Here is a 288,358-nt window from a genome sequence, read left to right as displayed (position 1 = left end):
TTTCTGTTATTATAGCTAACCTTGATAAAAGTCATTTTAACCTTCCTGAGGAGTAATTTTCTGCTCTGGTCTATCCAACGGGGTTGATACTACCACTTTCTCCGAGTTGTAACATATAACCCAGAGGATTGCACAAATTCATTTATCATTGCAGAGATCTCTAAAATGCAACCATTAAGAACCTACTTGATGCTCTTCAGAAGACTCCCCATCTCCACATTGCAGCAAATCATGGCATCAATGTTCAGCAACTGTACTTAAAGGAGGTGCCAGGAGCAGAATAAAGATTTGGGATGCCCGTGACTGTAGGGCACCATGTTATCCATCCTTGACTGAAAGTACCATCATGTCAATCTTCCCACCAGGGTGTAGAGGGACATCTAAAACAAAGCTCTTAAAATTCACCCCTTTTATATTTTGTAGTCAGCAGAGAGAAATTTCTCCTGCAGAGAAAATGTGTCCTAAGTGCAAGCACTTGTATTTGTAGCAAAACATGTCATCACTCCCAGCTATGTATATTTTATTGAGGTCATTCGCAATATCAGACAATTTCTGTTTTCCCACCTTTAGTATGATAGAATTTTGTGTAGCTGACATCTCTTAGCTCTGTGACATTGGAAACATAAATGTGTCTCTGGATGCCTCTGTGCATGTTGGTGTGTGTGTGTGTTTGTGTGGCCAATTAGATGAGGAAGAAAGAGCCAGAAGATTTTATTAAGTGGTGGGCAGATGGCTCAATAAGAAGATGATTAAACAAGAACAACCTACTGTAGATCAGCTGCCTTGCTCTAAAACAACCTCCTCTCTCTTTCTGCAGCCCTTGCCTATGATAATTTAACTTTTTTAGGAATATGGAAAATAAAAGCTCATTTCCATCTGGCTGCTTTCGATCTAGTAAGGTAATGGGATCAAGTTGCCAGCAAGCTGGCAAGATTCTGTCCATTAGGTGTAGCAAACAATTGGAAATGGACTTAATTGGATTTCACTGTGTTGTATTTGGGCTTGTGCCTGACATCAGTCTTACCAGACTAAAGTTATAACCTTCTAACCTAATAGATATACCCCAAGACATTCTATAGTGTGGGCTTCTTGATGTTCTCTGAGCTTGGTTGTTTTCTTGCAGTTGTTTCATTACCCAACTAGATAACAACATCCGTGCGAGAAGGGAGTGGGGTCTGTAGGAGAGGAGGAGGAGAAGGAGAAGGAGAAAGAGAAGGAGAAGGAGGAGGAGAAGGAGAAGGAGAAGGAGGAGGACAACTGTGGGATCCTTGGTGCTCTCTGAGCTTGGTTGTTTTTCAGATGTTGCATTACCCAACTAGGTAACACCATCAATACTAGAAGGGAGTGGGGTTTGTAGACTTCAGGAGGAGGACTGTGAGGGTCCTTGATGCTCTCTAAGCTTGGTTGTTTTCTTGCAGATGTTTCATTACCCAATTTGGTAACATCATCAGTGCTAGAAGGGATTGAGGTGTGCTCCTTTCTAGCACTGATAATCCAACATTTCAACCCCAAGCTTCAAATACTAAGTAATAGGCAGGATAAAAATCTAAACAATAAAATCATGCCACAAACTCCCCTCCTTTTGTTCATGGGTGTGGCTTCACAATGCATATAGAAAAAAGTTGGAACTTGTGGTCCAGCTATGTCAGTTGCTTTCATGGTTTGACTCCAACCTTTGACCTTTGTTTTGATTGCTGCTGCTAGGCCCCATCTCCTCCCCAGGAAGAGTGCTATATTATTCATGCTGCACGATACTGCAGATGTCAGGCTCATTACTATTTCATGCTTGAAAGCTGTGTACCCAAGGAGGATCCACTGTGCAAAACAGATGGTGCGATACTCCTTTCTTTCTTTCTTTCTTTCTTTCTTTCTTTCTTTCTTTCTTTCTTTCTTTCTTTCTTTCTTTTTTTAAAATCTGCCATCAGCTCCAATGCTCCATCAGACGTGTGGTTCGGGATAATTTTCATTCCGGCTGCCTTGCCGTTATTTATCTATTTATCATTGGCAGAACATGCCAGTGAGGAATGAAAAAGGAAAAAAAATGTCAAAGAACAAATTAAAGTCAGAAGACAAAAGTTAACGGTGAAGGGGGAAAAAAAGAAAAAGACACTAGATAAAAACATGAGATAGATTGTATTTTGCCAAAAATGGCATTTGGACACTGATTAATTCTAATTTTCAAATTAAACCCTGGGAATCATCTAGACCCAGGATGGGGCAGGGGTGAGTCCATCCTTGCTAAGTTGTGTCCAACTTTTTGCAACTCCATGGATCTCCCCCAACCCCCATTCTCCTCCATCCCAGAGTTTGTCCAAATTCATGTTCGTTGCATTGATGATGCTATCTAACCATCTTATCCTCTGCCGATCCCTTTCTCCTTTTGCCTACCATCTTTCCCAACATAAAGATCTTCTCCAATTAGTCTTTTCTTCTCATTAGGTGGCCAAACTATTTGAGGTTCAGCTTCTGTAACTGTCTTTCCAAGAAATAGTCAGGATTGACTTCCTTTAGGATTGACTGATTGGATTTCCTTGCAGTCCAAGGGACTCTCAAGAGTCTTCTCCAACATCACACTTCAAAAACAGTGTCCATCCTAGGTGCACACAATAATGGGAAGGGTTGCCAAAGAAGACAAGGAAGCTAGCAGCAGATGTAGAATCAGGTTGCTATTGCCAATATGCCAATCAGCTGCTGGCTGTCGGCAGGTACAGGAAAAAAATGTGCCTTCAAGCTAGTTGTGGATTTTTGAGTATTGATGTTTTTGAACTCTGGTTTTGGAGAAGACTCTGGAGAATACTATGGACAGCCAAGTAAAACAAAAATGATGGATCATCAAACAAATCAACTCAGAGTTTTCAGTCACAGCACAAATAACTAGGCTCAAATTACCCTACTTCTGACATGTTAGGTAAAGATCTATCTGGAGAAGACCCCAATGCTTGGAAAGGTGGAAGGAAATGGAAGAGCATGACTAGCAGCAAGGCGGATGGACTCAGTTACAGTGGTGAGGAATGGAGTGTTGGAAGTCCTGAAGGATCAGGTTATCAAGTCAAAAACAACTTGATGGCACATAATCAAGTCTACAACCATCCCTTGCATTTACGTTGGCATCCTTTTTGAAAGTGGCTTGCCATTGCCTCTTTCCCAGGGCTGAGAGAGCATGACTGGCTTAAAATTACCCACCTGGTTTTTGTGCCTGCTGGTTTCTACCCTGATGCTTTCACCATCACACCAAACTAACTCTTGGCAATGTAGGAGGAAGAATGTTAAAAATGATCCATTCAGGGTGTCAAATATGTGAGGTAAGCTACCGCCTCATCTAACATGTTGAGATTGTAGGGGGAAATGCTTGGGGCTTCCAGATATTGTTAGAATTCGGTGCCTCATGCTGCACGGAGGGGGGAGAAAGAGGAGGTGGGCTTGTCCATTGCCCTGCCTATAAATCAGGGGTTCTCAACCTTGGCAACTTTAAGACTTGTGGACTTCCCAGAATTCCTCAGCCAGCAAAGCCACAAGTCTTAAAGTTGCCAAAGTTGAGAACCCCTGCTATAAATGTTCTGCAGCTCCAAATGACACACAAGAAAATGTAAATAAATCTTTCCATGTTCTTGGTCTTCAATACTGGCAAACCTCAACACAGGAATGGAGATCAAGAGCAACCACTTCACTAATGCCTTGCTATTTTCCAGAAAAAAAGACCTCCTAGCTTCCCTCAGAATGGATAAAACAACGCCTAACCCCCAAATAACCAATACCTTATGACCTCCTTCCCAACCTTCCCCTCCCCTTCTGTCTGACCCCATGCTACAAGGCTCAATTAGCCAGCTAACATCTCTTGGGCCTTATTGCTACCCATAGAGGAGCCGTGGTTACCATGACAACATTAGCACAGTTACAGATGGGGAGGGGGAGGAGGAGAGCAGCAGCTGTGATTAAACAATTGAGGATCAGTCATGTGTTTGGGGGGGGGCTCTTCTCACTCCCCCTTTCCCTTCTTATAGATTTTTCTTGCCGTATCAGGAAATCCTGCTCTAGGCAGGAAAGGAAAATGTTGATCTTCCAAGACATCTTTCAGCGTGATTCATGTGAAAGTCAACTGCCCAATGATTGGTTATTTTCTACTATTTGCGGAGAAGAGTCTTCCTATATGCATCTGGTTCTCCTATGTACATTTAAACAGAATTGCATTCCTCTGGGTCTCATGACTCAGAATTGAATGTCTCTGTGGCAACAACTTTTACAAATATCAAACCACGTACCAGATCTCACACATACTTACGCAGAAGTAAACTGGGACCAATAAAGCTAATCTCCAAAGAAATGTGTCCAGGTGTGGCGGAATGCAGTCTGGATTCCCAGGAGGGAGAGTCTGCATTCCAGAGGAGAATCAAGAGATAGCAAAGTTTAGATCGTTTGGTTGGGTGAAAGAGAGTTAAGGCAGCTCCTCGCTAAGCATTTTCAGAGTTGTCAGATGCGAGAAACTAGAAACAATATAAGGCCGAGGTCCCCAACCTTTGGGGCACCAGGGACCGGTTCCATGGAGACAGACGGATCAGAGGGTGTATGGTTTTTGTGTGCTGCCTGCATCTTGCAGATGGGGCTTTGCTTGTTTGTGCAGACTGGTTGCCAGCATGCCACGACCTGGTACTGGTCCACGGACCAGGGGTTGAAGACCCCTGACATAAGGAGCTGATCAGAATGGTATGCTTATTGCTGTTCGCCAACATACAGGAAACTCACTATACCAAAGCACTCACTTTACAATTACTAGATTAACACTGCAAAGTTTGGGGGAGGGTCTCCTTTCAGCTGCTTCCTGCTGATTCGGTGACTCAAGGCTAGCAGGCCTTTTCATTCCTCCCCCCAACTCAGCTTCAGATTCCAACACATCAATAGAGATCAAGTACCATATATGCTGGTGTATAAGGCGACTTCCGCAAGCATTAAAATCGGCGCCAAAGACGGGGGTCGTCTTATACGCCGAGTCATCGTATACGCCGGAAATACTGGTAGTTTCCAGCGTATAAGACGACGTTCTAGGAATGTGACTTGGTGACAAAGACAGGGGTCATCTTATACGCCGGGTCGCCTTGTACGCTGGCATATACGGTAGTTTGCTTTTATTTGGCAAGATTTCTGTCTATGGGCAAGGAGCAATATAGAAAACTGCTTAGAAGAACTTCTGTGTGTCTCTCTTGGTTTTTGAAGCCTAACACCCACGGCCCACAACTTTGGAGACTCTTTGTTGCATCACAGCTCATTAGTTAGAGGTGAAGGGATTAACCTGTGTCTCATTGTTCTATGAGCAAAGTATTAAAATCAGAAAAATTAGAACAAAGGGGCTGCTGTGTACGCCACCTTGACTCCTTGGAAGGCCATTGGGTTTAATTCTACAAATAGGCCAATAATAAACAATAGAATGGTTGGGACGTTTTTTAAGTTTGAAAAGGAGCACCTGGGAGGAATATGATTAAAGTGTGCAAAATGATGCATAGTGTGGATGAAACATACGGGGAGAAAGCAGAATATACAAGTTGAGAGGCTGTCCTGTAAAGGAGATTAGAAGAAGAATTAGAAGATTGAAAAAAAAAGAGTTCTTTACACACCCCTAATTAACATATGGAATATGTGACCATAGGATGTTGTGATAGCCATTAATCCTGAGGCCATTAAAAGGAGGGACTGGGTAGGGGAGAAATCTGTTAAAGAGCATTGATTTCAGTGGAACGTGGGGTCCTTGGTGCTCTCTGAGCTTGGTTGTTTTCTTGCAAATGTTTCATTACCAAACTAGGTAACATCATCAGTGCTCAGTGGAATGCCCTGCCTGGGGACAGCACAGCTCCAAATACCATGAAGTGGGGGAACTATGGCCCAAGTGAGGTAAGATGATGCCACCTCCTGTTTGAGAGCACCCCAAGAGGCATGTGGCTGGCCACTGCAAGAAGCAAAATACTAGACTAGAATGAACTTTGACCTGATCCTGTATGGCTATTCTCATGTTCTAAAGCAGGGGTGTCCAACCTTGGCTACTTTAAGAACTGTGGACTTCAACTCCAGACAACCATGCTGCTGGGTAATTCTGGGAGTTGAAATCCACAGTCCCAAAGTGGCAAGATTGGACATCTCTTGTTCTAATGAATGGGAGCCAGACTTGGCTTCATCTTTTGATTCATTCCTAAGTCTGTAGAAGAGATAAATGGGGAAACACAACTTTGCTGAATGTATACTCTCTCTCTCTCTCTCTCTCTCTCTCTCTCTCTCTCTCCCTCCCTCCCTCAGTCCCTCTCTCTCTCCCTTCCTCTCTCTCTCTCCTTTCCTCTCCCCTCTCTCTCTCTCTCCCTTCCCTCTCTCCCTCCTCTCTCTCTTTCTTTTTCTCTTTCTCTTTCTCTCTGTGTGTGTATTTTGGAGTAAGGAACAAATGGTTTGCTGTTGGGCATAGTACCAGGCTGTCATTATTCATTTTTTTTCCTCATACAAAATGGTGATGAGTTTGTTATTGCTCATTTACTTGGAAAGGCTGAAACATTTGTCTTGAGGTCATTTTTTTCTTTTTGTTTTAGATTTCACCAGTCAAAGCTTTGTAATACACTTTGCAACATTCCAAATATGTGGAGAACACGTATCTTAAGAACTGTCTTCTCCTATCTTAAGGTGAAGTGCCACAAAAAATAAGTATTAAGGCAAAAGATACATTGCACATGTAATAAAAGCATTCCTTCCAAGAAATATATGTTTGTACAAGTTTTCAATATTTTCCTTTTCTGTTTCTTGGTGGTGGTGGGGAGAAAACTGATGCTGAAATGAAGACAGACAGATACTGCCCACAATCCAGCCACTATCCTTTAATCCATACCTTTTGTGAGACAGCTATGAGAAAACAAAATGGCATGCGAGACACACAGATTGATGCATAATCAGAAATCTTGCAAAATTAGAAGAAAGAAGGAAAGAAGGAAGGAAGGAAGGAAGGAAGGAAGGAAGGAAGGAAGGAAGGAAGGAATAGCATGAAGAAGGAAGGAAGGAAGGAAGGAAGGAAGGAAGGAAGGAAGGAAGGAAGGAAGGAAGGAAGGAAGGAAGGAAGGAAGGAAGGAAGGTAGGTTACCCCCAGAAATCGTGGGCACTCCATCACTGGAGATTTTTAAGAAGAGACTAAACATTCACCTGTCTGTGATGGTATAGATTCTCCTACTTGAGCAGGGGGCTGGACTAGAAGACCTCCAAGGTCCCTTCCAGCTCTATTCTATTCTAAAGAAGGAAGGAAGGAATGGAAGCAGGGAGGGAGGATCCTCTCTGATTGTCCCTCCTATATCTTTCTAGACATGCTAGATCAGTGGTTCTCAACCTTTTTAATGCCGCGACCCCCAACCGGTCGTAAATCGAGGACTACTCAGCCGGTCGTAAGTCGAGGACTACTCAACTGGTGCAGCACCGTTTGCAGAATGGGACTTTTGGCAGGCTCAGCAGGGCAGAGACAGCCTGGACAATTCCTATTGGCTTTTGAAAGCCAATAGAATTAGACTCGATTCAAGAGAGTCTATTCTATTGGCTTTCAAAAGCCAATAGAATAAAAGGGAGTAGCACAGCTAAGGAAAAGGGGGGGGGGAAATGGCGGACTGCGTTGTTTGGCAACCCCCGTGAAATGGTCGTTCGACCCCAAATGGGGTCCCGACCCACAGGTTGAGAACCACTGTGCTAGATTATTTTGTCATACCATATCTGAGTTCCCAGACTCTGGGTAACCACTACTCCGGTATTTCTCAACCTCAGCCACCTTAAGATGCATGGGCTTCATGCTGGCTGGGCACACAAATCTTAAGTTGCCAAGGTTGAGAAACACTGGTCTAACTGTTGCAGGGACTACTTAGCCCCACCTTTGCAACCCAGTTTATTGGACAATAAATCACTGGCTATACATTCAGGGAGATGTTATCCTATGATAACTATCTCTAGGTTGCCCAAATTCATACCCCGACTAGATGTCAGCAAAGACACACAGAAAATTCAAATTCTTTCTCACCATCTAGTGGCATTTAGATGTTTTCCAGCCAAGAAAGTAGTCCTAATAGTCCAATTGTACATTCAGAAAGTCAACTTGGAAGAATTTACAGCGTTTCCAAAGTAGCACCGTGACATTTTAGAAGCCTCCCACAGTGGAAGTTAACATGAATAAAATGTGTTATGAATAGAAGAAACATTAAGAATTGTCCTGATAGCAACAGACCCGTGTTAGCTCACTACCCATTTTTAAAGTTTATGCTGTTCTTAAATAAAAAAAGAAAAATAAGAGTATTGTATTCCCTCAGGGGGTTTTCAACATTTTTTTTTCCCATTGGTTGGGAAAGATATAATAAAACACCTACTCTATTGCTATTTTTATACTACTTGCATTGTGCTTAAACTATAAAGGTGATCGACATTTGGATATTTAAAATGGTTAATATAATTTTTGACAAATTTCAAACTAATCCACAATAGGCTTGCAAGCAAAATGTCCTTTTTCAGATGGTTTTGCTTTATCTTACCTTTTTTAAATTAGAAGACGTGAATCTTTAACATGCTGGGCCACAAAACAAACAAACTTGCACATTCTTTGGGGCAGGAAGGGAACTTGGGTTTTCAAAAGGGGCTCGCGTGCCAGTTTTAAGATCAGGGGTCTCCAACCTTGGCAATTTTTTAAGACTTGTAGACTTCATCAAAGGCCTGGAGACTAAAACATACAAAGAACGGCTGCAGGGTTTGGGTTTGGCCAGTCTAAAGAAAAGAAGGACTAGGGGTGACATGATAGCAGTATTCCAGTATTTGAAGGGCTGCCACAAAAAGAAGGGGGGTCAACTTATTCTCCAAAGCACCAGAAGGCAAGACAAGAAACAATGGATGGAAATTAATCAAGGAGAGAAGCAACCTAGAATTAAGGAGAAAGTTCCTAACAGTGAGGATGATTAACCGTGGAACGGCTTGCCTCCAGATGTTGTGGGTGCTCCATCACTGGAGGTTTTTAAGAAGAGACCAGACAGTCACTTGTCTGAGATGGTATAGGTTCTCCTGCTTGAGCAGGGGGCTAGACTAGAAGACCTCCAAGGTCCCTTCCAGCTCTGTTCTGTTCTCTTCTAATTCGTAGAACATCACTGAATTCCTAATCTTTGTATCTGTGCTCCTGCATTTGCCATGATTTAAAGACTCTTGATTTTATAGTCCTCTTTTTTGGACGTTAATTTGCTTTTGTTTATGACAGATGTAGAAAGTGGAGCCCCTGCAAACAGCAAGTACAACCTCAAGAGTTGTATAAAGTTTGTGACTAAATTAAAACTTTTTAATGTGACCGGTGTGGAAAATGATGAAACTTGTCGACTCTACTTAGTTTTAATTAAATGCAAATGACTTCATTATAGGTTTAGTTTGTTTGCTCTGACAGCACCCATGACTTTTTGAAAAGCAGCCCCTGTTTTTATAGACCACATACAGACCACAAAACAATTGCATACCCGCTCAGTCATGGGCTATTAAATTCAGGGGGTTTCTGCCCTGTGATCCTTTTCAAAGTGAAGAAATGCCACCTACGCTTCTAAAATAAATACAGCAGTCAATAAATAAATTGCCAAATATCCCCTACCACTAAAATAAATACAGTGTTCCCTTAATGTTATGGAACTTTATTAAGCAAATTCCCTAACCATTGTTAAACGTGGGCTTACAATCAAAACCAGCCCTGGTTAATTCAGGAAGTTGGTTTGGGTGAGAGCTTGCATTGATTCATTCAGACTGCAGAATGGACATTTCAGTAGTAAAGTTTTAGTAATTTTCATAGTAAAAAAATATAGATTTTTTTTTCTAGGCAAAAGGTTACCTGGTGTCAGAATCCATTTATATTTCATTTCAATCTATCTCCTCTGATCTAAAATCAAATCTCACCTCCCCCTGGATTCTGCCATACTCCCAAGGGAGAGGGGGCATATGCCTGCGGGGTTATGACTTTCACTTCCTCTATTCACTACAATGTAACCTTTTGTTTATTGCCTCTGGGTCTGCTGCCCGTTACAATGTAACAAATTGCCTCCTGCACTATGCATCTCTCTGAACTTTCTTCTCCCTAACCGGGCAGTTAGGAAGGGGGGGGGGAGATATACAAACATCTGGAACCTGGCTTATTTCTCGAATCTAAAAATGAGGTGTGAAGAGCTGTGGAACATCATGCTACAAATGAGGCCGGACTGATGTTATCTTCCCTTTCCCATGATGGACTAAACACCTAGGGATTGGCCGATCTGAACCGTCTGGATGAACTGTGGGGTGGGGTTTGCTTAGGGACCCTTTAAAGTATCAATCTGTAAAGAATCCCTCAGATCCTGTCTATTATGCCTGCTATCAACTACTCTTAATAAAAGTTCCTGTTGGAAGAAATTGTTTCCAAGAGTTCTGCTTTCTTAAGATGTGGGATTGAAGTGGGTCCTTACACCTGGCTAAATTGAAGACAAGTTTTATATTTGTGTTAGAAGATCCTGATCTAATAAATTTTAACTAACAATTTAGGTTAGACAAGCTATCATACCGAACCTTTTCAATCACTGTTAATGAATCTGATCAAATCATAACTACGTGTTAATTTTTAATTTGTTGGTAAGGCATAGATAACTACTGATTGCTTCAATTTTTTGAACTGCCTTCTAAAAAAGATCAATCCATGCTTATGTATGTGCCTTATATCTTCTGCAGAAAGACAGAGGCAATCAATTTATTCCTCAGTATTCATATACTTGTTTGGTATCCTTCAATATTCTTGTCATCTAATTGCTTCCTCTGTTAGTTTTCCATCCAATACTTTAAAAGGAAAAGGGGAATACATAAACATGTTGACATAGCTCTGATAGCTAAATGCTTTCAATCAAAGAAGCAGATAAGTTCACCAATCTTTTGAATCTAATTCTCCAATTGATGTTCATGAAAATTAACATGCCCTAAAGCAGTGATGGTGAACCTTTTAGAGACTGATTGACCAAACTGCAACCCAAAACCCACTTATGAATCGTCGAGTGCCAGGTGGGTGTGGCCCATTGGGTGGGTGTGGCCCATTGGGTGGGCATGGCTGTGGTGGTAATGGCAGACTGGGTGGGACTAAAAAGTTCAATCAATCAATTCCAACTTTGCAAGATCTTTTTTTTTTCCGCGAGAAGTTGAAATTGACTGATTGAACCTTTTTTTTTTGCACATGGCGGCAGAGGCCTAAAGCGAAAAGGTTTTATAAAACCCAGCTGAAAGCCTAGGACTGGGGCGATGATGCACGTGCCCACAGAGAAGGCTCTGAGTGCCACCTCTGGCACCCGTATCATAGGTTCGCCACCCCTGCCCTAAAGTCATGGAGTTGCAGCTAACTGGGATAACTTATTGCCAACTTCAGTTGAGGATGTGAAAGCTTGATTTGAGTCCAATGTGACTCGTGAGAAGGAGAGTAGCTGTTTCAAGAAAAGAGGAGTAATAAAGATGAAAGACTGGGAGGTGGAAATAAGAGAATAAAGCAGCCGCTGATTCGAATTTTGCTTAGTTCCCGAGTTCCATTGCAAATTCGACATGATCTTTCCCTACTCTTTCAGGTCAAGTTGTCAAAAGCACTTTTTCAGGTACATTCAGTGGTTCAGGAAAGCTGCAGCAGGTCTGGCTAAGAAGAATGTGCTGTTGAGTCAAAGTTGCAATCTTGCAGAGAAGATTTGCTCCTGTTTCAGGAGCCGGTGGATGGGGAAGCTATCTTTTTTAATATTAACATCTGAGATTCACTGCAAGAGAATGGTAACAGAGGGGGAAAACTCTGAGTTTCAAGAAAATATTATTTTCCCTTTTGGTTGGAGATGAATACTTGGATAAAGATGTCACTGTCCCTAAGTAGTCGCTTAATTGGAATATGGAATAACTTCCTTAATCCATGCTGTGGTAGGGCTGGGAGCACCTTTTAACAAGAACACAGGTGTTTTTGCTTGTCTGCTTTGTCTTTTGGGTTTCAGCTCTGGAAAATGAGGAAGGAAAGAGAGAAGAAGCTTGTGTCAATTGTGAGAAAAGCATCAGGAACTGCAGTTCAGTTCTTATTCAAAATAGTGGATTTCCTATGTTAGGGACAGGAAGAACTGGGACAAAAGACACAAATACTGGAAACAAACTCAGTTAAATTGCCCTTTCCTTCATTATCTTTGTCTAAATAAGCTGAAAAAACATTCAGATTCAAATAAGTTTATGGCGATCATTAACCAGCAGAAAGAAAAAGAGAGAGAAGAAAATAGTTTTTGAATATCCAGAACATTCAATAATAAATAAAGAGGAACAATACATTAAAAAGGGCTAAAAAAAACATCAGGAAAATGATTTGTTTATTTATGCAGAAGATTTATCTCTTTTTGGTAATTTTTTCCCTTAAATTTAAAAATGCATTCTAATTTCAAATAAGTACTGCAAAATCAAAGCTAAAGGTACAATATATCAAATTAGTAAAAGAGTATATTTCCTAGGGAAAGTAGGAAATAACAGCAATTTAGCATAAAACCCATATAACTGAGAGGGAGGAGAGAGAATCAACAAAAAATTAAAAACACTGGCATTCTTTGTAAGCCTCCAAGGGTTATTGTATGGGTTTCTTAGAAATTTATATAATAAATGATCATTTAAGGAAGGACAGTCAGTATTACTGGAGTTGTCTTCAATGTAAAACAGGTTTAGTTCAGATCTTGGCCTCTCCAGATAAAATTGAAAAAATTCTGGTCAGAAAGTCTTAGAAAATTCTGGGTCGTTGATATCAATATTCCTAGGTTACATGGAGCAGACATAAGAGTATGATATAATAGCATCTTATAGCTCTAAATTTCAAAACCAGCACTTAAAATGGAATACTAAATGCTTCCAGACTATAATCCTGTTTAGTACTGTAGTTCTTCATATAATATTCTGACTTTCAAGATGAAGTTACTCAAAAAAGAACCTCTAATGGTGAGCTTAGCAATTTCAGATGAATAAACTGAAAAACAAAAATTCAGAATTTGGAGCCATTTGCCTTTCCTTATCCAATATTAACAAGACTCACGCTGGTATTACACTAATGTAAATATCGGAGGAAGGCTTAATCTGTCGCATTATTTGAAACTATGGTTTCCTAACTGTGGTTTATAGCTTAGCATAATATATAAAGCAGGCTATTATGGCTTGTTTAAGCAATTATGGTTGAAATCTTGGTTTAGTTTTAGTGGGCTTGCGGAGTTTATGAATTTACATGCTCCAGACACATAACTTACCCTCATCCATTTGTCACTGCACTCCCTTGCTCCTAAAGCAAACGATGCAATTAGTTGTTTGATTACCAGAAGCAAAGGAGAGGATTTGTAATGGGTTCTGACAAGTGAGTTGAGATTAATGATCAATTGTCTCACAATGTAGCAGGGATCTTACCTTGGGAATAGCCAGGAATAGTACCAACTGAACTGAAGGAACTGTCCGTGGTACTTAAATTGGGTGAAGTTATCCTTCTTTGATGGGTACAGTAGATTGATCCCTAGGCTCTGACATCTTCACTGTGATGGGGAGGGGGGAACATACAAGCAAGATACAAGATAGAGTTGTTTGCCTCAAGGAGCAAAGCAGTTTCAATCTGCTGTTTCCCCTTGCTACAATGGCATAAGGTTTCCCCTTGAATATTTATGGATAGTTAATGAATTCATTAAATCTTTGGCTGTGTGTACTGTTCCTTATTAGTTTTTCCCCAAAAATGTAATCATAGTAATTAAATTTATCTTGTTCAAGTTGGCTTTCCTGCCTGCATGCAAAACTGGGGCAGGAACTAAAATGTGTTTCCCTCTTCCTCTATGTTTTAATGCTTTTAGTGCACTCACACCACCACCACCAACAAAAAACATTCCACAGTAACTTATGATAAAGAAATTGCCAAGGTCAGAAGGGAACCTAAATTTTAATTTAAATTAGATGCCTGGACTAGAATGAATGCATTTCCTCTCCAAGCATTTAATATATTCTTTCTGCCAAGTTAGGACATTACAATTCAGGGAAGGATTCTGACAGCCATATACAACAGTTTTGAGAGACCACAGGCAATTGTGAACTTAGCTAGCTATCTGTTATGTGCAAGCAGCCATCGCCTCTTGTGAATAGCCAAAGTGAGTAACTTTATTGTCTGCCACACATATTACAGGAGGGTCTAGGAAAACTCACCATGGTCAGCTTGCTACAGTCAACTCGCCATGGCACAATTCAATGTTGTGTTAATTGTTTCATTCAGTTACTTTTATTATTAGTGAGCATGTTTTCTCTGAAATTATTGTAACTCTTGTATTTCTGGATTGACTTTATTATTATTGGCCATGGTTCCATCGAAATTAATTTAACTTTTGTATTTGGTGAATTGTCCCATGGTGAGTTGGCCATGGCAAGTTGGCTGCAGTGAGAATTTCACCTTAACTGCTCTCTCTCTAACCGATATACTCTGGGAGATTGTAGGGAGTGGCTATCCTAACTCTTCCTATGACTTCTATCCAGCTCCAGACTGTGCTACCTCTTGTCTTGCTTTCCCCTCCAGAGAAACTGTCAGTTCACTGTAATCCATCACGTCTCCATCTGCCCCTCTGTAGGCATCTTTTCTCACATTTGCTTTTTTAGTGCTGCTATAAGTTCAAGGAATTACCAAACAGGACAGTAGTTAAGTGGAGGTCTTCCTGTAGTTTTTCATCAGGGCTGATCCCCAGCATCCTACTATTTCCATAACTTGCATCCTGTATCCTGCACTATTATTGGTATCAGCCTGTGCTCCTTGTGCATCTTGCTACATCATAAGAAGCTCAGGTTGTGCAAAGATGCAAAGATGGAAATCAAGAGAGGGTGATTTTTTTTAATCAAGGCATTGTGGGATCACCCAGCTGGCAGATTCATTATTTTCCTGAATGATACATTGATTTTATCAGAAAGGCCAAAAGGAAGAGTGTTTTAGATCAAGTCCATGACTTGTCAACTAGCAATATTGCCTGTGTCTACAGGAATGCACATTTCATAATAAAAGTAAATCTAACAACCCAAAAAAATCTCACATTAGCATTATACGCTGCTCTTTAGCTTTAATTCTTGCTGTTATTTAGGGTTATACCATAATTTACAAATTGGAGTTGGAAAAAGAAACAATGAAAATAGCAATGGCAATAGCCCTTAGACTTATATACCGCTTCACAGTGCTTTACAGCCCTCTCTAAGCGGATTACAGAGTCAGGATATTGCTCCCCAACAATCTGCGTCCTCATTTTACCGACCTCGGAAGGATGGAAGGCTGAGTCAACCTTGAGCCGGTCAGCATCAAACTCTTGGAGTGAGCACTGAGTTAGCCTGCGGTGCTTCATTCTAATCACCACCACATCTCTTATCTAACAGGAGTTACACTTTCATAAAAAAAATTGCAATGTGCTGAAGGGAATCAACAGCTCAGTTGCAGAGAAGTGAGAGTTAAAACCTGGAACACCATAATGTTATGTACCACATCTTTTTTTTTTTTTTAAATGTCCGTTGAGTCCAATAGCCTTTATTTCCAAAGACATAGTGATAGCATTACAACCTTAGGTTTTTTTTGCCCCCCTGATATGTACCCAAAGAGAGAAGGATCAATGAATCCTGTTCCCACTGAATTATTTAGCATGTAGGCTAGATGTCTAAACAGAAGTCTATTGTACAGCAACAACAGAACTGTCTCCCACACGGTGCTATGCAGTTTTACAAGAAACACAAGTTTCTGCCTCTTTTTTCTGACTGGTCAACTGTTAAGATCAAATGCATTTCCCAGTTACAGGAATGAGGCTTAAGAAAAGTTTTTGGAAAGAAAACCTGCAAAGACAAATGTTCAGTTATGTTTTTGTTTTGGTTAACTTTTATAAATAAATAATTACATTTATTTTTTTTTTTTTGCATCAGGGAAAGATGCTGTATTTTTTTTAGTCTTTAATGTATATAAAGATATACCCACCCATCTACTAGTGGGCTTATTGTTTTTTTTTTTGGACTTGTTATTTGTCTGTTTCATCTCCTTCCCCTTTATTATTTGTAGTTTACACTGAATTGTTCTTGAACTGAATTCCTTCCTTACAGTTAATTTTTGTGAGAGCTGTTTTGTAAAAGGAAATGCCGTTAAGAACAGAGATCTGGGAAGGATTTTTTTCTTTCCTCTGACAATGGTGCAAATCATTTACCATCCTTTGCCGTTCTCAGCAGATTCAAATGTCAGCTATTAAACCTCTGCCAAATTGATGATCAACTACCACAAATTCCTTTCCATATTTAGTATTTGATCATTTGGTTACTGGATGTGAAACTCGGTTGGCAAAAAAACCCCTTCTTTGAATACTGAAAAAATATTTAATAATTGTTGAGCATCAAGTATGGGGAATCTGGAGAGGAGAAACCAGTTGATTTCAACTGTGCAATGGTCACATCAGTCTGAAGGTTGAGACATGGCAACTGGACTTATTTTCTTGTTAGTTTGACATGTTTCACTGCTTCATCTGTGGCCAGTTGACCATGGCGAGTTGTCCTAGACCAGTGGTTCTCAACCTGTGGGTCGGGACCCCATTTGGGGTCGAACGACCATTTCACGGGGGTCGCCAAACAACGCAGTCCGCCATTTTTTCCCCTTTTCCTTAGCTGTACTACTCCCTTTTATTCTATTGGCTTTTGAAAGCCAATAGAATAGACTCTCTTGAATAGAGTCTAATTCTATTGGCTTTCAAAAGCCAATAGGAATTGTCTAGGCTGTCTCTGCCCTGCTGAGCCCGCTAAAAGTCCCATTCTGCAAATGGTGCTGCACCAGTTGAGTAGTCCTCAACTTACGACCGGTTGAGTAGTCCTCGACTTGCGACTGGTTGGGTGTCACGGCATTAAAAAGGTTGAGAACCACTGTCCTAGACCCTAGACCAGGGGTCCCCAACCGTGGCAACTTTAAGACTTGTGGACTTCAACTCCCAGAATTAGTTAGTTAGGCAGAGAGTCACTGGAATGTACCAACTCCTCCTACACCAACTTCAGGGGTTCCTTCCATTCTCGGAAGACCAGCGAGTATGTGTATATATGTGTGTATATATATATATATTAGAAATGTATATGATGTCACAGTTGTGACTGCTGCCTGTGGATGGCTCTAGTTTGAGCTGATACAAGGCAAAAGATTTCTCTCTCCCATATTTGGGTTAACACGGTGTAACATACAGCATTGAGAAACACCGTTCTATTGTGTGTGAGATGGGAAGAAGGTTTTGAATATTTGTTGAGGCAAAATGCAAACATTTGTAAGGCCGCATTTGATCTGCTCTCTGGTTTAGAATGGGGCAACTCGCTGTGGCCAAAATTCGCCACAGCCAACTCTCCAGTGGGACAATTCAGCAATTTAGTTTAATTACTTAAAATAGTGAAAACAATATTTTCATTTTTAGTGATCCACATTTCATTTTGTCCCCCCCCCTTTTGCATCCTTTTTTTTTTTTTAAAAAAATGATTCTATTCCACCGTTTCTTTGATATTAGTGTAACTCTGTCTCATGATGAGTTCTCCTGTGACAAGTTGACCATGGTGAATTGTCCTAGACCCTAGACCAGGGGTCCCCGACCTTGGCAACTTTAAGACTTGTGGACTTCAACTCACAGCATTCCCCAGCCAGCCATGCTGGCTGGGGAATGCTGGGAGTTGAAGTCCACAGGTCTTAAAGTTGCCAAGGTTGGAGACCCCTGCCCTAGACTTCAAAGTATCAGTGGAGAGATAGAGTCCATAATTTATATAAACACTAGAAAACAAGAGATAACAGAGATTAATTTGTTGCCCTGCTAGAAATATATGTAACCTGTAAAAAAAAGGATGATTTCTTTTGTCTTACAAAATGACCCTTTTAATATTCATTCATTCATTCATTCATTCATTCATTCATTCATTCATTCATTCATAACAATGCTTTATAAAAGAAAGTATTGGGGGGTGACAGCAAAAACCCTGTATTTGTGTTTTAAATCTGAGAACAGAAACAATTAATTTTGATATGGAGTAGATATAATATAAACTTTCGGACTGAATTATATCGATACTAATAGACATTATATGGATCTTTTCTCTCTCTTTTCCTGTTAATTACTCTTTTTAAATCACATTTAATTTATGCTAATTAACATAATACGTCTAAGGGTTTTTTTCCCCACTGCATAAATACTATTTATCTTTTCTTATTAATGGTCTTGGTAGCCCTATTTTCTATCTTTACTGATGTACAGAACCAGGGTAAGCATTTTGCAGTGAACTCGGTGGAAGTGTTAGAAAGTCAGATTTCCATACTTTAGGAGGTTCATTGGGAAGAACTGCGGAAGAAAATTGAATTTGGGATCACATTATTGTGTACATGTATGTGAGCACGCTTAAGCAAACACACCATGGTACTGACTGAATGACTGTTGAAATAAATAATCACAGTTTTAAATATGCATGGATCAATAATATTTTTACGTAAATACTCATGCTTATAACTGTCCTGCATTGACTGTCCGCACATTGGAGAAAGATGAAGAAGTAGCCATGATATTTGTTTTCTCCTCTCCTCTCTTCTCCTCTCCTCTCCTCCCCTTGCTTCCCCTTCCTTCCTTCTTCCATTTCCTCTCCTTCCTTCCTTCCTTCCTTCCTTCCTTCCTTCCTTCCTTCCTTCTTCACAGGATATGGTGAAACAAGTAAAGATGGTGACCATGGCACCATCAAAGTTGTGCTAATTTTTTAATGTGTTGCATTCATGTAGAGATTTGATTATAGTTTCATGGCTTAACCTTTCCTTCTCCTTTTCATTAACATTTTAAATATTCATGAGTAGGATTTATATGATTAATGCACTTCTTCTCCACAACTTGGTGGATCTTTTACATAGTCCTGGGGAAGAGGTTACGGTACACACAAGATTTTGAAAGACCACAGGATTGAAAATGATGTGTAGGAATGATATCCATTTAGAGAGGCAGAAAATATATATGCTCAGCATTTTGGTGCTTACAAAAGACAATTGGATACACCTGGCATATTCACAAGTACAAAACTGAGAATCTCTCTCCCATTATAGTCCCATTTTAGGGCATGTTGTTGTTGTTTGATAGACCGATCTTCCATGAATATATATTACTCCCTTTCTACTATGATAGAATTCCTTCCTTCCTTCCTTCCTTCCTTCCTTCCTCCCTCCCTCCCTCCCTCCCTCCCTCCCTCCCTCCCTTCCTTCCTTCCTTCCTTCCTTCCTATCCTTTTTGTTCTAAATCTTCTAACCTCAATCACCCTTTTTCAAGGTAAAAGAATCCCAAACATTCTAGATTCATTCAAGAAACATTTTTCTCATAAGAAAAGTGCATATAGACTGATCTATGCATATCTGCTGATGAGTATGCTTTACGCACATCTAATGTGATTATACATTACCCAGAACAATAATGTATATGTGCGCAGAATGGATGGATGGATGTACTATACAGTATGTATGTATGTATGTATGTATGTATGTATGTATGTATGGAGATAAATATACTGGTTCACATGTTCCTTCATCTGTGGATATATACATACATATGTAATAAAAAGTAAATAATTTGCGATCACCAGGAGGATCCAAGTAAGGAAATACTTTACTAAAACCAAGCTTTCGTTGGGAACTTCCAACATAGTCAAGGTTAAAAGCCAGTTAACAAAGATGACTTAAATAGGGTTAGCTAACATTTGCACTCGGCTCCTAGACTGCGTCACCGGCCCTAAATTATCTACTTTTTATTATAATTATGCCCAGGAGTCGTATTTTTACAGATATTATCCACGTACATATGTATGTATATGGTAAATGACCATATGAAACAGAGCTTTCCTCTGTCCTTTAGTGATACCATCACCCACCATTTCTGGATTGGGGACCATTAACTTCAAAAATAATGATAGATCCATCTCACTGCAAAAAATAAAATGGCCAAGGCTTCATCAATTAACCTCTTGAAGAGCAGTTTTACTGCCGAATAATTCAATTTACATTACATAAAATGAGTTGAAGGTATGGTAGAGAAATGTGGAATTGAAGTCAACCAATACCAATTCCAAAATCTATCATTCTGCTACAGGTCTTCCATCTCTCTGTTCTTCCAGAATGTAAATCCAGTTAATTATGAAGTTCCATTTCTTCCCTATCTTCTATTTGCATATGGAATAAAAGAGCCTCCTAAATCCATTGCTTTTCATAATACATTAGTCTACTGGACAATGTTAAAAAAAAATAAGAGGGAATAAAATATGAAATCTGTAGAGGACTTAGTGAGTAGGTTCTTTTTGGTCCTATATTGCCAGAGACTTCCCAGAGTAAATAAGTCACAATTTTATGAAACCCTTTCCTTAACATTTTGAAATAAGGAAATAATAGCCAGATCTGGAATTTTATGGACAGCTGCAGTTAAGCCCATTAATTTTTATAGCGCTGGGCTCATGGCATTCTCCTGCCAAAATCTCGCCTGCCTCTGATGGACAGGGAGCCAGTGAAAACTTCTCATTGCTTTGGTTTATTCTCCAGATAGCAGATCTTTTGCATTGCCTCTGAGAGCAGCTGGCTGAATTCCAGAGTTTTATGTCAAGCAAATAAGCTGGTGGAAGATAATTCATATTTAATACCTTCTCACCTTTTGTCCTCAGGGGCTGCTCAGGAGAAGAGGCGATACAAACATGTTGAAAAGATAGATGCAAATAGAAAATAGGCTTGCAAACTTCTTTGCACGTACTTTCCTTTAGGTGAAAAGGTTTGAAGGTGATAGGAATTAAACTGGCAAAGCAGGGGATAAATTTAGGAACCTGGTATACTTCAAATAAAGGTAGGTTTGTAAGAGAGTATAATTGGCAATCTGCCCAGCAGAGGAGATCAAGAAAATAAATACACAAATGTGATTGATGAACACTTCCGCTCAACAGCAGAGTTAGAAGTCACGTCCTACTTCTGTTGGGAGATACTTCTTGCAAAAACACAGGTATCAGCAAGATCCAGGAACACAAGAAAGGATGTGAATATTTCCGTAGATTTCCAACGTTTCTAGAAAATTGCACTAATAACAATAATAATAAGGTCAAAACAAAGGCCAATTTTATGTAAACACTGGTGATAGTTAATTATGGTGGAATCTGCTTTCTATAATGAGTCAATCAGTCCAATAGGCCACACACAGCGGATGGTTGACAATGGAGCCAAAATAAAACAACAATGTGTTGCTGAGCTGACAAAGCACTTCTGTATATGCTAAAATATGGATGAAAACTACTCTGCCAAATGTTTTTCCATTAATAAGTTTGTTTGTGAGTCTGCCATTTTTGAAAATTCCAGCAAAACCAATGGAACAGGAACAATTAAATAAAGAAAGAATGGTTGCTGGAATTGGGTATGTCTAGTTTAATGAAAAGAAGGACAAGGGGCTGACATGATAGCAGTCTTCCAATATCTCAGGGGCTTCCCCAAAGAAGAGGGAGTCAAGCTATTCTCCAAAGCGCCTGAAGGCAGGACAAGAAGCAACAGATGGAAATTAATCAAGGAGGGAAGCAACCTAGAACCGAGGAGAAATTTCCTGAAAGTGAGGACAATTAATCAGTGGAACAACCTGCCTTCAGAAGCTGTGAATGCTCCAACACTGGAAGTTTTTAAGAAGAGACTGGACAGCCATTTGTCTGAAATGGTATAGGGTTTCCTGCCTGAGTAGGAGGTTGGACTAGATGACCTCCAAGATCCCTTCCAACTCTGTTATTCTGTTATGTGGGCAATTGGTTACCCTTTATAGCTGAGTAAAATAGATGGCTAAAATGGATGGACGGGGGTTTTTTGCACATTTTTTTAAGGGAAAGACACACCCTTCCACTATTTCTCACCCCTACCTCTTAGTAGTAGAAAACACACACACACACACACACACACACAAACATCAAAACAGTGTTTTCAAGATGCTTCCCCTTGAGACTGAATGAAATCTCAAGGAAGCTGTTGACTAGAGAATGAAGTGTACGTTCAAGGATAGGACGTTCACACATGTCCCTTGGACATCTCATAACTAAAAACCCCACTCCATGCCTGGAGAGGTGATCTTCTTAAAGCAAGCTCCCTTTCATCAGACTCCAGAAATGGAAGAAATACAAAATGTAGGCTAATTTTTCTTAACTGCTCCCTAGTTTTCTTCCCTCAAAATAATTCTTCGCTATGAAAGGAAAAAAAAAAACAGGTAAATAACATGGGGCTTAAGTCTCATTTGACATGCACATGAGTGCGTCGGGCTTTTCCAAAACTAAACTAAAATAAAAACTCTCCACGGTTGTATCTTCCATTGCAAGGAGATTTGGAAAACTTGGACAACTATTTTCACTTTGAGTTGCCCTTCCCCTCTCCCCCCTCCCCCACCCTCTTTCAATCATGCCAAATCACAGGTGCCCTGATCAGATTTCCTTTTTCATTACCTAGCAAGGGAAACATTCAAAGCTGCTTTTTTTTTTCTCCCCCTCCTGGTGACCTTTTTTCTTTAATTTTGTAAACAAAATTAATAACAAAACATTTGGGAATTGCCAGTAAAGGCATTTTACAGAAACATTTTTATTATGCAAATGTCTAAATGAGTTACATGCATTTGCATCTGATTAAAGGCACCACGGAAGGCGTTGCAAGTCAGTGTTATAATCTGATTACAAGGGGGAGTAAGTGTTTTCTCTTGAAGATAACATGTTCAAAATCCAACCAGAGAACCACATGAAGGGGTGTGTGTGTGTGTTGAAAACAAGCCATCTAGATCTCTACTAGATTGATTTTACTATCGATGTCCTGAATTGGGTTCTGTTGTGTGGTGAATCTCTAAATGAAAGCTATACAAAAAAAAAATTACCCTGGATTGTTTGCCTATTATAGAAGAATGGACGCTTAAAGTCTCAAATTTAGCAGAAATGGCTAAGATTTCTGCTTATTTGAAGGATCATTCACAAGAAAGATACATTTCGGTTTGGAGAAGATGGATAGATTATATTCAGAATAAATACGGGACTAAAAAGTTCCATTTACTTTATGAGTAAATTTTAGAGTATTATTATTATTAATAGTTTACTATAGTGGAATTTTTATTAGTTTTATTATTATTTTTAGTATTAATATTGTTTAACAATTTGGATATTGTATTGTTCAAGAATTAGGATATTAACTTGTTTATATTATTATGTTTATTTTTAATTTGTTTATTTTTATGTTAAAGGGGAGTTAAAGTGCATTATGGACTTGGTTATTTACATAGTTGGTTAATGTTAGTTAGAGTATGATTATTATATTTGTTACCCTGTACTCAGCTCTGGGAAGTGGGGGAGGGAGAGGGGGAGTTTAGGGTGGGTGGGTTTTGGGGTGTATATTGTAACTTTTATAAAACTTTTCAATTAAAAAAAAAATTACCCTCTCCAGATCTTTAGAATCATCCCTTCACTGTGAAAGGGTGGGTAGTACTGACTATCAGCTTAGTTTCGAAATAACTTTAGTCTCTTGTACCATTGCATATACCAGCTGTGCTGGGTGAAACTAAAGGTCTAATTCTTTCAGAATGTTCCTCCCACAGTGGTCACCAAATGCCTTTGGTCAGTCAACCCAGAAAATGTGGAGATGGAAGCAATTTCGGGCTTCTAATCCCTGAAGCTTGCATAGTCTGGAGAGGCATCTTGCTTTCTGTGTTGAACATGCAGACCTGGTTATGATTTATTAGATGTATAGCCTGCAATTTATCCAGCAGCTCAAGGTGGCCTCACTCTCCTCTCTCCTATTTTTTTCCCCAAAATAGCAATTCGATGAATTGGGGTAAGAGAGAGTGGTCACCCAGAAAGTTTCCATATCTATGCCTGGATCAAACATGGATGCTGCTGTTCTGACATCTTAACTACTATTCTACAATGGCTCTAAATCATGGTTAGTAGTCACTGGTGGACAAGGGCATACAGAACCTGTAGCTCATAGCATTGTATGGGTATGTGTGTGTTTGAGTCAGTGGTGACTTCTGGTGATTGCCTGGGCAAGTCCCTGTAGTTTTCTTAGCAATGTTTTTCAGAAACGGTTTTGCCATTGCCTTCTTTGTAGGGCCGAGAGAGAGGGACTGGCCCAAAGTCACCCAGCTGACTTTTATGCCTCAGGTGGAACTAGAACTCACAGTCATCCAATTTCTACCCTAAACTGACTCACAAAATCTCTTTAGACATTTTTGTTTTGTGGTAGTGCAGTTTCTCAGTCAATTGCTATTTAAAAAGTACTTTTTTAAAGCTGGATCAGAAGAGAGAGGGAGGGAGGGAGGGAGGGAGGGAGGGAGGGAGGGAGAGAGAGAGAGATAGAGAGAGAGAGAGAGACTAATTTTTCTATTTATATCCATTACTCAAAATAGCCAATATTATAATTGTTTCACTACAGCTTCTAAGCTCTAATCTTTTTACACATATAGCTACATCTCAGCCTACTTGTTGAAGTCTTTTGCACTGCTGAGCTAGTTAGTAAGTTCACAAACATTCCCACAAACTTCAGCAGGGAAATCACCAACTTGAGAGATTTCATTTCCATCAGCCGGGGAGGACCAGCTGCTCACAGCTAAAAGTCACATCTGAAATTAACACCAGGGTTTGTTTTCTTCTTGAGTTTGTTCAGTCACTTGGGGACCATTTGAAGAGAAGCAAACAAAAAGCCCCACCACGATTTATGCATTGTGCGATTTTATTTTCCCCAAACATAAGTACTATCTCAAAGGGTTATGTAGTGTTAGTTTTAACTTCTGCAAACAGATATAAATAGTGGATATAGTTGTAATCTTTGTATACAATGATTTGGCTGGGTTTTTTTTAGAAGCATCAGTAACCAAGATAAAGCAGCAGATCTTGAATTGAGTTTGTCATTATATATATATATATATATATATATATATATATATATATATATATATATATATGTGTGTGTGTGTGTGTGTGTGTGTGTGTGTGTGTGTGTGTGTGTGTGTGTGTGTGTGTGTTAGCAATGCATTGCCTAAGTTGTATTTACAAATCGCCTTCAGTGTATTTTTTGTTTAGAATGGATAAAATGATTGCTGTAACTATTTCACATATTCCATCTATTTTACCATGCAACTTTTTTTAAAAAAAAGTAGTATGATGTTCCCAGACTGCCTATTATGTGCATCAGACTCAAACCTACTTTATATTTCATGGACAAAAATGTGTTTTATAAGATAAGGAGCCTAGCTACATTTCCCCCATACCTATCAGAATAAATGAATGTAAATGGACAATTAAACTGGAAGCTCCATGTATCACAAAAGAAATTGTTTAGCATTTGGGATGACTGTAAGCCATCAGGATTACGAAAATGTCAACAGGATACCTTGATGTTTGAGTTATTAATTCAGTAACTGCCACATTTATGCAGAAAGCATCCCTCCACTGTGACTTTGTAACTAGAGGAGAACCAACACTACACAGCAGTCATTTTTCAGAGAAAGTTTGAGTTTCCTTCCCTTGTACACAAACATGCAATTTTATGCATTTTCCCTTTTCACTGTGTGGCAGATGTGCCATCCCTTCCCTTATGATGTGGCTGGGCAACTATGGCCCCTTTATGACTTGTGGACTTCAACTCCCAAAATGCCTGGCTTAGGAATTCTGGGAGTTGAAGTCCACAGGTTATAAAGGAGCCATGGTTGCTCAACCCTGCCTTATGCTTTCCTTACATAAAGCTAAAGCAACATGTCTTTGACTTTACCTTTGTAGCTTGCATTGCTCTCCTAATTTAATGGTGAGTTTCCTGCCAACAAACCAACCTGAGAAAAATCCAGGGAAATTTGATGAGCTGGGAACCCCATGTAATTATCTACCCATAAAATCAGATGAAGATGCTTTTTCTTGAAGTCATTTGAGCCCAGGTCTTTTTATGACACCCTTTTGCTTACAGAATCCAAGAGCAACTTGTGGAAGCAACTTTTGAAATGAGGAAGACTCAACAGAAATATGGAGAACCTTTCATAGCTAGAAAGGAACATTTCTGGTCAACAGGTAGTGGGTTAGGGTTTAGGGTTAGGGTTTAGGGTTAGGACAGGGGTAGGCAATCTTGGCTCTTTTATAACTGGTGGACTTCAATTCCCAGAATTCCTGAGCCAGCATGCCTCAGCTTGGAAACTTCTCCCTTTTCCCTCAGTGTGGCTGGCTCAGGAATTCTGGGAGTTGAAGTCCACGAGTCATAAAAGATCCAAGGTTGCCTACCCCTGGGTTAGGGGTTAGGGTTTAAGGGTTAGGATTAGGGTAGGTAGGAAAACAGTTTTGCCTGCCTTAAACCCCAGGCTAAGCCAGGGGTAGGCAACCTTGACTCTTTTATGACTCTTGGACTTCAGCTCCCAGAATTCTGGGAGTTGAAGTCCACGAGTCATAAAAAAGCCAAGGTTGCTTACCCCTGGGCTGAGCAAATGTCTATGCTTGTTGTCAGAAATGAAGTTGGTGAACCAGAAACCAGAATGAAAGTGGAGACTGCTCTGAAGTTATTTCTTCCCACAACTTGGTGCCAGTTTTCTTCTCTTTGCCTCCAACATCCTTGCCATCATTTGCCCTTAATGCTACTGCAACCCATGAAGTGTTTGTTTTGAGGTCCAGTTGTTGAGTTCACGACATCATCAGCAAAACTATGTGAGTTTTCCCAGTTTATAGCAATGAGCAGTCAAGAGGGGAAATGAATCTGAGGATAATGAAAGTAAGGTAGGACCTGTGAAGTCAACAAAAAATGCACAAATGGTTGAAAATGAGAGGTTTTTTTTTTTTACCCTTGCAGTGGTGCATAGCCTCATCTCATCTATCTCTACAAAAACTGCCTCTGAGTGACACAACCTTAAAAAGATGGCCTTCTTGTCTGATGGAGACCAAGATAATTTCACACACCGGAAAAAATAAATAAAAACCTGAGCCATAGCTAACAAGCCTCCATTAGATCCATCTCTAGCGAGTGCTATCATCTCTCCCTTTCTTGAACACGCAATTATTTTTGTTAAAGCCAAGAGCATTTAATAGGATAACGAGTGAAACTAAATTGATGCATTAGCGCTGGGATTTTCACAAGGCTATTCTCACTGCACATCAGAAAAAGATTGTCGAGAGCTTTTGCAAAGACGATAGATTCTGCTAGGGTAAGAGATGCAACAGGCTCTGTTAGACATAGCTTATTTGTACAGATCTCTGTAAATTAAAAGACAATGGAAACATTTGCTCCAGGTTATACATGTCAATACTTGACATTTCTAACAATCACAGTTATTAACTTTGCTTTGGATATTATAACAATTGTTCAGAAATGTGAGGAAGCTACAATAAAGCTCAGTTCATAGATCAAATGATGATCTTGCGGCCAAGTGATGAGTTGTACGCGCGGTTGAGTCATCACAGATTCACCCCCAGAGGTGAAATATTTCTGATTTCTACATACAAAAATTATCTAGGTTTAGTCGTGCTTAAAGCAAATCCAATGTAATCATATGGGGCAGTTTCATAATTCTTAAGTTCTATTCATTTCAGTGGATCTGTTGTTGTTCAGTCTCTAAGTCATGCCTGACTCTTTGTGATTCTATGGACCACAGCACGCCAGGCTCCCCTGCCCTTCACTGTCTCCCAGAAATTGCCCAAATTCATGTTCATTGTGTTGATGAAACTATCTAGCTATCTTCTTTTCTGCCGTCTCCCTCCTCTTTTTGCCTCCCATCTTTTCCCTTCTCATTGATTTCCTTTAGGATTGACTGATTTGATCTCCTTGCAGTCCAAAGGTTTCTTTTGAGTGATCCTACCCTTGTTAGACACTTTAAAAACATAAGAGGGCACCTTCTCCATATCATGCATACAAGACCGGCAGCTGAAGCCAATTTGAACACTAACAACGTTTGTATAAGAAACATCTAGTGAGTGCCTACAACTGACTGCTCAAACCAGTTCTTCAACCTGTGTAATTATAGGGTGAATCTGACAATATCATGCATGTAGGAGTTGGCCAAAAGGAAGAAACAACCTGCTTTCTCATTCAGTATATTGTGCAAACCCAACCAACTATGGCAGGGGTCTTCAAACTTGGCCCTTTTGTGACTTGTGGCCTAGCTGAGAAATTCTGGGAGTTGAAGTCCACAAGTCATAAAAGGGCCAAGTTTGAAGACCCCTGAACTATGGTGTATTCAATTAATTGCAGTAACAGAAAAGATGGTAATATCTTTATATCTTCTTCTGCCCTCTTAAGAATGAATGCAACTCCATGCCAACTTCTTATCTCTCAACTCCCAAGTCTGAAACCAATGGTAAACCTAAGTCCTGATGATCCAGATACGCTGTTCATCCAAGCAACATGACTTCACCCCAACTACCAGTTTTCAAGGGGGAGCATACATTTGATAGTCCAGCTGCCAACTATTAGCAATGACAAATGCTTGCTTTGCTAGTGATATACAACGTAAGCTGGTAATAAGATTGTCAGAGAAATCCCATTATCAAGTGATGGGTTTAAGGGAAGATATCCACATATATGATTCCTTCATATTTCAGCCCTGAGAGTTGTAATTCTTTCTGAGACTTTTATGAACTCTGTCCACGAGTGATATTAATGGTAGATGCCATGCTGTGTAACAGCAGCAATACCCTGCGTTATTTATCTTACCAGAAATGTCTACAAAGCAGTCATAAATTTGACTTCTTATTTAGAGGGTAACTTGCTTTTAATTGGGCTTCATTAAAACCTCTTAAATAAGTGTGATTTTTTTATAAGAATTAAGCCATTTTGGTATCCACTCTGCTGGGTGAAGGACATTTTAAGTGAAAACCTCAGAAATCAGATGGACCTTCTAAACAACACCAGATGGCTCTGGAGCACTTTACATTCCTTTTCTACGGAGATAAGAATGACAAAGAGATTCTGTTTTCATTCTCTTATCACCATGATGTGATCCTTAATAAAGGCTCTTACTGGACTGGTCAGATCCATTCTTCATTTCCCTCTTCTGCAATTCATCTTCCAGAATTCTTCTGAAACCAGGTTGCTCTCTAGCCAGCTATCATCTATCTAATCCAGGGGTCTTCAAACTTGGCAACTTTAAGACTTTTGAACTTCAACTCCCTGGCTGAGGAATTCTGGGAGTTCAAGTCTACAAGTCTTAAAGTTGCCAAGTTTGAAGATCCCTGATATAATCTCTCTCTCTCTCTCTCTCTTTCTCCTTCTATCTATATCTATCTATCTACTACCTCTCTCTCTCTCTCTCTCTCTCTCTCTCTCTCTCTCTCTCTCTCTCTCTCATCTCTCTGTCTGTCTGTCTGTCTGTCTCTTTCTATCTATCTATCTATCTATCTATCTATCTATCTATCTATCTATCTATCTATCTATCTATGTAGGTCTTTGGTTGTTCGGGTTTTCTCCCGCGTAAAATTGGAACTTCAACTCCCTGGCTGAGGAATTCTGGGAGTTCAAGTCTACAAGTCTTAAAGTTGCCAAGTTTGAAGACCCCTGATATAATCTCTCTCTCTCTCTCTCTCTCTCTTTCTCTCTGATCTCTCTGTCTCTTTCTATCTATATCTATCTATCTACTACCTCTCTCTCTCTCTCTCATCTCTCTCTCTCTGATCTCTCTGTCTGTTTGTCTGTCTGTCTGTCTCTTTCTTTCTATCTATCTATCTATCTATCTATCTATCTATCTATCTACTACCTCTCTCTCTCTCTCTCTCTCTCTCTTTCTCTCTGATCTCTCTGTCTCTTTCTATCTATATCTATCTATCTACTACCTCTCTCTCTCTCTCTCTCTCTCATCTCTCTCTGTCTCTCTCTCTCTGTTCTGGAAAAATAGAAAGCTTGCAATTACAAACTCCAATTAACTCCTCCTCAACTGGGTTTGGTATAAGTCGAAGTAGGGAAGGTTTTTGGCAGGCTTCCAAGATTCTGGTACAATACCCTAACTGCCTTGGAATAGTCTCTGTGCAGCCTGGCCTTCCTCAAAGGGCTGATAAGTGCCCTTTTTTCCCCCTTTCAGAGGAAAGTTTTATGTGGATAAAAAGAGGGCTGATAAAGTGGGTGGGATGTGTATGTGTGTGTGCGTGCACTGAAGCAAATATAATTGTAAAACTTGGAATCCTGCACTGAAAATTGAACATAGAGGCCTCTTTAGTAGTAAGCCAAAATTATATCCTTTTTGGCCTGTTTTTTTTTTTTCTATCTGCCCCCTGCTAGAAAAAGTTATTTTATCTACCTCTCTTCCTGCCCTTTCCTTCATTTCATTACTCATAATGGTTGTGAAAGGTTATTTTTTCTTTCACACTGCCACAGAGAGTTCTGGATTGCAAGGAAGTGGTTGGAACCTGATTTCTTGCTAACAAAAGGAATGCAATTTCTGTAACATAAGAAGGAGGAAAAAAAGAAGGAGCATCAGAACAAAGTGGTTGCATTAGCCTTGTGCTAACAATTCTCTTTGTCAGCTTCACACGTTCACCCTGAGCCATGGATGTTTAATCCTCCTTTCTTTTTCTTTTCCTTTTCCTTTTTCTTTTAAACAAACCACAGTTGGCTGAGCTTATAGTAACATTAAGATGAAAATTGTGACTTACACAATACAATGACTAGATGCACACAATACACTCTGCTGAAAGTAAAACAAACATCTTATGACTGAGACTAATATGCAAATAAGTCCAGAGTTAGTTCCTTGTTATTCCATTCCATCAAACAATCTACAGTTTCCAAACTGGGCTTGAAAAATGGAATTTGCTTTCCTTCCATCGTTCAAGAGGTGAACAGACATGATGTTCGGTCAACAATTCATGATAGAAGATCATTTCAGCCACTCATTCACTTCTCTTGGTTGGTTTTGACTCTGACTACTATTCCTTCCTTCCTTCCTTCCTTCCTTCCTTCCTTCCTTCCTTCCTTCCTTCCTTCCTTCCTTCCTTCCTTCCTCCCTCCCTCCCTCCCTCCCTCCCTCCCTCCCTTCCAGCAATATATTTCAGAAACCATACACTTTCTTAGAATATAGTTGAAAAAAAGAGAAAGCTATGATATATTTTAATTTAGTTGGTTTTTGACACAATGGGAAGCGGTGTTTTCCCTTTTTCGCACTAGATGAGTGATTCAAAAACAGAATAGGCATTCTACAGCAAATGCCTGCTAGCTTCACCCCTCTGTAATGTAACAGCATAGATTTCCTCATGTTTAGCCATAGCTGGGACCAAAGTTGGATGCAAACTCAACCAAAAACATCTCAGGTCTATGGATCATCCATCCTAAGGTCCTTCCTTATTGAGACGTGCTTCTCAGGGATCAACAGTGCTCTGCCTCAGCTAAGCCACAAGTTCATTTTAACTTGTCATTTCTTATGATTTAGCTACCGTTCCACCATTTCTTCTCTCTTTGCAGTCATATCTGCTTCGAGTTGACAGGATGTTCATTTGCATTTCCATGGTGTGGTGAGTCGATTCTTGCTATTTGTGATAAAAAAGAGTAACAGAATAACAGAGTTGGAAGGGACCTTGCACATCTTCTAGGCCAACCCCCTGCTAAGGCAGGAAACCCTATACCATTTCAGACAAATGCTTGTCCAGTCTCTTCTTAAAATCCTCCAGTGTTGGAGCATCCACAACTTCTGGAGGCAAGTCATCCCACTGATTCATTGTATTGTCAGGAAATATCTCCTTAGTTCTAGGTTGGCTCTCTCCTTGATTAGTTTCTATCCATATTAGTGTCCAAAGAATAAACATATTTGGAATGGTTAAAAAAAAAATAGAAGTGTATGAGTTAATGTTGTCTGACTAGTGCGATTTCAGATTTTAAGCCAGAATACCACTTGCAATTGTATCCGGTTTATATAATGCTTTGCACTTCACGTGTGTTTTGTCTCCCCACAAACTACCAGCTGTTCAGATTTCAGGTCTAAATGGTTGTTTGCCATCTAGCTAATTTCAAACCCTTTTATCAATGTCTGTCATCAAGCCATAGCACATAATGTTGTGATGAATCTAATCTTGACAATCCAAAATGATTTATGGCCTAACATGTTGCATATACCAGGCCATTGATTTTTAGTAAAAATGGCATTAAATCAATCACAGGTGAACACAGCTGGTTGTGATTTATTTATTAAACCATGGGTTGTTATCATGGTATGTGAGAAAGACCTTGAGAGACAGGACAAGGAAACACAGCCTAGAGAATGTTCAAGTAAGAGAGGACATAGCCCACAGCTGCCTAATGGAAGGAGAAAGAGACTGAGAAGGAACCCTCCATAGCTTCTCAGACTGTTAAAGAAACAGTGAGAGATTTGTACTTTCAAACTTGCAAGAATCTGTTAATGTAGCTTTACAATAAAGAAGAATTAGTCCTCTGGTGATGTTTCTTGTCTGGTTTACCTGGTAAGGCTGACATCAATCTTGCAAGTCTCAAAGTTCAAATCTCTCACCCTGTCCTTAACAGCTTGAGAAGCTAGGGAGAGTCTTTTCTAAGCCTCTTTCTCCACCCATTATTCAGCTGTGGGCTATACCCTCTCTTATCTGACCGTTCCTTAGGCAATATTTCTTCACCACATCTGTCAAAGTCTTTCTCACGTACCATTATAGTTAGCTTCGTGCATGGCCGACTGGCGAATACTGGGAGTCCATACATCTTCAAATTATCAAGGTTGAGAAATGCTACTTTAGACTTATAAGCAGGTGGTCCAGACCAGGGGAGCTTCTGGGAGCAGATTTCCTAACCCTACTGTGAATTCCTAGGGGAAGGTCTTGCCATCTGGCTGAGATCTGTCTTCCCAGTGTGACTGTAGACCCTGGAAGAAGACTTGCAATAATTCAACGATAAATCTCCTTCTCGTTCTTTGTCATGAAAAATCCCAGCATGTTTTATGCCTTTTTGGCTGACATTTAATATCTGAAAACCCAGCTGTTACTCTGATACTATCAGCCTGAGACAGATCAAAACACTTACTGATGTCTGCCTGGTGTGATATCAGCACAAAGCAATTACATCTCTGAAATTCTAGATAGTCTCCTCCAGAGGGAAGAGAGGGCAAAGATCTCACCATTCCTCCAGATTTTTTTCTGGATCGTACGTTGAATCAGTTACGTTCTCATAGGAGCTATAGTTTGGAGTGAGCCAGGAGTAAAACTGTCAAGAACATTGACGCTAACTAGTGATTTAATCTCCTTCCAACTGATTTTCGACTGTGGCCATTGATTCATATAACAAAAATCAAATTCAGATTAGTATGGTTTGCAGTGATACTGTGTAGACTCACATCCCTTAAAAAATAATAGTGGAATTGAGATACAAAGGATTTTCCTCCAAGCAATTCATCTCAAATGATGATTTATCCAATGACCATTTCTCATTTTAATACAACCGAGTTCCATAATTACTAAACGCTCTTTTGATGGGACGTGAGGTCATTGCAATGTATTTTCCTTTCTGGCTCTGTCATTATAAAACATTTTCATTAAATTTAATTCCGTTTTCATTATATTGGGAGAGGACTGGATTCTGTTTCTCCCTTTTCTTCCACTTAATCATATCTAGATTAGAATAGTTGCCCAACAAAAGTGATTTCCACTTCTTTGGCAATATATCTGACTATACATTTAAGCAAAACAATGTAAAGACTCTCTCACATTGATCCCTTGTCTATGTACATGTTGGTTTTGGGGAAGCAGTACAGAAATGACTTATTCATTTATTTATATCCCACCTTTATTATTTTTATAAATAACTCAAGGTGGTAAACACACACGATATTCCTTCCTCCTACCTATTTTTCCCCACAACAAACCTGTTGGCTTTCATGTTCAAGGTGGGACTAGAATTCCAAATCTCCTGATGATTGGCCTAAAGCCATCCAGCTGGCTTTCATGCCCAAGGTGGGACTAGAATTCATCTTCTCCTAGTTTCTGGCCTGATGCCTTAACAGCAGTGATGGGATTCAAATATGTGAACAACCGGTTCTCTGTGTGGATGCCGCTTCCAGAAGTCCATTCTGGGCCTGGGCAAAAAGAAATTAGCTACCGGTTCTGCTGAAGTGGTACGAACTGGCTGAATCCCACCACTGCTTAACAGTAGACCAAACTGGTTCTCTTTTACAGTTTACTTCTTCCCAGTGTTTGTTTTACTTTCCCCATCTTGGAATTTTTTGTTTGTTTATTTGTTTCCTAGTCCATATCTAAAATCTAAAGATATCCAGCTCTGCAGATCTTTTGGGATCCTTCAAGGTCAACTAGGTTCTGCCACTTGCTATAAGGCAGTGGTTCTCAACCTTTTTAATGCCGCGACCCCCAACCGGTCGTACGTCGAAGACTACTCAACCGGTCGTAAGTCGAGGACTACTCAACTGGTGCAGCACCGTTTGCAGAATGGGACTTTTGGCGGGCTCAGCAGGGCAGAGACAGCCTGGACAATTCCTATTGGCTTTAGAAAGCCAATAGAATTAGACTCTATTCAAGAGAGTCTATTCTATTGGCTTTCAAAAGCCAATAGAATAAAAGGGAGTAGCACAGCTAAGGAAAAGGGGGAAAAAAAGGCAGACTGCATTGTTTGGCGACCCCCGTGAAATGGTTGTTCGACCCCAAATGGGGTCCCGACCCACAGGTTGAGAACCACTGCTATAAGGCAAGGATCAAGCAGGCAGGGCTTATCAATATCCTGATATTTCTGCTTTGTTCTACAGAAAGAGATAACCTCCTTTTCCCAACTGCCTATAATTGGTCCTCTTTTTGTTTCTATAGTTCCCAGCATTTAGCAAGTCTTTATCCCTCTCTGAAGTTTTCAGAGATAAAAGCCACGGGAACAACTTGGAAAGGAACAGAATAACATCTGTCTGTCACCCTAAAAGAAACTTCAGAATACAAACAACCGACCCATTATTTTTCTTGGGGAGATTATTCTCCAATGGTAGCCATTCTTCAGAATTGCCATTAGGACAAATTCGTTTTGCTTTTTTTTTTTTTTCATTTTGCTACCTTTTTTTTTTCAAAAAAGGGAGGAAGAAATCACTCTGTTGCCTAGCAACATCTTTCTCCAGTACATTGTCAAGAGGCCAGTATAGTATTAATCGTTAGAAAAAAAAACTTGTGGAGAGGTATTCCTATTTAGGCTTCTTTTTTTTTTTTTTGTCTAAGAATAACTATGTTTTAGAAGAGGCCGTTGCAGAGAAAAATCAGACTTTTCTGCACGTCTTTGCATATTTGAGATTAAGGCTGTTGTCAACCTCTTTCTCTCTAGACCTTATTTTTCAACTGCTGTCATATTACTTTCTCCATAGTTACATTTCATTCTGAATCCATCTTCTCTTCCCGGTCTTTTGTCAATAACATTGTGAATTAATACTGTACAAGAATCTTACTTGCAAATCCTCAAATATTTCCTTCCACTGGAGAAAAAAATGCCGGGGTATTTTTTTTTTTTTTTTATCTGATACTCAGGATGCTTAAAATTTTCTTTAAATTTCTCTTGATGGAATTTTTGAGTTGGAGGATGCTGTCAGTGATCTTCCTCTGAGCAGACAAGGGCACAAGAGGCAAAATGGGAACAAAATTCAGTTTTCCAGGCTTAAAGATCCATGCGAAACTTACTAAAACTCAAAATAAAATGGCTGGATTTTCTAGGAGGAAAAGTACACTTCCTGGGCCTGCTTATTCCTCTCCACAACACACAAAAGCAGAATAACCCGAGCAATAGAGAAATCCAGAATGACGCAAAGCAAAACCTTACATATTATTGCTTATGTTGCATCATCTACCCCAGAATCTTTAACCAGTAACCTCAAGGCTTCTTCCAGATGACCCAAAAGAGTGACATGATTGAAAACATGAAAAATAGCCCTGTGAGTTATATTTAATGAATTGATCAATTGCCTTTAAAATTAATTCGAATCAAATCACATGTATGGCTGCGTTCTTCTATGTTCAGGCTGTGCGGTAAATCACAGTTATAAAGCCAGGGCTTTTTTTTCTCATAGAACACCCAGAACGGAGTTCTGGCACCTTTTTTGGATGGAACCTTGTAGGGTAGGCAAGGCAGGTTGTATGACATGTGTGAGTTCCGGCACCTTTTTTTTTTTTTGAGAAAAAAAGCACTGTATAAAGCATATGAATTTTGGTAATACGACTTGGAAATATATTCCCGCAAAGTCTGACAGGCTTCCCTGTCTCATCAGGCTAGAAGTATAGAAGCCTTTGGGTGGACAATTTTCCTTTCCAGCACATCAACTGAGCAAAGCTTTTCAGGTAGAAAATGTCTGAATTAGGAAAGCTGTTTCATTCTCGTTCAGTAAATGAAAGTTTGCTCCCAATCTGACTCTTGTAAACACTTCAGAAAAAAGCCCATTTAGGCTCAGAGAAATTAAGCAGTGACACTTTGGGGAAATTGATAACAAATAGTCACACAACCGCTGCTTTTTAACCTCAGCAGCATATTAAGACAAAGTAAACATCAGGGAGATTGCAAGGAAAGAGGCAGTTTTAGTGGCAGGAGAGAATATTCAGTATGCAGAGCAAATGCAGCATCAATCTACATGCTGCTAATGGGGAACACTTCTTGGAAGTACCATCCAGGCTGAATATTAAGTGCAATAAACAGGAATCATAACAAAAGGCTTTTTTTTTTCACTGGCAGGGAAGATATTACAGGACACAAAACAAAGGTGATCCCGTCATCCTTCAAGACATAGATTAACAGGAAGGCTATAAGGTAGTAAGTTAGAAACATTGTTCATTCAAAACACATCTCAGTGTTCAACTCTCACTGATTAGTTGGACACCAGGGTCCTTACAAAATTCCTTCCTAGATTCATAGGCCAAGAAATGGGAAGGAAAGATTTCTTTGAATTATTCCAGGGAGTGGAGAATTTTTATTTATTTACAGCAACCCATGGCCTGGGACCGAGACCAGTCCATAGCCTGTTCGGAACAGGGCTGTACAGCTGGAGGTTATGTGCTCCTCCTCCCCTCCTACTCAGTCCGTAGAAGAATTGTCCTCCACAAAACTGGTCCCTGATGCCAAAAAGGTTGGGAACTGCTGATTTACAGGACCAGGATGATTAAGATGATATCCCACTTTTTGGATAGTCTTATCTTTTCGGACATCCCAGCCACCACCACCACTTTGCCATGGGTTCCAACCTCCGAGACCAGTGATGGCGAACCTTTTAGAGACTGAGTGCCCAAACTGCAACCCAAAACCCACTTATGCATCGTCGAGTGCTGGGTGGGTGTGGCCAATTGGGTGGGCATGGCTATGGTGGTAACAGCAGAATGGGTGGGACTAAAAAGTTCAATCAATCAATTCCAACTTTGCAAGATCTTTTCTTCCTGCAAGAAGTTGAAATTGACTGATTGATTGAACCGTTTTGGTGTTTTTTGCATATGGCGGCAGAGGCCTAAAGCGAAAAGGTTTTATAAAATCAGATGAAGGCCTAGGACTGGGGCAACAGCGCGCGTGCCCACAGAGAGCGCTCTGAGTGCCACCTCTGGCACCCATGCCATAGGTTTGCCACCACTGTCCAAGACACAAGAGTGTCAACAAAACCCCAGTGGTCCCAAAGCAACACACTCAAAGGCTAGTAGTCCCAAAAGTGTTTTTCAAAAGACAATTAGACTTTTTTTCCCCTTGAAAACATTTCGCTTCTCATCCAATAAGCTTCTTCAATTCTTCACTTCTTTGATAAAAAGTGAAACATTTTCAAGGAAAAAACAAGAACCAAGAATGTTCAGTTGCCTTTTGAAAAGCACCTTTGGGACAACCATGACCTGGATGACTGAGAATCTCCATAGTCAAAGGCTAGTACTCACTGCTTACTACTCTACTCTTTCCCACTTCTACTAATCTTCTCCCACTACTCCTCCAACTACTACTATTACTTCTTAGAGTCCTACTACTGGGAATAGTATCTCTTTCTACCTGCTTGAGGAACACACATCACCACCACCACACCCAGCTGCTTCTCTGCTCATCTTTAATAGCCAACGGTGTTGATGGGTTGGCTAGGGACAGGCCTAATGGGCACTAGCAGCACAAGCATAGGGCATTTTGTAGGCAGCCCATCCTCTCACTGGAAGCCACATCCTTCTTCTACAAAGTAGACATGATATGGGGGTAAGACTAGTGGTGGGGTTCAGCCAGTTTGCACCACTTCGGCAGAACTGGTAACTAATTTTTTGTTGCCTAGACCCAGAATGGACTTCTGGAAGTGGCATCCACACAGAGAACCGGTTGTTCACGTGTTTGAATCCCACTACTGGGTAGGACTTATTTCTAACCCCATTGAAATCCCCATAAAAATTCTAGGGATGCTAATTGGTGGTTTTAAGTTGCTTGTGTGCTTTCATGGGGAAAAAAAACCATGTTAAATAATAGATATGTAAAAGAGGGGGGAAGTAAACTCTACCAAGTAAGTAGGACCATCTGCCACTTTACAATAAATTAGGCTTCAAAACACCACCAAACGAATTTATGAAATCACTCTTGAGCAGCCTGAGAATTCAATAGAAAAGAAAAAGCCTCTCTTGTGAGATGGGGGAAGATTTTCTGGAAATGGGAACACAGATTTGAATGCAGAAATATTCAACCATTGGGCTTTCTTGTTCTCCTGAGGCTCGTCCCACAGTTGTTTCAAATGGGATCTGGGGTTCTTACATCTAAGCCTAACTTTGAAGGAGCCGTGGTGAGGACCACGTAGGAGTGAGATTCTCCAGTGGTGATATATGTTATAGCGGCCTCTTTACCGAGACTCAGGGACTACATTCTTCAGGGTTGTTTCATTTCTTCACAAGGGAAAGATATCACAGAATTTAGATAATCAGGTGTGAATTCATCCAATTTTCAGGATCACACAATGCCTAGCTTGAAAATGTTCAGAGATCTTCTTGCAAGACAGTCAGCTCTGCTCCAGTAAGGGCAAAATCGTAGTCTGAATCTATGCTTTGCCTGTTACAGAACAACAGAATAACAATGTCACGGTTCCGATAGATGAAACACTTAAACACTTCAATTCAGTTGTCACAGTGCTGACAAACAGGGTTAGAAGTGACCTTGGAGGTCTCCTTAGTCCAACGCCCTGCTCAAGCAGGAGACCCTATACCAATCTCTTCTTTAAAAAAACTCCAATGTTGGAGCACCCACAGCTTCTGAAGGCAGCTTCTGTTCCACTGGTTAATTGTCCTCATTGTTAGAAAGAGTTCTAGGCTGCTTCTCCTTGATTAGCTTCCATTCATTGTTTCTTGTCTTGCCTTCTGGTGCTTTGGAAAATAGGCTGTCCCCTTCTTCTTTGCGGCAGCCCCTTAGATATTGGAACACTGTTATCATGTCACCCCTAGTCCTTTCTTTTCACTAGACTTGACCCACCCAACTCCCTCAACCGTTCATCATATGTTTTAGCCTCCAGCCCCCTAATCATCCTTGTTGCTCTTCTCTTTCCAGAATCTCCACATCTTTTTTATATCATGGCAACCAAACCTGGATGCAGTGTTCCAAGTGTGGATTACCAAGGCATTATAAAGGGGCAAGAGGAATTGGGTTATCCTCATAGAGATAGCTTGTGTATGTCCTGAGAGCTGCTATTTCATGCAGAGGGATGAGAAAAATGATGCTTCAGACAAGATTTTAGCTCTTTAGCTTATTGCTATGGGCTCAGTCTCTTTTTTTTCCCCAGTTTAGTTGTGTTTATTTATGTTCACTTGCTTGCACCTTGTTTAGCAGATGCAGAAGAATTTCAAATAAATGCCTTGAGTGATTTGAAATGTTATGGTACCTTCTTATAAATAAAAAACTTTAAAAAAAAGAAATGTTATGATGCCTTCTACAGTGTTCTGATACCATCGTGCTAAACTCCTGCTGGAGCCAATTTGACTGCCTTTCAACAGTTCAACGAAAAAAAAAACCCCGTGTCTGTACCAACCACCATCACTCATTCATGGGGTCTCTTTCTTCTGCCTCCATAAGGAAGGACAACATGTTCTTAGTGCAGAACCAGGCTAAGTATGGGGGCAAAATCTCCATGCAAATTGCTGTGTTTTATCACAAGCATCTGAGAACTGTTTTTAATGCTAGGAGCTTTTTGTACTACTTTATTATGCTGTTGGCCTTACTTTGATGTATGTTCTGCATAGAACTTTTTCTGTAAAAGAAATCTGTTTTTAAAATGGAAGTATTTTTAATTGTTTTGTATATTTTGCTTGGATGTACTTGTCCATTATGAGGGAGGGAGGGAGGGGAAGGGAAGGGAGATGAAAAATACAGGAGTACTAGAACAAAGAGTCTCCAATTTTCAACAAGTATCATTCTGAAAACAGTACTTTGTGGCCACTTCCACAAAATAAAAATAAAACAGCTCCACCACTGAGAGGGTGGTAGTCATCATGGAAAAGATAGGATGGTCTTTTGACAGCTGAAATTGGGATGTGATTCAGGAATTTTAGTTTTTTCTGTCTTCTTCTCCCCAAGTTCATAGATGCACAACTTGATCTAAGATGAGAGCCATATTCTGAGCTGAGGACCCCTTTCCAAAAATAGAGGGTAATCTGGGACAAAAGTAAAGTTTTTTTCCCCCTTTCCTTCCATTTGCATTGAACTAAAATATAGTTGATATGATTATTCTTTAGCCATGTATTAAATTGCTTTTTGTTTCCATAGCAGGTCTCTGCAGATCACATCTGAAGCGTGTGGGGGCTGTTTGGCCTTAGAAATCCTCAGACTGTAAGTTACAACTATAAAACGTCCTTTAATATATTATTGGTCTTATCTGTTAGGGTCTGACATGGTACGATAAATCTCAGTTTACCCTACTTCATTGCAACAAACTTTGGATGCATGGAGACAGTTCTCAACCAGAATTCACTTAGAACTAATGATAAATCCTTCAATCTAAAGTTGTCCAGATGAAGCACTTAAATTTTCATCAACTTTCATTATCTTTGCATCACTGGATGATTTTATAGACTAGCTGAAGATCCCAGCCTATGAGCCAATAATCTATGCCTCCAGAGCCTGTCTCTATCGGCTCCAATATTCTACCATTAAATCCTGTTTAAGATGCAGATGTACCTGAATTATCATTATTAAATAAAGATGCTTGATTGGACCTCACAAAGCTCAGCAGCTTCCTTTCCTAAAGCACAGATATTTTATGTCTATCTTCTTCATATCCTAGGTCTAGCACACAGATAAAATGACTAATTCTCGGCCAAATCACAGCAGTATGTTCTAAAAGGAATTGACAATAATAAGCAAGAAGAGATGGAAGGTGATCAGATTTGTTTTCTTATTGGGTAAGATTGGCTTAGATTAGGAGGTTGTCAACATTCCATGTGTATGGGTTTCTTTTTTCTGATAGAAGTCATCCAGATTGTAGTGAGCAAATAGTCAAAGAGTCAAGGTACTTTACACAATAAGTAACCAAGAATGGCTACAATACAGAAGGAATTCTCCAGCATCTGTGAGATCCAATGAGCTTGAACTTTATAGCTCATAGTTAGTTGTGGGGTCCTTGGTGTTTTCTGAATGTGATTATTTTCTTGCAGGCATTTCATGACCCAACTAGGTAACATCATCAGTGTATCATCAGCCCATCGTCCACCAAGGACTCCACAGTCAACTACAAATGTTCTCTTCTATTGGTAGAACTAGCCTGGTTTTCTCTAAAGGCACTGAGATGAATGGATACTAAGATCATAGAGTAATCCATAGGCTTGCTCTCTGCATCTTGAAATAAGAGACCAGGTAGTCCTATGCACAATCAGTTTAAAAATAATTTGGTACAGTGGTTAACATGCTGGAAACTAGGAGATGGTGAGTTCTAGTCTCGCCTTAAGAATGAAAGCTGGCCTGTGACTTTAGGCCAATCACCAGGAGATGGTGAGTTCTAGTCCTGCCTTAGGAATGAAAGCCAGCTGGGTGACTTTAGGTCAATCACTCTCTTTCAGCCCAATGCACATCACAGTGTGTTGTTATTGTTGTTGTTGTTGGGGAGTAGGAGGAGGAAGGGTTATTACATATGCTTGCGTAATAAAAAAATAAATAAATAAAATAAGACTGACCCAGTCTATCCTCAGTTTTCACATATCCTGACAGTTCAGGTGGAATTGTCAACCTGATTTGGAGCTGAACAATTCCATTTGCAGGGTCAAGAACTGTGAAAACCGCTAACTAACTGAATTCTGAGCCATGGCACATAATCAAGACTGATAGATACACCGACAGACATTTTCAATATGACTTTCATGCATCGCAGTGGAAAAAAATAGGACCAAACTAGCTAGTGAGCACACTGTGATATGAGTTGGAAACTAATTTCTTCATTTCGTTCTCTTAATTTAGCCTCTCTTTCCTTTCCCTTCTTCCTTTCATCCATCTAACTGGAGTACAATCTATGATGGAAGTGTAGGATTTTTTATTAAGATTGGAGGAACTTGATTAGTGGCCAATATCTTATGTTAATGGGGGCTTCTTGTGTTGGCATTGAATATCCAGAGCCAGAAGTGGCTTTATAATCCCATATTTTCTCATCAGTATGAAAATGACTAATATCGATAAGAATGGTTAGATTTTTTTTTTAACCATCCATCACTGTCTAGGTCACTTTTCTTGATATCCTTAGGAGTGTCATATTTCAACCTCATAAAATTCATGACAGGAGAAATTAAATCCATCCCTTCCTAATACAATAAATCAACAGATTAATTTCCTGTTTAATCAATTCCTGCCATGTTTCAAAAATGCATTTTTCTTTTTTTAATAGAAAAGGCAATGAGCAGAGAGATTCTCCCAATGCTTGTCAAATTTTTATATTTGGTAACTCTTCATTTTCAATATATAGTGCATATATTTTAAAAGGAAAATATTTTGTTGGAGAGACCACATATTCTAATAAAATGGAAGGCTTTCTTTCAATAATATTTAATAATGGCAATATTATTGAGGTAGGAAGTTAACATGAGACCAGCAAAGGAATCTACAAGATCAGACCCCATCATTGGCCATCACTAATATTACTCATGGTTTTGTTGCTATCTGACTGTCTGTTTGTCTGCCTGCCTGCCTGTCTGTCTGTCCGTCTATCTGTCTATCCATCCATCCATCTATCCATCTACCCACCCACCCAACTACCTATCTACCTACCTACTCACCTATCCATCCATCCATCCATCCATCCATCCATCTTCTTTATGATTAAAGATAACTGATTTGATTTATTGGAAGATCCTGAAGTCAAAAAAGCACAAAAAGTTTATAGCAGTACAGGTCGACCAATTATCATAAAGGGTGATCTTAGTTGAAAGTTTCCTGTTTATATGCTCAACCTATTCCACTATATCCTGCTCAGCTCAAAAGTTCTCTCTGTGTGTCAGAAGGTTCCATAGTTAAAGGATCATCTGGTAACATCGCCATTGGGGGCTCCTTTAAGTTGGCTGCAGAAATGGTACCCATGTATCTACTCATGGTTACCTGCTTTTCGAACTGCTGGAGCTAGTGACAGGAGCTCATCCTGCCCCATGGCAACAACCAGGTCTCAAACACAGGCCTGCTGATTGTCAGCCCAGCATCCTAACCAGGTGAGCCACCGCACTCCAACTCAATTCAACCCAGCCCAATGCAACTCAGCTCAAAGGTAAATTAATTTAGTCGGCAAATGACTAAATTGTTGTACAAAGTGAGGAAGCCATAAGAGGGATGAACTTGCAAATTGGAAACTTTCAACAGACAAATGCTTCCATTAGCATGGGTAATTTACAGATTTCCATAAATCAATCCATGTAGGAGCACAATGCATTAAGCAATAGGATGGATTTATAGACTAAAGTCAGTGTTTGACTGGGATCCTCCAAAAAATGCAACTGAGCAAAAGATTCCAGCTTTAGAATAAATATTTGGTAAGAAGGGACTCCCAACAAAGAACAACTCTATGTATGCATGGGTGAAAGAGCAGAGATGACACATCAGCTCACAAACACCAGTGACTGGATAACTCAATCTGTCAACACATCTTTTCACATGTCTACTCTTCCCCCTCTCCCCGCTTGCTAAAATTTCTTGTCTGAACAAAGCTGCAATCATCAAGGAACTCATTGTTAAATTATATTAGAATCCAGCCTGACCCAATCACTTCCATTGCTGGAAGTAATTCATAAGTGTGATAGTTTCATTATCGGATACCTCACACTACATGCCCAGTGAAGAATGCTGCTTGCACATGATAAATAGGAGGTATGTGCCAATGAATAATGCAATGTTATGGATGGATGATGTGCCTTGGAATAAACTCAGGTGCTAATGTCCTTGGATGTTGCGGTGGGCTCTGTCTGCCTGTTCTCCTTCGAGGCAGCAGGTGGGAAGAAGAAACATGAAAGGGAAATGAAATTATAAATCTGAAGACTGAGATGTGGGGCACAAAGATGCCCATCCAGGAACAAAAATCAAGAAATGGAAATGTCAGCCAATTTCCCCCCCTAAGCAGCCATCACCAGTTCCAATTTTGCACAGGATCAGGTTGCAGACAACACTCTGCAGTGATGTCTGGGTGAAGACGTAGAAGGCAATCTTCTTGAAGAAAGACCCATATAGCAATAGCACTTAGACTTATATACTGCTTCACAGTGCTTTACAGCCCTCTCTAAGCAGTTTGTCAGCCTCTTGCCCCCAACAACTGGGGTCCTCATTTTACCCAGCTCAGATTGATAGAAGGCTGCATCAAATCTTTACCCGGTCAGGATCAAACTGATGGCAGTCAGCAGAGTCAACCTGCAATACCGCATTCTAACCACTGCGCCACCACAGCTCTGTGCAAAGTTGTGGCACATCCATCAGAAACATTATCAATAGAAGAGAATATTTGTAGCTCAGGGTTGAACTGTGGAGTCCTTGGAGATCTCTCAGCTTGGCTGTATTCTTGTAAATGTTGCATTACCCAACTAAGTAGCATCATCGGTGCTAGAAGGCAAATTCCACTTCCTTCTAGCACCAATGATGTCACCTAGCTGAGTAATGAAACATCTGCAAGAAAACAACCAAACTCAGAGAGCACCAAGGACCCCACCAAAACACTATCTTGAAATGCTACAGCTTGAAGATAACTAGATTCTAAAAGAACAGCCACATCCACCATATTACGCATGCATGGGGTTAAAGTATGAGTGAGATCTAAATTGGAACATCTTTGTAGATTATTAAATGCAAGGTTGTGTTCCTTATTCTCTGGGGAAGTCCTCATTTTATGGAACCTCTTCCAATGTAACAGTACATTGTAAATATTCTGGTGGCAAACCAAGGTTGTATGATTTTAATGAGCATTTGGCCCTAGCAAGTCTTGAGTGGGGTGTTCATCTTCTATATTTAATTTTGGGGTATTATGATGATGCATTTTGAATTAGTGCATTTCTATTTTGTTCTCAGTCTTCTGGGATTGGAGTAGTTTATAAGCAGTGTGGATGGATGGATGGATGGATGGATGGATGGATGGATGGATCCATTTAAGAGCCCAGACAAATAGATATGGGATCCAATAGATCTTCTTCCTCCCCAATTCATGTGAGATTTTTTTAAAAAATCTCATGATTATCATTCATCTTGAAATGAAAAAGCCCTTTTTTTCAACCACTTTCCTTTCCTGAACCTTCTAAGTAAATCTGACAACTGTTAATAGGATGGAAGAACGGTATTATTGTCATTATTAAGGTAAGATTCAATTCTCAGTTGAATTACTGTGTGTGGAATGAAGGCACTCTTCTGTGGCATCCGATCTACTTGATAAAACATGCATTTTCACAAGAGCAGAAATTTGATATAAAGTTTGGGGCTCCATTCTAAAGCATTGATTTTAGCATTATGCAGGTGAAAATAGGCAGAGTGTTTTGTAAAAAGAATTATATTCTCATATTCAGAAAAACTCTTTCCATACTGCATGCAGGTGAAGCTTTTACTTTGTATTTTTTTAACCATAGAATGGTTTGTCTTTCATGGATGTCAGATGAAAGGCAACCACCATGAAACCAGAATGGTGGTTACCTGAATAAAGAAATAATAGGTCAATGTGGATTTCAGCCATTAACTGAGATTTGAGCATTAGCTAAAAGTGAGCATTTTGTGGGGAGTTTAGTAGTCTTTGAGCTTGGTTATTTTCTTACAGACGTTTCATTACCTAGCTAGGTAACATCATCAGTGGTGTTATCTGATGATTATAATGGCTGATGATGTCACCTAATCGGGTAATGAAATATCTGCAAGCTCAGAGACCACCAAGGACCTCACAGTTTAACCTGAGCTGCAAATGTTCTCTTCTATTGGTGTTGAGCATTTTATGGAAATCAATAATGGGGACCAACCAAATGCACAATCTTCCTTAGAAGATCGTCAAGTTGATGATACTGTTGATTGAGATACTAAGGGTATCTCAGTGCGATCTCCCAAGAGTGCAATCACTAGAAACTAGAAGATAGCCATGAAAAGGACTGAGTACTGGCAAGAGAAGGTTTCTAACGAAGGTTGAAGCTGTGCAGCACCAGAAAGCATATTAAGACTGCTTAGCTTCAGGTGATCCTGGATGGGCATCGCAGAACACATTTACCAATAGTTGAGGATGTTGGAATCATTTGGGTGATGGGTTTATTCTGAAGCCATGTATGCAGCCAGTTTTGGTCATCATATCACAAAAAAGATGTTGAGACCTTGGAAAAAAAATCAGAGAAGAGCAACTAAGATGATCAAAGGCCTGGAGGCTAAAATATATGAAGAACAGCTGCAGAACTTGGGTTTGGCTAGTTTAAAAAAGAGAAGAAATAGGGGAGACATGATAGCAGTGTTCCATATTTGAGGGGCTGCCATAAAGAAGAGGAGGACACGTTATTCACCAAAGTACCAGAGGGCAGGACAAGAAACAATGGTTGGAAACTGATCAAAGAAAGAAGCAACCTGGAATTAAGGAGAAACTTCCTGACAGTGAGGACAATCAACCAGTGGAACAACTTACCCCAGAAATTGTGGGCATTCCATCACTGGAGATTTTTAAGAAGAAGCTAGACCTGTCTGAGATGGTATAGGTTCTCCTGCTTGATCAGGAAGACCTCCAAGGTCCCTTCCAGTTTTGTTTCTATTCTATTCTATTCTATTCTATTCTATTCTATTCTATTCTATTCTATTCTATTCCATTCCATTCCATATTCTATTCTATTCTATTCTATTCTATTCTATTCTATTCTATTCTATTCTATTCTATTCTATTCTATTCCATTCCATTCTTCCATTCCATATTTTCTATTCTATTCTATTCTATTCTATTCTATTCTATTCTATTCTATTCTATTCTATTCTATTCTATTCTATTCTATTCTCTTGGAAGTGCCTGTGAATTCATTGCTCTTCAGAGTGGATCACCTTAAATTGTTGAAGAATGTGGAGCATTGATACTGAGCACAATTGAATAGTCATGGCTGTTTTCTGGCAATCTGGGTGAAAGCCAGAAGAACAATTTGTGCCTTCATGACAAAATACGAAGATAAGTGCACTATTTTCTGTTTATTCTTTGCCAGAATCTTGTTAGGCTGTGCAAGTCAATCATGCATAAGCCAACTTTATCCTTTCACTTATTAATACAAATTCATTTCATATTGCTAGGTGGGGGGGTTTTCTTTTTCTTTCTGCATTATTTATTTCATTTCTACGGCTGCCCATCGAACAAAAAAGTGGTGCTGGGCAATGCACAACCATCATTAAAGAGGATCTTTGAGCAACGGCCTCTCTCTCCAGCAGGACAAAAGGGCATCAACCTGAGTAGGCCTCACCTCACGATTTTTTCTACATGTTCCCGTCATTTCTGAATGGTTTCCACAACTTGGCGATGAATGCATTCTTTTTAAAATCTAATTGTACGTGACCATCAGAAGTTGATTTAGCACCAGATGAACTGGCTACCATTCTTGGTCTGTTTATCTCCACCCAAGGTCCATCTGTTGGGCTGTTTTTCATTCTTACCAGAAAGCAAATTGCTCCTCTGAGGGTGGCAGATTATCCCATCTTTCAACACACTTTGCCTGTGGAACTGTGAAAAGAGGTAATGAAAAGGTCCAGCCCACCTGCACAGAATGAGCTATTGAAGGCAGGTGCACAGGTGACAGGTTTTCAGCTGGTGTGATTCATTCTTTCTCTCAAACTGGGGGGGGGGGAATCAGATTTTTTTTAGACTGCCTACATTAGTATTATTTTTGCAAATAATTCAAGGGGAGGGAAACCCATAATACTTTTTCCTTGTATTTTCCTCACAACAACCACTGTGAGGTGAGTTGAAATGGTAAAGAGTGATTGGCTCAAAGTCAGCCAGCTGACTTTCTCATGTCTAAAGTGGGACTAGGACCCATCACCTCCGGGTGATTGTCCCCAAATCACCCAGTTGACTTTTATCCCTAAGGCAGGACTAGAACTCACCATCTCCTGGTGGTTGGCTGAAGTCATCCAATTGCCTTTCATGCCTAAGGCAGGACTCGGACTCATGTTTCTTGATTATTGGCCCCAAATCACCCAACTGGTTTTTATGCTTAGGCTGGGACTAGAACTCACAGTGATGGGCCCAAAATCACCCAGCTGGCTTTCAGTGTCAAACATCAGGAGGCTCTGAATGCTAGTAAAAAAAAAAAAAAAAAAAGTCAGGATAAAAATCTAATCGATAAAGGATGGAGGTCCCAGTTCATGTGAACCAGCCATTTTGGAGAAACTGGCCATTTACATCACTCCGTTTCAGAGAAAACCTCAATATCTCTGATGTCCGCCTTTGATTTTGGCTCATGGCCACATAGAATCCATTCCTCGGCTGCCCAAAGTTACATCCTGAGCTAGACATTCCTGTGTCTTTTAATCACTTTCTGAAAAAGACAAGGGAAGCTAGACTGAAAACCGAGGGAAATCTGGAGTGCTGTACTTTAGATCTATCCCCCACTCCCACAGAGCACCTCCAGAAATATGTTCACAGATACAGGCCTGATCTGAAGCTTGTTAATTAGCCTTCTTCTTGATCAGCGATGCCAACCTCCTGCTTGGGAGGTCAGCTCCTCTGTAAAAGCCAGCAGAAGAAGCAGCCTAACTAATGAACTGTTTAAAATAAGTACCAATTAAAGGATTAAACAAGTTCTTTTCGGGAACCAGCCAAACATTTCACACTGCTAGTTATTAAATTAGGAATTGTATCAGGACTACATACCAAAAAGCTATTAATGCGTTTGCAGCTCCAAGGGCATGTTTATTGCAGATAAAAATGGGGAGGGGGGGGGGAAGTAACTTGGGAAAGGCAACTAAAGTATGCTTAGCTTAGAAATCGGTTTGTAGCTATTCCATTTGGCAGTAATTCATTTGATTGACCACTGAAATTGGCCAGGAGTGAAAATAGAATTTAAGTTAAATCTTTCACTCATCTCCTTTACCCATTATGTACCTAAACTCTGATGGGCTACATCAAAAGATGCTTTATTGCAAAAAAAAAAAAAAAAAAAGATCTCCTTTTTGTGTTCACCTGTGCAAGATTTAGGTTTCCAAGAACCAGAATTATGAATTCTTACAACATTCAACATTCTTGAGGTGTGCTTTTTAAATGCCTGGCTGTCTCATTTCCATGCATTTCATGCTTTTATGTATCTTCTCCAGCTGCCAAACGCTATCAGATCAACAGGGTAGCCTAGAGGTAAATAAACAAGGATAAAATTGCCTTCTCTAGCTGTTGCAAGTTCCCCCCCAAAAGGTGGAGCTTCTTAAAAGGGCTCCAGAGATGGTCTGTTTACATTCCCATAACACCCCCCCTTTTGGGGGGGGGAGATCAACTCTGAAGCAATGCAAGACCCTTTTGCAGAATAGCAGTAGGAATGAAAATTTTCCACCTGTTTGGAATTTCAAAAAAGATTTCTTATTTACAGTAAGATAAAAAAAAAATATGGGATTCTTTTTCACAAGGATTGTGGTTTGGCCCTTTAGCCTCAGAGGAAGTGAACTGTATGGGCAAAAACAACTTTAATTAATTTATCCTCTGTATGAACTGGTTGAATATTGAATATGCTACTCAATTTAGCTTTTTTTTTTTCTCCTAATGCTGATTTTCAGGAATATACTTCTTTTGTTTGTTTTTTCTTTTGGGTGGCATTCCAAGTTACTTAAGAGGAACATTGACACCAGCCAGACAAGAATGGATCATTCTAAACAACTTAGATAAACCAGGATTATCAATCAGATTTAAGTAAGACCCATGCTGTTCAATGTGACTTTCCCAATCAGTACAGGATTACGAGCAGATTAAAGTTGATAAAATTGGGAGAGCAGTGAAGGACAAGAATATATGATTTAATTTAAAGTGCTGGAGAGAATATACTTGTGAATATTCCCTATGTTAATGTGTGTGTGTGTGTGTGTGTGTGTGTGTGTGTGTGTGTGTGTGTGTATCAGTGTGGTCCAGTTGAGAACAAGCAGGACTAGATGTGGGGAAACCTAGTCCTCTCTAAGGCATGGAAGCCTCTCAAGTGACTTCGAGTTAGTCACTCTTTTTTATATATAATTTTATTCAAATACAAATAGTACAAACATAATACATATAAGTCTAAATAAAAAACAATATAAAAATACAAATATTACAGTTCACCCACCCCCTGGAGACCATTTTTATTACCTATATTTCTTCTCATATAACAACTAACAATATACAATATATTTCAATTGTGCCCTTATCCCCTCCAAAACAGCATATATTCCTGAGTAGATTTATTCCCTCTGCCTTCCACCAACACTGTTTTTTATAAAATCCTCCCATATTCATTATAATTATTTATTTTAATCATCCCTTTTTAAATTTAATGTATCATTTATTGCCATATTCCATATTTCATTTCATATTATTCCACTCATTTCTTTGAATAACCCAATTCCATCTCCAATATTTAACCATCACTAATCTAGCTGCCATTATCAAATTTACAATCAATCCCTTTCTTTGCTTCATTTATATCTTGTTTTTCCACCAGTAACAGTAATTCAATCCTTGGTGACATATCTAAATTTACATTCAAAAGTTCTCTAATTTCCCTAAACAGTTAGACTAAAGAGTTAGTCACTCTTTCTCGGCCCTAGACTGAGAAGTTAAAATATGAAAACAAAACAAAAACTTCTATCAATCCACTTTGGACCAAAATGGTAGATGATGGTCTATAATCTTCAAGAAAGTGGCTTCAACCTGCAGTGAACTCATCTGGCAAATGTACGTGCAGACATACTTCCAAAACCATTCATGTACATCTGTCTCTGCATGTGTCTCTCTGTGTGTGTTTGTAGTAAAGTTCTCCACAAATTGATTTTGCTTCCTGGTGTCTCTATGGACAAATCTGAATTTTCAGTTTATTTATTTTATTTATTAAATGTATATGCCGTCCATCTTGCCATAAAGCAATGCTAGGCGGCTTACAACAAGCTAAAAACGACAACATAAAACATGAAAATAAATATTACCTTTAAAATTAACAAAGATAGCTTAGGAGGAAGCAATATACAATGGGGTGGAGGTAGAATCTTCTCTTAATCCACCAGTCCCCTCCACTATGGAAAACACCCATTAGGACCCCAGGCCAATCAGCAGACCCTTTCACATGGCCAAGAATATACTTATATATACTTTCCCGCTATACTGCAAATATTATAGGGGGCCATGCAGTAAACTTTTAGTAACTTTGTTAGCAAATTTCCAGGACAACCCAGAATTCTTGCACATCTCGTTAGTCAAGAACAAACATCTTGTTGCCACCTACAATGGAGCAGATGTTTGCATACAGAGTATCAATAGATGGGGTCTAGGACAACTTGCCATGGCCATCTCGCTGTGGCCAGCTTGCCATGGGACAATTCTGCCGTAGGACAACTCAAGATGAGATAACTGAAGAGAGGGATAAGTGAATTGCAGTGGATCTTGTCTCACTTTAGGTTTGAATCTTCTCAAATTAGAAGTTCTCAAGGCTGGGCTGAGCTACAATTCTGCTCATCCCTCCCTTGAGTTGACCAGTGTGAGTTGTCCCATTTCACCACTGATGATGAGCCTCACCAGCAAAATATTACTCCATCCATCTCAATCCCTGTTGCATACAAACTCCTGTTGATATTATTGTTTTATTTGCTATGCTATCATTTTAGTGTCTAGACTTATTAATGCATGTGGATGATATTAAGCTCCGGCCTTTAGTTGTCATAAGAACTTCATTCATTAATTTTGTTTTCTTGGCAACAATGCAGAGGTGGGCTGTCATTGGGATTCCTAGTCTCCCAGTTTAATTTACACTTCAAGCTTTCTTTTTTATGGTTTGCCTTTGAAGTATAAATCAAATCCAACCCTGCTTAGCTTTTTTTAGAGTCAGCCAAGATTAGTTAAGTATTGTCATCTGTTATATAAAGAACTGGATCACAAAGATTTTAGCTTTCTGTTGGCAAGGAGTTGCCACAGTGAAGCAAATGTTTAAATGTGACATTCTTATCTGCAGATTGATTTATTTCCTTTTACCATATTGGAGAATTTTATCTTCCGCTTATATTACCTGGCTGGGGTATATCGTAAATTTTTACACGGCAGCATCCTACCACAAATTATTGGTGTGTATAGATCACACAACCAGATGCATAAAGTTCCCCTCGTCTGCTTGAGGCTTTGCAAAATTGACAAAAAGGCTTCCAGGCTGATTCATTGCGACTAGCAGCTTCACCACAGCCTAGCCAATTAGCAGTTGAGGATGTGCAACCTATCACAAAGCTAGGTTAAGACAAAAATGCTATGTAAGTAGGCTAACTCCTTGGTGCTCAACTGCTAGGTTTCTAATGAGTTGACACAATGTTTATATCCGAAATGGCAGAAGACATCTTGCATTAGAGATATTGTGGGAGTTAAACTGTGGAATTGCATATTCAATCTCTTCTTGCCATTAACTATGGGTGGGTGGGTGGGAAATTATATATATATTCAGACTTTACTAAATACTTTTCTCAGACTAACAGAATAACAGAGTTGGAAGGGACATTGGAGGTCTTCTAGTCTAGCCCTCTGCTCAAGCAGGAAACCCTATACTATTTTAGACAAATAGCTGCCCAATATCTTCTTGAAAACCTCCAGTGTTGGAGCATTCATCACTTCTGGAGGCAGGTTGTTCCACTGGTTAATTGTTCTAACTGTCAGGAAATTTCTCCTTAGTCCTAGGTTGGTTCTCTCCTTGACTGGTTTTCATTGCTTTTTGTCCTGCCTTGGCCAGTGGATCACCAGCACCCAAACTGAATGATTTTCAAGGGGGGGGGGAGTAGGATCTTATCCCCATCCAAATAACCCTTTCCAACTTGAAATGGCAGCACCAACAAGCATTCCCTTACTGTTGGTAGCTGTCCAGTGCTGATCCTTCATAATGCTGGTCCTTCCATTTCTGTTAATATTGCCTTCGAGACCTCATGGGAATCAGTGGTGGCCAAAGGTTACCCAATTGTTTGATACTCCTTCAAGAAATATGTTGGCTATGGAAATCAGTTTGTTGCACATTTTAATGGTGCAAAAGTGCATATTTTTAAAATTCAGTGAGGACCTCTGCTAATTTGAGGATCATGGTGTGTTCAAATTGGTCAGTTTTTTTGAAATTTGAAGGTTTTTTTTTAAAAGGGGTAGGCTGTTTACAACCAGTTCCATAGACAAAGAGAATATTCTTTAACGTGGACATTATAAGCTGCCTTCTCAGCAGCTGGAAACAAATGATACTCCATCTAACTCTTTCTAAAAAACAAAACAAAACATACACACAAATCAACATTTCCAACAGGGTAGGCAAACATTTCTTGACTCTGTCCCAAGACCCACATTATTATGTCTGCTCAAATAGTTTGGAAATAACCCTTCTTTCAGCCTTCACATTCTATGATTGATGTATATCTCATATCTCACTGGTCTTGGTGGGGAATATTCTGACTGTTCTCTGACTTAGAGAAAGGGAAGACATTCCTAACACTCTGATTTCCAGTAAATCCAATGGCTGTCTTCATCCATCTCACCTACCCAGAATTCATTTATCTCCAGGGCATGTTTTACGTCCAAATGTAGGGTTGTATCCAGATTTATTCATGCTTAGAGGTGACCCATTGTATTCAATGAGGTTTCTGTTAATGAGTTCTTGCTTGCCCTGACATTAGTGAGTTCTCTCTAAACATGTGTGGCTCACGGTATACTAGCTCCAAATGTAATATATTGAGGTTTATAAATCACAAATCATGGCATACTGCTTGATGTGAATATAGCCAATTGGGGTTTGTTCAGCAACGAAAGAACTAAAGATTTAAAAATCCTTGCTTAGGTTAGTTTCAGATTATGTCTGGATCCATCCACTGCAGTAAAAAAAATGTGTGGCTTTCCAAACCTAAAATCCCCTTATTTTCACAGCAAGCTACTTTTACCATCATGCACCCTACAATAGGAATTCTCTTTCTACCATCAGCTGCTCTCAGCCAAAGCTGTTTTTGAACAATGCAGGCCTTTCTATACTGCTATCCTTCCACTCCTCATTTCATTTCATTTTTTTCCCCCTTTGAGCAACTAAATTGTTTCCTTAGCTTGGGACGAGGGCGATATTAAAGTAAGGAGCTTGACAAAGCTGTTGAGATGTTCTATTGTCCTATTTGTTGAGTTTTCATCTATCTGGGGCTTGATTATTAGGTTCATATATTTCCACTCTTTAGCTCCTCATGTTTATTTGCATAAAAACTAATAAATATGCATTCATATGTTGGAGAGAGGGGAGTAATTCTCGATGAATTCAGCAACCCGTTCTCTCTCCTTTGCTGACACGCTATTTCTGAAATTAAGGGCTGTGTGAATCTTAGTGAAGAGAATGCTTAGCTTGGTCCTTTTATTACTGCTGAAATGGATTATTGTCATTCTTTGTTCTTTGAATTGTTTGAATTACATGAATTGCTCATGCCAGTCCAAACACTGAGTGATGAAACTGGTGGCAATATTTATGGAGATTCTCAGTCATCCAGGTCATGGTTGTTCCAACGGTGCTTTTTCAAAAGGCAACTGGACTTTCTTGGTTTTTCCTTGAAGTTCAGAACTGAAGAAGCTTCTTGGATGAGAAGCAAAATGTCTTCCAGGAGAAAAAACAAGAATGTCCAGTTTTCTTTTGAAAAAGCACTTTTGGGACAGGTGGCAATGAAGAAATATGAGGATCTTTCTCCATCACCTTTCCAGAGTTAGCAATCTACTTGCAATTGATTTTAACCAGGATCCCCCCCCCCCCGTATAAATCCTATCTGGATGTTCATGTCTGCCTATTTATCTCAGCTGGCAGCGCTATCATGGGAAGCCTGACATTTATCAGAAAATGACTTCTTTTTCTGAAGTTGCTTTTTTAGCACCCCGGGTGGGCAAATCTCCAGCAACCCAAAGACGGTCAAGTAATAGGTTAGATCTGTAATAGCTTGTTGGGTCATTTCCTTCTTTAAGCAGGATAAATGGCTTCAGGAATGTTGTTAATGGATGCAGCAATAGGCTGGCGGAGTTCATACATCACATTAAGCCATAGCTTAACAAGCTTTTGCTGGAGAGGCTACAATGTTTTGAGCGCACACAATTTATTAAACCAGATCAAGGAGGTGATGGGGCGGGCAGCATATGTATCATAAAATCATAGGGCTGAAAGGGCTTTGGTGGTCTTCTAGTCCAACCCCCTGCTCAAAGGAGTCCTTAGACCCTCTTGGGCAAATGGTTGTCCAATCTTTTCTTGATAACTTGGTGTTTGTCATATGGAATTGCCAGGGAGGTCAAAAAACAGTAAGGTGAGCAATAAGGGACATTTTTTATCGTGTCTCTGTGAGCTGCATTGGCTGCCAGTTGGGATTTGGGTGCAATCCAAGGTGCTGGTTGTGACTTTTTATGTACCAGGGGGCTTGCTAAAGTTCCACGCCCTCGTTTCCTCCTGCAAAGTTGTAGAGTCCAGGAACAGAGCCCTCTTAAAAACACATCTGCTCATGGGCTTACTTTTGAGATTCCATGATGAATGAGGTGTGAATACTTATGAGTCTCTAAGATGGATGTAAAGAGCTGATTAAACCATATTTGGTTTGCCATGTTAAATAATTGAGCAATTCTCCCAGCATAGTATATGAACAGACTTGTGGGGTCTATAAATAAAGGTGAAGCAAATAAATAAAACTCATGAAGGATGGGTATGATAATAGCGCTATTTACAATTTCCCTATTTTGAATCTCCTATCTACATAAGGGTAGAACTGGCAAAGATCTAGCAGGGTACAAATGGAACTAGTGATTCAGCCATGGACTTAGTGGATTTCCCCCTCCCCAACTGTTATGTTTTTAATTGAACATCTGAGGAAAGAAATGGAAGAGAACCTCCAGATGTTTTAAGCCTTATTATCCCTGACCTCAGCCATGCTGCCCAAGAATAATAGTTCAGAGCATCTGTAGACTTTCTGATCTCTAGCCTGTAAAGTTGGAGTTCACTTCTTGTATAAGAATCTATAACAATAATAAGTGCTAGTACTGGTGCCATGTACTAGTTGTTCAGGTTTCCTCCACAATCTCCCTGTGGAGAATTTTCTGGGTCTACACTTGGATTTTTTCGATGGGCAAACAAGTGTTCAGAGATTAGTCTGATGCTTCTACATGTTGCTGTTGCCTATATGAAGAGGGCAATAGATCTCCCATGGTGTAGGAGAAGAAGTGGCAGAACCTGGAGGTGGAGTTAAGAGAGGGATCAGTCTAGAATCCCTATGCAGCCACTATGCAGTCTAAGTCCAACCCCCTTTGAATTCTGTTGAATCTTATTTAAATCCAAGCAGGTGCTAACCGTGAATTGAGAAGATCCCTGCGCTTAGGCATGAGTAGCAATAATTCAGTTTAATTGGATCCACGTAGGTGGATCTGATCTTTTACACATGACACACGGGTCTCCTTAACCTTCTCACCTCCACACCCATATTTTTAAAGGCATTCTTAAATTCCATCAGAGTTGAATCCAGTCAGATCTTTGCTATCTAAGTAAGGAAGAGTTTGGTCTAACGCCAAAATGTATCTGTCCTTTTCTATAGATGACTTGCTTGTCCATGTTTGTGAAGGGGAATGGGGAATTACTCGGACAGGGGTGGTGATGTAGAAGAAGGCCACACTTGGAATACTGCATCCAGTTTTGGTCACCATGATGTAAAAAAGATGTTGAGACTCTAGAAAGAGTACAGAGAAGAGCAACAAAGATGATTAGGGGACTGGAGGCTAAAACGTATAAGACCTCCAAGTTCCCTTCCAACTTTATTATTATTACTATTAGTAGCAGTAGTAGTAGTAGTAATAGTAGTAGTGTTATTGTTATTGTTATTATCTTGAGAAGAAAATGTAAATGGTAGAACAGCAGTTTAGTCCTGGGGAGACTGGAAAGCATGAAGATATCAACCTAGGCTTGATGAGGTTAAGAGGCGGACAAGGAATGGCTTGGGCCCATTTGCAAAATCCTGTTATTTCTGTGTTTTACATTTGCTCCTTTTCCATTTCAAGATTCCTTCCCAATCAATCTCATAGGTAAAATTCAAGGCGCCACAATTCTGTTGTAGCGGTGTGCTGCGTGTACTGTGATTAATTTAGAGGGGGCCATATCATGGGATGCACTGACAGGCTTGACCAAATAACAGCAATTTTTCGATATTCAGAGTGCGATATTGCATTGTGGAGGGAGAGGAGTGGGGCCAATAGCAATTTTTTTTTCTCCATGACTAGGTAATTTCATACACATCAGCTCAATAAAAATCAACCGAGAGGGCTTGGCACAGCTATTCCATTCATTTATAAAGCATTGCAGGGCCTCAGATTCACTCAGCTGTAAACAAGGAACGAGACAATTGGAATATTTGCAGTGACAGGGACTTCTTAATCCTTGCAAGGCTCACTTTGGCCCCGACCGTATCCTATTCAAAAAGGTAGGATTGGCTTATTTATAGGGAATTTGGTCAAGTCAGAATGTTCTGTAGAATTAGATTGTTTTCTTTAACCTGCTTCTCTTATACAGCTAGTCCTTGACTTATAATTGCAGTTGGGACTGGAATTTTTGTCATATGTTGGTGTGGTTATAAAACTAGCTATGTAAACTGAATCAGTTTTGCAATATTTTTTTTAACCATGGTCATTAAGCAAATCACCTGGCTGTTAAGCAAATCATATGGTTGTTAAGCATATCCGGCTTCCCCATTGGATGTTTTTTGCCGGAAACTGGCAAAAAAGATCGCCAATCACCGTCACGTCAACACAGGATGCTACAACCGGTTGTAAATGCGAGCTGGTTGTTAAGAGCCCAAATTGTGGTCACATGATTGCAGGGGTGACTCAAGGGTTATAAGTGCAAGTACAGATCCTAAGCCTCTTTTTCTGAGGCCGTTAAAGTATTAAACAAACAGTCATAAATAGAAAACTAGCTTTATATCCCCCAGAAATTGATCTTTCTGTGTGATGGGTAAACAAAACAAATGAATAAAGATAATAGTCAGGTCAGGTCAATTTAGACATGTTCATCTTAGGACCAGCTTTCCCTGGATATGTTCTCCACTGTTTAATCAATGTAAAATTGGTGCTTTATTCTTGATAGGCGCATGGAAGTCATTGTGTTTATGTGACAGTTTGAGCCACAAACCAGCTAAGTACGTTTTAGTCTGGCATGTTGAATGAACACATACAACGGGGTTAATGTACAGTTCAGTTTATGACCCCAACTTAGATAAGTGGGTTGAATAAAGCACACTATAGTCAGTCATGCTTGTACATGTCAAGCAAGCACAGCTATCATTAAAGATTTGAGAACCCGAATATCAGGCATAGCTAAATGATTACACATGCAGAGACTGAGATTTGCCTTAGAAAGAACTCAGTGTTAACCACTTGCAAACAAATCTGCTTAGGTAGTTTAGGCTGTGAACCTCAACACGCTTCCTTGGGAATTATCGTATTGACTGCTGTGTTGCTTAATTCTTAGAAAATGACGGTTGTATTCCTTTGAAAGTGATTACAGGTCATCCTTGACTTACAATAGTCCATTTAGTGACTGTTCAAAGTTACAACAGCACTGAAAAATAGCAGTTACAACAGCACTGACTTAGGATTGCTGATCACAGTTTATCGCAGCATCACCCTGGTCATGTGATCAAAATTCAGATGCTCTTAACAGGTGAAAATGTTTTTTGAACATTGTGGGGAAAACAAATTTAAATGAGAACTTTAAAAACAGGAACTATGACAAGATGCTTCAGAAGACTAATTAGAAAAGAAGATTCATATTGACGTGGTTGTTACTTGTAGAAATACTAGAAAAATGTCTATATTCAATTGTTATCTACCAAAATTACCAAGGAATGTACTAATTTAAGGATAATAGAAGAGAACATTTTTGGAAGAAGAGAAAATCAAGGAAAGCTACTATGTGGAGTATGGAATTATATAAATTCATTGTTATTGATCATTTGTAAATATAAACCCAGACAACACGCTGTTTATCATATATAAATGGTGATTATGTTTAAAAAAAATTTAAAAATATATTAAAAAACAACATTCAAATGCTTGGCAACTGATTCCTATTTTTTTTTCTTTTCTTTTTTTGTCTGAAAGACAAAACCTCTCATTCCGATCACCACCTCAGATTGGATCTTGCAACATTGTCCTGGAACATGTATACTTGCCTTCACTTACGTTGCACTGGAGTGTTAAAGGATTATTAGCTTCTTGCAATATCTTACATCTCTCCTCTATGATAGGAGACGTCTTACCCACATCATTACGCAGTAGAATCAGTAGACTTTACTAGAATGGCAGCTTTGTTGAATTGGAAACTACTTAGGAATACATCCTTGACTAAGGTGCACAAATAAATAACATCTCATGGTTTGTTTGGTTTTTTTTCCATCTCATGACAATGCCTTCGAATGCCAGACCATTGGGATATCTTTAAACCAATTGGAAACATGAAGCCCTTTTGGATGCAAAACCTGTTTAGAGGAATTCATTTACTGAACAACTCCAGGAAGATTTGGCACCTCTTGAAGGCAATGTCCTTCCAGAAATCATTGGTTCTAGATTGTTGTGCCAGAGGGAACAATTGAAACAGATCTAATCCATAAGATATGTGCAAGTCAGGTAGATATTTGTTAATTTCAAATGGAGCTAGGAAGGGCCATTTGCAATGAGAAGAAGGAGCATTAAAGCATCTGAAAACCCAACAGTGAGCAAGGCACTTTTATGGCTTTCTTCTGTTTATTGAAACAATGGTGGCTGGCTTCTTCATTTGTTATCCCAGTTTCCCAAGCTGGGAAGTGCATTCTTGGGAATAAATTGCACACCGCTGCCAATTATTGGTTTGGGGGAAATGATGAACGGATGCAGCAGGCAAATTTAAACATATGGGAAGATTAGAGATTGTCCCATTTACTCTGTAACAAGGTCTAAAGGGAACTAAACCAATACAATTTATATACTCTAAAGCAGGGGAGGAAAATGCAGCCTACGCTAGCTTGGGGTAGATTTTTCGAGCTTCTACGTTGTACATTCCTCAAATGCCACTATAACTAAATATAAAGAGATCATTATAAATAAGCCAGAGAGAGAGAGAGAGAGAGAGAGAGAGAGAGAGCCTGCCTGAAAATATTTGCACACTAAAGGGAATAAGAGACCAGTCAGCATTCTGGCTGAAGAGGTATAAAACTGTTCTGATCATTTTACTTGTTTATTCAATGTATCACCACTATCTCAGCTTTCTTGCTGATTAGTGCCAGAGATTGGGGACAGTTACAAATGGATCCCATAAAATGGCAAACACCACTCCAATGTGACATTTGGAAAGGGAATCCAGATCCTCGCTGTACATCAAACAGATATTATCTCTGAGTATATCTCTAATAACCAAGAAATGGGCTAGATTAATTTGGAGCTTGAATTCATCTTGCAGCTGTACTTGGAGCTTAATTACCCAGAAGCTTGCATAGTTAAACAACTGCTTCTCCCCCAATCAATCAAGGTGGGGAAATACCATCTCTGCTGGGCAGATTCCTCATCTGGTGGGTCATCCTGCAGAGGTGATGGGAAGATGGGCTTCACAGTGTCAACCCGATAAGGGAGATCAGACTAAGAAACCTCTGAAAATGGCAGATGGAAGAAGGGTGGATGCCTCTGAACTGTGGTGCTGGAGGTGACTATGACACATCCCATGGACTGCCCCCCCCCCCAAAAGTCCTAGACCAAACAGAATGACAGACTAACAGAGATGGAAGGGTCCTTGGAAATCTTCTAATCCAACCCCTTCCTGAAGCAGGAAACCCTATACCATTTCAGACAGATGGTTGTCCAGTCTCTTCTTGAAAACCTCCAGTGTTGGAGCACCTACAACTTCTGCAGACAAGTTGTTCCACTGATTAATTGTTCTCCCTGCTAGAAAGTCTCTCCTTAGTTTTCGGTTGCCTCTCTCCTTGATTAGTTTCTATTTGTTCTTGTCTTGCCTACAGGTGTTTTGGAGAATAGCTTGACTCCCTCTTTTACCCCCAAACCTCACCAAAAATATCACTTGATGCCAAGATCGCCAACAGAAGCTGTCAGGTGGCTTCAGGTGTGGGTGTGTTGAGTGAGGATCTTGTGATGGGTCAGGTGTGAGTCATCAGAGAGAGGCTTGTGATGGGTCTTGCGATGGGGAGATTACATTAGGTCAGTGTCTTTGGAAGGTGAACTACTGGGGTGAACTGCCACTGAAGATGTTACCTGCCTGGTAACAAAACATGCAGAAACCAACCCACAAGCTCGGAGAATGAACCTTCACCCTCATCCTACACCAGAGCTACAAATATTCACCACTAGGGCAAATGGAGTGACTACCTGTCACTTGCTCCTCAGCTCCTGCTTGCCCAAAAGCATGCAATACTGCAAGTAGATAAATGGGTACCACTTTGGTGGGAAAAAAACTAGCTGTTTTCATATGTGGAGAGAGCAGACCTGGATGGATGAGAGGCATCACAACATGAGGTAAGGTGAGGTGAGACCAGTGGAAGAATCAGCAACCTGAGTGCTGCTAGTTAATTGGCATAAAGCTAGTTTCTCCCCTGTGGTGCACCAAGGATAAAGATGCAAGTGCCAAACAAAATGAACTGGCAGTCTAGGCTGTCAGAACTGCATAATAAGCTTTCTCATATTATTTTCTTGGCTCCGGGCTCAGGAAACATTTATCTGACTGATGCCTTCATAGAAGCTCTTCCTTCTGTTTTTCAAGCTATTCCATATGTAAGCTATATACTTAGATGACTCCCTGTATTTCTTTTCAGTTATCATTGTCTTTTCAGATGGCTCTGCCCAGATCAACTATGCCCTGTCTCTAAGCCCTGCCTCCTCAAACAGAGGAGACCGGTTCCACAGCAGAGATGATCTGCTTAAATCCCCTACTTGTCCTTAGCAACCATGTAAAACCTCCTGATACCAACTGAAGCAAAACATCTTGGTTTTCAGGCTGTTCTCATTAGCAGAGTTATTGCGGTGGATGAGATGGTACAAGGCAACTAAACTATTTCTCACTTAGAAACCAGTCTGTCCTGGGTACATTAGAACCAGACTTTCTGATTTACTTCCTATGGTCCAGTGAAGAAACAGGTCTCTTAAGTGATAATGGAGAAGCTTGTAATAGGCTGTTTATGTAATAGTCTCCCAAATCTTTTACCAGTTTGGGAATTGACTCTTACAACCATAAAATTGCTTTGGGTGACATGAGATCTACGGGTTATTTATCCTTGCGTTTCTCCAAAATAGACTATCAAAATTGCTTTGCTGGCCTCCATCTCTTCAGAGTGTGTGGGACTCATGGCCTAGAATAGGGGTGTCAAACTGGTGGCCTGCGGGCTGGATGTGTCACGCACAGGCCACACCCACCCCGGCTCTCCAAAGGCAAAAAACATCACGATTTTCATGTGATATGATCGAGTTTGACACCTGTGGCCTAGAACCTTTGGGATACTGTGGGACATCTGAGGGCTTTAAGAAGCAAAATGACTGCCTTAAGTCTTACAGATTTATATAGCATCTTTGTCATCCCTTAAACTCCAGTACTTACTTAATTATGTATTTATTTATTTATCTTATTTTTTTTCATCGCCTTTATTATGTTATAAATAACCTAAGGTAGCAAACATGCATAACACTCCTTCTTCCTCCTCTTTTTCCTCACAACAACAATAACCCTGAGGACAGGAAGACCTGGAGGAACATTGTCCATGGGGTCGCGACGGGTCGGACACGACTTCGCAATTAACAACAACAACAACAACAACAACAACAACAATAACCCTGTGAGGTGGGTTGAACGGAGGGAGAGGGACTAGCCCAAAGTCACCTAGCCAGTTTTAGGACATAAGGCAGGACTAGAACTCGCAGTCTCTTGGTGATTGTCCCAAAGTCGCCCAGTTCGATTTCCTGCCAAAGGCGGTAATAAAATGCAGTGTCTCCTGGTGATTGTCCTATAGCCACCTAGCCAGCTGTCAGGCCTAAGGCAGGACTAGAACTCAGAATCTCAAGGGGTGCTTGACCCAAAGTTACCCAGCCAGCTTTGGTGCCTAAAGGGGGGACTAGAACTTATAGTTCCCTGGTTTCTAACCCAGCACTTTAACCTCTATGGCTGTCATATCTCTCATCCCCAGCCCTTCTCGATCACTGGCTCTGCCCCCTTTGAGAGAGGGCTCAGTAACGAGCCACAGTAAACCTTTCCGTTGTTTAGAATTGTGCACTCTTGCATTATGCCAGTGGTTCTCAACCTTTTTAATGCCGCGACCCCCCCACCGGTTGTAAGTCGAGGACTACTCAACCGGTCGTAAGTCGAGGACTACTCAACTGGTGCAGCACCGTTTGCAGAATGGGACTTTTGGCGGGCTCAGCAGGGCAGAGACAGCCTGGACAATTCCTATTGGCTTTTGAAAGCCAATAGAATTAGACTCTATTCAAGAGAGTCTATTCTATTGGCTTTCAAAAGCCAATAGAATAAAAGGGAGTAGCACAGCTAAGGAAAAGGGGAAAAAAATGGCGGACTGCGTTGTTTGGCGACCCCCGTGAAATGGTCGTTCGACCCCAAATGGGGTCCCGACCCACAGGTTGAGAACCACTGCATTATGCTATCAGTGAAATCCTTGTCGTTTGTGTTGGGAGGATTCAGAGAGGTACAAATAGTAAATACTGAGCCATGCACGGTCCTACTCAGATACAGAACAGCCTTCTATGGAGCTAGAGCAGGTGTGGGCAAACCCTTTCTACCTCTTCAATAGGATCCAGCTAAGTGCTGAGAGCGGGTACGAGAGGAACTGAACCAATAAGGCGGGCGTGAACAGCTAACTAAGAAAGGCAGGAGCATCTGGTGAGCACACTGCAGTGCAATATAAGGCCTGGAAAATTGCCTAGCCTAATGATATCCTCAAGGCATGCTTGCAGTCTGTTGCTGGATGCTGTTTTCTAGTCGCAATAAAGGAGAAAACTCTCGCTCTCTTTGTCAGGGAGGGTGAAGCATGCTACATTTTGCTTTTCAGATGGTTTGACTGCTGGGTACTTGGCAACCCCCGAAGCCAATTATTTCTGCTGCTGCTAATGATAACAATAATTTAGCGATAATGATAGCTGTGGCGGCGGCAACAATAATCATAATGACAACTTTTGGCCCATTAGCCAGATGTCCTTCTTTCAGGAGAATAGTCACCAGGCCAACGCCTGGGTAACTGGAGACTTGCCTCGATGGGAAGGGAGATGAAATGCTATGGTGGCTTCCAAGGAGGATGGAAGGGAGGGGGATGAGGCCAGATCATTGTCTATGGAAAAGGTGATGCAACCTCATAAGGATCCCGGGAAATCTTATGACAAAAAAGGATGCTGAAGCTCTAGAAGGAGTGCAGAGAAGAGCAACCAAGACTGGAGGCTAAATTATTATTATTATTATTAATAATAATAATAATAATAATAATAATAAAGTTGGAAGGGACCTTGGAGGTCATCTAGTTCAACCCCCTGCTCAGGCAGGAAACCCTATACCATTTCGGACAAATGGCTGTCCAATCTCTTCTTAAAAACTTCCAGTGTCGGAGCATTCACCACCTCTGGAGGCAGGCTGTTCCATTAGTTAATTGTTCCAACTGTCAGGAAGTTTCTCCTTAGTTCTAGGTTGCTTTACTCTCCTTGATCAGTTTCCACCCGTTGCTTCTTCTCCTGCCTTCAGGCACTTTGGAGAATAGCTGGACTCCCTCTTCTTTGTGGCAGCCCCTGAGATATTGGAACACTGCTATCCTGTCCCCCCTCAACCTTCTCTTCATTAAACTAGACATACCCAATTCCAGTAACCGTTCCTTATATGTTTTAGCCTCCAGTCCCCTATTGTGTATTATTTAACACAACAACAGGATAACAGAGTTGGAAGGGACCTTGGAAGTCTTTTAGTCCAATACCTGGCTCTAGCAGAGATTTAAGGGAATTTGGTATGTTTAGCCCAGCCAAGAAATATTCAGGGAGACACGAATCCTTGAATGGTTGTCATAGGAAGAAGGCATCCATTGGTTCTCCAAAGCACCTATGGGCAGGTCAAGAAGCAATGGATGGAAACTTATCAGAGGGAGATCCAATCTGAAAATAAGGAGGAATTTTCTGGCAGTGAGAACTATTCATCAACAGAACAGCTTGCCTCCCAGAGTTGTGGGTGCTCCATTGCTGGAAGTTTTTGTTTTTTGTTTTTTTAAAAAAAGATTGGATAACCATCTGTCCAGGATGGTCTAAGGACTCTAGCCTTGGATTAGAAAACCTCCAAGGTCCCTTTCAGACCTATAATTCTATGACTATTAGGCACCTTCCAAATTATCAGGTTGCTTATTTTGGGTAGGAAAGAGTTAACCCATGAACAAAGCCCAACTTATGTGAAGCAACCTGCTTCCTTCTAGAATCTGCTAATTAGACCTTTTGGGATTTGATCATTGGGAGGCATCAAGGCAGTTACAGATGTTTTCTGTAGAGCCATCGGTGGCCCCAGCCTTTGCCGGGCCCTCCATTAATTTGATGGTTCCCTCAAGGCATTTTCTTGAATAAGTAGGGCTTTTTTAATGGCTAGGATCAAATCACAGAACTTCACTTCCCTGCATAAGGATCATTTATCACCAATGTACTGTCCATCTTCTCTTTAATAAGGAAGTACTGCCTAAATGAGTTTTCTTCTTCGATTTCACAGTAGCTCCATAAGATAAATTAAGGCGGCTGGCTTTTGCTCACTTAGTGCTCTCCATGGTTAAACACACGTCTGGAGTTGAGTCTCCTATTTTAAGCTTAGTGTAAGGTTTGCTGCACTTTCTTTACCATCTGCTTTTCAACTCCTGCAATAATAACCCAGGTGAAAAATTCCAAGAGAGAGATGCAATTATGACTGTGCCATAATGAATTTCTCTCTTTTGATGACAGCCAGTTAACCCTCTGGAAATTTTAAAGCTAGAATGATTCCGGATATGCAAATGAAATCCATTTTGCCAGTCAGCTGGCATTGTTAGGAGGGCTCCTAAATTTCTATTAAATCACTCTGTCCCTTTGGATGCTATGTTTGAACTGGATGCTAATGTACAGTATGTAAAGCTTTCTTGGGGATCCTTGATGTTCTTTGAGCTTGGTGTTTTCTTGCAGACGTTTCATGAACCAACTAGGGAATGTCATCAGGTCCAGAAGGGAGGGGGGTTTCTCTCTGTTTAAACACTAGGACTTGCCCTCTCAATGGTGGGACTGTTCTTAGTGATTTCTTGATTGGGCTATTGTTTCCTGTTAGCTTGTTTGCCTGAATTTGTAGTTCCTTGATTGGGGTATTGCTTATTGCTTGAGTGTTGGCCTAGCATTCATCTTAATGTTAATCTATGCTTATCATAAAGAATGAACCATGGTTTTCTACTGCTCTTCTCTTCCAATTCAACTCTCAAACTTCTGCAGTTTTCTATTAATTACATATACCTATAGCATCTAGTTTGTTCTTCACATCTGCTTGACTAGCCTTTTTCAAAGATGAGAATACATCAGGGGTCGGCAACTATGGCAACTTTACAACCAGGACTTCAACTCCCAGAATTGGAGACACAAGAATTCTGTGAGTTGAAGTCCACAGGCTGCAAAGTTGTCATAGCTGCCCATTCCAGGAATACAATCTTTTCACAAGGAAGTAGAAACCTTATCTACCATTATCTTAGCATTCCCATGCTGTCCCATTTGCTAATTGCTGAAGACCCTTTCTCAAAACTAGGAGTTGCTGAAATTGCAAATCAAATTACTTTCTCCTACTCTTTTTTTATTATTATTTGCATGCATTTCTGTACTTGACCAGATTATTCTCTTTGGTTGGTAGGGAAGACGTTGGAAGTGAATTGACACTGCAGGCATTTGAGGAAATTGAGAGCTACAGAGAATTGTTTTTCTGATTCTCCTTCTTCATCTTCCTGTGATTCACTGCTGACTAGCAAGCCTTTCCCCAGCATAAAATAATTAGAAAATGTGGTTCTTCTTTGGAACGCTTCTGAGTTCAGAAATAAAGCAGAGCTCCTTCAAGGAGGCGATTCAACACCACTGCTTGAAAGTTCTTCCCTTAGTATGGAGATATGGACACCACTAATATTTTGAGGAAGACAAGACAGCTAAGTGTACATTGGTACATCTGTACATATTAGTCACCACCTTTCATCTGGATTGCTTGTTCCACAAAGTCTCCGAACAAAACAATCATCCTGGGTCACATTCAACTTTTTGTGGGCTTCTACATTCAGTTGTTAACACAATTATTTCAGTTCTCAAAAATTTGAGACGGAGGGAAAAAAACATGTGGACAAGAGTTCATCTAATGATTCTTCAGTACCTTGTCAAAACAGATGGCCAATTAAGCAACATCAGTTTTCAAAAAAAAAATACATCAATCCAAACCATCCTAATTGGTTAGTGTAACTGATTTAATTAATCATGTGTCCTTGCTCTACAGGAAAGTTTGAGCACTTTGTAAAGAAGAAAATTCAAGACAAAAAGGTACGATTATAATTGGACAGTAATTCATATATAAACTCAATCCAAAATATTTTTTTTCCTTTGGAGCTGAGCCAAAGTTCTGTTCCTTCGCTTACCTAAAGCAAAACTTTTAAGTATGTTAGACAAGAATTAATCTCATTTCTAACAGCTATTTCCTGATGATCTATCCAGGGTCCTGAAATCTTAGTATGTACTCATGGGTTTTAAGCAATATTTTTGTGTGTTTTCGTCAATAATATTGAATAAACATCTATGCTCTAACTTTACTAAGATTTATTTCCTCCGAAAAAATCTGTTTACAGTATGGCACTGCAGATAGGTGATGTGCAGTTGCATTTATTTTTCATTTCTCTGCCAGTCTACCTGAAATTCCTAATCTGAAAAAAAGGAAGAAATTTCAGCTCATTTTCAGCTGAAATGTCCTTGAAGCCCAGAAAGCCAGGAGGAATGGTTGCAAATATGTAAATAGGATTCTCATGCTACTTGTCAACTTATTTTTAAGGGAAATACAGAAACCTCATTTGCAGGTTTACGTTCCCCCCCCCCAATATATTCTTCTTTGGAAATAAATTTAAAATGACGTTATGCACAAAATATATTCTAGATTTTCTAATACTTTACATTCATCTTAATGAAAGAGATTATTTTCAAATTTTATAACAGAGGAGAAGAACGGTTTGGAGAATTTTTCCTGGATGGAATTAGAATGGAATTAGAATAGAAATTGGAATTAGAATAGCGTTGAATTTATCCCCGCCAAAGGCTGAGTTTTAATTCCCTTTCTTCCCTTCTATAATTCCTTTTCCAGAAATTTGCAGAGTTCTGGCTTTTCAAGCCCAAGGGAAGTCATTTGGCTTTCCTTGCAGAAGGGTGAATGGAAGTTAACTTTATTGGCACTACTAATTGTATTTTTCCTGCATCTGGTAATAAATGTGATAAGAGAAGCAGAATCACTTTCCAATAAAATGCTCACAACAAAGCATTTGAGGAACAATACATGTTTCTCTTTTATGAAACCCTAGACCAGAATCTCAACAGAGAAATATAACGCGGTCTTTCAATATGTCTAAATTTTCTCATTCTATCATTCTGAGTTTTAAAGAAACAAATTCTTCAGAAATGGATGAGATACAATTTCTTTTGTTCCACATTTTTAAATGACCCAAACATTCTTCATGGTCTCTTACGTAAATTTTGCTTTTTCTGGACCCCTTTGTGCAATCTTTCTTGACTCCCAAAAAATTGCTATGCACAAATTCATTTGTCTCAGTTGACGGCTACATATTTTATAGCAGGAGGGTTTTTTTTTCCCAGATAGTATCTGGATTTTATTGTGTTTGCAACTGGATCCATTCAATAGAAGGGGGCTTATATTGACCTTGATGAATGGAAGTCCCTGTCATTTCAGTGAATTGACTACATTTAGCATGACAGAATCTGGTTCTAGCAAAGTTTGAGTCGTTTTTAAACTTAGGCAAATGATGCCTTTAGAATTAATTATCTCTCCTTCAATTCTGTTTGACTTCTGTAAGTCTTGAATTCTTTCTCTTCTCGAAATAAAAAATACTCAAAAAAAAACCTTAGCTGCCAACCTAGGCAAACATGTCTCACTGCCCAAGAGGCAGATGATCCAGAGCAAGCATCAATAAAATTAAAGATAAAATAAAATAAAAACCTGTAAGGATGTATTGCGAGCTGGGAATTCACTGATCAGTGAAGTTTTTAATCTTGAAGATTTCCCATTAAAAGTCTTAAGAAGAGATTGGGCAGACAATTGTCTGAAATGGTATAGGATCTCCTGCTTGAGCAGGGGGCTGGACTGGAAGACCTCCAAGGTCCCTTCCAGCTCTGTTATTCTGTAATGCTGTTTCTTCTTTTCCATACTGGCGCTGTGTGATTTGGCTTGAAAGGTCTGAAGCTCCCTATTTTTAAATTATTTAGCCCTGTGCAGAAACTCCAGGGAGATGTTCTGCTTGCCCGCAGTACTTCTAGGTTTGGTTTCTTCCTCACTGTAGAACTGGATTGTCTCTCAACCCAAGCAACAGGAAAGGAAGTGGTAGACATTCTGCATTTCTTGCTTTGCAGTCTTGAGGGGAAGGCTTCTTTTATTAATCACCGTGTGGGCCTTTGATGAATACTTCATTTTGAAAATAGACCTTCGTGTGCAATTCTCTGCTGCTAAAGGCACTCGAAAGACAGGATGAGTTCCACGGATTAAACAGATTCTTTGCTCAAGGAAGTAAGATTCACTTCACGAGGGAAATCAGCTAACTGAGATTTAGAAATCTGGGCAAGATTCAGAGTCAAACGTTTCCCAGTGAGCTGCATGAGCCAGCAAAACATCAGCAACTGCATCTCTGTTAATACTTTTTGAAAGAGAAATAGTGTCAGGAACACTTACTGAATGGAAATATGCAGTAAAATAGGCACTAAGGGACTCTACTGCACCTGAACCCCTTGGAGAACAGCACCTGGTTTTATTATTATTTATTATTAGGGTATATATATATATATATATATATATATATATATATATATATATATATATATATTAGTAGTAGGTCTTTGGTTATTCGGGTTTTCTCCTGCATAAAATTGGAAGTGTCTTGGTGACGTTTCGACGAAGTCTCATTTGTCATCTTCAGGCTGGTGTTTTCGGCTTCGTGCTTCTAGGAGCAATGTGTGATCGTAGCTCCTAGAAGCTCCTAGAAGCACGAAGCCGAAAACACCAGCCTGAAGATGACGAATGAGACTTCGTCGAAATGTCGCCAAGACACTTCCAATTTTACATGGGAGAAAACCCAAATAACCAAAGACCTACATACAAACAGAATATATATTCTGCCTTTATTACTTTATAAGTAACTCAAGGTAATAAATATGCCCAGTGCTTCTTCCTTGGCCTATTTTTCCCACAACAACAATCCTGAGATGTGAGTTAGGGTGAGAGAGAATGACAGGTCCAAAATCAGCTGGCTTTCATGCCTAAGGCAGGACTAGAACTCACCATCTCCTGGTGATTGGCCCAGTCACTTACTGGAAGGACTAGAACTCCCAGTCTCCTGGTGATTGAGTTGAAGTCACTCAGCCATTTTTCATGTCTATATTTGGACTAGAACTCACGGTCTCCTGGTGATTGAGTTGAAGTCACTCAGCCATTTTTCATGCCTATATTTGGACTAGAACTCACGATCTCCTGGTGATTGACTTGGTCACTCACTTGGCTTTCATGCCTAAGGCAAGACTAGAACTCACAGTCTCCCGGTGATTGACCTAAAGTCACTCAGCCATCTTTCATGCCCAAGGTTGAACTAGAACCCACGGCCTCCTGGTTTCTAAACTAGCACCTTCACCACTACACAGATCTGGCTATCGTTTCACTTGTTACATATGGATTTATAATCGTCTTAAAAGACTTCCAGACTCTGATTAAACCCCTGGACTACCTTTCTGCTCCCCTGTTTGGCTATCAATCCAGATACCTTTTCGTTTTGACATGTCTCTCACCTTGTTTCAGATAAATGTTTGCATTACTCATAAATAAAGAAACCAATAATATAGATATGAACACTCATAAGCGATAGAGGAAGCAATAAGGTTTCTTCTTTCAGTCTCGTCCCTTGGAAGTCTACACAGCTGTAATTGCACCTTGATAAGGAGGGGGAAAAAAAATTCCCGATTAGTAAAGTGTTTTCTGAAACATTACAAACTGTCCAACAATGGGAATGCACACCAGGGCAGAATTAATCGCTACCTGCAAACAATTTCACACTAGACTAAACAGGGAAACGATAAAAACCATTTTGTAACCCAGGCTTTGACAATAAAATAAGCAAAATGCACAATTAGTTTGAACTGTGACTGAGAAGCACTCGGTAAATCAGGAAAATACGAGGCTGTATTTTGTGAAGTTTCGGGAAATGATTTTTCTTTTCTGATCCCAGATCCAGAGAGCTAATATTTCCTCTGCCCAACGTTTCCCGCAGGACAATATTTGTCTTCATAATAATATTGGGTTTTGCATTCGGTGATAATTCATCTCAGTTTTTGATATCTGATACCCCTGTAAGTGAGCTATTGAACACTGTGGTCTCATATTAGACAATAATTAGATATTGACAAACAGACTTACTTGACATTTGCATGAATTGGTCTTCCTTAACAGCCAACGACAGCTAGCAGTTCATTTTGGATGCTGCCAAAACAGTCAACAGATGGCTTTACTTTCAATCAGCTTGAACGGTAAATGGAGCTCCAGACTCCGAGCGCCAATTTGTCTTTTGATTTGAAATTTCCCTCTCAACCTCTGATTTATTACTTATATTACAAATAATTCAGGGCAAATAAGGTACAGTATATAATGCGCCTGACTCCTCCTATTGTCCCCACAACGACAATCCTGCGAGGCGAGTTGGACTGAGAGAGAGTGAATTCTGCCTTAGCCATGAAAAACCAGGTGGGTGACCTTTGGGCTAGCCCCTCCCTCTTGGCCCAACCCACCTCACAGGTTTGTTGTGGGGGGAACAGGAGGAGGAAATTGTGTTGGATAAATTCTCCATCTTGGGTTATTTGTAAAAATGGAAAAGGGGGGGGGGAGAGATGTAAAATAAATAAATAAATAAATAAAGACACAGTGCTAGGCTGCATTAACAGAAGGATAGAATCAAGATCGTGCGAAGTGTTAATACCACTTTACAATGCTTTGGTAAGGCCACACTTGGAATACTGCATCCAGTTTTGGTCACCACGATGTAAAAAAGATGTTGAGACTCTAGAAAGAGTACAGAGAAGAGCAACAAGGATGATTAGGGGACTGGAGGCTAAAGCATATAAGGAACGGTTGCTGGAATTAGGTACATCTAATTTAATGAAGAGAAGAATGAGGGGGGATATGATAGCTGTGTTCCAATATCTCAGGCTGCCACAAAGAACAGGGAGTCAAGCTATTTTCCAAAGCACCTGAGGGCAGGACAAGAAGCAACAGATGGAAACTAATCAAGGAGAGAAGCAACCTGGAACTAAGGAGAAACTTCCTGACAGTTAGAACAATTACAACCTGCCTCCAGAAGCTGTGAATGCTCCAACACTGCTAATTAGGTTTTTAAGAAGAGACTGGACAGCCATTTGTCTGAAATGGTATAAGGTTTCCTGCCTGAGCCGGTTGGACTAGATGACCTCCAAGGTCCCTTCCAACATTATTATTATTATTATTACTATTACTACTACTATTATTATTGTTATTATTTTCAATGCCTTCCATTGCACAGATTACAGATAGCCCTCACCTTATAACTGTTTGTTTAGTGATCGCTCAAAGTTACAACAGCACTGAAAAATGTAACCTATGACCGTTTTTCACACTTACGACTGTTGCAGCATCCCTGCAGTCACGTGATCAAAATTCAGATGCCGGGCGACTGACTCATACTTATGACCGTCACTGTGTCCCAGGGCTCACGTGATCCCCTTTTGTGACCTTCCAACAAGCAAAATCAAGGGGGAAGCCAGGGTCACTTAACAGCCATGCTGCTAACTTAACAACTGCAGTGATTCATTTTACAACGCAGATGAGAAAGGTCGTAAAATGGGACAAAATTCACTTAACCAAGGTCTCGCTTAACAACAGAAATGTTGGGCTCAGCTGTGGTCGTAAGTAACCTGAGTAATAACTCTTTTTTTTTTTTTTTCATTAGGTATGTTTGTCCAACTGGCTCTTGAGTCCTCAATCCTCATCTCCCCTCTCAAAATCAAGGAATGTGGGCCTTTCTTGAGAGGGTCCAAGTCAGATTCCACTATTTTGGTGTTTTTGCTTTTTTCCCCGAGAAAACTCCTCACGGTCTGGAAGAAAGTTATCGCTTTGCTGTAACAAAGCAGCATGAGGAGGTTAAGGTGAAAAAAGAGTTTGTAAGTTTGAATAAATAATCCTGACCACAATGGCTTCTGCTGCTTTCTCTGCCCTTTCTCTACTTTCATTCAGCTGATGCCTTGCATGTTTGAAATTTTGCCCTAAATATCAGCGAACATTTCCATTTACAGGGCAAATAGCATTGCACGTAGCACTCCATTCATCTCCCAGGTTCAACAACTTGGTTATCAAGGTCCAGAGCACTCAAAGAAAACCTACAATGCTCCCAGGCTGGGGAACGGGGAACATGTATTTTATTGGCCTAACCTTGTTGTTGAGAGAGTTCTGTCCATTTAGCTATGAATAATTCAGACTGAAACAGAGTTTATGGAAGGATGTTGTTGAGTGCTCGCTAGTTAAAGCTCTGGCAATATTTTCAATTATAAATCTCCTACATCCAGCAGGTTTTATCACTCCATTACTAAATGGGAACTAAATAGAATGAGCTGGGGAAGGAGATAGTCCTTTGGTAGAATTCAGCAGGCAGAGTCCTGGTAGCTGAGCAGAGCTGCGCAGTGACTTCTTAATTTAATGTTACCTCATCAACACAAGCTCTGATAGGATGGAATGACAGGTTATTTTACGATTCACTTGACAACAAGTCAGGTTCACTTAATAACCGTGGGACTAACTTAACCGCTGCAGTGATTCACTTAATAACTGTGGCAAGAAAGATTGTAAAATGGGACAAAACTTGCTTAACAACTTAGCCATGGGAATTTGGGGCTCAGCTGTGGTCGTAAACCGAAGACCTCCTGTGTTGAAGTTGGCAGATTTAAAGTCTCTCCAGTGCAACAACGTTCGAGGTGAGTTTTTTGTACATCTTTTAATTTCTCTTAAAAAAACAAAAACCCAATAAAGCAGCGGCCATGTCCTTCAGCTTTATGTCACCTTGGAACAATTCTTGGCTAAAATGAAAGTTTCATTCATGTTCAGAAGGAATCCAGTTTCAAGCAGGCTTTTTAAAGTCAATGGAAGCCCCACCTGTTCTATGCCATCATTATGAGCTTTCCAAAGGCATTTAGCTGGCTAATGTTTAGAAATCAAAGGCTTCAATAAAAAGCTAGTTGTAGGAGGACTGGCAGAGCCTGGGAGCAGAGTCAAGAGAGGAATAACCTTGGAATCATTTTGTTCCCACAAACAATCTAAGTCCAATTCTTATCTGGAGCCAGTTCAGTGCTATTAGATGACTAGGTTCTTACGTATATTTCTTTGGAGATTCTCAGTCATCCAGATCATGGTTGTTCCAAAGGTACTTTTTCAAAAAGCAACTGGACTTTCTTTGTTTTGCCTGAAGACTTTTCACTTCTTATCCAAGAAGCTTCTTCAGTTCTGAACCGAAGAAGCTTCTTGGATGAGATGCAAAATGTCTTCAGGCAAAATCAAGAAAGCCCAGTTGCCTTTTGAAAAAGCACTTTGGGGACGTTCTTATGTGTAAGAATGAGCAATAAATCAGCTTTACTGGAACGTAATGTGCGGTCCCAGTTCTTCGTGCCTAACATGAGTTCTGCTAAATCCATTTTGTTGACTTCGGATAGGTTAAAAACCCATAGTTAGAAACAAAGATTTCAGAATTTCCATGGCAATTATTTCACTCCCACCAAACATCTCTGTTAAACATCTGTTTTTACAAGTCTTTTTCCTGACATTCACGTTCCTTGAATATTTTGTCTGGCCTTTTCACCTTGTGTCCTTTCCATTTTCCTTAACAAATTCTAGCGATATTAGATTGACATGAATTCTCTACAGTAACTCCAAGCCTCTGGTTATTTTCTAGAACTCGGTGCTCTGATTCATTGCCTTCCCACTATAATAATCTGAGTTTGATGCCCAGCAGTAGCACCAAGCCAGAATCTGTTACTGCATTATATTTTATGACTTTATTTCTAAATCATGTCAGATTCCTTCCTTTATCCCTCTATTTCAAACCGCCTCCAAAAAATTGGCAGAGCAGTACTGTCTTTTTTTAGATTTGTATTAGTATTTACTGGAAGAGGGTAACTTTAACATTTAATATTAAATACTCAAAAGAATGATAAGGCAAAGCTAAAACCTCTTCTTGCTTTTTTTTTCCCCCAGAAAAATATCCCATTCACATTTTGGTTCTTGCTGTTGTGATTGTAATGTACCACGTTCTTATGAGAAGGTAGTTTTATAGCATGTTAGCATCATACAGTAGTCTCACAGTAAGAAAAAACTTTATTTGAGGGAAGCCACACTCTTTTCTAGGCATTTGGGACTTAATCTATGCGTATTATTTACGTCTATTGTTCTTTGTTCTATTTTATATCCTATCTAGTGTGATTACCAGGGATGTTAACATTTTTGAAATTGCTGTTTAATGTTAAATCTCGTGTAAACCTCCAAGAGTCCTTGGGGATTACAAATCTGATGACAAAATGGATTAAAAAATACACTCTATAACCTATGGGGTCCTTGGTGCTCTCTGAGCTGCGTTGTTTTCTTACAGATGTTTCATGATGCAACTAGTAACATCTTCCGTGCTAGAAGTGTGTGTGGGGGGAAGGTTCTCTCTGTTTATATACTGTACAATACAACCCCACTCCCTTCTAGCACTAATGAAGTTACCTAGTTGGGTCATGAAACATCTGCAAGAAAACAATCAAGCTCAAGGCGGACCCCACAGGTCAGCCCTGAGCTACAAATATTCTCTTCCATCTACGATTTGCTTTAACCTTATCCAGGAAGAGAAATGGCTTCAGAAATAGTGCTGACAATAAAAACCAAGAAGCGTTGCCCTTAATACTTAATTTTCAGCAGGAATCATGCAGATTTAAGCTGATGGAAGGGAGGCTACCATGCCTTTTCCCTTTTTTGTGTTTGGCCGTTTCAGCTGCTGTGGTTGACATCCGCCCATCCTCTCATCTCATGTCTGGCTTGCTGCATTGGTGAAAGATTTAAAATAGTATCTGTGCTGCTGAGCTCCCCCCTCCCCCCCACCAAATGTATCTCAGGCAACATTGTCAGGGAGGTGTCATTATCTTGTCAAAGCGGCCTTTTTCTTAAAGTGTTAACATCTCTTTGGAAAGCTGGAATTACAGGGTACCACACCAGTCACAGCCTGACATGAAATAATGCAAATTGTTCTCTTTTTTTGCATCAGAAGGGATTGGCAAGGACAAGTGGTTTCAACTTGGAGTTGGGGAGATGAGAGAAAAGAATTAATTTTCAGGAACTGGGTATGTCTAGTTTAATGAAGAGAAGGATCAGGGGTGATATGATAGCAGTGTTCCAATATTTGAGGGGCTGCCACAAAGAAGAGGGGTCAACCTATTCTCCAAAGCACCTGATGGCAGGACAAGTAGCAACGGGATGGAAGCTAATCAAGGAGAGAAGCAATCTAGAACTAAGGAGAAATTTCCTGGCAGTGAGAACAATTAATTAGTGGAATGACTTGCCTCTGGAAGTTGTGGGTGCTCCAACACTGGAAGTTTTTAAGAAGAGATTGGACAGCCATTTGTCTAAAATGGTATAGGGTCTCCTGCTTGAGCAGGGGGTTGGACTAGAAGACTTCCAAAGTCCCTTCCAGTTCTGTTATTCTGTTAAATGAAGTGACAGTCCCAGTGACAGTGAATTTTAAGGGTTAGCGATATCCTTGTGGGGGTATGTCTGAGTGCATGCCCAGCATTTGGAAGATAACTTGAGTAATATCACAAAAAAATAGAGAAATGGATGAACGGATGATTTTCTATTGTTATTTTTTTGTATTATATGCACATATAGCAGTTTGAAGATTTGAGATAGGGATTTAATTTGGAGGAAGTTTTTTTTTTTTTTTAATCAAGTCTAAGTCAAGCTGGGCACTCGTCACTCACCAGCTTGGCAACGGCTCCAAGTTATGAGGGATCCCCAAAAGGTATTTGCAACCCAGTTTCAAAATGATGAGAGTTGCCTGATAAGAATAGAATTCAACTCACAGAGCAGACGACATTTGGATATAGCAATGTTTATCCACAGAAGTCAAAGTTACACAGATGAAAACAGGATCCGATGGAATTATCTCAACTACCTTAGACTTTGTCAGTGATGGACCAGACACAGTAGAATGAGGGTCATAATGGGAAGCTTACACCTTTTTTCAGTTCCATTACTGGTTATCAGCAAAGCTTAGTTTTACCAATTTGGCCAGTAATATATCGGCGGACCAGTTGGCTGATACGCTAGTCAGCTTTCCCTAGACAATAAAATTATTGGTGTTCTCAGACAGCTCAAAAACTTAGAAATGAATGGGGTGAAACCAGGGCCCATAAATTTGGCTTGCTGCCTCTCTTTAACACTGTTGATAAAGATTTAATTGGCAATTCTTGTCTGTAATGTAAGATAATTGCAGATATTCCCAAGAATTGTTTATAGAGTGGAAGGAAACAGATGCATTGGAGATGTATTGGAGGAGTTTAATTAAAGACTTTATAAAAGTGCAACAGATGGCATCTCCTAACTAAAGGAGCAGGGGGGTGGAGGTCTTGGCTGGCATTTCAGAGACTCCGAGGAGATTTCTCTCCCCACTGATTCAATGTGCTCCTCTCAGTAGTCCCTACTCTGTTGATATTTCTATTTCTCATGTCCTCCAAAGACATACACATTATAGGTAGCTGTAAAAATCTCACATCAGATCAAGAAAGACAATCACCTACATATCTCTTTTGACACTGATGCTAAGAGATCTCTCTCCTTGATCTTCCCTCTCTGTGTTCAGTCGTGTGCAAATGCAAGTAGATTAATAGGTACCACTTTGGTGGGAAGGTAACAGCGTTCCATGTGCCTGCTCAAAGGAGGCCCCATTTATTCATCCTTGGTACATGCTGTAGCGGGAAACCTCAAGAAAGCATTCAACCTGGGCACCCATCGAAATTCTCCTGCATTTTTTCTTACCAGCTTTCATTTATTTATTTATTTATTTATTTATTTATTTATTCATGAGACTTATATACCGCTTTAAGTGCAAGCACTCTCTAAGTGGTGTACACCAGTAAGCAATGTATGTATATATTTACATTGCCCCCAACAATCTGGGTCCTCATTTTACCTACCCCGGAAGGATGGAAGGCTGAGTCAACCTTGAGCCGGTGAGATTTGAACCGCTGACCTGCTGAACACAGTCAGCTAAAGTGGCCTACAGTACTGCACTCTAACTGCTGCACCACCTCGGCTTACTTACTTGGAGGAAAGAGAGTTTACTTTCAAAACTCTTCCCTCAAAAGAAGAGAATTACTCATGGGTGGAACGTAGCCTTCTTACATTTATTTGGTGATGAGTTAGCCAAGAGGTACATGTGAATGCCATGTCCGCCCTCTTTGGACTTGCATCTTTTTCTCCAGTCTGAAGAGAATACCTTTTCAGGAGTTTTGGGGAAAATAAAGGTACTGTCCCTGCTAAAGGGGCCTCCTGCCTTTGAATTTGTCCTCTCCTGTTACAATATACTGTAGAGAAGTCATTCAAGTTCTCTGTCTCCAAATTCAATGGGAAAGAAAATTGAAAGAGCATTTGAGTCTAGCTTTAGTTCTGTGTTTGGGAATTAATTAGCACCAATTGAAGATAATATTTGTGGCTCGGGGTTGAATTGTGAGGTCTTTGGCACTCTTTTGGTTGTTTTCTTGCAGATGTTTCATGATCCAACTAGGTATTATCATCAGTACTAGGATTAGAGTTAGGATCAGTGGTGGGATTCAGATGGTTTGCACCTCTTCGGCAGAACCGTTAGCTACTTTTTTTATTGCCCAGGCCCAGAATGGACTTCCGGAAGCGGTATCCACACAGAGAACCAGTTGTTCACATATCTGAATCCCACCACTGGTTAGGATGATGATGTTACCTAGATGGGTACGGAAACATCTTCAAGAAATCAACCAAGTTCAGAGAGCACCAAGGACCCCACAATTAACTACCACTAATCTCTAACAGATTACAGATCATCATGGATAAAACCTCTCTATGTGATTGCTAACAGCCAACACTGACTTGATGGTCCATAATCAATCTATCTATTGCTAATAAAAGTGCTGGCAGGAGTTTATGCCTAGAACATGAAGACTGTATCTACCATTCCTACTTTAGAGGTTTACTATTCCTGAACTATGAATCTTCTACAGGATCCAGTCTTTGTCAGTCACCAGGACTAGAGGTTTAATCTTCCGAGCTTTAATTAATTTAATGTCTACATTCTGGTAGAGAGAAGTTCTCTGAGGATGGGCTCCAGTATGAATCTGAAAGCTCGGAAGACTAAACCACTGGTCCCAGTGACCAGCCCTGATTAGATCCTGCAAACATTACCCTGGAACACATATATTTGCCTTCATTCATATGAACCTTCCATTTGTCTCACTCCTGGTAAATCAGCTTTGGATGGGCTCATCCAATTTCACATCAGTTCACCTAAGAGACATTCTCTTCCCAAAAGATGGGACATGATAGCAGTATTCCAATATCTCAGGGGCTGCCATAAAGAAGAGGGAATCAAGCTATTTTCCAAAGCACCTGAAGGCAGGACAAGAAGCAACGGGTGGAAACTAATCAAGGAGAGAAGCAACCTAGAACTAAGGAGAAACTTCCTGACAGCGAGAACAATTAATCAGTGGAACAGCTTGCCTCCAGAAGCAGTAAATGCTCCAACACTGGAAGTTTTTAAGAAGAGACTGGACAGCCATTTGTCCGAAATGGTGTAGGGTTTCCTGCCTGAGCAGGGGGTTGGGCTAGATGACCTCCAAGGTCCCTTCCAACTTTACTATTATTATTAATAATAATAATATAAGATGGGGGGGGGAAATAATCTACCTGAATTTGAAGGCTGCTTTCCAAAATAGCCTGCCTTTTGCTACAAGCTTATCTCCTCCTGCTTTCTCCCAGTTCCCAAAGACATCCTTATTGCCCTTCTGCGGTCTCTTGTTTCCTATTTCCCAGCTAATTGGTATTTATTTCACTTCATCTTCTACTGGAAAGTGATTATTCATGAGAGATTTGGTTACATCTTTGGCCGGTGTATAGGAAACTTTGCTCACTGGGGCATAGAGAGAGCTTTGGCAAAGTCTGTCAGTTCTTTGGCTTCTGTACGTGGAATGTTCCCGCTGCGCTTAGATGGCTGAACCCTGGAATGGCTTCGTTTTATTTTCTGCTTTAGCTTGCATCTCAACAGGTAAGATGCCTTTCTCTCTCTCTCTCTTTTTAAAATGGCTTGCGTTTACGGGTACATCCAACAGGTTGAGAGAGATGGCACCCTCTGGTAATTTCTCAACAGTATTTGAGTTTCCTTCCAAAAATGCTTCTGCCGTCATAATTGGATTGAATTTTACAAAACGTACAGATTAAAAAAAAACAGCATAAATTCAGAAGAAAAGGATAAAGAGGAAAGAGAGAGAAATAAAGAAAAAGAAAGAAAAGGAAAAGGAAAAGATATATACAAAGAATGACTTCTGATTAGGTGTAATCCTCAACTCCGGAAGACTGCAATTGTCATAAATATGAGTCAGTTGCCAAGCGTCAGAGTGTTGATCACGTGACCCTGGGGATGCTGCAATGGTCATAAGTATGAAAGTCATAAGTATAAGTCACTTTTTTCAGTGCCGTTGTAACTTCAAACGGTCACTAAATGTACTGTTGTAAGTTGAGGACTGCCTATATTTCTTCCAAGGAGATAAAACCACTTGCACTCATCATGGATTTCATTTTAGGTACGGTCTACAATCTCTCTGCATTGATAGTACAATCTTTGTTGCTGTTGTCGTCCAGACAACAAGTGGCTATCCAGAATTTTGCAGCCCAAATCAGGTAGCCTCACAGAGCATTATCTGAAGTAACCTCTGGAGCATATTTACTTAACAGAATACCAAAGTTGGAAGGAACCTTGGAGGTCATCTAGTCCAGGGCTTTTCAACCCTTTCACCCATTGTATCACTCTTAGGATATGGCAATATCCGAGTACCACCAGTCGCCTAGCAAGGTGTCAAAAACTTGATGACCCCCCCCAAAAAAAGGAAAAATGTGATAAAGTACAGGTAGTCCTCGACTTACAACAGTTCGCTTAATGACTGTTTGAAGTTACAATGGCACTGAAAAAAGTGCCTCCCAAGCCACAGCCGAGAAAGACACCTGCCTGCCCGCCCGGCGGCGCTCTTCCTCCTGTCCGAGGTTTTCATTGTTGTGAGCATTTCTGTTGAGGATTGGCAGCGGAGGTGGGGTGAGGGGTGTTTGGTTTTTATTCCCCCCATCTGCTGGGTATTTGCAGCAGGTTTTGGTCACTTCACATGACCCTGGGACACTGTGACCATCATAAATATGAATCAGTTGCCAAGCATTTGAATGTATATCACAAGATCCTGGAGATGCTGCAACATTCCAGCTGATCGGTGCTTCTTCTGCGCTCAGCAGAAGCGCCAGGATCAGCACCCAGCTCCAGCTGGAGCCTGGCACTGATCCTGGTGCTTCCACTGAGTCCTGACAGCCTTGCAGCTCCAGCCGTCTCTTGCTCAGGCTTGTGCGGTGCTGCCACCGGTTCAGCTCATTCCCCTCCCCCACTACCACTTTTCTAGGATGGTTGCATACCACCTGCCAGGTGCCAATGTACCACAGGTGTACCCGTACCACTGGTTGAAAAGCCCTGATCTAGTCCAACCCCCTGCTCAAGCAGAAAACCCTATACTTTTTCAGACAAATCGTTGTCCAATCTCTTCTTAAAAATCTCCAGTGTTGAAGCACCCACAACTTCTGGAGGCAAGTTGTTCCACTGAATGATTGTTCTAACTTTCAGGAAATTTCCCCTTAGTTCTCAGTTGCTTCTCTCCTTGATTAGTTACCATCCATTGCTTCTTGTCCTGCCTTCAGGTGCTTTGGAGAATAGGTTGACCTCTTCTTCATTGTGGCAGCCACTCAAATATTGGAACACTGTGTTGTTCTGCACAAAAGCAGTGCTTTTCAAAACTCAACTATCTCCTCTTTTTCAAACAGAGCAGTATTTATCAAAAGGGAAAAAATTATCCTGACTTTAAGTTTTTTTTCCCTCCCTTCCTCCCCCTTAAAAAAAAAAAAACTCAATCAGGAAAAAAAAGAACAACATATTTGTCATTACTCTATTTTCATCTAATATAAGACAACCGTCCCATTTTAAAGGTGAATTATTTGAGGGAAAATCTCTCATCATTTTGTCAGATTCATTTTCCCTTTAGAGCAGAATGATTTAAGTCTTTCTTCACCAGAAGCAAAAGAATTATGTTAACTGTTTATAGATTTGCCACTAGGAGTTGAAGATTCAAATTAGAAAACTGAAAGGAATATTTTTCTGTCTTGCTTTTTTTTTTCTAAACCCTGTGCAAATATATTTCATAACACATCTGTTGAACATTTGCTTTGTTTTTGTTGTTGTTGTTGTTTTTTGAAGTCAGGTAACTGTATTTTGACAGTTAAACAATAAAAAAGAGGACAGTTTTATGAACAGTAGATAAAATGTGATTTTATGGAACATGGGGATCCTGAAATTTTGAAGAAACAAACTTCCAGAGACGTCTATGTCAATATGGCTTTGGTTGGGATGAAGCGGTATTTATGTTTAATTATTCATAAAAAGTCTGCGTATGCTAGAAACTGTACAAAATCAAAATTAAAGGAGTGAAATTCTAACTTAGAACAATGCTTCTCAACCTGTGGCCTGCAGATCCCGGGGCGGGAGTCTGCAGAGGTTTGAAAAAACATGTTATGATTTAAATGTTGAGTTTAAGTCTTGGCGGTCCGTGGCCAAGAAAAAGGTATTTAAAGGGGGTCCATAGTGAAGAAAAAGTGAGAACCACTGACTTAGAGTAAGAAATCAAAAATCCTAATGGTCCAAATTTCAAGTCATAGAGTAAAGGCTGTCATAATTGGAAAATACTTGAAGGAAGAAAGGTAAAATTAATAATTTGATATTCAAAGATCTATCCATCTGTTTTATCTTTCAGGAAGCATTTTTATAAAGCTATCCATATTTAGAAGACGAGCTTTCTCGGAGCCTGATAGTATGGCCTTGCTTTTTGGTTTTTTTTTTTTTGCAGCCCTTGATTCTTCCCTCTTGAGCCATGGAGATGCCGACTGTGACCGGCAGTGCCTCATTCCTTGCTCAGAAGGACATTTCTACGCCTCTGGAACTTGCCTGCCCTGCCCAGCTGGGTTTTTGTAAGGAAAGCGGTTCTTCTGCTGCTGGTTTGCACAGTTAGAATATTGTACCAACTGAAAAGAATATTTGTAACTCAGGGTTGGATTGTGGGGTGCATGGTGCTCTCTGAGCACGGTTGTTTGCTTGCAGATGTTTCATTACCCAGTTAGGTAACTTCATCAGTCCTTCCTTCCTTCCTCCCTCCCTCCCTTCTTCCACCCTGCCTCCTCCACACCTCTTCTCCTCCCCCTCTCCCCTCCCCCTTTCCCCTCCTTCTTCCCTCTCTCTCCTCCCTTCCCCACACCTATCCTCTCCTCCTCTGCCCCTCTCCTTCATTCCTTCCTTCCTTCCTTCCTTCCTTCCTTCCTTCCTTCCTCCATGCCTCTGCTCTTCTCCTCTCCCCTCCCCCTCTCTCCTCTCCTTCCCCCCTCCCTCCCCTCCCTTCCCCACACCTCCCTTCTCCACACCTCCCTTCTCCCTCCCTCCTTCCTTCCCTCCCTCCCTCCCTCCCTCCCTCCCTCCCTTCCTTCCTTCCTTCCTTCCTTCCTTCTTCCACCCTGCCCTCCTCCATGCCTCTGCTCTTCTCCTCTCCCCTCCCCCTCTCTCCTCTCCTTCCCCCCTCCCTCCCCTCCCTTCCCCACACCTTCCTTCTCCACACCTCCCTTCTCCCTCCCTCCTTCCTTCCCTCCCTCCCTCCCTCCCTTCCTTCCTTCCTTCCTTCCTTCCTTCTCTGCTTCTCTCCCACCTTCCTTTTTGGATGAAAGAGTTTAAGGATTAGAGCAGAAAATAAACATGAGTCAATACTTGAATTTCACCCACATTCCAGTTTTGATACTCAAGGTTCACAGCCAAAATACTGACATTTGGATTTCAAGATACTATTATTACAATGATGACCTTTCAGTTATATTTCCAAAGCAATTGGCAAAAAATGAACTGAATGTGAATTTATAGTCCAATGGCTCTTGGCAGCATTTTTGATAGTTTTGGATCTGGCAGTCCTGGAATCCGCCCTCCTGTAAGCTGTTGATGTTTGAATGCTGAATATTGGCGGAATTCTTTGTGATACATTGCTGATAGCGAACACTGTTGTCACTGCTCAGTAGCATTGCCTATTGACTGCCTGATACAATGAAAAGAACCACAGTGGCTTAAGAGCAGTGACTTGATCACATATGCCAATGATCAATAAATATAGCACATCTGTAAGGAAAGCAAAATGATATATGTCTTGGTCCTCCTAAATCTTAAAGGGTGAGCAAGGTCATATCTGTATATTCTGGAATTCCTGATGCTACAATTTACGACTGTTAAATCCTTTCGTGTTGATTCCATCAGAGTGCTTCTTGCTGTGGATTTACAATGCAGGTAATCCTCAACTTAACAACCTCAGTTGGGACCAAAATTTCAATTGTTAAGCAAGGCAGCTGGAAAGGGAGCCATGCCCAGTTTTGCAACCTTTTTTCACCGTGATTATTAAGTAAATCACTGCAGTTGTTAAAGTGAACCCAGTTTTCCCCATTGACTTTGCTTATTGGAAGCTTGCTGGGAAAGTTGCAAATGGCGATCATATGACCCCGAGATCCATCATAAATACATTCCTGTTGTGAAGCACTTGAATTTTGATCATGTGACCATAGGCATGCTGTGGTGGTCATAAGTGTGAGGACTGGTCTTGAGTCATTTTTTTCAGTGCTGTTGCAACTTCAGGCAGTCGCTAAACAATTGATTGTAAGTTGAGGACTACCTACAAGCAGAATTTGAGCACTGACTATCCCAGGGGTCTTCAAACTTGGCCCTTTTATGACTTGTGGACTTCAACTCCCAGAATTCCTCAGCCAGGCACGCTGGCTGAGGAAGTCTGGGAGTTGAAGACCACAAGTCATAAAAGAGCCAAGTTTGAAGACCCCTGGACTATCCTAAGGAGAAATCCTAAGGGATATCTTAATTGATTTGATAGATTTCCGTATGGATAAGGAACACGGAAATAGAGGTTTGGAGAAGTCATAAGAAATTAGAGCAGGGGTTCTCAACCTTGGCAACTTTAAGACTTGTGGACCTCAACTCCCAGAATTCCTCAGCTGGCTGGCTGAGGAATTCTGGGAGTTGAAGTCCACAAGTCTTAAAGTTGCCAAGGTTGAGAACCCCTGAATTAGAGGGAAAAATATGCCTTACACAATCCAAATCTCTGTTGTTTTGCATTGCAGCTGCCCAAGAAGTTCAAAGACTCCACAGTGGTGCCCAATGGGTACATTCAATCAGCTCACTGCTCAATCTGATGTTACATCCTGCCAGGTAAATGAAGGAGAGGTTGAAGGGGACCAAATCTACCTATGCATGTAGGTGATTTAATGTGTTATATCGCATGGACTGAATCCCACATTGGAAGGAGGTTTAACCATGTTATACGATAAGCTTCTCCCTTCCAGAGTGACTTCATGGCTTCAGAACAAATCTGAGTTGGTTCATTTGCTTAAAACATAGGTTTGCACCTCAGCCAAGGTTTGAGTTTTTCTACATATAGAGTCTACATGTTAACTTCATGAGATAACCTATTTGGAATAGATTCTCAGTATGGGTTTAATTTATGGTGGTTTACAACAGTGGTTCTCAACCTTTTTAATGCCGCGACCCCCCAACCGGTCGTAAGTCGAGGGCTACTCAACCGGTCGTAAGTCGAGGACTACTCACCTGGTGCAGCACCGTTTGCAGAATGGGACTTTTGGCGGGCTCAGCAGGGCAGAGACAGCCTGGACAATTCCTATTGGCTTTTGAAAGCCAATGGAATTAGAGTCTATTCAAGAGAGTCTATTCTATTGGCTTTCAAAAGCCAATAGAATAAAAGGGAGTAGCACAGCTAAGGAAAAGGGGGAAAAAAATGGCAGACTGCGTTGTTTGGCGACCCCCGTGAAATGGTCGTTCGACCCCAAGTTGAGAACCACTGGTTTATAATGTCAATTTATTTTTTTCTGCCTCAGTCACAATTTCTAACAGATATCTGTTACTAAGAGCCTCATAGTGATTCCTAGGTTTTTAAAGTGATATGTTTTATAATTTGTGAATAATTTGATGTATTGGATAACTGCAGTCTCCCAATATTCTAGCTCTCTTCTTTACTTGTGCGTTACTGTTTGTATTTCATTCTTTTAATTATATTTATTTATTTATTTATTTGATGTCTACAGCTGCCCAACTCAACAAGTGATTCTGGACAGCTTGTATCACTATTATTTCTTTTTGTATGGGTCTCCACAAAAAATATTTAACTTTAAAAAAAGGAAAAAAAAACCTTATGAACATCAAACCAGTACCCACCGACCAATTTTCAACTCCAAATTTGTTTTGACCTGAAATTCTATAATATAATTTGTAGCTCTTGGAAATTGCAGATGGGGATGCAGTTTGGGATAAAAACAGTTCTTCTTCATAGATACATCACAAATACTCATTTTCAGGGATTGCTATGTTTATGGAAAAGGAGATGAGCCACTTCCAGCATCTGTCACCCATCCATCTGCTGGCCCTCATATCTGACTGTCAGGCTTCAAGCATCTTCCAAGAGATGTCCAAAATTCATAAAAAAAAAAGCCAACAGTTGTAAGCAGGAACAGTGGTGTTTATTTTCCTACTAAAGTAAATATTTGGTCATGACCAAATGTAGAGGACCGCATGTAGAGCTGCCAGCACTGTATGACTCATTAGGAGAATTGAGAAGATCTTAGTGCTCCACTAAACATCACACAGTTGGCGAATCGGGAATGCACCGGTGACTCCCAGCTGAACACTTGGAAATCATTGGCATTTTTAAAAATCATCCTACTCCATAAGTTCATGACTAATGACTTATCTTCTCCCCAACAGGCATGCCCAGATGGTTACATCAGCTCAGAAACAAGAGCGGGTTGCAGACCGTGTCCTGGAGGCTTCTGGTGTGACCCACAAAGGGGTTTGCAGGGAGCTTGTATTCCTGGCCAGTATTCACCAGAGGGAGAGATGGACTGTCAGCAATGCCCAGAAGTATATATCTGTCCTAATGGACAGGAGAAACAGGTGTGGTCATTTGTTCATTCATTTGTTCGTTTTCATCTCGTTTTTATTATTTTTATAACTAATTCAAAATGGTGAACATATCTCATACTCCTTCCTCCTCTTATTTTCCCCACAACAACAATCTTGTGAGTTTGATTGGGCTGAGAGAGAATGACTGGTTCAAAGTCACCCAACTGGCTTTCATGACTAAGGTGGAACTAGAACTCACAGTCACCTGGTGAGTGGCCCAAAATCACCCAGGTGACTTTCATACCTAAGGTGAGACTAGAATTCATCAACTCCCACTTTGTTGCTTGGTGCCTTTCACCACTCAACCAAACTGATATACCAGCTAGCGGTGGTCATACATAAGTTTTAAGGTCTCCTTTCCAAATTTCCATATTTCCTTTGCTTTTAATTTTTGCCTTCAGTAAGTGAAAGAGGTTCCACTTTCTTTCTCAACAACATTAAACATTTTAGTTCGTTTCCCCCCCCCCTTGTATTTTATTTTCATAATATGAATAATGAGGCATGAACAATTTACAAGGAGTTCATTTCCACTGTGAGTTTTCTTGTGAAAGGCAAAGAGGGTATCATATAATCTTTCCCTGAAAGATTACTCTGGAGAAGCAGTGCTCCGTTTGATTATATATAGGTGGAATTAAAGCAGCTTCGGAGAATATAAGTGCATCTGTTGAAAGCTGGAATTGAAAAGAATAAATGTGGGATGAGTAAAGGAAACGAGAGAGAGAGAGAGAGAGAGAGAGAGAGAGAGAGAGAGAGAGAGAGAGGGAGGGAGGGAGGGAGGGAGGGAGGGAGGGAGGGAGGGGAAGGAGGGAAGAAGGGAAGGAAGGAAGGAAGGAAGGAAGGAAGGAAGGAAGGAAGGAAGGAAGGAAGGAAGGAAGGAGAGAAGGAGGGAGGGAGGGAGAGCATGTCTGTGTTTGTCTTTGTGTTAGTCATCCCACATCTATCCCACATGTATAAGGCCCAGCCTGATTTTGAAATGTTCACGATGAGCTCCTGTCACTTGCTCCAGCAGTTCGAAAAGCAGGTAACCATGAGTAGATAGATGGGTACCATTTCAGTGGCCAACTTAAAGGAGCCCCCAATTAGGCATCTCCCAGATGATGTTACCAGATGATCCTTTAACTATGGAAGCTTCTGACACACAGAGATAGCTTTTGAGTTGAGCAGGATAGAGGTGGAATAGGCTGAGCATATGAACAGGAAACTTTCAACTAAGATCACAAGGACCTTTTATGATAATTGGTCAACCTGTACTGCTATAAACTTTTTATGCTTTTCTGACTTCAGGATCTTTCTATAAATTAAATCAATTATCTTGCCCTCTGTAATCATAAAGAAGATGGATGGATGGATGGATGGATAGGTGGGTAGGTAGATAGCTAATTGGGTGGATAGGTGAGTGGGTAGGTAAGTTGGTGGGTGGATGGATGGATAGATAGATAGATAGATAGATAGATAGATAGATAGATAGATAGATAGATAGATGTGTGTTATGTATGTGCTTTTGAGTGTATGTGTATACACGTACACTCACACATGCACACAAACAGTAAGGAGAATACATGAAGATATTACCAGAGTTTTATCAATGAACCCAATTTTTTGTGGAGGGAAAATTATAATCACTTAAATACTAATGAAATACTCCTTTGTTGGGTATTCACAAAATGGAGCAAAATCTTTGATGTGTGAGCAGTACATGTATGGATGATCTTGTACGCACTTACTCTTACATCAGTTATACTGATCTCTAGGTGGTGTATTTATACACATATACTCACGTGCATACATACACATATGATTGTGTATGAGCGCATTTCCTCTGTTTTCTCCTCTAGCGTTGTCTAGGAGGACATGAATTGGATGCCAGCCACACATCTTGTGTTCCCTGCTTCCCGGGTTTTTTCTCCACTGTGGGATCTCTGGAATGCCAACCCTGTCCAGCAGGTAAGCCAACATCTGGGGCATCTCCATCAAGAACTAGGTAACTATGTCTATCCTAAGGCGGAACTAGAACCCACTGCCTCCTGGTGACTGGCCTACACTTCTGCAGCCTGTTTCATGCCTAAGGTAGGACTAGAACTCACAGTCTCCTAATTTCTAGCCTGATACCTTAACTATGTCAGAGTTCCAGCTGATGATCCCAACGAAGTAAGTACACCTGAGATATTATGATCTCTAATGCAAAACTTTATTGAGCACAGCATACCGGCACTAATGAATAGAAAACCAGCTCTGGCAATATGGCGCCAGAAAGATAGTTAAAAGAATAAACCCTTCCTTTCCCTCTCTGACACTTCAAGTCACATTGTCCAATCAATCTTTAGGCCATTGTTATGAGAAGAGACCTCTTTAACCTTGCTTCCCATACAAATAGAAACCACCTGTGCATTCCATACATTCTCCTCCCCGTTCACAATTGTTGGCAAGCTAAAAGTGCCATGGCTGTCCTAGTGCAAGTAATCTTCGTAGCTTGACAAATCAGGAGACCAAACCTATCCTAAAATTCAACTCTTATCATCTAAAGCAGGAGTGTCAAACTCAATTTCATTGAGGGCTGCATGAGCATTGCAGTTGCCCTTTGGAGGTCAGGGGTGTGTGGCCAGGGGGGGCAGCCTACTGAGTGGGTATGGATGGAGTGGGTGTGGTCTGATGGGTGGGTTTGGCCAGCTCTACATCATTCATGTCAAGGGTGCCTGTGGGGGCCTGGCAGGAGTGGGACAGATCTGAGGGTCTCTGGCAGAAGGGGGTGGGACTGGGGCAAGCACCAAGGCATGGTCCATTTCTTCATTCCTCACGAAGGGTGACACCTCCACAGCATGCACCCAGGAGGCAGGGCAGATGCGGCAGGGGCTGGTCCCTCGCTGTTTCCAGACAGCCTTGTTGGAGCTAAGACTGAATGTGTTTCAGCATAGATGGCCACCACAAAATTGTACATTGGCTCCCGGCCAGCCTGGGCCATGGCCAAGGCAGCGGGGGCCATTCCCTTACTGTTTCCAGGATGGCTTCGTGGGTCACATGAAACCACTTTGCAGGCCACATCCGGCCCCCGGGCCTTGTGTTTGACATGTCTGATCTAAAGACTTGAACTCTTGCCCAAGATTTTCCCCACCACTATCTCGTAGCACTCTACCCCGCAACAAAAATTGATCTCAGGTTTTATGTAAATAGTACAGTTCTGATTTGGGAACATCAGGGAAGGAAAGAGGAGGCAAGATCCTTCCTCAATTGTGAGGGACAAGTTGAATAACTTTAGATTCTTTTTTTTTCAGTCATACGTTTCTAGGATTCAAAGCCATTTGGCCGGATCAATATTTAAGGCTTTGGGAAAGTGGAAAACAATGTCTGGAAGATTAAATGCGCTCCACTAGTATCTAAGTTAATTCTCAATTGTCCTTTATAAGCCATTTAAAGAGCCGCTGGCTCTTAACTACCATGGACTCTGCCTGCTTGGTATTCTGGAGAAGTCTTGATAATCCTGTCCTCGGGATATCACTAGCCTATCTTTGCGGGAATGAGAAGGGTGTTGCAAATTCATCATCACAACATTAGTGCAGAACCAACTTTGACACGAGAATGAGCCAGGATAGACTCAGGTCTTTGTTGGTTTCTCTTTCTTTCTTTCTTTTTTCTTTTCTTTCTTTTTCTTTTTCTTTTAAAAAGAAGCAATTGCTTTTAAGAATTATGGAAGCGTAGAACATTATTAGAGATGATTAATTGGCTGTAATGGCTCAGAAAATTACGAGGAAAGACAATCAACGAACACCACAGGCCTCTTTGTTTTGCACAGTTTCTCCTGCCATAAAATTGGGTTGGAAGGGAATCAAGGAATTGGGAAAGAAAGAAAGAAAGAAAGAAAGAAAGAAAGAAAGAAAGAAAGAAAGAAAGAAAGAAAGAAAGAAAGAAAGAAAGAAAGAAAGAAAGAAAGAAAGAAAGATAGTTCATACCGGAATCCCTCTTAGCTGTTTCTCTGACAATGGGATAAATTTGAAGAAAAGCTGTGAAAATAATCAGAATGTTTTTCCCCCAAAATCCTTAGAAGAAAATAGAAAAAGTGTGTCTTTGCCTCCAAGACTTTTTAAAAAGTCCAAGGTAGATCAACAATTTGGTTTAAATCAATGAGTTTTCTGTGGGATCTATTGATTCCAAGGTATTACATATTGTAGACATAATCATGCAGATTTGGGGGGGGGCAAAATTCAGATTGTGATCTACTATTACTTTTTGTTTGGATGTTTTCAACTTCCTTTGAGCTACCTGCTGTTCCTGAATGTCTCCTATCCAAGTAATCTTACCAGCCTGATCTTGCTTAGCTTCCAAGTCCAGAGAAGATCACCAGGTCCAATGTTTAGGACTAAAGCTCCTTGTGAACACCAGACCCACCTCTAGTTTAAGACCTGCTGTTCCAATGGAAGCTGGAGCATATGCTGAGTAATTCAGATACTTTCCACTAAGCCTGGTAACTGGATCCCGGTGTCTGAAATGAAAATCCTCTTAATTAAATTATGAAGTTATCCTGTGTGTTGAGCATCTTGATATTACAAGGGAAAAGGTCAAGTAGAATAACAGATGCTCAATGAAAACTTTTTGAGCAGTCAGATAAGGAGATCCAAACTCATTGGTAGCCTCACACTGCAATGAACAGACATTTAATTTTGCAGCTACTGAGATTGTTGGCCGAGCAAGGACAAAGATAGCCAGGGAAATGACTGAAGCTAGGGAAACGGGCCCTTTGTCAGTCAGTGCTGATTTACCACCAGCTTATCATGTACTTAGGAGCTGAGGGCCAATCACTGGCCATCAACACACCAATCAACCAATAGGAAGGCACCACATAAATACAACTCACAAAATAGCCCAAAGCACATATTCCAATATAGAAAAATTCCAAGCGGATGGGCTCCAGCACACATCTGAAAGCCAGATTGGATCTTGAAAAGTTTTTGATCTACATTCAGTGTTGATCTATAACTCACTATCATGAAAATAAAATAATGTTTGGGGTTTAAGTTCCTGGTCTTAGATTTCTGGACTAAAAATCCTAAATTAATAATAATCTGGTATTAACATTTGATGCGCAGAGAAGAAGCTTCTTGGAGTGTTCAATACCTCAGATTTATTTATTCAATTTTTATAGCCACTCATCTCAGTCCAGTGACTCTGAGCATTGAACAGTTCTAAACAATTAGAACAGTTAAAAATAGTACAAAAATAAATATACATATAAATACAGAATTAGGATACAATATACAGCATAAGGCAATGTTTCTCAACCTAGGCAACTAAGATATAGGAGGGAGGGAGGGTGGGAGGGAGGGAGGGAGGGAAGGAAGGAAGAAAGGAAGTTAAATGCATGCTATTATAAAGTTAGAAATGTAGAAAAAAAACCAGCTAAGCTTTCTCTAATCAATGCTTATCAATATTAAAACTGTCTTTATCTTTATTGATTCTACCAACTGCATTACAATCATATTGTTGCCATAGTAATGTACATCCTGATCTCCTTCACTTGTTTGTTTGCTTTTGCAGGGCATTATTGTCCTAATTTTGGGACTATTCAACCAGTCCCTTGTCCCCCTGGCTCCATGGCTCATGCTCCCAGACAAATCAAGTGCCGAAGAGAAAACGAAACTTCTTGCTGTCCAGACAACATGGCCGAGATGTTGTTTGCTTGGAAATCTCTTCATTCTGCAGTGGATCTACAAAGCCAACTCTGTCCTTCAGGTTTAACCTTTGCATTTGTTTCTGTTTTTCTGATTTATTTTACCTATTCCTCATTTGGGGACTCAAAATCTGCTTTGACCCCATTGAGAGGGTGAAATCCAGGCCAAATTAATTTAATTTCTGAAGCAGTTTATCAAAACCAGGGGTCTTTAAACTTGGCCCTTTTATGATTTGTGGACTTCAACTCCCAGAATTCTTCAACTGGCTGAAGTCCACAAGTCATAAAAGGGCCACATTTGAAGACCCCTGCTCAAAACAAGTTTGCAGGTGAGAACATGGAACAAACCATGGAAGCCATTCCAACAAGAAGTCCCTCTGACACTACTACTATTTGAAGACACCAACATTCTATCAATTGTTTAATACACTTTGCTTACTATTTTGGTCTTCATTGTTTTATATATCCAGAAATTAAGATATCCATTTATTTCAAGATTCAGATTCAGTACTTGCATCTCAAATAGTTTTGGTTTTCTTCCTACTTGTTCCTGCAGCTTAACCCAAACTATATGCAACTTGCTATGGCTGCTGTCCCCTACTTCTATTCCCATATGAGTAATAGTAATAGTAGTAAAGTTGGAAGGGACCTTGGAGCTCGTCTAGACCAACCCCCTGCTCAGGCAGGAAACCCTACACCATTTCGGACAAATGGCTGTCCAGTCTCTTCTTAAAAACTTCCAGTGTTGGAGCATTTACTGCTTCTGGAAGCAGGCTGTTCCACTGATTAATTGTTCTCACTGTCAGGAAGTTTCTCCTTAGTTCTAGGTTGCTTCTCTCCTTGATTAGTTTCCACCCGTTGCTTCTTGTCCTGCCTTCAGGTGCTTTGGAAAATAAATATGACTGGCATTGCAATTGTTTTTGTGAAACATGATAAACGTTATTAGTTACTATTTTCCTTTCTTAATATCATGTATGACTCTAACAGATTGGGATCATTTGTGGTACAGTGTCCTGCACAGGCCCATGACATTGATTAATTTATTATCCAAGTTAAACCTGTGTAAACGCAGTCTTTGTACTAATTGTACAGTGACCTGCTTACCTAAAGAGACCCATACCATCTTAAGTAGCAATGTGGATATCTAAATACCTGGCTGATCCTTCAATTCAATTTTCTCCAAGAGGAATTTCCCATATTTAATACCATCCTGCAAGTCTCAACTGGTGCAATCCAACTCAAAGGTCTCCAGCTTGGAAGTAGTCACCTTCTCTAAAGAACAACCTGATCTGAAGAAGGAATACTATTGAAGGGATATTGAAAGATGAATCTCATCTTGCAGGGTATTTTCATAGTCCTGGACTGACCACAGCTCCATGTCCCAGGGGAAGTTTTGAGCCGAGAGAAAAATCCCTAAAGCTGAGCAACAGATCTTCATACTTTCCAGGTTTGTATCTGTCTTTTGCAGATAATGATCCTAAATCAGATTGATAATTAGACTCTTCCACAGAGGCTGACAGTTGTAGTGCTTATTTACTACCCTGTGACATAAAGTAAGCAAGTTAGACACCAAGAAAAATTCCTAGAAATTTGTTTGGGAAGGCTATTGAGAATTATTAGTCTCTCTCTCTCTCTCTCTCTCTCTCTCTCTCTCTCTCTCTCTCTCTCTCTCTCTCTCTCTCTCTCTCTCTCTCTCTCTCCACACATATCATAATATTTAAACACCTTTGTTGTGTCTCTTATATGTATAGAATCATAAACTTGTCTATAGAGAGAACTGGGTGATGGATTTCTTGAAAGTCACTATTGTTTTACAAAAAGCCAAGAGCAGATTTAATATCAACAGGGAGAACTTGGTAGAGAACTCAACACATCCAAAGTCTGATAGGACAAATTGTGTTGGATAATTTGCATCTGCTTCAGAAGCAGGATGGAAGGATATTATCTTTAGGTTGGGTGAACCTACATTTTCAGCAGAAGGGCTTAACTCATCTCTAAGAACATATGTGTCATTAGAAGTATACACAGAAGTAGTCGAATTTAGTGCCAGGTAAGTTCGTACCCAATGTGATGTCTTTAAAAATGTATTCTGAACATCTCTTATTAGCTGGGTTGATCCTTTCTCAGTAGCAAATTGCTGCCCAGATTTCATATAGAACAGTTCCTGTTTGGTTTTATCGGCAAGATTTATTTTGTAGTAGACTCATTAAGAGCATTCTTCATCTTTTTGATATGCAGGTGTTGCTTGTTAGCAATATCAGGGATAAGGTTAGCCTTGCCATGAATGGGGCAGCTGTTTCAGCAGATAGTTGTGTTGTGAAAGGGCAGGGTAAAATACTGTGATTTTTACCACCAGGAAGAGAATGTACCCTTTTTCTACACAATACTTGACTCTGAAGCTTACCTTGAGATATTATGTGGAACAGATATGCTGCTCTGACACAGAAAACATGGTTTCTTGGGCATATTTATCCATGAATGTGGGTGTGAAGTATGAGTTTAGAGGCTGGATGGAATGCTAAGGTCAACCTACAGTGGCATCCATCTCCAGATATGGTCAATTGTATGGTTATGTTGAAGATGAACCCAATGAAAGTGCAATAAGAAAGCTAGCAAACTGGTAGAGCACCATGGAGACTGGAGTTTCACTTTCCATTCCCTTTGTCTTTCAACATTTAATGCTTCCCCCCATTGAAATGCCAGCCTATTCCTGGGAGAACTGAATTCTAAAATGTTAGGTAGCTGATGGCGTCCCAGTTCATTTCCTTTAACATCCATTAGAACAAGCGATGAATAGTTTGAGCAGTGGACTTTGTCATCACTGATCATACCTGTAAGCAAAATCAACCCTCTTTTATTAGAGGTGATTTCACGATCAGCCTGTTTTAAAGCTGAGAGCGCCTTCATAAATATGTACCTGCCATGCTTCCTCTGTGCTGATTGATCCTGTGGGATCAACCCAGGAGAGACACAGTTGCCACTTAACTGGCATCCATTATGTATACATTCTCATTATCAATATCTATTACCTAAAGAAGCATAGAATGCAGAATGTTAATCAATGCTAATCAAGGAGAATATTTGCAGCTCCAAGTCCTTGGTGCTCTCTGAGCTTGGCGGTTTTCTTGCAGATCCCAAAGATGCTTTTTCATGAGGCAACTGTACTTTCTTGTTTTTCTCTGAAGATGTTTCACTTCTCATCCAAGAAGCTTCTTCAACTCTGACTAGATGGTGGAGAATGGAAAGATTTATACTCCTGCAGACAGCTGTTCATTTGCATTCTTTTAGCGAGTCGAAGCAAAATGTCTTCAAAGAAAAACAAGAAAGTACAGTTGCCTCGTGAAAAAGCATCTTTGGGATAACTATGACCTGGATGACTGAGGATCTCCATAGACATTTTCTTGCAGATGTTTTATGACCAAACTAGATAACATTCTCAGCACAAGCTCAGAGAGCACCAAACATCACTTAGAAGGCTAAATAGAATCTCTGGACAAACCAAACCAAACTTGATCCCAAATCTTCATTTATGAGCACTTACATATGTATTTATGGGATTTATTCATCCTCTTAATCAGATTGTACACCCCCAACTTCCAAGAAGTCACTGATGTTCCTTGATCAAATCCCACATTTTTCATAATTGACTTCAGAAGATGCATGAGAACAGAAGGTATCCTGAAGTTAATAGATATGGTCAGATATGAATTTGAGGTTTCCATCTAAAAATTTGGAAAATGGGTGGTGAACTCTTGAAGAGTAACCCTAATGAGGGAATTATTGGCATTTAAACTTCTGGGGCCAATGTTTGAAAGAATTATAGCATAGGCTCATAACCAAAATTGGTTCAAACACAAAGCATAGTTTTTGCCTTCCAGAGGAAATTGTGAATAATCTTTTGACATAGATAATATTTGCCATTAGTTGTGAAGCTGGTTTCTAGCAAGTAACCCCTAGCAAGTTTTTTTTTAAAAAATGGAGATTTTTTTCCCATCACTGAAATTCAGATTAACCAATCTCCTTCCCTAAAGAGACTAGTAATTATTGGAAAAGCAAAGCAATGTGTGAATATTTTCCATAAGGTTTTCATTTACAGCTCCTAAAAATATAGAAAATGTCAGACTCGCAATATCTCATTTTTACTTTAAAACTAAACAAATCGCAGCTACATATGTTCTTCAAACATTCCGAATCCCTACCCCCCCTTTTTCTTTTTGTTAAGTTACATTCTGGATTAATAGTCATTATTTTTAGAGCAGCGTTTTTAGACTCTGTGCTGTAATAAGCATGGAACTCTGTTCAATGTGAGTGATTTTTTGAAAATTAACAAGTAATGGGGCAAACTCAATTTTAAAAAAAGAAAATCTGAGGGTGGCATGCATCGTCAGTTGCTCCTGCTTCATTTCTCTGGATAATTGTTATTTGTCTTTAATTATGCCCCCTTCCCCCAGCACATTTGTGAGTGGAATAAAAATATGATTGTTTTTCCAGTGGAGCAAATCATATTTATATAGAACAAGGATGCTTTGTGGACTTCAGCCTGCCACCCCATTCGTGCACAGCCCATTTGACTGAGGGGAGATAGGGGTGAAGATGAAGGATCTGACTGAAATAGTTTTTTGTGAAATTGTTGGTATAAATTGAATCAACAGCCTAAGCATCCCTTACAGAGCCTGAACCTCTATTTCATCTTTTGTGATTATTTTAATAACCTTTCATAGCGATTTGTATAAAATGACACGATAATAATGGGAGGGGAGGGGAGGGGAGGGAATGGAAGGGGAATGGGGAATGGGGAGTGGGATGGAATGGAATAGACTAGAATCCAGAATGGAATGGAACAGAATGGAAAGGAATAGAATAGAATAGAATAGAATAGAATAGAATAGAATAGAATAGAATAGAATAGAATAGAATTACAGAGCGGAATAGAATATAGGATAGGATAGGATAGGATAGGATAGGATAGGATAGGATAGGATAGGATAGGATAGGATAGAAATAGAAATAATAGAAATAGAAAATTAGGGGGTTAGATCTGGCTCATAGTTGAGCAGGAGACAACAAGTGTAGGGCTATTAAACTAGACTGGGAAATTAGAAGCAGTAACACATTTTGAAAGAAGGCCATGACAAAATGCTTCTGCCCAATTGCCTTATGCATATCTTATATTCATAAGACATCAAGAACTGGCTTCAACGCTAAGGAGAATTTATCCTTTTCTAGCTTGCCCTCCTGCTTGCAGATTCAGTGCCTATGGTTCCCATCAAGTTGGTTGGTTGATTGATTATGTGCCATCAAGTCCTTCCCAATTCCTGGAGGCCACATAGATAGAGCCCATAAATAAATACCGTGGCTGTTACTTCACTCTACTTTTGGTCTAATTGTCTTCTGGATCTCTTTCAATGCTTCATCTGGCTCTGCTTTCCACCACAGCTGCATGCCCCACTATCAATGTCTCAATAATCCTGCAGACCATTTTTCATAGCTCTGGAGGGGACAACTTTTGCACTGCAAGTACATGTCATAAATCAAGGGAGCTGTCTTTCTAGCCTCCTGCAGAATTAATGTAGATACGACATCACGTCCTCTGGTTCTTCTATTATCTGGGAAGCCTTGTGTTCTGCTGCACTTTGCAACAAGCATGACTACCCAAGCGGTGCCCAGAAGATCACAAATTCCCTCCAGGCTTTGTTAAAATAAGGAATTGAGAACAGCAGAGACGTGGGAGAGCCACTTCTGGCTGATGATCGTGTATATTTTACGTGAAAAAGAGAGTTCTAATTTCTCTCTTCCTCAATTCTGGTTTAAAAGATCATACAGTCATTTATTGAAATTTCTCTTTTTGGATCAGCAATCTCAAGGAGCCACCGCTTATCACAGAAGCTATATTCACAAGGAAGATGGGATAGAAATATTTACATCATTAAAAATATATATATTTTTCTGGGTTTGGGATAGCTTGAGCTTTTGATTCAAAAAAAAATTTAGAGAGTATGTTGCTGGGGAAAATAGATCAATGGTTTGATTTTAAGTAAGGCAGCTTCCTATATTATTAAATGCAAGTATATCTCAGATGAAGCTGCATTTTATAGTTGTTCAGACAACTGAATGGAGCTGGGAGAAGAGGAAGCTCTTTTAAAATGCCCTCTTTCTCTTGTGTTCTAGAAGAGCTAATCTACCCAGCTGACCTAGATTAATTTAAACTCCTTCTTTCTGCACCAAGAAAGCTTTTTGCTTAACTAACATCCAAGCCTAATCCATTTGTATACATTTAAAAAAAGGAAAAAAGAATCCAGGAATTTCATTCACTCTACAGAATGATAGTCCAACTACAAACTATGTTGCATCTCCAAACTGTTTGACAGGGCTGAGGCATAAGTATATCAATTAGAATCCTGGGGAGGAGACCATTATTGTCAGCATAGTATTTATTTTCTGCTGTTCTCTCTTTTCCTACCCCTTTGGCGTTCCATCTAGAGCTTAAACAGTGCCTAAAGTGTCCCACTGGATATTTTTGTCCTAATGGAATGAGTTTTCCAAATCCGTGCCCGGTGGGGACTTATAATCCTCTCCAGGGACAAGACGAATCCACAGACTGTAAACCCTGTCCTGCTGGTAAAGCCTGCACCCAAACTGGTTTGGCTCAGCCAGATTCGGACTGCATGGTGGGGTAAGTATGTCATCCTCTCTGAAGCTACCACCTTGTAGGGAAATCTAAGTGGCCAAGTCTATGTCACTAGTTGGGTGGGTTTCTTGCATGCCTGGCATTTGGCAAAAAGAGCATTGGCCTTTAGAGGAATAGATAGATAGATAGATAGATAGATAGATAGATAGATAGATAGATAGATAGATAGATAGATAGATAGATAGATAGATAGATAACCTTTGTTGTCATTTTTTTCTGTGGGCACAATGGCACACATTAAAAATGAAATTTAGTTGCTTCCTCTCAAAGTGTACATATACATAACAGACATTTAAACATACTATATACAACGTACGTATAGACCTGCACCCTTACATATAAGTAACATATAAATATTAATCACTGTCCATCTTGAATACATAACGGAAGGAGGAAGCTTTAGAGTTCACAAGGTTAATACTGTACTACAAGATTAATACTGTATAACAAAATTATATTCAGTTATTCAGTTAATATTGAATAACAATGGTTTTCTGAGTGCATCATGTTCTGTTCTCAAGGAAATGCCAAACAATGTATAGATGCAAAGCATTGAGTCACTTTCTGTAGGCTAGGACTGAGTAACTTTCTCCACCAGAACAGAAATTTCCTCTGCCTTGGATGAAAAGGTATTAAAGCATAGAAGAAAGCAAAAAGGTTACTGCGAAGAAGACAGGATAATCGGGGCTACTATTAGCTGTTTCTCAGGAAGAGGATAGCATCACAAAGTCGATATCTTTCATCCTGTGGTGGTCCAGAGCGGCTAGCCAGATGTTTGGGAGAATCTGGCATCATGTTAAAGGCTATCATTTGACCTGGTTTCTACCCAGGAAAATAATTGCTTTGGTTCTGAGGTAGTTAACCACCACGGTTGGTAGACATGGACAAGCCGCTTCTGTTGTCCTTGCTATGTCTTACCATTCAAATAGCCAAGATGGCTAAAAATAGCTTAACTGATGCAAATATCAGGGCTCTTGGTGGTTATGCTTGGAATTCTGTTTCTTCTTCTAAATGATTCTGCATTTTTTGCTGACGCTTGAAATTCTCTCTTTTCCTTTCCTCCTTTAAATGAGTTTTAAAAGTTTAATCCCCCCCTCTCTCTAACTCAATAGAAATTGCTTCCTAAATTAACCCAGTTTCTGACATTATATAATGTAGTGAACCAGCAACCAGCAAAGCAGGGTGCATTCACACAACAAGTGAAGCTGTCAAGATGAAAACTAGCCAAGCTCAGTGTGTTGTTTGGCACAGATAACTGTGTCAGCCCCCATTGCTTCCATAAAGTCTTGACAAGAAATCCTTTCCTAGTGAAAAAGCACAGTGGTTTAACCACTAGAAGTAATTTCTGACATTTTTCAAAGCTTAGTCGTTAGCTTGAATGCTAGGATAATACAGGTTGTCCTCGACTTACAACAATTCATTTAGTGACCATTCAAAGTTACAACGGCACTGAAAAATGCGACTTAGGACCATGTTTCACAGTTACGGCCTTTGCAGCATCCCCGTGGTCATGTGATCAAAATTCAGACGCTTGGCAACTGACTCTTAGTTATGACCGTTGCTAGGGTCATGTGATCCCCTTTTGCGACCTTCTGCCAAGCAAAGTCCATGGGGAAGCTAGATTCACTTAACAACCGGGTTGCTAACTTATCAACTGCAGGGATTCACTTGGCGAGAAAGGTTGTAAAATGAGGCAAAACCCACTTAACAAATGTCTCGCTTAGCAACAGCAATGTTGGGCTCAATTGGGGTGGTAAGTCGAGATCTCCCTATAACCTGAATAATAACCCTTCTTTTTCTTTCTTTCTTTAAAAAAATATATTTTATTGATTTTTTTTAACATAATCACCTTAATATTCGGTAAACAGCGTGTTGACTGGGTTGATATTAAAAAAGCAATCAATAACAATTAGTTTCTATAATTCTATAGTCCGTAAAGAAGAGGGAATTAAGCTATTCTCCAAAGCGCCTGAAGGCAGGACAAGAAGCAACGGGTGGAAACTAATCAAGGAGAGAAGCAACCTAGAACTAAGGAGAAACTTCCTGACAGTGAGAACAATTAATCAGGGGCACAACCTGCCTCCAGAAGCAGTAACTGCTCCAACACTGGAAGTTTTTAAGAAGAGACTGGACAGCCATTTGTCCAAAATGGTGTAGGGTTTCCTGCCTGAGCAGGGGGTTGGACTAGATGACCTCCAAGGTCCCTTCCAACTTTACTACTATTACTATTGCATGGCAGCTTTGCTTGATTTTCTCTTCTTCCAATAATGGTCTCTTTTGCCAACCTTGAACTAATACAACTCTCATTATTTTGATAAATAACAATTAAATATAGATCTTTTTCTAATATTTCTTCAAATCCTTTTTTTTTCTTCATCAGGTATGTTTGTCCAAGTGGTTCAACCAGCCCGCACTCTCCCACAAATGCCTGTCCCCCCGGAACGTTCAGCAACCATTCTGATCTCTTTGATAAATCCCAGTGTGAGACTTGTCCAGAGAGATTGGTCTGTACAAGAGGCATGTTGCTCCGGATTTATTTATATATATTTATATATTTGTATGTGTTATTTTGACAAGATGAGTAAGACTCCGTTGCTGATCCTGGAGTAATCCAGGCTGATGTACCAACAAATCACCAGAGTCTGAGAAAGATTCTCAACTGTATCTTTAGAGTAAGACTACAGAACTTTGTTTCCTCCTAAGAATTGAGATCTAGCTTGGAAATTATCCCAGGAGTTGTAATGGTAGCTGGAGCTAAAGTCAAAGTGAACTTGTTCAAAATACAAGAAACAGTTCAATTTTGGGGGAAACTATGCACATATATGTTGATTTACCTTTCAGAGCTGTAAGCAAAATACGGTACATGGGAGAAATCAGACTGATAGACCAAAAATTTCCCATCCTGTCCTTTTGTTTTCTCCTTTGAAAAGTTTCTTCAGAACTGGAAGCTTCTTGGATGAGGAGTGAAATGTTTTAATGGAAAAAAAGCAAGAAAGTCTCGTTGCCTTTTGGAAAAAGCACTTTTGGGAGCTGGGTGATGGAAAATTTCCATAAACATTTCCCATTTCTGGTTTAGATAGAAATTATGCTGACATGATTCAAACACTTCCCCCAGAAAAATATAGCTGAATTTTTTCCAGTCTGGTGTCCTTCATATAGTAAATATTGGAAATACAAGCCAGAGTTTCTAGTCAACACAACCAACTTTCCTACTGGATTTAAATCAAGCTCTCATAATTTATTGACCGTTATTCTTTTCAAAGGCTCAGGGGGGAAGCAAAGACCACCTGTCCCATGCCCAGTGGGACACTACTGCCCTCCAGGTACCAAACATCCATTGCAGTACAAGTGCGCCCCTGGCACATGGAGCAACAGGACAAGTCTAGCCACAGAAAAAGAGTGTGCACCATGTCCACCAGGGTGGTTTTGTCTGGCAGGAGCCAACGTTCCATCTGGAAAGTGCAGCACTGGACATTTTTGCCCAGAAGGTAAGGTGAACCCATCCAAGATGAGCCGGTTGGTGTTCTTCTGGTACCTTTAAGTCAGAATCAGTAGATGGTGTGATAGGATCAAGGGTCTCAGAAGAACACGTCTAGGGAGATATGAGACTCAAGATGAAACCCATGTACAGACTCCTCAGTGACAGAATTCAAGAGAACAAGGATTGGTTTATTTGGATATGGATTGTTCTGAATATGGATTGTTCTGATTTCAAAGTTATCTAGCCCATTATACCATGCACAGGCATATACCATCAATCAATCAATCAGAATAGAGCTGGAAGGAACCTTGGAGGTCTTCTAATCCAGAGGTCCCCAACCTTTTGGGCACCTGGGACCAGTTCCGTGGATAAAGGTTTTTCCACGGACCAGAGAGTGCGTGGTTTTGTGTGCTGCCTGCATCTCATGGATGGGGCTTTGCTTGTTTGTGTGGCCCGTTTACTGGCATGCTGCAGCCCAGTAGTGGTCCATGGACGGGGGTTTGGGACTCCTGTTCTAATCCAACCCTGCTCAAACATACCACACCCATACCATTTCAGAAAAGTGGCTGTCCAGTCTTTTCTTTAAAGCCTTCAGTGATGAAGCACCTACAACTTCTGAAGGCAAGCTGTTCCCACTGGTTAATTGTTCTCACTGTTCTCACCACATTGTACAGATCAATGTTATACTCTGTATGGACTTCAGTTCCCAAAATTCCCCAGGCAGCCTGGCTACCAGGGGAATTCTGGGAATTGAAGTCTACCCACCTTAAAGTTGCCAAGGCTGAGAAACACTGTCTAGAGGGTGTCTCAAAGGGATTAACTCCTGGAAGGCTTGTTTGTTGCTATAGAGTAGATAACATCTTTTTCTGTCTATGTGCTCCTTGTCTGTTTCTGATAGACAAATAGAGATCTTTTATCGTGTGTGCTTTATTTGACTCAGAGTGTTCTATCTTGGAGAAACATGGTAGGCTTTATTTAATGCGCTGTGTTCAGCATGGGTCACGGGCTTGTAATTAAAAAAAAATGTGTCAGACAAGCATTTTCCTTTCTTTTCCCTCTTGCTCATGATTATGGTTTGTGTATTCTGTCTTTCTGGTTCAGGAAGTCAAACAAGTACTCAGTTTCCATGCCCAGCAGGAACATACAGCAGCAGACATGGGAATGGGAAGGTGGAGGACTGCATTCCCTGTCCAAAGGGAGCCTATTGTCCCAAGGCCACCATCAAACCCGGATTCTGTCCACTGTAAGTCAAACTCTCAGATTGTCCCCATTTTTGATATCATAATGTGACTCCATAATTGGATTCCTTATGATAAGAATTAACTCCCTTGCTAGCTGAGGAATTCTGGGAGTTGAAGTCCACAAAACATCAAGTCACCAAGGTGGGAGACCCCTGCACTATAGGACTGGTGAAGGAAGCCAGGTTATGCCAGATGACTTAAAGAAGCATCAGGAAAACCATGGCTTGAACGCAGCCAAGCCATGCTGCGTTCATGTGTGTGAGAGGGATGAGAGGGGAGGAAGGAGTAGGGAGGAAGTAGGATGGTTAGAGGAGAAGGGGAGGGGAAGAGAGTAGGAGGGGAGGAGAGAAAGAGGGAAGTAGGGAAGGTTTAGAGAGGGTGGACGCAGCCTGGGGGGAATGGGCAGGCGGTACCAATGGTTAGGAATTTATTTTAATTGAATTGTATGAATAAATGGAAAATAAAAACTTTTTAATAAAAAAAAGGAAAGCCATGGCTTCAAATCAAGACTGCTTTTAATCTAACTAAAAATACTTAAAGATTCCCTTCTGTCCCTTCACCCCATCTCACCCAACTCATATTAAACTGACTTTTATTTTATGCTTTCTTTGGACGCAGAGGGACGTATCGTTCAGAGCAAGGAGCAACATCAGCTGAGGATTGTACACTGTGCCCAGGGGGGTACCAATGTCCCAAGATGGGTACAGTTGCACCTCACCTGTGTGGACCTGGCACATTTTCAGTAAGTACCACCAAACTGATGGAGAAGCAGCCAAAAGAAGAACCAATCAAAAGAAAAATGTTCAGAACTTCCACAGCTTTGTGGCTGTGTTTCCTGATGTTTGGGATGATGACTCCATTTTGATTTCCAGAGTATTAACCACACTGTCTTGAAGCTAATAGAAATTGAAGTCCAGAATATCTTCAAGGCAACTGATTGGGGGAAATTGCTGTTTTTAGCTCTTTGCCTGTCTGTCTCTATCTGTCCTGAAAAATTTGGTTTGCAAATTTGATGTGATAGATATGCAATAGCAGTAAGTGGATGTTATTGGCTGGTCAATGATGTATCTTTCTCTCTAACAGAAACCACTGGCAGTTCTCTTTGTAATAACATTACATTTCAACTTAGAGCTTCCAAATATACATTGGGTACCCATTTTCCTCCGAAGGGCTGAAAGCACCTCTGTCTCTCTCTGTCTCTCTCTCTCTCTCCCTCCCTCCCTCCCTCCATCTCTCTCTCTCTCTCTTTCTGTGTGTGTGTGTCTATGTGTGTGTTATAAACTATATAGGGATTAGAGATTTAAAAATAGAAATGATAGATAGGTAGATGAATAGATAGAGATAGAGATAGATAAATATAGAGATATATAGATGATAAACAGATGATAGATAGATAGATAGATAGATAGATAGATAGATAGATAGATAGATGATAGATAGATAGAGTGCTTTTTTCTAAAAAAAAAAAAAAAAAAAGGTGCCGGAACTCACACATGTCATACAACCCGCCTTGCCTACCCCACAAGGTTCCATCCAAAAAAAGTGCCGGAACTCCATTCTGGGCGTTCTAGGAGAAAAAAAGCCATAGATAGATAGATAGATAAATAGATAGATAGATAGATAGATAGATAGATAGATAGATAGATAGATAGATAGATAGATAGATAGAGATAGAGATAGACCTGCAACTTTCCTTGCCATTGGCTACTGTTGGCTAGATTTCCTTGGGATGTTAGGTGACCATTAACTCCTAAAAGGCCATATCTTGCTTATTCTCCTCCGTTACTTCCTCCCAGCAAAAGAAACCAGCAAAATCTAACAACATCCTATAGGTAGCTTTGCTCTTAGCCAACTGCCACCAAGTTATCCTGTAATGATCCATTTGGGTCACAGTGCCATCTCACGGAAGTGGAGGCAGACCCATGAAGACAGACCCTTGGACTAGTATTTTGTAGTAGTATTTTGCCCCCTTTTCTATGCAGCTATGTCAAAAACTACAGGTGTTTTGGGCGGACATTTCAATTGATGGACACTGATGTCCTTTTATTAAGGGCTGTGGCCATTTGCCCATGCCAAAGCAGTGTGCCACTTGGATGGTTTTATGTCTTGCATTTTCAGAATGATTAAAGCAAGGAAAAAGAAGGGGGCAGACAGGATTGTTCCTGATTGGCTCCTGGGCAAGTAGAAATTGCAATGCAATTGAATGTTCATTTTGCTAACAAAAGAGAAACAGCAAGTCAGAACCACTGATTAGGGGAACAGCAAAGCCTTTATTCTAACAAATCAGCCCCAAACCCTGTGTCTTTTCACACAAAATGAAGCATTGTTGTTCTCTAGCTTGTACTTCTGATCTGCTCTGGGCTAGCTTTCTATAACAGCTTCAGCATTTGGCCTAAGATCAAATATCTTTATTACAAAGATGCTTATTATTATTATTATAGGCATTAAACCACAGAGACAAATGGCAAATAATGTAGTTTATTACTGCCTTTCTTATGTTCCTAGGCTGGTTAGGTTAGGAATCAGGAGTAATGTTATAAAGATGCCTCGATTGTTCATATCTTTTATTAGTTTATCGAAATATAAAATACAGAGATTCAAAGAAAAAGAAAAATAATGGAAAAATAGGGGAGGCAAAGGGGACAAGTTAAAAAGTGTGAGGTAAAGAGGAGAAGAAAAAAAGCATTAACTTCTGACTCCTGTTGGTGTAATAGAATAAGAAATAACATCCAACCTCAGCTTTTTACTTTTATATAATAATATATACTATCCATTTCTATAACAACAAACCGATTTAATCAGCAAAACCCTGAATTTAAATTTCAATTTTTTCCACCTCGAGCACAAAGTCCAAAAGATGCCTAACCTGACCTTCTAAAATGATGAGAGATATCCAGAGTGTTAATTTGAGTCTCTCTCTGTCTCTCCACATACACACTTTCTTCTTAATTCCCCCATGTCAATATAGTTTTTCATTGCTTTCCACCCATTGAAGAAAATAGTACAGCCAATGTGTGAATAGCAAAAAAATCCCCAGCACTAAAATAAAGGTAAATATGACATGACAATTGATTATTTGTATTGACCTAATTGAAAATATAGAGCACTTCCAGTGTTGCCCTATACCAGAGGTAGGCAACCTTGGCACTTTTATGACTCGTGGACTTCAACTCCCAGAATTCCTGAGCCAGCATTTCTGGGAGTTGAAGTCCACAAGTCATAAAAGAGCCAAGGTTGCCTACTCCTGCCCTATACTATGATTGGGATCTTCTCCATTGCTGAGGTCTTGGACAATTTCATGAGGACAAGTGTCCTCATCTCTTCTATTTACAGAAGATAACTTTTGCCATGGCCAAAAGTAAAATCTTTAACTATGGCGAGCTACAGTAAACCGCTTTTGAATGGGTTCATCCAATACATTAAGTCAAAAGCCCAGCGTTGGATTCAATACAATTCAATCTCAGAAAACACTCAGTTGCTGGGATCAAAACTAGACTTAGGCATGTGTCATCTCTTCTGCGGGAGCTGAATTGGCTGCCAATCTACTTCTGAACACAATTCAAGGTGCTGGGTTATCATCTTTAAAGCCCTACATGCCTTCAGGCCAGGCTATTTGAAGGACTGCCTCTCTCCTATTGCAGCCACCCAACTCACTAGGACAGGAAGGTAGGGGTATTATGGGTCCCTTCAATCAGGGATTGTCATCTGGTGGGACCACAAAAAAGGGTTTTCTCAGTCATGCCCCCTTCTTTATAGAACATCATTCCCCCCAAAGTACGGTTGGCCCCCACCCTGTTACATTTCCCAAAAGCCCTAAAAACATGGCTTGGTCAATGGACTTGGGAACCACAAACAGAGATGGACCCAATCAAGGGAGTGATTTGATTGTGTTGTTGCTGCCATGGGGGTGAGGGTGGGATTATGGGTTTTTATTATATGGTGGGTTTTTTGAATATTGTAAGCCACCAGAGTCAGCTATGTGGGAGTTGGGGGCTACATAAATTTGTTTTAATTAATTAATTTGTGGCCCATTCTTTCTCAATCTGATTTCCACTAACTCAGTGGTTCTCAACCTTTTTAATGCCGCGACCCCCAACCGGTCGTAAGTCGAGGACTACTCAACCAGTCGTAAGTCGAGGACTACTCAACTGGTGCAGCACCGTTTGCAGAATGGGACTTTTGGCGGGCTCAGCAGGGCAGAGACAGCCTGGACAATTCCTATTGGCTTTTGAAAGCCAATAGAATTAGACTCTATTCAAGAGAGTCTATTCTATTGGCTTTCAAAAGCCAATAGACTAAAAGAGAGTAGCACAGCTAAGGAAAAGGGGGAAAAATGGCGGACTGTGTTGTTTGGCGACCCCCGTGAAATGGTCGTTCGACCCCAAATGGGGTCCCGACCCACAGGTTGAGAACCACTGCACTAACTCTTTCTGATGTACATGGTTTTTTAATATGCAAAGTAGCCTCTGATATTCTTACAGAATGTTCTTCCTTTATGCGTTGTCCTTTTTTATCCCTTCAATCTGCCTTTTCTTCCATGCTAGGATTCCCACAGGGATTCTTTCAAGTTTTGAGCATCTCAGCTCAGGCCCTTTTTCTGTTTCCTCTTTTTGCTGGGTAGGAACCTGGATCTACGTTCTGCTCTTCCTGCCTTGTTGGGCATTTTTGTGCAGACATGAATACCAGCCGGGAGATAATGTTGGATCAGATGGTCTGTCCAGCTGGTTTGCTTTGCCCTGGAGGACTGGCAGCTGTTCCCAAGGCTGAAGAGCACGCTTGTCCAAGAGGCTACTACTGCCCACCAGGCAACGTGGTGAGTATTCTTCAATTGATTGTCTTTTCTCTTGAATTTTCATCAAGGCTTTTCCTTCCCCCAAAACAACATCTGTTTGCCCCTTGCGAATGCATTTAATCAAAGAGAGGAATCAGTGCACGTATTCCAAACTGCAGTTTTTTTCCAGTGTGAATATTTGTTTTCCGAATGCCTAGAACAGGTAGAGAATTTTTAAGATACTATTCTCTTATTGTAAAATGAACATTTGCACTTTCTCGCAAGCTGCATGTAGACCTGTTTGCCTTTCAGGAGGTGAAATAGAATGGAAGCTTAGAAAAAATATGGATTTCAGAATGCGCAAGTGTTCTATCTTCTCCCTTAGGAATTCCAAAATTCCAAAATCCTACTATTTACGTAAGCACTCCTGATGCAAGAAACTTTTACTCTTCCCCTCAACAATGTGATGCAAAATGTATTAATTGATTTAATTTAATTTAATTATTATACTTATATGCCTCCCGTTTTACTGATAAAGTGACTCTAGAAAGCTTAACAAACAGTAAAATGATAAATATAAAAAAACAATTAAAATTAAGGAAAGTTACATAAAGACTAAAATTAAGGAGACAGATGGCAGGAGGGTGAGATCATCTTCTTATCCCATCAACCACCTCCAGTGCCCCCTATGGGAAGCCCACTTTAACTCAGTGCCTGAGCTGGAAAAACTTGACAATTTCCATAACGACAGCAAAGTTCAAGATTTTTAAGCAAGCGCTTAGTGAGCTCTTAGCATCCACACTGCTTTCTTACATTCTGTGATTAAAAGGAATTCAATCTAGAGAAATGTGGTGCAAGCAATCTACTTGATAGGATATAATGGCCTTTAACTTCCCGAATTTGTTTTACAAAGTTGTTGCATGGAAACCTGCAAAGAAAATCTATCAGAACCACAGGTATTTTCAAGGATAATTTGAGAACTGAGGTGGAAAGGGGAAAATGAATCAGTTTTAAACAAAGAAAGTGAACACAAAGAGCTTGGAGCATTTTAATGTGTCATCAGCATGTGCTATTGTGCCACCATTGTTTGCTTTAAGAACAGCTTCAATTCTTTCTTTTGCATCCAGTATCCTCATGCAAAGCCATGTCCTAATGGGACTTATGGGAATCAAAGAGGGTTAAACAAAGCAGAGCAATGCTTGCTATGTCCTATGGGCAAATATTGTTATGAAGAAGGACAAGAACCCCCTGGAATATCCCAAATTGTGAGTACCTGAGTGATGATGTCTCAGTCAAGGGACTCCAGTCTTGGTTATCTATGTCCTCTCCTGGACGTTCTTCCCTAATTTCAATCCATGCATGTCTTTCCATCTCTCTTCCGATACCAGACAGTGGTCTTCCTATCTCCCCCAACCCTTTGTATCTTGCAGACTGAGATACTTTCAGACGGCCAAATCCAAGTAACCATCACATTGGGCCAACTAGTTTCTTCGGAAGACTTCATTTGGAGAGAGGGAGGGTAAAATGAAGATAGGACCCCCTTTTTGTTAATGTCATGTGTGATACTCAATTTGTGGAGCTTTTATACTCCCAGGCTTTGATTCGTTGATTAGTTCAGTCATAATGATTTTGTGATGATCAGGTTGAGCCAGAAGGAGGGGTCAAATGCATCATTAGTCTTGAGTCCCTTCACACCCACATGAGATCCAAATCCAGCTCACCTTGAATTCCATTGGCTCTTATCTACCACCTATTTGTTTGACTGTAGTAATTCAGAAATAATAAGCTTGCAATAAATCTTTAAATTCATTTGAACTGCCTGGATTTCCTTGACCGATTATTTTACCAGTTTAAACAGCCATTGCTAATACACTTCTCCCATTCAAATAAGCACCTCCTCTTTTCAGATTGTACTGTGCTCTTCATAGCTACTAGCTGAACTTCATGTAATTGACAGCAGAGGCATATGTGTGGTTAGGTATGAAATACCAGGTCCACAGTGAAGGTTCAATAATTGATTTCTTGCTTTAGCCTATGCACAAGAATCTTCTTAACTAAGAGTTAACATTTGGTTAGAGATAGATAAAGGCCAATGGCATTCAAGGAGGGTTGACCTTAGTTTGTTTGTGGCAACATAGGGATTCTAGACTGATCCCTCTTTTAACTCTGCCCCTGGTTCTGCCAGTCCTTCTCCTACACGTGTGTCTGTTTTCTTGTAGACTGGAGATTGCCCCTTGGGTTATGCATGCCCCACAGGGACGGGGTTCCCCTTCTCTTATCCATGTCTACCTGGCTTCTACTGGGATAATTCCACTCTGAATGGAGGAGATGTATGCCAACCCTGCCCAGCTGGATTCTACTGTGATTCTGAAGCAATGATTCTACCTAAAGTCTGTCCAGTGGTAAGTTGATAGAAAACAAAATATTTGTTGCAGATAAACAGGACATGGCGTGCTTCTGTTCAGGATGCCGAGCATCAAATCCTTTTCCAAGAAACTGCAGGTCTGTTTTCTATCTTCTTTGGAACTTCTTTGTTCCTCTAATAGTCAGGTCCTTCAGCCTCTGTTGGACCTAATTAGAAATTCTTTTTCCCACCTAAGAGGCATTTTCTCTCTTCTTTTATTAGGGAAGATGTTCTTTTGCTTGCATGAGGATTTGCAGATAATGAACTAAATTGGATTGAATAAAGGAGAATATTTATAGCTCAGGCTTGAGATGAGGGGTTCTTGGTGCATTCTGAGCTTAGGTGTTTACTTGCAAATGTTTCATTACCCAAACTAGGTATAATGATGTTGCCAGTCCCAGTAATGAAACATCTGCAAGAAAACAACCAAGCTCAGAAAGCACCAAGGACCCCTCAAATTGGATTTAATTTACAGGAAAGACACTAACAACAGACACCAATATTGTCTTTGTTTTTCAGGGGTTTTATTGTCCTCCTGGTAGTGCACAGATTGAAGCTTGTCCAGAAGGAACTTATGGAATCAGGAAGGGGTTGAGAAACCTCCAAGAATGCATCCCCTGCAGAGCAGGTTTTTTCTGTGCCATTCCAGGACAGAATACCCCGAGTGGCCGGTGTGAGGCTGGATTTTATTGCTGGAGAAGAGCAGTGTCTTCGGTAAGTCTGACTCTTGCTTAGATATTTGCTGTCCCTCTCACCATACACATTCCCAAGAAAAAATAGTGACACATCTACCTCTGTACATATTTGTCTGCCCCACTTAATTATGCAAAAACCCAACTATCTTGAGAAATGCTGGGAAAAGTAGAAGGAAAGAGAAGAGGACAGCCAGAAGCATAGTGGATAGATTCAATTAGGACAGGAATGGGTAGGCTGTGGAAAGAATTAAAGGGCCAGGTTCATTCTGGAGAAGATCTATGTGGTCAGGAAGATGACACCAGCCTGATGGCAGATGATCCATCACTTCTACTTGCATTCAGTAATTTATAGCATTGAAAGGAATGTATATTCAATCCAACCTCCTCTTTCCCTCTGCCTTCAGACCTCAAATATAAAAGTGATACTGACTCCTAAGAAAGTGATATTCAGCATTACTCTCTATGGAAAATTAAATATGAAGGAATGCCTCTGTCCTTCATCATCTTTTCCTCTGGTATATACTGTATATGTAGCTGTGTAGCTCTTCTTCTCTTTCAGATGCCCACCGATGGAGTCACTGGGAACATTTGTCCACCAGGCACATATTGCCCCATTGGGTCATCTGCACCCATTCTCTGCCCCGCAGGAACCTACAGTAACACCAGCGGGTTGAGATATCAGAAGCAATGCTTGGACTGCCCACCTGGGTGAGTGCCAGCCTTCCCTTGACCCGATGAACTAATTCTACTTCATTGTAAGGCTACATTAACAGAATCATGCAGGTCTGAAATTACAATTCTCCCGCTGTCTCTTTTCAGCCTGAGAAGTTAGACAGGATCCTTTCTGAGTTTTTTTCTCTGCCCATTATACAGCTGCAGACTGTGCCTTCTCTTACCTGATCACTCCCTAGGCAGCATCTCTTCCCCTCTTCCCAAAATCATTCCCACATACTATTGCAGTGAACAGATGCTGATCCTGAAAGAAGTAGAACTCAGCTTTACAATATCGCGATCACCCACAATCTTCGATGTGTTGGACAACTGAAAGGCATGTTGTCAAACACACTTGGAGGATACTCACCTAGGGAAACTGGACTAGAAACCTGCAAGAAAGTTGAGTCAGATGACAAACATAATGTGAATAACTCATGAAATATACTCTACAAAGTCTACACGCTAAGTATTATATTTGTTGGAAATGGAATTTCAGTATTCTGGTGCAAGCTTCCAAATTTACATAACTATTGGGGAAATACAATTTCTGTTATAATGTATGAGATGCATTAATTCTCCTGTTTCATGTTTCAAGGTGATTTGGGGGAAAATGGTAATTGGAACTGAAGAATTAAGTTATGAGCCACGCTTAATCTCTGGTTGAAGTCCAGTGATGAATAGGGCTGCATGTCATCTAGATTGAACATATAAGAAAGCAAGGCTTGGCTGATCAGACTAAAAGTGTGTCTTTTTCAATATTTCTTTAATCTTTTTAAAGTCAAATGCCTCTGGAAAGCATACAAAGAAGGTCTCACAGTCATAATTATCCCATATTAGTTAGTTACCTTTCCCCAGTGCTCAATAGTCAGAGTTAAGTTATCTCTTTTTATGATTATGATTATTGAAAGCATTATTAAACTTAGCCTTCATCTATTTGTTAAATCCTTCTTTAAAACATCTGTATTACACTAGCTCCTTTTATTTTTTTCCATGGAAATACAGGATAAGAACATACGGTTAACCAAGCTGGGTTAGGCTAATCATTACTAATCATTACTGCATTTTCACCAAGGGCAAACAGTTGTTTCTTGTACCCACAATTCACAAGAAAACATACCCTCTTCCATTGTTGTCTGCAAATGTGATTTATAGACATAGCTACCCCCAATCCCAAGGTTACAGTGAATCATCCTTAATATACTTGTCCTCCGTGAGAGAGCCAGTTGAGTCTAGTGGTGAAGTCACCAGGCTAGAAACCAGGAGACCATGAGTTCTAGTCCCGCCTTAGGCATGAATGCTGGCTGGGTGACTTTGGGCCAATCAACAGAGGAGGATGAGTTCTAATCCTGTCTTAAGCATGAAAACTGGCTGGTTGACTTTGGGCCAATCAACAGAGGAGGGTGAGTTCTAGTCCCGCCTTAAGCATGAAAACTGGCTGGGTGACTTTGGGCCAATCGCCAGGAGACTGTGAGTTCTAGTCCTGCCTTAGGCTTGAAAACTGGCTGGGTGACTTTGGGGAAATCACAACTTTCAACATCAGGTTTGTGCAAACCAATCTGTCAGTTCCTATCGCAATCAAAGTATCACTATTCGGTGGATCCGAAAAGTCAATTCTGCACTTGCAGAAAAACTCTCAGAAGAAAAAAAAAAGCCCTTGTCCTCCATGAGTTTTTCTAGCCCCCTTTAAACCATCCAAATTATGGCACATCATAATCCTGGTACATACTATGGCTGTACCCATGCTAATATTCAGCATAAGTTAGTTTGCCTACAAAACGCAAGCGTGAGCAAATGAATACAACAAAGCTTTTGTTTTTTTCATTCTAATATTAGGCTTTACTGTGATGGAACAAATACCGTAGCTCCAACTGGGCCATGCAAACCTGGTTATTTCTGCACTGGCTCTGCCAGAACTTCTACCCAGATGATGGTCAAAGAAGGGCAGTATGCTCTGGAAGGGGCTTTCCAACCAGAACTGTGCCCACCCGGGACTTTTCAGCCGGTGAGAAGAATCGACAGAATACAAATGACTGTACTGAAGCTTCAGTTAGCTAATAGGCAGCAAGGATGTTTTCAGCATGAAGCACCGAATGAGAAGATAGGCTTATTTGTTTTGGAGTGTGCTGATGTACAGCCCTAATTAGGAATAAAAAGCAACATAGGAAAGACAGCCTAGCAGTTAATGACAGTCGCTTTGGGTGATTAAACAGGAAGTTGGCTCATCTTTTGATATCTTAAAAAAAAAAAAAGCACTTGCTTTGAGTTGTTAGGCCTGCTACTTTTTTTTCATAACCAATGACTTGACTAATTGCTTAAAAGGCAAATTATCAGGCTATTTTAAATCTGTTCTGGGTTCACGGTCCTGTGTCTCATCTGCATAGAATAATACTTACTGCCTTGCCACCTTCTGCTTCTCTTCTTCTTCTTAGCTCCCCCTGAATGGGGGTCAGCAAAGATGGTCATGAGCTAAAGAAAGTCGCTCTGGAAGGACCTCAACCTCAGCTCTTTCACCCCATCTCAGAAGTATTGAGCCTCGGGATTCAGGCTTTTTGAGGCTTTTGTTCAGTGAAACCTTAGTGGGATTTGCCCTTTCAACCTCCTCTCCTTTGTATCCTTCCAGAGCCTGGCTCAATCTTCCTGTAGAGAATGCCCAGCTGGCATGTTTTGCAACCAAACTGGTCTGGTGGAACCATTGGCTTGTCCCAAAGGGCATTTTTGTCCATCTCGAAGCATCCTGCCTCTTCTTTGTCCACTGGTAAGTTCTAAATCTATGGAAACCTCTCCAAAAGCAATGCTGTACATTGCTCCTTCCATTACATACATTGGAAGTCCTCAGATTACAGCCATAATGGAGCCTGCCTATCATGGTTGCAAACTGGGTCATCCACATGACTGAGCCAATTTTACAACCTTTTTTTGTGGCAGTTGTTAAGGAAACCCCACAGTCATTAAGTGACGTGATGGTTCACTGGGGGGTCAACCTCGCTAAAAACTGGAAGTCAAGGCCGGTTTTCTGCAAAAGAATCACAAAGCAAGTTACGTCACATTGCAAAAAAATGGTGGAGTGATAGCGCGGTGGTTAGAATGCAGTACTACAGGCTAAGTCACTACTCACTCCAGGAGTTCGATTCTGACCAGCTCAAGGTTGACTCAGCCTTGCATCCTTCCGAAGTCGGTAAAATGAGGACCCAGATTGACGGGGGCAATAGGCTGACTTTGTAAACCGCTTAGAGAGGGCTTCAAAGGACCCTCAAGTGGTATATAAGTGACTCTCAAGCGCCAATGCTATTGCTATTTGGGCCAAGTGCTGAGCACCGAACAAGTAGCCATATGACCATGTGGAGGGAGCGGCCATTGGAACTTCAGAACCAGGTTGTAAGTCCTTCCAGGTACATCTGTTGTAACTTCAAATGATCACTCAATGACCAAGTAAGTAAGTCAAGGACAACCTGTACTTGGCCCTTAAGAAAACTTCCAAACCTTACAGAAGAGCACATTGGTCAATCAATTGGCTAAGTCAAGCGATTGATGTACCAACAATTTCTTTTATTCTGGGGCTACAGTCTATGGCTGTCCTGGAAATTCCAGTGAATATTGAAAATTCAAACCCAAGTTCTAAATTTTCCATGTACTCATACAATCTTGGATTTCTGGTTTGAAAGTTCAGTGAGTGAAATAAAATTGTCTTTTAGGTGCCTGTCATTTCCTCCTTTTTGATTTAGGGCACTTATTCAGATACTTTACATGGCACTGGACCAGGGACCTGTAAGCAATGCCCAGCGGGCATGTACTGTAGCAAGTCCGGCTTGGTGGCACCTGAGGGACTTTGCCAGCCAGGTTATTATTGCTTCCAAGGATCTACAAATGCATCTCCAGTAAGTCGGTGCTAATATCCCCTAATATCCTGCTTTGTTTTGATAAGCTTGCAACCATTTTTCAGTGGCCAAGATAATGCCAGTGACTCCTTCCAGACATAAGATTGGAGAGGTTCAGTTTGAACAATTCTCATCTGTTTTACATTCAACATGAGTAAATCTATCCTAGTCAATTCTGCAAAAGCAGAGAGGTCTGTGAAAAATGAGTCAAGTGGGCTCCACAATCTGCCTTCAAGGAAGGGCCAGATTCAAAGTTTGGCGTCTCCAGTCCTGAAAAACCTTGACTGAAAACCTGGAAAGATTGCTTGTCAATACTGACAAATGATCTGCTTGAATTCAAGGCAACTTTTGAGACTTTCATCACCGGTTGTGTATGTCCAAGGCCAGTTTCAGATGATTGTTTTCTAGGAAGGAATATTTCCAAGTTTCTGTGCTCTATCTTGGAGGTGAAAATGCAGAAAAGCAGAGAAAAACAAAGCAGATTTGAGGAAATCGTGAGCAGGCAAGAAAGAGATCCAGTTGCTTGAAAGTTCTGGTATCAAACCGTGACAATTCTAGGATAATTTGAAATAATAAAAATATTCCTCCTTGTTCCTTTGAGAAGGAAAATCCTTGTTCCTTCTCAAAGATGCTATGAGACACTTCCTGCCTTCCCGCAAAACTGAGAACTTGGCAGCAGTTGTCCAGGAAAGGCTTGATCAGCTGTATGTAACCTTGGACCATCCCTGATCTAAACCCTAAGTAGTTCCCTCAAGTTTTGAAGACTGCATGTTTTGCATTAGAATGACTTTCTAATGTATACATTGGTTTCTTTCTCTTTCGTAAGACTGGACTTCCCTTTGGGGGTCTATGTCCTGCTGGGCACTACTGCCCAGCTGGCACCAAAGACCCCAGGGAAATGCCCTGCCCTGTTGGGACATGGAATGAACAGAAAGGAGGCCGGGATTCCACCTGGTGTCGACTATGCCCACCTGGATACTTCTGTAGCAGCCCCGGCCGTGTTTCCCCTACAGGACCTTGTGCTCCAGGTGAGAAGATAACGTTGAAATTGCAAGCGCGTCTTTGATTGCAATTTGGAAAGGGACTCTTGTAATGCCGTTCCTTCCCCAGAGGAAAGTTGACAGCTTTGCTTATGTAAGTGTTTTGGCTTACTGTTGCATCCCACTTTAGTCATTTCAGCTTTGCAGTGTTAATGAATTGAATTTAGGTCTGTACTTGGGCTAGGAAAGCTATGGGTTCTAGTGCATTTGAAGCTGTGAAGCCCACTTGACAGTAGCTTTGCTCTCTTTCTCTTGGATTACTTGGACTCTAAAGATAATTATCCTAAATCAAAATGTAATTTAGAGAGGTTGAGTCCTGGATTTCAACAGAGAAATTAAGCCTTGAGCTGTTATATTTTGTTATACTTCCACCTACTTCGAATTTTAATATAATACGCATTGTAGACACGTCCTAACCTATTGATTGCCAGACTTTTTGGAGGGTAGCTACTTCTAGAATTTCAGCAGTAGGAATCCTGGGAGTTGTGATACTACACAGCTGCAAAACACCTGAATGGGAATGCTGGAAAGGTGAACCATCTTTTCTGTTCCTCTTAATTTTTGTTGCAGTGCGTAGTATTTACCTGCCGGTTTGTGACAAAAAATTTAATTCTTGAGTCAAGGACAATTTGCAAATGGATGCCTAATGGAAAACTTTAAAAATATGAAAGTTTCGTGTTTCCAGAGCAGATCTGTGTTTCTGCCTTCTTCTGCAACCAAATATGATTTAATGCAATTCATTTTCCTCTTCTTTCAGGGTTTTACTGCAGGGGTGGGACACGTGCAGCAAGACCAATGGACAGAGTAACTGGAGATCTGTGTCCCGAAGGTCACTTCTGCCCTGTAGGGTCAGCCATGCCATCTCCATGCCAAGATGGGGAATACAGTGCAATAACAGGTCAGCTGTGAAAAGAAAGATTCATGCTTTGCTAGTAATAATTGCTGATTGAGTCTAGCCGACTTCTTTCATTTTAACTTCAGAGGCTCAAAAATGAATCTAACAATGCCCCCCCCCCCAAGTATTCAGAATCTATTCTGGACTTATTAGGAAGCCATTTCAAATTCAATCTAGAACCTCATTGGTGCCTCTTTGGATGTTCTCATCCTCCTCCAGTAAGCCAACCTAGATGGGATCTCTACTGAGATGTTACATTACAACACAACACACTGTACTACACTAAGTAGAAAGAAGCATGGAAAAGCAGCTTTGTGATCTATGTGTAGTCCTGATAAGGCTAGATAAGATCTTCAGATTTAAGCCAAAGGAGAGTTTAATTGAATTTACAAAGAAGAACCAGGAAGAGAAGACAGTGGCTTGGTTTATCTTTTCTCTCTCCTCCCAGGTCAAGATGAATGTTACCCTTGCCCAGCCGGTCTTTATTGTAAAAACGGTGTCAGATATCAATGTCCACCTGGATTTTACTGCCCTCCAAAGACTGGGGTCTCCTTTTATCCCTGCCCCCCTGGGACTTATAATCCATCAGCCGGTATTGACCAAGCTCAGAGATGCCAGCGATGCCCATCAGGTAAGCTCCCCCATCTCTGAAACAAAAGCCACTCTCATTTCACTTAAACGTTGAGCAAGATCTCCAAGGCTGAGGATTGGATGTTGTTCCTTCAAAACATAGCATTTGCCTTGTTGAATGTGGCAGGGCCAGAGCAGAATATGCTTATCTCAGCTGGGGAAAAGAAATCAATTTTACTTTATTCAAATAGCTTTGTAAGTTGAAAATAGATTATTTGTGTTTCTGCCCAGGGATGTTTTGTGGGGAATCAGGATTATCTTCTCCCAGTGGTCCCTGTTTGCCAGGATTCTTCTGTAGTACAGGTACAGATTGTATGTATCTCCTCTTATTTTAAATTCTAGCTGTAGGTATGCTTTTTTTTAAAAAAAAAAGAGTGGAAATGGATGGTGCATCTTATCTAGATAATCAATATTCTCCAAAGCATCTGAAGGCAGGACAAGAAGCAACAGATGGAAACTAACCAAAGAGAGAAGCAACCTAGAACTAAGGAGGAATTTCCCAACAGGTAGAACAATTAACCCATGGAATAACCTCCCTCCAGAATCAGTGAATGCTCCAACACTGGAAGTTTTTAAGAAGAGACTAGACAGCCATTTGTCTGAAATGGTATAGGGTTTCCTGCCTGAGCAGGGGGTTGGGCTAGAAGACCTCCAAGGTCCCTTCCAACTCTATTACTACTACTATTATTATTATTATTATCAATCATCGCACAGTCAGCCAGATGTTCAGACTGGATTTGGCATTTTGTCTACCTATCGAGTCCTTACCCAGGACCTGGGATAGGCAGAAGTAGATGTTTGATGGTATTATAGGTATCGTCGCAGGATGGAAGCAGTTCCTAATAAGGCCGCCTTTTGCAATTGACTAATTGTCAATGCCAATGGTGTTCAAGTGGTGCTCCCAAAGCATGGTACTACCCTTGCCAAGTAGCCAGGCATGGAAACTTGGAGAGAGAAGCCCTAGAACTAAGGAGGAATTTCCCAACAGGTACTTTGCATAGGCGGCACTTACTGTCTGTTGCTGTCTTCTCAATTTTGACTTTGTATGCATTTGTCCTTAAAGCTTGGTCTTGTGCAGCCAGAATTATCTTCAATTTTCCTGCTCTTAGCCATTGCCAGGTTTTATTATTATCTGCTTTCCCAGCTATTTTTTTAATGTATTGGCCATGTAGTGCTTTGTCTTCCCATGCCTCTATTTTGTTCTTCATTTGGTCTTTCTTGTAGGCCAGTTTGGTCTCTCCAGTAGTTAGTAAGCCTTCCTGATATACTAATTTCAGTGCATCTTCATCATTGTTCTTCAGATATTCTTCCAAAGCCATTTTTTCTTCTTCAACCATCTGATGTACTTGTAGCATTCCACGCCCACCTATTTGCCTTGGTAGATAAAGTCTATCAATGTCACTGCGTGGATGAAGGGCGTGATTCATTGTCATTATTTTTATGGTCTGCCTATCCATTGCTTTTAGTTCTGCTTGAGTCCAGTCCACTATTCCAGCTGTGTACCTAATGACTGGGATTGCCCAGGTGTTGATTGCCTTTATGGTATTTCCTCCATTGAGTTTGGATTTTAAGATCTTCTTCACTCTCTTGATGTATTCACCTCTAATCTTTTTCTTGACTTCAGTGTGCTTGATGTTGTCAGCTTGAAGGATACCCAAGTATTTGTAGTACTCTTCCTCATCCAGACTCTTAATGTTATTTTCGTGGGGCATCTTGATTCCTTCAGTTTTCACTATTTTTCCTTGTTTGATAGTAAGTGTGGCACATTTGTCCAAGCCAAACTCCATTACAATATCTTGGCTATATATACGGACAGTGTTGAGCAGCGATTCTATTTCAGATGATGTTTTTCCATACAGCTTCAGATCATCCATGTAAAGGAGTGGGATAGTCTAGCAGATGTTTTTGATGTTTGATCATGTCCTGAGTTATTCAGTATTGTTGACAGAGGAAACAGTGCAATAACAAATAGTAATGGTGATAATGAATCTCCTTGAAATATTCCTCTCTTGATATTAACCTCTCCCAGCTTTTCACCATTGATCTGCAACTGTGTCTTCCATTGTGCCATCGATTTTGCACAAATTTTCTGATGTTTCTACTTACTCCTGTTATTTCTAGGCACTTGATTATCCAATCATGTGGCAGAGAGTCAAATGCCTTTTTGTAGTCAATCCATGCCACATTCAGGTTGGTCTTCCTTTCTTGCAGTTTTCCAAGATCATTTTGTCTATTAGGAGTTGATCTTTTGTTCCTCTGCTATTGGGGCGGTTTCCTTTCTGCTCAGGTGGAAAGAGATTGTTTTCAACTAGATGCTGTTGTACTGCATCAGCTACCACACCAGTTAGTAATTTGAAAGTTGTTGGTAAGCAGGTAATTGGCCTGTAGTTGCCTGGTGTTGCCCCTTTTGCTGGATTTTTCATTATTAGGTAGGTTTTCCCAGTTGTTAGCCACTTTTCAATTTCTCCTCCTTGTATATATTGTTGGCTTGGCAATGAGTGGGTGTATAACAGTTAGATGTTTCAACCAAAACCCATGCAGTTCATCTTCACCTGGTGCTGACCAATTTTTGATTTTCTTTGCTCTTTTTTCTACCATTTTTGTTGTTATTACTAGTTCTTTCATTTCAACTTCTGTTTTATTTGCATCCACCTCTTTTAACCAAGCCGCATCCTTGTTGTATTTCTTTGGGTTATCCCATATCTGCTTCCAGAACTGCACTGTTTCTTCCTTGTCAGGTACTGACTGATTCCTTGCAGTTTCTCCATTGATGGATTGGTAGAAACGTTTCTGATTGGATTGAAATTGGAGGTTCTGCCTATAGTTTGCAATTCGAGCTTCATATCTACTGATTTTCCTGGCTATAGCTGTTATTTGTTGCTTTATTATTTCCAGTGCTTCCTTGATCTTCCTTGTTTCTAAGTGGTATTTCTTGATTAGGTATTCTTTGGTCTTCTTGTTCTTCAGCTTCTTTTCTTTCATCTGTTCTAGCTTGCTTGCATGTGATCTTAACTTGCTGATCTTATTTTCTAGTCTAACCTTCCATTTTTTGGTGCACTGTTTGTTTGTTTTTCTTTTTTGTTGATTTTGCATCCCAGGTATTCTGTTATAACTGCAGCTGTGCTGTACATTAGTTGGTTTGTTTCTTGCAGTGAATTGGTGCTTATACTTGATTGCAGTATTTGCATCTTTTAATGCTTGTGCTAGCTGTTTCTTTGGAACAAGCTTCAATGCAGGCAGCCTTATTCTGTTGTTTTTGTGCTGTTCTAGATGCTCAGTTATTCTTTGTTTCAATTCTTTTATTTCTTTAGTTAGAGGGTTTTGTTCTTCCTGAGGAAGAGGTGCCTGGTTTCCAAATGAGAACAGTTGTATATCTCTGCTGGATTCCTTCACTGCCAACTCCCCCTGGTTTGCCTCTACATTCTGAATTACTTCTGGTAAGGCTTTGATTTCTTTGCCCTGGGTAAACCTTTGCAGTTCGTCCAATTCTGTTTCTGTGAATACTTTATTTCGTGTTATAAATCGGCGTTGATCTGCTAGTCTCTGTTCTGTTATTTCTGATTCTGGATGTTGTTCTTTCCAGAATTGGTGCATTCGTTTTAGATATCCTCGCCTTGTTGGACTTGATCTGTAGTAACAGATCATTATTTCTTTGTTTTCATCACTGTGTATCTGCGACGGGTAAACACCTTTTCTTCCAGTAGTTCTGCAGCTGCTGGCCCTGGTTGCTCAGCCAACAGTCCTGAGTCCTGTAACCCATTTTTCACCAGATATCCAGGAACTCCAATATCTAGTGCGGACCTTGTTAACCCGGGCGACGTCCGAGCCGGTATGGCATTCTGAAATTTGCGTCTCACCATATTTTTTATGGGAGAGACACTCTTTGTCTGACTCCTCTGATGAGACCTGTCCAGTATGGTTGAACCTCTGGCATAGCTCTCATCTTCCTCAGAGTACACAAGCCCCACAACCACGTCAAGGTAGTGCCTCACTGGGGGATTATTATTATTATTATTATTATTATTATTATTATTATTACACAAACTAGACCAGGAATTCTGAATATCCTGGGCTAAACATAGAAAATCATTTCAGCAACCGGGATTCTGGGATTTCCCATCTCCTCCTTTCTCAACCTTCTCCGTGAAAATGCCAGTGATGGGCTCTGAGGTTTTCTGCAGGCAAAAACCAGGTGTTCTACCATTTTGCTGTAGCTGAGGTGGAATGGAGTCCTGGAAGGGAGGGGCTGCATTTCAGAGGACCAAGAGACAATGAAGTTTAGATAGTTTGGGTAGGAGGAAAAGGGTCAAGATGGCTCCTCCCTAATCATTCTCAAGAGTATATCTTTAATTATGCAAGTTGTTGCTTTAGTTTTGCAAGATTTTGGTTTGTAGCTGAGGAACCAGGAGGAAAAATGCTCAGAATAAACTCATCATGTCTTCCTTGCTTCTTGGAGTTTCTGACAGTAGCCCAATCTCCAACCATCTAACAGTTACTATTTGATGTAGACTTTTAAGCTACTTATCACCATTTCATTGCTAAAGCTCTCCTTTTTTTGATATTTGTTTTCTTGGCTTTCTTTCCAGGTTCCAGTGTCCCAAATCCTGATGGAATCACGAATATTAGTGCTGGAGGCCCATGTCCAGTAGGGCACTTTTGCCCAGTTGGCACTAGAATCCCCCTGCCGTGTCCAGCAGGTACTTTCTCAGACAGGTATGGCTCTTAAGAAATTATGGACTGTAATTACTTTGTCCTCTTGAGAAAAAAGTGCCAAACGTTATGGGTGTTCCAATGCTGAAGATTTTCAAGAAGAGATTGGACAACCATTTGTCTGAAATGGTATAGGGCAGGGGTAGGCAACCTTGGCTCTTTTATGACTCGTGGACTTCAACTCCCAGAATTCCTGAGCTGGCTCAGGAATTCTGGGAGTTGAAGTCCACGAGTCTTAAAAGAGCCAAGGTTGCCTACCCCTGGTATAGGGTTTCCTGCTTGAGCAGTGGGGTGGACTAGAAGATCTCCAAGGTCCCTTCCAACTCTTTTATTCTGGAAGAAAAGGGAAAAGGCATACATTGTTTGTTTTTGTGGATGAGCCAAGCATCAAGGCTCCTTCCAGATTGGCAGAGCCAGAAAAATTGATTTTGCTTGGTGAACATAATATTGGTATCTCTAACCCAAGCCACCAATATAGAGGGTCAAATTAGGGGTTTTGCTAGCAGACCCAGGTCTCCTGCTTGAGGAGGCAGTTGCTCTAGAACAGTGGTTCTTAACCTTTTTGAACAAATTGCCCCCTTGAGCCAATGAGGAAGTTGTCATCGCCCCCTTCCCCAACATAACCTCTCAATCACAACATAGGAAATAATTCTTCAATTTATGCAAACACTTTTTTTGTTTTCTTTAAAATTGTCATCAGGACATATTGATGCAAATAATTTATTTCCAGTCTTCTTCCCATATCTCCCATATTCTGGCCAATGGCGTGCCACTGTATGGGTAGAAGCTGCTGCGCAACGCGCATGAAGATAAGCGATGCGTTTTCACATATGTACGGTGTTCTGTACTGAAGCTAGCTGGAGGAACATTTGAAAACACAATTCAATCCACTAACAGCGATCATCTGATGTTTTTGTACGACAGCTATTCACTGTACGAAAAAGTCTCAAAAGTGTCCCCAAAACTTCTCACTCCATCGCCCCCATATCGCCCTTTTCATTCCTTCACCCCCACGTCACCCCTTTTCATTCCATCGCCCCCTTGAAAAATGAAATCGCCCCCTGGGGGGCAATATCGCCCAGGTTAAGAACCACTGCTCTAGAAGACTTTGAAGTCCCCTTCCAGCCCTATTATTCTATGTCCCATGAAATTAGCTGGGGATTATTGTCTCCCCAGACTGTATCTTTCACTTGAGACCAGCTGCATTGCATGCCCACCTGGGTATTACTGCTCCTCTGTTGGCCTCTCGTCACCCTCTGGACCCTGTTTGGCTGGTTACTACTGTCTGCCTGGAGCCACTTCACCTTCCCCAGCAGGTGAGAATGTCAGATGATGTCCTGCTGCATGTTCTGTCAAGCAGGGTGCAAATCCATCTCTTCTCTGCGGGAAGCCTCTATCAGATCTCACTCTTCTTCCCTTCCAGCCAAAAACCAGCTGTGTGGGTGTTAAGCTAACTCCATTCACATTCCCATCCTGCCCAATCTGGTCTGTAGCACTTAACAGATTAATCAGATGAATTGATTCAAACTGCTTTGTTTACTAATGAGGCATCCCAATTAATCAGGACGTGGTGATGGGTGAGCGGTTGCCGGCCCATGCGTATTAACGTGTGCATGTGCGTGTTATCTTTAATACAGGGTTATTCTCTCTTCCCCTACGGCAGGTACATGCATAATCTAAATGCTAAATGGGTATCACAGTGCAATCCTGTCCATATTTGCTTAAGAATATATCCTGATAGGGTTTGCTCCTACCAAAAGACCTGTGTAAGATTGCAAATGTAGGTAGATTTGATCCATTGATTACTCATCAAATCGGCTTAGTTTAAAATAATTTAAACTGGAGAAGGGGGAGGTGCTACGGGTCTGTCGCTTGCCTCAACTTGCTGGGGGAAAATAATAGAAAAAAAAAGAAGCTAATATAAAAATGGCTCTGGCAGAGCACTGTCCCAAATTGCAATATTCCACATCTTTTCTCCCCGAGTGAAGTGAAAACTAAACTGGGTTTAATTAATCTAAGAATCTGAGGATGGAGATTTATACATGTGTGCTGATTTTTGTTTTCAAGGTTCTCTCTCCCTCCCGCCCCCAAACTCTGCCATCCCTTTCTCTCTATTTCTTGAGGACTGGAAACATCATTGTTGATTTTCCCACTCTACTTTCTTCTAGGATTTCCAGAACAGGGAGGTTTTTGCCCTGTGGGTCACTTCTGTCCAGAGGGGACCAGCCACCCCCTTCCCTGTCTTGCAGGAACTTACAATAATCTCACCACACAGTCTGTTTGCTCCCCTTGTCCAGCTGGTTACTACTGCCCTGAAAACACAACCAGTTATGGTGGTTTCCCATGTCCTCCCGGCTTTTATTGCCCTGAAGGTAAGCTCAAAGCTGAAGTCCTTAAAAAAAACAAAAAACACACATTTTTTATGATGAACTGGAAACAAATTCCCATTGGTCCATTGGAGAAAAGAGGCGAATCTGATTTCAAAAGGGAAAAATACAGGGACAATGTTTCAGAGTTTCAAAACCTATCCAGATACAGGAGTGCCATCTGCTGACAGTTAGCTGCAGATGTGCAAAGCATCAGAAAGAAGCACATCATATAATCCAGGAGTCTTCAAACTTAGCCCTTTTATGACTTGTGGACTTCAACTCCCAGAATTCCTCAGCCAGGCACGCTGACTGAGGAATTCTGGGAGATGAATTCCACAAATCATCAAAGCGCCAAGTTTGAAGACCCCTGATATAAGCAGTAGGTTTCATGGCCTGCATCTGAAGGGTCTGTGAGGTCTCCTCACTTGATGGGATGTGGTTGATACTCTTGGTTATCGGCCTCATTCCTGCTTCAAGTAGAAACACGGACCGGATGGTGCAAGAGATGGGTGAACAACACAGAGTCTCTGGCAGTAGATGACCCCAGCATCTTAAGAGAAGAAGCACCAAAACAGATCAACTGAATTGAAGCCGTGCAGTTTCAGCTGTCTGCGGGAATGGAAAATTTTAAGGATGGAGGAGTGATATGCCTAGAGAGGTTTCTTGTTTCTATTCTCTTCTAAATTCCCCCTACACAGAGAATCAAAAATATGTCATCAGATGCTTCATGGATTCCTTCTAAGAGGCTGGGAGCTGCAGTTCTAAAATCCTCAAGCATTTCCATTTTCTGAAATAGAATTTCCTTCATTTATATCTAAAGTCTTTCAGAAGAGGTTGGGGTTGGGAAGCTGAGAAGAGCAGCAAGAGATGGATAGATGATAGATAGGTAGATAGATAGATAGATAGATAGATAGATAGATAGATAGATAGATAGATAGATAGACAGACAGACAGATAGATAGACAGATGATATATAGAGAGCAGATAGATGATAGATAGATGATAGATAGATAGACAGACAGACAGACAGACAGACAGACAGACAGACAGGTGATATATAGAGAGCAGATAGATGATAGACAGATATAGATAGATAGATAGATAGATAGATAGATAGATAGATAGATAGATAGATAGATAGATAGATTTGAAATGTAGTATTGGTTTTTGTTTGAAATCTTTTTATTGTTTATTTTGATTGTTGGATTTTCTTAGACTGACATGTCTCATCCTTTTTGTTTTCATTATCCATAGCCAACTCTTTTGAGCAACCAGAAAAGAGATCTATCAGTATTTTCTTTGACAATACTCTGTTCTATTTCTGCTAGCAGCAAACAAAGGGAAAGCCATTGGCTAGAAAATTCACATGACACAGGAGAAAAGGTTTTAGGCTAACCTTCCAGGAAAGCTATTGTTATTACTGTTTTTTAAAGTTTGTTACTACTGTTTTTGAACCCAGAAGTATTTGATTTAACCCAGAGCCTGTGTTCTGGATCTTAAGTTTACTTCCAATCTTACAATTAGGCCAAAAACGCATTGCAAGCATTACACTTTTGAGGAATGGTTTTGCCTCTCTTTTGTTGTGCCCCAAAGGAACCAGATATGCTATCCAGTTTCCATGCCCTCGGGGCTATTATAATCCAGACCCCATGGCACAAAGCTTGGATAGCTGCTTGCCCTGCCTTCCAGGATACTACTGTGGGAAGGAAAACTTAACTACGGTTTCAGGAAAGTGTGATGCAGGTGAGGTTACATATTGAAGAAGAAATGTTTCTGTACATCTGCCAAAATTATCCCCATCTCTATCTTTGTCCCCACTTTCAACACCACCTCCTTCTCCACCTCCACTTCAATCACCATCTCCACCTCCACCTCCATTTCTACCTCCACCTCCACCTCAATCACCATCTCCACCTCCACCTCCATTTCTACCTCCACCTCAATCACCATCTCCACCTCCACCTCCATTTCCACCTCCACCTCAATCACCATCTCCACCTCCACCTCCATTTCTACCTCCACCTCAATCACCATCTCCACCTCCACTTCCATTTCTACCTCCACCTCCACCTCAATCACCATCTCCACCTCCACCTCCATTTCTACCTCCACCTCAATCACCATCTCCACCTCCACCTCCATTTCTATCTCCACCTCCACCTCAATCACCATCTCCACCTCCACCTCCATTTCTACCTCCACCTCAATCACCATCTCCACCTCCACCTCCATTTCTACCTCCACCTCAATCACCATCTCCACCTCCACCTCCATTTCTACCTCCACCTCCACCTCCATTTCTACCTCCACCTCATTTTTTAAAACTAAGTCAATGATGATTTTATTAAAGAAATTAAAATGGATGTTTAAGTACCTGTCTCCTTTCGTTGGCCAAATTCAAAAGGATGTTGGGCTGTGTTCATTGAAAAGTAGTTGTTGATATTCATGTTCTCCTTCATTCTCCCCCAGGCTGGTTCTGCATTTCAGCTGCTTGGACCCCTCAGCCTTTTGATCTTGATAATTACACCAATGGCAACTGTCTTTGTCCAGCAACAGCCACAGGGGCAAAATGTTCTCCTGGGTTCTACTGTCCAGAAGGGAGCCCTGAACCCATTCTGTGCCCACCAGGACTTTACTGTAATGCACCAGGTAAAAAGGTACCTAGGCATAGGGACTGAAAATGTATGTGCTTCATTTCTGATTCACACCAGTTTTGAGTATGACATTAGAAGCTTCAGGTGTCCAGAAAATCTTATTTTAAAAAAAGATTTTTATACAAATACCTATCTGTCTGAAGTGTAGATTTTTTTTTATGTGCAAGAACCCAATGTTATTCTATGTTAAGTCGGGCTTCAAGGATACCTTGTCCAACAATGGTCACATTTTAGGAAAGTCTGGAGCAGGCTCAGAAAAGAATTATGAGGCTGATTTAAAAAGTTGAATTGTGGAGTCCTTGGTGCTCTCTGAGCTTGGTTGTTTTCTTACAGACATTTCATTACCCAACTAGGTAACATCATCAGTGCACTCCACCCTTCAACCCTGAGCTACAAATGTTCTCTTGTATCACAAATTAAAATTTGTACAAAGAATTTGAAGGATTCAGGGATGCTTAGCCTTGAGAAGATAAGTCTGATCACGTCAGTCTCTCTAAGTAATTGGAAAGATTTCTGTCATAGGAAAGTCATTATCTGTTCTTGGGCCATCCAAAGGGAGAAAAGCCAAGTTCTGGCCATAAGAACAATTGTTCCAGAGAGCTTGCAATCACAGTTTATGACAGAATGTGAGGAAATTTGCAAGTCGTCTTATAATTGCTTTTCTAATTGATTACTCCTGATACCCAGATATACAGTTTCTTGCATCATTAATCCTGATATTTTATTGTCATTTTTGTCGGCAAGCCATCTGGCAATCAATTAAGCAACGGATTGCACTTAAACACAAGTGAACATTACGCAAACATCAATGGAGTTGTCATTGAGCTATTGAAGGAAGAGTTAGATGATGGGCTATCACGGGTGGGTTGGGAGGACGGTAATCACAAAGACGATTTCCATATTGTGGTTTGGTTGGTTAAATGCATGGGCCTTCTGACTCCATCCCAACTCTTTGCTACAGAATATACTGTATATGTAAAGAACCCCATATATACACTGTACTTTACACACTGCGTGTATGCTTTTGAGTTAGTGTTCACTCCTAGTGACTGCCTGGAGAGTCTCTGCAATTTTGTCGGCAAGATTTTGGAAGTGGTTTGTCATTGCCTGTTTCCTAGGGCTGAGGGAGAGGACCTGGCCCAAGGTCATCCAGTTGCCTTTGTGCCTAAGGCAGGACTAGAACTCACAGCCTCCCGGTTTGTAGCCTGGTTCCTTAACCACTAGGCTCTCTTTAACTTTACAATCCTGCTCCGTAAATCCTGGCCCAGATGATGCATCCACCAATGGCTTGGCTGACCTCTCTCTCAGTTTGTTTATTATTGATTTACCTTTTCTTTGCTAATATTTGTGCAGCTTAATAATAAGGACCATCCTAAGCTTCTGTTTCTATTCTTTCCTGCTTCTTCCCCAGGTTTATCAGCTCCAAGCGGTGAATGTGCTGCTGGATTTCACTGCATTGGAGGGTCTCCTTCTCCCAAGCCCCTTGATGGGATTACTGGCAACCTCTGTCCTCCAGGGACCTATTGCCGTGAGTTGCATTCTCACTTGCCTGGATCCTTATAGTGATCAGCTTTCCAAAACAAAGAACCAGGACACATTAATTTATAAAATTGTACACATTTATTAATCAAGTCATAACCTCAAGGGCTAGCCTGGATACCATTTGGATGAAACTATCTGGACTGCAAAACTCAGAATTGCTATCAGATGATAGCTAAGAAATGTACAGTAGTTACTTCTCCTTGATGCCACCTAGTATATGTCTGGATTTTTGTAATTTGGATTTGGAGTATTTAGGGACAATAAGTGAGGGATTTCTATCTGTGGCTCACATGGGCATGCTGTTGCATACATACCTCTGGAAATTGTGGTCTTTCCTTAGTCTGGGAAGTGTGCCTGGTCTCCAGGACTCTTCTTCCAAAATCAGGATTATTCTGGCAAAACCAGAAATCTGGTCATTCTGTGACAGAAGGGTCTCCATGAAGTGTAGTTTCCCACAAAGCCACAATATGTGCAATGCAATTAATACTTACCACCTATATTTTCTATTCACTTATCATCTATAGCCTGAGATTTGCAACATAGTCTTTTCTACAACCTGCTTTTTCTGCAGGAGAAAAACACCCGGACAGCTTGAAGAAAGGATAGAATTAAAAAAATGTGGCACATCATATTTAGCAACTTTTTCCTTTTCTTCTTTTCCTGATCTGGATAGGAGAATCTGTAGCCAGAAGCTTAATAGAGGGAGAGGTTGTGCTTCAGGTTTAATGGCTATCTAACCCCTGTTTCTTACAACACCTTTTTTTCCCCAGCTGTGGGGTCTACGGCACCCAGCCTCTGCCCTCCAGGAACCTTCTCAAATCAATTTGGTCAAAGTGTGGTCTCTGACTGTCAACTCTGCCATTCTGGGTTTTACTGTGAAGGTTCTGGATTGACATTCCCCACTGGAGAATGCAAGGAAGGTAAGTGGACCTAGCATGAAGGTTAAGAAGACCTTCTACTAGGAAGATCTTGAAAAATCATGAAGGAGATGTTTAGATCTCAGTTCAAGAGGTGTTTGGCATCCAAGGCCTTCATCTATGATTGAAAAATAACTGCAGAGTTTTCCTCTCCCATTGGACTCAATCAGTGTCCAACCTCAATTCTCTACTTCCTTGTTCAGGTTATTACTGTGATAGTCAAGAAGGACCTATCAGCAATTACACCCTCTACCCTTGCCCGGAAGGTCATTACTGTCCCCCAGGGACACAGCGCTCCACACAGTTCAGCTGCCCCTTGGGGACTTTTGGAGCCAAACCAAAGTTAACAAACATCCTGGAGTGTCAAAACTGCCCACCAGGAAAATACTGTTCCTCTTCCGGATTGGCAGCACCAACAGGTAAGAGGAAAAAGAAGTCCAAAGTGATTATCAAGGATGGTATTAGTGTTTTAGGAAGCATATTTTGTATGTTCAGTGCCAGAAATGAAGAACTGGCCCTTTGCAAGTGGTTGAACTTCATGTCTCAGCCTAGTAACACAATGGGCAGAGTGACTAAGACTTATACTGAGAGTCTTTGACTTATGACCACAATCGAGATCCAAGTTCCATTGCTAAGCAAGGCAGTTGTTAAGTGACCTGTGCCTAATTTTATGACCTTTCTTTCTTGGCATGATGGTTAAGCAAATCATTGCAGTTAAGTGAATCATGCAGTCGTTAAGTGAATCCAGGCTTCTCCATTGGCTTTGCTTGTGGAAAGCCAGCTGGGAAGGTCACAAATAACGATCACATGATCTTGAGACATGGCAACCATTGCAAATGCATGCCAGTTACCAAGTGCCCCAATTTTGATTGTGTGATCTTGGGATTGCTGTGACGGTTATAAATGTGAGAAACAGTCGTAAGGCACTTTTTTCAGTGCTCTTGTCACTTTGAATGATTGTTAAGTTGAGGACTACCTGTCATTTTGCCACTCTGGAGAGCCACCGGTCCCCCATCCCTCAACTATATCCATTTCCTTCCACCTGGCATCTTCCAGCTGTGATGGGCTTCAGTTTCCATGACCCTCCAGCCAGCATCATCTTCATGCCCTCCCTGCAAGGGACAACATCAGGGGATTGTGTGAACGACACCTCTCTTCATTGTTGGATCATTCTGTGTGATGGAGACAGATTTTCTGTTACATTTAGGTGACTGTGCTGCAGGATTTTGGTGTAAGGGTGGAGCTCATGTACCGAACCCAGATGATGGAGTATCTGGACAGCCTTGTCCCGCTGGGCACTACTGCCTTTCAGGTACAGCAACCTCTCCTTCGGTTTGGCTCCTTCAAATGTCTCTACTTCACTGGTCAAATAGACCCATCTCTCTCTTTCTAGGAGCTCTCATTCCATTGACCTGCCCAGATGGAACATGGTCTGGAGATGAAGGGAGGCCAGACCTTCAGAGTTGCAAATCTTGCCCTGGGGGTCATTTCTGCAATAGCACTGGCCTTGTGTCCCCCTCTGGCCTCTGTGATCCAGGGTATGTACCAGAGATGTCTTCCCCTTTAATATAGAAAGAAATATGAACATTTCTGTCTACATATGTATGTGACAGATAATCAAACAGTAGATTCGGCTGCAGATATTAATGATCCAGTGGTTTTGTTTGTTTGTTTGTTTTTTACTTTCCTCTTATCTTATCCAGCCTTTTATTAACATTGGACATTCCTCTGCAAGTTTTGTCTTAACTCTCCCTGATCCTTAACGAGTTTGGTCTAGTGGTGAAGGCACCAAGCTAGAAACTAGGAGTCTGTGAGTTCTAGTCCCATCTTAAGCATTAAAAGCTGGCTGAGTAACTTTGGGCCAGTCCCTCTCTCTGTCTAGCCCATCTCACAGGGTTGTTTTTGTGGGGAAAGCAAGAGAAGGAAGGAGCATTGTGTGTGTTTGCCACCTTGAGTTACTTATAAAAATAATAAAGGTAGGATAAAAGCTTAACAGATAGATAAATAAATAAATATATCTTGGGGACCTCCACTCTGGCTTGTGGTCAATGGCTTGAGTAGCACTGAGCCCAAGATACGTAAGAATCTTTCTCGACATGGAGGCAGGATGAGAAACAATGGTTGGAAACTGATCAAAGAGAGAAGCAACCTGGAATTAAGGAGAAACTTCCTAACAGTGAGGCCAATTAACCAGTGGAACAGCTTGCCACAAGAAGTTGTAGGTGCTTCATCACTGGAGGTTTTTAAGACGAGGCTAGACAGTCATTTATCTGAAATGGCATAGGTTCTCCTGCTTGAGCAGGGGGCTGGACTAGAAGACCTCCAAGATCCCGTCCAGCTCTATTCTATTCTATGGTCCTGTTGCTGGGCTCCTTTTTCATGACTGCAAGTGACTTTACCCTCCCTCATTATTCACCAATATTTTTTTTTCTCTTGCTATGTTGATAGGTTTTATTGCATTGCGAGATCTACTACCCCAAGACCCACTGATGGGATTTTGGGTGCCCCCTGCCCTGTAGGTCACTACTGCCCCTCAGGCAGTGAGATCCCGACTCCCTGTCTTCCTGGCACCTATATGGCAGAGACCCATGGAAAAGAACGGTGCCCCTCATGTCCAGAAAGGAAGTACTGTATACCTGGTCATTTGCCACAGTTATGTCCCAAAGGTGAGTTTTCTAGTGGGCAGAGCTATTTTATCTATCAAAACTCTGGACTGCAGAGATTCTTACATCCACACTTCCTTCACTGTGGCTCTTTTCCAAAAAGTGTGGGGTTTTGCAGCCCTTCTGGTGTTTCTGCATTTCTAGAGATATGAATGGATTTCCCTCATTTCATTCTCTCTGCGAGTCGACAGGCTTGCACAGTTTAGTATCCCTGGGAAACAAATGAGAGAACTCCCGAAATAATCAGTAAAATTAGGATATTTTAATTTGTAATCCCTTTCAGTCCCTCTGTTCATCTGCCTCGTCTTTGCCCTCCCAGTTACTCAAGTTCTTGGTAATTCCTGTATTTTAAGCCATCCAGAAGCCTCAGCTTTTGGATGGCATAAAATGTTGATAAATAGATTAGGTAGGTAGGTAGGTAGGTAGGTAGGTAGGTAGGTAGGTAGGTAGGTACATAGACAGACAGACAGACAGACAGCTGTAGAGAGATAGAAAGATAGAGGGATAGATGATAGATTGTAGATGACAGACAGACAGAGTGTTATGTCAAATTTGGCTTTATGACATGTCTTCACCCATAGCCTGGGAGACTTGAGAAATATAATACAGCCAGTATATTTCACATGTATGTTCATCAGCAATTAAAATATTTCTGTTGTTGATCACCCATTGGAGATCTGCGTGCATGAATATATCTCCATAATCTGTATCCATTCCAGGATGTTTACTCAAGATAGATCCACGTGTAGGCATGCATGGTGCATACATGTATAAAAACAGTGAAGATACTGACATAAAGCTATAAACAGATGTCTGCTTACCTAGTTCTACAATTTTCTCCTAGGTTTTTACTGCCCAGAAGGAACAGGCTTGGACTGGAAGCCTTGCCCCCCAGGGACCTACAACCCTGTCCAAGGAATAAGAAGCGTGATTGAATGTCAAGTTTGCGATGGTGGGAAGTTCTGCCAGTACCATAATGCAACAGATGTCACAGGAGAATGCTGGGAAGGATTTTATTGCACTCAAGGCTCAGATCGTCCCAACCCTATCGCTCAACTCAACGGTAGCCTTGCTCTTCTTTGGAAGGCTTTTGTGTTGGTCCCTCCTAAGTGGTTGTACTGTTCTTGTTCAATCTAGTGGCTTCATATGGAATATTAGCTTTGCCACAGCTGCTGTCCTTTGCTCTAGTCTTCCCATTTAATCAAACGTTTATTGCCATCATTGACCAAAAATATCTTCCCATTATAAAGGCATCTTGACTATACTCGTGACTTCACCTGATAAAACTAATCTCAGGGCGGATCACCTTCAATTGCAGGTAGTGTGCCCACTTGGAAGAGTTCTTGCTTACAGAAAAAAGATGGATCTGTACCCTTCCTGACAGCAACATCTCCTTTACCTCTTTGTTGTTACTGTTGTCTTGAATAGATCTTAATTCCTCTGCTCTACATCATCAACCAATGAGACAGCCTTCATTTAAATCAAATATAAAGAAGACTTCTCAGTTGATGCACACCATTAGAGATAGGGAGGAATCAGGGTCCTGAGAAACAAGAGACTGTACAAAGACATCTGGCTGTGCTCATCTTATTAAAACAAAAAAGTGAAGCTATAATAAGGGAAGCTAAGAAGTCCAAATATTGAGGGTTAAATTAGAATATCAAAGCAAGGAAGGCATTGTTAGCAATAAAGCTTTTCTCTGCCTTTTCCTCTTCTCTTTTCCATCACAGAACAGGCTGGCCCTTGCCCTTCTGGCTATTACTGTCCAAGGGGCACCATTATCCCCAATCCTTGTCCAGTGGGGACGTTTGCTGCTGGATCAAGGTTACATTCGGAGGTAAGGCCGATGCAAGAAGATTGTTGTTCTTTCCTAACTAGCTGATTTAACCTTGTTCTCTAATGAACAGAACTTTCAAAGATTTTTTTTTTCCTGCAAGACTGTAACTATCCATCAGAAAGAAGAGAATACTTGAAACTTGGAGTTAAAGCAGGGGTCTTCAAACTTGGCCCTTTTATGACCTGTGGACTTCAACTCCCAGAATTTCTCAGCCAGGCACAAGTCATAAAAGGGCCAAGTTTGAAGACCCCTGGTTTATATACTAGTGGTTTACTCTGTCAATGTAGATGGGAGAGTTCTCGAATCATTAGACTGTTGTTTACTGAGTTGATAGTTCCTTGATTAAGGTATTGTTTACTGCTTGGTGTTAATCTATGCTTATCTGTCTGGGTGTTGATTGCTGGGAATGCTGTGGACTTTTAGCTTTTTGACTGTCTCTTTTGAATGGTATGTAGATGTATGTATATATTGTTTCTCTCTACATAGCACATTTATGGTTGATTCAGAGAAGAATCTCAGTCCTAATTTGTTATTTCCATATATTATTTTTTATATGTGCTCTATATTTCTGTCGCAAAACACATAGGCAAATAAACATACCCATTTAAGTAAACAAGAACCAAAATAATACAATGTCAAAGCCCATATCAAAAAGCCGAAAGAAGAATTAAATTTCCATTATTCTTGTTTTCCTTGCATCCTCATATTCAGTCAAAGCCCACTGTAACACGACACGAGTAGACAAACAATCAGTACAGCTCGTACAACTGAAACTTTTTAATTTGTTAAAAACAGACCGAGAGGTTTTCTTAGAGAATGAGGAGACAATGCAGTCTTAAAGCAAGGGGAATTACAGCTTTGGAAAATTGAGCTTTTAGTGTGCTTTCAAAGTACTGTGATGCATGCTCTAGTTTCAAAGCTACAAAGGGAAGGTCATCTCCTTTGTGTTTAAAAATCAGATATTTCTAACTGAAGAGACATCTGTGGAAAGTTTTTTCCCTCCCATGAACATTCTGAATTTCATCTGGAAAACCATCGTGAAAAGTGTCCTTCCTTTGTGACAGGTTGAGTGCTCCCCTTGTCTGCCAGGTCACTTCTGCAGCACACCTGGGTTGCCAGCCCCAACGGGACCGTGTGAAGAAGGCTTCTTCTGCATCTTGGGCTCAGTGCTACCCAATCCACTGACCACAAGCCAGAGTGGAGGGCCTTGTCCCCAAGGTATATTTATTTATTACATGTTTATCCCACCTTTATTGTTTTTATAAATAACTCAAGGCAGAAAACATACATAATGCTGCTTCGTCCTCCTATTTTCCCCACCACAACCCTGTGAAGTGGGTTGGGCTGAGAGTAAGTGACTGGCCCAAAGTCACCCATTCAGCTTTCATGCCTAAGATGGGACTAGAACTCACCATCACCTGATGATTGGCCCAAAGTCACCCATTCAGCTTTCATTCCTAATGTGGGACTAGAACTCACAGTCTCCTGGTTTCTAGGCCAATACCTTAACCACTACACCAAACTGGCTCTGCATTTTTGCATATGTCTTGAATTTTCCAGAGATTTGTTACATTATTACTATTATTATTTTAGCTCAGGGGATTTTTCTTACCGTTTGAATCTCTGACAAACTTCCATTTGGACTGAAATGGCCTTTTGTTATCTATCTATTTATTTATTTTATGAGACTTATATACTGCTTTAGGTGCAAGCACTCTCTAAGCGGTGTACACCAGTAAGCAATGTATGTATGTATGTATGTATGTATATATATATATATTTTACATTGCCCCCAACAATCTGGGTCCTCATTTTACCTACCTCGGAAGGGTGGAAGGCTGAGTCAACCTTGAGCCGGTGAGATTTGAACCGCTGACCTGCTGAACACAGTCAGCTAAAGTGGCCTGCCGTACTGCACTCTAACTTCTGTTTTTAGCATTCAGCTATTTAGCCACCACTTCTTTTTTTCTCTTTCTTTCTTTCTTTCTTTCTTTCTTTCTTTCTTTCTTTCTTTCTTTCTTTCTTTCTTTCTTTCTTTCGGAATATGGTTATTACAAGATTCTTCCAGGGATGATTGGGAAGAGAAATTAAACTGGAGTTTTTCAGGGAGAATCTCTCCCCATTCAATCAGTACTGAGTCTCTGGAGATTCCTCAGTGATATTATAATTCAGATCTTTGCTTGTTGCTACTTCTGGCATCAATTTCTCAGGAGGTTTGGTCCTATGAAGACATCTCCCAGACATTCATCAGTTTAGAGGCTCCGCTGGGTTTTCATCTCTTTATCACTCACTGGTTTCTTCTTCCCCTGAAATGAAGGGTTAAGCCTTTCCATTCACCTTACAAAAGAGAAACATGTTCTTTTTTCCACACCAGATCCCAATTTTGGGTGCTTTGATGTGTGTGTGTGTGTCTGTTAAAATAGCAAAGCAGCAAACAGGAGGACTTGCAGTTCCTATTTTGATACAACACCTGCCACTATTTAAAGATTGCTATAACTATATGAATGATGGTTCGATCCTCAGATAATGGTCTATTTCCCATGCTAACATCTGGATCAGGTAGGTTAGCCTGTCCTCAGAAGGGCAACGATTCAGTTCTTAGCATCTCCAGGTAGGACTATAAGAAAATTCCTATCTTAAATTGCGTGGCACAAAATCGAATGCAAATTTTCTGCAATGAGTGAATCGATGGAATATTTTTTTTTTAAAAAAAAATGGTATGTAGAGGGGTGCATTTGCTTACCAGTTGCAATTTTCTCTCCCAAAGAATTTAACCAGAGAAATGTTTTCTCAGATGCTTTCGTTTCTCTTCTCTCCGGGTCTTTAGATTAGTGCTCTGGAGCACATTTTCCTCTTATCTTAGATGAGAATTTTGTCCTGATCTAAAAGGACCACAGTCCTTCCTTATTTCCAGAGTCTTTTTCAGAATTGCTCTGAGAGAGAATTTCTTTGGGCTGGCCTTCAATCTTGCCTGGACTACAAGGGGATCCTGCTGCTGTCAGTACTTTACCAATTTCTCTTCCAGGATATTTTTGCCCTCAAGGCACAGCTAATCCACTGCCTTGCCCAGCTGGGTCCTATAACAATTTGGAGAAGCAAGCCAGCTGCCTTCCCTGCCCTGATGGGTGAGCAGACAAGGAGAATCGGGACATCCGGTGCAAAAGAAAAACATTGTCAACTGCGGTGGCCCATTGAATGGGACCGAGAAGAGAAAATGTTTGCTTCTGCTAAGGGTATCCGAGGAGAAGGGATATTGGTGACATCCCACTTGGGATTATATATGGCTAAGTGTGTCCTCTGGATTTCAGCCTTTGGGCAGCCTTACTTGATTTGTGGTTCCTCATTATGCTGTCCTGATTAGGCGTTTCCATGCTGAAGTGGGAAATGAATCAAAAGGCCACGGTGCAGTCCCTTGAAGGCAAAAATAGCTTTTTTTTAGGGGACAATTTAAATGTGGGGAAAGATGAAAATGAAATTTGTCTGCATCTCACAGCACCAGCTTTTTCTCTGGGCAAAGCAAGAGCTTCTTTGGTCTAGTGGTTGAAGGCACTAGGCTAGAAACTGGGAGATGGTGAGTTCTAGTCCTGGCTTAGGTATGAAAGTGACAGGGTGACTTTGGGCCAATCACCAGGAGACAGTGAGTTCTAGTCCTGCCTTAGGCACGAAAACCAGCTGGGTGATTTGGGGCCAATCACCAGGAGACGGTGAATTCTAGTCCCGCCTTAGACACGAGAGCTGACTGGGTGACTATGGGCCAATCACTCTCTCTCTCTCAACCCAACTTATCTCACAGGTTCTTGTTGTGGAGAAAATAGGAGGAGGGAGGAGTATTATATATATTCTCCATCCTAGGTTGTTTATAAAAACAATAGAGTTGGGATATAAATTAAAAAATAAAAGCAATAGCTTATCAATTGTCAGAATCCAATTATATTTCATCTCTAGTTATCAGTTATAAAAACCCCATTTCTGCCTTCTATGGATTCTGCCATACGAGGAAGGGAAGGGGGTGAACAAAGGGGCTTTATGGCCCTCACTTCCTTCGGTATACTTCAAAGGAACTGGATGTGTGTATTGCCAAAAGGACTAACCATAAGAATGGGGCTATTACCTTTCCTGTAGTTCTCTCTGAAGTCTCCATCCAGCCGGCAGTAAGGAAAAGGGGGTGGGAGTGTAATGCCTGAGACTGTCGCTGGAAGAGGGGGGTGATTGGGTGGAGCTACTGGGGAACCCCTTAAAACCTTGAATGGGAGAGCTTGGACCCCAAGTCCTGTCTAGAATGCCTGCAACCATTTTCTCTTAATAAAGGGTTCCTGTTGGAAGAATTATTCCAATTATTCTGTCTTCTTAAGATACAAAGTGGGGTGGGTCCTTACATTAGTCTTCTCCTTTTCCCATCCATCCTTGTTGGGGCCATAAGATCATCTTCCAAGCTTCATCCCTGAATTCCCCATCAAATAAGATAGACCATGGAGGCTTTCGAGATGGTTTTTAAAGAGCAGCTCCCCATTTGTGAGATAACCATTCCCAGAAAACTTAGCATCCATCAGATCAAGTCTGTTTTCTGGAAATCTTTTAATCTTATGACCTCTCCTGCCTTTGCGCTCTGCTTTGCAAAGACTTTGCTGCCAGCGCTTTTATTCTGAACTGCATTGCGGGATTTTTTTTTTCTGCTAGTTCCCTTTTCTTTTATGACTTTCAATGTTTCTGTAAGCCATTTTGGTTAAACAGGAATATATTAATCCTGTTTGGAAATAAATCACCCTTAGGCATTCTTATTTATTGAGTTTGGCTGTGTTAGGAAATGGTGAAATGTTTGCCCCAGGAATTCAATATCTTTCTTCCTTTTCATGTTTTCTTTTTTGAAGGTACTTTTGTCTTCAAAATTCCTCCTCCTTGGTCAACAGCAAATGTCCAGTTGGGCATTACTGCCCTCTTGGCACAATGTCTGAAAATCAGTTTCCATGTCCTCAAGGGACTTACAACCCCAACGTAGGAATCAGTGATCTCTCTCTGTGCCTACTGTGTACACCAGGTGGGTATCTTGAAACCATCCAACCACTGACAATTTGTTGAATGCTTTTTTACTAGAAGTCTAGGAAAGTCAAGAGATTCAACCTGAATGGTGTTTTTTTTTTTCAGAGCAGAAACAATTTTGAGTTTTATTAAAACAGATCCACCTTATTCTCCTAAATTGTCAGGTGTGAAAAATCAGGACCATATGTTAGGTTCCATTTAAGCTGATTTATTGCTCATGCCTATACACAAGAATGTAGTCCAGTGGTTCTCAACCTGTGGGCCGGGACCCCATTTGGGGTCGAACGACCATTTCATGGGGGTCGCCAAACAAGGCTGTCCGCCATTTTTCCCCTTTTTCTTTGGCCACGCCCCTGGCACCCAGTGATGTATAAGTGGTTGGGGGTCACCACAACATGGGGAACTGTATTATGGGGTCACAGCATTAGAAAGGTTGAGAACCACTGATCTAGTCAACTAACAGTCAGCACTAAATTGGTGTTAGATAAGAGTTAATGCAATTCAAGATAGGCTGGACTCGGATTGCTTGTGGGAACATAATGATTTTGGGCTGATTCCTCTCTTGACTCCATCCCCAGGCTATGTCGCTCCTTCTTCTACATCAGGGGTGTCAAACTGCTGGCCCGCAGGGCGGATGCATCATCCGGAAGCCACGCCCACCCCATTGCCAGCAATGGCAAAACTGTCCCGATAGTTGCACGACATCATATGATGTCGTGTGTTTGACATGTCTGTTCTACATAAATGTTTTAAGTGATTATTATGCCATTATCTGTGATTAATTGGTTAACAGTAGAGAATAAAGAAAATAATAACAGAATAACAGAGTTGGACTAGACCTTGGGGGTCTTCTAGTCCAATCCTCTGCTCAAGCATGAGACCCTATATCATTTATAATCAAGCAGATGCCCCAGACTGAGTGAATGGAAATGCTTTATTACACACCTCAAAGAACTGATCTTTTAGGAATCATATCTCTGTACATCTTGTAATGCTATACTCATGCCAATGGACATGCTTAAAGAGATGCTGAATGCAATTTAAGCAATAAGAAATTGTTCAGACCAGGTTTAGCTTCTCTGAACAAATCTGAAATGGAGCAAGATTTTTTAGACCGATCCTCTTTCTCTACTGAATGTTGGAAACTAATCAGGGAAGAAGCAACCTAGAACTAAGGAGAAATTTCCTGACAGTGAGAACAATTAATCAATGGATCAACTTGCCTCCAGAAGTTGTGGGTGCTCCATCACTGGAGGCTTTTAAGAAGAGACTGGACAACCATTTGTCTGAGGTGGTATAGAGGGGTGGATTAGAAGACCTCCAAGGTTCCTTCTACCTCTGTTATTCTGGGTTGCAAGAACTCTTTTTTTATGCCGTATGCTTCCTTTCTTTTTAATGCAACGTTGAATAATTCCACTTCCTCTCTTTCAGGACATTATTGTGGCTTCCCAGGTCAAGCCCAGGTCACCGGCCTTTGTTCAGCAGGCTATTACTGCCTAGCAGGTGCTTCTATCCCAACCCCAATGAAAGATATACTTGGGAATATATGCCCCAGAGGTCATTACTGTCCAAAAGGCTCTGCCACCCCCCAACCCTGCCCCCTCGGGTTCTACAGCAACTCTACAGGAAATACCAAGTTGGAAGACTGCCTTCTGTGTCATGCAGGTAAATGAAGGACAAGTCGGGGATATAAATCTTAATGTGCTAATGGGGTATTATCAGAGAATGCAGGAAGTTTGAAGGCTGTTTCAAGTTCTGTAGATGCCCCTGGATGGCAGCAGAAAACACAGGAAATGGTCCCTCTCTGCTGATCATCATCATCTTAGCCGTTGTCCATCCACTGCGGGATGAAGGCCTCTTCCTCATGTTTCCAACCAAGATAGTTCTGAACTTTCTTTTGCTAATTGGGCAGGCAGTACTTGCTGTTGTCATCCACCATGGTAGTCTGTCTACAAGGGCAATTCAGAAATAAACCTCCGTTTGGTTATCCATGACAGACACTCGCAGATACAGAACTTGTATTATACACATTAGAAAACTGTTACATTACTTTTCAACATAATCGCCATTCAAATTGAGGCACTTGTCATAATGTCTTACAAGGTTTGAAATTCCTTCTGCAAAAAAAAATAAATAAATTCCTGCCTGGGAATGAAGCCATCCTCTAACAGCATTGTGAAGCGCATTGTCTTCATCAAAGCAGTGCGACGCAAGTCATTGTTTCCTTTAAAAAACTGGTTCATTTTCAATCGATCTAGCAGACGAATCAACTGCAACACACACCTTCTCTTTCCACTCCTCACTGCGCACGTGTCGCTATAGGACGGGCGTTGCTATCCCCGCCTATTTCTTGCACATGCTCAAATGGAGGTTAATTTCCGAATTGCCCTCGTATTTTTACAGTCTAGCTCAGGCGGTCTTACCTTCTTAGGAATCAGTGTTGATTAAGTCCTATCTTGGTCTTTTAAGAGCTCATCTCATTTTATCCTTTAATTCCCATCAGCCACCTATCTTGAACCCACTCCTGAATTTCTACTTCTTTGCAGGATATTTCTGTGATGGAACAGGACTTGCCTTTCCTGCTGGTCTTTGTGACTCAGGATTCTATTGCAGTGGAGGAGCTGTTTCTCCAAGACCCCATCTGGTTAGTGGTGCTGATGAAGTGAAGTAGTCCATCATTTGGAAATGATCCATGCTCAACAGATAATCTTGAAAGCACTATTTTAAAAGACCTATTTGAAAAGACCTCTCCTGAAGATTTTAATATCTAGATCAGGGGTCTCCCAACCTAGCAACTTTAAGACTTGTGGACTTCAACTCTCAGAATTTCTCAGCCAGGCATGCTGACTGAGGAATTCTGGGAGTTGAAGTCCACAAATCTTAAAGTTGCTAAGTTTGGAGAGCCCTGATCTAGATGGTTTTATAAGAAGAAAGACAATTACTCAAACAGTTAGACTCAAAACTATTAGGTCGTAGTCTCTCTCTCTTTCTCTCTTTCTCTCTTTCTCTCTCTCTCTCTCTCTCTCTCTCTCTCTGTGTGTGTGTGTGTGTGTGTGTGTGTGTTTTGAAAGTTAAAAGGAATATCTTAAAAAGATGTTATCATCACAAGCATCCTGTGAAGTACGTTGGATTGAGAGGTGGACAGCTTGTTGGCCCTGCGGTTTTCATCTGGAATTGTACAATTCACCATGGCCAACTTGTAGCATGACACGCTTAGTTCCTTTTGTCTTTGTTGACCACATTTTCATCAAAATTTTCATTTTATCTCTTGTATCAAGAGATACAAGAGATAACTATCAGCTTTTGTAATACTTTGTTGAATAATAAAAGGAACTAATCCTACATTGAATTGTCCTGCAGCAAGTTGTCCTATGGTGAGTTGGCCATGGTGAGTAGGCTACAGTGAGTTGGCTTAGACCAGGGGTAGGTAACCTTGGCTCTTTTATGACTCGTGGACTTCAACTCCCAGAATTCCTGAGCCAGCCACAAGTCATAAAGTCATAAAAGAGCCAAGGTTGCCTATCCCTGGCCTAGGCTCATTTTCATCTACTGTAGGACCCTAACAACCAACTCAGTGGCTTCAATTAAACAATCCCATGTGGCATAATTTTGCCTTTCTTCTTTGCTTCCCATTAGGGTCCTCAACATCTTCGATCCTGACAGAATTCATTTATATTTACAGGTCACAAGCAAAGGTGGTCAGTGCCCACCTGGCCATTATTGTGTGATTGGGACTGATAGACCACAACCATGCCCAGCAGGGAGTTACAATCCCTTCTGGGAAATGGACCAATGTTTGGATTGTCCAGAAGGGGCTTATTGTAATATTGGTTCTGCCAACTACACCCACTGCCCTGCTGGTGAGTTTCACCATTCCACAATCTTTCCATTCATATTTTAAAATTGCAATGGTCTAATTTTCCACTGATCTCCTAGTTGCATGTTGACTTAACGCTTTCTCTGAGAATTGAAGCAATGCTCCTTGAAGTTTTAATAAACTAAGGCAGTGAGGAATGAACAATGTGTAGCCCATCAGAGGTTGAGTTGCAACTTTACCATTGCTTGCCACCGGTCATGCTGATGGGAGATGCCTGCCAACAACATTTGGAAGGCTTTGTGCTGTAGATGGTGTCCTCTGGTTGAGCAAATAGCAAGGAACAGTAGATATCTCATGCTGCTTGGAATGTTCCCTACTCCCCAACAGATATTGGCCCTTGGGTTCATCTGAAGATGATTACTGAGCAGACATATTGCTTTCTAGTCAGGTTCTGGTTTCCTGGAATTCATCCCTGTCTGACTAAAGTTCAGCTTGTCTCTGAACTCTTGTATTTTTGATTCCACCTCATCTGATGAGCAGGGACAGAAAGAAATGCACTTGGTTTGTTCTACTGAATGCCGATCGATGGTTGTGCTTCATATGAGTTGGAATTATCCAGCTCAGAAGATACACTTCATTTTTAAGTGTAAGAAGTGACTTGTCCATGATTTTACTCGTATTCCTTCTAAGCTGAGTTAAGATTCATTTTGAGGATCCACATTTTAATCTGATCGTGAGAGGAGAATCCTTCGTGCACTTTTCTCTTGTATTTATTATTCATACTTCTTGATTTCATATTAATTGACTTGTTTAGAATTAGTCTGCTAAATTAATTGGAAATATCCATCTCCTTTTCACTTTAGGTCATTACTGCCCAAAGAACACCAAGTTTGCTACCCAGTTCCCTTGTCCCAGAGGGACCTACAGTGAAATTTTGAGCCTCAGGATGGTGGCTGAGTGCCAGCCATGCCCTTCTGGGAAATTTTGCTCCAAGCCCGGTTTGATCAATCCTGATGGCATCTGCATGCCAGGATGGTATTGTCCACTTGGGTCAACGTCAGGCAAGCCAATATCTACAGGAAATCACTCTGGTATTTAATTTTTTACAATTATATTGAGTAATAACATGATTGAGTTAAGGGGTTGCCACAAAGAAGAGGGGGTCAAGCTATTCTCCAAAGCACCAGAAGGCAGGACAAGAAGCAACGGATGGAAACTAATCAAGGAGAGGAGCAACCCGGAACTAAGGAGGAATTTCCTAACAGTTAGAACAATTAACCAGTGGAACAACTTGCCTTCAGAAGTTGTGGGTGCTCCATCAGTGGAGGTTTTTAAGAAGAAATTGGACAACGTTCCTCCAGGTCTTCCTGTCCTCCAGAAGATGGTAGAGGACAGGAAGACCTGGAGGAACGTTGTCCATGGGGTCGCGATGGGTTGGACACGACTTTGCATTTAACAAGAAGAAGAAGGAGGAGGAGGAGGAGGAGGAGGAGGAGGAGGAGGAGGAGGAGGAGGAGGAGAGGAGGAAGAAGAAGAAGAAGAAGAAGAAGAAGAAGAAGAAGAAGAAGAAGAAGAAGAAGAAGAAGAAGAAGAAGAAGAAGAAGAAGAAGAAGAAGAAGAAGAAGAAGAAGAAGAAGAAGAAGAAGAAAGAGGAAGAAGGAAAAGAAGGAAGAAGAAGGAAGAAGAAGGAAGAAGAAGAAGAAGAAGAAGAAGAAGAAGAAGAAGAAGAAGAAGAAGAACCATTTGTCTGAAATGGTATAGGGTTTCCTGTTTAAGACAGGGGTTGGACTAGGAGACCTCCAAGATCGCTTCCAACTCTGTTATTCTGTCATTCTATGTGCTGTTAATTTCAGAATATATTGTGTGTGTCTTTGAATCACTGTGGACTCCTGCCATCTCCCTGAACTAGTCACTGAAGTTTTCTTGGCAAGATTTCAGAAGAGGTTCGCCATTGCCTCCTTCCTAGGGCTGAACGGTAGGACTGGCCCAAGGTCACCCAGTTGGTTTCTTGCCTAAGGCAGGCCTAGATGTCACAGTCTCCCAAGTTCTAGCCACTATACCAAACTAGCTCTCGCTAATATGTTTGGGAGGGGCGAGAGAGATCAATTTTGTCCCCTGATCAGAAAGCAAAATTGGAACGTATTATTCCTCTGCGCCTAAAGAAGAACAGGGGAATCACCTCTGCACTGATCATATTAACTTGAAAATGCTCAGGGCAGCCATGCATGGTGTTAATTATATAAAATTGGTTAATAAAGAATTCCACTCCCAGGCTTTTAAAAGATAATTATGTTTGCTGAATAACATGTCATCAGCACCTATTGAAATTTCAGAAACTAGCCTGGTCAATTCTTCAGTCTGAGTTCCTTCCTTTACTTGCACAACTCACCAAATTTATATTCAAGTCAGAAAACAAATCAAAGGGGGGGAAACTCGCATTTTGGTTACAGTTAAGCAGGTCTGTTTGGGCAGCAAAATTGAAAGGGTGGCCGAGTGCAAAATGTTTGTGTTTAGGTTGCACAAAATGCTCATCATGTTTGCTCTGCAAAATTGAGAGATAATCTTTTCTATTCCAGAAGCAGACTTAATTCGAAGGTGCCAGTCAGGGTCCTTCTGTCCAGAAGCTTCTTCTATTCCCATTCTTTGTAGTCCAGGTAAATGTATTTCTCGCGTTCACCAACAAACTCATTCAGATCTGGGTGTCCACGTTCCTTTCTCTAGACAAGAAGAAACTGAGATTTGTCCTAAGATGACTTCTATCTCCCAAGGTCTGATCTCAGATCTCAACAATGGGCTATATATTTACACTGAAGAGCAATCAAGGAAACGGCAACACTCTGTTTTAAGAACCAATAGCCAAGATATGAAAAAAGAAGATCATATGGACTCTAGAAAAAGTACAGAGAAGAGCAACAAAGATGATCAGGGGGCTGGAGGCTAAAATATATAAGGAACGGTTGCTGGAATTGGGTAGGTCTAGTCTAATGAGGAGAAGGACAAAGGGGGACATGATAGCAGTGTTCCAATATCTCAGGGGCTGCCCCAAAGAAGAGGGAGTCAAGCTATTCTCCAAAGCCCCTGAAGGCAGGAAAAGAAGCAACAGAAGGAGACTATCAAGGAGAGAAGCAACCTAGAACTAAGGAAAAACTTCCTGACCGTTAGAACAATTAACCAATGGAATAACCTGCCTCCAAAAGCGGTGAATGCTCCAACAATGGAAGTTTTTAAGAAGAGACTGGACAGCCATTTGTCTGAAATGGTGTAGGGTTTCCTGCCTGAGCAGGGGGTTGGACTAGATGACCTCCAAGGTCCCTTCCAACTTTATTATTATTATTAAAACAGTGTGTATTCTGAGCCTGAAACCTAGTGCTGTTTTGCTCTTGAGACATTTCCACAATCTTTTAAAAGAATCTCTTTTGCACTGAAATCAGCAGGTTCACACTCAAAATGAAATGTAACATGGGATTCCACACTTGGAATATTTTAAGATTGGAGAGTTGCGAAGCAAATTTTCCTCCATATACTTCTTTGCCTTACTTCTCTTGCAACTGTAGAGTTCTAGAACTCTGCAACCTGCTGGATAGATGTGTCTTCAGTTTGGGAGAATGGTTCCATCTAGCCTAGAACCCTATGCCGTCATTGTGTGAATCATATAGGCAAAAATCCTGGAAGTTCTCATAGATTTAACTCCTCTTGCAAAAGATCATGAGTGATACAGCTTCTTGCTTTCTTCTTTCTGATCAAGGATTCACTCTTTCCATCCTTCGGCTTTGTCCCCTGCATCTAATCAAAGCTTTCCCCGAAGCATGATTTTCAAAAATTAAGTATATTTACCCAGCTGAAGTGGAATTGTACTTCAGTGCAGTTGAGTGTTCCTCTGACCCATTTTGACGGGGTTCTGAGAGTGGTTGTCTAACCCAGTTGGAAGACATTTAAGTTGAAGAAGGAAGATTTAAAGTATTTGTTGCTTAATTTTGCCACATGTGTATATGCTCTTGAGATTACACCTATAGAATTGTAGTCTATTGTAGCTTAGATTAATAGTGCAAGAATATATCTTCTAATGTTGAAGAGATTTAAGAAGACACCAGTCCTATCACGCATTGTTCTTCCTTTGTGAGGTTTTTACTGTGCATCTTCTGAATTGGCTGCTCCATCTGGCCCATGTGATCCTGGCTTCTACTGTACAGGAGGGTCTACTCTACCCAATCCAACTGATGGGATAATGGGAGAGATTTGTCCTCAAGGCTATTTCTGTCCACAGGGGACGTCTGCCCCAGTTCCTTGCCCAGCAGGTAGGTTTGCATGTAGATACTGCTGTTATATTTCTCAGTTCACTCTTGATGGCATGAAATTCAATGAAAAAGGAAGGAAGGAAGGAAGGAAGGAAGGAAGGAAGGAAGGAAGGAAGGAAGGAAGGAAGGAAGGAAGGAAGGAAGGAAGGAAGGAAGGAAGGAAGGCTCTGTGCAACAAGGAAGCCAGATAGTTACCAAAAGAATGCAATACTACTTTGTTTTTTGAAATGCTGGGTTTCTACACATTTAATTAAAAATGGAAACTTTAAGGATCTTGTTAGACTTATATGATTCTTTTTATAGGTTCTTTCTTAGCCCACCAAGGTGGCCGGTCAATCCAGGATTGTCATCTCTGCCTGGCAGGCTGGTTCTGTTCCCTTCAGGGCCAAACCTTTCCAGAGAATTTGTGTACAGAAGGCTGGTTCTGCCCAGAGGGATCAATATTTGACCAAAATCCAGGTAGAGGATTATTATTCTATACTTAAAGGATGCTACTTTTTATTGTTGGAAGAGCCCAACTCATCTCACAGAATTATTGTGGAAGAGAAGGAAGGAGTATTAAGTGTGTTTGTCACCTTGAGTTACTTATAAAAATAATTTTAAAAAAATTTAAACTATCCAGAAGCCATGATTCTTGCGGGATTAAAATTTGGCAAAGTTGTAACTGCTTGAATTAAAAGAAGTCATAAGATCTCTCTCTCTCTCTCTCTCTCTCTCTCTCTCTCTCTCTCTCTCTCTCTCTCTCTCTCTCTCTCTCACTCTCTCTCTCTCTCTCTCTCTCTCTCTCTCTCTCTCTCTCTAGACCATCTTTGTCCTCTTGGTCACTATTGTCCCAAAGGTAGCCCAGGACCTCAGCCATGTCCCCCTGGTAAATATCAAGATGAAGTGGGTCAAAGCATGTGCAAAATCTGCCCTGCAGGAAAGTAAGGAACACATTTTGCAACTCTTGTTTAATTAATTTCTGACAGCTTCTTTGCATTCTCCATAACAGCCGTTCAAATGCATCTGGAAGATTCATTGAGAAAATGCATTTTCTTGTTCATATTGCTCTCTACATTTCCCATTTATTTCTTCCATGCAAAGGAGAGATGCTTTTATGCAACAGATCCAATAGCTGAGCCGTGTAATTCCATTCTTTTATCTGTTTTCCCAATTTAGGCTGTCCCTTTTGATATACCATGACCACTTATGAACGCTAGCGAGCTATGCCTGAAGACCGACAAAGGAATTCTTCTGAGAACTGAGATATTTTATTGTACATCTTTGATTTAGCGCTTTATATCTCAGCCTCTGATTCTGGAATGATTACGTTGCACATGTATATATGATGACAATTGAAGTGTATCCTATGAGCTGAGTAGGAATCAATGATCTGTGAGATGGTTTGAACATTCAAAATGTAGCATTTGGAATCACCTCTCAGATCACCGATCCTTCACCACTCATATGATCTATCAACAGTGGTTCTCAATCTGTGGTCCGGGTGGGGGCCCACAATGTCATCACAGAGGGTCCGCGAAGGCTTGAAAAAAATGTTATGATTTAAATCTTGAGTTAAGTCTTGGGGGGTCCATGACCATGGTCTGTAGCTAGAAAAAGGTATTGAAAGGGGGTCCATGGTGAAGAAAAGATTGAGAACCACTGATCTATCTGATGTCAAGCTCGAAGCACATTTGCTGGTTTGACAATTATTGCTTCTCATCTTGCCAACAAACTCAGGGACAAGGGAAAGGATTGGAATGCAGACTTCAAAAATTAAGAGAGCAGACCGCGAGAACCAAGGACAGTTCACCAGGTGTTTGGCCAGACCCAGAGACACTTTCTCATAACAATATTATTCCACCTAATTGGGTAACATGACCTGGTCAAGAAGGGGGAGGGGGAATTCTATACTTTTGCTATGATGGAATTGGGTGGGGTTTTGCCAGAGCTGGTTTTGCTTGCATGCCTGCCGAAATGATGTACTCAGTAAAGTTTTATATTATTGCTTGGAAAGTTTTACATTACTATTCGGAGTTCAGAAAGCCTCGAAGGTGTTTAATTGGTTGGGTTCGTCAGTCAGAACCTTGACATTTGAAATATCATATTTATTTATTTATTTATTTATGAGACATATACCGCTTTAAGTGCAAGCACTCTCTAAGCGGTGTACACTAGTAAGCAATGTATATATATATATATTTACATTGCCCCCAACAATCTGGGTCCTCATTTTACCTACCCCGGAAGGATGGAAGGCTGAGTCAACCTTGAGCCGGTGAGACTTGAACCACTGACCTGCTGAACACAGTCAGCTAAAGTGGCCTGCAGTACTGTACTCTAACTGCTGTGCCACCTCGGCTCATATCGCTTGAGACACCCACATGAAGTTCAGGTTTGGCCAGAGAACTGAGCTTGCAACTGCCTAGCTTCTATTCCAATGACTCCCAATAAATAACCTGGTTGCTCTAGACAATTCCTATCCATAGCGGGGTGGGGGGGGGAATGAAACTGAAAGTGGACTGAACATTGTTGGCTTTACTGGCAGGTTCTGTGATCCCAGTTTCCAAACACGAGATCCCAAGAATTCCAGAAGGACTTCTCCAGGAGTGATCAACCCCATGGACTGTCTGCCTGGATACTACTGTCTGTCAGGGACAAGAACGGCTAAGCAATACCCTTGTCCCTCTGGGACCTTCAGTAACCAGACCAGTCTGAGCAGCTTCAGGGAATGTGATCCATGTACTGGGGGCAAATTCTGCGCAAGGCCAGGTAATCAAAGAGGAGTGGACTGCACCATGCAAAATCTGATTTCGTCAAAGGACATAACCAGGTTTGCATTTGCAATGGACTGCTTTGCTGCGAGCTACGTTGGTAGCTTATTACTGATTTTGTGATAAGGATGAGACTGATTCCCAATGATAAATTTGGAGAATATAATACCTCTGCCTAAGACCTTGAATTCCATTTGTTAGTTTAATTAATTCAGATTCCAGTGCACAGTGGAAGATGATTATATCTCTATCTCTATCTATCTATATCCATACAGTATCTATATCATCTATATCTCTATATATATCTTCTATATATTTCTAAAATTTGGATTGCTAGCAAAGAATTAAAGGAGAACTGGAATAGCTATTTTGAACTCTTTAGTTCTTATCAACCAGACATACCTTTTCTGAGATTTGAACCTGGGCTGTCTGCATGTTAAGCAGCTGTGTTTTAACCTCTAGGCCACAGGCTCTTTCTCACTTTGCCAGCTGTAGGGGGGGGGGAAGAGACAGGGGAGGAGAATTATTTTGAGTGCTATTTGATACACCCTGTCGCCCCAAATATGGGAGAAAGAAATCTTTTGATTTCTTCTGATACAGCTGGCAAAGTGAGAAAGAGCCTGTGGCCTAGAGGTTAAAACACAGCTGCTTAACATGCAGACAGCCCAGGTTCAAATCTCAGAAAAGGTATGTCTGGTTGATAAGAACTAAAGAGTTCGAAATAGCTATTCCAGTTCTCCTTTAATTCTTTGCTAGCAATCCAAATTTTAGAAATATATACGGTGTCGCAGTTGTGACCGACATGCCTGTGGATGGCTCTAGTTTGAGCTGATACAAGGCAAAAGATTTCTTTCTCCCATATTTGGGCCGACAGGGTGTATCAAATAGCACTCAAGATAATATCATCTATATCTATGTATTATCTGTATCTCTATATCTCTATCTATTTATATCTGTATCTATCTACCTAATATTTCTATATCTATTATATCTATAGATTATTTATATATCTTAGATATATGGATTTAGATATAGATATAGATACACACACACACACACACATACACCAGCTTAGTCATCACTTTTAGCTCCAACTTTCCTTTTATGTTGGCTATTCTATTTGGAATTAGATCCTTCACTTCTTATCCATAAGCACATTTCCTCCAGTTGGATGTACACCTAAATATTGGTTTCCCAGCAGAAACCTCCCTGAATTTCTAGATGCTAGAGGTTTCCTCAGTTTGTAAAATCTGGAGCCAACAAATTGTGTTGCCATAAATCTTCTTTTCTAGGTTTAGTGACTCCAAGTGGCCCTTGCTTGCCTGGTTACTACTGCATTCTGAATGCCTGGAGACCCAATCCTGTTCAAGATGAAACTGGAAATGTATGTCCTGCAGGGCATTATTGTCCTTTGAGTAGCAACAGCCCCACCCCATGCCCAACAGGAACATTTCTCCCCCTACCTGGCATGTTGTCCCAGAATGCCTGTTTGCCCTGTCCCGGAGGAAGCTTCTGCCAAGGAGAAGGGCTGGCTGCTATTTCTGGTAGGTCCTGTGCTCCTTATATATACCAGAAGTTCATATTGGGAAGTGTCCAAGTATGCTGGGAGTCAGGTGCAAAAGCCCAGGTCCACCCGTGAAAGTCCAATCAAACTGATTTATTACTAAACAGGCTATGCTCAGGAATCTTCTCAACTAATGGTTGGCACCTATTTGGAGTTTGATAAGAGTCAATTCACAGAGCGGGGAGTGTTGGACTTAGTCTTAGTGGCAACATAGGGATTCTAGGCTGATCCCTCTTTTAACTCTGACCCCAGGTTCTGCCACTCCTCCTACACTAGGTGCTGATCTAAGAGAGGGGTTTAATTTATTTCTTCTTTAAAATGCATAAATCTAGCTTGCTTTTTTGCCCCCGATCTGTGGCTGTCAACCAAGAGAACTCAACAAATCAATTTCATGATCTTTTTCTGACTGTGAATGTTGCAGACAATCTGGTTCTTAAATTAGAAGCCTTAGTTTATTTTTCTGCAATGGATAGTGGAGGACAGGACAAGAGGAGTCCAGCTCTTGATGGAAAATTAAATTCTGAATGTCTGCATCTATCTCTCCAACATTCCTAAGTTGGCCTTCATTGAATGGATGCTATTCATTCAGTGACGTAGACATGGAAAATGGTGATTCCAGGCACACATTGATTGCCTCCCTGCTGAGCTACAGTACACAACAGTTGTGATCTCTACATTCTATATCCACTTTAGACTATCAGGTTTATAAATTGGATCATGGGGCTGCCAAGGAGGATTAAGTTTGTTGTTGTTGTTGTTGTTGTTGTTGTTGTTAGTTGCGAAGTCCCATCACGACCCCATGGACAATGTTCCTCTAGGCCTTCTCTACCATCTTCTGGAGTCCATTTAAACTCACACCTACTGCTTCAGTGACTCCATCCAGCCACCTCATTCTCTGTCATCCCCTTCTTCTATTGCCCTCCATCTTTCCCAGCATCAGGCTCTTCTCCAGTCAGTCCTTCCTTCTCATTAGGTGGGCAAAGTACTTGAGTGTCAACTTCAGGATCTGGCCTTCTAAAAAGCAGTCAGAGTTGATCTCCTCTAGGACTGACCAGTTTGAACGCTTTGCAGTCCAGAGGACTTGCAGGAGTCTTCTTGAGCACCATAGTTCAAAGGCCTCAATTCTTTTGCGTTCAGCCTTTCTTATGGTCCAACTTTCACAGCCATGGATTAAGATTAGCACCCTCATTCTGGAAGCAACGAACTTTGTGGTGGATGCAATATGTTGTGAAGATCACCCATTTGCCATTTGGAAATATTTTGTTTTGCAGGGACGTGTCAGGCTGGTTTCTATTGTGACATGTCCTCTTCACGTCCGGATCAAAACCTCTGTCCCCCTGGATTCTATTGTCCCCAAGGCACTGGGACCCCTATTCCATGCATGCCAGGGACCATCAATCCCCATAGAGGAAAATGGGATATCACAGACTGCAAACAGTGTCCAGCTGGGAATTTCTGCAGTGGTATGTGCAAACTTTTCCTTTACTGTTTTAAATTAGGGGGAGGAGATAATTTTGCTGCATCAGGAGGGATTTTTTTATCATCATCATCAAAATTGCAAGTAGATCCTTTTTGCTTTTAGGGGCAGGGAAGACTGTTCCAGAAGGGAGATGTTCTCCTGGTTACTACTGCCCACCTGGCCAAATCTCTCCATCTTCCCACCGGTGCCCACGTGGATTTTATTGCCTCGGCGGTTCTGTGGACCCAGTCGCGTGTGTAAAGGGAACCTACCAATCAGAAGAAGGGAAGGAATCCTGTGATCCCTGTCCTGCCCGATTCTTTTGTGAGCCCAGCAACCACAGTAAGCACAAGGGAAATGCCATCATTGGAGGCAAAGGCTGACTTTGCATAGGGCTAAGTTGAACTGCAACGTAATTTGGTTGGTCTGATGTTGGCTTAGCATAACTTGTTTTGCAGGGACGTGTCAGGCTGGTTTCTGTTGTGACATGTCCTCTTCACGTCCGGATCAAAACCTCTGTCCTCCTGGATTCTATTGTACTTTTAATTGATGTTTATGGCTTAACATGACTTATATGCCCAGCCGTTAACAATCCGGGATTTAGAGGAGCCATGGCTTAGGGTGATGTGCAAACTCAACCAATTGTTGATTTGAACCATGGTTTATGGATCAGCATACTGCATCACATAAAGGCTAAAATAAAATGAAAGATTCATACCATGAGTCCTTGAGCTCAGAATTGTCTGGAATAACAGGGTTTTTTAAAAAAGAAAGATGAATCTAGTCACTTGGATCCAGAGGATTTCTTTCTGGGAAAAAAAAGGTATCTTGTCCTTAAAAAATGAACATTGTTATCAAAAAGCATTCAGATTGCTCTTCCTTTTCTAGGTGATGGTATCCCAGTTCCCAAGCTGTGTCTTATGGGGTATTTTTGCCCACCTGGTACGGCTTCCAGCAGGGAACATCCATGCCCCAGAGGTACCTCTGGGCCCAAGGCTGGTGCAGCTGACGAATCTGAGTGTGAATTCTGCCCAGCAGGTAAGGGAGAGTCTGGATCCAAGTTTAGTTTAAAGGTTGCCAAGGAATGAAGTAGAGAGAGCTTTTTTTGCCATTTGCATTCTGTCCCTTCTGCTGTTGTCTTTTTTCTCCTATAAAAGGAATGTATTGTTCATCCCCTGGACTATATCAGCCAACTGGACTTTGCCATGAAGGCTACTATTGCAGCAAAGGGGCAGTCAGCTCAACTCCCATTAGGCACAGAGTAAGTGGAAATGATAGAATAACAGAATAACAGCTGGAAGGGACCTTGGAGGTCTTCTAGTCCAACCCCCTGCTTAAGCAGGAAACCCTATACCATTTCAGACAAGTTGGGTATCCAACCTCTTCCTAAAAACCTCCAGTGTTGGAGCACCCATGACATTCAGGAGCTGCAGCCACAGATGGAGTGGCAGGACAAGATTCCTTCTGAGATTTTTGAAAATGCAATACTCAGAACGTGCAGCCAACTTCATTGTCATTTCTCAGTAGGTATGCTAGCTAGGGACAATGTTAGGCCTTTGTAATCCAAGCATTTCTGAGTGGTGATAGGTCCAGATGGAAAACAAAGGAGTTCTGGCTATTTCATTCATATCTGCGTCCAGTTAAAATACCAGTTCTTGTTTATTTGTACCCATTCAGCCTTTCTCCATCCAGTCGCTGCTTGTGCCAGGAGTGCAATATTTATTGGCCATGCAGGATGTTGGTGATGGGTTTATATTCCTAACACCATCTGGAAGGGCTGGTGAGAAGGGCTGGCTTAGTTATCTGCCATCATAGTACACTCTCAGGAAGGCACTGAAACAATTAACATTTGAGTTTGCCCAGATGAAATCACCTACAGAGTAGATGGGTTGCTTGCTCTGATCAAATGTTTCCACTTTGTAATAACAGTCAGTACTGTATACCTCTGGGTGGAGGGAGGAGAACCAATGGACAGCCCCCAAAATAGGATACTTGTTAAAGAAATAGGTACTGTGTAAATCTGGACAACAAAAAAATGATCTTACAAAAAGCTTAAATGTGTGGCTCATTACAGCCTGATCTTATCAGATCTTCTTTTTGTGGGGTTGTGGTCCTCTCTGAGCTTGGATGTTTTCTTGCAGACATTTCATGACCCAACTAGGTAATACTGTCAGTGCTAGAAGAGTGTGGAGTTTATATACAAGTGGTTTGCCTTGTCAGTGTTGTTGGTGGGTCCTTGATTACAGCTGTTGCTGATTGTCTGTCTGAGTTGGTAGATCCTTGATTTTCTTTTTTAAGCAGAATCTATTGATTTCTCCACTTCCTGTTCCTTTCATCTTTGTACAGGTGGATTCTGCCAGCACGTTGACAGACAATGACATCTGTCCCAGAGGACATTTCTGCCCTCTTGGGACTGGATTTCCCATCCCTTGCCCACCTGGCTCCTTTTCTGCTATGCTGGGCTTGAAAGCTGAGGGTGAATGCCTACTTTGCCCAACAGGATACATCTGCAGTCAGTCGGGAACATCTGACCTATTCCAGATGTTACCATGTAACGAAGGGTAAGATGCAGAGCTGCAGGTTCTTCCCAGCAGAGAAATGGGGCATCCCAAAATCATTTTCTCAAAATGATAGGCCAACTTGAGTGTGGCAATGCAGGAAGGCTGGTTGGGGAAATCTAGGAATTGAAGTCCTCACATCCTAAAGTAACCAGAGTTGAGAAACATTGAGATAGTGTTGAGCATCTTCTCTGTCTCTCAGGCTGACCAAAACAAAGGTATCCAACCTCTTCTGGAAATCTGTTTGGAATGACCCAAACTGAAGGGAGTTCAGTTTAAAATATTTGGGGCTCTTCCCCTTTAAAGTAGACGCCAAGTTTTAAAAAGTACAACTGCTCCTTTCTTACATTCACAGGTATGTTTGCCTTGAAGGCAACTCTGTCCCCTGCCCTAATGATGGAATACATGGGTATCGATGCCCTAAAGGCTTCTACTGTCCCCAGGGCACCAGTTTGGAAGTGCCCTGTGAGCCTGGGATGTTTAGCCCCACTGATGGAGCCAGTGTCTGCCTCCCTTGCCCGGCGGGAACTGCCTGCCGACATGCTGCCACAGTGGAACCAGTCATCTGCCCTCAAGGTAATGCAGAGTAGGGACTTCATTTAGCACCAGAAACATACATTCCGTTGGATGAAGATTGAGGAAGACACCATCTTTTGTTCCTGTCAAATGTTCTTCTGTGCTATTCGTAGCTTCCAAATCATGGGAAGGTATCGTTCTGGACTCTTCTTGAATCTAGCTCTGGATTACATAACTTGAAGAAGCATTCAGTAAATCTGGAATAAAGTCAGAGAAGGACAGTGCAGATGATCAGGAGATTAGGAACAAAGTTCTACCAGGAAGGACTGATGGATATGTGAATTCTTGAAAAACAGATGACTTAGGGGCTGTCCTATAGAAATAAATAAAGACCTAGTCTGCGTCATCTTATGGGCAGGCAGGGCACAGATAAAGTTCTTATGTTATATAAAGGCAAATTCTATTTCAGTGTAGGGTCTCTTTCTCTGAATATGATCAAACATGAGGTGGCTTGTTAACAGATCTTTTCCTTCGGATTTATCACTGAGCAGGAAGTGGAATCTGGGGACCTTTATTCTAGCTCCATCAGGCTCACAATCTCAACTAATTTAAATATGAAACTTCAGAGTTGATGTCATCCAGCTTACTTGGTGTGGATGTGAAGCTAAGCAAGGTCCAATGGAGTTAGCACTTAGAAAACTGCTAGGACATCCCAAGGATGTCAGAATGAGGAAGTCAAGAAACATGTCAGAAAATAGTGATTAATGTCTTCTGGAGTGTTGCCAGGGAAACTATGTAGATGACGTCATCAGAACTCAAGCTCGGTTTAAAGAACTTATTGACATTTCAAGTATGACTATAGTCTACTGATTCAGTTTTACTTTTGGCAGGATATTACTGCCCAACCCAGACAGCTATGCCCATACCATGTCCAGCTGGTTTGCTAAATGCCCTGGAAGGAGCCCCATCCTTCAATGCTTGCAAGCCATGCCCAGTTGGAAGCTACTGCAGGGGTGATGGCAACTGGAAGCCTGATGGTAGGAAACCTTGCCCCCCCCCCACTTCTATTCTATCCTCCTTTTTCCTTCAAGAAAATCAAGATTGCCATATTGTTTTTGAAGTTGTGGGTCTTTCTGTTTTTGTTTGTTTTACAAAAGGCTTTCACATCTATGTCTCTGTGTGAGGCTCCTGCAATCTGCATTACCACCTCTTGGATCATCTTATCAGCAATTCCCTTATTCTCAAGAGAAGATAAATGACCTCTTCACTCTCTCTTTTGGCAGGTTTTTGCACTGCTGGGTTTTACTGTGCTGGGGGAGCATTTGATGTGGTGCCTCAAAGCTCACCTGAGTTTCCACTTAATGGACCTTGCCCCCAGGGGCACTTTTGCCCAGAAGGCACTCAATCTCCCATCGCCTGTCCACTGGGCACTCTGAATAATGGGACAGGTGAGTATAGCTTGGAAGGTTTGATTTCAGAGTCAAGGGGTCTCTCCAGATACGAGGAGTTGAGTTTGTTACCCACACAAATGAGTGCCGGATTATACTTGTCCTTCAAAAGAAGATTGCATGTCCTAATCTTTTTGCCTTACCTGCCTGCTTAAGAATGAAGAATTCTGCCAGATTCTGAAGTAAGGCTTGGTGGAAAATTGTAGTTAAAGAATGGGATGGGGGTCTCCACTGATGGCAGCTAATGCTGTTGTAGGGAAGAGGGAGGACAGGAGAAGCTGTGGGGCACCTAGATGAATGATGTGGTCCTTAAGAAAGATACAAGAGGGCTAATATTTCATACCCACCCTCTCACTAAGCAATCCTGCCCTTTTGCCAAAAGGCTGAGCAGAAAAACTTGTAGTTCTCTGATTTCAGTATATTAAAAATGTTCTTTAAAGAATGGCTAGATCTTCTACCTGTTTCTTCCCTGATGTAAATCCTGCTTGCTTGACGTTGTTCTTATGGTGCAGGCAAAACAAATAGATTTGTGTTGAAAATAATTGCTTGGGGGGAGTCATTTTAATGGAAGAAATATTAAGTACAAACAGCTTTCAATAAACACTCTATCCCTCTAATCCTAAGGTACCTTACCCTTTTTTCCCACTTGCAATTAATGTTAAGGTGTACATATTTAAAAGAACAGAAAATTCTTCTTCTGAAAGCTACCATTGGCTCACATCTCTTCCTTTGGTTCACTAAGATAGTGAAGTTTGTACACATTCACTCTTGGTTGATCCTTTGATGTGCTTCTCCATGAAGAACTGTGCATCTTTTGATCCTACAGGAGGATCCTCTGCAGATTACTGTGTGCCTTGCTACCCAGGATTCTTCTGTGCAGCCATGGGGTTGAGTTCACCTACTGGACCTTGTACGGATGGTTTCTACTGCCCAGCAAACTTCAGTTCCTTCAGCCCGACTGCGTTCCTCTGCCCGGAGGTCTGTTCTATAAGCTAAAATATTGTGTACTTTACGATGCAAACCCCTGCTGATCTCAAAATAGTGAGAACTGTGGGGAGGTGAATTTAGCTCAGTGTGTGTATTGCAACAGATGAAATGAAATGTCATGAAATGCCATACGTTCACCATCATGCCCTTCTAAAAGCAGAATACCATAATCTTAAAAGAATTTGGGGGTATGGTGAGGGAATTTAGCCTTATGTCACAGAAAGAGAATGAAGAAAGAAAGAAAGAAAGAAAGAAAGAAAGAAAGAAAGAAAGAAAGAAAGAAAGAAAGAAAGAAAGAAAGAAGAGGGAGGGAGGGAGGGAGGGAGGGAGCAAATTCTTCCATTGTTTATTTGTTTTCTTTCTTTTTATACTTAGGCTATGTCTTCTCTATAAAATCAGACAATTATTTCTTCAAAGAAATAAAAAAGGTCACATGTTGGAAAAAGCAAAAGTAAACTGCTTGCCTCACCTGTGCTGCTTCTACCTGTCTCTGCTTAACAGGACCATTTCTGCCTGTCTGGGGCAGCCCATCCCACTCCATGTCCCACTGGAGAATATCAGCCCAACCGGGGTTCAGCACATTGTCTCCCCTGCCAATCCGGCTTCTACTGCCACGAGGCTTCTCCTGGGGAACCCAAGCATTGCCCACCACATTCCTATTGTCCTGAAGGTATGGAACTGTGACTATTGCAGGAGCATCTGTGGGGTGTGGTTAAAAACAGCCCATCGAGATGAGAACCCCAATGAGGAGGTCGGTACTCCATCTGAAAAACAGAGAGAGCTACCACAATGACCAACATGTGGCAGCTTTTGGAGCCACATCCTGCAGACATCTCTGGGAAATAAATTAGCAAAAGCACCAGGGCTGCAAACTTTAATGGACTGAGTCATCAACTGCTTCATCCGTTGTTAGTAAAAACCCCGCTGGTTAATGGGAGCAAAGAGACATGAGAAAAGGTTCTTTGACTCAAGAAAGTCCTTCCTCTTGCTTCAAGTTGGGCATCAAAGAAACTGGCAAGAAAAGTCTTCCTACCCAAAGTTGCATCTCAAATTTCCCAATTGTTTCCCTTGGATGTATGGTCTCCCCTCACTTCTAAGAGACAACCCAGTCATACCCTGGTTTGGATTGGGAAGCCATTGCAAGCCATTTCTAAGAGAAGATGAATCAGCTCACTTTCCTTCTAAGGCAGAATCCAAACTAGTGATGTATATCTTCTCTTCTTAGGTACTTTGGTTCCTCTCCCTTGTCCTGATGGCACCTTCACTTTTCCAGATGTTTTTGGCCTACGAGAAGAGAGAGATTGTGTTCCTTGTTCCCCTGGTCACTACTGCAGGTTGTACAATATTTCCACTACCTCTGCAAATTATAATTTTAGGATCGGTGGAAAGATTTATCGACTGTCTTCCTATTCAGAGAAATCTGTAAGGCAGCTACTAAAATAAAACAGGAGAGAGAATAAGAATAATAAACCTTAACATGTATTAGACTGTAAAGGTGAGACTTGACTTGGGAACAACTAGGGAGAAAATGTAGCTGAGCAGGACCAAGATATAATTCTTCCCAGTCCAAATCTAGCTTTACAAATTGAGGTAATTATATTTCTGTCACTCAAATACAAACTCTTCTATGAAGGGTTTCTGATGATGCTGTCTTTTAAGGCAAAATACAATCATCTAGAGACAAGGTCATCATCGTAGCTGCTCCAGCCATACAAAAATCAAATGCTTTACTCCTTCCAGAGTTTTCCATGAGTTTTCAACTCATCTATTCCTTCTAACTTCCAAGTCTCCTTTAAAGATATTTTATCACTTGTTTAATTTCAATTTTATTTCTCTGTTCTGTGGCTCGGTTTGGTTTGAAGGGACGTACCGTTTTATTTCATGCGATAAATCAATATTTCTCCATTTGAGCTACTTTAAGAAGGGTGGAGTTCAACTTCCAAAATTCCCCAGTCAGCATACTATAAACTCTCTGTATCAATTCATTTGGGAGAAGTGTCATGTTATAGGGAAATGACTGTCTACTAAATTATTTTCCTTGCCTTCTAAATGAAGTCCTACTATTTTCTTTGCTCCAGGGGAGGGCGGATGGAAGGACCCTGTGCTGCTGGCTTCTTCTGCCAAGAGGGAAGTTCTGATGCTACACCACAGGGTTCCAACTTCACTTGGACTCCCCTGGCTGATTGTCTCTGGGGAGAAAGTTGTGCGGGACCTTGTCCAGCAGGTATCTGAGTGTCCTAGAAAGTAGTCTGAAGAACACCTGAAAAACCAGAGCCTAAGGATAGCCAGCATTTGGGGCCTCCAAATATTTGATGATGGCTGTTGAAGAACTGTGCAATTTTATTGCTCTGTAGATGTAGACCTAAGTCCCATGACACACATGTTGGTTTTTTCCACAGTATAGAGGTGGGGAATCTGTGACAACCTGTGTACAATTCCAGAAGCATGAATTAGCAGAAGACAATGTATGGAATAAGAAAGGTTGGGAATTGTGATTCAGCAGCAACTGGAGCAGGAGTATCCATAGAAGGGTCAAAAGAGTCAACATGTCACTCATGCAATTAAAGCTGTGTCCCTGGAGAAGTAGGAACATGAGTAGAATTGAACTTGGTTGCATTCCTTTCCCATAGGATTCTACTGCCCAGAAGGCTCAGTAGCCCCCATTCCATGTCCAGATGACACTATAGGTTCTCACCCAGGTGCCAAGCAAAAAGGAGACTGTCTGCCCTGCCCACCAGGTCGCTGGTGCAAAACAAGTTAGTAGAAATGTCCAGTATTCACCTTCTGTAGAACTTAACTGAAGTGTGACCTCTACAGGTATATTCTTCTATTAATGCCCAGCTTCACAGAAGACTCCATTTTCTCATTCTTCAGGCTATCCTGTGGCTTTTCCATGTCCCTTTGGGTCCAACTGCCAAGGAATTAATCTCACCAATCCCCCTGGGCCACGGACTCTCCAGCAATGTCCCAAGCAGACTTTCCGAACAGAACTTGAGACCGAAGGACAACCAAATTACCAATTCTGCTTGTCAGAATGCCAGTGTCCTCCAGCAGGTGAGCTGCCAATTTTATCGCTGGCTGCAAACTCAATTTGTCAAAATCGTGTTCATGTGAAGAAAGCCACAGGAGCTTGTGAAGTTCTCAGCCAGCATCAATTATCTGATTATTTTGACTTCGTAGATATAATAATATTCTCACTTTGCAAGACTGGCGATTCTTTTAATAGCTGCCATCCTCTGTTGTCTTGCAGCAGGAATGATAACACTACCAAATTCAAACTCTGAAATCTTCACCATTTCTTTCCCACCCACGGTGACTTGTGTTTCTGGGAAGTGTACTTTGTTTGTTTAGCATATGGCATCTACAGAGGTCATGCAACCACTGATATACAACACTAATCAAACACATTACGCATACAAGCACAAATATAAGTTTAAGTAGAGCTTCAGCAAATGTATATATACAAAAATATAGACAGTATAATCGATCAGATAAAATATTAAATTAAGGTAAATCCATGATAAAAATCACCATAATACGGAGCCATAGAATCGCAATAGAATAGATCTATAATTGTATAACTGTTGTTGTTGTTTTTGTTAATTGCGAAGTCATGTCCGACCCATTGCGACCCCATGGACAACGTTCCTCCAGCCCTTCCTGTCCTCTACCATCTTCTGGAGTCCATTTAAGCTCACGCCTGCTGCTTCAGTGACTCCATCCAGCCATCTCATTCTCTATCGTCCCCTTCTTCTATTGCCCTCAATCTTTCCCAGCATTAGGCCCTTCTCCAGTGAGTCCTTCCTTCTCATTAGGTGGCCAAAGTATTTGAGTTTGTATAACTGTAATTGTATACAAAAGCTATAACTGTAGTCAGTAACATGTAGAAAGCTAAAACCAAAACTCTCCACCCTGATATTCTGTCCTCCATGAGAACTGAGAAACATTTAAGGTCCATATTATTGAAAAATTGGGTTTTTGAAACCCTAACCCGAACCCTCAAGACTTCTTATTTTTCTCTTGGCAAAGTGTTGGTGCAAAGTTTGAAGAAAAATTGCTTCTTTCTCTTTGGGGACTCCAGTCTCCTGTCTCTCATCTTTTAATTTGTCTTCTATCTTACAGGAACCACTGTCCTCAGAGACTACCCTTGTGCCCCAGGACATTGGTGCCCAAGCAGAAAAGAAGCTTTTCTTTGCCCACCTGGTTCCTACAGGACTCAGCCTGGAGCTACATCTTTGGAAGACTGCTTGCCCTGCCCACCTGGATTTTTCTGTCCAGATCCAGAAAAGTCAGGAGTGCCAAACATTCTTGGACTACCTTGTGAAGCAGGCTATGAATGTCCACTAGGTTAGTTGTTTATATTTAATGCCAAAATCTCTAGAAAACATGGCGAATGATGAGGAATCTTCACAATGGCTCTTCAGTTACATCTGGAGTGGCTCAAGTTGCCATAACCTCAACTAGAGGTTCTTCAAAGACGACTTTCTGGGAGAAGACACAGAATATAAAGTTGAGTGATTCTTTCCTTTAAGAATGATAAATCTACTGCTGCCTGTCCTATTGCCCAAACCCAGCAAATTCTATTTTTATTTTAACCATGGACACCAAGAGAAGAATGGCTAGAATTTTTGCGAACAACACTGGAGGTATCTATCTTAGCTCTGTGATCACTTCAGTGATCCTAATTGCTTTATTTAATTGTGTTTCAATGACAAACGGTCCCAGTAGTAATCATAAATATAAGGAAAGGCAGATGGAATCTGGAGAGTGTTGGTTTGAGAAGGCAACACTGAAATTATAGTACAATCCCTTGAGTATTTTAATAACTATCCATAGGATAAATACTTCCATTAAAATCAACTAGTGTGGCACAAATCATTCAGAATTGCCTGGTTTGAGACAATGTTAGGACATTCATATTGCACAGCAAATTCCAGATTGGGATTCTGCCTTATCTCAAGCATTTGGTCATCTTTTCAGGTTCATCTCATCCTTCCAAATGCCGTCCTGGCTCCTTGTGTGGGCCCCATACAGGAATCCCACCTCTGTGTCCAGCAGGTTATTATTGCCCTGATGGTTCATCAATATACGAGATTCTTGACCGGCTGTGAGTACATTACTCAAATGGTGAATAGTTCATTATAGTTCTGAAAGGCCCCAGCTTTGAACAGTGTTTAATTCTCCCTATATCACCTGAAAACCTATATGGGTAAGAAAGGTGGCAAGGCTATAATATTCTTCCATCTCTGTTTTTGAAATTCTCCCGGTTGAGCAAAACTGCCCGTGTGAATCTGAGGAAACCGGAACAATAAATTGTATTTGTATTATATTGCCCTTTGTTTAAAAATACATTAGCTCCATACTGTATGCTGATCTGAGCGGATCAAATGAATTTGATATTATTCTGCTTCTTTCAGAAGTGTGTGTGTGTGTGTGTGTGTGTGTGTGTGTGTGTGTGTGTGTGTGTGTTGAATGAGAAATCCAAGTTTCTCCTCCAGCTTTTTAGCAGAGGCAACTTGTATAATGCTGCAGATTGAAGGTAGGGAAAATCTTTATCAGATGTTGGATGAAGCCGAGGTGGCGCAGAGGTTAGGGTGCAGTACTGCAGGCCACTTTAGCTGACTGTGTTCAGCAGGTCAGCGGTTCAAATCTCACCGGCTCAAGGTTGACTCAGCCTTCCATCCTTCCGGGGTAGGTCAAATGAGGACCCAGATTGTTGGGGGCAATGTAAATATATATATATATATATACATTGCTTACTGGTGTACACCGCTTAGAGAGTGCTTGCACTTAAAGTGGTATATAAGTCTCATAAATAAATAAATAAATAAATAAATAAATAAATAAATAAATAAATGAATGAATAAATGATGGTGAACAGGACACTCACCCAACTTCTCTCTTTGGTTCAGGTGTGTCTATCCCTACTACTGCCCTCCTGGCAGTGCCCAACCACAGCTGTGCCAAGCTGGTTATATAGCCCTGAATGTATCTGGTCTCAGGGACTCCTCAGAGAAATGTTGCAAGGCCTGTGATGCAGGGACTTACAAGAACAATCTGGACTCCCACCCACTGTGTTTGCCCTGCCCAGCTGGATTCAGCTGTCCTCCAGGTGATTTTGTGAGACATCCCTCAGCGAAGTCTCTTCTTCAAGCAGTTAATGCAAGAAATGACAATCCAAGAGCTTGTTCGGTGTTCCTCTAATTTTGGAAGAAAGGAAGGAACCCATCTCTTCACTGTTTTGAGAATTGTCATGTGTAACTCTGATCCTAGGTTTTCCATCAGAAAGAGGGACATGCAAACAGGAACTTTATAAAAGGATGTTGCAGAAGGGTGAGATGGAAATGGGGGATGGGCGGGATGGAGAGCAATCTTGGCCTCTGAGTATCATCAAAATAGCTGGGTCAAAATGTACATGGCTTTTCTTTGATTTGTATGTCAATGGAGTAGAAATGGCATTAGAGTACAGTTAATAGGAACTACCGATCATATTGACCATCTGGTTTGATCTGATCTGCATGGATTCAGTGTAAAAAAAAATTGCACGTTGATTGGAACCAAATCATCAGTTCAGTTCAGACTTCCAAATCTGACAATCTCTGTGCTTATTTCATTCAGATGGTCAGTTCCATTTGAGGGAGAAAGAGTATAAATTCAGTCCAATCATTGATGTGGATCAGGGACAGTCCATTTGCTTTAGACGGTGAATTTGATTTGGTCATTTGATCACATCACATTCAAATCTCAGCATCTAACATTTGCATACGCTTGATTATCAGCGCCCTATAACCGGAAGGAGCCATTTCAACCACAGACTCCAGTCCCCTAGTAAGTAATCACTCCCCAAGTTTTTAATCCAGTGGTTCTCAACCTTTTTAATGCCGCGACCCCCAACTGGTCGTAAGTCGAGGACTACTCAACCGGTCATAAGTCGAGGACTACTCAACTGGTGCAGCACCGTTTGCAGAATGGGACTTTTGGCGGGCTCAGCAGGGCAGAGACAGCCTGGACAATTCCTATTGGCTTTTGAAAGCCAATAGAATTAGACTCTATTCAAGAGAGTCTATTCTATTGGCTTTCAAAAGCCAATAGAATAAAAGGGAGTAGCACAGCTAAGGAAAAGGGGGAAAAAATGGCGGACTGCGTTGTTTGGCGACCCCCGTGAAATGGTCGTTTGACCCCAAATGGGGTCCCGACCCACAGGCTGAGAACCACTGTTTTAATCAATTGCCCTTTTATCACAATTCAAACTTCAAGACATGGAAAATTTAGGAGAGAGTAGAGGCAACTACTAGGCTAGGCAACCTGGACAACTATATTGTCTGAATCTTATAAATATATTTTTCTCCGCTTCCTCAATCAGGCACTGCAAGTTTCCTCCAGCATCCCTGTCCACAAGGATACTTCTGTCCTCCCCAGACGTCTTCTCCTTCCCCTTGCCCCCCAGGCACCTATGGGAACAGCAGCCTTGCAAAGTACCTAAAGGAATGCAACCTGTGCCCTGCTGGTTTTTTCAATCACATTCCTGCCCAAACTGGCTGTTTTCCATGTGGGAGCTCTTCAACATCAAGAGAAGGTGAATACTGTGGCCTCTGAACTATTCTGGGATCATCGGTTGACAACTATAATAAGGGAGATGATGTAAATAGGGAGGGACTGGCCATTCTGCTGTTCCAGATTGCTCTTTTTCGTTATGAAGATGCTGACAGTAGGGTGTCTCTCTTGATAATAATGAGCCATTTGGAGCTGCTTTCCGAAAGGATTCTGAAGGTCTTTCGCTGTTGGAGAAAGTATGATACTCTTTTTTAGATACATAAGAAACAAAAGTTTCCACTTGTTACCTCTAAAGTCTTACCTGTTGTAATGGTATGTGGGAATGACCTTGTGAGACAGGTAGAAGGAAAGCATCCAAAGGAAGAATCAGATAAAAGGCAACTTAGCCTGCAGAAGAAAAGTGGGCAGGGCAACTAGCTCAAGAGGGACTTTACCTAGTTCCTTGGATTGTATAGGGCAGGGGTATCAAACTACCAGCCTGTGGGCCCGCTGCATCATACAGAGGCTGTGCCCTCTCCAGCTCCGGCAATACAAAAAAAGTTGTGATACGTTGCAATACATCACATGTTGCGGCGAGTTTGACACCCATGGTATAGGGGATGGGGTAGGGGGAAATGTACTTTCAGACTTAACAAGATTCTGTTAATGTAACCTTACAATAAAGTTGAAGTAGATCATCTGGTTATGCTTCCTGTCTGATCTGCTTCACAAAGCTGACACCTGTTGCTTTCTCTAGGTGCGACTAATTGCACCTGCCTTGGTTTGCACCGGAGTTTTCAGGAGTCAGATGGCTCTTGCATCTGTCAAGCAGGATACCTTTACTATGATGAAAGAGGGGAAAAAAACTCAGATAGCAACAGTGACCAAGATTGCCAACTACAGGTAAAGTGTGAAGATTGGTAACTATTCTGTGGGAGTGGTGGTGGACCTGCTTCTTATTTTTTTTCTCTTCTCTTTCTCCTTCTTCTCTTCTCTCTTTTCCTTTTCCTTCTTCTCCATCTTTCTCTTCTCGTTTCCCTCCTCCTCCTCCTCCTCCTCCTCCTCACAGATAGAAGAGCGCTGTGCTCCAGGGCAAATCCGTCTGGCATCCACACGCGAGTGTGTCATCCCTGAACTATACAATTGCTCCCTAATTTGTAATCCAGGGAATGGAGAACTTCACGCTGAGCTTGGCATGTAAGCTGCCTCTTTCCAGAAAACATTCCTAAGTGTTGGTGAGATGAACTCCCACTGCCCCCAGAGGTTAAATCTATTCTAGATCATCCCCTCCACACCTTAATTTTTGTAACTAGATTTTTTTTTGTGGGATATGTCTGGTGCTCAAAGGAGAAGAAAACAGAACTTGACAAGCATCTCCAAAGAGCCATTTTCTGTAGTCTGATGTCTTCCACATGGGTTGGACATAAAAAAATTCTTGGCCAGTTGCAGACTAACAAATCTAGAAAAGGCAAGTTGGAAGGCTGTCTTAGAGAATTCCGATCTTGTAGCTTCAACAGTGTCTGTGTTGATCTAGGGTTTCCCACTTCTCAACTCCAGATATTGCTCTAAAAAACAACATTTAAAAATCTTGCATCCTCCCAGATGGAAACTCTCTGAGGTCCTTTGCTTTTCTTGGTCTCTAAGATGTCACTGTGAGCAGTATGTATCTGCAGAAGAGCTCTGCGATCAACTCTGCTTGCTGAGATCCCCTAGACTTTCCCTCAGGTTTGGCCCAGAAAGAGAGCTTCTCCTCAACATCAAGGGGGCTGAGGAACGAGTAAGTAGGGGATGTCAGAATTATGCCCTGGATGAGGGTGCACGCTTTCTAAGTTGGTGTTCTTTGCATGTAAGCTTTTCTGTACAGGAGGGAGCAACACTGAAAGAATAGAATAGAGTTGGAAGGGACTTTGGAGGTCTTCTAGTCCAGCCCGCCCCCAAGCAGGAGAACGTATACCAGGGGTCTTCAAACTTGGCCCTTTTATGTCTTGTGGATTTTGAATCCCAGAATTCCTCAGCCAGCGTGCCTGGCTGAGGAATTCTTGGAATCGGTCCACAAGTCATAAAAGGGCCAAGTTTGAAGATCCCTGACCTATACTATCTCAGACAAGTGACTATCCAACTTCTTCTTAAAGACCTCCAGTGATGGAGCACCCATGATTTCTGAGGGCAAGCTGTTCCACTGGTTAATTGTCCTCACTGTTAGGAACGTTCTCCTTAATTCAACAATAATAGTTTTATATAAGGTTACAGAGAAACCATGGGGATTGCTTTAGACCAGTGGTTCTCAACCTGTGGGTCGGGACCCCATTTGGGGTCGAATGACCATTTCACGGGGGTCGCCAAACAAGGCTGTGCGCCATTTTTTCCCCCTTTTCTTTGGCCACGCCCCTGGCACCCGGTGATGTATAAGTGGTTGGGGGTCACCACAACATGGGGAATTGTATTATGGGGTCGCGGCATTAGAAAGGTTGAGAACCACTGCTTTAGACATTATAAGCAGTAAAAGCAATATGTGGGTAATTAGAATCATAGGGCTAGAAGGGATCTTGGAGGTCTTCTAGTCCAACCCCCTAGCCAAGACAGGACTCCTTATACCATCCCAGAGAAATGTGCTCCTGCTTTCTCTTTCCAAACCAGCATGGTGGAGACTCACGGTAGGCACTTTATATTTCCTGTTCTCCTTCCCCCACTTGGTTGTTCTCTGCTTTACAGGAGATACCAAATACTCTTGGACCAGATCACCACATTCCAGAAATCCAGAAGGTCCATTTAACTGTCTTTGGCCCCAGGGGTGTTTTAGGCTTTCTTCCTACCAACCCAGACATGATTGATGTTTACCTATCAGGTAAGATGTGAGATTTAGTTAGTGATGGAGGGACCTGCAGCTCACCTAAACTTTGCTAGACTCCCTTCCCTCCTCCCTAAATGATGGCCGTCTTGGGTGAAGCTAATAGGTATCGAAGTCCCAACAACATGAGCCAGTTTGGTGTAGTGGTGAAGGCACCACATTAGAAACCAGGAGATTGTGAATTCTAATCCCATTTTAGGCATGAAAGCCAACTGGGTGACTTTGGGCCAATTACTAGAAAACTGTGAGTTCTGGTCCTGCCTCAGACATGAAAACTGACTGGGTGACGTTGGGCCAATTACTAGGAGATGGTGAATTCTAGTCCTGTCTAAGGCATGAAGGTTGGGTGACTTTGAGCCAGTCACTCTATCCCAGCCCTAGGAAGAGGACAAGGGCAAACCACTTCTGAAAAAACCTTGCCAAGAAAGACAAAGCATTCCCCAGGAGTCCTGTCTAATGTAAGGACCCACCCCACTTTGCATCTTAAGAAGACAGAACTCTTGGAATAATTCTTCCAACAGGCATCCTTTATTAAGAGAAAATGGTTGCAGGCGTTCTAGACAGGACTTGGGGTCCAAGCTCTCCCATTCAAGGTTTTAAGGGGTTCCCCAGTAGCCCCACCCAATCACCCCCTTCTTCCAGCGACAGTCTCAGGCATTACACTCCCACCCCCTTTTCCTTACTGCCGGCTGGATGGAGACTTCAGAGAGAACTACATGAAAGGTAATAGCCCCATTCTTATGGTTAGTCCTTTTGGTGATACACACATCCAGTTCCTTTGAAGTGTACCAAAGGAAGTGAGGCCATAAAGCCCCTTTGTTCACCCCCTTCCCTTCATCGTATGACAGAATCCATAGAAGGCAGAAATGGGTTTTTTTATAATTGATAACTAGAGATGAAATATAATTGGATTCTGACAGAAGGACTCAAAGGCATACAAATGCAAAAAAACAGAAATAAAAGCCGATTCTTCTAAACTTTTAGGGGGAGTAGAAACAGAATAACTAGAATAATAGAATAATTAGAACTTCAAGACGTATTTAACGGTCTCCTATTTTTCTCTTTCATTTTATTTAAAAAAGCATTTAATCTCCTTGTTTCACAGCAGTTATGCCTTCACGTTAGACTGCCTTTTGCTTTTTCTCATCCAAGCTATTTTATTTTAAAGCGTTGGCTCTTCATCAAAAAAGAAAAAAAAAAGGCTTAGCTTCTCTTCCTTATTCTGTTATTTAAGGCATTAGAATCTAGTTCTCCTCTTTGGACAGATGCCACCCCCTCCCCTTGTTAAATTCAGGATGAAATTAATCTTGTGCAAAATTAAAACCCATTTACCTACGGGTGGGGCATACTTCTATAGCTTTTCTCCCGATAAAATCTCTATGGGTTTAATGTCAGATTTACAGCCAGGTTACACATTATTTTATTGGCTAGATCTATATCCTGTTTTTTCTCTAGGATAGGAGCTCATGGCAGCTTACAGGAGACTTTTGCTTAATTTCATCCCCCACAAGAAGAACCCTCTGCGATAGAACAGGCTTAGAGATAAGATCCCAAATCCTCCAGCTACGTCTCGTAGCTGAAGGTAGATTAGGACTTGGTTCTATCCAATCCTTATCCAAAAATTTGCCTACTCCACCGCACTGTCTCTTACCATCACATCACAACAGGAGTTCCAAAGTGATTTATTTGTGTAAACCCCAAGATCCTATAGAGACCAATGGATGCGCAAAGAGGTTGTGTTTGATAATGGATTCAACTGAATGACCATATGAAGAAATCATTAACTTCTGGTTTCATTTCTCCAAGGACATTGACTGCTATCTGTTGATAGGACAGGACAGGACAGGACAGGACAGGACAGGACAGGATAGGATAGGATAGGATAGGATAGGACATGATAAGATAGGATACAGAAAGAATAGGATGGGATGGGATGGGATGGGATGGGATGGAATGGAATGGAATGGAATAGAATAGAATGGAATAGAATAGAATCAGAAATATAGAATAGAACAGAACAGAATAGAATTGAATTGAATAGAATAGAACTGGAAAGGACCTTGGAGGTCTTCTAGTCCAGCCTTCTGCTCAAGCAGGAGAACTTATAATATTTAAGGCAAGCATTATGATTTTATAACATATATCATAGAATCATAGGGCTGGAAAGTTGCTCGGAAGTCTTCTAGTTCAACCCCCTGCTCAAGGCAGGAGACCTTATACTATCTTAGTCAAATGGGTGTCCAGTCTATTGTTCAAAACCTCCATTGATGAATCACCCACAACTCTGGGAGACAAGCTATTCCATTGATTAATTGTTCTCACTGTTAGAAAATTCCTCCTGACTTCTATATTGGATCTGTCTTCCATCCATTACTTCTTGTCCTGCCCTCTGGGGCTTTGGAGAATAAGTCATTGATGAGAAATTCCTAGCTAGCCTATAATGATGCCCTTTCCCCCAGTTTTTTTTTTTTTAAATGAAGCAAGGAAGTGAATTAACTTTCATATTTTTATCAACTTTACTGGTCCAGGAGATTCACAACCAAGATACCGGCGGGATGCATCACACCAACATTTGCCTACCATCCCAAATCCTGTCGCGTGTTTGATAGTGGGAGATGCTATCCTTTTCCAGCTCGGCATTAATCCCTCCAGTAAGTCCTGGCACCAGAAGTCAATTTTTTTGCCTTGACACGGACATGTTGGCTCAATAAATTTGGGAAATATGAACAGCAATTTCTCTTAATCCAGGGCTGATGGGGGAAATCGTTAGTGTTGAGCCAACTCTAAATGTTAAATGGCTGTCAGCAGAAAAGATTTCTTGGGCCATGCAGAAAAAAATATTAACTCATGCTGTGTAGAAAATTTCCTTTTCTCCCCATCTCTTCTAAGCTCTCAGTTTTGAAAAAAAAGAACTTGCTTTCGAATTTTTTTTTTCAAGGGGGGGGGAAATGCACCAGGATGGAGCGTAGTGTTTTGGCATGTATTTACTCATATTTCTTTGCATGTATTTCATCAAGAAAGTTGGGTAAAATGTTTAATGAAGCTGCCCTGAGTTCTCTCTCAGGTGTCCATTAAATGAAGAAAATGAAGGAAAGAAAATCCCTCAGGTTTTTGTTATTATATTTTTAGGTGTTTTTTTTTAACTGCACATATTTTACATTCTTAAAATGACTATTTGCATTCTACCCCTTCCTATGCAGGTCTATGATTGTAATAAGGATTTGATTTGAACTCCTTCGGTGCTTGGGAGGGGGGAACCTATTAGAGCAGGGGTCCCCAATCCCCAGTCCGTGGACCGGCACCAGTTTGCAACATGCCAGCAACTGGGCCACACAAACAAGCAAAGACCCATCTGCGGGATGCAGGCAGCACACAAAACCACACACCCTCCCGTCCGTGGGAAAACTTCTCTCCACATAACTAGTCCCTGGTGCCCAAAAGGTTGGGGACCTATGTATTAGAGGACTCTCTCCCAGTTGCCTGTCATACCCACAGCATTCAAGGAGAGAGGAAGTTCAAAACACTCTGGAAGATTTGATCCCAGAAGGCAGGAAAGATATTTTATTTTCCAGTGAGGAAAGTCTACATCCCCAGGGCATCAAGACAGAGCAGTCACTGTCTGCCAATTCTTTTTTTTTTTTTTTTTTTTTTTGTAAAAAAATTTATTTTCAACTTTACAATACATAACAATCTTACAAATACTTCAGATAAAAAAATAAAACAAATTGATACACACCACATTCGGTCTTGCCCGCCCATTTCCCCCCAAACCGCATCCCACCTCAAACCAACTTACTTCTTTCCCTCTTTTTCTTCACTCACCCTCTCTCCTCCTTCACCTCCACCTTCCTACTTACTTCTCACCTTCTTCTCCTCCCTCTTGATGCAGTCCAGGGGAAATGCCCGAGCAGTTCCTCTCTCAAAATTAAAACATTAATATTATATACAATAAGACTATTTCTACTTTATCTGAACTACTTAAACTTCAACCCATCCACCCCCCACCCCCCACCCCCCCTCCACCCCCCACCCCCGACTTCCCAGAGCAAAATACAGGATTATGCAAACATATTAAACATAATCTATTTAAGTTTACTAATTATACAATGAACAAAATCATAAAAGCCCTTAACTCTCTTCAAACTTTAACATCATAAGTTTATAAACAAAATCATTACTCATAGAATAAGTGAAACTTTGTAGTTCCATATTTCTTCTGAACATATTCTATCCATCTTCTCCATACGTTAAAATATCTCTCTTGTACTGTCTGCCAATTCTTACCAGATCGGGCTTCTAGCCACTACCCTGTCTACCAGAAGGGACACCTTTACAACAGCAATCCCCACTGGGATTTTGGTGCATTCAGAAGGCTGGATCACCTCATCCGAGAGACCCAGCTCAACATTTCCAGGTATGTTCAGAGGCAATTTGCTTTTTTTTTTTTTTTTTTGCCACAGTAGTTCTACTTCCTTCTGCAAATCTTTATATTCTGTTACCTTCTCCGGTTCTGTTCTGCTCTCTCCATGTATTGCCACTTCCGTTATTCAGACTTTATCTTTCTTATTGACAGTTGTTAAGTTTAGCATGTTATATGGTAGGTGCCTCTCTGTTTGAATTCTAAGTCCCAGAGCATTTTGGCATCTTCATTTTCTGTTACTGTGCCTATTCTTGCTTGCAGGCAAATAGTATTCCTTGCCGACATTATTATTCCTTTTTCTCTCTCCTCACTCATGTAACCTCACTGCGTCTTCCTCCCTTTCTCACTGAGGTTATTTCTCTACCATGTTTTCTGCCTATGTTCATTGCTGGTATAGTATGTAAAATTCTACAACTGCCCTCCAGATGTCACCACACGCCAGCAGTTGCAGCAGGCATACTCAATGGTGAAGCAAGACAGTAACTTATAAAGGAGAATATTTGTAGCTCAGAGTTGACATCAGGGGCCCTTGGTGCTCTCTGAGTTTGCTTGTTTTCTTGCAGATGTTTCATTACCCAAAAACTAGGTAATATCATGAGTGCTAGCACTGCACTGCACTAGCACGGATGATGTTACCTACTTTGGGTAATGAAATGTCTGTAAGAAAAAAAAAAGTAAGTTCAGAGAGCACCCAGGGCTCCTCAAGATAGTAACTATAATTCTGTATCATTTGGAACATTTCTGGTTCCTCTGTCTTGCAGCCTGTGAAGGAATGTACTGGGCAGTTGGATTCCCAAAAGGGAGGGTAATAGTAATAGTAGTAAAGTTGGAAGGGACCTTTGAGGTCATCTAGTCCAACCCCCTGCTCAGGCAGGAAACCCTACACCATTTTGGACAAATGGCTGTCCAATCTCTTCTTAAAAACTTCCAGTGTTGGAGCATTCATTGCTTCTGGAGGCAGGCTGTTCCACTGGTTAATTGTTCTCACTGTCAGGAAGTTTCTCCTTAGTTCTAGGTTGCTTCTCTCCTAGAGGAGTAAGAGGCAACTCAGCCCTGATACTATGTGTGAGAGAAAGAGGATGAAGACAGACCCTCCTGTGTTATGTCCTGGGCTGTGATTGACACAGCAGGTGCAGGAAGCTGCAGAGAGTCCCGGGCAGACCACGAGGCTGCCCGGGCCAAATAGACTGTCTCCAGCCTATTGCGCATGTGCAAGGCAGGAAAAATACATTGCATTTATTGGTTGATGCTACTCCCTGCAGAAGGGCATAAAAGGGATCCGCGCCATTTTGTGTTGTTCTGTTGAAGATTGAATAAAAAAGCAACTGTTGTTACTCCTGCCTCGTCTCAATGCCTTACCAACGCTCAGAACAGAACACCCTGATAGTTCTCAGAGTCTGTTGTAAATGCAGATAGTAGAGTCCTTGGTCTGACAAGATTTTGTCTATAAATGTGAAACAACGGAAACCTCAACTTGGAAGAATTACCAGATGTCATTCTTGGTTTTGAGCCTGACAGATGGTGACCAAGGAATTGTGGGAATTGAAGTCCACACACGGCGACTGAAGAATTCTGGGAGGTGAAGTCCACACATGAGCTGATGGACTGTAGTGAGGAGGTGGATCCTCAGATAGGAGGAGGTGCATTCCAGAGAAGCAAGGGGCAACTCAGTCCTGCTACTATGTGTGAAAGAAAGAAAGTGAAGACAGCATCTCCTTAACAGCTCTCAGAGTCTATTGTAGATGCAAGTAGTAGAGTCCTCAGACTGGCAAGGTTTTATCTATCGGTATGAAAACAATAAAGAACTCAGATTTGGAAGAATCACCAGGTGCCATCCTTGGTTTTGAGCCTGACTCAGCGTAGCCAAATATCTTTTTTCCCCATTTCAGGTTCAGCCATGTTTTTCTAGAACCTGGGACCTATGTGTTGAGGGATAATGGTGTTGAAAGCCGGATGCTGATTGTGGTAGTGAATGAGCAAAGTTTGGGATGTAATCCCCACACAGCTTCCTTCCAGCCTTCCTCTCCATACCAGCTGGCGCGGCATGGAGTTTTGAAGCACCCAGTGGTGAATATTGCCCCTGATTGGGCAACTATTGCAGGTAAGTTCAGCCCTATGTGGTACATGAGAAAATTTTTATGGAGTTTATGCTGTGTTTGGCTTATTATGAAAGACATTATGCTAAGTAGGAACCCTGCACTGGCCTGTATTGTCCTCTCTACTTCTATTAGGCGTATAAGACCTCCTGATTCCCCATCGCAGGCAGATACCTCCATGATTCATGGGTGTATAAGAAGGGGGTGCTTCACAATCAGCCTTGCAAAATTCTGAGCAGCTGACTCTCCTTCCCTCAATCAGCTCCATATTTCTTCTGCCCTTTTCAGTTGTCCTTTTCATCTTGGGCTTCCTGACCGTGGTGTTGACTGCCCTCTTTTTCTTACTGAGGCTCCCCAGCTGCCCTCCTAACCCAATGAAGATGTGGAAGCCCCGATGGAGGAGTTTAGGAGAGTATCACATCCCACCAGAGTATGTGCTTATTAAAGAGAGGTGAGTGGAGAAAATAAGGTCTAGTGTCTATGAAAGAGCCATCATAGATTTTTAAACTATATGTACGTTGCCCGTTGCCAAATATTATGTTTTTTTCAGTGGGGTTAGCTTCTTAGACTGTGACTGCGTGTGCCACTCTTAAGGTCAGATTTATGTTTTCCATCTCTACTTCATTCTCTCTCATCTGTCATTCAGCCTCCAGTTCCGCACAGCCCTTGGACCTCAAAGCTTTGGAGAACAACTGGATGTCAGAGAAGAAAGCTTTCCTGGATGGTGTAAGCATCTCACTTGAGGATTGGTGTTCCCACAAATGGGTGGTGAAAGTTACCTCTTTCTTCATCCTCTGGGAACAGCCTAATGCTGTTGATTGAAATGTGTTTTTCTCCAGTTCGGGCATGAACAATGGATCCTGGTCTTTAAAAAAAAAAAAAAAAAGCTGTGTTCCAAAATTGGTTTTCCAAAATGACTGAAGAAAGTCTGTCACCTTCTCCAATCAACTTTCTAAAGGGGGGGGGGAGGGAGAGAGACAGCTCTCTGCCTGCATTTGGAAATCCTTTCCTTTCTGCCTCTGTTTATTTACTTAATGATTGATAGATGAAACATGTACATGATAGATGATTGATAGATGAAACATGAACCATATAGATGATAAATTTGATAGACGGTACATGAAACAACATGAAACATGTAGATATAGATGATAGATGATTGGTAGATGATACATGAAACATGAAACAGGTGCATGATAGATGATTGATAGGTGTGTGTGTGTGTGTGTGTGTGTGTGTGTGTGTGTGTGTGTGAATGAATGGTGGTAAGATGAGGACTATTTTTAAAGCTCTGTGACAGGGGTTCTCAACCTTGTCAACTTTAAGACTTGTGGACTTCAACTCCCAGAATTCTGGGAGTTGAAGTCCACAAGTCTTAAAGTTGACAAAGTTGAGAACCCCTGCGAGTCTGTGAGATCTTCAAGTCAACATGTTTCCGGTAGTGGTGAAAGAAAGCTTCATCCAGCAGGTGGAAGCATTTCCACTCTTAGGAAAAACCTTTGCTTAACATATTCGCTTCTTCACATTAAGAGAGGAACGTTTTTCATGTCCTAATCTTCCTGCAGATTCTATCTGTCCATTTCTCCCTCAGATCTCAGGAGCAATCTCTATCTTACATTTTAAATCCCCTATCAAGTGCTTCAAGAGTACCTTGCAACTGTGTAGATGACTTTGAAGTGTGGCAAGTTTTGAGAATAGGCTGGCCATGGAAATCCTTGTCCTTGCAGATTATGCCAATCCTTACTCAAATTACGATTGGTCTTATAAATGGCAGCAATAAGAAGCAAATGTTTACTATGAGCCTGTTCCATGGAAATGAATATAAGCTGAAGAGCTGGCTAAGTTGAAAACATTTCATACCATCTGATAATCACTGATGGTTCATAATTTCCACAGTCTTCAACCTCTGTTGTGGCTTTCTGGATGCAAAGCCAGATCAGACTTTGATGCACTTGATCTAAGTTTTGTGGAATGTCCATCTAAACGTTGACTCTAGCTCCCTATGCCATCTTCCTGGTATTCTACCTTCAAAATCTGATTCCCAGATATATCGCTTTGGATAGGAAGATAGACAGCATGTAAATTTGATAAGTAAATATCCAAGTTTTGTACCACAAGAACCTCAATCTGTGGAACAGGGAAGGGGGGAAGGACAATTCAACTGAGACCACCTATGATTTGTGAGAGGATCTGGAAGCTTGCCTCCTTCATTTAACCGTTTCTTCGTGTCGTGTTCTGATCTTGAAGGTGCTAAGAAAGCCAGTATCAAGTGTGTTTCTTTCAGGTGATAATCAATTTGCAATGAAAAATCTGGAAGACTTCAGCGTTCGCACCTTGTATGACAAACTAGAAGATCAGAACTTGCATCTTGCATCACAGCTTGCGAAACACCGGACTGAAGTCTCAGTATTTTATCGAGGAATCAGTCAGAAAATTCAAAGTCTTTGGGTCAGTATTTTGAAGCAGGAAACAGATGCTCTTTCCCACAAGATCTGGCGGGTGGGTGGGGGGGATGGGGAAACTGTTATCCCAAAACATCAGGAAAGGTCAGAATTAAGAAAAGTTGCAATGGCAGGCTAGCATAAGCCTCTAGTGCAAGCCATGGTGATACCATGTGGGTCATGACTTCATCACACAGATACTACCAATGATGATTATGGAAGTGCCATTATTTGCACAGTGATGTTATGATGCTGGTGATGTTACTTCCTTCCCCCTTTTGCTGTGGATGGTCATGAGAGATGATGTACTGGAATCCAGGGCTGAGTTTCGGGAAGAAGAAGTAGAGACATATTAGCTTTGAATCGCTGCTATGCAGGAAGAGACACAGAAAGGATCCTCCCTAATTCTTGACAGTATTTATCAGAGATTTATGCAGAGTGTGCTTTAGTCTGGCAAGATTCTGTCCATTAGGTGTCCCACACCTGACAACTAGACAAGCAAGTAATTTCAATAAAATGCAACGTCACACTCCTTAGTTTGACAAAAGGGGGACTTTTACCAGGGAACTAAAGCAGTTGGTGAAGAAGGTCAAAGTCCAGGATGTAAGGTAGCGTTACAATAATACCCATGCATGCATAATCTTATCATTGTTCTTTGTATGGGTTGCAAAGTATTGTTTTCTGATATTAGGATATGATACAGGAAGTGGATTTGAACAAACCGAAGGGTTCTGAAGAAGACATCTCATATAAGGGAACCCAACAGAGTGAGAATTCTCCAACTAAATTGTCAGGGGTCTTGAAAGCAATGGGCTACTCAGGTGGGTAATTTAGCTAATTAATATTACAAAGATATCTAGGTTTTCCAGTCTCACTCAGACAACTAATTCCATTTAAAATCTGCCTATAATGGGATGGAAGGAGGAAGTAAAGCAGTTTTTTTAAGCCACATTGTCCATTTCCATTGGTGAAACCTCTCTATGATGTAGCTATTATCGTTGGAAAGGACTGTACCACAGGGCTTTTCAACCTTTTCATCCATTGTACCACTTTTAGGATAAGGCAATATCTGAGTACCACCAGTCACCTTGCAAGGTGTCAACAACATGACCCCAAAAAAAGAGGAAAAAATGATAAAGTACAGGTAGTCATCGACTTACAACAATTTGCTTAGTAACTGTTCGAAGTTACAACGTCACTGAAAAAAGTGACTTATGACCATTTTTCACACTTATGACTGTTGCAGCATCTCCAGGGTCATGTGATTTACATTCGGATGCTTGGCAACTGATTTATATGTATGACGGTCAGTGTCCCAGGATCATGTGATCAACTTTTGCAACTTTTTGACAAGTGAAGTCAATGGCTGGGGGTGTGTGGCCAGTTCATCACTCAGGTTGCAGGGTGCCTGTGGGGGGGGGGAGAAATCTGTGGGTCTCTGGTGGATGAGGGTGGGACTGGGGTGGGTGCCTTCCTTCCCTCCCTCTCTCCCATTGTTCTTTCTTTTCTTCTTTCTTTCTTCCCTTTCTTTCTTCTTTCCTTCCCCCCCTCTTTGTCCCTTCCTCCTTTCCATTGTCCCTCCCATTGTCCTGCACTACGCTGCCCAGACCCCAGCCTGGTTTTGGCAGGCACCAGAGCATTCTCACCACATGGAGTGGCCAGGAGCGAAGTGAACCGGCAACATCCCGGCCCTGCCTGTGCGCATATGGAGGCATAGAAAAGTGCATGCTTGAAGGTGGCCGTGCGCACACCCCTCCTTTGCCTGGAATTGCCGCTTGACCTGCTGCGGCCAGGCGTGTCATGTGGCTGGCAGCTTTTGGTGGTGCTGCTGGGGTGGTGAGTAGGCAAGGGGGGCTTCTCCCTCCAGGGATGGGGGGAAAAAGACACATTCTCCAACCGGCTCTTCCTTCCCCTTCTCTGGGCTGGGCTGCAATCTCGTCCGCTGCTTCTGCACCTCTTCCTTCCTCCTCCCCCCCCCCCTTGCAGAAAAAGCAAAGGCAGGCGGTGGGCCAGGGGGTTTCTCCATCCCAGATACTCCGAGAAGCAGTTTCCCTTCCTTGCCCACAGCCCCACCCTGAATTACTGGCATCCTCCACTGGAGAAATCCCTGTCTTTGCAAGAGAGGCAGAAGCGATCATCCTTTTGCAAGCAGGAAATCTTGTACGGGAATTGCAGCCCAGGATTTCCCCTCCACACACACTTTCCCTGGCTTGCCCCGTATCTGGGGTCTCCTTCCTCACCAGGAGACCCACAAGATTTCCTGCTTGCAAAAGGGCAATCGCTTCTGCCTCTCTTGCAAAGACAGGGATTTCTCCAGCGGAACAAAGCAGAGAGGTGAAGAACGTGGAAGTATGGTAGGAAGGCAGTTCCTTAGCTTCAGTAACTGTGCCTGAAGTCGAACACTTCCCACTTCCATTCCCAGCAGGGAAAATCAGCCAGCTGCCTCTCCGCCTTCTCACGAGGGGCGGGACTCTGGCCACTGGCAGCGTGGCCTGCAGGAGGCTGCAGGTATCCCTAGGGGTGCCTCTGCAGGCCGGCGCTGACCTCCTTGTTCTGGGCGGCCCTCTTGCCGCAGTTGGAGGGAAAAGACACTCGTGTCTGGCTCTGTGCGAGGCCTGATCTCTGACTGTGAGCACAACCAGGAAAATAGGGGCCAGTGTGTTGGGCTTGGATGCGAGAGCACAGGGCTGTTTGGGCCACCTGTGCTTCATTAGTAACCTTGGCTGAAGGATGGGGTGCATGGGACGCTTGGAAGCCCCAAGTGGGATGCTCGGAAGGCGCTCAGAATCTGTCCTGCTTGCACGTGTGTTTGGCTTCCATGCCGCGCCGCCACCGCTGCCTACACCCGCAGCTCCTCCTGCCCCCCCCCCCCCGCGCCAGCCATTAACCCTCCTGCCACCATGCAGGGTAAGGTTGGTGCATTCTGTTTCTCCATTTGCTTCTCAGCCTTTGCCACGTGTTTGTGGGACTATCGGTAAAAAAGAAAAAAATTTCCATAAGACTTTCTAACTTCTCGTGAGAAGTTAGAAAGTCTCATGGAACTTTTTTTTTGTCTCCCAAACACATGGTGAAGGCTGAGAAGCAAACAGAGAAAGAGAATGCAGCTGAAATGCAGGTTAGTAAAAAAAAAAAAACACTTGGGGAAGACGAGAGCATCTGGGTTAGGGTGAGGTAGATGGGAAATATCATAAGAAATATATTTTAATTAACAGGAATGATGTGATGTAAGCTTTAACTAATATTAAGCTTTAACTAATATCAGGATCTGGCTAAATGAAATAACCTGTGTGCTAATTCTATGAAGAAAACATTTTACAAGAAGTGCCAGCTGAAAGTCACAGATGGTGTAAGAGATTACGCATGTAGGGCGGTGTGATAAAATAGCCACTTTTGTAAACTCCTTTTTCAAGTGTGTGGTTTCAAGATATAAACTTCTGCGTTTTAGTGTGTTAAAGGTCGATAAGGGTCATCCTGAGTGTAACAAGTGGGTGGCCAGCTGTATAAGAATGACACCCTGGGAGTAGCCCAGGGTTCAGAATTTGTCATGCGAATGCTCTGAACCATTTTGCGCAAATAAACCTGTTTTCTCTAACCCTTCGTGATCTTGTCTTCTGATGTAAGTATTGTGGTTTTTCCACTACAAGGGCAGGGGCAGCAACCTTACCCTGTGCAGCTTCGGCAGCTGTTCGCCACCATGGACCCAGGCAAGGTGTCACACAGTTCCAGCAGACTCTCCACGGAAGACTGTGTGAAGCTGCCTCCTATTCCCCAGGCTGCTGCCAATCAGCTGGAGCTGCACGCTTTGATCCTGGGCTCTCAGTAGAACCCAGGTGACGTGCAGTTCCAGCTGACTTTGCCACAAGCCTGTGCGGCACTACTGTGGCTTCACCTCATCCGCTTTTACATTTTTTTAACATTTTTTAAGCATTTTTTACGGTTTTTTTACAGTGCTGTTCAACCCGTCCTACGCGTACCACCAGCCAGGTGCTCACGTACCGCTGGTGGTACGCGTACCATGGGTTGAAAAGCCCTGCTGCACCATACCAAAAATATTTTCATTTCCCAGGAAAAGTTCACATGAGAAGACACAGTTTCTCTGAGTCCGTAGAGGCTTCCATCCAAATCAATCCAGTCAATTTGTTGAATTTTGCCTTAGGCGCAGAGTGGCAGGAGGCTACTGAGTTAATGAAAATCCTGGGCATTTTGCTGCAAAAAATCCAGTATCAGAAAATAGCCATGAAACAAGAAAAGGCCGACAAACATGAGGATGCTAAGGAACCCAGTATGAAGAAAGGTCAACAGGCTGCAGCTGAGAAACAATGTGTGGTAAGAATAAAGCTGTTCCTGTAAGAACGCCCCGTAGCATTTCCAAGTGACAGTGATTTCTTAAAATTGTTTATCCTCTCCAGGATACCCACTTTCTGCAGCAGCTCTGGCTAAAAAACACTGGAATCAGTGCTTCCTCCTCCTCCCATAGGTGTAAAGATGAAGGTAGGGGTTTTTCATTTGATTGTGGAGCATCCCTTCCTTTCCTGATGTCATTACATTCCACCAGTCACCCAGAAAAGCCCAGGGCTGAATGGAAATTGTTCCATTCTTGTCTGGCTTAGTCCCATCCAATATTAGCAAAGTACCTTGGATTTCCAGAGGGAGGGAGCAGAGGTTTTTAAGTACCAGAACCTCTATATTTGTCCCAAATGCATGTTTAGGAAAGGTAGATCTCCCACCTGCTTAAAAGAGTCCCCCATCTATGTGACCATCACCAGGGAACATGAAACAGTCCATTTTCTCTTCAAGCCTTCAAACAAAACTAAGATGGCTTTTTTGTGTAACCGGTGTGGAGCACTGCTCCACAGGAGCATCAGGTTTGTGTGAATGAACATCAGGCTTGTGTGAATGAACTTCAAGCAACTTCTTTCCTTGCCAACCTCCTATATAAAATCAAACATTTTTAGAAGCAACACACCAGTACTCTTGCTCTTTTCCTTCTGCAGGTGAAGAAGCAGATTTTCACTAGGTCCTCTGAAAATAGCTTCTTAATCAGCAAGACTTTTTTTTACAACAAATGTGAGAGAGCAGCTCTCTGTATCTAAGATTACTTTAGGAAGTCCCCAAACCCAGGAGTCTTAGTAAATGGAGCGTTTTAGAAACAAATGAGTTAAATTAATTCCAATCCCTATCATTTTCATCCCAGGAGCAAATGGAGAAGATGACAACCATCTTTCTTTGGGGACCAGCAAAAATACATTGATCATCACGAACATAGCTAGTTTATCACCCCAACAATTTCTGGTTTATCGCTTTGGCTGCACAGTGGCACACCTGATGGGAAGAGTCTTCTGTTTGCCAGCATTGGTACTCCTATTGGCCGAAGCAATCCCTCAACAGCACTCCACGGGAGATCAGGAGGCCACTTGGCTTACCAAAGATTTGTACTATGATGCTGACAACCATTCCCTCTACATTCTTTCATCACACCTGGAGAATGCTGGGGTATTTGTGGCAGTGTTGCTGAATGCCATGGCACATGTCAAAGCAGGTATAATTCAGGGGTATTCAAGAGCTTAGATGATAGGTGCCTCCAGCTTTAGAATAAAATAGAATAACAGATTTGGAAGGGATCTTGGAGGTCTTCTAGTCCAAGCCCCTGCTCAGGCAGGAAACCCTATGTCATTTCAGACAAATGTTGTCCAATTTCTTCTTAAAAACCTCCAGTGTTGGAGCAGTCACAACTTTTGGAGGCAAGTTATTTCATTGATTAATTGTTCTAACTGGCAGGAAATTTCTCCTTAGTTTAGTTTCCATTCATTGCTTCTTGTTTTGCCTTCAGACACTTTGGAGAATAGATGGACCCTCCCGCTTCTTTGTGGCAACCCCTCTTAACTCTAGCAGGGAGATGCCTCCAAGGTTTCAGAAGACCTTAAGTAAGAGATGGAAGATGAGGTGGCTGCTGCAACAGCACTGAACCAGTTTTTATATGAGCGTGGTTATTCCTTGCAGATGTATCATTACCCAACTATGTAACATCATCAGTGGTAGCAGTGGATAATGAAACATCTGCAAGAAAATAACCAAGCTCAGAGAGCACCAAAGACCCCACAGTTCAAGCCTGAGCTATCTCTTCTCTTCTACCAGCAGTTTTTCTATCTCTTCTGGAACATCTACTTTCAACTTCTACAACATGCTTCTGCCCAAATGTGATGGAATTTCAACTTTGGTGAGGGTCATTTGGCCTTACTTCTTGAAAATATTACATTAGGGAGAGCTGGCCTGGTTCAATTTGTCCCCATCCTGTTTTTGCTAACAAATGGTTCACAGTAGAGATGGGGAAATTACTTTTACCACATTTAAATGCCATAAAAAAGATGAATGTGTTGATCTCATCTAGAGGGAGATAGAAATGAACACAGAGCTGTCAGTTTGAGAAGGAGTGTCTTTCACTTTATGTGTCATTCCACCCTGAAATCCCTTAATTACAGCTATCATGAAACACAACCCAGTCCTGTCAGTTTTAGGTGATAGATTATTGTTTTATAATATGGAGTTCTACTTTGAGGTCCTTTAATTGTAGATACCATGGAGTTCAACACAGATATTTCATTTCTGGTAACCATCACATTCATATTAAAACGTATATTTTTATTTGATAGCATGAAAGCCTTTAATAGGAAACGCTATAGACTAAATCAAGGACTATCAAATACAGGAATGACAAACTATTGCCACACCAAACCTCATCCTGGACCATTCCACCTTGTGATTGATTGACCAATGCTCTCTTCATGTAATTAGATCCAGGGATTACTTCTGGATTCTGTTTAGGAAGCTGGTCTTCATTGCTGGAGCTTCTATAACTTGCTTGTCCTCTTTTATCTGCTTTGCATCTTAGGTAACACTGGAAACAAAAGGCAAGTCACTCCCTTTGAATGCTTTCTTTGTCTTTTCACAAGCTTTTCTGAGATCCTCTTCACATTATTGCCCAATTTTGATTAATGAAGGTCTTGAACTCAAGAGTAACGTTTGGGAAAGTCAAAAAGAATGATGGAGTTTTGTGGCACTGCCCAACCCAGAGAAGCTGTTAATTGTGTGCACATTTACTCAATTTAAGCAGGACCCACTGAATTTAATGAATTCATTCTCAAATTAGCGTAGGGTTCAGCTTTGGAGGCATCCATGCAAAGACTGCACCATATATTTTAAAAAGATACTTACGTTGACACTTGGAAATAAATTGAGAGAGGAATGGGAGCTAATATTTGGCATTAGCTTTGCATTTAGTAAGTTAAATAAAGAGTGTGGGAGACACTAGAGGAGGTATCTACATGGAGTTCCACATGTGTTATTTTTTTTGGTTCCATATTGGAGATCCCAGATTGTGGCTGTAGGTTCCATTATTTTTGAATTAGAAATTTAAGGTTATCTATCCAATGGGCTTTGTGGTGAGTGGTGGGTCACCATTTATTTTGTACATTGGGATCTATGCATTTAGCCATTGTCACTTGTTCTCCTTTATATCTGGAATTTTTGCTAGAATGTTGGTTTCTTATTTGATCAGGAGGGTTACAAAAATGAAAGCTAGGGGAAAGGACCAAACAGAGACTAGAGTAAAGCTGTGAAATTTCAGGGCCATCATGTTTTGAAAGTTGCCTGCCAACTGATTCTTTCAAGAAGTTAATCTTAGAGGATGAAGAGAATTCCATTGACATCAACCCATTTTTTGTTTTAATTTTTGTACCAGGCCCTATGGAAGCCAACCACATCACCCTTGGATTTTGGAAAGAACTCAACAAAGGCATCACAGCTCTGGCAGATGCTTTTTTCCACTCTGCCTGGGAAGCAGCAGAGGTGACAAAGGAGGTAAATATAAATCTATATCTGTCCTAATTGGATGTCCAAGCTGCAGTGGCTTTTAATGATGAAGATACTGAGTTAGGGATAGGGAGATCCAGGCTGAAGTTCATCCCAATTCATGGGTACTCAATAGATAATTTTGGGGTAGAGTGTCTCTCTTCAACCTATTTCATAGGGATGTTGTGGCTATAAATTAGGGAGCCTATGCCTTGAGCTCTCAGTGCAAAGGAAGTATCTAAATGCAATAAATAAGGAAAACTCTAAAACTCATGCACTTACTTAGCAATCAATCAGTATTTGATTCTCCCTTTTTATCATTGTAGAGAAGTTGGGAAGGATGAGAGAGGGATTTCACATGGATGTATATGTGTGTGTGAAGCTAGCAGGGTGGCATGCACTAGAGACTTGATATCACCTTGTCTCCGCTTTGCAAGTATCCCTAGAAAGGATCTTCCTCTTGGTGTCCACCTGTTGATGCAGGGGGCATCATCGCCAATCCATCTTGAAAATCTGAACAGGGACAGATCTGGTTAGCCCTTGAATGGGAGTCTATGAAAAAAAAAAATCCCACAACTGTAGGCTAGAGTGAGAAGTTTAAAGAAAAAAAGCAGCACCAAAAGAAGACCATGGCAAATCACTTGCCCAATAATGTCAAGAAATTTGCATGGCCCAATCCATGAGGTCACCAGGACCTGAGGTCAACTGAAGGGAGACTTACCTGTTCAATGCCAGACATAGATTGGACTTTCCATGGCTATAAGCATCAGCCAAGACACTTGGCTTGTTCAACTTGGAAAGCCGAAATATAGACCCTTATAGAATGATGAGCCATCTGCCACTTTGGCATTCCTATTTGTGAATTAAACTCATTTTTTAAAAAAAGGAGAAGAACCACATCTGCCTACTGATTTTTTTTTCATGAAATTGCTTTTGAATCCCATGTGAAATCAACCTGCCACACTCAATTAAGGAAAATCCAGAAAAAGAGAAAGCTGTTGATTGCATAGGAATCCAGCTAGTATTTTGAAAGTATATTTGCATTGCTGTTGTTTTTAAACTGTGGCTATGAATGCATATGTATAGTTTCAAAGAATCTGAATGACAAGATTTCCCAGAAATAACAGCAAAATCTTTAGACGCTCAATTTTCACCCTTGAAAATTCATCCTCTTATCTCAAGGATGAAAATTGAGCGTCTAAAGATTCCTGGGAAATCTTGTCATTTCAAGGACTTGTACATTCCTTGTTCTTGCTCGCTCTTTTAGAGATCTTTGCAGAATCACTCACCGCTTTGTGTAGCTGCTCGGTTGAGTTTTGAAGAACTGTTGAGTGTTCAAAAGTCACCCAGGATTGGCTTCCTTGAGAGAGATCCAGAAGAAAGGTACTTGAAACTGTTTTGATTGGATTAGTAGCTTAGCCCTTATTCCAAAGGTATCCCATTCTCTTCTTCCTTCTGTGCATGGATAAATAACCCAACCCTGATTAACAATTTTCATCCCCGGAAATTGGTATGTGTGATTCAAGACATGCAATCCAACCAGAACACCTTTGTTTTTGTTTTCGTTGCATCATGGAAATAATGACTCAATCCAACACTGTCCCATTTTTGTAATTGGTACCCCACTTATCACTACAGACCGTTGGAGTCAGGCATCAAAACAAAAGGAGGCATCTGCTAAGACCAGCAGGGAGCGCCCGAGACTTTGATCTCTGTCCAAAAGGACCGTGGAGAATAGAAGCCAAAAGAAGCCACCAGGGTTGCATTTGGAAGCTACTGCTTAAGCAGTGGTGGATGTTAAACACACCTCCTTATCAAGTCTAAAAACAGGGAGGTGCAGGCTGTTCAATTCAGATCAAAAGGAGAAAGCCAGCGTGTTGGCAAGTTCAGTGATCTGGCTGAATATTCCGGCTGCAAGGAGCAAACTTATCTTTATTTGTATCCTCTTTAATAAAGCTGTAATGCACAGAAAGGGCCATGAGTAGCCTCTTCATGCTTCTTTGAGAGAATAACAGGATAACAGAATAATAGAGTCAGAAGAAACCCTGAAGTTCTTCTAGTCCAACTCCCTGCTCAGACAGGAGACCCTATACAAAATTCTGGACAAATGGCTGTCTTATCTCTTCTTAAAAACCTTCAGTGTTGGAGCACCCACAGCTTCTGAAGGCAACCTATTCCACTGATTAATTATTTAATTGTCTGGAAATTTCTCCTTAGTTCTAGGTTGTCTCTCTCCTTGATGAGTTTCCATCCATTGCTTCTTGTCCTGCCTTCAGGTGCTTTGGAGAATAGCTTGACTCCCTCTTCTTTGGGGCAGCCCCTTAAATATTGGAACACTGCTATCATGCCAGCCCTGGTCCTTTTTTTCAATCAACTAGACATACCCAATTTCTGCAACTGTTCTTCATATGTTTTAGCCTCCAATCCCCTAATCATCTTTGTTGTTTATCTCTGAACTCTTCCTAGAGTCTCAACATCTTTTTTATATCATGGTGACCATATTGTGGGAGTTGGGGGTAGATAGGAGAAATCAGAAGATTGCATGGGTAGGCAAACCTGCATTATATTAGATCTGATGAATTAATTTCCAAAGACGTGCCCTAAGGAGGCTGGAGCTAAATAGGGCACTGTTTAGTCACATTGAAGTATTAATGTGATCAGTAACCAAAATCACGGCACTTGCATCCTTGTTTGATGGGTTCAAGTGCCGTGTAAACTTTGGTGCACACATAGCAAATACATAGCCTTTGATGAATACCACACCAAAATGTCAATACAGATGTCATATGGTGCTATATATAGTCAAAAATATGTTTTTCACACTTCTGCAATAAATACTCTTTGCACCTGGAAATTGTGTGGTGTAACAGAACAAAATTAGAGACTAGGAGGGAGTATTTTCTTGGATGATTATGTAACTGTGACTCAAGTCTTCCAGTTTTCAGCATCTTTTTGGTTTTATCTTTTTAAGTGTTTCTCTCTTTTTCCATCTCTTTTTCACCTATCTGTTACACAGCCTTTGAATGGTCTCTCCAAGGAAGTACCGCAATACTCCTTTGAACTTCTTGCATTGTGTAAGTCAAGAGAGACCAATTCTCGGAAGGAAAGATGAAGTTGATTGCGCAACAATCAAAGAGGTTGAATCAGAACTGGCTCAATCTTTGAATATCCCGAGGAGCCACCAACCAACAGCTGAAGCAAGGGTGACCTAGAACTTTTCAGTTGACCGTTTTTTAATCCTTGCCTAATTTATTTAGTTTATTTTTTGGTTAAGTCTCATTTCTGAACCCAAAAAGAATAGAAAGGAAAGAGGCTTATTCCTGGTTACTGAGAAGTTCCTTTTTCCTTTTTCTTTTCCAATGTTTTCTAACTGATGGAAGTATCAATTTTCTTTAATATTTGTATTACTAAAGTGCTAAAAGATAAAGTGTTTGAAAAACAGCAAATTTTGGAATGTGAAGGACATAAGAGAAAAAGAGGAAATAAGGGGGAAAGAGAGAAAAAGGTTATTATGCTTACATTTTAAAAAAAGCATAGTGAAAAAGTGAATTATATTCTCCCATTCCTTTCCCTCTACATTCCCAACTACAAGCCATAAGAAGCTGAATCTTGCATCAAACATTAATAGTTATTTGTTAGCTTCCATTTAAATTCTAAAACTCATATTCTAGATCAGGGGTTCTCAACCTTGGCAACTTTAAGACTTGTGGACTTCAACTCCCAAAGCTGGCTGAGGAATTCTGGGAGTTGAAGTCCACAAGTCTTAAAGTTGCCAAGGTTGAGAACCCCTGTTCTAGATATCTGCATCTCCCTTGCTCTGTGATACATTGTGTTTAAGGAAGCCATTTTTGTTTGAACATAGCTCAACTTCCATTAAGAATGTACACTGTCAATTTTGTCAATTTTATTCTCCAATTTTAATTTTCCACTCTGATTAGGACAGACAAGGTATCTGTTTTCCAATATTGTGTGCTAAGTCAATTCTTGCTGAGGTCAACATGTATCTTAGTAAATTGTGATAGTTCTCATTTGTCTTTTCTGGAATTATGCCTGGTTACAAATACCTGTGGTTTCAGTTAAAGTTTTATATTTTAAAAATAAAAGAAGTGTCTTAACTTTTGACATTTTTTTCCTGTTACTGTTGACTTGTGAATTCTGCCACCACCGAACTTTTATTCCCAAGTACTAGATACAATAGTTATTTCACTGGTACCTTAAGAATGATTATATAGGTCATGACTAAAAGTGAAAAATAAGACAATGCAATATTTTATACCAATTTTCTCTTAAAAGATGCTGTACAAAACAATAAAAGTTAACTGTAATAAATGCCCCATAAAATCTAAAAGAAAAAAAACCTACATTTGTGGACAATGGGAATTGATTTAAGAAACATTTTGCTTCTAACACAATATTAGTATACGAATGGCTGGGTAATGGTCAGGAAACTTTTGATAACTTGGTGGTCAAACCAAACATTCCCATATTCCAAGAGGTCAACATCACCACCAACCAAAAGGTCTTGCTGTTGGCCATATCTGGAGGTGGAACCACAAATTGACCTTCTCCTCTACGTAGCTAAACCCGAGGGAAGGTCAACATCATAAATCATCTGATGTTTAGGACTTGTGATGCTTTGAATGTAATTGCCAATGTTCTGATTGGGTAGCCAATTTGTACATGACGATTGAAAAGAAATGACTGGAAAGAGAAATTGGTAAATGGGCCATGATGCATTGCAGATGACAAGTATGGATATGGAACCAAGTGGATATTCTCATCCAGTACGACTGTTTCCAAGAGACAAAGGGAGAGAGGAGAGGGAAGGAGGGAGGAAGCGAGAGAAATTTCAATCTCTCTTGTGGGCATTCTCAACTGTTTGAAGAATTGAAGGCTTTTGATGACCGTAGAACAAATCAACCATATATACTTCACCTGTCCCCATATCCAGGGAAACAAATGACTCTTACATAGTTGGAGAATTTGAATGGTCTATTCATTTGACAGAAGGACATAAAATCCAGCATAGGTTTCCTTTTGTGAAATAGGTTTAAAGAGAACTGAAGAATCTACACTACATTTAAGGGGCTGGTTTTTTTAATAGATTGCTCAGAAAATGTCATGCATTAAATGGTACATGAGAATTTATGGGTATGGCTCATGGTATGTTTCCAGTAAGCAAATAAATAAAACTTTAATCCTTGAATCTTTAAAACTTGAATTCTTGTTGCAAAACATATGCTGCGGGTTTTTATGTCATCTAACATGGGAGCTGATATCTGAGACACAAAAATAGTAAAAGAAAATGGGGGTGTCATTTACTTCAATATTATTTATTTCAATATTTAATTTAAGTAGTCTTTCAAATCTTTTTTTTTTAGAATCCTCAGGACATTTAATCCCAAACCAGTAGATTCTTTTTATTATTATTGTATTCTTTGGTTCTGTTTTTTTTTCTCACCAATAATGAGGGATTATTGGTCAGCTGATCTGAAAAACGGGGATATTTCTTTGTTGTTTTGCTTTCTCTTAGCTCGTCTGTTAGCAAAGATTAAGAATGTTTGCCAGTCCTCTAATAGGGTATTGTGTCACCCTTGGAGAGCAAACAAAGGAAGAACTGGGCAACGGGAAAATACGCAACCAACTTGGCTTCTAGTGAAAAGCTGTTTTGAGAGACAATTCTTGAATTACTTTCATTTGAGAGACCGTATAGAATTCAGGAAGTGAGGCAGCTACTTCTGCTCAACCATCATACTTTTTCCTGCCCTCGTGAACAACGTTAGTATGTGCAATTTCTATATTGCCATCTTGAAATCCTAACGCAGGCCCTGAGTGTTAACATTTATTTGCTATCTGATGCTGCTGGAAAGCTGTTGGGTTGACTGCTTGGAGTTCTTACCTTAAAAGGAAGGTGAAAAATACATTTCTCAAGTCATGATGTCATCTAGGGAAGCAGGACAGTTTCCTAAGGAAGTAGAACAATTTCTTCTCTGTGGGAAGAAAAGTAGATTTTTTTTCAGTTTCTGGGTGTCAGTCATTTTTTGAAGAGTGTTATGTTTTCTCTGATGTTTGATCTAATGACTCCTTTCTCATTGCATGTGTTTCTCCTTTCAGATTATCAGTAGAAATGTTTATAACTGTTCTTCATGGAGGTAAGTGACTTCTCCGTTATTTGCTTCGGTCATGTTCTGTGTACGAATCTGTGTCTGGTTGAAGACATCAGTAGCTTTCCTAAAATTGGTCAGGTAGTCCTCAACTTAAAAACTGTATCTGAGCCCAGAATTATGCCAGTCATTAAGCAGGTCACCATGGGACTGTACCCAATCTTATGACCTTTTTGTGGTAGTCATTAAGCAAATGTGGTTGTAAAGTGGATACTATAGCTGCTAAGCAAACTTGGTATTTATTCAGTGAATCCATTGTCTGCAATGGACATTGCCAGACATCAGAAATAAATGCCAGTTTACAATAAAATGCCATACATTGTGGTCACGTGTTCTCAGGACACTGCAAATTCAGGCCGTTTACCAAGCACCCAAAATACGATCACATGACTTCAGGGAATGGGGTGGCCATAGGAACTTCAAACCTGGGTCAAAATTAGCCCTGGGGAAGTCCGTCATAACTTTCAATGCAAAGCAACTAGTCATAAGTCATGGACTATCAATCTCATTTTATGTAAGTCTCACCTATCAACCAATCCATAACTAGGAAATTACTGCAGGAATTCTCAGAATTATTGAGGTTTGCAATACTTGTCCTTGGCTATGATAAAGGCTTTGATTTGATTTGATTTGATTTGGGGTTCGCACTTTACTGCACATACTGCAAAATTTGACTGCTGTTCATTGTGATTGCTAGCCATTTGGGTTGATGTCCAGTCAAAAGTGGGAGAAGTGCTGGAATCTTTGCTTTTTTTCCTTCCTTCCTAGAACACAAGGCAGATCTTTTTAATATACACTGCAAAGTCCAGATTTTGCTAGATGGCATTAAACACCACTGTGGATGTGAAGGTAAAGGTGACACTGCTATGAATTAATAGATCTAATGTAAAATTGTGTTGGCATTGAAACCCAATTTCCGTAATAATGAGCTCATTTGAATTCACTATACATTTGCATGTTGGGTAAAGATAATCAGGGACTTGTATGAAACAGGATTGATACATTTGTGAGGAAGGAACAGGGAAACAGAAATCCCTTGTAATTCTCCCTAAGTGCATTGATTTTGAACCGTATTTACTTTGTTCAGAAAGCACGAGAAATCTATGAGGCGAGGGGACAATTTATATAAGCTATTTAACTTGTGGGCAAATTCTAAATTTCAGAGGAAATAGAATTAGCAGATGAGAGTGGCCAAGTCAAGAATTTACTTCAAAACAAGTATCACTATGCAACAGAACTCCTGGGAGAACGAGAGACTTACGTGCTGCTTAGTGTCACAAGTAAGTGACCAAGAAGGACCTTGCCCACCTGTCAAGCTGCAGATAAACATCTTAATCCTAGAATTAAGGATATTCTTTGTTCAGAATAATTGTATGTGGATTGGATTCACTAGAACACAGTATCATAGGACTGGAAGGCATTTCAAAAGTCTTCTAGTCAAACCCCCCACTCAAGGCAGGAGACTTTATACCATCCCGGTCGAAATGGTTGTCCAGTCTATTTTTGAAAGCCTCCAGTGATGGAGCACTCACAACTCCAGGAGTCAAGCTATTCCATGTATTAACTCTTCACACTGTCAGAACATTTCTCCTTACTTCTAGGCTGAATCTCTCTTTAACAAGCTTCTACCCATTACCTCTTGTCCTGTCCTCTGATGCGTTGGATTTTGAACCTAAAGCATGCCTCCTTCAAATTGGATCCATAACTTAATGATCACATTCATGTGGATTTCCCACACAAGAGGGATTGATCACTGTCACCTGTAAATATCTAGGATATTTGTTCAGTCAATTCAATCTATCTTGAAGCTTCATGTAGTATCATCTAGATGTAATGGACTACAATCCCCAGAATTCCTAGCCAAGATATATAATAATAATAATAATAATAATAATAATAATAATAGTAGTAGTAGTAGTAGTAGTAGTAGTAATAATAATAATAATAATAATAATAATAATAATAATAATAAAAAAGTTGGAAGGGACCTTGGAGGTCATCGAGTCCAACCCCTTGCTCAGACAGGAAACCCTGTACCATTTCAGACAAATGGCTGTCCAGTCTCTTCTTAAAAACTTCCATTGTTGGAGCATTCACCGCTTTTGGAGGCAGGTTATTCCATTGGTTAATTGTTGTAACAGTCAGGAAGTTTTTCCTTAGTTCTAGGTTGCTTCTCTCCTTGATTAGTTTCTATCCGTTGCTTCTTGTCCTGCCTTCAGGTGCTTTGGAGAATAGCTTGACTCCCTCTTCTTTGTAGGATATTGGATATTGGAATGCTGCTATCTTGTCCCCCTTCTCTTCATTAAACTAGACATACCCAATTCCAGCAACCGTTCCTTATATGTTTTAGCCGCCAGTCCCCTAATCATCTTTGTTGCTCTTCTCTGTATTCTTGGAGTCTCAACATCTTTTTTACATCGTGGTGACCAAAACTGGATGCGGTATTCCAAGTGTGGCCTTCCCAAGGCATTGTAGAGTGGTATTAATACTTCATGTGATTTTGATTCTATCCCTCTGTTAATGGATTCTATCCCTCTGTTAGGTTGTAGTAATGATTAGTGGAAGGAGAAGGTTTTTTAGAAATTACAGAAGCAACAATTTGTCTTCAAAAATCTGGATTCTTGATTCCTTAACTTTGATGCTTTGCTATTATGGTAACGTATACTCAGTGTGATATTTGTGGGGTCTTCAAGACCAGAAGATCTGTGCTCCAGAAGTAAGAATTACAAGTCCCAAAGGTGCTTTTTCAAAAGGCAACTGGAGTTCCCTTGTTTTTCCTTGAAGACGTTTCGCTTCTCATCCAAGAGGTTTCTTCAGTTCTGACTGAAGGCTTCTTAGATGAGAAGTGAAACGTTTTTCAAAGAAAAACAAACTCAAGTTCCCTTTTGGAAAGCATCTGCGCGACAGCCATGACCTGGATGACTGAGAGTCTCCGTAGACATAAGAACTACAGGTTTGCACGCCAAGGTTCAGTCAGAAACACTGGCTATAATCCAAGTCCAATATGACTTGCTTTACCTTGGTTTATAAAATAGTTTAATTGCTGGATGTCCACTAGGCCAGTTGTGATTTCTGGTGCTTCATTTTTTATTTTGCCCGTTCATATGCGTCTATCAACTTTTTTAAAAAAAAGAAGAAGAAAAAGAAGGGAGAAACTTATAGAAGGAACTAGATAATTATTATTTGGTTAATGCTTTAGGGATTATCTCTGAAGGAACTAAGCAACTGGATTTAAAATACTGGACGTATTCAAATAGATATTTGCCATCTGAAGAAAAAAAATCACGTTCAAAAATATCTTTCAGTTTAAGGAGAAAAGTCCTGATTAGCACATCTTATTCTGATTACTAGATAACAGTTGTTTCCATCTTCATGTTAATTGCTTTCTTCCCACAGATGGAGAAAAAGCTTCAGAGTCTGAATTTAGGCCACTGTTGAAGGATGAGCACATTGTTAACCCAAAGTTTCTAGGTCAGTAAACAATTTAGTTTCCATTTATTCGTAAGACCAAAAATTATCTTGAAAATAAAGCAGGGAGAAAACAACAACCTGGATTTCACCTGAATATTTTACAGATGAGATGTGCTGGAAAACATAGCTGTGTTTCATATTTTTGATTTTCATTTTCCTTTCATTTATTATTTTTGTAAAGATTTCAAACCAATGAACAAATATAATCTCCTTTCCTTTTTCTGTTTTTCCCACAACTACAACCCAGTGAGGTGGGTTGGGGGAGAGAGAAAATGACTGGCCCAAAGTCACCAGCAGGTGCTCCCTAAGACGGGACTAGAACTCAAAGTCACCTGGTGATTGGTCCATACTCACCCAACCAGATTTCATGCCTAAGGCAGGATTAGAACTCACAATCTCCTTGCTGTATCAACAGCCTGTGAACATCATTATTCTAATTGTAAGCATTTTTGTAAATAAACCATTGGCCTAAAACTGAACTTTAGTTAAACAATTACCAGTCTTGCAATTAGGCTAGTCATTATATTTCCCAACTGAAAAAGCTAGTTTAATTTGGGTGAGCTAATCATGCATTTTTTTTTCTACATAAAGCTAAATTAGGAAGTTGTCAAGAGCACAAAGGACCCTCCCCAAGGATGAAATCCAGAAGGATTCATAGAAAATCAACCTTGGATATCCCCACTGCTGAAGGTAAGCTGATTATTATGAAAAAGAGAAGCTTGGTTCGTTAAACATTTTGCGATGCTTTCCATGGGCATTTATAACAAAAGATTTGTCTTCTGAAGTGGCTTACATCTTATTTTGTCAAGAGTGCTTGTTAGCGGGATCTTGTACCTTATCCACTATCAACAAACCCAAAATACTTAGGGTTGCTTAAGTATTAATGCTTCTAAAATCAGATTGTTGATTCTTGAGAATCTCCAAGGCAGCTAACATAAAATAATAAGATGAAACTCATCTGGACTTTTTATATTTTCAACACATAGGATGGTTCCCATCATATTTCCCCTAAGACCTAGTTCTCGATGTTGTGTTCAGATAATACAAGGCCCTAGTCTTTTGCTATCCAGGTAAACACCCAAGTAATTCAGAAGCAAAAATTCTCAGTCCGATGAGAAATAACCTTCTGATCATGTTACCTAGTTGGATAATGAACCATCAGCAAGAAAACCATCAAGCTCAGAGAGCACCAAAGACTTCACAGTTCACCCTGAGCTACAAAAATTCTCTTCTGTTGGTAACCATCTTTGATGGCTTCCCAAACACTGTAAATTAATCTGGTTTGCAGTCGTACTTATTTTGATTTATATAGCAGGCCATTTCACTTACATGATTCTGGACAGTTCACAAGTTCCATCCATGCTTGATTTCTCTTTGTCTCTTTCAATGGCAGGCATAAGAAATGCTTCACCCCATGGCAACAGAACCAGGACGCCCAATCTTTCTCCAAAACAGAGGAAGAAAAACTGATTTGGTGGGTGAATTCATACCCCTGCTACATTTCTGGAAATGTTTCTTTCCTGTTTGTTGTAAAATGTGGATTAAAGCTGCTATTCCTTCTTGCCAAAAGTAAAATCACAGCATGCTGAGAGTCCTGTTAGAGTCCTGTTGGAGTCACAAACAGCTTGGAACTCAAATCCAAATTCCATAATAAATCTCCTAAAACAGGATCCCTAATCTCTCTGGGGTGTCTGTATGTGCTTGTGGATGCACATGTGTGGTGCAGATGTGCCAAGATTAATTAACTAAAGAGATGTTGGCAGAATTTAAATACACACTCTCGCTCTTTCTCTCTTGCAATACTGTGGTTTCTTATTTCCCTTTTTCTTCCAAAGCTTTTAAGGAATTGAACAAACATCTTTATTCATAATGAAAGTAACCTTTAGCAATATCTGTTATTCAAGGATCCCCATGTCTGTCATCGGATCAATAAAAAAGACTTACCTGCTGAATTCTCTTGCATTCTCATGGGGCAAATATGTGAGCCAGGAAATTATCCTGAGCATTCGATAATTGGAGTTTAGTCATCAACAACATCAACTAATTCTTCCGTGTGATTATCTGCTTTATGCATCATTAATTTGGCAGCTTTGAGTTTCATGTTCTTTTACTGTATATACTTTTGTATTGCAGCATTGTTTCAGTTTTCATTCAATTGTTTTGATATGTCTTCTAAGTGCAGGTAATAAAAATATGACACAATTTGCACGTGAGCATCTGCATTGCTTCATACAATGCTGAGAATCTAGAATGGGTCCAGGATGCACCTGTAATGGGGTATGAGAATAATCTTGAGAAAAAGAAGGAACAGCTACAGCCAAGACCCTGGTCAGATAGAGAAATCCGAGTCCTAGCAAGAATGTACTTTGAGCAAGCAGTCCTGACCCTCCCCAGTTCTAGAGAAAATGAAGGGAAAGAGCCAGATGGTTTAGTGGTTAAAGCATCCAGCTAGAAACTGGGAGTATGAGTTCTAGTCCTGCCTTAACCATGAAAGCCAGTTTACTAAGTTTGAACCAATCACCAAGAGACTGTGAGTTCTAGTTCTACTGAAAGTTGACTGGGTGACTTTGGGCCAATCACCGGGAGATGGTGAGTTCTAGTCCTGCCTTAGTCATAAAAGCCAGCTCGGTGAGTTTGAGCCAACCTACAGGAGACTGTGAGTTCTAGTTTTGCTTTAGGCATGAGAGCTGACTGGGTGACTCTGGGCTAATCATTCACCTCACTGGGTTGTTGTTATAGGGAGAGGAAGGAGCATTAGGTATATTCACTGCCTTGAGTTATTTGTAAAAATAATAAAGGCAGGATACAAATAAAAAACAAATAAGTAGGAGGGATGTCCATCCAAGTTGCAAGATTTCTATTACTGTAACCTTATAATAAAAGCAGTTTTAGTATTCATAACTTTGGTATTCAGATCTGGTCAACCTCGGGGATATCAGCCTCTGCAACTAACCATGTTTTGCAAAGCCAGTTAACTGAGTTCAAACACTAAGCCAAAATCAAACCAAATAAGCTCTGCTTTAGTTTTGCACCATTATCTGAACCCAGCCGTTGTGGGATATATTATTGCCAATATGTCTAGATTGTTTTCTTTTAAAGAAAGAAGAGAATACATTTGCAGAAGAATCCAAGGTTACCTTTCTAATATCTCCAGTTAGAAGGATAAAGCTCAGTGTACAATGAGAAACACATTTTTTTTCCTGAAGATGTAGGCAAATTACTGGCCATTAGACTAACCCGGTATTTCTCAGTCTTGGCACTTTTAAGATGCGTGGACTTCAACTTCCAGAATCCACCAGTCAGCATGGTGGCTGGGGAATTTTGAGAACTGATGTCCACGCATCTTAAAGGAACCAAGATTGAGAAACATTGGATTACTCAATCAAGTCAACACGGGAAAACATTTCATGTGTATGAATATTCAGTACTAGGAAAGAATATATATATATATATATATATTGGATCTTCATTACTTCCTGAAACCTGTAACCACAGGAGGTGAAGGGTGCAGGTCAGACATTGGCCTGGAATCTGGGCTTGTTATTGTCCATCAAGCAGCCTCTGAGAGCAGTTGTGTCAGCAAGTGTCACCATAGCTTTTGAATGGGGTTACGTCAGTGTGCCACTCTTATTTTTTGTAGTTCAGTGCCATTTGGCTAGACGTGGAGTCTAGCAGGTTTTCCATTTTAAGTATTTAGGTATTCAATTTCAGAATACTGGTGCTTGGACTAAACATCGAACCCAGGTGCTGAATTCGGCCTCCTGTAGCCATCAGCAGATTATAAGATTCTTTTTTACCCAAGGAGGCCAGTTTATTCCTTCTGCTCTGCGTATATATAAAGCCAAAACCCTGGCCCAAACTCTTTATGGAATTCCCATATGGATACAAGGCTTCAAAGATTGTATTGAAAGAACCCAGGCTGTTTTTCTTAGGAAACTTCTGGGCTTTCCTCTCTGTGTTGGATTTGCTTCGATGTACCTGGAACTGGGCATTCGTTCAGTCGAATGCATGGCGTGGATTAACACCTTTAAATGGTGGTTTCGGGTGCTCTTTTCGGCAGCCCCTGGTAGCTACCTCTCCCTGGTGTTTGCTGACTCTCATACCTCTCGTTGGGAGAGGGAGCTGACGAAGAAACTCCACTTGCTAGGTTTTATGGGGGATGCTCTGGGAGATTATGGTCTCAAGGACGCCCAGTTTAGGGTAGTCCAACGGTTTGTGGACATAGATTTGCAATATTTAAGAGCCAGAGCCAACAAAACCTGCTCCCCATTGATCTTCAGCCATTCTAATAATTATGGATTGAGGATGGCTTCATATTTCTATATTCTAACCATCCCCAAGTATAGAAGAGTCTTTTCCCTAGACCATTTCAATGTCTTGCCCTCAGCACTACTCCATGGGCGATTCAAGAGGCTCCTGTTTAGTGAGCGACTATGCCCCTGTGATAGGGCTGAAGTTGAAACTGTGGAGCATGTCTTATCATCCTGCCCTATGTATAACACAGCCAGAATTAAACTATTACCTCTCCTTGGAATTGATCCCTCTGGTTCTAATGTTAGTAATTTGGTCTTATATTGTCTAGCGGATGGCTCTTCCTATATTACTTCTCAGGTTTCTAAATTTCTTTTAAGAGCTGTAACTATCAGAGGAGAACGTTGTAATTCCCTCTACCAAGGCTTAGGTGTTAACTGTGATAGTATTTTTCTTTTGTTGCACTTGTATTTTGGTCTGTGACTGCAAATAAAAAATTATTATTATTAGACGTGGAGTCACTGGATTAAGTAAATCGTTTCCAGCTTAGTATAGTGGAACAGATTATACTATCTTTACCTGTGGTTTGTTAAAGGTGAGTATCTGGCTACTAAAGGCTTAATGTTCTGTAAGGATTGCTCTGTACATTATTTTGGAAAAGCTTGTGTGTGGTTTTAATTTGATCTTCTTCCCTTGAGGTGATATCTCAATGCTTCAGAACTTGGGGCCTTCCAGATGGAGATTAACAGGCTCCCTCCATCATGTCTCTAACTATCTTCTACCTGCAATTTGCTTTTCGTGTAAAACAGAACCATTTCTGAAAAAGAGACTCAGCAGCTTCAGATCTGGTTAATGTCTGGACAGCGGCAAACCACAAATTTCACAGATGAAAGCTAGTGTCGGATGTTATAAAAGAAACATATCCAGAAGAAGGCTTGTGATGCAAATCGGTTTTATATTGCTGTCAAAAAATATTATACGGTGTCTTTGCATTTACTTCTTCAGTCTGGATACTCCTATTTCAAGTATTCATGGTGTTAAACCTTGGCCTGTAGCTGCTAATTCAAAATGCATTCTATTTGGTTCAACTCTGCAAATAGGAATATATATTTCCTTGTTAACATTTTCATAGAGGAGTTTGGAACTGATACCAAGAGAAGTGTCAATCAAATTTCAAGTAACAATCCAACTTGATTGGACTTGATTGCTTGTAAATTCCTTAGAAATTCTTTACAGGGCCAGAAAAAGAAATATATTTTAGATGAAACTCTATCCGAGGTTTCAATATTGCTTTGATTTTCCTCCAGTGGGGGAAAAAAATAACCTGTCTCTGTTTTGTTCCGATCAGAGCAGATTAAATAAGTCCACATGGCTGTGATGAAAGAGATAAGGCACATTTTTTCCAATGTGAAATATTTGCAGACAAGTGTGTGTGAGAAAGAGGACACACCGTGTTCTTCGTTCATTCCTTTCGAAGAATGTGTTTCTATTTTGTTGGCATGGCTTGGGAACAGAAAGCATCAGATAACTTCACACTTCATTTTGAAAACTCTTGTGTTGAGCAATCGCCAAAAGTATGTCAAAGAGTACTCCAGAATTAACAATATGGAGTGCAGTAGATGTATTCATGAACATGCACCCTAAACACTATTAAGTGGGAGTGATTATTATAGCCTTATGTGAACTTGGGCTCAAGGCTATGGAGAGGAATTACTTTATTCTCAAGTTCATGACCTGCTTGTAGTTAGTTTTGTTTAAATGACAGTGACTTTTGGATTATATACCTGAGAATTCAATAGACCGGTAGGGCCCTTGGTGCTCTCTGAGCTTGGTTGTTTTCTTGCAGACATTTCATTACCAAACTAGGTAACATCATCAGCGCACATCAGATGATGTTACCTGGTTGGATAACGAAACCTCTGCAAGGAAACCAGCAAGCTAAGAGAGCACCAAGGATCCCACAATACAAACTAGAAGTGGTCGTGAGTTGGCCAATGGTCTCTGCGTTCCTTCCAACGCTGATAATTTGTGGGTCACATTTTACTTAACCTTCATAACCGTAAAAACCCTATAGAGAAAACAGAACCATTATAAAAAGTGAAAGTGCGGGATGGAAACTCGAGTAAAACATAAGCAATAAAAATACGCACAACAGGTTAGACTGGTCTGGCTGCTGCCAGCTCAGCCTGGTACAAATTTAACTTTGCAAGCTCAGAAAAGGTAGCTTCTGAGATTTGAATAGAATAGAGCTGGAAGGGACCTTGGAGGTCTTTTAGTCCAGCCTCCTGCTCAAGCAGAAGAATCTATACCATTTCAGACAAGTGAATGTCTAGTCTCTTCTTAAAAACATCCAGTGCTGGAGCGCCCACGATTTCCAGAGGCAAGCTGTTCCACTGGTTGATTGTCCTCACTGTCAGGAAGTTTCTCCTTAATTCCAGGTTGTTTCTCTCCTTGATTAGTTTCCAACATTGTCTTGCCCTCTGGTGCTTTGGAGAATAGTTTGACGCCCTCTTCTTTGTGGCAGCCCCTCAAATGATCATTACTATTGATCACTGATCAACCAAGTATTGCTGTTGTCCTTTCCAATCCATTTCCAATAACCACAATTCAAACAATTGTCTTCTGAGGCTGTGGGAGGCTTGGAGACATCTAACTGTAGGAGATTGGAGGAAAAGGCTTACGCGGACAAGTCTTTGCATGCTGATAAATAGAGGTGGGTCTCTTTCAAAAGGTTTCTGAGTTGATGTGGCTATTTTAGATCTCTAGTAATAAATCATGGTGGAGCTGCCAAGTTGAGCTGCCAAGTCGAAAGACCTGCCAAAGAGTTTGTTCTTTTAAAGCAGCAATGCAACGTTAAATAAAAACAATTAAGCAATAAGGAAAAAGAAAACAAACAATTAGGTCTCTCTCTCATTTCCCCTTGCATCACAAACCACAAATATTGTTTTGTCCCAGCCAGGCTACCTGTCCAGATTGTTTCGGGAATGTCCTTGAGCAGGCAGTCCTCAAACTTACAACCACAACAGAGGCAAACATTTCCATTGCTAAGTGAGACGTTTGTCAAGTGAGTTTTGACCCATTTTACGACCTTCCTCGCTACGGCTGTTCAGTGAATCACCGCAGATGTCAAGGTAGCAACACAGTTGTTAAGTGAACCCAGCTTCCCCATGGACTTTGCTTGTCAAATGGTCACAAAAGGGGATCACGTGACCCCAGGACACTGCAACCGTCATAACTATGAATCGGTTGCCAAGCGTTTGAATTTTGATCACATGACCCACGGGGATGCCGCAAGGGTCGTAAGTGTGAAAAATGGTCATAAGTCGCTTTTTTCAGTGACATAACTTTGAACGGTCACTAAATGAACTGTTGTAAATCGAGGACTCTCTGTACTATCCTGGGCATTTGACCATTTCTTGGACAGGTGGAGAATAAACAAGTTAATTGTACATATACTTTTTTTTTAATTGCTGCATTTCTGCGTTGTTGCTATCCAGGTGGTCCTCAAGTTACAACCATTCGTTTAGTGACTGCTCAGAGTTAAAACGGTACTGGAAAAAAGTGACTTTCATCCCCAGGGTCATGTGATCAAAATCCGGGCGCTTGGCCTGCCTTTATGATGGGACAGATGATGGCTAATTGCGACTTGCTCAGCTGGCTTCTGGAAAGCAAAGTCAATGGAGGAAGCCAGATCTGCTTAACAACGGTGTGATTCCCTTAATAACCAGAGCAAAAAGGTCGCAAAATTGGGCATGACTCACTTAACAATCAACTCGCTTAGTGACAGCTGTATTTTGAGAAGTCTTATGTGCTGAACAAATTTTTTTATGATATATTCTAGGATAACGTAGGCTCTTCAGACATTGAGCCAACTTGTTACTTGTTACTTTCGCATTCAGATCTCCGCATGAGCTTAGCGTGGGAGTCTCCAACCAATCTCAAAAACTAAGCAGGGTTAGATCATGTCCGTACTTGCATGGGAAGCCCCTAGGACAGGGGTCTCCAACCCCTGGTCCATGGACCAGTACTGGGCTGAGGCATGCCAGCAACCAGTCTGCACAAACAAGCAAAGCCCCATCCATGGGATGCAGGCAGCACACAAAACCACGCACTCTCGGGGAACCGATCCCTGTTGCCCAAAAGGTTGGGGACCTCTGCCTTAGGAAATGCAGGACTGTAGACTAGACCCTAAAGAAGGAACAGCAAACCACGCTGAGATCCTTATCCGGAGAAATACATGGATAACATCTTCAAGAACTTACGTTTGTTATGATGGAGACTGGACTTGCTCATGTTAACTGAACATAATCCTAAGGACCAAATTTATTAGGAAGAGAATTTCCATATTTTATTACAGCAGACGGTTGGCTGATGTGCAACATTCATAACAAGACATATTTACCGTGCACTAATTAAAAAGTTTGTGTGTTTTGTTTTTTTTATCATAGGCAGTTAGGTAGAGTTGCAGTCTTGGCAGTGATGATAGTTTTCTGCATCTGTACAAGAAATCTGACTTTCTTTGGGTGAGTCATTTGAGCACAGATATTTAGCACTTCTTTTTCTGAGGATGCTAAATGTAGGAAAACACCCCCTTCCCAGGTGCCACCTTTGGCATTTGGTAAGATCCACCACAAGAGGTAAATAGGCTTTCAGGAAGTAGAGGCTGGAGCCCTCTATACTGGAGACGTTGATTTTGCATGTGGTATTTCATTTTTTTTTTTTTACGTACGAAGTTCAGATAGAAAAGGAATTGGTAAATATATTAAAATAAAATGGTCAATTCATTTCCTTTCTATTGCTAGCAAGATCCATGAACATTAATTTTCTGCATCAATGTAATTGCACAGGGATATTTAGGTGTGAATTTAAATGGACTCCAGAAGATGGTAGAGGACAGGAAGACCTGGAGGAACGTTGTCCATGGGGTCGCGATGGGTCGGACATGACTTCGCAATTAACAACAACAACATTTAGGTGAGGAAAGTTATGCTTATGCATTCTGCTAAACTGCACAAAAACTATAGTGTGGTTTAATGTGTGAGCCCTCCATCACTGAAGGCTTTTAAGAAGAGATACTAAACAGTCACTTGTCTGAAATGGTATAGGTTCTCCTGCTTGAGCAGGGGGCTGGACTAGAAGACCTCCAAGGTCCCTTCCAGCTCTACTCTATTCTAACCCTGTCATGGGTTTGTAAAACACACATTATAAATCAGGTTGCTACAGCTTCCTTAACTAACCATGTTTGAAATAAATCATATATTAGCATGTTGTACAAACCTTTTCATTGCCATCTAGTGCACACATACATGCTCATATACTCACTTACACACACAGTATACAGTATCTTATGCCTTGAACCCACAAAGCCTTACAGATTTTTAGTTCGAGTTATCTTTCACTTTGAAATAGTGATAATAAACCTGATGTCTTGTTAAAGATGAAAGTAGGGGGGAAATTAAAAAAAGAATGACTCCGGATAGCAATTTGCTCAACCAAGTGCCCTTCGAATAAGTTGGAATTGCATCACCCACATATTGTCGATCCAAAAAGCCAACAGATTCTTCCACAGGACCAATTAGCTCCCTTGAACGTCAGCTTTGCATCAGCTTCTGCCAACTGTTAAAGAACCAGGTATGACAAAAACAGAGGCTTTCTATAAAAAGACTTTTATTATGAAACTATATTTATACACTGCAATCCATGGCCACACAATGTGATCGACACCTGCTAGCTTTCACTTGAATTGCTGCAGAAGATGCCATTGTCACACTGAACAACAAAAACACAACTGTGAAGAAACCTAGTGCAAGTCAAGGGTCACCCCTTGCTGTCACAGGAAGAACAAATCTTTGGTTTCTTTTGTTCTATATACAAGAGACTTCAGACTTTGTACATATCGGGCAATAAAAATAGGAAATATTCAAGTTGGTAATCCCAGGTTAATTCTTTTACAGTACAGTTGAGTTTCCGGTCCCGTTCCTTCTTTCTTTCCTTCCTGGGAGAAGATCCTACTACCCTAAGTTATTGCACAAACACAATTTCTAAGGAGCTGCCCAAAAAAGGCCACTGACTTATGCTGTCCATCACTCTCAGTAGTACATGTTTTTATCCCACCAGCCTGTAGTCAAAGGAGAAAAAAATAGGAAGAAATAAATATTTTTTCTAATAAGAAGCAGGTTGGCTGGCATAATGAATGCTATTAATAGGAGAAAATATTTGCACCTCAGATTGTTTTCTTGCAGACATTTCATGACCCAGCTAGGTAACTTCATCAATGCTAAAAGAGAATGGGGTTTGCTCTCCGTATATATACAGAGATGATATTAACTAGTTGGGTGATAAAATGTCTGCAAGAAAACAACCAAGTTCAGAGAGCACCAGGGACCCCACTGAATGCTATTAATCAGATTTCCTTGGTCATAAAGATAGTTATGGGGTATCTTCTCTCTCTCTTTTTCCCAAATGTACACAGACCCAAAACCTGGATGCATCTGATTTCAAGGATTCAAAAAGGTATCTCTACTGTTGTTCCAGAAGACAGGACTCTGTAAACGGGTCCAATGTTTTGAGAAAGCAACAAACCTCGGCTCTTAAGACCTTGTGTAACCCTGATGGCTTCCAATGAGAGTCCTACCACCGTCATCAAGTTGTAATAAAATTGTAACATTACATGCAGCAGAAGGGAAGTACCGAGTTTAATGTCTTCTATTAATTGGTTGAAATTCAGCCTAACCTAGTTTTGGGCCTGGCTACATCCATTTCTTTGTTTTGACCACTTTGTGCTACTTTTGACCATCTGAATATCAACTAAAGACGTACTGTGGCCTTTAGGAGGTACCAGACTAAGAGTAATTTGACAGTAACTCTAGGATATGTTCAGGACTTCTTGGTTGATCATTTTAGTCAAATGCCTGTCAACCATCTAGTTGGGTTTTCATTTATATCCCTTCATTGAGTAGGGGGTGACACTTGATGGCCTCAATGAGCTATGCCGGACCTGGTGTTCTGATGCAAAAAAAATATTTTCCTATCCAAATCTCTTTATTCAGGTGGGATTAGAAAACAACTATGACATCAATCTTGGAGCCTGGACAGGACTATCTAATCAGGGCAACCAGAAATGCACAGTTTTAAATTCCATTGAAACGACAACTATGAAACTATAATTGGCTAACTTACTGTTTCATGCTGCCTTTGGCTTCTTTCCAAACCAATGAACCTTTTATTAGAATGGGAAGTGGAGCCAAGTCTACTGGCTTGCAATTCCCAGTGCCAAGGGAAAAAAAAATCCTGACCTGAAGGAACCTCTTACATCTTTTTTGGGCAAGGGCAATATTGCTTGTGATAATGAGCATTTAATTGAAATTGCAGGTTCAGTAATGTTGGCTTGGATTGGAATAGGTATGAAAATTTAAATTGTGCATGAAATGCTACCCCACTTACTTCCTGGATATCGTCTAATGAATAACTTGCGCATTTCATCATAGACCCATATCAAGATGGCGTTTGGCACGGCGACGAACCAGTACTGAAACCTGGAAAAGAGAAGGTTGGGTGGGAACTGGGAATTAAAGTTCAATACATCTCATGGGTACAAGCTTGAAAAAGCAGGTACGATATTATATTACAATCACAGCAACCTGTAATTTTGATGTTGTTAGCCACCCGGAGTCACCATGAGACAGTTAGGGCAGGCCATATAAATTTGTTTAATTGATTAATTAATTAGCCTAACTTCAAGAAGCTAAACTTACCGAAGAGGGGTGAAATTCAAAGCATTGACACTTCCAAAACCGTAACAGAGAATCAAAGCTATTGCTAGCTGTGAAAATATACCAATCCAGATTACTTTGTTCCTGCAAAATAAATAAATACATCTAAGAATAATCACATTATTCATTGATAGTATCAATAGACGGTTCACATGCAGATGTCACTATACACACATATGTGGTTGTTGTGGGCAGGAAGAGTTTAAGAAATCCATGCTTGAGCTCCTAGATATGGTTTCTCTCTGTGTTGATGCATTTCCTTGTAGGCCACAAAGCTCCTCAGTTTTGATTTTAAGTACTATATATTTCTAGTTATTCAGGATCACATTCTTGAGGTGCTCCTAATCCAAATTTGAATCTTATGATTCAGTCATGGGTAGCGACGCTAGCACTGCATCTCCCAAGGCTTTCTTGAGCCCAAGTTTGAGTTCTGAAATTATTTGGACAACTTTGTGATTTTGTTTTTCTATGGTTCTGAGAGGACAACCAAAAGTGAGGAGCAAAGAGCTTGTTCTAAAACTTGGAAACCCACGGAATCAACACCAACCTGAAAAGTCCTTGTTGGAAAATGGAGTTCCTTCTGGTCTTCCTGATGATTAAATCCGCCACTTGTTGAATGGTGATGCTGATGAAAAAGGCCGTGTAGCCATTGAACTGCAAGTATTTCCGTTGCTCAAAGGTCTGCAGAACATGGAGAAAGAAGAAACATTAAATGGCTGAGCTCAAGAAAGACTTTCATAGGAAACGGTGGTCTAGGATAGAGAATGATTCTTGCTAAACTGTGGCTAGTTGTTTAGCAGGTGCTTCAGCATCTCTGCCTCCCATAGTTTTGAAATTGCAGCTGGTGGACAAGAGCCAAACTGGGATATTTATTGAGTATTCATTGAGCGACAGCTTTGTATATATCATCTTAAAATAGATGATGCCACAGTACAGAAAACACTGCAATGTGAAATAGTACAAGTGTCTTTGTATAACTGTATAATAAGTAGCATATATAAAGTGGGATGGGTCCATTGCTTCTGAACCAAGAAAGATCAAGGGTATAGCTATTTTTTTCTTTATCAGTGATGTACGGTGCCTTTATAATGTACCTTCTAAACTGGTAGCTGCACTGAGAAAAGGAATCCATTTGATCTTTCCTGGAATTTGGTGGTTGACCTCAAGACTTACACTCGTACTATCTCAGTAACTGGATTAGAGAGATTCCTATAAAATGAATCACTGGAACTATTTTTAGATGTTCTACCCAATATATCCTATATTACTAGACAATATAAGAATGCCATTTCTGTGTTTGGGCTGAACAGCGTACAGTGAACACTTCTAATCTGAAATCTGATCTCAAGAGCTGCGGAATCAGGTCTGGGCTTCAGGTCTGGCCATACCAGCAATTCAGTCTCTTAACATTAATTGCTACATATTGTGGGCAAACATGCAACCAATGGGAAAGGATGTGAGACGGATTAGCCAGTGGCTGCTGAAGGAAGCAGAAATCACCAGTTTCAGGAACAAGGATGGGTGGCAATGTGATAACACACAAAGCTATTTCCAAAATGTACCAAGAAGAGACATTGCAAGAACCTGTTAGTAGATCATCTGCTTTAGAGTGGGTCAACTGGCAGAATTTTGCATACAATGTCATTCCACACCTGGGGTAGTTTACTGATTAATGTTACTTAACTCTAAACTGATACGATATAATGGACGAAATGGATAGGTTTTTACATAAGTGGCCCAGGGCTTTCTCATTTTGTCTGTTATGGAGGTATGTATTTGTCAAATCTTGTCAAAGCTCAGAAGGTAAAGTGGGGACGGGTTGAACCAGGTTAGGACATGGGTGAAAGACTATGAGGAAGTCTCAAGGCTTTAGGCTAGGTTGGGTAATCAAAAAAATTATCTTGAAAGAAGACAATGCCAAAATACTTCCAGAGTCTAAGGAAGAAAACTATGAGGTTACCAGAAGTCAACTTCAAAGAGACTAGGACTTTAAAAAAATACAATTACTGTATTTTAATGGATTTAGCACTGAACAAATTATTGAAGAGCCGAGGTGGCGCAGCAGTTAGGGTGCAGTACTGCAGGCCACTTTAGCTGACTGTGTTCAGCAGGTCAGCGGTTCAAATCTCACCGGCTCAAGGTTGACTCAGCCTTCCATCCTTCCGGGGTAGGTAAAATGAGGACCCAGATTGTTGGGGGCAATGTAAATATATATATACATTGCTTACTGGTGTACACCGCTTAGAGAGTGCTTGCACTTAAAGCGGTATATAAGTCTCATAAATAAATAAATAAATTACCCTTGCCATACCTATAGCTATTGGGGTGGGGGGAGGTTTGAATCAATGTTAGCTAATGACAACTGCCTGGACTAGTCCTTGCTGTCTTCTTGACATCATTGTTGGAAGAAGTTTATCTTTGCTTTCTTCATCCCATAAGTGCTTTTCCAAAAGGCAACTGGACTTTCTTGTTTGTTTTTTTTTCTGTCGAAAACATTCAGTTCTTCAGAGGCTTCTTGGATGAGAAGCCAAACATTCTCAAGGAAAGAAACCGAAGACAGTCCAGTTGCCTCTTGAAAAAGCAGCTTTGGGACAACCATGACCTGGATGACTTCCTACAGTTAAGAACTGGCCCCAAATCACCAGCTGGATTTGGGGCTGAGGTGGGAAACAATTAAGTGGAAGCTCCTGGACTGGTCTTTGTCTTTTGCTCAGCATAACTGATGCCTTCAATGAAAGAAATTTGCAACACTCTACCCATTCTTGTCCATAGCTGTCGGGCAAGTCAGCCAAATATTCCTGTTCCCATGGAACTCGGATACGGAGAAGAGATTGAGGAAGCCAGCCTTGCTCAGCATAAACAGTGAAATAGGTCAACAAGGCCCCAATGCTTTGGAGTATGCCTGCAAGAGAGAAGAAAGGAATGGCTTTTTTTTTACAGGAGAAGAAAGCTGATGAAAAAAGAATGGAAGAATGTCTACTACATTGCTTTCTCTGGAGACATTTGGATCTCAGTTAGCAGGATCCTGAAGTTGGTTGTTAAAGATGAGAAATACTCTCCATGTTCACCCACAAAGATCCACCCAAGCGCCTACTCATTCTTCTCTGGTAAGAATTTCCCTATCATACCGATTTGCAAGTAGGAGTAGACTACAAGCTCCTGGTTGACCAATCGGTCTCTTTTTTTGTGCCTCGGTTTCCTCTTCATGATGTCACTCTCCGCTTTCTCATAGGCCAGTGCAACAGAAGGAATCTGTAAGGGGAAAGACAAATTGTTGAGACCACTCATATGTTGGATTGATCTGCTTATCTCTCGTGCTCGCTGTACACAAAAAGAAAGTAGTCATGGCAACAAAGTCTACCCTACAATACCCCAGTCAAGGAACTACCCACTCAGTAAACACCAGCCTAATCGGGAAACCACCAAGAACACTCCCATTGACACTGACAGGGCAAGCCACTAGTATATAAACAGAAAGAAAATCCCACTGGCTTCTATAATTGATAATGTTACCTCCCTGGGTCATGAAACATTTGTAAGAAAATCACCAAGCTCAAAGAGCACCAAGGACCCCACAAGACTATCCTAGCTTTCTCCAACTTAATTCCCTAGAATGTACTGAGTCACTTGTTTTGCGAGATGGCTGGCTATATAAATTTGACAAATAAATAAATATCAGTACTGCAGCAGTAAGATGTCTCTTTGGCTATTGCTGGGAAAAATGGTTCAGGATTAAGATGTAATCTGTGAATCAGCCCCTTTGATCTCAGGGGGATTTAAATGAAGTTTGTACTGTCATTGGCAGTTAAATGAGAGCTTCTTTCATTAGGCATTCCCTCTGCCTATTTTTTTTTAAAAGCATTAGCAAGAAACAGGGGAAGATAACTATGAGTTTCATTTTAAGCTTGATGGCACAGTGGTGCTACAGTGGTTAGAATGCAGTATTGCAGGCTAATTCTGCCATCTGCCAGCAGTTCGATCATGACAGGCTCAAGGTTGACTCAGCCTTCCATCCTTCCGAAGTCGTTAAAATGAGGACCTAGATCTCAACCTTTTTAATGCCGCGACCCCCAACCGGTCATAAGTCGAGGACTACTCAACCGGTCGTAAGTCGAGGACTACTCAACTGGTGCAGCACCGTTTGCAGAATGGGACTTTTGGCGGGCTCAGCAGGGCAGAGACAGCCTGGACAATTCCTATTGGCTTTTGAAAGCCAATAGAATTAGACTCTATTCAAGAGAGTCTATTCTATTGGCTTTCAAAAGCCAATAGAATAAAAGGGAGTAGCACAGCTAAGGAAAAGAGAGAAAAAAATGGTGGACTGCGTTGTTTGGCGACCCCCGTGAAATGGTCGTTCGACCCCAAATGGGGTCCCGACCCACAGGTTGAGAACCACTGACCTAGATTGTTAGGGGCAAATATATTAACTCTGTGAAATTGCTTAGAGAGGGCTCTAAAGCACTATGCAGAGGCATCTAAGTGCTATTGCTATTGCTATTCCTACAAAGGTTTGAGTGAACATGCATATGAGAAAGAGGAAACGTTGTCTTTCAGAAGTGATGAACTCACAATATCTGTGCCCAGGTCAATAAAGAGGATGGTGATGGTGCCAATAGGGAGGGGTATGCTGGAAATGATGTAAATCAGGAACGGACACAGCTCGGCGATGTTTTTGGTCAATGTGTAGGCAATCGTTTTCTTCAAGTTGTCAAAGATCAGGCGGCCTATAGTAGAGAAGATCAAAAAGATCATTGACAGCTGGCTGAATATGGCAGGCCACCTTCTGAAATCTACCATTTCTTTATCAGTTTAATCTGAACATTGTTGGTGGTTGCATCTGCTAGAACACAACACCAAGCAGGCTCATGCTTCTCTGAGTGCTGTTATTTGCACTGGAAAAAAAAAATCAGCTTTTCAGCGATATTTCCAGGACTAAGTCATTAGTGTTTTCAATATGTCTTTCTCTTTGAAACCACAAAAAGGGTAGATCTCATCTGTGGACAACTTCAGACATCTACCCCAGAGGCGATGTTCTCAATATCGCATTCATTTCATGGACAACAGTGAATCAAATGTTACAAAATGAAACCAATCCCTGCAACATCTACTGCTATCATATGAAAGTATATTATAATTATAATACAATAATATAATATAGTTGAGTAACAGACCACAAAACTCTAGAAAATGAATGAATGAATGAATGAATGGAATTTGAAATAAACTGGACTCAGTTTGGCCATGGCTAGGGCATAAGGCAAGTTAAAACCCAACAAGCCTGGATGCAGGATGTTGTCAATCAAATGGTGGCAATGATGGGCATAAAATTGTCTATACATATTTCCATAGGAAATCATTTCTACATATGTCCAGCCTGCTCTCAGATAGCAGGGGGTTGGACTAGATGACCTCCAAGGTCCCTTCCAACTTTATTAGTATTATTATTATCGATCATCGCACAGTCAGCCAGATGTTCAGACTGGATTTGGCATTTTGTCTACCTATCGAGTCCTTACCCAGGACCTGGGATAGGCAGATGTGGATGTTTGATGGTATTACAGATATCGTCGTAGGATGGCAGCAGTTCTTAATAAGGCCGCCTTTTGCAATTGACTAATAGCAAATTTGTCAATGCCAATGGTGTTCAAGTGGTGCGCCAGTTGTTTTGGGATTGCACGCAAGGAGCCTATTACTATTGGTACTATCCTTGCTTGCTTTTGCCACAGTCTTTCTATTTCTATTTGTAGGTCTTTGTATTTTGTTATCTTCTCCAGTTCTTTCTCTTCTATTCTGCTGTCTCCAGGCACTGCCACGTCCACTATCCAGACTTTTTTGTCTTTCTTATCGACAATTGTTAAGTCTGGGGTGTTATGTTGCAGGTGCTTGTCTGTTTGAATTCTGAAGTCCCAGAGCAGTTTAATTTTATCATTTTCTATGACTTTCTCTATTTTATGATCCCACCAGTTTTTGCTTACAGGCAAATGATATTTATTATTATTATTATTATTATTATTATTACTATTATTATTATTACTATTATTATTATATCTGAATTCCACGATCCGTACAGCTTTAGCTCTGAAGTCCCCCTCTTTATATGTATACCAATGGATCACACCATGTGGCTAAAGTTCGAACTGTGGCCTGCTCATCTTACCTTCTTCAACTCCAGTAACAATGGATGCAAAGTTATCATCCAGCAAGACCATATCCGCTGCATTCTTAGCTGCATCGGAGCCAGCAATCCCCATTGCAATCCCAATATCTGCTTTCTTCAAAGCTGGTGAATCATTGACTCCATCACCGGTTACAGCAACTACGGCTCCCTGGAGAACACAGATTGAAGATTATGATATACACTACGGATATCCAACCATGGCAACTTTAAGACATGTGTAACTTCCATTCCCAGAATTCCCCAGCCAAAATTAAAGTCCACAAGTCTTAAAGTTGCCAAGCTTGGACACCTTTGATGTATAGTTCCAAGTTCTTCTCTAGCTTGAGTCCTGTTGTGTTGGTATTTGTGATTTGAGATCTGTGGATAAATATTATGAAGAACAATTACACTATCAAAAATGGAACTATTCTGCTATGGGGATGGCCAGAAGAATTACCATTACCATTCAAAAAGGTCTAATCTTCTGCAACAGTTGTTGGTATGCATGGTGTGTCAACAGTTGAACTCAATTTTTTTTTTCCTTGACCCAAAGATAAGGAAGAATGCTTTAAAAAAAAAGTCAGATATTTTGGGGACTTGTTTTCATTAGAAAAAATTAAATATGTCTATCATTCCATCCTGAGACAGAACTGGAACAATTAAGTGAATTTTGCTCATTCCAAGCAATTGATGCCTGATCCTGCTGTAGGCAGTTTGGAAAGCAAAGCCTTTGTATCAATTCTACTAACATTTCAAAGAGTTACACCCGAAGGAAGTGGTTATACTTTCTGGAATGAAGCTAAACTTTGATTCTTGCTTTGCCTTTTACAAGTAGAAAATAACATAATTTGGGGGGGCGTGTTTTGTCATTTTTTCTGGAGTTGATTCATGCAAGGCAAAAATAAATGAGAGAGAGAGAGAGAGAGAGAGAGAGAGAGAGAGAGAGAGAGAGAGAGAGAGAGAGAGAGAGAGAGAGAGAGAGAGAGAGAGAGAGAGAATATGCATTTCATTCTAAGAGCCTTAACTGGTTCACTTAGCTGAGTTCTGTTTATATAGCATTTTATTGAGCAGTCAACCCAAAGTTTATGGCAGCTGTGTAATACCAGGGGGAAAAGATCTGAATATCAATCAATCAATTAGAATAGAGCTGGAAGGGACCTTGGAAGTCTTCTAGTCCAGCTCCCTGCTCTAACAGGAGACCCTATAACATTTCAGACAAGTGACTGTCCAGTCTCTTCTTAAAAACCTCCACTGATGGAGCACCCACAACTTCTGAAGGCAATCTGTTCTACTGGTTAATTGTTCTCACTGTCAGGAAATTTCTCCTTAATTCTAGGTTGCTTCTCTTCTTGATTAGTCTCCATCCATTGCTTCTTGTCCTGCCTTCTGGTGCTTTGGAAAATAGGTTGACCCCCTCCTCTTTGTGGCAGCCTCTCAAATAATTCAGGTTTAAAGGTATCAAGGAAGCCCTGTGGATTTTAGTTTCTGAATGGGATCATACAACGTGAGACTGGCATTTGTTTCTTGTTAATATGAAATTAAAGATTACGTTCAGCTCCAGACAGAGACCTATACATGACGTGGTAATAAGTTGCAATGGAAGACCATTGAGAGTATTGTGAGCTGAAGAAGAGAGAAGGTCTTAGATGGAAACTGATGCAGAGAATCCCATTTGGAAAGCAACCATACGTTTGACACTGCCATAAATTACACAGTGTCCAACAGTTTAGAGGATGGCGCCACTAAATGCAAACAAAATGTGTACAACAGACTCTTTGGCTTTCCCAGAGCTAAATGCTTCTTTGGATGTAGTTAGTAGCAAAATAAGAAGAGTGGATCTTTCAGAACAAGAAGTCAAAGAACAAAACTAAGTGAGCATCACTGAACAAACCAGCATAGATGAAGCAAGCTTGATCTTATTTGTCTACTGTCTACTTATCTGTCTAGTCTAATTTGTTCCCTTTGGATTAGAATTCATCTGCTGAGAAACGTTCACAGTGGCGCAATTTGCTTCTCCTCAAAATAGGGTTCTTCATTTCTTCTTACCTGTCTTTGACAGCCCTCCACGATGATCAGCTTTTGCTGGGGCGAAGTGCGGGCGAAGACAATCTCTGAATGGTGGATTAGGATGTCGTCCAATTGTTCTGTAGTCATATCCTTCAGCTCCATGCCATTAATAACAGCTGCTTTGGCCTCTCTGCAAAGCCAGACATAAGGGTAAAGCATTTAGTGGTCAGCATAGGATGGTAAGCAACAATGTGGCTTGTTTAGTTCTGTCTTGGAATTCTATGTAAGTATATCAAACATCACAGTTTGCAAAAACGTGGCTTAATGTTATTTGTAAGCAACATTCTGTTAATGTAACCTTGCAATAAGGTTAGGGATAGTACTTCTGGGTGTGCTTGTTGTCTGGACTACCTTGCAAGCCTGACTACAACCTTGCAAGTTTGAAAGTACATCTCCCCCACCTCATATTTACATCAAAGAAACTAGGGGAGGTGACTTCTGAGATGTTTACCATGTCCCTATTGCTTCTATGGGCTCAGCTGCTTCTTATCTAACCTATAGCTCTTCCTCCTGTCTCCCAAGGTGACTTCCACATACCATTCCAATACCTTAGAAGGAAAATTTATCTTCTCCCATCCATTTCTGGTCCATCCTTACCGTTTGTTCACCTGTTCAACTGGAATATTGAGGCGCTTGGCAATGTCTTCTACAGTCTCACTGGTAGCCGAAATGATCCCAACACTCTTAGCAATGGCTTTTGCTGTAATAGGGTGGTCACCTGTCACCATTATCACCTGCAAAAAAGGATTAATGGTGAAAAGATGTGTCTGTTCTAGATATTTTCCAGATCCACCAAAATAGACTGTCCGCTACTAGCACGACTTTGGATATCACTTTCCTTTTCAGAGATAAAATTTCAACATGAAATAGGAAAAACCATTGGATATTAATATCTACAGAGATTGTCAGTTACCTGGGTCATGGCTGTCTCAAAGCTGTTTTTCCAAAAGGCAACTGGACTTTCTTTGATTTTGCTTGAGCTTTCGCTTCAAGAAGCTTCTTGGATGAGAAGCAAAAAGTCTTCAAGTGAAAACAAAGAAAGTCCAGTTGGCTTTTGAAAAAGCACCTTTGGGAAATTGGGTATGAAAGATCTGCAATGAAACTTACAGGGGGGTGGATGTATGTATGTATGGATGGATGGATGGATGGATGGACGGATGGACAAGTAGGATTGTTGGGTTTTGAAATTGTGCTTGTTTTGGAGCTTCCTCTGTTCTCAGGAATTATTGCTCTGAAGATTTGGAAATCATTCTCCTTTGTTATTTTGGGGAAAACCTACCTTGATGCCAGCACTACGGCATTTCATTACAGCATCTGGGACAGTGGATCGAGGAGGATCAATCATTGACATGAGTCCCACAAAACAAAGACCATTTGTAGGAAAGTTCATGGAATCAGTATTGAATGTATAGTTCTCTGGAAATTCCTCTTCTGGCAGATACAAATAACAGAAGCCTGGATTCAAGCAAGAAACCACAAAGCAAACTATTTTAATGGAGAAAAAAAATAATACTCTAATAACCATCACATTTTATGGATCAAATATCCTACTAAGATATTTGTGATCCTCGCCAGCTTTAACCTGCACTTAATATATAAATTGATTTAATCTCTAGTGTAACACATTATCTTGTTAAATGTGTCCAAGAAAATAGCCAGCACAGAAGTTATGTGAGCAATGTACAGTAAAAACTACCCAGTGGAATCAATTTATAGAAGCAACTTAAGTAACTCAAAGCTTGTATCTTAAAAAGAAGTAAGTGGGTGGCCAATTAGTAATTAAGCTTACATATTTGCTTTCTTTTGCTTGGGTTTAGCACAGTCGTATAAATAAATGCCACCCAACAGTATTGCCAAATAAAAGTTATGACTGTTTCTCTAGAGCAGGGCTGGCAACAGAAACAGCAACTGTACATTTGTTTGCTAACAGAACTCTCATTTGAAAGGTGAAATCTTCCACATTATGAGCAGGAGAGGTATCAGAAATGGATAAGATTTGATGGTCGAACGGTTCAGAACAATTTGGGGAGAAGATGTTTTAACTTATCATAAGAGATTGGATGGTGGGGGCTGAAGCTTGTTAAACACTTCATTGGAGACATGACTAATATTCTGGAATTATCATGTCTCAATAGAAGAGAATATTTGTAGCTCAAGGTTGAACTATGAGGTCCTTGATGGTCTCTGAGCCTGGTTGTTGTTGTCTTACAGATGTTTGCAGACCCCATACCCTTCTAGCACTGGTTACCTAGTTGGGTCATGAAACATCTGCAAGAAAGCAACCAAGCTCAGAGTCTACCAAGTGCTCCATTTTAAGTCTGAAGGACACCTAGTGGGTGAAGATGCTCTAGGACAATTATGTTGCCTCCTTCCATGGCTGTGGTTGAACCCAGCGTGCTCCTTCTACTTACCAAGTACTCTTTCTCCCATACCACCTAGAGCCATATATGCTGTTTGGAATGCTTCAGCTTTTTCTTCATCTAGAGACTCTTCTTTCCCATTAACCAGCATGGTTGTGCATCTCTCTAAAATCCTGTCAGGAGCCCCTTTCATGACCAGCAGGAAACGTTTATCATCAGGATCTTCAGTTTCATGGATGGAGAGCTGAAGTCAAAGGAGAAGCAATGGTTGAAATGCACTGTTGATCACACACATATTTTTAGGACCATAGTCTTACTACTCAGTGGGATCAGGAAAAGAAGTAATTGGCCTGAGAGAGAAAAAGCTACTTCTTTATTTAGTGAAATTTCAGTGTAACTGAAAATTTGAATTATAGCTACTAGGTTGACTCCCAATCCATTTGATTGTGTTTGTCTTCAAAATTGCAAGTGACTGCTCTGGTTTCTTTTTCGCCCTTAGATTTATAACCCACTTTGATTTAGCAGCTTAAGACAGCTCACATAGAAATCTCTCTTCTTTTATTCCCACAACAAACTTAAGAACTTGTTTCTGCCAATATTTTCCAATACAAATTATAGACTTGAAAGTAGTAGTAGTAGTAATAGTAGTAGTAGTAATAATAATAATAATAATAATAATAATAATAATAATAATAATAATAAAAAGTTGGAAGGGACCTTGGAGGTCATCAAGTCCAACCCCCTGCTCAGGCAGGTAGCACTATATCATTTCGGACAAATGGCTGCCCAGTTTCTTCTTTAAAACTTCCAGTGTTGGAGCATTCACCACTTCTGGAGGCACTAGTTAATTGTTCTAACTATTTCCCCAGCTCAAAGCAAAGCACCTTTTTGGGGGGGGGGATGTTTTGTGTGTGTATATATACATATAGTATATTAATAAGAATAGTGAAAATAAAAATGTGATTCCTGGGTGAATCCATAGTCAATTACCAATAAAACGTGAACACCAGGAATATAATAAACTATAAAAGTTTAATACCATCACCGATCACCAAGCTTTCGTCAGATACTTCTGATATCGTCAGGGTTAATGCTGGTCTGTGGGAGAGTGCCTTTATAGGTGAGCCATCATTGACACTCTCCCACAGACCAGCATTAACCTTGACGATGTCAGAAGTATCTGACGAAAGCTTGGTGATTGGTGATGGTATTAAACTTTTATAGTTTATTATATTCCTGGTGTTCACGTTTTATTGGTAATTGACTATATAGTATATATACCCATGCATACAAGTCAGCCTTGACTGATGACGACTAGGACTAGTCCTTGCATTTTTCTTGCCAAGATTTTTTTGAAGTGATTTGTCATTGTCTTATTCCCATGGAAAGATTTACATTCCTAATCCCCAAAGGTCCAATTAACTAAGTAGTATAGTAACTTAGTAATAACTAAGTAATATAAGAGTTGAACTTCAGCAAACAAGAATTGGATTGGATTGGATTGGATTTGGTGGTCCCTGATATGGGGAAGACTTCTGGAATCTAACAAACCTTTTCAACATGGTGAACAGAGCTATACATTACCCCAGCTAAAATAGAACCCCATTTCCTTCAAGGTGGTCCATTTTTTCACCCAATCATCTTGCAGTATTTTATTTCACAAGACAACCTACAGAATCAAAAGTTACCTGAAACTTGTTTGTGGAGTTGAAGGGGATTTCAGCCACTTTCCGATTTCTCTTCCTAATGTCCATGATGTCGCCCAAAACAACTTCTGAGAACTTTAGAAGAGCTGTTTCCGAAGCATCGCCCACGACTATTCTCTGGAGGTTTTGAAAATTGGCTTCAGTAAAAATCTCCCATCCCAAAATTATTGTCTACATTTTTTTTGTTACATTAGCTACTCCCTTCGTTATTTCTTGTTATCTCTGATTTTTAGCCTCCATTACAGAAGAAAAATAGTATCGTTTTTTCATGATAAACAATAAGGGACTTACAGTATTTGTTTAAATGAATATTGAAAAAAAACCAGCTTTCCATACTCAAAGTAATGTGACTGCTAAACGCTTCCAAATAGTCTCTTAACATGGTTAAATACACAGCCCACAATTAAAATTTTCCCCTCACCACAAAGAGAGAGCTGCAGCTCATTTGGGATTTTATTGATTTTGAGAGCTTTTAGCCCATTTGTGATATGTCTGAATTTGGGGTTGGAAAGTAAGAAAAGGTGATATATTTGCTTGAATCAAACTGTCATAACATCAACAGATTTTTTTTAAAGGATATATATATATATATATATATATATATATATATATATATATATATATATATATATATATATATATATATATTCTGAGGTTTTCACGGGTGTTTATATGTAGGTCTTTGGTTATTCGGGTTTTCTCCCACATAAAATTGGAAGTGTCTTGGCGATGTTTCAACGAAGTCCCATTCATCATCTTCAGGGTGGTGTTTTCGGCTTCGTGCTTCTAGGAGCAATGTGTGATTGTAGCTGTTTTTCTAGAAACAGCTATGATCACACATTACTCCTAGAAGCACGAAGCTGAAAACACCAGCCTGAAGATGATGAATGGGACTTCGTCGAAACGTCGCCAAGACACTTCCAATTTTATGTGAGAGAAAACCTGAATAACCAAAGACCTACATATATATATATACACATACATACATACATACATACATACATATATACATACATACATACATATTAAAAAAGCAATCACTCAGAGGTGGAAAAGCTCTATCTTTCCAAATGCTTAATGAACTCCAAATCCCATCATACCCATCTATTGGCAAGGAGAATTGTCACCCATCAATATGTGGAACTCCAAGGTTGACTTCCCACCCCTTAAATGTTGCAAAATGAACTTTTTGTTTCCAAATTAAATTCAGAAATCTAAAACAGCTTTTATTGAGTCCTTCATACCTTCATGATGGATACATTTTCTTGGCCTGGCCTAAATTCAGCCCGGTTACAAAGGGACACAATTTTGGATAATGCAGCCCATGTGCCTGAAGTTTGGTCAAAAGATTGACCTGAAAACAAAAGGAGGAACAATTATTCTTTGATCAATAACAAGGTGCCACGCTCCCAAACCCAAGAAAGACAGGTTGAGAGTCTTCTAAGTGGTTTCTTATATTGTTCCTCACCCATAGAAGAAATCTTGCTAAACTAAAGCAGACTACTTGCATCATAAAACATATACTCTTGGAACTGTTAGGGAGGAGCTTCACCTTCTTTCTCCCACACAAACTATCTAAATTGAGTTGTCTCTTGCTCCTCTGGAATTCAGCCCCCCCTCCTGGGAATCCAGACTACATTCCATCACATGAGACCTTTGCGAATTGCCTTTCTCTTCTACCCCTATTTACTTGATTGATCTTCACTGGTGTCTGCTGAGTAGATTTCATTGTCAAACCACAGGTGAGCTACAGTCATGCGATTCTGGGTCAGCGTCCCTGTCTTGTCAGAGCAGATGACGGAAGTGGATCCCAGTGTCTCTACAGCTTCCAGGTTCTTTACCAAGCAATTCTTTTTGGCCATTCTCTTGGCAGTCAAGGACAAGCTTACCTATCAGTGAAGAGGATGGAATATGTCAGGTACAAGAAGTCAAGAGCCAGGGTAGAGTACAAAAGTACTACAAGTTTATTTTACACACGAGAATCTGAACTATTAACAGTCAAGGTGAATTAGCGACAGAGTCAATGGACTTCAAGGGGGGGACTGGATGTAGGTCTCTTATGGGGGCGTAAAGACTTCAATCTCATGATACGTATGACCCTGCCCTCAGGCTCAGCCTGGTCATCTCCTACAGAATTGTCGTGTGATTTAAATAGATGTCTGTAAGCCGGGATTGAGGTTTTCCCACCATTCTATCAATAATCTGTATTTATTTAATTCATTTATCATTTTAGTTCTACAATGCCCCATTTGCATAAAACCTATGCAACTTAGATTGACTTTCTAGGACAGGAGTCTTCAAACTTGGCCCTTTTATGACTTGTGGACTTTAACTCCCAGAATTCCTCAGCCAGGCACACTGACTGAGGAATTCTGGGAGTTGAAGTCCACAAGTCATAAAAGGGCCAAGTTTGAAGACCCCTGTTCTAGAGTTATGACAGATCTGGAATGAAATCCGAATCTAACATTTGGCTGAGCAGATAATCCTGTCCTATTGCAAATATGCCTTGAATAATCATGCAAAGGAGATGTCTTTTTTAGAAAATACAAAAATCAAGAAATGCCTCAAGAGAAACACTTGAAACTCCATTTCAGAGGTCAGAGAAGGGCCGAATCACAGAATGCAAGAATTTAACCTCTCTTCTTTGACAGGGCAAATGTAACGTGACTCATTTGACTTTTTCAAACTTTCCAACAAGGAAAAAACTAAAATCTGGATTCAGAAGTCATGGGATTTTTAAAAATTGTAAGATGCATCATTTAAAGTGCGGAAAATAGAGGTTAGTGCTAGACTGATATTTTTTCTGCACTATTTTTGCCAATGAGCTGGGGACGGAGGAATATTAGTGAAATTCCCATGGGTGGTGTGCTACGTTCTGGCAATTAACCTAGATAGAATGGCTGAGTTCAGTTCTGTGTGGTTTTGCACATTTGCATATGATAATCTGTCTGTATACAGTCCTCTTTCCAACTAGAGGCAGTCCTTGACATACAACAATAATTAAGCTAACTGCAAACCCATTATGATTGTAAGTCAGGACAGTGGTAAAATGGGTTGGCCAGGTAACTGACCCAATTTTCCTTTTGTGCAGTGGTTGTTAAGCAAATTACCACAGTCATTAAGTGAAACCATGGAGGTTTCTTTGTATCCTGGCAGAAATGGTTTGTCACCACCTGCACTAAAGAAAGTTCTTTATCTTTTCAATATAATGCCCTGGCTGAGGAATTCTGCAAGTTGAAGTCCACAAGTCATAAAAGGGCCAAGTTTGAAGACCCCTGTCCTTGAAGGTCTACTCTGAGTACTAGCTGGACCTAATTCACTTACTTTCTAGCCTAATGCTACTACCAGTACAGATTGCAGTAGGACTGGAAAGAACTATAAAGGAGAACCAACAATGTTGCACTCTTGCATTACATAAGAAAGTTCTAAAAGTCCCCCTCAAGTTATTGGAAGTTGAAATATCAGAATAGCAGAAGGACAGAGGTTCATCACAAAAGGAGCCACCATTGGAGAAGATTCCCAGCATTATGAGAAGTCTTCTCGTAGAGTTGTAGGTGCTTCATCACTGGGAGGTTTTAAGGAAAGACTGGACAACCACCTATCTGAAATGGTATCAGGTCTCCTAGTTGAACAGGGGGTTGGAATAGAAGACCTGCAAGATCCCTTCCAGCTCTATTCTGATTGACTGAAAGTTCAATCCTCTTGTGTTAAGTAGAAGACATACAGACCCAGAATTCTGCAGAATTACTGATGGTCCAAGGGAGGAACACATACTCACCGTAACCGTAGCTAACAGTCCCTCAGGCACATTGGCCACAATGATGCCAATGAGGAAGATGATGGAATCCAGGACATGGTAACGCATTGAGACAGCAATGATGAAGAAAAGCACTCCAATGGAGATAGCAACACCAGCCACAATATGGACAAAGTGTTCTATCTCGAGAGCAATGGGCGTCTTCTCATTCCCCACTCCAGATGCCAGAGAGGCAATCCGCCCAATGATAGTGTTGTCACCTGTGTTGATCACCATCCCCGTAGCAGTACCTAAGAGAAAAGGTTGATTAGCAAGAAGTCTATACTAATAGTAGAGAACATTTACAGCTCAGGGATGACCTGGGGGAGATGTCCTTGGTGCTCTCTGAGCTTGGTTGTTTTCTTGCAGACATTCCATTACCCAACTAAGTAACATCATCAGTCCTAGAAGGCAGTGCGGTTTGCTCTTTGTTTATATACAGCATCAGTGGGAGTGTTTTTCGTGGTTCTTGGTGAATATTTCCACCAATAGTGGGAAAGTAACCTAGGGTAAATAGAGAGCAAATCCCACTTCTAGCCTTTTAGCCCTGATGGTGTTATCTAGTTGGGTCATAAAACGTCTGCAAGAAAACAACCACACTCAGAGAGCTCCAAGGACCCCATAAACCGTTTTTTCCCCTCCACTCCAGACACTCCATTCCCTTTTAGCCCTGGGTCATGAAATATCTGCAGGAAAGCACCCAAGCTCAGACACCACCAAGGACCCCAAACAAGACTATACAGTACATTGATAAACTGAACAATTCTTCCATTCAAGTTTCCTTCACATGATCCTGCCTTTTCCTGATGCTTTTTCCATACATTCATGCACACGTACATAGGGATTTGAAAGATCCCTATGTTCCAGAAGATTTGGGGTCAAAAATCAGCTTCAATTTTTCCCCTGTATACTTTTTTTCCCAACTTCAAAAGGTTATGACCGTGTACCGTGGATTAAAAGCAATGGTTTGGATTCTACCTTGCCTTTTGTCACATATAAATAATCACAATTAAGGTGGGAAGTCCAGCCATAAACCTCAATGGGTTCAGCCCCCAAATATAGAGAAACTGTATGTAGCAGTCTTTCTCCTATTTAAGGAGGTTGCAATTTTACCTAGGCACAAAATAGAAAGGTCATTTGGGGTGACATCTGAGATTGTCATGGCAAGGAATTGAACTAGCTCTAACAGGAGGCAGATGTGAAGCAACTTGCCTCAGGCAGCAGATCCAGGGTGGCATGGCACAGCAGGAAATGGTTATTTACTTAGTATGATTGTATTTTTACTGCCTTGTTACCATTCTTTGGATTTTATTGGTCATTCTGTTTCCCAAAGAAAGAGCTTATGGGATTTTGATGCCTTGGGGGTCACAAGATAGCTAAAAATGGATTCACTAAGAATGTCCTTTCAGTTATACAACAGAGGCATAATGTTAAGGGACAAAATGCCTTGAGCCCAGTGACAAGTCTCATCCTGTCTCTGTCACTCCTCTGACACACATACCTTCCAAGCAGGTTGTAGAATAGAAACCAATGTTTTTAGTCTCCAGTGGATTTTCATGAGTGAATTCACACGAGCGGGACTGAGGTTCTGACTCTCCGGTGAGAGAAGAATTGTCCACCTGTGAAAAAAAAGACCAACATGAGACTGTGGAAGCCCCTTCCAGATGCTCAACTATCTTGAGGGATTACACAAAAATGTCTTCATTCTCCTCCTTATGATAGATGTAAAGGTAAAGGAATCCCAGCGACTATACGGGGTGCCGACTATACGGGGTGGCGATACTCATCTCCGTTTCAAGGCCATTGAGCAGCGCTGTCCAAAGACATTTCCGTGGTCATGTGGCTAGCATGACGTCATGGAGCACTGTTATGTTCCCACCAAAGTGGTATCTATTTATCTACTTGCATTTGCATGCTTTCGAACTGCTAGCTGAGGTGAGGCAAGGATGGGAGTTCACTCCGTCACGTGGAGCTTGGGTCTCAAACCCAGGCTATCAGCTTTTTAGTTGGAGGCAAGTGAGATATCTTTCAATAAAGAACAGGAATGTTTTAAGAGAGAATGCCCTTCGTGATTTCCCTTATTCCTCTTTCATCTTTAACACAAATGGATGCTGGATTGTTCGTTATTTTATCTCATAGTTCATTTATATTTTCACTTAATGACATGTTTCTTTTTTAAAAAAAACATGCCTTCCTCAAACTTTTTGGCATTTCCTGTAAAATGGGACAGCAGTAAGAAATACCTTTTTCTTTAACTTACTTCATCTAAAATCATTTGATCATGTAAACAAATCCAAAGTTGAAGTCACTTTATACTGTTGTCATCTCAGTCTTAAGCAACTGCACAAACAATTCAGAGAGAGAACAACTTACTGAATTACTGCCATAAAAACATAATTTCTGTGGGAAGATTTTTCTTGTAAAAAATGGGAAAAATGCTACTTGTAAAAGTTTGAAAGAGTCTCTATGATGTTTTTTTTCCCCTTTGCTATTGAATAAACCCATTCTTTAAATGCTTTAAATCCTACCACTTCTTGTTCCTGATTAGCAGAAAGATGATACATCTGCAAGAAAACAACCCAGCTCAGAGAGCACCAAGGTCCCCATACAAAGATTTGAAATTCTGATAGATCACCTCTTTTTCCACTCTGTTGTAAAACCTACCTTACAACCCTGAGTCTGGATTAGTCGGATGTCAGCTGGTATTCGGTCTCCACCTTTGATTTCGACAATGTCACCCACCACTAGTTGGTCAGCTGGAATTTCTCTTTTCTCTGCATCTCTGAAGACAAGGGCTTGCTAGTGAGAAAAACACAGAGGTGCTTTAGTTGGATAATTGACCTAACAAGTATATTTGGAACAATTCATAGAAGACGGTTCTGCTCATGGCTATCGGTCCTGATAGCTCACATTTATCTCCAGGTCTGAGGTAGCCTGCCTCCAAATATCTTGTAGGCTGTAACAGAGGGGAAATGGGTACCTCCTGATTGGTCTTTGTGAGAAACAAAGTGCTGGACTAGATAGGCTTTGATGTCACCCAGCAGCACCATTCTCATATTTTTATGTAATTGGGAACAATTGTGTCTACAATTTCTATGTTAATTAACCTGAATAATACTCTAGGTCAGTGGTTCTCAACCTGTGGGTCGGGACCCCATTTGGGGTCGAATGACCATTTCACGGGGGTCACCCAACCATGCTGTCTGCCATTTTTTTCCCTTTTCCCTAGCTGTCCTACTCCCTCTTATTGGTGGCCACACCCACTTGGGGGTCACCACAACATGGGGAACTGTATTATGGGGTCACGGCATTAGAAAGGTTGAGAATCACTGCTCTAGGTTGAAGTCATGTATAAGCTCCATTTTTGAACCCGATATATATAATGGGAACAGAGAGCTAACTTCTCTTTTAATCGTATTGACTCCTGGACCAATCTCATTTCATCTACTCGCTCTAGGAAATCGAATAAAATAAAATCTCTAAGTACCTTTACTTAAATGCATTAGTACAGTATTGGAAATTTACCTGTGGGATCATTTTGCCGAAGCTGGCCATTATGTTTGTGCTCTTAGCTTCTTGATAATAAGCAAACATCCCAGTCAAAATGACGACCAGGGAAAGGATGATACCCAGGTAGAGCTGGAAAGGGAGATTATCCAGGTTAGATAGAAACAAAAGTAATCTTTTACAGAGGTCTTCCAAAGCCATGAGAACAAATCAGTCATGAGGAAATTGTGATGCTACATCTTCTAAATCTGTGCCTGCAGAGGGGATGTCTATCGATGGAGGTCTTCAAGAAAAGATTGGACTGCCATTTTTCTGGGATGGAATAAGGTCTCCTGCAGGAGGTTGGACTAGAAGACCTTCAAGGTCCCTTTCGGCCCTATGTTTCTATGAATGTGCTGTTTAGCTACAAGGGAATCAGGACTCGTGGTCATTTAAAGAAAGAAAGAAATTGCAAAGCAATGTAATGGAAAGATATGACTTTACTGATGATCTTCAGCCAAGTAGTACAACTTCCATCAGCTTGGAAGTTACATCAGGCCTTGTGGGGCTTACCAGGGGCTATTCTCCAGAAGGAGTTGAACCAGGAACCCAAAGATTAGGAGAATTCAGATTTGCTAAGGGGTGAATAAGGTCTTACAATCCAGCATTGCTGAAACCTACCCCTCCCTCTGAAATATATGCACCTTTACCCTGATTTCTGGAGAGTTCTCCACCATGAACTCATTGCTCCTTAATTTTATCTATGTGTTGCTTTAGCTGATTCATATCCAAGAAGGACCCAGTTAAGTGGCCGCATTTAGGAGACCTTGCCTGATCTTGAAAAGCTAAGCCGGTTGAAACTGGCTGATACTTGGGCAGTGCTGTAGGCTAGACTGAGAAGGTGATAAAACACTGCAGAGGAAAACCATAACAAACACTTCCTCTACTGCTGCCAAAAATAATAATAACCGTACATGGACCTGCCCATGAAATTACTGGGAACCAAGCTAGACTAAAGATAGTCTTACCACTTTACGTTGCAAGAACAACAGTAACAATTTCCATAAAAGCTTACACTATTGGTCATCTCCCATCAAGTTCACTTGTTCTTATTTTATCTTAGAAACAATCTTTGGTACTTTTTTCAATAAAGATTACACTTTATTGTGCCAACTTTCTCTATGCAGGAAGAAACATTTTATCCTCAGGTGCAACAATCATGAAACATGAAATCCACGATAAAAATGTTATACAGATAGTCCTCAACTTAGGACTACGAATGGGACCAGAATTTCCATTGCCAAGCAAATTGCTCCTAAAGTGAGTCACACCTGATTTTAGGACCTTTTTTGCATGATTAAGTGACTTTGCTAGTCGGAAGTTGACTGGGAAAATCACAAATGGTGATCACATCACCCCGGGATGCTGCAACTCATGTAAATACATCCCGGTTGCCAAATGCCTGAATTTTGATCACATGATCATCGGGATGATGTGACAGTCATAAGTGTGGGGACCAGTCATAAGTCACTATTTTCAATGTCATTGTGACTTTGAACATCACTAAACGAATGGTTGTAAATCAAGGATCACTTGTATCATTGTAAGAGCCATGGTGGCGCAGTGGTTAGAATGCAGTACTGCATGCACTTTCTGCTGACTGCCGGGTGCCAGTAGTTTGCCAGTTCGATTCTTGCCAGTTGACTCAGAGTTCCACCCTTCTGAGGTCGGTAAAATGAGGACCCAGATTGTTGGGGGGGGGGGGCAACAGGCTGACTCTGTAAACCACTTAGAAAGGCCTGTAAAGGACTATGAAGGGGGTATATAAGCCTAAGTGCTATTGTGAGGGGGGGAGGTGAATGGATGGATGGATGTCCAGCCACGGTCATGCAATGGTTAGAATGAAGTATTGCAGGCTAACTCTGCCCACAGCCAGGAGTTCGATCCTTACAGAGCTCAAGGTTGACTCAACCTTCCATCCTTCCAAAGTCAGTAAAACAAGGACCAGATTGTTGAGGAAAATAGGCTGACTCTGTAAACTACTTAGAGAGGGCTGTAAAAAACCGTGAAGTGATATATAAGTCTAAATACTATTGCTATCCTTCCTTCCTTTCCTCCCATAGTGGCGCAGTGGTTAGAATGCAGTATTGCAGGCTGACTCTGCCCACTGCCAGCAGTTTGATCCTGCCCGGCTCAAGGTTGACTCAACCTTCCATCCTTCCAAGGTCGGTAAAATGAGGACCCAGATTTGTTGGTGGCAATTTATGCCAACTCTGTAAACTGCTTAGAGAGGGTTGTAAAGCACTGGGAAGCAGTATATAAGTCTAAGTGCTATTGCTATTTTTATTGGGGAAGACCCTTGTGGGAAAAAAAGAATCCCCTGTAAAACTTACATCATCAAACGCCGAAGACACTTTTTGAGAATACTGAATCCCAAAAGCGATCCAGCAAAGGATAGCTCCAAACCACAAGAGGATGGAGAACCCCCCTATCATTTGCTTGAGGAACTTGATGATTTCTGGGGTCGTTTTGGGGGGCGTGAGAGCATTGGGACCGTCACGGGCCAGGATCTCTGCTGCTCTTGCACTCGTCAGGCCCTTCAGCAGACAAGGGAGAGAGTTAAAATTAACAGCTCAGCAATCCTACCACTTTAAAAGCAAACATGAAATTGACAAAACAGTAAATTCTGGGGGGGGGGGAATCTTAATGCAATTTATCATTGAACTAATGTTGGTCTGTCTCTCTGTGCTTGTCTGTACAGATTAGATTCATTTACACAAATACACACACATGCGCATGCATGCCCATCACGCACATGGATGGCCTGAAACCTAAGAACAGGCAATTATGGATTACAATGGCAACAAATATTTAAAGAGCATTACTTCAAGGACAAGAGCACAAATTCTATTTTTAGTGACACACTGAATAGATTTTAATAGCATTGCACTCCTCAGCCCTAACATTTTTGAACTTTCTCTGACCAATATTTACTTACTTTCATGATGCTGGTGCCATATTTTTCTTCTAGTTCTTGAATGCTGAGTTTATGGTCCTCCTGAAACGGTAAGAAAAAGGCAGACATTAAGTTTTTTTTTAATTTGTTGGTTTTATTAGTATCATGTGCTTCTCAAACTGATTCCATGCTTGCCACAAATACAAAATATGTATACATAAAATACTGGATTAGTTTCCTTTGTCGCATCTTGTTATGAGCCACTTGTTAATTACAGCTCTGCCAAAATGTATTAAGGTACTCTATCTTATTAAAATTCTTTAACTTACTGAATAACTCTATGGTTATTCACAAATGTTAACCTCTCATTTGTCCAAAATTCTGCTCTGGCAAAATTTTGCAATGATGTCTTGCTTAAAATGGAAGATATACTGTAATTCCTCCTATTCTTATTGAGAGATAAGATCAATATAAAGCAGCAGCTGAAAGCAGAAGCAGATATAAGGACCAAACAATCTAAGTTATTGCGGTAACTCTTGGTGGGTCTTCTGAAGACTAGGCTGAAATGATAACTCAGGAACCCTAAATAGTTGCTTGTAACAAACCTATCTTGGAAATTATCTGGCGAGAATCAAATTTCTGCAGAGAATCAACTTAATCTTCTGACTAGCTTTACACATCATTGCATCGCCCCAGATTAAGAGATCATTTTTAATGATTTAATTTGTGACTTTTAAGTGGGAATGAATTGTGACTCAATACTGAAATAAATATAAATCAGAAATCTCACCTAGCAATACTAAAAAAAAAACCTTCAGCTTAAGGCCCACTAGAGAGCATACACTTTTTAAATACATTTGCTCTCTAGTTAAGTTTGACTTCTGGAAGCTTCATAGAAACATCCCTGCAGTTTTCTTGACAATATCAAAGGGAATTTGTCCTTGTCTTCTCCCAAAAGGTATTTTTCCCCATCTTCCAACTTATCCTCCACTTCGCTGATTTTCCCATTGTCCTTCATCCAAGAGATAAACCAGGTGCAATCCTACTTAGCTTTTTTACATCAGCTAACCAGGTCAGCTAAGTGCTGCCACCTAGCCGAATATATCAAAATGTTGTTGTCGGTGTTGATTTGGGGACTTTTAAGTCAGACCTGATCTTGACGACCAGAGGGACAAGTCCATGCAGTTCTTTCAGAAGTGTTTTGTCCTTGCCTTCTTCTTCCTGGTCTAAGAGAAAGTGACTGTCCCAACAGGCTTTGTGCCTAAGGCAGGACTAGAACTCACAGTTTCCTCCCTCCCAATCCAACCACTAGACCGAACTGGATTTCTTGAAGAAAATGTCCCTCTGCATTTCTCTTGGAGGAAAGCAAGTTGCATCTGGTGCCGGTCAATTTTCACCATGGCTGATGCGTTTTATGGGAATTGCAAATTAGCAAAAAATTAATCTTGGCTAAATTAAAAGAACACTTTTTAAATATATATATTCTTGCTGTTTAATGATTGTTGCAAGGAAAGAAGGACTAGGAATAAATGTTCACGGAGATCAGAATCATCCAGTCTGGAGGAAAAGCTTGCATTTTTCAAAGAATAAAAAGGAACAAAGAGAAAGTAGCATTGCCCCATGGAAGTACCTATGATCCTTTGAAATGGGGAAAGCATACTCACAAAGGTAGAGTTGAGGAAGGGACTTGGGAGATGCTGCAACATTTAGCATACCTTTTTATTCCCAAATTCCTTACCCCCAACCCCTTTGAAGCCCCAAGTTCTCTTTTAATCCAAATCTTGCCATTTCCCAATTAGACAGCTTCAAGATGGATTGCCCTTTCGTTCTCATTGTCCCGGACAATCCCATCAACTCAGGAATATGGGATAGGAGAGAGGTCTCCAAACCTAGCCATTTTCAGACTTGTGGTCTTCAATTACCAGAATGGCTGGCTGAGGAATTCTGGGAGTTGAAGTCCACAAGTCTTAAAGTGGCCAAGCTTGGAGACCCCCCCTCCCCAGGAAAAGACACACACATATCTGGAAAGCTTTTCGTTGAAGGAGGGCGATTTAAGGGGTTATGGGTGGTATGAGATGCACATGGGAGTATGGATAGCTTCTACTCACCTCCAGATACACAGCAGTATCTCCAAAAGAGCAATCTGCTGAAAGCAACACCATGTCAGCAACCGGACAGATGTGCATCTAATTTAGATGGCTGCAAAGCCTGTGATAATGTTATTGGAGCAGTGTTTGCTTTGCTCTAGCTGAACTTGGCTATTGCAGAGTGATTAGGCGCATTTGAAGCAATCTAATACAGCAGGAACCCTCAGCCAAGAAGCCAGAGCGCTGCCAAGTAGTAGTATGTTGATGATTTTTAATTCCTCTCTCTCTCTCTCTCTCTCTTCCTCCCTTCCTCCCTCTCTCTCCTCCCCCCCCCCACCGTTTCTATCCAAATGAATATTAATCTTCCTGATGAAATCTCGGGTGGAGCTTGACAAACAAGACTTGGCATGAAGGAAAGAGAAAATTCAAGATTGCACTGTTGATATCTTCCTTGTAACGAGGATTGCAAACTGTGTGCAGAGGCATCTAAAAGTGCTTTCTGGCTATCGACAATTAAGATTCGCGGCATTGCGGAAATGTTGTGGCCAGAGAAGACATTGATTTTCCTAATTTAATTGAATGGGCCCAAAGTGGATTATGGCTCTTCTCTTTCTGCGATTCTGTTGCCTTCATTCATAGATCTGGGGCCAATTTGTCAAGGGCAGAGGCTGCTTCCTAAGCAGATCTGCTTTGGAACTGAAGTCTGAGGATTTGTGGGCAGAGGCATCAGCTTAACAAAATTAGGGTAATGACAGTATTTGCTTACCTAATTGAAATGTAATTAACTTGCATATGGAACACCATTTGTATTTGGACAGTAAGGGAGCAAAACTATTTGTTGTCATAGAGATGAGTCATTTAGGAAGCAAATTACTTCCTGTTCCGAGACTGAAACTTTTGTATTAATAATCGTCTTCCCTAAAAAAACAAAAAATCAGGAAAACAAGCGATCTTAATATTCGATCCACCTACTTAGCCCTGTGCAACCAGGAATTAACAAGAATGGTAGGTTGGTATCTGTGAGTGACTTACCAAATCCAGCTCTTTCTTAAGCTCTTCCGTCTTGTTTTTCTTCTTGTTGCCTTTCAAATCTTTTTCCTTTTCGTCTTCCTTGTATCCATCATCCACATCCTTGGTCTCACTTATCTCTATCGAATAGATACCTGCATTTTTCTAAAACGTAATTCAGCAGGAAAGTTAGGTTGACTTATTTTGGTTAAGTTACCAATTTATTTTCAGGGGGTCCTTTAAAAGGGCTCCATCTTGCAAGAAAAACTTCCATTCTACCCTCTACTAGCTCAAATTCTCCTAACTACTTGGAGAACGGTGTGAAATTCTAAAACTGGTGCACGCTTTTTGGGGGGAACAATTTTGCAAAACTTTATCTGAAAATGTACTGTGAGCTGGCTGTTATTAGAATGAAGACTGTGTGCTCCTTTGACCCTTGTGGTACAACAGTCACATCAGTGTGGCTACAACAAGCCAAAAACAATACAATAGCAGATTGCTGGGATGTTATTTTACATTTCTTTGCAAACTGAATCAGATCAACTGAAAACCCAGACAGGGAAGCAAAGTGGATAGAAGAAATAAACCATGTCCTCTACAAACTCTGTGAATCGTTTATATTTTACGGGTAGACTGTGTGGATGGAGTTCACCATTTTTATATACATAACTTCCCAGATTGTAACTGATCTATAAAATCTATAAACTTGCAATCCACTTAAACAACCTGCAAGTGGCTGACTCCATTCCTTTCCAGATTCTTTGAGACTTATTATTATTGCATTGCTAAGCATGGCCATACTTGATAGTAGAGGATCAGATCACCAAATGCATTTCTGGTTGCCATACCAATAAGGAATGCAGCTAAAAATCCTTTAAAAAGCCCTTTTGTTTTCATTTTTCAACCATACATGGCATTTATTTTTATTTTGTCTACCATTGATAGATCTTTTAATTATTTTTCTCCCTGTGGGTTTTTTTTTTTTTTGTAACCCTCGTATTCCATTTTTTCCCTCTAATTGTTATTATCAGGAGTCCCATAATTTAGCTTAAATATTCATAAGTTTAATTACTGTTTGAGGGTTTTACAAAAAGGAAAATATTTTCAATTACAAGCATTTATTTTTCCTTCATATCGTCTCAAATCTCATCTTCTCCTATTTGGGATTTCCAAAGTACTGTTCCATAATATTCCATAATATTCACCCTTTTCTCTGTATTTAGCAAAAAAGAACAACAAAGTGACGCAAGGTCTAGAGGATAAACTGTACGATGAACAATTAAGGGACCTAACTATAGTCTAATGGAGAAGAACCAGAGGTGACGTAATAGTACTTGAGGGGCTGCCATAAAGAAGAGGGAGTCAAGCTATTCTCCAAAGCACCTGAAGGCAGGACAAGAAGTAACAGATGGAAACTTATCAAGGAGAGAAGCAACCCATAGCTAAGGAGAAATTTCTGACAGGGAGAACAATTAATCAGAGGAACAACTTGCTTCCAGAAGTTGTGAATGCTGTGACACTGGAAGTTTTTAAGAAGAGATTGGACAATCATTTGTCTGAAATGGTATAGGGTCTCCTGCTTGAGCAGGGGATTGGACTAGAAGACCTCCAATCTCTTTTGTCTTGGACAGGACCAGCTTTTTCTTATGCTGTCCTAGCACTTAAGACTTACAGCCATAGAAGCCTAGAAGTATAGAGCTGGAAGGGACCACAATGATCATCTAGGCCAAACTTCTGCAGTTAATTAACCCATCATGAAAGGTGACTATCCATCCTCTCCAGTGGTGGGATTCAGCTGGTTCGCACCACTTCGGCAGAACCGGTAGCTAATTTTTTTGTTGCCCAGGCCCAGAACAGACTTCCAGAAGCAGCAGCCACATAGAGAACCAGTTGTTCACATATTTGAGTCCACCTCTCTCTAAAAATTTCCAGAGATGCACAGCCATCACCAAAAGATTGCCCCACTTGCACGCAGAAGCCTAAAAATATTGCTGCAATAGATAATTAGCTCTATTGCATATTACAAAATAGCGGCCAACATCTATGAATTCCTGGGAGTTAATGATTTCAGCTACCTGAACCTGTGAATACGACATAGTCTTTCATTTTTAGATATTAGGGTGCTTCTTTCAGTCTCAGGTCATTCTGGTTAGGGTGCCTGAGTTTGCTAAGAATGACAAGGGGATTTTAAAAAGCCTTGCCTCTGAAATGAGACATTTATCAGAATCCTTCCCCAGCTGATGCTTTCCCAATGAGTGAATTCAAAGGACCATCGCTCAGAAGAAACTTCAGTTTCACCATCGGATTTCTCCAGCAAAAGGGCTGAGTTGCAGATAATGAGAAGGATCATTTAAGAAGAGACCAGAGAATCATTTGGCTGAAATGGTCTAGGGTCTCTTGCTTGAGTAGGGAGTTGGACTAGAAGACCTCCAAGGTCCCTTCCAAATCTGTTATTCTGTCATTTCTGTTTGGTTATCATTTACATGAGGTCTTGGAGAAATATTGTCATTTATTCTAGATAATCCTAAGTGATAGATGTGTGTGTGTGAGAGAGAGAGAGAGGGGGGGGGAGGGACTCCTCTCTTTCCATCTATGATCAAGTTTATAATTCTGCATAAGTACAAAAGTCAGGAAAAGTATTTTCTATAGGATTTCTCTCTCTCTCTCTCTCCCTCCCTCTTTCCCTTCCTCCTTCCCTCCCTCCCTCCCTCCCTCCCTCTCTCTCTCTCTCTCTCTCTCTCTCCCTCTCTCTCTCTCTCTCTCTCTCTCCCCATCTCTCCGTCCCTCCCTCCCTCCCTCCCTCCCTCCCTCCCTCTCTCTTTCTCTCCCCAAAATGTCTTTAGGTTGTCTGAAAACCAAGCTCCTTCATCAAAAACCCTCTTGGTAAAATTTTGCTGCCTGTTGCATGTCCTCCCCAAAAAGGCTCGTAAATCTTCAAGACCCCAGAGAAGCCAACTGTTCGATTATTCAGTTCCCAATTTACTCACCTTTCCCATTTTGTGAGTTCCTCTTCCTTGGAACGGGGAAGACAATGGAGGAAAACGGATGTCTGGGAGGCCGATCAATCAGTGTAATCGGTGGATCACAAACACTTAGATCAAAAGTACCAGAGAAGGCTGGCAACCAGCTAGACCCCAGAAGTTGGAATAGAAGAGCCCTGGAAGAAAAGAGCTTTTCAGATTTTGTAAGCTCCTAGTAGGTGATCCAAGGTGAGCTGGAGCCCTCTTCACATTTAGGCATCCTTTGGATGTGACAGGTTCACCTCCCTGTGGGAAGCATCTGTTGCTTGTTGGCCTTTTTATGAAGGCAGCTAGGCCACGCCCCCTTGTCATCTCCAAGTCATTCCAGGCTCGGCTTCACTCAACAGTAGGTGGAACCACACCACAATAATAGGCAGATAAGTCCCAGGTCAATGTTTCTAATTATACTTTGCAAACTTTGTTCCCTTCTCGGGGTCCATAAAAACATTAAGCCATCCTTTTCCTTCCTGTTTTCTTCTTGACTCTCTGTATTAAAGGAACGAAAAGGAAACAGATCCATTTTATAGCTGAGATTCCTTTTCTGATCAGGGAAGAAGAACAGGACAAGGAAGAGGAAAAAAAATTACCTATAAACCGGCGCCAAGTTGGAAAGGGTTGTACCTTATATCGGTGGTCCTCGTCTTACAGCTGAGCCCAAGGTTTCTGTTGCTAAGTTGTTGAGTTTTGCCTCATTTTACAACCTCTTCTTGCCACAGTTGTGCAGTTGTTAAGTTAAAAACAGAGTTGTTACATGGGTCTGTCTTCCTCCTTGACAGAAGGTCGCAAAAGAGGACCGTGTGACCCCCGGGACGCTGCAACCGTCATAAGTATGAGTCAGTTGCCCAGTGCTTGAATTTTGATCACGCAAGATGGGGAAGCTGCAACAGTTGTGTGAAAAACAACTATAAGTTGCTTTTTTTCAGGGCCACCCTAACTCTGATCAGTCACTAAACTAACCGTCATAAGTTGAGGACTATCTGTAATATGGTGGGACCTCTTTGTATAATTAGGATCTCATTTCATTCGTGATTCCTCAGAATTGTTAGATTTCTTATTTTGTAATCTTTACAGTGTAAGGCTAGCAAAACCAGATGGTATGCTATTTGACAGTCTTCAATGGAATGGCAACCAACTAGGGTGTCTGTTCAGAGTTTTTAAACAAGTATCTTTCTTGGTATCCTGATATGAACCTTCAGAATTTGCCTGGAATACCTCTGGAGGTTCTTATCAGGATATCAAGAAAGATACTTGTTTAAAAACTCTGAACAGGTCCAGCTGCTTAAGGGAAAGAAAGAGAAATTAGCTAAATTGTCATAAATGCTTTGTTTGGATTAAAGCAATCAGCTTGGGAAAAGAATCCAGGTCTTTTCACTGGGCTTCTGAAACTGTTCTTATTGCATAACAGTGCAATATATATATATATATATATATATATATATATATATGTGTGTGTGTGTGTGTGTGTGTGTGTGTGTGTGTGTGTGTGTGTGTGTGTAGATTGTATCTCTGTATCTGTGATCATGTACCTTGCCAGGTGTGTGTGTGTGTGTGTGTGTGTGTGTGTTGGTATTAGTTTGCATTCTTTTTCATTTGTTTCGTCTTTATAGTTATATATATATAATTATATATACTGCTCAAAAAAATAAAGGGAACATAAACGTATAGGATCCTATATGTTTGTGTTCCCTTTATTTTTTTGAGCAGTATATATTATTTTTCCCGATTTAACAAAAGCAAAATGCAACTTTAAAAATCTGGTGTAAATGTTTGATATTGGAATAGATCAGTGGTTCTCAACCTGTGGGTCGGGACCCCATTTGGGGTCGAATGACCATTTCACGGGGATCGCCAAACAAGGCTGTCCACCATTTTTCCCCCTTTTCTTTGGCCATGCCCCTGGCACCCAGTGATGTATAAGTGGTTGGGGGTCACCACAACATGGGGAACTGTATTATGGGGTCGCGGCATTAGAAAGGTTGAGAACCACTGGAATAGATGGTGGCATGGGGAGACAGGATTCAGAGTCTTTTTTTCTACCTCTAACACAGAGGATTATTTTAAGAATCATTTGGCATCTTGAATTTGTTTAATTAGTAGTTTTGCTCTTTTGCATTGTTGTGTAAAACATCTGATTATATCTACATACAGCCACACTTCCTGGAACAGATTTTGGATTAGAAGAAAGCCAGAGATTTCTATAAGAAGGCATTGTCTCAATACATTTTAAAAGTTGTTATCTTTGACCATTCTTTCAATTTTCCATGGCTATTTTTGCCACATTATTTTTGAAAGTAGCTTTCGCATTTTCTTTTTTTAACTCTTATATTTTTGCTCCTCCCTCCCTCCCTCCCTTCCTTCCTTCCTTCCTTCCTTCTCCTAGAGCAGTGGTTCTCAACCTGTGGGTCGGGACACCTGTGGGTCGGGACACACATCTTGGGGGTCGCCAAACAACGCAGTCCGCCATTTTTCCCTCTTTTTCTTAGCTGTGCTACTCCCTTTCATTCTATTGGCTTTTGAAAGCCAATAGAATAGACTCTCTTGAATAGAGTCTAATTCTATTGGCTTTCAAAAGCCAATAGGAATTGTCCAGGCTGTCTCTCCCTGCTGAGCCCACCAAAAGTCCCATTCTGCAAACGGTGCTGCACCAGTTGAGTAGTCCTCGACTTACGACCGGTTGAGTAGTCCTTGACTTACGACCGGTTGGGGGTCGCGGCATTAAAAAGGTTGAGAACCACTGTCCTAGAGACTGCCTATACTAGCCCCTGCAGTTTTCTTGGCAAGATTTTTTAGAAAGATTTTTTCCATTGCCTCCTTCTTAGAGCTGAGAGAAAGGGCCTGGCCGAAGGTCACCCAGCTAGTTTTGTGCCTAAGGCAGGACTACAACTCATTGTCTCCCAATACCTAATATCGTGACCATTGCAGCACATCAAACTGGCTCTTTTTTGTCTTTAATTTTCATACTAATACGAAACAATAGAGGATGACACTATCTAAGAAAAGAAAGAGGGAAATGTATTTTAAAAAGAACATTAAGGAAAGATCACTAATGTTAGAAACATGCCACCTTAACCACAATCATCCCAAGGCCTTGCCAATTCAAATTTGGAATAAAGATGAATTAACCCAGTCCTAGATGAAATACAATCAAACTATTCACCACACTTATTCCTTAAAATTGCGAGAATGAATAAGGAGGCTAAAGCTTAACTATTTTAAATCTGTCACATGAAGATTAAAGTCACTGAAGAAAACTCTGGGGGAAAAATTAAAGACAATAAAAAAGACGCAGATGAAAGATATGATGGGAAATGATGAACTCAAAGATGTAGTTACAGACAAAGAATCCTGATGAAATGATGTCCTTTAGGTTGTGAAGTGTTGAAGGCACTTGTGTAACCAAACGAACATCCCCCATCAATGTAATGCTATCCAGTAGGAAAACGTTTAGGAACATAAGTCTGTAGGTGTGCATATGATGCCAAGAGAACAGTTTTGAAACCCTGAATCTAGACTTCAAGAGACTGAAGGAAACCCTTTAAGCTATTCACACATTAAGCATCACTGTCCCAAGACTTGTTTATTACTTGTGCACCTAGCATTATCAACATGCATAGGTTTATCCCAAATGTACTGTCCAGAACAACATCATGAGAGAAAGAACACTCCTTAAGCTCCATTCTCCTATGGAAATCTTAATTGATATGAATAGGACGAAAGCAGATGCAGCTAGTTCAAACCTGATTAAATGTGAATGCTGGTGAATGGCTAATAATGTAAGAATGAGTTGCTTTCTTGCTTCCTAGGGCTTGACTCACACTTACCATTTCCCTAGGTGTGATTCTGGTGCACCAGTAGTAGATGAATGAAGCTGAGTTTCACTTCTTCTGTGAGAGCATTTTGGAGGCATCCTCTTTTGAATATCAAATTCCCGTCAGATGTTCTACAGGACAGCTCTGTTACGAAATTTCAATCAGGGCATTTGCAAAGCCTTATATCTGAAGGTAAGGAGATTATTTGCTTAAATTGAGAAAGAAAAGATATCTAGGTCAACATCTTGTGGCTTCCCAGAACATCTTATCTAATCCCTCATTCTGGGAAATTCGAAAATCTATTGCTGGATTCCCGTTCTCCCATCCCATCTACTGCTATGTTCTACTCTGTCAGTTCTGAACATGGGATTATTCATTCATTTAAGCCCCAGAGTGTGTATACCAGGTATATCAACCTAGGGAAATATCTCATTTCATTTGCCAAGCAAAATATCAGAAGACCTAGCTCTTGTAGAACCAACTGGACCATTAACCAGAGAAATGTGATCACCTAGAATGGCAGATGGTTGGGAAACTGCCAGCCAGGCAACGAGGAAGGATCGAGCAAGGAATTAATCTTGAGTCATTGTGCAGTCGCGAGAGACCTAGGACTGACCCACCTCCCTTATGTTCCATGGGCCTTTATCTGGTTGTTCCCAAACAGTTTGGGGAGATTCTTGTATTATAGGCAGAATATAGTAAAGTAGTCAAGCTTGAGCCCTCCACGTGCGGATCTGGGTGCTTGTGCCTGACACAGGTTGAGTGAGTAATGCATGGAAACATGCTGAAAGGGAGACCTAGTTTGCATAACAAGTGAGCCACTCCTGCTGCCTTCAAAGAACAATGCCATCCCACTGCCAGTGTCAAAGAAAGATTTAGCATCTGATTTAGTTGGCTTTTTTGCAAGGAGGGAGGGAAGCCAGCTTATTCTTTGCTGCGGGCAGAGAAATGTCGAGGGAGGGGGGAGCTACTCCACCTCCAGTTTTTTCCTGTCACAATTGCTACTCCCAGACTGTTTTCTGAAGGCCTCAGTCCATAGCATAGCAGAAGAAACCCCAATACTTAGCATAGTCCTTGTTGATGACCGATCTGGTAAATTATGTTTCACCATATTGCTTAAGGGACAGACACTCTTTGTCTGGCTCTACTGCTGAGACTTGTCCAGTATCTTGAACCTCTGTCATAGCTCTTATCTTTCTCGGATCCTTGGAACACGCAAGCCCCACCACCACATCAGGTTGGTACCTCACTAGGAGATTATTATTATTATTATTCCTAATTATACTGCATGTAGAACCTTAGGAGATAGATTGGCCTTGACCAGGGGTAGGCAATCTTGGCTCTTTTATGACTTGTGTACTTCAACTCCTAGAATTCCTGAGCCAGCATGGCTGGCTCAGGAATTCTGGGAGTTGAAGTCCATGAGTCATAAAAGAACCAAGGTTGCCTACCCCTGGCCTTGACTCTTGCAATGTGCTCTACCTGAGGCTACCCTTGAATAGTATCTGGAAGCTTCAGTTGGTACAAAATGCAGCCTGCATGGTTTTGTGGCAAGTCTAGATTTGTACATGTGTCTTCTGGGAGCTACGTGGGCTGCTGATTTGTTTCCAGGTCCAAATCAAGGAGCTAGTTCTCACCTTTAAAGCCTGACATGGCTTGAGACCAGATTTTTTTTTTTGAAGGACCATCTCTCCCCAGTCATATCTACCCAATCCACCAGAGTGAGGAAGCAGGGAATGTTACCTTCTCTGAAGGAGGTCTACTCGGGTGGGACCAAGAAGGGCCCTTTTTATGGTGGCATCCTTCCTGTGGAACATCATTCCTGCAGAAATGAGATTGAGCCTTCACAAGGCCCTCAAGTCATGGTTCAACCAATAGGTCTGGAGATCCAGGATGCTATGGAGTCCACCAACTGTCTGATCTCATTGTTGTCACTGGGGATGGGAATATATTGGGTTTTACACTAGGGTTTTGTAAGCTACCCAGAGTCACCACGAATGAGTGAGTTGGGTGGCCCTATAAATTTTCTGAATAAAATAAAAGTAAATAAATAATAATCATCTAAAGGTATTCTGGGGAAACTAGAGGGTTTAATGCGCTCAGGGGTAAAACAGAACGGGGCATCTGGTGCATAGAAACGCAACAAAAGCGAGACATTTCTTTGGGTTTCTTCCATTGAGGCCATGTCTTGAAGAAGAGAGGTCCAAGCTCACCAGGATTCTTGAACTGTGGGAAGTCAACACCCCCCCCCAGAGAAAGAAATATTTTTGGAAATATTTAAAAGGCAGAATATATTTCCCTAAAGGATTTTAAAAGCATAAACCAACCCCACCCCCAAGTCTCTCTGTCCAAGTCTGCAGAATGCAGATGGGATAATCTTTTCATGAAAGACTGGAGTCAGGAAACTGGGACTAGGAAGAAAGATCCCTAGAATCAACAACCCCTCACACCAAAAATCTAAGAGTCATCAGCCACAGTTCCAGGGAAGCAGGATATGACCCTTGGGACATAATAGGATTAACCCACCACTCTCAGAATACCAGAAAGGCACACTCAGACTCAGGTCAAAGTCCATGACACAGGAACAACTCCAAACAAAAGCCCAAGAAGGTATAAAAACCCACCACTCCCTATTACATGTGCTTTCTTTTTTCTTCCAGAGTCATCTTTCTGTCTGGCTCTCCTCTTTAATAAACTACAACCTTTCTAAAGCAGTCACCATGTTGTTTATTCCCAGCTTGGACTGAACCATGATGAAGACTTTTCCTTCAACAGAACCTCACAGAATGTTCTTCTCTGCTTTTATTTTCTCACCAAGAAATGACCTCAAATTCTGACCTGTGACGAACCCTAAGAAAACGCTGGTCAGGACCCAGAATTCCCACTCCATGACTCTCTTGCCATACGAATAATTGCTGATGTATCAGGAGAATTGTTCTTGGCTACCCCTCACCACACTTTCTTAGGAAATCATCTAACACTGATTTCCTTGGCAAACCTGAAGGACATTGTCTCACCTGAATTTGCACAGTATCTTCTTTCTCTTGTGTCCAAGGTCACACCCTGTGCTAATAGGGTTTAGCTCACTGTGGGGGGATCATTTCAGCTGCTGTGTGCTTAGGAGATGTGGTTGATGCTTTGGTGTGTGAGGCAAAGCCATCCAGTTCTGGCTTGTTTAAGAAACCATGCTTAAACTGTGGCTTTACACAATAGGTGAAACTTGGGACACAGCTCACACAACATACTAAGCCAGTTGTAGGAAACTGGTTATTATTGTTTCTGTTTATATCATATATTTGTGAGGTGTGTGTGTGTGTGTGTGTGTGTACGTGTGTGTGTTTATATATGTATATATATCTGTGGAAATTAACCTATTATTAACCAACCCTACTTAAATAAACCATGGCTTAGATGCTGTAGAAAATTGCCACATGGTTGCATTTCTTTGATAATCCAGACTCTTTCCCCTGCCTTCAAGAATTCAGTCCCAATGGGAAATACAGATAGTCCTTAACTTACAACTACTTAGATGGGATGGTAAAAATTGGCAGTTAAAATCTCTGGAAGATTTAGCACAAGAAAATATTATATATTCATGGTTTCAGTACAGACAAATTGTGGATAGATGGAAGGTAGATTGTAATGTGGGTTTGCTCAGAGAAGATGAGAATTTTTTTAAACAAGTAAAAGATCAAAGACGAACTCACATTAGGAGAATTTATGGGGTGTTAGTAGAATTGGACTCAGAAGCAGAATTAGTTAAAGAATGTATGATTAAATGGGCACAAAATTTTGGGGAACCAGTTTTATTAGATACTTGGGAAATTATTTGGGGGAGAAATGTTAAATTTACACAAGCTCAGAATTTAAGGGAGAATTTTTATAAAATGTTTTACAGATGGCACCTTGATCCACAAAAAATGTCTCGTATGTATCCTGACCTACAGCCTAAATGTTGGAGATGTGGATGTCTGGATGCTACTTATTATCATATCTGGTGGTTGTGTAAAAATATAAAAGCCTTTTGGATTAAGATATGGTGGAATATTCAAAGAATTTTTAGAAGGAGGGTAAAATTTACCCCACAATTGTTTTTGTTAGGTATTGTTATTGATTGGGATACCAAGGAGGTTACATTGATGTTAAATTTAATTACTGCTGCAAGGTTGTTAGTAGGGCAATGCTGGAAGAAGGAATCTTTGCCTACTTTGCAAGAGTGGCTTTTCAAAGTTTCTTATTTGGCGGAAATGGCAAAGATCTCGGCTTTCTTGAAGGATCAATCGCAAGAGAAGTATGTTGCGGTATGGAAAAAATGGATAGATTTTATACAACATAAGTTGGATATAAAAAAATATTATTTAGTTTTTTAATAATTTATATTTAAAATAGAATATTTTGCTTTCTTTTTTTCTCTTTTTTTTCTTCTTTCTGTTCTTCTTTTTCTCTTTTTTGTTTTTTTTTAAATATATACTATTGTTAATTATTTTATAATTTTTCTAATTAATGTATTTAGATTTTTAACTAATGCTAGATTCATTTATGGTTTATATTTTTTTCTTAAGATTTTTTTCGGTCAAATTTTAATTAAGCCTATATTCAGCTCTGGGAAGATCAGGGCTGGGAATGGGAGGGTTGGGGAGGTGGGGGGGAAGATTGTTTTGTTTTGTTTTTGTTTTTGTAACATTTTAAAAATTTAATAAAAATTATCTTTGGAAAAAAAAAAAAAGAATTCCGTCCCAATGGGAAATACAGATAGTCCTTAACTTACAATCATTCCTTTAGTGACCATTCAAAGTTACAACAGAGCTGAAAAAAAACACTGACTTGCAAGTGGTCCTCACACTTAGAACCATCCCATGATCAAAATTCAGGTACTTATCAGCCACCATTTATTTATGGCAGCATCACATGATCACCATTTTCTACCTGGTCCTATGGTTTACAACAAGCCAACTCAATGGGGGGGGGGGCAGACCCAGGTTTGCTTAACAACAGTGTGACTCGCTTAACAACGGCAGTGATTCTCTAACCACCATGGCAAAAAGGTTATAAAACCAGGCGCAACATCCATCTTGCTTAGCCACAGAAATTCTGCTCCCCATTGGGGTCATAAGCCGAGGAATGTGTATACATATCCAGAGACACCAGTCCAAATGAAGAGAGTGCATCATAAACCCAACGTCCAATTGATGCATTTGTGTTCTGCATCATCAGGTCTGATCGAAGTATCGAAGTTACATCTTTTGTGCCATGATGTCATGATGCACAAGACAATCTTTGCCCCCCACCCTCTGCCCCCAGGCCTATTTCTCTTCCTCCCCCCCCCCTTTTTTTTTTTTGATCAGCATCCTGGAAAAATAGATGACGTCTTCTATGAAGGGGAATATCTCAGGCCAGGCCTTCCACAGAGACACAAGGAGGATCCTCTTTCATCAGAGCTGACCTGCCTGACACGTTGCACTTTACAAAGCTGCGAAAGTCCCCCTTGTGCAAAAATAAGGACAGCCATAAAAGCGCTGGAGCAAATCCCTCTCCTTCTTCTTCCTTCTTCCTGGAATTTGCTTGGCTGTCATTGCTACCCTGATCTCCTACTACGTCAGGGCAGATGAGGGCCCTTGTCACTTCCCAGCAGATGACCTTTAGGCTCAAATGATAGAAAATAGATTGGTCCTGGGAGGGAGAAAAGTGACAAACGCAGAACCAAATCTGGCTTGTTGTTGTTGTTAATTGCGAAGTCGTGTCCGACCCATCGCGACCCCATGGACAATGTTCCTCCAGGTCTTCCTGTCCTCTATCATCTTCTGGAGTCCATTTAAGTTCACGCCTCCTGCTTCAGTGACTCCATCCAGCCACCTCATTCTCTGTCGTCCCCTTCTTCTATTGCCCTCAATCTTTCCCAGCATTAGGCCCTTCTCCAGTGAGTCCTTCCTTCTCATTAGGTGGCCAAAGTATTTGAGTTTCAACTTCAGGATCTGGCCTTCTAAAGAGCAGTCGGGTTGATCTCTTCTAGGACTGACCGGTTTGAACGCCTTGCAGTCCAAGGGACTCGCAGGAGTCTTCTCCAGCACCATAGTTCAAAGGCCTCAATTCTTTTGCGCTCAGCCTTTCTTATGGTCCAACTTTCACAGCCATACATTGCAACTGGGAAAACCATGGCCTGGACTATACGCACTTTTGTTGGCAGGGTGATGTCTCTGCTTTTTAGAATGCTGTCTAGATTTGCCATAGCTTTCCTCCCCAGGAGCAAGCGTCTTTTAATTTCTTGGCTGCAGTCCCCATCTGAGGTGATCTTTGAGCCCAGAAAAATAAAATCTGTCACTACCTCCATTTCTTCCCCATCTATTTGCCAGGAATTGAGAGGGCCGGATGCCATGACTTTGGTTTTCTTAATGTTGAGTTTCAAGCCAACTTGAAACTTCAGCCAAATCTGGCTGGAGGGAGTCAAACTCCACCATCCATCCTTTGCTCTTGGAGAACCAAGGGGACCTCAAGGGAAATTCCAGAAATAAATAATTACAATGCCATCTGAAACTAAGACTGATCCAAGGTCTAGGGGAGGATCCTTTAGAAGGGAGCTGCGTGCTGACATCAGTATCGATGTATAGAACATAGAATCCTAGGGCTGGAAGGGACATCAGAGGTCTTCTAGTCTAACCCCCTGCTCAAGGCAGGAGATCTTATACCAGGGGTCTTCAAACGTGGCCCTTTTATGATTTGTGGACTTCAACTCCCAGAATTCCTCAGCTGGGAGTTGAAGTCCACAAGTCATAAAAGGGCCAAGTTTGAAGACCCCTGTCTTATACCATCCTGGTTTTTGAAAACTTCCAGTGATGAAGCAAGAGGCAAGTTATTTCCTTGATTAATGGTTCTCATTGTCAGAATTATTTTTTTTTTGCTTACTTCTAGGTTGGATTTCTCTATGATAAGCTTCCACCCATTACTTCTTGTCCTGTCCTCAGGTGTTTTGGAGAATAAGTCAAACCTCTCTTCTCTGTGACAACCTCTCAAGTACTTGAAGACAGCTTCATTGTATGTTTCAGCCTCCAGATCCCTGATCATCTTTGTTGCTCTTCTCTGCACTCTTTCTAGAACAGTGGTTCTCAACCTTTTTAATGCCGCGAACCCCAACCAGTCGTAAGTCGAAGACTACTCAACCGGTCGTAAGTCGAGGACTACTCAACTGGTGCAGCACCGTTTGCAGAATGGGACTTTTGGCAGGCTCAGCAGGGCAGAGACAGCCTGGACAATTCCTATTGGCCTTTGAAAGCCAATAGAATTAGACTCTGTTCAAGAGAGTCTATTCTATTGGCTTTCAAAAGCCAATAAAATAAAAGGGAGTAGCACAGCTAAGGAAAAGGGGGAAAAAATGGTGGACTGCGTTGTTTGGCGACCCCCGTGAAATGGTCGTTCGACCCCAAATGGGGTCCTGACCCACAGGTTGAGAACCGCTGGACTAGAATCTCAGCATCTTTTTTTGTATCTTGGTGACCAGAACTGGACACAATATTCCATGTGCGGCTTCACCAGGGCAGTGTAAAGCGGTATTATCACTTCTAGTGATCTTGATGTGTGAGTGTGTATGTGCATATGTATAGTCCTGCTGTGGGGCAGACCCTCCTTTCATAAATCCCTTCGTCGGATAAATTGAATTTCATCTTTCAATCCCAACATCGCTCCAGTTTTTCCCAGTTCGCTGGATGTATTTTCCCAATTTCCCCATGTCTTCACTTTGCTCATTGTCTAATTCGCAAGATATACAGGTAGTCCTCAACTTAATGACAGTTCATTTAGTGACCGTTCAAGGTTACAACGGCATGGAAAAAAGTGACTTATTACCATTTTTCACACTTACAGCCGTTGCAGCACCCCCCCATGGTCCCCGGACCAAAATTCAGATGCTTGGCAACTGACTCATATTTATGACGGTGGCTTTGTCCCGGAGTCACGTGATTCCCTTTTGCAATCTTCTGACAAGCAAAGTTCACAGGGAAACCAGATCCACTTAACAACCATGCTACTAAACACCTTCAGTGGTTCACTTAACAACTGTGGCAAGAAAGATTGTCAAATGGGGCAAAAGTCACTTAACAAATGTCTCACTCAGCAACGGAAAGTTTGGGCTTGATTGCACCCTGTTGTGATGCTGGATGTGTGGATGCCTGGGCCTATATATTAATTAATGAATTAGGCAGTGGATGACTAACATTATACGGGTGGCGAAGGAGGAATCCAATTGACATATCAAGGTACTTGACGGAGGCAATTTATTTTTCCATCACAGGCAGCTGTGGTTGTAACCTGACCTCAGTGGATTCCATGAATTCAGAACACCAGCTCACCGCACAGGAGCCGGGAGATCCAGAAGGCTGCTTCATAGTTGTGCAACAGCTGTCAATCATGGTGTCCAAGCACCAGTACGTTCCTCACTCTTCAAAAGAAAGAGGAGAGAACTGCTTTTGCTGGACTATTTCGGAAATTAGCCATCTGTCAGGACTGGCTAGCACAACATTGGTGTAGGAATTATCAGACCTGTCTCAGCTTGAACCTCTAAGTAAGAACGATCCTTAACTGCAATTTTCGATAAAGGTATTGTTTAGTAAAAGTCAAGTGAATTACAGCAATGCATAGCCAGAATTGAAAATTGCACGCCCAGATCCCCAAGTCTAACTTTTCCCTCCCTTAGTTTCCCCCTATCACTGAGCTCCGTGATCAATCAAACTCGAACAAGACTTTTTTTAGAATGGTCATGTCAGGTGTAGATTTGATATGCAGCTGCTTTCAATTCCCAGCTGGTTGACGTTGAAGCTCATCCCAGAGAGACACAGTGAAGTTTTGTTTCTCTTGAAGCATCTCCCCTCCCATCCAGAGTTCATGGCAACTGATACTGAATGGTTGTGAAGCACAAGCATTTCTCTGATGAGTAATGGGGCATAGTAGAATTTGGTGCAGAGAAGAGCCACAAAGATGATCAGGGGTCTGGAGGTTAAGCCATACGATGAGCGTCTAAGGCAGGGGTAGGCAACCTTGGCTCTTTTATGACTCGTGGACTTCAACTCCCAGAATTCCTGAGCCAGCATGGCTCAGCTTGGAAACCTCTCCCTTTCCCCTCAGCATGGCTGGCTCAGGAATTCTGGGAGTTGAAGTCCACGAATCATAAAAGAGCCAAGGTTGCCTACCCCTGGTCTAAGGAAACTAGGAAAGTCTAACATAAAGAAGACTTAGGAAAGCCATGATAGCATCTTCCAATACTTGAGAGGCTGTCACAAGGAAGAAGGGGTCGACTTATTCTCCTTAGCACCTGAGTGTAGGACAAGAAGTAACAGGTGGAAGTTCATTAGAAGGAGATCCAATCTAGAACTAAGGAGAAACTTCCCACAACGAGAACAATCAGTCAATGGAGCAGTTTAACTCCCATAATTCTGGATGCTCCATCACTGCAGGTTTACAAGAAAAGATTGGACAACCTTTTGACCAGGATGGAATAAGGATTCCCACATTGGGTAGAGGGTTGGACTAGAAGACCTCCAAGATCTCTTCCACCACCACCCTTGATTGTATAATACAATCCAGAAATCTTCCTCACTGTTGAATCCATTTAAAGAGAGACAAGATTTGACTTTAACAAGAAACTTCAAATGAGTATGTTTACTAAACGATGTCTATCAGTTGTTTACTACAATTTTAGCTGAAAGATTGAAAGCAATTGACAGGATTTTATTCACAAAAATCAGGGTGAGTTTTCTCCCCAAGAGACAACTGGGAGATAATATTAGAAACGTTTTGAATATTCTGGAATACTTGGAGCAATATAATGAAGAAGAAGCTGCATTAATATGCTTAGATGCAGAGAAGGCCTCTGACGCTTTTAAAAGGTTTTTAAAAATTGAATCCAAATACATTGATAGAGGGGATCGTAAAGATCAATATTCAGTGGAAGACAGAGCTATTCCTTTTAGGATTAAGGGATAAAGGTTTAGAAAAAAAAACCATGGAAGATTATTTTAATATATGATCACATGAGATTATTGTAGGGAAAGATTTACAACCCACGATGGAAGTGGGCAGATTTGGTTGAAATGAATAAATTAACTTCTCTGATTAGAGAAAAGACATTGTCTTCATTTATTGCTGAGTGGAACTTTTTTGCATGAAAATGAAAAAAAGAGATTTATGGTTTTTATTAGACAGGATAGATTATAGAAAAAAAAGTAATGCAATGTAACTAGAGAAAGGTTGAAATATATTTGCATTTATAACTGCTATGAAGACTATCATAAGCAACTCCTTTAAACTTTTTTCTTTCCTAAATTTCTTTTAACTTTTTCTTTTCTTGCAACTTTTGCTCTCTTTTTTATTATTTCTTCCATTTTCTTTTTTCTTCCTTATTTTCTATTAGTTCGTGTTAGCGTTTCTCCTTTGGTTTAAAAGTTTTAATAGAAATGAGATACTTTAAAAGAAAAAACAATCCTCTTTATTTTCTTTCCCCTGAATTCTGCATTTCTTGGTTTCTCTTTAACTTTGCAACTTCATTCAGCCAGGCAATGACTAATCAAGTTACTTATAACCTTTTGCCTCCTTTGTTCAGGATGGCAATACTAATGCGATTTATTTTAATTATACTCTATCACTGCTCAAAACCAGTCTGGCTACTTATTAGAAGCAAACCGAGAGGGGAAAAAAAAAAACCCTGCTATAAATAAAGATGTGAGAAAAGTTCCTCAGTTATCTGAGAATTGCATGCTGCTTCTTGCTAAGTTAAAACTGCAAGTTTGGCTGCATTTTCGGAGCAAAAGTTGTTTCACCCAGCACACTCACTCACTGTTAGTGCAGCCAAAGTCACTTAACAACTGCTGCAATTTGCTTAGCCATAGCAGAATAAGGGGATAATTTTGAGTTCAACTCACTTAGCAGCCTTCTTGCTTAGCAATGGATATTCTGTTTGCAATTGCTAGTCGTATGTCAAGGACTATCTTGTACGTAGACAGGATTCACACAACCTGCTGAGCTTAAAAAAAGGATTTGCTAACATGTGGTTTTGTGTGGTGAGTAAATATGGTCCTTGTCAAGAAATACAGCACGGATAAATATGATAACTCTCTCCACTGCCTATTTGCAGAGGTTGGTGAGTAGATGATTGGAAAAGTCCAAGCAGGTTACTTCATGCTGGAACTGCCAAACCAGGTCTTCCTAACTCTAGGTCAGAAAGAGAAGAGCTGAAGATCAAGAGTTTGATTACTATAGCCTTGGGCAGGTGCAGCAGACAAAACAGAAGACAGAGTCTGCCATTAGTATGAAGCCACAGCTTGCTTAATGCACTATTGTTAGTTGGATTCACACAATATGCTAAGGCTAAGTCAGGGGTCTCCAAACTTGGCCACTTGAAGACTTGTGGACTTCAAATCCTCAGCATGGCTGGCTGAGGAATTCTAGGAGTTGAAGGTTTAAAGTTTGGAGAGCCCTGTGCTAAGCCATAAGCTGCCCTTTGCAAACTGTGATGGTTGGCGTTCAACCATTTTGCTAAGTCCAAATCAACCAAACCCGCACTTTGATTTAGAGAGGATCTAAGGTGTTGGGTCCCAACACCCTTTACTTCTGCTTTAAAGAATAATATTTATTCACTTTCAAATTTGAGCTGTTATGAAGCGTTATGAACATTCTGCAAACAACTTTTAAAAGCAAAGTTAAACATTGACAAAAGGTGCAGAGCTAGATTTGTTGATTTTGTTTTTATTTATTATCTTATTCTTGGAATGTAACAATGAGCCTTCCTTTTCCCATTATTGTCTATGCAAAACCTTCCAGTAAGCAAACACTCTTGTTTCTTTCCTTCCTGAATGTTCTTCATTCTTGTGGACACACACTTCATTCTCTTGTTAAAAAGAAAGAGGATGGGATAGTTTAGAAGTGAATGGCCTGGATTAGACTGTCCCTCCCAAATGCAGAAAACTAATTTTTGCCAAAGCGTTTTTGGAAAGGGGATGAAGTTCAAACCAGCTTCTGCCAACCTTACTTGTTTTTTTTCATGGAGCTCCTCGGCCAGGAATGAGGATGGTATTCCATTGGCTTTGATGGTCCTTTGGCAATACGCAATGGAACTCTAAGTCATCACTCTTCAAGTGGTTTCTGGCATAATTAAATGAGTCAGAGCAAGGCCACTGGAGGATGGCCCAAAGATAAAGAGACTTATTTCCTTTGAAAAACTCCATAAAAAAAGAAAAAGAAATTTGGGGGCAGCTATTATTTCTTTAGCAGAACACAGCTAAATCTCTCTCTTTTGACGCTCCTTAACACAAATCCATTACAAATGCAGGCTATATTGCCCCTGGCATGTCTAGGAAGGATGCTTAACAGTGATGGATTCTGGGTGTTGTAGTTCAACCACAACATCCAGAGGGCCATAGCAGAGAGAGAGGTCCTTCTTTCAGTCACCCATACATCTGCTCATCTTCCTTTCTGACTACTGCAATGTGGCTTACAAGAAGAGTATCACGAAACTTGCACGAGCAATTGTTCCAATTGTCCCAAATCCCAAATCAGAAAGGAAATGCTTAGAAGGCTTTGCTTTATCATTCCTTTGAGGTTGAAGCCTCAGCCTCAATCTTCTGGAGATGATTCCACCCTGTCCCTTGACCTTCTGAAAGGATCAAAAATGGAACAGGCTTTTCTCCTTGTGTTCTCCTCTTCTTCTCATTATTCTCTTCTGGAAACAGGCTTCATAATCCTTTCCTACGTAGCCAATTATGGTCGTGTTTCCAGGCTGGATCATGTGCGTTTGATGAGAATATCGTTTGAATGATCGTTGTGGTTTTAAGATGCAGAGCCATAAGAATCACACAATAATACAAGGAGAGCCGAGTTTAATCTAGCATCAGAATCTTGCTCTTTGTCGGTCAGCTTTTGAGTGATTAAATCCTAGTTCTCTGGATCTCAAGGAATTTTTCGGGATGTTATTCTGTGTTTCTTATCACAGCTCTCTCTTTCACTGAAGATTTGCTCAGCTTATGACCAACATGAGCCCAACATTTCTGTTGCTAAGTGGGACAGTTGTTAAGTGAATTTTGCCCCACTTTGTGACCTTTCTTGCCACAGTTGTGAAGTGGATCACTGAATTTGTTAAATTAGTAACAGGGTTGTTAAGTGAATCTGGCTTCCCCATTGACTTTAGAGTAGAATAATAGAGTTGGAAGGGACCTTGGAGGTCTTCTAGTCCAACCCCCTGCTAGTCCAACCTCCTTTGACTTTGCTTGTCAAAAAAACCCACAAAAGCTGATCACATAACCCCGGGACACTGCAACTGTCACAAATATGAACCAGTTGCCCAGCATCCCAATTTTGATCACATGATCATCTGGATGCTGCAATGATCATTAAGTGTGAAAAATTGGTCATAGGTCAATTTTTCAGTGATGTTGTAACTTTGAATGGTCACTAAGTGACCAAACACAACCTGTATTTTTTTTTCTTATTTGTTCTTAAGTAAATACCAGCAAATCTCTTTCCCAGCAATGTGCATAAACTCACAGCTTTGATTGTGTGCAGAATTGGTCAGGCAGGCATTTTTTTTATTGTTGTGTATAAAGATTTCTGCAGGTCCAATGAAGTGTATGATTAATGGCTTAATTAGCTGTAAACCAATATATCTTGACTGTTATATCAAATATTTCCGGTTCGTGCCTGTTCAAGAAATGCATACAGTACTGATTGGCAAAATTTGACTTCATGAATGATTAGCTTTGTTTCAAATACATCACATTGCTGAACTCTATTAGTCCCAAGACAACTTTTCTGTATCAAATACCAAAGGATTATTTGAAATTCTTAAAAGTGAATCTTGGCATGTGTTTTGCAAGCTACAGCCAATTCTTCTGCCGCTGAAAGCAGCTGATTTAATGCTGATGCCGGGAACTTAGAAAACCTGTTTTTCTACTCTCTCTCTCTCTCTCTCTCTCTGTGTGTGTGTGTGTGTCAAATACATTAAGCAGAAGCTTCAATTCACGGTAGGAAATTAAGGAAAAGTCAAAATTCTCTGGAGATTCTTTTCAGAAGGATGGCGAAGCCGTGAGCTCATTTTCAAGCGGGTTGCTTTCTGCTTTCTTCTCTCTCTCTCTCTCTCTCTCTCTCTCTCTCTCTCTCTCTCTCTCTCTCTCTCTCTCTCTCTCTCTCTCTCTCTCTCTCTCTCTCTCTCTCTCTCTCTCTCTCTCTCTCTCTCTCTCTCTCTCCCCCTCCCTCCCTCCCTCCCTCCCTCTCTCTCTCTCTCTCTCTCTCTCTTCTAATTCTTTTAGTTCTCTCAATCAGGAAATAGACACAGATTAATTTCTCAAGATCAAAATAGCTAGACCACCTCCTACACTGAAAGAGAGTCTGAGTCAACTCCATTTGTTTGGGTCGGTATGTAGGTCATTCAGAAGGCTGCTGAAAGCAGCCTGTATCCTCAGATAATCCAATGGGCAAGAAAGCCAATGGATTCACCAAAAAGCATTTTGGAAATCTTTGGACTACTTGATCCTTGGTCACCTTTCCAAACCTTTGGGCTTTCTCTGTTGTGGAAGGGAGGGAGACGTTTTTAGTCACACTGCAGTGACTGGATGCCCTACATTTAAACGTTCCATGGAGTCAGCATGTTCATAAATAGCAAATGCAAGACCCCACAAATCTAGAAGCACGTGGCCAATTAATGCACAGCGTTCTTCTCCTCTGAAGAATCAGAGATAACTTGCTCTTTGCGAATTCCCAAGTAGGACTGCATTCTGAAGGTTCAGGGCGAGAATTAGGCCTAGTTGGATACTTGATGCACCCTGACCTGGTTTACAGTAACTCATCTCACCCTTTCAAAACACGTTACTCAAAGCTTCTGCTACTGTTTATGCACTTTTGTATGCTGCCTCTTCTGCAGAGGAGTCAGGAACAGGTTGAGTGAAGGAACTCAATGAAGTCTGATATGATCAGTGCCCACAATTAGATCTCTCGCATATGGATTCAGAACTTTGTCTATGGAGATTCTCAACCATCCAGGTCATGGTTGTCCCAAAGGTGCTTTTTCAAAAGGCAACTGGGCTTTCTTGGTTTTTTCCTCAAAGATGTTTTGCTTCTCATCCAAGCGAGAATTGAACAAGCTTCTTGCATGAGGAGCAAAATGTCTTCAAGGAAAAACCAAGAAAGTCCAGCTGCCTTTTGAAAAAGCATCTTTGGCATTTGGAACTTGGTGTCCAATTAAAAAAGGAGATACTAATGGTGGGGTCAATGGGAAAAGTCTTTGTAGGCAAATGAGTTTGGGTGCTGCCAACAACTATACCATGTGGTCTAAGGATAGCAACCCTTGCAAGGCCATTTGATCAGAATTCAAGATGATATAACTGCTCTACTGTCAACTTGCCTATTTCAATTCAGGATAGTCATGAGTACATGGGTAGTCTTTCACTTACAATTCTGTTGCTAAGAGAAGGGATTGTTAAGTGAGTAAAGCGACTGATTTTTATGACCTTTTTTGCCACGACTTTGTCACAGGATGTAAGCTGTTCCCAGAAATGCTGTCTTTTGCAATTGACTGATGGAGTCAATTGTCAATGCTGATGGTGTTCAAGTGGTGTTCCAGATATTTTGGTTGCCCCCAAGGTGCCTATTATTATTGGTACTACCTTTCCTTTCTTTTGCCATATTTGTTCTATTACTGTATTATTATTGCTGTTATTATTTGTCAGGGAGAGTAATAGGCAGAATTTTTTGGGGAGAGAACCAAGTTTTTTTCCAAAATCCCTCTCTTTCTTTGGAAGAATTTGTTTTTGGATCTTGGTGTCTCTTCCATTAGGAGAGCTATGAAGAGATCCCTCACCCCAACCCATCCCAAAGCAATCATTTGGCGCCTGAATATAATAAATGACTTGAAAAGACAATGTTGTCTTTTTAATCCCCTCTAGTCTGATGGTTTAAACCATGGGACGATTCTTCTGCTTATACTGTAGGTTTTCATTTTTTGACTTTAGACTTGACTTTAGGGAAAGTAAAGTTCTGCTTTGAGTTTGTTGAAAGAGGTGGGTGGGTGGGTGGGAGTAAATAAAGGAAAGGGTCTGTCTCAAGCAGAGGCTCTATATAGTCAAATATGAAAGTTGAATTTGTTTGACCATTGTATCATTTGATTGTTTTATGGCTGTTTTATAGGGACTGGTTTTATGGCTGTGAACCACCCAGGCTTGTTTAAAGTGGGCAGCCCTATATAGCTCTTAAATCAAGAATTAAAATACAATTTTTCTGCTCTTGTTTAATGAATACCATGCCCAGAGATCTTTCAACAGATCTCAGGAATGCTGCACATTCCTTCCTCGGCCCCTCCCTCCAGATGTTCTCCCCCCCCCCTTTGGCAGAAAAGAGGTTGCACAGAACGTGAGCCAAGAACTTGCTGGCTCCAGGCGCAAAGCGGGAAATGTTGTCCTTATTGCTGCAATCCGAAATACCAATTGGGAGACCAGCCTGGGCTGGCCTCATTTCAGCCAGAAAAACATGCCAGCTTTGAGGCATCTCTGGTTTATTGCTAACCGTGGGGACTGTTGTGCGTGGAGTGTTTGAAACCGAGGGGCTGGCGCAGGTCTGTGGGTATCCCACAATATTCATCCATTCATCCATTTGTTTGTTCATTCGCTTAAATTTATACACCAGCCATCTCACTGTCGAGCGATTATGGGCAGCTTAGATGATCATTAAAACCGCAGTGTAAAATGTTAAAACATTAAAGAGCACTCAAGGTTAACAAAAACTGGATAAAACAGGGTTTATTGCTAATCATGGGGTCTGTTGCAGACTGAGGGGACTGGCCCAGATCTGTAGGTATCCAACAATATTTATTTTATTTTATTTTATTATTTATTTTATTTTATTATTTTAATTTTATTATATTTTATTTTATTATTTTATTTCATTATTTCATTTTATTTATTTTTCTATTTTATTTTATTATTTTATTTCAATTTATATGCCACCCATCTCACCGTCGAGAGACTCTGGGCAGCTTACAATATCATCAAAACAGCAATGTAAAATATTAAAATGTTAAAATATTAAAACAGAAGAGCACTGAAAGCTAACAAGAACTGGTTTAAAAAAATAGGATACAACATATGTATGGTGTGGAGGTGAGATCTTCCCATCTACTAACCACCTCCAACAAGGGATGCCCCCATCAGGGTACCAAGCCAGTTGGCCAAGCCAAGTTTTGAGATCCTTCCAGAAGGCCCAGTTGATGGGGACCAATCTCATCTTGAGGGACATGATATTCCAGAAGGTGGGAGCCACAGCAGAAAAGGTCCTACCAGCCAGAATTCCTTGACCAATGGGATCCCCAATGTGTCCCATTCTGCTGAAATGAGTGGGGTGGTTCAATCCCATTGGGGTGAAATTGTCCCTCAGATAGTCCCATCTCATAAAGGACTTTTAAAGGACATAACCAACATCTACTGAATTGGATCCAAAAGCAAACAGGTAACCAAGGCAACTCTCTCAATAGAAGTATTACATGGACGGCTGTAACCCCACCCAACCCCCAAGAACTATCCACGCAGCTGCATTCTATGCCACTTGCAGCTTCTGAATACTCTTCAAGGGTAGCCCTATGAAGAGTGTATTGCAGTACTCCAGCTCAGAGTCAGTCGTTTCCCCAGTTTTTCTCTCTTCCCAGAGAAAACTTCAGCTGAGAATCAGGAAAGTTGCAGAGGGAACACTACTCATAAAACTAATCTAATGGACCTTCATGACATGCCACTTTTCTCATGACATTTCCCACCATCATTCACAGTTCCCCCATGGTGCAAAGCTTTCAGCTTTCTCTTTTGCAGAGGATTCTCTTTGAAATAAATTACTTAATACAATGAGACATCTGATCGGGATGAGTTGGCCAAGAGTTCATGACCTCTGTTGACAACTTGAGGGCTGAGCCTTTCTTGGTGTGACCTGTTGAGATGGCCCTCCAAAACTGGGCATCTTGGCATGGAGACATGGTTGGAGACATTGTAAATGAGATGGGCACCTTAGGCTTCTGCAAGGCTTAGACCACTCATTGTGTTGCTTAAAATCCTCACCTAGAAACATCTCAGCCAATGAGCACAAAAGCTGTGCCTGCATCTATATCTCAATGTGTCTGTGCATGCTACAAGGAACAACCAAGATTGGACAGCCATTTGTCCAGGATGATATAAGGTCTTTTCTCATGGGCAGGGGATTGGACTAGAAGACCTCTAAGACCCCTTCCAGCCCTATGATTCTGTGATTCAGTCTTGTTGTCAACTATTTCTAGTATCTTTATGACTTTCATTTGATTGGAAATAGTTTCAGTTCTGTTCCCTTGACCAGAAAACAATCCCAACTCTTGGAAGATTCTTGTCTTCTGCTCTATTACATTCTCCACTTTTTTTTTTCTGAAACAGCAGGTCTATTTGATGATCCCTCACTTCTGGCAAATTCAATCCCATATCATCTGTCCCCGTTTTCAAATGATTGCCTTGACCCACTTTTAGCATATAATAATTTGTTGGCTCAAGTCATTGTTGCTTCTTCTTTCCTTGAATTAAAAAAAAAATCCCAATGATTTCCTTTCTCAATTATGTGTTAAGCAAGAGGAAAAGGATCCAGATATAAATATAATTTGAACATCCTCCAATGAATGATGGGAAGTCAGTAACTCTTAAACTAGCAGATGCTGAGAATGAGGGCCACACCTTAAATTTATCCCAAGTGTTGACTTCAAACAAGGTCATTGAGTCATTAACCAATTTGGCTGTTTATATCAATATTGTCCCAGACTAATCTGTGTTCTTTCGATGTTTTTTCCTATTTCTCTATCAGGGATGATGGACACATCTGGAATTTGAGCAGGATCTCATGGAAGATATCACAAAAAAGATGCAGAAGAGCTTCTTGAAAATGGCATCTATGATTAACTTATACCAGGAAAGTCCAATCTTGGCAACTTTAAGAGCTGTGGACTTCAATTCCCAGAATTCCCTAGCTAGCCATCCTGGGTAGGGAATTCTGGAAGTTGAAGTCCATAGGTCTTAAACTTTTCAAGATTAGACATCCCTGAGTGAGACAAAATTTAAGCTGCTCTTTTAAAACAGAGGAGCTAATTTTGGCCACCCCAATTACGGAGGACCCCCAAAGAGCTTTCAATTGTATGGATTACATTTTTCAATACTGACTGCCTTAAAAAATAAAATTGATGCATAGAATATTTATTGAATCATGTAAAAAAATAATTATGTTAATAGCATAGATATTAATGTAAATAAAATATTTTTCATGAAAAAACTATATCTTTGGCAAATAAAAAAATAAGGAGAAATTGTTTGAAATTTTTGCAAATAACTTCAGTGTCTGGCAAATCACTGAGAAGGCACTGGGAGACCCCTGGGGATCCTTGGATGATACATTAGATATGCTATGTTCATCCTTACCTGGACTTTCCCTAAAGGAAGTAGAAAATATTGGATATCTTGCTGGAAATCTTAAGAGGTCATGATGCATGTAAGACATTGATAAGATCTGCCACTAAATTACCTAAAATAAAATAGATGGTGGAGTCTCTAGTGTATCTCAGCGTGAAAGAAATTTTATGGAATTTTGAGGGAAACTAAGCAAGCTTCCTTCTGAACAAATGAAAAACCCTCATCGTAAAATGGATGATTCTTCAGCTTCTATAGGCCAGTATGATTAGAATGAAGGAAGCATTCATTTGCCTGAATAGTTGCTCAACATAAAGTTCACCATGTGGTTCCCAAACCAGGACACCAGGACCCAAGTGGTTGCTAATTTGCTAGCTCTATTTTAGAAATGGAGTCATCACCAAAATAAATAAACAAACAGCAAACAAACAAACAAAACATTACCAAAGTCATGGAGGTCTGATTTTGTACTGTAGTCTGCTCCTACCATCTACTCATTCATAGAGGTGAGAGGTGAAAACTAGGTCCACAGACCACAAAATCCTTCTCATGCCAACAGCAGAGAATTCTCGTCCCAATCAAAGCATTTATTCTGAACTACTAACCTAAATACTGGCTGTCAGGCTCTGTTCTTTCCAAAATCTGCAGCCACCAATGAGTCATTCAGAATCTCCATCCTGTTTATACTTTGGTTGGTGTCAAGTCTAAATTCCATTGGCTTGCTATAAATCAATCTGCCCCATTCTCATAATAAGAGAGCAAATGAGAGTCAACAACCTGGGTGATTTCGGTCAAGGAAACAACTCTTGCGATATCAACAGTGAGTGATTCACTCCCCAGAGTTCATCAAGTTGCTCAATGTTTTAGACAAAGACAATGTTTTAGATGTTTTATACGGCCAACCACATTGTTTGAAGGTGTGTCTCACACGGTCTATTTTGAATGCATTTATGGAGCCCTCGTCTTCTTCTTAGGCAATGGGACTATGCTCTTCCCTACTAGAAAGTGGACATTTTGGGAACAACTGCCAGAAGGAAAAAGAAGAACCAGGACAAGGAAAGGGGCTCCTGGACAGACTGGCTAACATTCCGTACGTGTAGGGGTATATAATTAGCTAGGTTACGAAGGTTGTTTATCTACCTTTAGTATTTTTATTTTATTTAAAATATTTTAAATTTTATGTCACTTAGAATGCCTTATTTCAGGGATGTCAAACTGCCAGCCCACGGGCCGGATGCGTCATGTGGAAGCCGCGCCCACCCCATTGTCGGCAATGGCCAAACCGGCCTGATACATTGCGCAATGTCACGTGATGTCGCGAGTTTGACATGCCTGCCTTATTTAGACCGTGATGCTTCTGACACAAATAAACAAATCTGCAGTAAGTTTAGCCTACTTACGATAAGAATAACTATGATTTAAGATGCTAGTATCAAAGTAAAAATATAGTACCAAGGCTATTAAGGTCATATAAAGATTTCAAAGTCAACTATGATTACAAATTAAAAAAAATCTAGGTAAGTTATATACTATTTTATGAAACTATGTATTCACTTTTAAAATGGCTAAACTCACTAAAACGCCTAAAACCTATAGGTATTTCAAGCTGAATCTTAATGGTATTGTTGTAGTACTAAGGTGGAGAAAATTAGGTAGAATATAAAACAGATTTAAAGATTAAGTGGGCATTATTTTAATCTTCAAACTGAGAGCCAGTTTCATCTAGTGGTTAAGTCATCAGGACAGAAGAAGTAGATTGTGAGTTCTAGTCCCGTCTTAGCCATGAAAGCCAGCTGGGTGACTTTGGGCCAATCACCAGGAGACGGTGAGTTCTAGTCTTTTCTAAGGCATGAAAGCCGGCTGGGTGACGTTTATTTATTTATTCATGAGACTTATATACCGCTTTAAGTGCAAGCACTCTCTAAGCGGTGTACCCCAGTAAGCAATGTATATATATATATATTTACATTGCCCCCAACAATCTGGGTCCTCATTTTACCTACCCCGGAAGGATGAAAGGCTGAGTCAACCTTGAGCCGGTGAGATTTGAACCGCTGACCTGCTGAACACAGTCAGCTAAAGTGGCCTGCAGTACTGCACTCTAACTGCTGCGCCACCTGCGCTACCTCGTTGGACCAATCACTAGGAGATAGTGAGTTCTAGTCCCACCTTAGGCATGGAAGCTAGCTGGGTGACTTTGGATCATTCTCTTTCAGTCGGGCCCACCTCAAAGGGTTCTTGTTATGGGGTAAATAGGAGGAGGAAGGTGTGTTGGGTATGTTCGTTGCCTTGAGTTATTTGTAAAAATGATTAAGGTAAGATACAAACAAAGAAACAAATAGCATTCATGAGTTGGTTTCCTAGCCTGGTCTACTGAAAGATTAATTTTTCCCAAAAAGAGAGCTTTTTTTCTTTTCCCTTGTTCCCTTGCTAATACAACCCCTTCATTCTTCTTTTGTTGCCCCTCAACTGTCTGTCAGGAAGGTGTCAACAAAACTGCCTTTTTTTTTTTTTTTTTTTTGCAGAGGTGCCATTTCCCAAAGCCTCCAAAGCTACAAAACACATCTACAAAATTTAGCTCGTTGTCCATGTGGCTCTTAAACCCTGCCCAGCTGTCCCAGTCACAAAACGTGAGCCAAAATTGTTGAGCCCTAATCCTGAGCATCACTCTGCATCACCACATAGGCACACTGAGTTGGCCTTGAAGACTGGATGTATATACATACATACATACATACATACACACATACATACATACATATACATTAACATTCAGCATCATTAACCAGCTTTGGTTAATGATGCTGAAACCTTTGCTCTGTGAAACAGGTACTTTCCCACTGAGTATGTTTTTCCCAGAAGAAGGAGCTGGTTCAGTAAGTAAGGATATAATTGAAGATAAAAAGGAGAAGGATGGAACTATGGATGAAGATGAACAATGGAAAAACTTGCTTTCTGATAAGAATAGAATAGAATAGAATAGAATAGAATAGAATAGAATAGAATAGAATAGAATAATCTGTGCATGAATTGCATTTTGCACTTCCTTCCTTCCTTCCCTCCCTCCCTCGCTTCCTTCCTTTCTTCCTTCCTCCCTTTCTTCCTCCTTCCCTCCCTCCCTTCCTTCCGCAACTGATTCCCCCACCCCATGGCATACAGAAGTCAGCATGCGGAAAGACACACTTATTATTTGCATTTTGCACTTTCGGCTGACGTGATGAGGATTCATTCTGACAAGATCGTAGGGAACCCGAGGCCTCTCGTGGTGGAGCACCGTTTCTGCTTTCCCCTTCGTCTGTCGCAGACAGCTCAGCTCATCCTTATTTGACTTTAATCACCTTATCTCCTTGTCTTGATACAAAAGAGCCAGGTCCCTTTTAAATCTAATTATTTATTTTTAATTTTTTCTCTCTCTCTTTTGCCTCTACTGCCCTGGCTGGGTTGGTTCCCATAGCAACCCCGTGCAGAGAGTGGCTTTGCTAGTCTCTAGCATTTGCAATTTCTATGGAAGGTTTTTCAGCTGTGGCTTTCTCTGATCTGGGCAGGGAATGAGAGAGAAAGAGGTGGATTTGTTTGCATCTCTGCCAATTTGGGGAGGGGAAAGTCTTTGATGCTTCCAGAAGATATTTATTTATTATTTTCCTTTTTAGAATTTATATAGCTGGCCCACCTGATTAGTAGCAGTAGATAAAGCACAGACAGAGACAAAAATAAAAGCAAAGCAAGATAACGGTCTCAGTTAAAAATCTATCAAACATTGAGAGGCAATTAAAGGCACACCTTCCTCGCTTCCTCTAGATGGGAATTCTGATTATCCCAGAATCAACCCTAGGATTTATTTTTTTTTAATGCCCTTTATAGAAACAACTAGCTCTGTTTCCTTCTTTGAGGCTGCTAAGCAGAAGAGAAGCAAAAATTAATGGTAGGTTTTCTTCAGCTGATTTCCCAGGATGTATCAAAGTCTGTCACGCAGGAGAAGAGTGATTCCTTTATTTATTCAGAAGAGGCTCTTCAAACTTGGCCCTTTTATGACTTGTGGACTTCAACTCCCAGAATTCCTCAACCGGCGTGCCTGGCTGAGGAATTCTGGGAGTTGAAGTCCACAAGTCATAAAAGGGCCAAGTTTGAAGACCCCTGATTTAGAAAATGCATACGGCTGCCCAACTCAGTCACAATGACTCAGGCCACATGGCTGAAATAAAATCCTAAATATAGTACAAAAGCCAATAAACCCCCCACTCCCCTGATGGCAACAATCAAATCACTCCTTGATGGGCTCCGTATCATTCTGGAATCCCCACACCACTGGCAAAATCTTGTTTTCAGGGCCTTGCAAAACAGTGCCAAAATGGGGAACCCAGTCTTATCTCTGCAGGGATGATGTTCCACAAGGAGGGAGCCACCATGGAGAAAGTCTTGGTCCCATCAGACGGACCTCTTTAGGAGGGAGACTTGTAACATTCAGAGCCGTGGTGTCCCAGTGGTTAGAATGCAGTACCGCAGGCTACTTCTGCTGACTGCCAGCTACCAGCACTTCAGCAGTTCAATTCTCACTGGCTCAAGGTTGTCTCAGCTTTCCATCCTTCCCAGGTCGGTAAAATGAGGACCCGGATTATGGGGGGCAATAGGCTGACTCTATAAACTGCTTAGAGTGGGCTATAAAGCACTATGGGGCAGTATATAAGTCTAAGTGCTATTGCTATCTTGCCTTTCTTCCTTCCCATGGTGGCGCAGTGGCGGTGCATGGTGGTGCAATTCAGTATTGCAGGCTTGACTTGCAGTTCAATCCAGACCGGCTCAAGGTTGACTCAGCCTTCCATCCTTCCGAGGTCGGTAAAATAAGGACCCAGATTGTTGGGAGCTGACTCTGTAAATGGGTTAGAGAAGGCTGAAAAGCACTATGAAGCAGTATATAAGTCTAAGTGTTATTGCTATTGCTATGCTAAGTGTCAAGGACCAACACTTTTTAAAGGCAGCAATTCCAGGCTTCATCCTTGGCAAAGACAACCAAAGTTTTCCTTTCACTGCTTGACATTAATATCCTCTGATAAGGAATGGGCAAGGTCTGGGTCCAAATGTTTGGAAACACACTCAATCTGCAAATACGTGGTTTGAGGGACCAACTGGCTGGTGTGAAACAGCTGTCTACAGTTCTGTGCCCTTGCACTTGTGTTGAGCTGAGTGTAAATACACTGTTATGGCAGGGATGGATCCCCAGCTATGGAAACTGTGGTACTGAAGCTGGAAATTTACTCTCTGGTTCCATACATCCAGGAAAATCAACTTGAGCCTTGTGACTTAGGTGGAAGACATCCAGGTTTTCATCCTTATTTCTTTATTTTATTTAGGTATCAAATTTGGAAACTGAGCATCTCACTCACAGAGACACCCTTCACCCTGTCTTCATGTTGCAGAGATTGTCTGGCTTGCCTTTGCTGTCTCTGTTCCATGACAAATGGCTGGGAGTCAATTTTTGTCATATCCTGTCCAGATTCTAAGCAGATCTATAAAATGCATCAGTGGAATTAGAGGTAAACACAAGGGACTGTGGAAGGGAATCAAATTTTAAAAAAGAACATCAAGCACATTGTGTCAAGACTGTGTTTCTGGCCTCTTCTTGAGTCCAGGTGGTCCTCAGTTTACAACCATTCATTTAGGAACTGTTTGAAGTTACAAACACACTGGAGAAAAAAGTGATTTACAGCTGACCCTCTGTCTTATGATCATCGCAGCATCCTCATAGTCAGGTGATCAAATTCAGCCTACTCCAACAAAACCACCCAAGGAGCCTTGCGCACACACCCTCCAGGTCATGAACCCCAACAGCACTCAAACTTGATGGTAGGAAGGGCAAAAACCACAACACAGAGTTGGAGAAAGGCGCAGTGTGGGCCTGCAAAAAAGATGGCTTGGCTTGGCTTGGCTTGGCTTGGCTTGGCTTGGATTCGACTGGATTGGATTTGATTAGCTTGGATTCGATTGGCTTGGCTTGGCTCGGATTGGCTTGCTTTCCTCCCCAATCTCTTCTCCTCGCCAACCACATTACTTCCCAGAACAACCTGCTGGTAGAGTAACGGTTTCCATCTCACTCTCGCTGGTGCAGGTTTCCTAGAAAGCCCCGCTTCCCCACCCAGCAGGAGAAAGGCGCGCAGGCGACGGGCAACCAGGCGCATCCGAGTTTGCGCGCGGCGCGCAGCAGCCGTTTCGCCCCTGCGCTGGCAAGGCAAGGGAGCCGCGGGTTCAGCGGTGGGGGCGTGCCTGCTTTTGCCAAGGACAAATCTGCGCATGCTTCTACGGGGCGGGGGCTTCCTCTACCCCCCACCCCACCCTCCAGTAGGCTGCTCCGGTCCAACCTCTCCGCGCTCGTCTTCGCGCAGCGCCAGGCGTCGGAGGTCGGACCGAGCGGCGCGCTGGAGCAGCGAAGGGCGCTGAGCCCCTTCCCGCAACGAGAAAAGCCGAGCCGCCTCCCCCGGGGAAAGGGATCGGGGCTTCGTGCCCATCAGGCGCGGCGCCGGAGCCCTGGAGGAACGGCTGCTGCCCAGTTGGACCCGGAGGCGCCCGCGCCCTCGCCCGCGGAGGGAGTCTCGCAGGTGGCGCTCTCCGTGGTGCTGAATCGCGCCCCGTCACCGGCGGCCGGGGTTGCGAGCGCCCCTACGGCTCTCTAAAGGCGCCGGGCTCCTAGCTAATCCGCTCTTCCCCGGGTCGAACCCGGCGCTGCCTCACGAAGCCAGCCCAGCCCAGCCCTACCCAGACTGCCTTGGCTCTCCCGTTGAGCAGCCCCCCGGAGGAACCCGTCGCCCAGTTCCGTGGGAATCATGGCTGCGCTGACAAAGGTTGCCTACGCCTCGACTCTGCTGGCGGCGCTTTGGGGTAGGTGCCGGGGGGGGGGTCTCCCGCCTGAACAATGGGAACCCGAGTGGAAAGACGGGGCGCGGTGGGGAGGGGTCAAGGGCAAGCTGGATTTGGCAGGGCAAAGCAGGACCCTGTGCAAGGGAGGAGCGGCGGTCGGGAGGCACGATCTGGTGGCTTCCACCGGCGCTCCTCGGGGAGAGAGAGGCTGCCATGGAGAGAAGCGCGGCTTGTAATTAAAAGCAGCCTGTTGTTGTTTGTGGCGGATTTCTCAGCTGGAAATCGCGCCGGGCGGTTTGCTTTGGCATGTGAAGGTTGTAACGGAGAAGGAAGGAAGGAAGGAAGGAAGGAAGGAAGGGAGGGAGGGAGGGAGGGAGGGAGGGAGGAAGGAAGGAAGGAAGGAAGGAAGGAAGGAAGGAAGGAAGGAAGGGATCCGCCTCAGAGAGTTTCAACGCTTTTTCTAAAGCAGCAATGCCGCCTCCTTTAAGAGTTTTAATCCCTCTCCTTCCAATAGTGGTTTAGACATCTTGGGTATTTTCTTCCTCCCACAACTAGCTTTCTGTGTTAAAATCTCCCCACCCTGTACAAAAATGTGCTTTTTCTAGTCCTGGAGAACTCAAATAGTTTTACTAAAAAGTATTTTGGTTTGGTTTGGCTTGCCAGCTCACAGTGGCTAATGTTAGATTTGGTAGTGCTAAACTTCACAAGGGGATGCTGGTCTGTAAAGAAATCCAACCCAAAAGCACAAACCCCCTCCCCAAACAAAACCCCACCCTAGCTTGGGTCTGAGTCCATTCCAGGTAACACGAGGGTTCGTTTCTAGGAAAGGGACCCTAGACTAATGACTCTAGCCTCCACCCCAATTTTGAGTATGTGCCATCAAGGTTGGTGTCAATTCTTAGCAAGCCAGCTTGGTCTAGTGGTGAACGCACCAGGCTACAAAACAGGAGACAGTGAGTTCTAGTCCTACCTTAGCATAAAAGCTGGCTGGGTGACTTTGGGCCAATCACCAGGAGATGGTGAGTTCTAGTTTTGGGTGACTGAACCAGTCATTCTGTCTCAGCTAACTCACAATGTGGTTGTTGTGGGAAAAGAAAGGAGAAAGGAGATTAGACATCTTCACCACCTTGAGTTACTTATTGAGTGTTAAGGCAAGATAAAAATCAAATAAATAAATAATCCCCCTAGTACCTGCCCATTTTGATGTCCTGATCTTCTTCCCTTCCCCCATGCTCTTTGCTTTTCCTTCTAGCTCAATCACCCCACCTTTTGAGGGACTAGGAATGGAAAAGGCCATTTGTCTTCCTTTTTGTTTCGAATCTGACAGTTTCACACAGGTTTCTTGAGGATAGGGAAAAGATAGATTTAACAGTCCCTCCCCTTTTGTTCTCTTCCTCTTCTCCCCCTCCTCCTTGCCTCTCTCCAGCCATCTCTTTTCCTTTTCAAGCAGCGGCTTGAACAAGATGGCACTCACTGCCCGGAGGGTCCCAACAATAACTGTGGCCACACTTGAACCCGTTGACCTCAAAATGCTGAGCTACAAAATCACAAATCCTGCCCTGAATTGCCACAGGGCCTGCAATAATAAAGCAAAGCATAAAAAGCAACCTCAATTCCACTCCCTATGAAAGGGGCTTAAAAAAAAAACAATGACTGTATACCACCCATATCTCTTCTGCGTTCTGATTTTATATTGTCTGCTCAAATGTCACATCCCCAATCATTAGGAGAGAGCTGAAAAGTTGTCAAGCAACTTTTCTGCTTGAAAAGGGCAGGGATTGGGCAGCTTGCAGAAGGAAAAGGTGTTGCAAATGGAGATACGGGCCACTATTATTAAAACACAGAGTGGTGTGAATCACTTTGGACCTAGAAAGGCCCACTGGGAGATTAACCTAGAAGCCTCTATAAATCTTTGTCCTCAATCTGTGGAAAGCAACCGAAAGACACTGTTCTGCCGAGATTTGGAAGCTCTTGAACCTGAGATTTAATAGAGTTTAACACTGTTCATATGACCAGCCATGGAAGACAGAGCAACTTTTTTCTGATCTGGTCTGTCTTGGGTTTCATCTTACATAATCACTAGCCAACATGCTAACTAGGTTGCTGGAATTCCACACATATGAAGAGATGCACTGGGGGAAGGTGTGATGATTCAGCCATTTCTCTAAACTGACAAACTTATTTTGAATGTTGTTTTTATCTTCTAGATTATTAGGTGTTCCACCAAGATTTGTACTAGTAGTGGGTGTGATAATTATTTCCTTCTTTAGCAAAGTTATGAATGAAATATAGAGGGGTATGAGACTCAGGGCTGAAGCTTGAAGTGTCTTTTTCCAGGTCTGATGAGGAATCATTGATGAGCTGTCTCTTGAGTTGGGTTGAATTGACTGATGACGTTACCTAGTTGGGTAATGAAATGTCTGCAAGAAAACAACCCAGTTCAGAGGACCCCACTGTCTCTTGAGTAGAGTTTTCAATTCAACCATGGATATCCCTAATAGGCAGCCATCCAGTTCATATTTCTCTACTTTGGTAATCAAAATTTTAATGATCTATCAAATCAAATGGTTTGTTGAAGTCAAGATATATTATGTCCATACCATTCCTCTAGATCAGGCAGATGACACTTCAGGGAGATTTTTAAAAATCCTACACAGAAATCCCCTTTAGTATAAATAAAACTCTAAAACAATCTGACATTTTCCAGCTCAGGAAAATCTCAATTTTGTTTCTTCCATTCCATGTGTCTGGGGGATACAGCCAGTGCTTTTTTTATTTAAAAAAAAAAAAAAAAGATGCCAGAACTCACACACGTTATACAACCTGCCTTGCCTACCCTACAAAGTTCCATCCAAAAATGGTGCCAGAACTCCATTCTGGGCATTCTATGACGAAAAAAGCCCTGGATACAGCTGCATAGTTTATACCAGACAAAGATCTGTCACTCTTGGAGGCTGGATGTAACATGTACCGACTGTTCGTCCATAAGAAAGAAAGTCCAAATAGTTAAAAATAGCAGCATTTCTCCCCCCAAAATATACTATGCTGGATCAAACCAGTTTCCTCTATAGTTGAGCATTTGGTTCCAATAGTTCGTACGAAGAAAATGGGGGGAGGGGGGGAACCCACTTACATGTCTCTGAAAAGTAGCACTGTCTTGTTTTGTTCAGTACCGGAGACAGCTTTCATGACATTTTCTAAACCATAAAATTTACTCCAGTTAGTCATGAACTCATAGAATCTTGTAGCCATTCAAACTTTGGGTGCTCTCTGAATGTGGTTCTTTTCTTGCAGATATTTCATTATTCAATTAGGTAATAATCGTCAGTGCTAGAAGGAACTAGAACAGGGCTTTTCAACCTTTTCACCCATTGTACCACTTTTAGGATATGGCAATATCCGAGTACCACCAGTCGCCTAGCAAGGTGTCAAAAACCTGTGGACCAAAAAAAAAAAAAAAAGTGATGAAGTACAGATAGTTCTTGACTTACAACAGTTTGCTTAGTGACTGTTCAAAGTTACAATGGCACTGAAAAAAGTGCCCCCCAAGCCACAGTCGAGCAAGACACCTGCCTGCCCATCCGGCGGCGCTCTTCCTCCTGTCCTAGGTTTTCATTGTTGTGAGCATTTCTGTTGAGGATTGGCAGCGGGGGTGGGGTGGGGGGTGCTTGGTTTTTATTCCCCCCCATCTGCTGGGTGGTTGCAGCAGGTTTGGTCACTTCACATGAAACTGGGACACTGTGACCGTCATAAATATGAATCAGTTGCCAAGCATCTGAATGTAAATCACTAAGACCCTGGAGATGCTGCAACATTCCAGCTGATCGGCGCTTCTTCTGGGCTCAGCAGAAGCATCAGGATCAGCACCGAGCTCCCGCTGGAGCCTGGCGCTGATCACGGCACTTCCGCTGAGCCCTGACAGCCCTGCAGCTCCAGCCATCTCTCGCTCAGGCTTGTGCGGTGCTGCCACTGGTTCAGTTCATTCCCTCTCCCGCTACCACTTTTCTAGAATGGTCGCGTACCACCTGCCAGGTGCCAATGTACCACAAGTGGTACCCGTACCACTGGTTGAAAAGCCCTGAACTAGAAGCATTGCTGATGTTACCTAGTTGGTTAATGAAATGTCTGCAAAAACAAAACAAAACAAAACAACCAAGCTCAGAAAGCACCAAAGACCCCACAATTTGACCCTGAGCTATAAACATTCTCTTCTGTTGGTACCGTCAAATTTTGATGAACTGAAAACTAGGGTTCAAATTAAGTCTTCTGCAGCAATTAAACAAACATGCCGAGAACGAATTTGAGCGTTTCCAAAACAAAGGACAGACGATAACAGAGTGTCTGCTCTGTAGAGCCGGTAAAGGAAACATGGGCAAGAGTTTGGAAACTGAATCTATAAATAGGATTTGTCCTTGAAAAAAATCGGTTGCTAGAGTGATTTATAACTTTTCAACAATAAAAAATAACTCGTTAGAAGCTCTCCGGTTGTCCAAAGATTGCCTATTTGATCCCAGTCCTCCCATACCAGATGAAAAGGATAGATCAGCAATTTCTGTAGGAACCTGTCCTTCCCTTAGGATATATGTTCCATAGTTTACTCACTATGAGCAGAATCAAAGCTATCAATTCTGAACTCCTGTTATTCAACATCCCCAAATGAGTCCATTGGTTCTGAAGGAGATCCAGCCAATTCTGTCGAAAATTGGTGCTTAGTATGGATTATGGTCTAGGATCATCTGGGGAAAGGCAACTTTTCCAATCTTAGTTTTTAATCCTTCTTCAAGAACGCCAACAGTAAATTAAAATTTTTAGAATAGAATGGAATGGAATGGAATGGAATAGAAAGGGACCTTGGAGGTCTTATAGTCCAGCCCGCTGCTCAAGCAAGAAAACCTATACCATCTCAGACAAGTGACTGTCCAGTCTCTTCCTAACAACCTCCAGTGATGGAGCACCCATGATTTCTGAAGGCAAAGCTGTACCACTGGTTAATTGTCCTCACTGTCAGGAAGTTTCTCCTTAATTCCAGGTTGCTTCTCTTTTTGATTAGTTTCCAACCATTGTTTCTTGTCCTGCCCTCTGGTGCTTTGGTGAATAACGTGACCCCCTCTTCTTTGTGGCAGCCCCTCAAATACTGGAACATTGCTATCATCTCTCCCCTATTTCTTCTTTTCTTTAGACTAGCCAAACCCAAGTCCTGCAGCCGTTCTTCATATGTTTTAGTCTCCGGGCCTTGGATCATCTTAGTTGCTCTTCTCTGAACTTTTTCCAAGGTCTCAACATCTTTTTTGTAGTATGGCGACCAAAATTGATTGCAGTATTCCAGGTGTGGTCTCACTACTAGGCTATTTATTTATTTACTTTATTCTCATTCAGCGAGAAAGAAACAAGTTGAGTAGCGTGTCATTTCATGTGTCTTGTGCATTGATCTTCCTTTTTCTTTCTTTTCTAACTTGGCAATGGTCACACGTCTTCTCCACCTTCCAACTGACCCTGGGTGGCATCCTTTCCATCATTATCCAGTCGGCATTTGTTCTTCCGTTTGCGTCGAGGTCCCTTCGGAGACAGAGGCCGTGCAAGGATCGCGCATGAAACTCCTGTGCATTTCCTGTATGAAGCGGGAAGAGGTTTCTGCTAACACCTTGGTGAAATGGTTCTACAAGCCCGAAGGAGGGCAAGATGTAGCCGTGAGTGATTACTTCTGTACCTTGAATGTGTGGACCGAGGGAAATGGGCGGGAAAAATGGGAACAGGGTCTCAGAAAGAGTGCAGATTTCAACTCAACATTAGGAGAAATTTCCAAGTTGTAGGAGGATGAATGGGAAGGGAGATCCGATTTAAAATACTTTTATGGGGGTGGGTATTTTGTCCATGGGAGATCCTATAAAGCAGAGGTCCCTAACCTTCTGGGCACCAGGGACCAGAAAAAGGCCTTTCCGTAGATCAGAGAGTGCGTGGTTTTGTGTGCTGCCTGCTTTGTTTGTTTGTGCGGACTGGTTGCTGGCATGCCGTGGCCCTGTACTGGTCCATGGACCGGGGGCTGGGGACCCCTGCTGTAATGATAGGAAATGGCCATGCTAACTGGAAATTAGGATTAGGAGTTTCAGAAAAGAAGACAGAGGGACTGGAATATCTTCTCTCTGAATATAATCACACTTGAAAGGGAATCTCTTTAAAAAGGCGCCCTTGTTTATGGAACCTGATCCATAACAGCAGGGTTTTGTTGCAATACGTTTGCAGGAAAAAGCTACTCCTATTTGCCAGAGGTGTTCTGGCAAAGAGATGGTGGGGGAGGGGGAATATCCAATTTTATAAAGGGTGGATGTGTGATAGTGATCGGAGCCATGAATTAAATCTGAGGAGATTTAGATTTGAATCCATCCTCACCCTTGCAAGCCCGTAGGGCGAGTTTGGGCCAGCCACTCAGTTTGTCAGCTTAAGTCAACATCACAGGATTGTTGCTGTGGATTTTTAAAAAAATGGAGGAAGGAGGGATGTGCATTCTGCCTTAGGGGAAAGACAGGATGTAAATCTAATTTGGCTTTTAGGGGAGGGGGGGTGTTAGAGTATAAAAATAGAGTTGGGTTTATTTCTAGATGGAGGGGACCTATGGCATTCCAGGTGACTTTGATTCCCCCCACCCCCAATATGGATAAAGCAATTACAGTTTCCTTGTCACAGAATATTCCATCTTTCAATCTTTCCTTCCTCTTGTCTAACTCTTTTATCTCTGTGATAAAAAATATTGTAAGAAAATTCAGGAATTACAAAAGCATTTAAACTCTTTAAATATTGCCCAACTATGTGGCTTCATGGATTGATTCCAAATCTCCTCAGGACATCCATAAGTAGTATGGATGTCCTCAGGACATCCATAAGTAGTAGTAATAGTACTAATAATGATGATGATGATGATGATGATACCTGGGGGGAAAAGAACCACTTGGCAAAAGAAAGCAAAGCTAGTACCAATAATAATAGGCATCTTGGGTGCAATCTCAAAACATCTGGAGCATCACTTGAACACCATCAGCATTGACAAATTCACCATCAGTCAATTGCAAAAGGCAGCTTTACTCAGAACAGCTTACATCTTGCGATAATATCTCTTAATACCACAAACATCAATATCTGCTTGTCCCAGATCCTTAGGAAGGATCTGATAGGTAGATAAAAATGTCAGATCCAGTCTGCATATCTGGGGGACTGTATGACAAACAATAATAATTATTTAAGCAACTCTTTCAGAGTAAGAGAAAGAGACTATGAGAAGTCATCAAAGATAAATAGCTGCATCTTGCTTCGGAAAGCTAGCTAGTATATCTCTCCTCTGTTTTGGCAAATGATTACAGATCTCCCAATCCCTTTATTCCTTTAATTAATCCTGTCACAACTAATACTTGGTTGATTTTCCCCCCCCCCCCAAAGCATGTGGACTCTGCAGTTATGTAAAAATGCTAGGAAAAACAATGCAGCTATATCATGCCCAAAGCCTGGAAAAAATATTTTAGTGAATATATGGAGGTGGTGAGTCCTGTTTTATGGAAGTTTCAGAATTCCCTGGATCCAGCGAGCATATGGAATTGACCACTGGTGAGGGCAGCTGCCGTTAACAATTTAATTTCCCAGTTAAGATCTGAGAAAGCTGCTGGAAATAGTTTAATCTCAGATAAAAAAAATAGCATTTCATGATGGGGCTAATCTGAGGCTCACCGTTCACATATTTTAAGCAAATCCCTAGGGATTGTGGGTTGTATTTATCATTTCCCCCCTTTTTTAGAAACAGCAGACGATGACCCAGAAAATTATTGACCAGTAAGCACAATCAGTAATCTTTTGGCTAAGCGCTTATACAGCAACTATAAACTGAGGAATTGCTAGAATATGGTAAACATCTTTTAGACAAGGAACAGATTTGGGAAGGTCAATCAACTGTGGATCATGGCCTTGCATCATTCCGACATTTAACTGAGAAGTATTCCAAAAACACCACCATTTTCTTCTAGGGAGCTTTCCTAGATTAGAAATCAGCATTTGATTCCGTCATCGGACAAAACGATGGGTGAAGTTAGACGCTTCTGCAATTGACTGGCATTTGCTCTTACTTATAGGCATCTGAGATGCCCATCAGTTAGTTTCCAGAAAAGAAGATGCGAAGTTCAAGGACACTTTAAAAAAATGCCACTCTAGCTTACAAAATGAAGTTAGATGACATTTCCTCCTTGATCCACTTTTCTGTAGTTTTTAATGATTAGCATCAAAATAAATTAATTTTCTGCCAATCTCAAAGCAGCTCTGGCCTATAAAACTTTATAGTGTGAAGCACTATGGGGTGGTATACATGAGTCTAAGGGCTATCGCTAAAGCGGTGCCTCCTTTTTCTGGAGCTTTACAGATCTACGAATACAACAATGAGAAACGGGAACTTGAAAGTCCTTTCCAGGGGCGGCTGGAGTGGAACGGAAGTGCAGATATGCAGGACGTTTCCATATCAGTTCTCAACATCTCTCTGAACGATTCAGGGATCTACACCTGCAATGTCACCCGGGAATTCCTCTTTGAGACCCACCACCCCATCTTCACCAGCTCGACACTGATTCATCTCACAGTGGTGGAGGATGGTAGGCTAACACAAGGGGTCCCATCTCCAGACTTTAAGTTAACATCAGTAGCCGAGGTTTATTTTGCAAATACAGGATTACAAGTAGTTGTTCAGTCTCTTCTTAAAAACCTGCAATGTTGGAGCACCAGCAACTTCTGGAGGCTAGCTGTTCCACTGGTTAATTGTTCTCACTGTCAGGGAATTCCTCCTTAGTTCCAGGTTGCTTCTCTCCTTGATTAGTTCTCGTCTGTTGCTTCTTGTCTTATGATCCTTCGGAAAAATACGTCAAACATTAGGTCAAGATTGCAGTAATGATACCAACTGTTCTCTACCACTTCTTTTTTCCTACCCTCCAATGACCCCAGTTTTGCCTTGAGTTGGTGCCACCAATAATTATCCACAATTCATCCACAGCTCAGTTTACTGAGCTATTCCCTGGGAGCAGAATGTTGCGTTCTCTCTCCCACTGTTGTGTGTTGTTCTTTCTGCTTCCTTTTGGCCCACAGCTCTCGCCCCCGCAACATCTTCCCTATGTTCTCTTCCCTCTGCTTTTTTTCCTTCCCAAAATCCCTGTCTGTTTTCTTCTTTTCGTTGTGGTTCTTTCCCCTGCTCTTCAGCAGAACATCTGCGGAAGGGAAAGTAAAAGTACAGAAACAAAGGACAGTCTGATCAGGATGGGTGTAGACATGGCACTCTTCCTCCATTGCAGTATGTTGGCTGAGTGACTCTGCATGTACTTGTGTGAGCTGTGTCCATGTCTCCAGAAGGCACCTACTGTGCATGGGAGGCTACTGAGCAAGTGGGGAGGATAGAAACATTTGGTTTTTTAGGAGACAGTGGCTCTTGGCTTCCTTCCCCTGTTCTAATGGTGATCTGGGATCATTTTTCATGTAGTCACACTCTTGTTTCCCCAAAGATCAGTACTTTAACTGCCTGGGAGGAACTTGTTGATCATAATGTGCATTTCAGATTAGGTTGTGAGAAATGATGGGGACATGATAGCAGTATTCCAATATCTCAGGGGCTGCCATAAAGAAGAGGGAATTAAGCTATTTTCCAAAGCACCTGAAGGCAGGACAAGAAGCAACGGTTGGAAACTAATCAAGGAGAGAAGCAACCTAGAACTAAGGAGAAACTTCCTGACAGTGAGAACAATTAATCAGTGGAACAGCTTGCCTCCAGAAGCATAAATGCTCCAACACTGGAAGTTTTTAAGAAGAGACTGGACAGCCATTTGTCCGAAATGGTGTAGGGTTTCCTGCCCGAGCAGGGGGTTGGACTAGATGACCTCCAAGGTCCCTTCCAACTTTACTACTATTATTATTAAATGTTTTGCCTTCTTCTCTTTCCTAGGTCCTCTAGGAGGACCTAGGGAGAGAAAAGGGAGTCAAGCTATTCTCCAAAGCACCTGAAGGCAGGACAAGAAGCAACAGATGGAAACTAACCAAAGAGAGAAGCAATCTAGAACTAAGGAGAAATATCCTGACAGAGGGAATTAACCAGTGGAACAACCTGCCTCCAGATGCTGTGAATGCTCCAACACTGGAAGTTTTTAAGAAGAGACTGGACAGCCATTTGTCTGAAATGATTTAGGGCAATGGTTCTTAACCTGGGCGATATCGCCCCCCCAGGGGGTGATTTCATTTTTCAGGGGGGTGATGGAACGAAAAGGGGGCAATATGGGGGCGATGGAGCGAGAAGTTTTGGGGACACTTTTGAGGCTTTTTCGTATAGTGAATTGTTGTATATCTGTCATACAAAAACATCAGATTGCTCGCTATTAGTGGATTGAATTGCGTTTTCAAATGTTCCTCCAACTAGCTTCAGTACAGAACGCCGTACCTATGTGAATACGCATCGCTTATCTTCATGTGCGTTGGGCAGCAGCCTCTACCCATACTGTGGCATGCCATTAGCCAGAATATGGGAGATACGGGGAAAAGACTGGAAATAAATTATTTGCATCGATATGTCCTGATTGACAATTTTAAAGAAAACAAAAAAAGGGTTTGCATAAATTGAAGAATTATTTCCTATGTTGTGATTGAGAGGTTATGTTCAGGGAGGGGGGGCGATGACAACTTCCTTATTGGCTCAAGGGGGCGATTCGTTCAAAAAGGTTAAGAACCACTGATTTAGGGTATAGGTATAGGAGGCCTAGATGACCTCCAAGGTCCCTTCTAACATTATTATTATTGTTGTTGTTGTTGTTGTTGTTGTTGTTGTTGTCTAGCTTTTTATTCTGGTAGAACAATGGCTCATACATTACAATAACAGTAACAACAGCTACAGGTAGTCCTTGACTTATGACCACAGTTGAGATTGAAACTCCTGTCACTAAGCAGTGCAGTTGCTATGTGAGTTGTGCCCAAATTTATTACCTTTTTTTTGCTGCGGCTGTTAAGTGAATCACACAGTCATTAAGGAAATCTGGCTTCCCCCTTTGACTTTGCTTGTCAGAAGCCCCCTAGGGAGGTTGCGGATTGTGACCCTGTGGCCACTGTAAATGCATGCCAGTTGCCAAACACCCAAAGTTTGTTCCTTGTTTTTGATCATCCAAGACACTGCAATGGTCATAAATAAAGGGCCGGTTATTAAGTCACATTTTTCAGCCCTATCATAACTTCAAACGGTCATTAAACAGATGGTTGAAGGTCCAAGATTATCTCTGTGGCTATAACTCTTAGTGAAACCTAGACTGTCAAAACAAATCTTGATCTTGTCTTGCAGAAGTAATAATAATAATAATAATAATAATAATAATAATAATAATAACAACAACAACAACCACTTGAACACCAGTAGCGAATTTGTCAATGCCAATGGTGTTCAAGTGGTGCAATCCCAAAACAACTGGAGCACCACTTGAACACCATTGGCATTGACAAATTCGCTATTAGTCAATTGCAAAAGGCAGCCTTACTAGGAACTGCTTCCATCCTGCAACGATATCTGTAATACCATCAAACATCCACATCTGCCTATCCCAGGTCCTGGGTAAGGACGCGATAGGTAGACAAAATGCCAAATCCAGTCTGAACATCTGGCTGACTGTGCGATGATCCATAATAATACTAATAATAATAATAATAATAATAATAATAATAATAAATAATGAATCACGCCCTTCATCCACGCAGTGACATTGATAGACTTTATCTACCAAGGCAAATAGGTGGGCGTGGAATGCTACAAGTACATCAGATGGTTGAAGAAGAAAAAATGGCTTTGGAAGAATATCTGAAGAACAATGATGAAGATGCACTGAAATTAATATATCAGGAAGGCTTACTGACTACTGGAGAGACCAAAACTGGCCTACAAGAAAGACCAAATGAAGAACAGAATAGAGGCATGGGAAGACAAAGCACTACATGGCCAATACATGAAAAAAATAGCTGGAAAGCAGATAATAATAAGACCTGGCAATGGCTAAGAGCAGGAAAATTGAAGAAAGAGACCGAGGGACTAATTCTGGCTGCACAAGACCAAGCCTTAAGGACAAATGCATACAAAGTCAAAATTGAGAAGACAGCAACAGACAGTAAGTGCCGCCTATGCAAAGAAGCTGAAGAAACAGTGGACCACTTGGTAAGCTGTTGCAAGAAGATTGCACAAACTGATTACAAGCAGCGGCATGACAAAGTAGCAACAATGGTGCATTGGAAGATCTGCAAAAAATATCATTTGCCTGTAAGCAAAAACTGGTGGGATCATAAAATAGAGAAAGTCATAAAAATGATAAAATTAAACTGCTCTGGGACTTCAGAATTCAAACAGACAAGCACCTGCAACATAACACCCCAGACTTAACAATTGTCGATAAGAAAGACAAAAAAGTCTGGATAGTGGACGTGGCAGTGCCTGGAGATAGCAGAATAGAAGAGAAAGAACTGGAGAAGATAACAAAATACAAAGACCTACAAATAGAAATAGAAAGACTGTGGCAAAAGCAAGCAAGGGTAGTACCAATAGTCATAGGCTCCTTGGGCGCAATCCCAAAACAACTGGAGCACCACTTGAACACCATTGGCATTGACAAATTTGCTATTAGTCAATTGCAAAAGGCGGCCTTATTAGGAACTGCTTCCATCCTGCGACGATACCTGTAATACCATCAAACATCCACATCTGCCTATCCCAGGTCCTGTGTAAGGACTCGATAGGTAGACAAAATGCCAAATCCAGTCTGAACATCTGGCTGACTGTGCGATGATCCATAATAATAATAATAATAATAATAATAATAATAATAATAATAATAATATCCACATCTGCCTATCCCAGGTCCTGGGTAAGGACTCGATAGGTAGACAAAATGCCAAATCCAGTCTGAACATCTGGCTGACTGTGCGATGATCCATAATAATAATAATAAAGTTAGAAGGGACCTGGAGGTAGGTTGTTCCACTGGTTAATTGTTCTCACTGTCAGGAAGTTTCTCCTTAGTTTTAGGTTGCCTTTCTCCTTGATTAGTTTCCATCCGTTGCTTCTTGTCCTGCCTTCAGGCGCTTTGGAAAATAGCTTGACTCCCTGTTCTTTGTGGCAACCCCTGAGATACTGGAACACTGCTATCATGTCCCCCTTGTCCTTCTCTTCATTAAACTAGCATACCCAATTCCAGCAACCATTCCTTATATGTTTTAGCCTCCAGACCTCTAATCATCTTTGTTGCTCTTCTCTGTACTTTTTCTAGAGTCTAAAGAAGAGCAACAAAGATGATTAGAGGTGGTTAAAAGTTCAAATGCTCTGAAGCAGTACAATTCAGGAGGGGGACTGGAACCGGTTCTGTTCTGGTTTGCAGCAGCCAACTGCTGAATTGCAACCGTTGGGATGCAGCTTCTCACTTGCAATATGCCCAGAAGTTTTCTAGGTAGCCCCATTTGCTCTATTAAAAAAAAAATATCTGTGCCTGGAAATGCTTACTAAACTTACTGGTCAAGCCAGAAAATCTGCATCCCTCTTTTTTAATTTCACGGAAGATACAGCCAATTAGAGAAGCTCAGGGTTATCCCAGTTCTGCCTGCAAAATTAAGTTCCACAGACTTGATTACATGAAAGGGGTTTTGCTCATATGGATCAATCCTGGAATTATCTCCCCCCCCCTCTTTTTTTTAAATCTCCTCTACAGCTGGAAAAGATGTAACCTCTTTCATCTCTGCAATAATGATGTATATTCTCTTGGTCTTCCTCACATTGTGGCTCCTGATTGAGATGATTTACTGCTACCGAAAAGTCTCCAAAGCAGAGGAGACCGCCCAGGAAAATGCGTGAGTTTGGAAAAGCTGGGCATCCTGGGAAGCAAAAAGAAGAAGAAGAAGAAGAAGAAAGTAAAACTGCATTTCAGCAGCAGGGGGAAAAACAGAAAAGTGGCTCAGGCTGACTTAGCTGAGGTCAACCTACAGTATAATCAGAGTTCAGATCCTTTGTAAGATGTACCTGTTTCTCTACTGCAGCCAGAAAGAGAAGAACAAACCACAGAGTTGGTTCATTGCAATAAGCAAGGACATATATTCAATTTTGCAGCTACTAAGCTACTCAGATTGTTGGCCGAGCAGGTACAAAAATAGCCAGGGAAATGACTAAATCAGTCAACAGGAGTGTTGATTTACCACCAACTTATCAAGTATTTAGGAAGCGAGGGCTTGCTAGCACAAGGAAACAACAACCAATGACTTAATAGGTGGCCATTAACACCCCAATCAACAATCAAAAAGCCACACAACTAGGCACCATATAAATACCACCCAGAGAATAGCCCAAGCACACACTCTGCTAGAGAGATAGTCCCTCAGGATGGGCTCCAGCATGAATCAGAAAGCTCGGAAAACTAAACCCCTGGTCCCAGTGACGAATCCAGATTGGATCCTGCAAACACTACAGAGTATCCAACAGGCCTAGTCCCAAGTCCCAATGGTGCCTACCAAACTGCAACCAAACCTTCAGTTGCACCACTGAGGGTGCCATCTTGATTTTTGTGATCATAACTTACGGATACTCCTGACAAAGCAGGGGGGGGGGAAGAAGCACAGAGAGAAACAAGGCCATCCAGAAAGGGGGTGGGGAGAGGGCCTGAAACAGCAGTCTCACCTAATCTGCTAGAGATAAAATTCTGGATCTTTGCATGCCAGATTTTTGCTTTATCCATTCTTAATAAAGGTAGCACATTTTATTCCATTAGATAAAGTACATGGCTACCCATCTTATACAACATAACCTTGGGCAGCTCACCAATGACAGTAAAAACAATAAAACCAGTGAACACTTTTTAAAAAATCCATAACTCCTTCACCACACTAGATTCTAGGTAATCCAATGAACACATCTACATAGTTGCTTTGACAAAGCTATACCACTAGAATTTTTCCTAGAATTTTTTCCCAACTAGCTAATACTCTGGGTATTTTTTGATGGTCTCCTATCCACCTCGGTCTTTGCTTAGCTCTTTGAAACCAAGTTTATCTAGATCAGTATTTTCCAACCTTGGCTGATTGAGTGGAGTTCAACTCCCAGAATTCTCAGCAATGGCTATTGTTGGCTCTAGAATTCTGGGAACTGAAGCCCACATGGTTGGAAATTGTCATGGTTGAGAAATCCTAACCTAGATGATGCTACCGAGCTGGTCTCAATCGGTGGGGCTCTCCTTAAATGCACACTTGAGTATTTAGGGTTCTTCTGCAAATAACACCATTTTTGCTCCCTAGTACCAACTACCTCGCCATCCCGTCGGAAAATAAAGAAAACTGTGCTATACCTGTGGAGGAGTAGGAGATGAATTTGCACCAGAGTGCCGTTTGCAACAAAGGTGAGACAACGCTCTACTCACGATAAAGGAGAGATTAGCTCAGGATATTCCATCTAGTAAAAATAAATAAATAAATCCAGATAGCAATAGCAACAGCACTTATTTTATTTATTTTATTTTATTTATGAGACTTATATACCGCTTTAAGTGCAAGCACTCTCTAAGCGGTGTACACCAGTAAGCAATGTGTATGTATGTGTATATATATATATATATATATATATATATATATATATATATATATATATATATATAAATAAAAACAAAAATGCGACTCTTGGGGGTATTCATATTGTCAAAATAATGATCACCAAGAGAATATCTATCAAAAATAGAATTTAATCCACCAAGCTTTCGTCAAATACATTTGACATCGTCAGGGTTAAAAGGCAAACGCCGGGGGAAGTCTTATATACAGTTGTTTAATGCCTGTTTCAAGAGCCGGAAACAGGCATTAAACAACTGTATATAAGACTTCCCCCGGCGTTTGCCTTTTAACCCTGACGATGTCAAATGTATTTGACGAAAGCTTGGTGGATTAAATTCTATTTTTGATAGATATTCTCTTGGTGATCATTATTTTGACAATATATATATATATATATATATATTTACATTGCCCCCAACAATCTGGGTCCTCATTTTACCTACCCCGAAAGGATGGAAGGCTGAGTCAACCCTGAGCCGGTGAGATTTGAACCACTGACCTGCTGAACACAGTCAGCTAAAGTGGCCTGCAGTACTGCACTCTAACTGCTGCGCCACCTCGGCTCATACTTAGACTTATATACCACTTGGCAGAGCTTTACAGCCATCTCTAAGCGGTTTACAGAGTCAGCATATTTGCCCCCAACAATCTGGGTCCTCATTTTAGCAACCTCGAAAGGATGGAAGGCTGCATCAAACCTTGAGCCGATCAAAACTGAACTTTTGGCAGTGGGCAGAGTTAGCCTGCAATACTGCATTCTAACCACTGCACCACCATGGCTCTAAAGAGATACGAGGCATAAAACATCATGTGTGATGCAGAAGACTTAAGAATATAGGAACATGATGCATTTGAAGGGGTTTTTTTTAAATTAAATATTACATATTGAAATCCTTCTAAAATATTTGTTTTTTTATGTTCTGTCCCGCCCATCTCACCTAAATGACCCTTCAAAATTCACACTACTCTTCATTTTTCCTTACGTACACTTGTGAATTCCATTTCACCTAACATCTCCAGTTGATACAACCATTTTCTTTGTTCTGAATGTTACTTTTCACTTTTTAAAAAAAAAAAAAATCCACATTTTTATATGCCCTTTCCGTTAATGTAGGCTTTCCCCCCCCCCCCCAAGAGTAAATAGCTGAATGGATGAAATAAATGGAGGCAACAAATATATAAATAATGCCAGCTACATTGCAGAATCCAGGGATCTGGAACCCGCGAAGGGAACTGGATGTCAGTCCATGGATCCATTCGAAAAAGATGTTGAGTGAATTTCTCCCAACGGCTAATTGTTGCGGTGCTCACAAACCAGGTTTCACAAGTCAGTCTTTACAATGCATCCTGTTTCTTTTCTATTTCAGGAGCCCTGCAGACTCCAGGACTAAGAAATCACTGCAGCCGGATTGAAAGGAATCTCATTCCACGAGGTGGAATCATGAGGCTGTCTAGATTTATTTCCTCCTCCAGGGAGACATCGGTGGCTTCCATCTTGAGCTTAGCAACCGGTTGACTAACTGCCTTCCTTTGAGACAAACTGAGACAGACCAAGAGGTCAGGATGGCACCGTTCATCCCATCGTTGTCCCAGTTTTGTAAATACTAACTGCATCTCTCCCTAAAGTAGATTTTCATTGAGGTCTTTGCCATCTCAGCTGCACCAGGACATTCTCCACCCTGAACCTTCATCTGTCTTCAGTCTGGAATTAATTTAGAGTCCCAGTGTCCCTGTCCCAATGTGGGGCAGTCAGGCAAAGCTAAGAATCAAAAAGTTTGAGCTCATTGTAAACCTACAAGAGAGAAGCAGGAGAAGAACTCAGGAAGCTGGAAATGTTGTGGAGATGACCACAGTAGCCTTGAAACTATCACCATCTAGGCATTAGTTGGAGCAGAAAGCTTCCAGTGATTGCATAATTTTGTTAATTTCCTCCTTGACATGGGCCAAGGTCAATCCAATGCTTGTCCTGAGTGAATTCCAAGTATGAAGAATAAGTTCCTGATCATGCAAGTGATAGGTTTAGGCAAATCTCCAGAGCAAGCTTTTGAAATGATGGTAGCAAAAGCTGACAGAAGAAAGTTCTTCACCGAACACTGATATCTGAAGCAGGCAAGTGGTCACCCTTTGGTGCTTGGGAGGGTCACCACCGTGGCCAAGCAGCCAGATTAGAAGAACGCAAACAAAGTGCAATCTTAGTCAACCTTGGCTTTGTTGAAAGTATAGCAAGGCTGGTGTTCCATTGTCCGGAAATAATTCAGAATTTATGTTTCCTTATTGGCCAGTTTTGGATGAGGGAAATAGCAAGTAGAACTATACTAATATGGATTCCCATCACACACCAGTAGCAGATAAATTTAAGTTTTACAATCTTCTCCTCGTTAACCTTTCTAAAAGGAATTAGCAACCTGGGGCCTTCTCTCAAAGGTGCTTTTATTTTAAAGGCAAGTGGACTTCCTGATTTTTCTTTAAGACGTTTGTGCTTCTCATCCAAGAAGCTTCTTCAGTTCTAGCAGTCAGAACTGAAGAAGCTTTTTGGATGAGAAGCAAAATGTCTTAATGCAGTGGTTCTCAACCTTTTTAATGCCGCGACCCCCAACTGGTCCTAAGTCGAAGACTACTCAACCGGTCATAAGTCGAGGACTACTCAACTGGTGCAGCACCGTTTGCAGAATGGGACTTTTGGCGGGCTCAGCAGGGCAGAGACAGCCTGGACAATTCCTATTGGCTTTTGAAAGCCAATAGAATTAGACTCTATTCAAGAGAGTCTATTCTATTGGCTTTCAAGAGCCAATAGAATAAAAGGGAGTAGCACAGCTAAGGAAAAGTGGGGAAAAAATGGCGGACTGCGTTGTTTGGCGACCCCCGTGAAATGGTCGTTTGACCCCAAATGGGGTCCCGACCCACAGGTTGAGAACCACTGTCTTAACAGAATGAGAACCTCCACAGGCAATGCAGGGCCATCTCCGCTAGATGGCACTCCTAGACTTCTGAAATTCAAGGGATGGGTCTTTTTTTTTTGCTTCCCAAAATGTAGCAGGTTGAAACGGTTCTGAAAGTTGCTTATGAAATTTGGGGCATTTTATATCCTTGAACTTTGCAATGCTGCATGACTCTGGCAGATGGGACCTCCTGAACAGGTTTTCACGAACTTAAATTTGGTGAGAAAATCGATACGGTGAAACCGTGATCAACTAGAATTGACTTATGCGTATATTTTTAAACAATAGAGGAGTTTTTAAGGTTGGGGTGAGGTTTTTTTGGGGGGCGGCTTCCAATATTCAAGAACGAGAGGTAGCTTCTCTACCGTGTTCTATTGCTTTCTCTAGACCAGGGGTATCCAACTTCAGACTTGTGGACTTCAACTCCCAGAATTCCCCATGCTGGCTAGGGGATTCTGGGAGTTGAAGTCCACAAGTCTTAAAAGAGGCCAAGTTTGGAGACTCCCTGTCTTAAGGTTGGATCAGTGGCGTGTTCATCCTTGTTTCCTTCGTGTGTTCAGGGAGAAACAAGTATCTTCCAGTCATAATTTTCGATAAATCTTTTGACTGGGGACAACTTCACCTATGCATGTTTATTCTTACAGTAGTGGGTCAATGCCTGGTTTCCATTTGAAAAGGGACTTGTAATTCAGCTTTAGAGATAAATTTCCCTTATGGTAGTTAAATGCCAGCAATCCTCAGTCACCACACGCCACATTCCCATCCAGAATGGGAATACGAAAAGTTCTTTCAAAAACATCTTTCAACTGGCT

The 288,358-nt window shown here is 41.1% G+C and overlaps 7 protein-coding genes and 4 long non-coding RNA genes across 15 annotated transcripts; 9 read left to right on the top strand and 2 right to left on the bottom strand.

Moving 5' to 3' along the window:
• Nucleotides 1-90,066: 90,066 nt before the first annotated feature.
• LOC120319547 lies at nucleotides 90,067-95,296 on the top strand. Its single transcript, XR_005559790.1, has 3 exons — nucleotides 90,067-90,148; nucleotides 93,731-93,925; nucleotides 95,206-95,296. It is a non-coding gene; the product is annotated as an uncharacterized LOC120319547 (long non-coding RNA).
• Nucleotides 95,297-103,128: 7,832 nt separating this feature from the next.
• Nucleotides 103,129-111,321, top strand: LOC120319549 (scavenger receptor class F member 1-like). Its single transcript, XM_039368522.1, has 6 exons — nucleotides 103,129-103,132; nucleotides 103,815-104,039; nucleotides 105,134-105,275; nucleotides 105,892-106,015; nucleotides 109,895-110,086; nucleotides 111,172-111,321. Exons 1-6 carry the CDS (start codon nucleotides 103,129-103,131, stop codon nucleotides 111,319-111,321), a joined length of 837 nt encoding a protein of 278 aa, XP_039224456.1.
• On the top strand, nucleotides 111,265-126,554 carry LOC120319552 (multiple epidermal growth factor-like domains protein 6). The gene is made up of 12 exons (XM_039368530.1): nucleotides 111,265-111,309; nucleotides 112,264-112,446; nucleotides 112,968-113,162; nucleotides 113,703-113,851; nucleotides 115,691-115,859; nucleotides 116,478-116,612; nucleotides 117,580-117,732; nucleotides 118,559-118,760; nucleotides 119,530-119,670; nucleotides 120,116-120,298; nucleotides 124,884-125,010; nucleotides 126,184-126,554. The coding sequence occupies exons 2-12, from the start codon at nucleotides 112,420-112,422 to the stop codon at nucleotides 126,338-126,340; spliced, it is 1,638 nt and encodes a 545-aa protein (XP_039224464.1). The 5' UTR covers nucleotides 111,265-111,309; nucleotides 112,264-112,419; the 3' UTR covers nucleotides 126,341-126,554.
• An 8,389-nt stretch (nucleotides 126,555-134,943) lies between these two features.
• LOC120319548 lies at nucleotides 134,944-141,985 on the top strand. The gene is made up of 5 exons (XM_039368521.1): nucleotides 134,944-135,155; nucleotides 135,997-136,215; nucleotides 136,883-136,989; nucleotides 138,054-138,207; nucleotides 141,858-141,985. The coding sequence occupies exons 1-5, from the start codon at nucleotides 135,065-135,067 to the stop codon at nucleotides 141,983-141,985; spliced, it is 699 nt and encodes a 232-aa protein (XP_039224455.1). The 5' UTR covers nucleotides 134,944-135,064.
• A 2,593-nt stretch (nucleotides 141,986-144,578) lies between these two features.
• Nucleotides 144,579-148,688, top strand: LOC120319554. The gene is made up of 4 exons (XR_005559792.1): nucleotides 144,579-144,670; nucleotides 145,709-145,886; nucleotides 146,707-146,934; nucleotides 148,420-148,688. It is a non-coding gene; the product is annotated as an uncharacterized LOC120319554 (long non-coding RNA).
• Nucleotides 148,689-149,988: 1,300 nt separating this feature from the next.
• LOC120319557 (multiple epidermal growth factor-like domains protein 6) lies at nucleotides 149,989-171,725 on the top strand (the record flags this gene model as incomplete). The annotated part of the gene is made up of 27 exons (XM_039368533.1): nucleotides 149,989-150,138; nucleotides 150,442-150,597; nucleotides 150,941-151,061; nucleotides 152,666-152,889; nucleotides 154,184-154,435; nucleotides 155,727-155,918; nucleotides 156,038-156,256; nucleotides 156,803-156,952; nucleotides 157,072-157,175; nucleotides 158,261-158,475; nucleotides 158,828-159,048; nucleotides 159,879-160,025; nucleotides 160,272-160,436; nucleotides 161,263-161,414; nucleotides 161,925-162,093; nucleotides 162,649-162,757; nucleotides 163,502-163,647; nucleotides 164,054-164,179; nucleotides 164,298-164,477; nucleotides 165,546-165,770; nucleotides 166,404-166,530; nucleotides 167,336-167,535; nucleotides 168,787-168,999; nucleotides 169,714-169,859; nucleotides 170,026-170,153; nucleotides 170,601-170,733; nucleotides 171,669-171,725. Coding segments are annotated over exons 1-27 (4,347 nt in total), but the record flags the coding sequence as incomplete, so codon positions are not given.
• On the top strand, nucleotides 171,429-200,446 carry LOC120319551. 5 transcript variants are annotated; one of them, XM_039368527.1, is made up of 21 exons: nucleotides 171,436-171,801; nucleotides 174,333-174,455; nucleotides 176,092-176,218; nucleotides 178,114-178,325; nucleotides 178,609-178,771; nucleotides 178,967-179,046; nucleotides 180,605-180,768; nucleotides 181,453-181,582; nucleotides 184,918-185,087; nucleotides 185,171-185,252; nucleotides 185,956-186,300; nucleotides 188,500-188,618; nucleotides 189,877-189,992; nucleotides 191,626-194,387; nucleotides 194,724-194,761; nucleotides 195,542-195,622; nucleotides 195,937-196,053; nucleotides 198,170-198,244; nucleotides 198,836-198,934; nucleotides 199,638-199,718; nucleotides 200,149-200,446. In XM_039368527.1, exons 1-14 carry the CDS (start codon nucleotides 171,780-171,782, stop codon nucleotides 191,630-191,632), a joined length of 1,860 nt encoding a protein of 619 aa, XP_039224461.1. In that variant the 5' UTR covers nucleotides 171,436-171,779; the 3' UTR covers nucleotides 191,633-194,387; nucleotides 194,724-194,761; nucleotides 195,542-195,622; nucleotides 195,937-196,053; nucleotides 198,170-198,244; nucleotides 198,836-198,934; nucleotides 199,638-199,718; nucleotides 200,149-200,446. The 5 variants fall into 5 exon arrangements, with proteins under 5 accessions (XP_039224463.1, XP_039224461.1, XP_039224459.1 ...); XM_039368525.1 differs by having other exon boundaries at nucleotides 199,638-200,446; XM_039368526.1 differs by having other exon boundaries at nucleotides 191,626-194,391; nucleotides 199,638-200,446.
• Nucleotides 189,937-199,676, bottom strand: LOC120319555. The gene is made up of 3 exons (XR_005559793.1): nucleotides 199,574-199,676; nucleotides 194,509-194,599; nucleotides 189,937-190,064 (listed from the first exon to the last, which is right to left on the bottom strand). It is a non-coding gene; the product is annotated as an uncharacterized LOC120319555 (long non-coding RNA).
• Nucleotides 200,447-208,145: 7,699 nt separating the features above from the next.
• Nucleotides 208,146-239,345, bottom strand: ATP12A (ATPase H+/K+ transporting non-gastric alpha2 subunit). The gene is made up of 23 exons (XM_039368524.1): nucleotides 238,878-239,345; nucleotides 235,915-236,055; nucleotides 232,838-232,897; nucleotides 232,233-232,436; nucleotides 229,879-229,992; nucleotides 229,018-229,152; nucleotides 227,855-227,972; nucleotides 226,336-226,604; nucleotides 224,248-224,446; nucleotides 223,802-223,911; nucleotides 222,540-222,674; nucleotides 220,903-221,095; nucleotides 219,771-219,946; nucleotides 219,089-219,225; nucleotides 218,471-218,621; nucleotides 216,425-216,593; nucleotides 214,837-214,991; nucleotides 213,396-213,519; nucleotides 213,024-213,169; nucleotides 210,815-210,948; nucleotides 210,250-210,351; nucleotides 209,939-210,030; nucleotides 208,146-208,613 (listed from the first exon to the last, which is right to left on the bottom strand). The coding sequence occupies exons 1-23, from the start codon at nucleotides 238,884-238,886 to the stop codon at nucleotides 208,585-208,587; spliced, it is 3,102 nt and encodes a 1,033-aa protein (XP_039224458.1). The 5' UTR covers nucleotides 238,887-239,345; the 3' UTR covers nucleotides 208,146-208,584.
• On the top strand, nucleotides 234,632-246,226 carry LOC120319553. The gene is made up of 3 exons (XR_005559791.1): nucleotides 234,632-235,138; nucleotides 242,743-242,911; nucleotides 245,380-246,226. It is a non-coding gene; the product is annotated as an uncharacterized LOC120319553 (long non-coding RNA).
• A 21,889-nt stretch (nucleotides 246,227-268,115) lies between these two features.
• On the top strand, nucleotides 268,116-287,142 carry SCN3B (sodium voltage-gated channel beta subunit 3). Its single transcript, XM_039368532.1, has 6 exons — nucleotides 268,116-269,013; nucleotides 274,516-274,679; nucleotides 277,388-277,613; nucleotides 282,726-282,864; nucleotides 284,299-284,399; nucleotides 285,975-287,142. Exons 1-5 carry the CDS (start codon nucleotides 268,959-268,961, stop codon nucleotides 284,360-284,362), a joined length of 648 nt encoding a protein of 215 aa, XP_039224466.1. The 5' UTR covers nucleotides 268,116-268,958; the 3' UTR covers nucleotides 284,363-284,399; nucleotides 285,975-287,142.
• The last annotated feature ends 1,216 nt before the right edge of the window (nucleotides 287,143-288,358 follow it).

The sequence above is a fragment of the Crotalus tigris genome, unplaced genomic scaffold (assembly GCF_016545835.1).
Source record: "Crotalus tigris isolate CLP2741 ecotype Arizona unplaced genomic scaffold, ASM1654583v1 scf7180000020815.588926, whole genome shotgun sequence".
NCBI classification, from domain to species: domain Eukaryota; kingdom Metazoa; phylum Chordata; class Lepidosauria; order Squamata; family Viperidae; genus Crotalus; species Crotalus tigris.
Note: the sequence above shows the minus strand (reverse complement) of the source record. Positions and strands in the feature narration are given on the sequence as shown.

Coding starts and splice junctions, on each gene's coding strand:
- LOC120319549 (XM_039368522.1), top strand. Junction 104,040..105,133: donor TGGACATTTTTGCCCAGAAG/GTAAGGTGAACC, acceptor TTTCTGGTTCAG/GAAGTCAAACAAGTACTCAG. Junction 105,276..105,891: donor AAACCCGGATTCTGTCCACT/GTAAGTCAAACT, acceptor CTTTGGACGCAG/AGGGACGTATCGTTCAGAGC.
- LOC120319552 (XM_039368530.1), top strand. CDS start 112,420: ATGATTCTACCTAAAGTCTGTCCAGTG. Junction 116,613..117,579: donor TGCCTCTTCTTTGTCCACTG/GTAAGTTCTAAA, acceptor TTTTTGATTTAG/GGCACTTATTCAGATACTTT. Junction 120,299..124,883: donor ATGCCAGCGATGCCCATCAG/GTAAGCTCCCCC, acceptor CTTTCTTTCCAG/GTTCCAGTGTCCCAAATCCT.
- LOC120319548 (XM_039368521.1), top strand. CDS start 135,065: ATGGCAGAGACCCATGGAAAAGAACGGTGCCCCTCATGTCCAGAAAGG. Junction 135,156..135,996: donor GCCACAGTTATGTCCCAAAG/GTGAGTTTTCTA, acceptor ATTTTCTCCTAG/GTTTTTACTGCCCAGAAGGA. Junction 136,216..136,882: donor CCCTATCGCTCAACTCAACG/GTAGCCTTGCTC, acceptor TTTCCATCACAG/AACAGGCTGGCCCTTGCCCT.
- LOC120319551 (XM_039368528.1), top strand. CDS start 171,780: ATGATTGATGTTTACCTATCAG. Junction 178,326..178,608: donor TGATTGGGCAACTATTGCAG/GTAAGTTCAGCC, acceptor TGCCCTTTTCAG/TTGTCCTTTTCATCTTGGGC. Junction 179,047..180,604: donor AGAAAGCTTTCCTGGATGGT/GTAAGCATCTCA, acceptor TGTTTCTTTCAG/GTGATAATCAATTTGCAATG.
- ATP12A (XM_039368524.1), bottom strand. Junction 229,993..232,232: donor TGTCTTCGGCGTTTGATGAT/GTAAGTTTTACA, acceptor CTCCCTTTCCAG/CTCTACCTGGGTATCATCCT. Junction 208,614..209,938: donor CATTAGACGATATCCAGGAA/GTAAGTGGGGTA, acceptor CTTTGACTACAG/GCTGGTGGGATAAAAACATG.
- SCN3B (XM_039368532.1), top strand. CDS start 268,959: ATGGCTGCGCTGACAAAGGTTGCCTACGCCTCGACTCTGCTGGCGGCG. Junction 274,680..277,387: donor AAGGAGGGCAAGATGTAGCC/GTGAGTGATTAC, acceptor GGAGCTTTACAG/ATCTACGAATACAACAATGA. Junction 277,614..282,725: donor TCTCACAGTGGTGGAGGATG/GTAGGCTAACAC, acceptor TCTCCTCTACAG/CTGGAAAAGATGTAACCTCT.